A 279,667-nucleotide genomic window follows, 5' to 3' on the forward strand; every position below is an offset into this window, starting at 1 on the left:
ATGCCTGGCAATCACACTCAATATTGAAAGAAATAATAATTATTATGACTTGTAGCATTTAATACTAAACAAAAAAAAAAGAGAAAAATAAAAATATCCTGACTGCAACATTTGGGAAGAGACTGTGCCAATTAGGGTGTGTTCTGATGGGATATTCTGGAGTGATTCAAAGTGACCACTGAGGGGCCTGAGGGGCCTTGTAGCTCGGTGGCCTCTTTCCAGGATGGAGTAGGAGCCTGGCAAGACCTGGAGGCCTGTGTGGCAGCCACCAGGACTAGCTGCCCAGTGTTTGTCCCTCCTCTGTGCACTTCCTTCCAGCTCTTGAAGTCAAGGTGGCCACGTGACTGACGTGAACCAATGGCCTGTGAATGGATGTGGTGGACGTTGTTGTTCCTGAGCAAAAGCTTTAAGAGCCAGTGGGATGGACAACAGAGAAACGAAAAGTTGTGCTGCAATTGTGTACAACGAAGCAAAATGCATTCTGCTATCATATATACCTAATTAAGATAAATTGATTAATTAAAAAAAAGAGCCAGCGAGAAACTTACATTGTTGGAGCTCAAAGAAGGATACCCACATACATGTTTTTTCCCCCCTTTGTTCATGCTGAGCAACGTGACCTAAGTGAAATGAAAAGCTTTTAAAGCAAGCTCAGGTTCCGACCCCTTTAACTGTTCTTACTCCTCTTCCTCAAGGGCAGGGAGAGGACTTCCCTCAAATGCATTAGTGCATGAGTCTGCTTTCTGTCACTGTGAAAAAACTGCTGAATAAAACAGAGGAAAGATTTACCTTGGCTCACGGTTTTGGAGGTTTTGGTCCATGGGTGGCGGACCCATCGCTCTGAGCCTGAGGTGAGGCGGAGCATCATGGTGGAAGGGTGCGGTGGAGGACAGCTGCTCAGCTCAGGGCAGCGTGAAGGAAGAAGGTGGGTAGCGGGGACAAGAAGTAGTTCCCAAGGACGCACCTCCAAGGACCTCCTCCCTTCAACTAGGTCTCACCTCTTGGTTGCCACCACCTCCCAACATTTCACTCAGCTCAGCGGTAGAGCACCCCTGGGTTCAGTCCCCAGCTGGGGACAGAAAACAACAAAAATTGTGATTGAACCCAGGGCACTTAACCACTGAACCACATCCCCAGCCCTTTTTTAATATTTTGTTTAGAGACAGGGTCTCACTGAGTTACTTAGGGCCTTGCTAAATTGCTGAGGCTGCCTTTGAACTTCTGATCCTCCTGCCTCAGCCTCCCAAGCCTGGATTACAGGTGCATGACACCAGCTGTTGAGACACTTTTCTGCCAACAAGGCTGGCTTATGTTGCAACCTTTTAAAATCCCCTTTGACTCAATAAATATGCTAATAGGACTTTGTCTTATACATTTTCTGTTCACAAGCAAAATGATGTAGGTGAAAGGTTGTTCACTGCAGTCTTCTTTATAAGCCAAAGACTGGAAACAAAACAACTGTCCATAAATAGATTAGTTAAGTAAATTGTGATCTATACATACAGTGGCAGCTATTCAGCAGTAAACAGGAGCTGGGGAACATTTGTATACACTCAAGGGATGATCTCCAACAATGTTAGGAGAAAAAGGACCAAAGGGAGGGAGCAGTACATAGGCTTTGGGAGCTGTACCTCAGACACAGTGGGACTCCAGGTACCAAAGGGAACAGTTGCCTATGGCCCCAGGGCCTGTTGAGACACTATCTTTTTTTTTTGTTGTTGGGGGGGATTAAACCCAGGGCATTTAGCCACTGAACCCCATCCCCCAGCCCTTTAAATTTTTTTTTTTTATTTAGAGACCCTGTCTCGCTAAGTTGTTTAGGTCCTCACTAAGTTGCTAAGGCTGGCTTTGAACTCTGGATCCTCCTGCCTCAGCCTCCTGAGTTGCTATGACAGGTGTGTGCCACTGTGCCCAGCTGTTGAGACACTTGCTATGGCCTGGTTTTCTGGACCCTAGTCAACAACCACGAGCAGTTTGATTTGATACACTCTCAGATTAGGAAAAACAAAATTCCAATCTCTTTAAGTTATAAAATATTTTATTTCAGTAGTTCGAGAGAGCTACAGTCGCGATTTTGGACTATTTAGTCAAATTTCCTCCGGGACTGGGGATGTGGCTCAGTGGGGGAGCACTTGCCGGAGCTGGGGCTCTGCTTCCATCAAGAAAAAAAAAAATTCCTCTCCAGCCTGGGCCTGCTCCAGGCTGGAATAGAGCTTCCTCCCTCCCTTCTTTCTTTCCATCCATCTCCACTGAGCACCTACTGGGTGTCATCCATGTTCTGGTCCTGAGATACAGCAATGACCTAGGTGTGACAATGACCTAGGTGTGACAATGGCAGAATCCATCCAGAGGTACCGAATGCCCTGACAGGAGATGAGACTGGGAAAGGCTCTTCAAGGGAGGCTGGTAGAGTGGGGGAGGGGACAAGTGCTTGTTTAGATGGGTGCCAAGGGAAAGCCTCTCTGATAAAGTGACATTTAAACAGAGATTTGAGGGGAGTAGGAGGCCAGGCATGGAGATGTTTGGAGCCAGGTCTAGCTTCATGGCCGTGTGACTGCACGGTCAGCCACACATAGTCCTGTGCTTAGAAGGGTCCCAGGCTTTGTCATGTTCTGCTATCACTATCTTGAAATTCTTAATTTTTGAACTAGAGTCTGCATTTTTATTGTGTATGGGGCCCCACCACAAAGAGGCAGTCAGTACTCTCTGGGGCAAAGTGAGTTCTAGGCAGAAGAAAGGTCCAGTGCAAAGGTCCTGGGGTGAGTGGGCAGGTGTTGGCTTCTCTGAGCCTGGACCCGGCCATAGTTGGCTTGTGTTTTTTCCCTTTGCTCCCCCTCCTTGTCCTTCTGCCCACTGTGGCTCTGGCTTCTCCAGGGCTCACACAGGAAGGAAGGGGTGAGGTTCCAGAGTCAGGGACAGTCTGGATGTGTTCTCCAGAGCTGGATACCAGGAAACCTCACATGCAGATGGGGTGAGTCGTTGTCTTTCTCTGTGTGTGTGGTGCTGGGAGTGAACCCAGAGCCTCACACATTCTAGCAGGTGCTCTACCACTGAGTTACAACCCCAGCCCGTGAGTTATCTTTTCGATAGGAGCCTGGGGCTTGCCAAGAGCCAAGAGTGCTCCCACAGCACTGTCCCCAGTGGTTAACGGCTTGCACTTCTAGTCTGTACCCAAGCCAGCAGGGCTAGCTGCTCCCGTCACTTGGGAGAGAGCCCAGAGGCAGGAAAGAGGATGACGACTGCGGGCCATCTGGGGTGAGGCTGGAGGCCACCACTGCTGAGGCTAGAATCCAGGGTAGATTCAGGAGGTGTGACCTGGGCACTGTCATGTCTGTCACACTGCAGAGAGTCACCACCAGCCACTTATCTGTGATGACTCCCCGATCCCTGGACATCCCGGGATCCCTCCAGGCAGAGACCCCAGGGCGCCTGAGGGGACCTTCCTGGGCTAAGGCCACTCCAGGTTGGCCCAGTCCTGTTAGCCCAGTCCTGGGCCGGGGGAGGCCCACACCCACGGTGCCTGCATGGCCAGGCAGCCGCTCCACGCCCAGGCCTTCCCTCCCACCACAGCCCTCTACCCTGTGGCCTCAGGGGGCTACAGGGAGTCCTTCCTCTTTGGGATTCTCAGGCAAGCCTCAGACACAAGCTGTGAAGTTCAAAGTTCTTGAAACTCCCCCTCCGACCCCATCCCCTCCAGAGAGAACCCTCTGTCTAAGCCCTGACTCCCGGGTTAGGGTTAGGGTTAGGGTTAGGGTTAGGGGTCCCCACACTGCCCTCAGCACAAAGCCCCACCTCTACTTTTAATATCCTCTGCCACCACCAGTGCCTGGGCCTTAGCCCCACAACACGTGCTCACGCCTAGACTTACCCGCCTCACCCCTCTGCATGGGGACATGCTGGGTCCCCTCCTGTGGGCTTGGTGACTCATCCCAAGACTCATCAGCAGATCTTAAGGCCATGAAATCCGTGGCCGCTGCCCTGTGCCCGTGTCCCTCCAGGCACAGCTGAGAGTTTTGGGCCTGCGCCAGACGCCCTGGGGTTGAACCCTGGCTCTGCGGTGAAGACGGACAAGAATACTCCTGCCTAACAATGACCTCAGAGATCTGGGCTACCACCGACCTTCCTTCGTCCCTTTCTTTATTTTTTTGCTTGTTGGCAAAAGTGAGGGGAGTGAGGAATGAAGTAATTCTCAGCATTTAGGAAGCATCACTGAATGCCAGGCGCTGGGGGCGATTCACATGCACCCCCTCCTTTGCTCCTCCTGCCAACCCTAGAAGTGGGTTACTGTGACCCTATTATTTTTTTTTTTTTGTACCAGGGATTGAGCTCAGGGGCACTCGATGACTGAGCCACATGCCCAGCCCTATTGTGTATTTTATTTAGAGACAGGGTCTCACTGCGTTGTTTAGCGCCTCGCTGTTGCTGAGGCTGGCTTTGAACTTAGGAATCTCCTGTCTCAGCCTCCCGAGCCACTGGGATTACAGCCATGTGCCTGGTGCCCAGCATGACCCTATTTTTGAATGGAGGAGAGTGAGGTCCAGAGAGGTAGGTGACTTGCCCAAGGAAGCACAACTGGTGAGTGGTAGAGCTAAAGTGTGAACCCAGGCACGATCCCCCCGTCCCCCAGCCTCGCTGCTTTGCTGCCCACAATGAATAGATGAGCTTGTGTTGGGGGAAAGAGAAGATAGTGCTGGGGTCAGTTCAGGCACCACACATTCACCCGTCTCCTACCCTGAGTCTACTGAAGTCCCTCCTGATGGTCCCCAGTTCAGAGCTGGCTTTTGAGATCTGTTGACTTTGTCAGATACTTGACTTTGGTCCCCAGAAATCCAGGCTGGAGACCTTGATTCCCCAAAGGCCGAGCCTGGGCCCAGGTGCAGCAGCCAGCTGGGTCCCAAGCTCAAAGGATTTCAGGGGTTGGGGTGTCTAGGTTATCAGCTGTAGGTGCCCCTACTGAGCTGGGGGTGGCAGGGAAGTGAAGGGAGGTGCCTACTGCTGCCCAGGGACTGTTCTCATACTCGCTGGGCTGGAGCAGAGGAGGGCAAAGGAGGACTCCTTGATTCCAGTCCTGAGCAGCAGATAAGAGTGGGCTTGGGTGCAGGCCCCCCACTAGCTAAGGGAGTGGCTTTGTGTGGGCAGCATACTCCTGAGCCTGTTTCCTCATCCAAGAGTGCAGAGCATCCTTGTGGACCTTCAGGGTGTCTGAGGGCTTTGCATCGGGCCCAGCAGGGAGCAAGTACTCCATAACTCGTTACTGCCCTTACTTTTTTATTTTTTAACTCCTTTTTTTTTTTTTTTGAGACGAGGTCTTGCTCTGTTGCCCAGGCTGGTCTGAACTTCTGGACTCAAGGGATCCTCCCACTGTACCCTCACTTTTATTAATTATTTAACTTTCAAGTAACCATAGCCACGTTTCATGGGTAAATGACCTCTCTCATGCCCGCACACCTCTGGGCCCACTTCTCAGAGATCCACTAGCTCTGGAGCTGTGTGACCTGAGATATATGATTTCTCCCCTCCGGGCCTCAGTTTTTCTGTCCATAAAATGGGTGTCATCACTCTTGCCTCAAAGGGATGCATGAGGCTTAAGTTAGTGTAAAAGTCACCCTTCTAAGATTCAGTTTCCTAATTTGCAAAATAGGTTAATTATAGTGCTTGCTCATAGGGTTGGCTGGATCAGAAGAGGCACACTGGTGTTTGGAACACTGCTTGTTACATGGCAAGAGCTTCCTAAACTGTTGCTTTAAAAATGAGCCCAGCACAGAGCAGATGTTCTCAAAACGAAAGCTGAGTCCAAGCCATCTTCTGAGACTTTAGTTTTTATTCACTAGGATACCCTATATTCCATTATATAGAATATTTTCTCCATAATGTCATTATTTTCATGTCCGGTACCATATTTGTTCTAAATAAGGATTTTCTATGCTACTTGCTGCGCCCCTCCCCTGACTCAGGCAAAAAGGCAAGGCCCTACTGAGGTGGATGGTGCAAGGCATCCATCCTCTGGAGGAGCGCAGTATGTTTCTGGGAATGGGCTGGTTTGGTTTTGTATTCCATTAATAAGTATAGTTGCGACTTCTCATATGACCATTAAGTAGAAGGAAAAAACATGACTTTCCCAATTAATGCAACTACTTCTAAAGAATACATCTGTTTGCTCTAAATGCAATGATTCAGCTGTGGAATGCAAATTGTTAATGTTTAATGAAAAACCCCCTGTAGGAAAAACAGTCAAGGAAGTTTCTGAGAAATTAAATTAAAATCTAGAGAAGAAGAATTAATGTTAAGAAGACAGATTAGTGCTTAGTACTGGGCAACTTGTTCTTATTCCTGTGCACAATGGTTTGGTGCTCTTATTCTTGTTTGATTAAAATTAGTAGCCTCTCGGGCTGGGGATGTGGCTCAAGCGGTAGCGCGCTCGCCTGGCATGCGTGCGGCCCGGGTTCGATCCTCAGCACCACATACAAACAAAGATGTTGTGTCCGCCGAGAACTAAAAAAAAATAAATAAATATCAAAAAAAAAAAAATTAGTAGCCTCTCTTTTCAAGTTAACCACTTGCCATAACCCTGGCAGTAAGTCAAGAAAGAATAGTCAAGGTATAGGCCAGTAGTCTGGGACATTTCTAACTATTATTAAAAGCTAACTAAGCAGAAACAGCTCAAAGCAAAACATGAACTGAAAGTAAAAATGCTTGCTTATGCATAAGCCAAGATACATTCTTCTTATCTAATTGTAGCTACTTAATATTTTGTTTCTTTGAATAAGGATTCCTGTTTTGTAACCACAAAATACTATGAGCCTGCCAAAATGAAAAGTAAATATGATTAACTTCACAAGTAAAGATCGGGATTCAGCACCTTCACTTTTGTGTCTGTGTTGTTTCCTCTACCCACTTTCACCCACTCCTCACCATCTGTTCATAGACCCCTTGTTGGAGCTGGACTCACACAGCTTCTTCCTTTCTCTCTCTCTCTCTCTCTCTCTCTCTCTCTCTCTCTCTCTCTCTCTTTCTTTCTATACTGGGGATTGAACCCAGGAGTGATTTTACCACGTAGCCACATCCCCATCCCTTTTTTTGAGACAGGGTCTCTCTAAGTTGTTCAGGCTGGCCTTGAACTTGCCATCCTCCCACCTCAGCCTCCCAAGTCACTGGAATACAGGCAAATTCCACAGGCCTGGCTCTATGCTACTTTTTCTATCCACATGGAAAATGAAGAAAGAGTTAAGTAATAATTTAGGTCTCTCATTTCCCCCCTTTTTTTCTTTTCTTTTGGAAACAGGTCTTGCCATTTTGCTGTAACTCCTGAGTGCCAGCAGTCCTCCTACCTCAGCCTCTCAGTATCTGGGGCTGCAGGTGTGCACCATTATCCCTGGCAGACTTAGGTATTTCTTTTTGGTTTGTCTGAACTTGTTGAAGGAGAGATGGGTTTCATGCTATTGCATTATGATTATATAAGTTTCGTTGTAATATAGAGTGAAATTTACATTCCCTTAGTATTTTGCAGTGGGCAAAGAAGCTTCATGTCCATTGTATTATTTAATCCTAATGTGCCTGAGTTCGGTGGTTTTGGTTTCAATTGTACAAATTATAAAACTGAGGCCCAGAGAGAGCAAAACTTGTCTAAGGTTGCAAGGTGAGCTGGGGTAGTGCCAGCCTGGGACTGCCATGTACCCTCAAACCACAGCATCCTCCCATAGTGGACTCAGAGCTCCTCCAGGGCGGGGCAATGTCTCCTGGAAGGCCTGTGTACCACGCCCCGACCTCCAGACAGGGTGCGTGAGGGTGTCTCCCCGTACTGCCTGGCCCAGGTCTTTGCAATCAGTGGCCTTGTGATCCAGTATTTATTGAAAGTCCACTAGGTACAAGGATTCCTCAACCTTCAGGTGCCCGGACTCCTGGTGGGAGATGTGACACTGGCGGTTGTTTTCGTTTGGATTTGTAGCTGGGCATTAAACCCTGGGGTTCATTCCGAGTGGATGTTTTTATACAGGTCCAGACAACAGCACTGCCTGGGCAGATCCAGGAAGCTGCTCTAGGAGAGGGCTCTGGGTGACACCTTGAATGAGAGAGGCGTGCCCGAGGAGGGGGTGCAGCGCCCCAAGCAGAGAAATGAAGGTCACCGCTGGACCCCAGCACCCTGGGAGGGGATGTGTGCTGGGCCAGGGGCTCCAGCGAGGACAATCCAACATTTTCTTGCTACAACTACCCCTGGCCCTCCCCAAGTTGGCCGGGCCCAGGACCTCTGCAGCCGCTCTGCCGGGCTCAGGAAGTTGACCACGACTTCTGCTCTCGGGATCGGCTTTTGCCGGTTTCTACCACCAGCTCAACAAGTCCCGGGACGTGCTGTGGCGGGTGGGAGCGACCCTTCCGCCTGCGGGGGCGACACGTGCTTGCGCAAGGCCAAGTCCGGCCGGGCGGGCGCGGGGGAGGCGGCCGGCCCCGGTGCCCGCAGCGCCGCCCTCCCGGGCTCCCGGGCCTCCTCGGGGCGGGGCCGCCTCCCGTCGCCCCTTTATCTGCCGCCCTCCGCGGGCCCGCGCCGCCGGCTCCCAGCTCTGCCCCCCGCAGGTGAGGCTGGCCCGCGGGCGCGGCCGAGGTGCTCCCGGCTCTGCGCGGTGGGGCCGACGGGAGGGAGCGGGCTTGGTCGGGGTGCAGGGTGGGGGCGCTCGCTAAAGGAGCCCCCGGAGGGAGGGGCGGGAAGGAGGCGCAGAGCCGGGGACGCTCCTGCGGGAGGGTGGGAGGCAGCACGCGGAGCCCCTGGGCGGGGAGGGGAGGACGCGCCCGCACGCGACATGTCCCCGAATCCGGGAGCGCGCGAGAGGCCTGGGCGGGGAACACTTGGGGGGAGAGTGAAGGAGGGACAGCGGAAGGACCGTGCAGCGGTGGCAGGGTCCCGGGAGTGGGCGGGGCTGGCCTGGCTATGAGGAGGACCTGGAAGACCTTAGGCCGGGAGCCGGCCCCACCCAGCAGGGCCTCCCACCGCCGGCCCCCCTCCTGGAGGAGGAATCGACGTGATAATGGGGCAGAAAGGTGTGTGGGTGGTCCTTGTGGGGAACCAGAACTGAGAGGGTAGCAGTGCTGGGGCCCAGGAGACGCTCTTGCTCCCCAGGTCCTTGCCCTCCCAGGGATCAGGAGGGCATGATTTCCCCAAGGTGAAGGAACACGCTCCACGCCCCTCCTCGCAGCAATGACCTCTCACCTGCAGGCTTGAGGACCCCAGAGATTTACCTGGGGCAGTTCCCCGAGGCCTGTGCGGCTATTTCAAGCCAAGGCCTGGGAGTTTGATGGATTCTCAGAGCCTGACTGCACTTGCTAGACAGGTAGGACCTCAAGTTGGAGCTCCTATCTGGGTAGGGACCTGGTCTCCCATAGTGGGGCTGGGCTTATACGCCCCTGGGCTCCCTCGGTGAGAGGCTGCTCTTCTGTGGTCCCACTTCTGCTCCCAGAGGGCTCTTGCCGGTCAGCAGTGCAAATCAGGTGCCATTCCTATGCTCCGTGCTGGCTGGCTGTGGCCAACCTTTCTGGGCTGCCGCCCTGCCCCAGGGTCCCCTCCTCAGAGCAGTGGTGAATATGAATTCCACGAAAAAATTTCTTCAAGAATTACTTATTTCAAGCCAGACGCTATGGCACAGGCATGTAATCCCAGCAATTTGGGAGACTGAGGCGGGAAGATTGCAAGTTCGAAGTCTGCCTGAGCAACTCAGCAACTCAGTGAGACCCTGTCTCAAAATAAAATTTAAAAGGGGACAGGGACAGAGTGCCCCTGGGCTCAATCCCCAGTACCAGCCCCCCACCCTAATTTGCTTATTTCATTCTGATCACGTTTCTGAGTACAGAGGGAGGCTCAAAGTATGTTACAAACAAAAGCGGGTTTTGTGCAGTCTTGGAAGCCTTGGCGGGGCTTTTTCTTTAAGCATATTGGACTGAGTTGGGGAATTGGTTTGCAGTGAGGGAGGTGACCCAGTTGCTGAGAAATCTGGAGGCCACTGAGAGAGGGGAACATTGCTTGTCCGATCTGTGTTCCTCTACTAGGCACCAGGGAGCTGACTATGGTGGAGGAAGGACAAGAGTCCTGGCTTGGAAATATAGGTGCTTGACCATCCTGCCTCCTTGACAGTGATGACAGGTTAGCCTCAGGCTCAGAGTTGTGAGGGAGAGGAGGTGTGTGTGGAAGGTCTTGCTAAACAGCAAAGCACTTATAACTTTATTAATGTTAGACCTAATACTAATAGTTCAGGCGCTGTCATAATGTGCCCTCCTCTTTAGGATCCCTGCAGAGGGTTTGCCTCTGAGAGACCCTGTATTAACACTGGCCTGTCCTTCTTATTGTTTTGTTTGTTTATTTATTTATTTACTGGGGAATTAAGCCCAGGGATGCTGAACCATTGAGCTACATCCCCCGCCCTTTTTATTTTTTATTTTGAGACTGGGTTTCATTAAGTTCCTTAGGGCCTTACTAAGTTGCTGGCTTTGAACTTGCAATCCTCCTGTCTCAGCATCCCCAATGCTGGGATTACAGGTGTGTGCCACTGTGCCAGCTATTTATCTTTTTTGAGATGGGATTTTGCTGTCTGTATTGCTCAGGCTGGTCTCAAACTCCCAGACTCAAGCAATCATCCCATTTCAGCCTTCCAATAAGTGCCTGGCCTTATTATTATTTAAAAATTTACTCTTTAAATGTTGCCTAAAACCAAAAATTGTGCATATTAGCTGAGTGTTATGAAAAATGCTGATAAATGATTACATGTGTAATGTGTAAAAGCCATAGCCTTAATCCCCCAAAACCAAAGGCCAGATGTTCTGCAGATGTAACACCCAGTGGTGGGAAAAATTGGAAGTCCACTGGATTAGACAAAGGAGAAAGAAGGGAAGGGAGGGAAGATGGGAATAGGAAAGACAGTGGAATGAATCAGACATAACTTTCCTGTGTTCATTTATTGACTACACGACTAGTGTAACCCCACATCATCATGTACAACCACAAGAATGGGAAGTTACACTCCATGTATGTATATGTCAGAATACATCCTGCTGTCATGTATCACTAAAAAGAACAAATAAAAACTAAAAATTTTCAACATGAAAAAAACAACAACATGGCCTTATTATTTTTATCTAATGAGGTTAGACTTTGCCTTCCATGGCAAGATAAAGTTGTCTCTAATAAAAAATGCTGAACAATCAGGGCTCAAAAGCAACAATGAATATTTTGCATGCCAGGAAGGAGGCAAAGAAGTAGAATTATAACCAAATCATACTGATAAGAGATGTTATTTATAAAGTAGGCTTTTACAAGGGCCCAGGGGTTAGCTGATTGTAACTAAGGAAAGAAGCTCAGAAGGAAAGTCACCAGTAAGTTCCAGGCCTGAAATCCCATCTGCACATAAAACCTGAGGATCCTGGTTTCTCCTGAAACTGTCTGTCAGAGGTGAGTGGTGGACGCCCACCCTTGGGGCAGTGGCCCTCTCCAGCTCTCTGGGTCACCAGCTGAACAGTATCCTGGTAGCAGCAGGGCCGAGGCTGGCATGTAATGAGCACTGAGTGAAATCTGGGAATGGGAGTAACTCTGAGCTCTCCTTCTCCAAAGCCTGTTTTCTTTTTCTTTGTTTGTTGTTTTTGTATTTATTTATACTAGGGATTTAATCCAGGGGGACTTTACCACTGAACTACATCCCCAGCCCCCCAACTTTAAAAATATATATATATTTTATTTTGAGACAGGGTCTAAGTTGCTGAGGCTGGCTTTGAACTTGCGATCCTCCTGCCTCAGCCTCCCCAGTCCTGGGATTACAGGTATGTGCTAGTGCACTGGGCCCTAAAGCTGGTTTTCTGTAGCACCCCCACAGCCTATCCTTCCGTTTTGCTCCAGGGCTCTTATGTGAAACTTTGACCTTGGGATGGAGTCCTGGAAGAGATATCTGGGGCAAGTCTTGGCTGAGGAGGGAGGTGAGGAGGGTACCTTGAGCTTAGGAAAGGGCAATGTGAATTGTCTCTCAGACCATCAGAGGATTCCCACTGGGACTCTGGGGATGAGCCCTGAGGTGTATCCAGCCTGGAAGCCTTCCAGATATTCTGCAAGACCTGGCCAGGCCGGGACACGTGCCTCTAGAATTGTCTCCTCAAGCACTTTACCTTGAGTGTCCTGCCCTGGGCCAGGACTGTTGGAGCTACTGAAATTGAGGCCCTCTGCCCTGTGGATGTCACTTCCAAGCCACCTGGAGTGGGCCTGGCAGTGAATGCCAGTTTTTAGGGCTTTGTGGATCCAGTAGGTTACTCTGAATGGTCTTTGCTGAGAACAATTTAATGAGAAAGAAGGTCACTATCTTCACAAGTCTGAACTCCAACCAAATTTTCCTGATCCCTAAATATACCTTCAGGGATAAGGGAGTTGCTTAAGGAGACACAGGGAACTCTCTGACCCCAGGTTAGTGGTACAAGCTATTCAAGGCTTAAAGAGGACTGACTTTTTTTTTTTTTAAGAGAACCTAGGGCTGGGGATGTGGCTCAAGCGGTAGCGTGCTCGCCTGGCATGCGTGCGGCCCAGGTTCGATCCTCAGCACCACATACAAACAAAGATGTTGTGTCCTCCAAAAACTAAAAAATAAATATTAAAAAAAAAGAGAACCTAGAACACATTTCTTAAGTGGGGGATATTTCAAATACTATTACTCTTATTCATAATAATAATATAGCAATCATATGCTATATTATGCTAAAACTTAGCATATGCTAAAATTTAGTTCTAGTAAATTTAATCTTTGCAGCAATCTATGAAGTAAATAATATTTTTAAAAAATTTTTAAATTTTAATTTGTTACATATGACAGCAGAATGCATTACAATTCATATTATACATAAAGAGCACAATTTTTCATATCTCTGGTTGTACATAAAGTAGAGTCACACCATTTGTGTCTTCATACATGTACTTAGGCTAATGATGTCCGTCTCATTTCAACATTTTTCTTACCTCCATATCCCCTCCCTTCCCCTCCCTCCCCTTTGCCCTATCTAGAGTTCCTCTAATCCTCCCATGCGCCCCTGCCCCCACCACATTATGAATCCGCATCCTTAAATCAGAGAAAACATTCGGCGTTTGGTTTTTTGGATTGGCTAACTTCACTTAGCATGATATTCTCCAACTCCATCCACTTACCTGCAAATGCCATGATTTTATTCTTTTTTAATGCCGAGTAATATTCCATTGTGTATGCGTACCATATTTTCTGTATCCATTCATCTACTGAAGGGCATCTAGGTTGGTTCCACAATTTAGCCATTGTGAATTGTGCTGCTATAAACATTGATGTGGCTGTGTCTCAGTAGTATGCTGTTTTTAAGTCCTTTGGGTATAGATCAAGGCATGGGATAGCTGGATCAAATGGTGGTTCCATTCCAAGTTTTCCAAAGAATCTCCATACTGCTTTCCAGATTGGATGCACCAATTTGTAGTCCCACTGGCATTGTATGAGTGTCCTTTTCCCCACATCCTCGCCAACACTTATTGTTGTTTATATTCTTAATAGCTGCCATTCTGAATGGAGTGAGATGAAATCTTAGAGTAATTTTGATTTGCATTTCTCTAATTTCTAGAGATGTTGAAGAGGTAGATAATATTGTCATTCCCATGAGGGAGTTAAGGTTCAGAGAAGGTGAGTCATTTGTCTAAGGTCACACAGCTAGAATGCCATGGAATCAGGTGCTAAACCTGGTTGTCCAAATCAGAAGTCTATCTCCTTCCCAAACCTTTAGAGTGTTTGCTTTCTCCTTTATTTCTGGTATCCTTCATTTTGATTCCCTCTGAGCAGAGGATAGGAACCAGCCAAGTTTGCCTGGAATCCATCAACCAGGTCCTAGACACCTGGCTCCAGCCCAGTTTTGCCCTTCCCTTGCTGGGTGGCCTTGGGTTAAGTCACAACTTTTCAGCCTTCGGCTTTTCTGCATCTCACACAGAGGTTAATGGTGAGCTGCCTCCTGCAGCTGACGCCAGGCTAGGTGGTCCCACGGTGCAGCCTGGATTTTACCAGTATGGGAGCTGTGAAGGGAGGGGAGAGGTGGGGAAGTTGTCCTTAGCCCTACCCTCTGGTGACATCACATAAGACATCTTCAGTCCCTGGAAGCCCCGCCCCAGTGCCCCTTACCTGTGGAAGTGCCACCCAGTGCTTGGCATCTGGCAACTTTTCCCAGTCCCACAGCCGACGTCATCAGCCGCCAGGTTTGAGAGAAACATCTCAGGTACTCAGTGCAATTGGAGGGCCTGGCGGGGCGTGAGGAGGTGTGCAGGGCTGGGCTGGGCGGCCTGTTCCAGGTGGGGCCTGGCTGCTGAGGGCAGGCTGCGCACAGGATGCCCTGCTGGTCCCTCCAGACACCTGCTCCCTTCCTCTGGCTTAGGCTTGGCTCCTTCCTCTGCTCCCCCTCTTCCCTGGATTCAGGCCCTCTTTCCACGGACACAGGGGATGGGAATTAATTCTGAAAACAGATCTGTTGAGATGGGGCAGGGCCTCTGGCTGAGGCCTAAAGGAAATAGGGCAGCAGGAACTTTGTCACCCTAACATGATGCCTCTGGGTTCTGTCTTTAGGGCATACCATGTCTGGGGACATGGGGTTTGTGAGCAAGCGTTGTCCCCCTCCTGAGGAGGTTGCTGTGAGCCAGGGCTTCCCTGTGCAGAGCAAGTGAGTGACTGGCAGCTGAGGGAGGCTGAGTCAGCTGAAGCCTAAGGAGATAGTTCACGGGAAAGGACCCAGTTTTCTGCTTAGACCAGCATTGTCCAAAATCACCTGTGGGGGGCTGGGGATGTGGCTCAAGCGGTAGCGCACTCGTCTGGCATGTGTGCGGCCCGGGGGTTCGATCCTCAGCACCACATACAAAGATGTTGTGTCCGCTGAAAACTAAAAAATAAATATTAAAATTCTCTCTCTCTCTCTTAAAAAAAAATCACCTGTGGGATGCAAATGTGTATGACAGGAGGAGGGCAAGATCTGGAGCTGGTTCCAAACCTTGACTCTGCCACACGCACTCTCAGGCCTTAAGTAAGGAGCTCGTTATGTGCAGCAACAAAAATGGGCTTACTTTTTTTTTTTATTTTTTAGTTGTAGTTGGACACAATATCTTTATTTATTTATTTTTATGTGGTGCTGAGGATTGAACCCAGGGCCCCGCACATGCTAGGTGAGCACTTTGCTGCTGAGCTACAGCCCCAGCCGTGCTTACTTTGTTTTAAGTATTTATTTTTTAGTTGTAGTTGGACACAATCATCTTTATTTTATTTTTATGTGGTGCTGAGGATCGAACACAGGGACTTGCACATGCTAGGCGAGCGCTCTACTGCTGAACCATAATCCCAGCCCCAAAATGCGCTTATTAATACGCACCTCACAGGGAAATGAGAATTAACTGCAGCAGGGCTGTAGAGATGAGCATATAGTGAACACGTGACATTTGTGCTGATTTATAATGCAATTACTGGGAAAGGAGTCCTTGCTACGTAAGCTTAGAACATGTAGGTTCAACAAAGCTAAGTAGACAGACATCTTTGCTGCGGGACTTCTCAGAGCCTTTAATGTGCTGTTACGCCTGGGGAAGTTCCAAGAATGGGATACGGAACTTAGGACTGGACATAGCAGATTATAAGGACCCAGTAACGAGGGCAGTGTCATTCCCTGGTCCTTTCCCCATGGCAGAGTGGAAACCTTGCTGGGATGGCAACTCTGGGAAGGCTCTGGTTTCCTCGTGTGATGCAAGGAAGCTGCATGAGATGCCTCTGGAGGCCTTTTCTGGCCCCTGAGCTCCTGAGTTAGGAAGCCATGATGGTGGACAAGGGTGCAAGGCGAGGTCAAATGGTTGCAGCTGAAGCCCAGTCTCTTAGGGGAGGAAAAGGTCCTGCACTGGACTCCCAGTTCGCAGGCATGTTCTCATACTCTGGGTGGAAGTGGACCCACGAATTAGTCCATCAGCACAACGTGCCCTGTGCCAGGCTCTCTGGGATAGTGCGATAGCTGGCACTGTGGTAGGTAGCTGCCTTAGCTGGCACAACACCAAGAAGACATAGCTTCGATAGCTGGCACTGTGCGGTGGTGAAGGACTTATTAACTTCTGCCTCCTGCTGGGCTAGGAAAAGCCAGGTGCCAGGGCCAACTCCAGAATCCAGTGTGTGTGGGGGACAGCTTAAGGTTGGGGTCAGGCTGGGGTGGAAGTGAGGGCGGGGCTGGTACACTGCCTCTGGGTAGCTAGCGCCCTGCGTTAACTTGGACTGTATGAATTACTGGTGGCTTTGGAAGTGATTACCTTGCTGCTAGGGACAGGGAACCGAATTCTTTACCCTGCCGGCACAGTGGCTGGGGCAAAGGTGGTTGCAGTTGAAGTCTGATGAACAATGAGTCCAAAAGAGTCCAAAAAGCTTGTTGGAGGGGATGCAGTTGGTGGCAGGGCATGGGGGGGAATAATTGGGCAGGTTTTTCAATAAATAGTTAATGAATGTTGATAAACCTGAATTGAGCAAGGGATACCAGGCAAAACAGTGCAGTTGTGAAGTGACTAATGGCACTTGCCACCTCATCTTGCAAAGGCCAGGTTGGCGTGGTGGTTAAGGGTCCAGGCTGACTTTGGCATGTGCCTCTGCACTTCCTGGCTGACTGGGTGGGCAAGGTACTTTATACCTGTGCCTGGGTTTCCTGTTCTGGAACATGGGAATAAAGACCGCGTCTCCCCCACAGGGTCAATCATTACTGAATGCTGTTTGGCTCCTGGCTGGTGCTGTGTAAGCATTTGCTGTTGCTGTTCCTTTCTGTAGCCTCTCCCAGGTCATGGGATTCCCAAGGGCAGGGGTTGGATTCTTTTCCACTGTGCCCTGTCCAGGGTCCATCACCCGTCTGAGGCACAGCAGGCTCAGGATCTGATAGGCGAATGAATGAATCGATTGTGTCACCTATTGTAGGTCAAAGGGAAAGCAGGGAGGGCATTAAGGAGGCCCCCAGAAGGGGAAACTTGTACTGGCCTCAGAGGATTTCAACTCAGGGAAAGGTAGTCAGTGTGACATTGGGGTTAGGTGGGAAATGAGGGTTGGAGCAGTTCATAGGGCCTGGAGTGCCAGGATGAAGGGTTAGTTTGATTTATTTGGAATCAGAAATGTGCACAGTGGGAAAACTGGCTGAGGAGCAACAGGAGAGTGGAGGTGGGGGCTGAGGGGAAGGGCTGTTTTTATAGGATTGGTTGTTAGCTGGGGACTTTCAGGATAAAAAGTAGCTTTTGGAGTTGGACCTTGAAGGGCATGAAGTGTTATCAGAATGCTACCATGTTGTCCTTTTATTCAGCAAATACTGAGTGTCAGTCTCTTGCGAAATACCAGGGGTGCGCAAAATAATCAAACTGTCTGCCTTCATTGAGCGCTGGTCAGCAATTTCAGTGTCTGTGAGAAGTGTCGTAACAGCCACAGGATAGTCTGAAGGACAGAAGAAATAGGTTTTGAGGGATGAATAGGAGTTTGCCAAGTAGGCTAGATGGGAAAATGTCTCGGGAACGGCCTGTGCAAAGCTGTAGGCGTGTGAAGCAGCAGTCCTAGGGGCCTGGTGAGGCTGTGCCTGGGGCTGAAGTGCGCTGTGGTTGAGCAGCAAGGCTGAGAAGGAAGAAGTCACCGGTCAGATGGGGAAATGGAAGATCAGCGGGAGCCCCTGGCAACTCTGAAGGGCTTTAGAGGCAACAGGTCTGTTAACGGGTCACTGTCCTACCAGGTGAACACTAATGGGGGCACAAACTTGGGCTGAGAGCACCTGCCCTTCTGGAGTGTTCTGCGTGGTGAGTCTGGACTGGACTGGAGGAGGGCAGACACCTGGGCTGCTGTGGGGCTGACATTGACCGTGTGTGCGTCAGACGCTGTTTCAGGCTCTTAGGGAACAAAGCAGTGCTCTGGCTTCCTGAGGTAGGATCTGACTCTTCTCAGGATGGTTCCCTCCTCAAACCCAGAGCAGGAACAGGGCTGTGGGAAGAGGGAGGAGAACCTGGGCATCAGAGCCGGGCTGCTGCTGGCGGGGCGAGCTGCACACCAGGCCCTTGACTCCTCTCTGGTTTATCTCGCAGCTCCCTGTCCAGGCCCCCAGCCATGGCCATGGCGGTAGCCCAGAAGTTCAGCCACCTCCTGTCCAGCCTGTGGCACATCGGCCAGGAGCCTCTGCAGCCGGAGCCGGTCTTCACGGTGGACCGAGCGGAGGTGCCGCCCCTCTTCTGGAAGCCCTACATCTACGCTGGCTACCGGCCCCTGCACCAGACCTGGCGCTTTTACTTCCGCACGCTGTTCCAGCAGCACAATGAGGCCGTGAACGTGTGGACCCACCTGCTGGCGGCCCTGGCGCTGCTCCTGCGGCTGGCCATCTTTGTGGGGACCGTGGACTTGCTGGGAGACCCGCACGCCCTGCCGCTCTTCATCATCGTCCTGGCCTCCTTCACCTACCTGTCCTTCAGCGCCCTGGCCCACCTCCTGCAGGCCAAGTCCGAGTTCTGGCATTACAGCTTCTTCTTCTTGGACTACGTGGGTGTGGCCGTGTACCAGTTTGGCAGTGCCCTGGCGCACTTCTACTACGCCATTGAGCCCGCCTGGCATGCCAGGGTGCAGGCCATCTTTCTGCCCGTGGCTGCCTTTCTGGCCTGGCTCTCCTGCACCGGCTCCTGCTACAACAAGTACATCCAGAAGCCAGGCCTGCTGGGCCGCACTTGCCAGGAGGTGCCCTCAGCCCTGGCCTATGCGTTGGACATCAGCCCGGTGGTGCACCGTATCTTGGTGTCCCCTCACTCTGACATAGACGACCCAGCTCTTCTCTACCACAAGTGCCAGGTGGTGTTTTTTCTGCTGGCTGCCGCTTTCTTTTCTACCTTCATGCCTGAGCGCTGGTTCCCAGGCAGCTGCCATGTCTTTGGGCAGGGCCACCAGGTTTTCCATGTCTTCTTGGTGTTGTGCACCCTGGCTCAGCTGGAGGCAGTGACGCTGGACTACGAGGCCCGTCGACCCATCTATGAGCCTCTACACACACGCTGTCCCCACAACTTCTCCGCCCTCTTCTTGCTCACTGTGGGCAGCAGTGTCCTCACTGCGTTTCTTCTCAGCCAGCTGGTACGGCGAAAACTCAACGAGAAGACCAAGTGAAGGGAGGGGCAGCCGGTAGGGAGGGGTATGGTGGGGGACAGGGGTTCGGGCTTGGCCCCAGATAGGAACAAGGCCTGGTAAAGTTGTTTGTGTCTGGCCCGCGGTGACTCCCTGCACATACCCCAACTGTCAAGGATGGCACTGGCCAACCTTTAGACTTAGGGATTGGCCAGTTGCTGCTGGGTCAACTCTGGATCTGCCTAGCTCCCCGCTTGGGACAGGGAAAAAGATGAAGGTGTGGGCCACCCTGGCTTTCTCTCCACTGCCTCCCACTAGGGGTGAAGGTGGGACTCTGCTGGGGTTAAGACCCTGTATTGGGGCTTGTGGATTGTCTGGGTGGATGGTAAAACTTAGACCAGAGTTACATTTGAGTTGAGAGGCAGGGGAGGCTTCAGTAACCCACCTCTACCCACTTTTTATCAGTAGAGAGGAAAGGGACGGGCTCAAATATGTGCAGGACCTTACTGTCCCTTGAGCCCCAGCCTGGATCAGAGCTCCAGGGAGCCCCAAAAGGTAGAAGACTGTGCCAGGCTCAAGGAGATCCCAATCAGTGCCACATATCCAAGTCACTGCCCCAGACAGTGAGCCCCAAGCCTCCTAGCTCTGGCCTGTGTCCCACACAGCAGTTCCCAGATCTCTTATTCATGATTCAGTAATCTATCCAGTGCGTCCTTGGCCTCTTCTCGGAGGCAGGCCACCCACCAGGCCCTGTGGTCAATGCAGGATCACAGAGGATTTAATACCAGAATGAACTGTCAAGGAAGAAGGGAGAAGAGAATAAGTGTTCCCCAGGGTACCCAGGGTCTTGGCTGGGAAGAGTGAATAGGAGTTTGCAGACAGAATAGGGCATTCCAGGCAGAGGGGGAAACCTGAGCAAAGGTCCAGATCCACAGGAGGAGCTCAGTGGGTCTGGAGCCAGGGCTGCTTTGGACTTTTGCTATGTCCTGGATATAAATAAAGTGACTGTGATAACAGCTGCAGCTTTGCTTTTTGTGTCCTGTTCTAGGGAGGGAGCCCTGCTCATGATATTGGGGGAGGTTTTCCCCGTTAAAGTTGGAGCCTCTGAGGGTAGAGGGGAGGAATTCCTGTTTTATCTTTGCCCGGGCAGGTTGGGGTCTTATTTTACAAAGAGTGGTATATGTAATAGACACACACCCATATGTACATATATATGACTTAATTTGGCAAGGGAGTAGGGAGAGTTTCATTACTAAGTTTGAGGAGTACTTAAAAGAATGTGTATAAAATATACAGAGTCCCACTTTTTTTTTTGTTTTTTTCTTCAAGGATTTTACGTTAACTTTTATAATACTGCTTTTCTCATAGTACATGAGCAATATGTATATAATCAAGAAAAATTAGAAAAAAACCCCCAAATGAATAAGAAATATACCACTGCTAAAATATTATGGGGGACTATATGTATACGTAAATGTAATATATTGATGAATATTTTGATATATTAAAATATATAATGTATGAAACATGCATCGCGCGCGCGCACACACACACACACACACACACACACACCCCTGAAGATTATGGTCTGGCATAGGAAGCATTTTGCATTTGTGAAGGGCTTTCAAAATTAAAAAGTACTTTCACAAATGTTACCTCCCTTGTTCCTCTGCAAAGTGCTACACACTGAAAGCTTTTTTTTTTTTTCCCCTTTAAGAGGAAGGTCTTGATAAGTTGCCCAGGCTGGCCTTCAACTTTTTTTTTTTTTTTTTGCTATGCTGGGGATTGAACCCAGGGTCGCAAGAGTTTATCGCTGAGCTACATACTTCACCAGCTCCCCGCAACCAGCTCGACTCCAATTTTTTTACTTCACGTTTGCAAAATCCTCTTCTATGTGGTTTAGTAGTGATGTTTAGATTTCTGTTTTAATTACGAAAGTCACAAGCTCCTCTGATACTAGCTTTGGAGTCGGGGCCAGGCCCTCGGTCTGCCGCTTCCTCGGGGACGAATGACACAGGAAGGCCCCCCGAGCCCCGGGGTATTACAGTCATAGTAAAAAGCGCAATTCGGCAACGCCCAAATGCGCGTTCCCGGCCCGCCGTCGAGAACCCATTCACACAGCAGGGCTTCTGGAATACTCCTGAGAAGAGGATCAGAAAGAATCGCAAGCCCAGCGCCGAACTCGCCCAAGGATGTGCCGTTGAAGCCGTTAACGCAGCGGGCGGAGCTTCGGGGGGCGTGGCTTCACGGCGACAGGCTCTTCCGGGGCGGGGCTTGAGTCCAGACGGCCGCGGTGTGGCTCCGCCTCGCGTAGCTCCGCCCCCCGCGTTGGCGCGAGTTCCGAACGTTGGCGGAGGCGGCCTCGGCGGTCTCCAGAGGCGTCCGGCGCGGGTTCCCGGGTTCCAGTTGGCTCGGTCTCCTCAGCTGTCATGAAGCGGAAAGGCCCGGAGGAGAAGGAGGCGTGCGGCGTGTGGCTCGACGCGGCGGCGCTGAAGAGGCAGAAAGTGCAGGTGGGATGAGGGCGTGTTGGGGAGCGGGTAGGCCCTGGAAACCATGGAGGTGAAGTCCGGGACCCGGCAAGGAGCAGCTTCGGGGATTCACAGGCCAGAGGGGTTGAGTTCGAAGAAGGCTGAAAATGGGTCTGGAGAGGGAGGAAGGAAGCAGCTGGCCTTGGAGGGCTTTGAAGACCCCGGGGCTGCGAAGTTTGGAGGCGGGGAGAGGGCGGCGCCAGAGCTTGCGGGGAGGAGTTGGGCTGAGCAGACCCCGCCGGGGCGGTCCTCCTGCGAGACGGTACCTAGTAGAGGCTGAAGTACCGGGTGACAGGTGCCTATGCAGATTTGGAAAATGTCAGCTTGACGGTCTGTTTCTACCGAGCTTGCCAGGTCGCAGGACATCCATCTTCCAGGAACCAGTAACTTCGGGGGCGGGGGCGAACAGAAGATTCTGGAGGGGGATCTGGTGCGCCAGATACTGTGTTAAGTACTTAATGTGCGTTGTATGTATCATTACTCTCCCTGGGAATGAGGAAACTAGCTGTGTAACTAACCCAAGAGAGGCTCAACATCACGCCCAGCCAGATGTCTTTAGTCATTGTAAAGACAACTTGAATTGGATTAGAGGATTCCCAACTAGTGTCTGCTGCAGCAGCATTGCTTACTAGGTGGGTAGGAGGGGGGAAGGAAGGAAGGAAGGGAGGGAGGGAGGAAGGGAGGAAGGAAAACCAAGCACCAGGTGTCAGATTTTTTTTTTTTTTTTTTGAGAGACAGGGTCTCACTGACTTGCTTAGTGCCTCAAGGTTGCTGAGGCTGTCTTTGAACACAGAATCCTCCTGCCTCAGCCTCCCAACCCACTGGGATTAAGGCTTGTGCTACTTCATCAAACCCTGGCGTCATGTGTGAGAGTCTTCCCCACTTTTACTCTTCCCCATTTTTACAAGCGCCAGAAAAGAGCACTAAAATGTCCCTTTCACAGGATGTCGAAACCTCTTCTTAGAGTGTCTAAGGCATTTAGGGCAGTAGTTAGTGGACAGTGTTTTGAAAAACCTGCCTCTTCCCACTTGATCCCTGAACAGAACTGTTTGCTATTTTGGGGAAAATAGGGGTGCTTTGTAGTTTGACTAGAAGACTGTAGAGGCCTACATTTGGAGTGAGTTTGCTTCTCTCCTGATCTTACAACTCATAGGCATGACAACATTCACCTTATCACTTAGGCCTTGGTATGGAGGATACTGGATTTTTTTCCTCCCCCTCCCCGCCTCCTCCCCCTCCTCCCAATACCTTTGTTTTATTTATTTATTTTGTAGGGTGCTGAGGATGGAACCCAGTGCCTCACACATGCTAGACAAGAGCTCTACCACTGAGCCATAACCCCAGCTCTTTTCCTTCCTTCCTTCCTTCCTTCCTTCCTTCCTTTTAATTAAGAACATAATACAGGGCTGGGGTTGGGGCTCAGCGGTAGAGCACTCGCCTCTCATGTGTGAGACCCTGGGTTCCATTCTCAGCACCACATAAAAATAAATAAGCAAGGGCTGGGGATATGGCTCAAGCGGTAGCGCGCTCGCCTGGCATGCGTGTGGCCCGCTCGCCTGGCATGCGTGTGGCCCGCTCGCCTGGCATGCGTGTGGCCCGGGTTCGATCCTCAGCACCACATACAAAGATGTTGTGTCCGCCGAAAAACTAAAAAATAAATATAAAAAAAAAATTCTAAATAAATAAGCAAAATAAAGATATTGTGCCCATGTATAACTTAAAAAAAAAATCATAATACAAGTTTGTAAAGAATAAAAAAATCAAATAGTGTAGAATTGTATTGAATAAAAGGCCTCACTGGTGGATACTAATGTTTACAATTTAGGGTCTTTTTTTTTTCAGGGCCTTTTATGTATTTATATAAATACACTAGACCCCCGTGGTTGCCTGAAACCTCGGATAGTATTAACTCTTATATATGTTATGTTTTTTTCATATATATATAAAATAAAGTATATACATATAATATATATAAAGTCTTAGTTTATAAATTAAGCACAGTAAGAGGTTAACAACAATAATTAATAATAAAATAGAACAATTATAAAAACAGTTGTAATGAAGCATGGGAATGTTTTTCAGAGGCCACAGGGAGGGTAGTATATGCAACATGAATGTGCTGGACAAAGAAATGACTCACATTCTGCTAAAGCAGGATGGTGTAGAATTTCATCATCCCACTCAATGACAATTTAAAACTTAAGAATTATTTATTTTTGGAATTTTCATTAATATCTTTGGATCTTGGTTGACTATGGGTAGCTGAAACAGCAGAAAACAAGAACTTGAATAAAAGAGGACTATTATATATACATATATATTTCCTTTACACATTATATCAGACGTTTTGTTCTGCTGCTACTATTTTACCAAATATATGCTGGAAAACTTCCTTATGAAAGATACAGATATGTATGTAAGTATGTATTTTTGTGGTGCTGGGGATTGAACCCAGGGCCTTTCATATGCTGGGCAAGAACTCTTCCACTGAGCTACATACAACCCCAGCCTGACAAAAGTTTTAGTATGAGATTATAAATGCTGTTTCAATTTATACAATTTTTAAATTTTGTATTTTAACTATTTTTCCTCTACGTTAAAACTTTGAAAAGTAGTTCTAACAGAAGTTTTTCTACACAGTAAAGATAAAATTATTTAGAATATGATTTGTTATTTGCTGTTTTTAGTTGTATATTTCAAGGTCATTATATTTAATTTAAAAATAATTTTTGTATTCCACCTATAATACAATTTAGTTTTTTGTTCTTGAACTAAGTAGCAGAGAAGGAAAAATGGATATAACTAAGAAAAATAACCAGGTGTGGTTGTGTATGCCTGTAATTGCATTGGTTTAGGAGACTGAGACAGGAGGATTGCAAGTTCAAGGCCAGCCTCAGCAACTTTGTGAGGCCGTAATCAACTTGGTGAGACCCTGTCTCAAAAGTTAAAAAGAAACAAAAAGGGCTGGGGATATAGTCCCCTCTGGGTTAATCTCCAGAATCAAAGAAAATAAAAGGAAGAAATGAAAAGAAAAATAGAAATAGGAAGATACTTGAAATCTTGGATGAGTCTTCAGTGGTATCTGGAGCAGCTTTCATGGAACATTGAATGCCACCTGATATTACTAACATTCAATTCATCAGAGATTCTTTGGACCCTGTCTTCAAATGTGTTCAGAATCTTATCATTTCTCACCACTTCTACCACTGCTACCTGAGCTAGAATGACCTTTTGCTAAATTGCTTTGTTAAATTTAATTCCATCATCCCATAAAAACCAGAATCTTTTTGAAGATCTGTAAGTACCATCTGGCCATGCATGTCCTCTTAGATCCATCTAGTTCACTTAGCTCTGCTTTACTCTGTTCTAGTCATACTGACCTCTTTGCTGTTCTTCAAGCCAAGTATACCTCAGTTTGGCATCTTTATATATCTCTGCTTAAAATGCATAGGGGCGGGGCTGGAATTGTGGCTCATCGGTGGAGTGCTCGCCTAGCACGGGCGGGACCCGGGTTCGATTCTCAGCACCACATAAAAATAAAGGCATTGTGTTGTGTCCATTTACCAAAAAAAAGATTCTCTCTCTCTCTCAAAAAAAAAAAAAAAAAGCATAGGGGTTAGCTAATCACATGGCTCTTCATCAGTTTTTCAAATGACAACTTATCAGTGAGTTCTCCCTTAACCACAAAATAGCAATCTTTTCCTTATTTCTACCTACCATACTCCCTCACAACCTTATTCTTGCTTTGTCTTTCACCATAGCACTTTTCCCCTTCAGACATCCAAAATGCTGTATATTCAGGTGTTCATTTATTGTATTTTTTATCCTCCTAGAATGAAAAGTTCCATCCGGCAGTCCTTCAAACAGTATCTTTTTATTTATTTACTTTTATTTTTTAGTTGTGGTTGGACACAGTACCTTTTATTTATTTATTTTTATGTGGTGCTGAGGATCGAACCCAGGGCCCTACACTTGCTAGATGAGCGCTCTACCTCTGAGCCCCAACCCCAGCCCTCAAACAGTATCTTGATACTCAATAAATATTTATTGAATGAGTAAATGAATGAATGAACCAATCCATCTGGGCTTTGCTTTCTCTGTTACATAGGATTGTAATTGCTTCTTATTCTCTATCTCACTCTGGTGAGAGGAGAAGTGGACTGAGCTTTTTAGTGAAAACATGGATTAGGGATCTCCAGGAAAATGTCAGTTAAAGTGTGTACTTAACAACCTCCCCCTTTTCTGATCTTACTGAAGTGATTTTTAAAAAATAGAGAAGAAATTCTAGCAACTCAGGAGCTGAGGCAGGAGGATTACAAGTTCAAGGCCAGCCTCAGCAACTTAGTGAGACTCTGTCTCAAAAAATAAAAAGGGCTGGGATGTAGCTTACTGGTAGAACACCTTGGGTTCAATGCCCAATACTGCAAAAAGAAAAAAAAAAAGTTTTATTAAAACTGAAAAGGATCAATAAAAGTACTGAAGTCCAAGGTATCAGCAGCACTGTTAATGTCAGTATTGTAAGACTGCTAAGGACTATAAATGTAAATTAAATATTTATCAGTGGGGCTGGGGATGTGGCTCAATCGGTAGCACACTCACCTGGCATGCGCGTGGCCTGGGTTCGATCCTCAGCACCACATACAAACAAAGATGTTGTGTCCGCCAATAACTAAAAAATAAATATTAAAAAAATTTAAAAAAAATATTTATCAGTTTTGTAGTGAATTCTTATAATTTTATGTTGTTTTACCCATTTTAATTATAAGTTGGACTTTCTCATGCCTAAAAGCTCAGTGACCTTGATAACAGTGTCTAGTTCTGTACTCTAATCTTCCTTTCCCTCACTTCCTCAGTGTGGTCAGTCCACACTGCTGCCTTATACCACTGTTCACTACCTTGTGGGACAGCTACATGTAGCCTGCTTGACTGATTCTGCCAGCCTTCATACCCTATGTGGACTGTACACATATGATGACCTCTTCTCAATCATTGTGTGATCTAATATATGGTGGGGGGACAACAGCCAGCGTCTCATTAAGGGGTCCTTGCTGAGGCTGGCCTTGAACTTGCAGTCCTCCTGCCTCAGCTCCCGAGTTGCTGGGATTTCTTCTCTATTTTTTAAAAATCATTTCAGTAAGATCAGAAAAGGAGGAGGTTGTAGTTAAGTACACACATTAACTGCCATTCTCCAGGATAATCCAAACCACCTTAATCTCAGATGATTATTAAGAAACAAAGCATAAATACTCAGAAATATTTACAGAATGTGAAGTTCTGGATAGATGTAGTCCACATGGGTTCTGGAACTAGACAGAAGACAAAAGGGCTCCAGTGATTTATTTAAGAGGGTACGTCAAAGGCAAAGATAAGGGTTCAAGGGCAGAATCTTACTTCCTGATGTCTTGCAGTCAGCAGGTTGAATAACATCTTGACAGGTCACACCCATCTCAGGTGCTGTGTGGGATCTTTGGCAGAGCTTGAGGGGGGAAGTTCACCTGCATCAGGTGGCCAATCCCTGTAGGGGGTGCCTCGGGGAGTTCCCAGTGCCAGACTTATCCCCTCAGGAGGCTGCTATGTGCAACAGTCCACACATAGCCCATGGACGGCTCTTGACACTAATGCTTGGCCCACTTGCTTTAAACTACCAATTAAAATTACCTAAAGGACACTTATTTGGGTAACACCCTGGACCCAGTACTGTAAAGGCTTTGGACCACAGGTCCCCCACTGTGCTCACTGATCTGTGTGTGTCTCCAGACATGCCACAGGGATGTAAGGGATAAAACATTTTTCTCCACTTTATGCTTCCTAATCATTGGAGGGATACTTGCCATCTTAAAGGAGTGAGTATATTTAATTTATTTACTTAGGCTTTTTAAAATTTATTTTAAGTTTTTTTCCTCTTCTCACTGTCTTTTAAGGAGTGAGTATATTTTGCAATGGCAAGAACATAAATAATTTTCTTATTTTTCTTAGGGTAAGCTGTGACTTCTTATCTCCTTGTTTGTCTGTCTGTTTATCTATCTATCTATTTTGCAGTACTGAGAATTAAACCCTGAGCACTCTGCCACTGAGCTACATCCCCATCCCTTTTTTTAAATTTTGAGACAAGGTCTTGCTAAGTTGCTGAGGTTGGCCTCAAACTTGTGATCCTCTTGCCTCAGCCTATCAAATTGCTGGGATTACAGGTGTGCACCACCACGCCTGGCTAAACTGTTAAGTTTTGCGGTAATTTATTACCCAGCACTAGATAACTAATTTAGATGTTAAGAAAGGCTTCATGAACAGGAAAAAAAGAAAAGGAAAAAGAAAGGCTGCATGAATAATAGTTGGAGATTTTAATACCTACTTTTGGTAGTGAGAAGATCAATTATGCAGAGATCAACAAGGAAATAGAAGACCACTATAAACCAAATAGACCTAATAGACTTGAACAGAACAGTCTACTTGACAAGAGAATACACAGTCTTCTTAGTTAAACATGGAACATTCTCTATGAATGCTATCTATAAAACAAATCTCAATAAATTTAGTTTGAAATTATAAAGTGTATTCTCCCCAATGTAATGAAGCTAGATATCAATAACAGGAAAAGTGGAAACTTTACAAGTATGTTGAAATTAAACAGCACTTTTCTAAATAACCAGGAGAGTCAAAGAAGAAATCAGAAGGAAAATTAAAGAGTATGTTGAGATAGAGCCGGGCACTGTGGCGCACGCCTGTCGTCCCATTGGCTCAGGAGGCTGAGGCAGGAAGATCACTTTTAGCAATACAGTTTGCTAAAATCAGTAATGAAAGCTGGGACATCATTATTGACCTTACTTATAAAGGAATATTGTAAACAATGGTATTGTAACAAATTGATGTCTTAGATGAAATGGGAAAATTCCTAGAAAGCCATAAACTACTAAAATTAGGAAGAAATGGATAATCTGAATAGACAAATTTAAAAAATGGTAATTTGAAAACTTCCTGCAGTGAAAAGTCTAGGTTCAAATGGCTTCCCTGGTGAATTCCACCAGATATTTAAAAAGTTAATATTGTGTCAATCAACTTTTCATCACTGTGAAAAAATGCCTGAGAAAATCAACTTAATGGAGGAAAGATTTATTTTGACTCAGTTTCAGAGGTTTCAGGCCATAGTCACTGGGGCCCCATCCCTGTGGGCTTGGGTACGGAGGAACGTCATGGCAAAGAGTATGTGGTGGTGCAAAACTCCCCACTTCATGGTAGCCAGGAAACAGAGCAAGGAGCCGCGTCCCAGTATACTCTTCAAGGGTATGTGCTCAATGACCTCGTTCCTCCAGCAAGTCCTGCCTTCTAATGTTTTTGCTACATCCCAACAGCAGCATCATTTGGGGACCAAGTCTTTAGCACATGTCCTTTGGGAATACATTTAAGATCCAAAACATAACAAATACTAATCCTTCATAGACTCTTCCCAAAAAGAGAATGGAGGAGAATATTTCACCATTCATTCTGAGTCTGATATTAACCCTGGTACCAAAACCAGATCACGACATCACAAGAAAATAAAACCGTGGCCCAGCATCCTTATGAACACAGAAAAAGTACTCAACAAAATACTAGCAAACCAAATCTAGCAACACATGAGGATTGTACATCATGAGCAAGAGAAATTTATCCCAGGACTACAAGGTTTATTTAAGTTTGAAGATCAACTATTACAATCACCGTATTAATAGCATAAAAGATAAAGCCATGTAATCATCATGGGCACATAGAAAGCATTTGACTATCTGGGTATGGTAGTGTAAGTCTGTAATTCTAGCTATTCAGGAGGCTGAGTCAGGAGGATCACAAGTTTGAGGCCAGCCTGGGCAAACTTGTGAGACCCTATCTCAAAATAAAAAATATAAAGGGACTGGGAATGAAGCTCAGTGATATTGTACCCCTGGTTTCCATTTCCAATATGCAAAATAAATAACTAGTGCAGGGCCAATTAGGCATCCCCATGCAAAAGAGTGATTTTGAACCCTGCCTCACACCATACATGCAAATCAACCCACAATGGATCATACCTAAATGTAAGATCTAAAACTGCAAAGCTTGGTAGAAAAAATGGGAGTAAATATTTATGACTTTTAATTAGGCAGTGGTTTATTATCTATGACAGCAGAAATATAACCAACAAAGAAAACAGATTGGAATTCATTAAAATTGACAGCCCAGTTAAAGAGGGAACAAGGAATTTGGATAGTTTCCAAGGAATATATACAAATGGCCAGTGAAAGATAAAAGATGGAAAAGATATGAAAAGACAATCAAAGAAGACGAAAAGATATGAAAAAAGATGAAAATCCCAGCAGCTTGGGAGGCTGAGGGAGGAGGAAAAGGGGTGGGGAGGTGGCTCAGTGATTGAGTGTCCCTGAGTTCAATCCCTGGTATCCGCCCCACCCCACCCCCCAAAAAAGAAGAAAGATACAAAAGACATGAAAAGACCCCCCCCCCCAAAAAAAAAAGAAGATACAAGATACATGAAAAGATCCTCATATATTGTTAGGAACATGCAAATGAAAACCATCATGAGATGCCACTTTATACCCACTTGTATGACTTTATTAAAAAAGATATAATAACAAATGTTAGCAGATATGTGGGGAAATTGGAACCTGGTGCATACATAAAATGGCACAGATACTTTGGTAAACAGTTTGGCAGTTCCTTAAAATGTTAAATATTGTTGCTGGTGCGTGGTGGCATTGCCTGTATTCCCAGTGATTCAGGAGGCTGAGGCAGGAGGATTGAAAATTCTAGGCCAGCCTCTGCCTCAAAATAGAAAGTAAAAGACTTTGGATGCAGCTCAGTGGTAAAGTGTCCTTGGGTTTAATACCCAGTACCCCCACCACTCACGAAAGTTACACAGTCTTAACTACATGACCCAACAGTTCTCCTAGAGATAGGAAAATATGTTTCCACAAAAACTTATACAAGAATGTTCTTAGTTGAGGGGCTGGGGTTGTGGCTTAGTGGTAGTGTGCTCGCCTAGCACACATGAGGCACTTGGTTCAATTCTCAGCACCACATAAAAATGAAATAAAGATAGTGTGTCGGGCTGGGGTTGTGGCTCAGCAGTAGAGCGCTTACCTAGCATGTGCGAGACCCTGGGTTCTATCCTCAGAACCACATAAAAATAAATAAATAAAATAAAGGTATTGTGTACAACTAAAAAACGGTTTTTAAAAAAAGATAGTGTGTCCACCTACAACTAAAAAATAAATATTTTTTTAAAAAAGAAGGTTTTCAGCAACATTTCTTTTTTTAAAAATAATTTGTTCTGATTTGTTATATATAACAGCAGAATGCATTTCTATTCATAGTACACAAATGGAGCACAATTTTCCATTTATCTAGTTGTACACAAGTAGAGTCACACCATTCGTGTCTTCATACATGTCCCTAGGGTAATGATGTCCATCTCATTCCACCATCTCTCCTATCCCCCTACCTGCTTCCTTCCCCTTCCTCCCCTTTGCCATATCTAATGTTCCTCCATCCTCCCATGCTCTTCCCCCATCCCCATTAGGGATCAGCAGCCACTTATCAGAGAAAACATTCGACCTTTGTATTTTTGGGTTTAGCTTATTCCCTTGGCATGATATTCTCCAACTCCATCCACTTACCTGCAAATGCCATGATTTTATTCTCTTTTAATGCTGAGTAATATTCCATTGTGTATGTGTGCCAGTTTCTTTATCCATTCATCTATTGAAGGGCATTTAGGTTGGTTCCACAGTTTAGCTATTGTGAATTGAGCTGCTATAAACATTGATGTGGCTGTGACCCTGTAGAATGCTGTTTTTTTTTTTTTTTTTTTAAGAGAGGGAGAGAGAGAGAGAATTTTTTAATATTTATTTTTTAGTTTTCGGTGGACAAAACATCTTTATTTTATTTTATGTGGTGCTGAGGATCGAACCCAGCGTCCGCGCATGCCAGGCGAGCGCGTTACCGCTTGAGCGACATCCCCAGCCCCTAGTATGCTGTTTTTAAGTCCTTTGGGTATAGACCAAGGAGTGGGATAGCTGGGTCCATTCCAGGTTTTCTAAGGGATCTCCAAACTGCTTTCCAGATTGGCTGCACCAATTTGCAGTCCTACCAGCAATGTCTGAGTGTGCCTTTTCCCCCACATCCTCGCCAATACTTATTGTTGCTTGTATTCTTGACTTCATTATTTTTTTTGGTAGTGCTAGGGATTGAACCTAGGGCCTTGTGCATGTGAGGCAAGCACTCTACCAACTGAGCTATATCCCCAGCTCCATTGTTGCTTGTATTCTTAATAACTGCCATTCTGACTGGAGTGAGATGAAATCTTAGAGTGGTTTTCATTTGTATTTCTGTAATTGCTAGAGTAGCATTTCTCTTAATAGCCAAGTGGAAATAAGCCAAGTGTCCGTTAGCTGAAACATGTTCATCATATTTTTTTTGGCAATAAAAAGGGATTATTGAAAATGCTACAATATAGATGGACCTCCATTAGATTCAGTGACAGAGGAAGTTACAAAAATATGAGATATTGTAGGATAAAGTAAAGGTCCGTGGAGACAAATCTGTAGAAACAAAAAAGTAAGTCAGTGGTTTCCTGGCCTGAGACAAGATGGGAATGAGGAATGACTGCTAAAGGCTACAGGATTTCTTTATGAAAGTAATGAAAAATTTTCTAAAATTAGATTAGGTGATGTTTACACAACTTGGTAAATATACTAAAAAACTTAAATAAATATATAAAAAATATACATACACACACACACACACACACACACACCCCTATTTACTTATTTTTATTTGATACTGGGGATTGACCCCAGGGTGCTTTGCCACTGAGCTACATCCCTGGCCCTTTTTATTTTTCATTTTGAGACAGGGTATTGCCAAGTTACACAGGTCTTTGCTAAGTTGCTGAGGCTGGATTCTAATTTTTGATCCTCCTGCCTCAGTCCCCCAAGTTGCTGGGATTATAGATGTGTGCTACTGTACTTGGCTTACTTAACTAAATACTTACGTGAGTGAATTTTATAGCATATTAACTATATCTCAATAAAATTATTTAAAAGAGACCTTTAAGCAAAGTTCAGGTATTGTTGGAAAACAGTGTGGGAGGGTGAACATTCCTGGGAGAGTATGAATTGTGCCAGAGAGGCATGAGATACAAGGGATGTTTGTGAAAGAAAATCAAAGGGAGTCTCAAAGACCACCCTTATTTCTGACACCAAAAAGGTTTGCGGGTCCTCAAGCTACTCTCAGGTTTGATAATTTTCTAGAAGGACTCACAGAATATACTGAAAGCTGTTATGGTTATAGTTGATCATTAAAGTGATACAGATGAAAATCAGCCAATGTCCGGGGTACATAGGACAGAGTCTAGGAGAATTTCCAAACCTGAAGCTTCCAATCCCTAGCACTACTTGTTCTCCACAGCCAAGCACTGGACAGCTGACAGTGCTCTCAGCAATAATTTGTGACAGTCCACAGAGTCCTGCTATCCATGGAAGCTCATCTGAGCTTTTGTGTTTTTGAAGTTTTTACTGTGGCTTGGACATATAAGTGTGGCTGACCTACTTGCATGGCTGACCTTAGTTTCTAGCCCCTGTGGAGGTAAAACTGATTCTGCATATCCAGGATTAAATTTAAAAAGTATATCTATGTCTGTATATCTATATCCATCTATCTATCTTATCTATCTATCTATCCTCTCATGATTTTATATATTCTAAGGATTTGAAATTACCTCTCAGGAGCCAGTTCTCTCTGTAGGTAAGATTTACTACATAGAGAGTGATTCAATTTGTCTGAGTGTGGGTTATTTATTTGTAGGGGAGTTAAAGGTTAGATCAGGAGGCTAAAGTTGTGCCATATTGTTGGAAATTCATTGCCACAGTCTGGCTGGGCACAAATGCCGCAGTCTGGCTGGGCACACAATCATGAGCCACCACACAGCTTGTAGATTCAAACAGCAACTCTTTATTCCCGAACTCACACCAGCCGTCTACAATCACGTTCTGGGGAAATCCACGTTCTCTGCCCAAATCCACCCCACTGGGCTTCTGTCTCCCAAAATAATACTGTCTGAATCCCGTGAGAACTCAAGGGGAACTCAGGCAGCAGGATACGCCCTATTCCCAGCAGGAATAATCTTAAACCTTAAACCTGGAACCTAAACCGGGAACGCCCTAAACTCGGATCGCCTTGGTCCTTGAGCAAGGTCACCTACATGCAATGTCACTGCAAAATGTCCTATTTCCACGAGTCCTTCAAAGCAACATGGGGTACGCTGGCAAGGAAATTGTCATACCTACTTGGCTAATGGCTCCCAGCGATTCATGGAAGCCATTTGACATGAGAGCTGTTTCTAAGGAAATTAATCCAATGGTAGTTATATAAGATATGTGGTACCCTGAAATGTTGTTTAGAAGAATTTGGAGAATGTTGCTGAAGTTGAGGTTAGAAATTACAAGGGCTTAATTCAGACTAGTAAAAATTACTAATCTTTAGTAGATTACCAGTCTGTATAATTATAAATCTAAAAATGTATGTATCCTCAAGAAGGACCCAAATGGGCTTTTTATATTTTATTTTGAGACAGGGTCTCACTAAGTTGCTTGGGGCCTCAGCAAGTTGCTGGGGCTGTTTTTTTTTTTTTTTATTTTTAGTTGTAGATGGACACAGTACCTTTATTTAATTTATTTATTTTTATGTGGTATTGAGGCTCAAACCCAGTGCCTCACACAAGCTAGGCAAGTACCCTACCACGAGCTACAACCACAGCTCCCTGAGGCTGGTTTTGAACTCATGATCCTCCTGCCTCAGCCTCCCAAGCAGCTGGGTGCCATTGTACCTGACTCTTTTTTTTTTCCCCCCAGAGATACACACGAGAGTTTACTTGTCAGAGCTGACATATAAAGGCACATCCCTCCAGTTTTTAAATTTTTTTTAGTTGTTGATGGATTTTTATTTTATTTATTGATATGTGGTACTGAGAATCGAACCCAGTGCCTCTCACATGCTAGGCAAGAACTCTACCACTGAGCCACTACCCCAGCCTTTAAATGTTTTTAAGCTATGGCTTTGATGCAGTTATCTGTGTGTCTCTCCCCACCCCATTTTTTTTTTTTTTTTTTAATACTGGGGATTTGACACAGGGATGCTTTACCACTGAGCTACGTCTTCAGCTCTTTATTTATTTGTTTGTTCTTTTTGTATTTATTTATTTCAGACATGGTCTTTCTAATTTGCCTGGGCTGGCCTTGAATTTATAATCCTCCTGCCTCAGCCTTCCATAGCTGAAATTACAGGTGTGCACCATTGCGCCCTTTTAAAGATTCTTTGCTCTTCAGATCTGATTTGTGATCCAGAAGTTGGTACTGAGAATTGGTCATAGAGAAAAATAAAAGTTAAAAATGTAACAAGCCTGGCACAGTGCCATACACCTGTAATCTCAGTGTCTTGGGAGACTGGGGTAGAAGAATCACAAATTCAGGGCCAGCCTGGGCAACTTAGTGAGATCCCGTCTTAAAATAAAAAGTAATAAGAACTGGGGATGTAGCTCAGTGGTCAAGCACCTCTGGTTCAATTCCCAGTACCAAAAAACAAACAAACAAAGTGACTTGAAATAAATACTTGGGGGCTGGGCTCGTGGCTCAGCGGTAGAGAGCTCACCTAGAACGTGCGAGGCCCTGGGTTCGATCCTCAGCACCACATCAAAATAAACAAAACTACTGTGTCCAACTTAAAAAAATAAATAAATATTTTGGGGCTGGGGATGTGGCTCAAGTGGTAGTGTGCTCGCCTGGCATGCGTGTGGCCCAGGTTCGATCCTCAGCACCACATACAAACAAAACAAAACAAAGATGTTGTGTCCGCCGATAACTAAAAAAAAATAAAATATTAAAATTCTCTCTTTCTCTCTTTAAAAAAAAAAAAAAGAAATAAATACTTGGGAACTGGGAGGACAGGGATAACGTGGGCTGACTGTATGTAGATACAGTAATATTTCTAGTAACAATGTGACCTCTTCTAGGGAGTATTCAGGAAATTGTTCCAGAGTGGCAGGGGTTCCTCCTCCAGTGCATTTCAGTTGAGACACCTTCTTTTCCTTCTAAATGACCATAGTTCTTATTTATTCATTGGCTTATTAATTTTTCTTCTTTGTTACTGAGAAGACCACTTGTGGCCATTGCTGCATTGGAAGTAGTTACAATAAGAGGACGATTAAACAGATCTTCAATAAGTAGTGCTTATTAGGGCCAAACTGATGGTAGCTGTGGTAAAATATTGTGCTGCAGTGACCTCTGACATCCTTGCACTACAGTTGTACTCAGTGTATATCCATCGTACTACAGGGACCCATGACATCATCATTTTTTAACACCTTTATTTATTTTTATATGGTGCTGATGATCAAACCCAGTGCCTCATATGTGCTATACAAGTGCTCTACCACTGAGCCCCAGCCCCAGCCCGACCCATGACACCCTTTAAGTGAGGAAACTTTTATTGCAGGGAGCAGTCTTTTATGAGACTTAAAGTAATGGTAGTAGGCATAGATATCACATCTCCAATTTAGGAGTTATGATATAGTTAGAAGAAATTTGCTTTTCTGTCCTTTGAATTTTCATTAGGTTTAGATGAGAAAACCAGTGCCAGGTGGTTCTAGAGAAGAAGTGTAATAATTTTCTCTTGTTAGATTACTTGTAATGAAAACATTCACAATTTTCAGTGGGTGTACCTCCCATCCCATCTTTGTTCTGGACCTTATGCATTATATCAATTACTGTGACAGGAGCTCATCTTAACCTTGTTCACAGTATGAGAAAAGCCTTAGTGTTTACTGACAGCTTTGTTGATGCACTGAAAAATGTAGCAAGTAGGTGTATATAAAATGGAAACTGGAACCTATCCTTCTTGTATATCTACCTTCTTCCTAAAATATTTACTGCATCTCATTATGTATATTAAGCAATGTTAAGTCATGAGGAGAATAGGATAAAAAAGTGTGTGAATCAAATGTTGATTTTAAGATTTTGTTAGGGTATAAGTGGTGTGTTCAGAAGAGGAAGAGATTGCATATGGCTGTGGGAATTAGGAATGTTTGGGGGTTAGTGGAAATATTGCAGGGTTAGGTGTGAAAAGGGCCCTTCTCTGAGGCACAGAAGGAGGACGGTGGAGGCCATTAGTAGGGACTGGCACATAGCTCTTACAGGATGCATGAAGGGTTTTCAGTACCGGAGAAAAAGGCAGGGACTTCCTTTAGCTCCTGCTAAGTATGGCCAACTTGGTTAAAAAGATTTATTTTTAGATTCTTTGGTGATTGAGGTCTGTTTTCTGATTACCTGTAGTTTTCTGAAGTTTCCTAATGCGACTTAGCATATGTATAGTAATTTAAATATTTTAAGAGTATTTTTAACTGTAAACTTTCCTAGGGAAGAAACTATCTGTTTTGTTTACTATCTTCCCAATATTTAGCATATAAGGGCTTGTGTATTTTTCACATTATTTTACGTATCTAGAATGTGATTCTCATAAAATTTAAAGAGCGTGTGCCAGCTTGGTCTTCCTAACATGTTGGATGGTCCCAAGTGTGAGCTTCTCGAGACAGCAAGGGAGAAGTCATGGTATTTTTATGACCTAGTTTTGAAAATCATGTAGTGTTACTTCTTTAATATTTTATTGGCTAAGGTAATCACAAGTTCAAGGTGAGGGAATCTAGACTACTGAACTTGATGGGAAGAGTGTAGAGTGTAATGGTCACATTGGCGAACATGTGAAATGGGAGATCTTGTGTAGGCTGTTCCACCATGCGGCCAGCGCATTGGTTTCATTAATGAGGTTCTTGGCATAAAAGTTAGCTAGCAGAGATCGAAATAAAACACACAGACTCAGTTACCTTTTTCTATGACCAGGTCCGAGATGGCTCCCCTCTCTGGCTCCAACCTCGAACCACCTGTAGGGCAGCAAGGATTACTCAGGGCTAGCAGGAGAGAGAGAGAGCGAGCACACCAGGGAGTAGCCTTTTATTGGGGAACAAGAAATTCAGGGGAGAATTCCATCCAATGAAGGTGGGGGGGGTGCACTCCAAGCTCAGGGTCAGTGATTGGCCCCCGGCGTCAGTGGTCAGTCACACCCCCACATGGACGGGTTCTCTCATCAGGCGAGGGCCGGGAAAGCTCCGACACAGATTAGTCAGAGCGCCTCAGACCCAAACCAGGAGTCGCCCAGTCACGTGTGAGAATGGCTCTCCACAGGCTGTTTTTGAAGAAGATAATCTGTTATAGTTGTTTATAGTTTCCATCAAATTTGGAAATGTTTTGGGGTCCAGTATTGTCACTGGTGTTTCTTGGTTCTCTTTAAAAGAGCTTGTCAGACAGCTCTTTTAATAGGTTATGTTTTTCTTTTTCTTTCCCTTCTCAGACACATTTAATCAAACCAGGCACCAAAATGCTAACACTCTTTCCTGGAGAGAGAAAGCCTAGTGTTTCCTTTACTCAAAGAAAAAGTCCGTCTGTAGAGGTTCGGCAGACCAGCATTGCTTCCTTCTTCACCTCGCAGCCAGGTATGATGACCCATATGGCAACACTTCATTATCCAGGGAGCACAAAGGAAGATGTTCATTGCTCCATGTTGCAGCATTTATGAGATGTGAAACCAACTTAGCTGACTTATTTATAAAATAAGAAATTATTGCCTTTTGAAAAGCAGTATATGCATGTTTTTACAAATATATTTTTCTGATTCTGTTTTCAGTTTAATACAAATATTTGCATTCACTGACACAACAGTGGGGAAAGATGTACTTGAGAGCCATCTTGGAGCAGGTTGCTTATAGAGCAGGGGTTCCTACCAGTTGGAGGGCACTGGGAGGAATCTTCTCTGATTCAGGATTGCTTTGTATAAACCATCAAAGGGCATGTGCTACTACCTAAGTTGACTATGGCCTCACTAAGTTGCTGAGGTTGGCTTTGAACTTGCAATCCTCCTGCGTCAGCCTCCCAAGCTCCTGGGATTCTAATATGCCCTATATTAAGCACACCATATGAACAAAAACTGAGCTGGAAAAATAGGCTGTGGTCTGATGTATATATATGTACGTATAGGTCATGGGGAACATCCATATATTTGAGTACGGGAATATAAAATCTGTGGTTTAGATTGTTCAGGAAAGAACAGCGAGATTAAAAGCAGCCACAAAGTTATCTGAAGAATCTAAATAAGATCCCTGCACTAGGTAATAGTGCCTGGTACTGATTGCAGAAAAAGCCAATTAAATCCTGCTCAAAGCAGTTTTCTTGCATTATAATATCTGTCCACTCCTGTTTTACTAGGAATGACAGATGGTGGCAACCAGAGGAGTGTTTCATCTCACATAGAAAGTCACATCAACAAAGAGTCCAAGTCCAAGACAGATACAACCCAGCCAGACCATTTGATCCAGGACTTGAAGTATAATGACATTACACCTCCTTTGGCCACTTCAACCCCTGCAGCTATCCAGGAAACTGCACTTTCTCCTCTATCCTTGCAGACTTCTGGCCACCACAGTTTGGGAACCCCATTTTTAACTCTGCTGCCTTTGCCCCAACCTGCCACCCTTGTCTCTGCTGGTGAGAATGATGCTTCACTGGCTTTTTCCTTCACCCAGGACTTGGAAAGTTCTTGTTTGCTGGACCCAAAGGAAGGAAAGAGGGATTCTCTCAGGAAAAGGAAATGGCTTCTTGGATCTAAGAACTATCAGGACCTGGAGAGAGACATCAAAGTACCTGGGGGCAAATGCCATCAGCTCTTGGACAAAGCTAAATTGGAAAGGAAGATGTCTGCCAAAGAAAACAGGCAGGCTCCTGTGTGTCTTCAAACTTCCAGGGAGTCCTGGAGTAGAGAAAAAACAGAATCAGTGAAACAAAGCCCTTGTCTCCTTTCTGGGTTTTCCTGGGAGAGTGAGAAGATTGATAAGGATTCCTTGAGTCAGCTTTTCACTGAAGATTCTCAGGGACAGCGAGTCATTGCCCATGACACTAGAGTGCCTTTCCAAGATTTAACCAGTGCCTGGAATCGGGGCCCAGGGCAGTTTCCCACCAGCTCTCCAGCTCAGTGCCAGGATGGGACCATTCAGTTCAATCTGGAGCCTGACTTGCTCTTTACCCAGGATTCTGAAGGGAATCAAGTTATCAGGCACCAATTCTAAATGTTTATGAGGGTTTGGTTCTAAAAGCACCTTGAAATGGCAGTGTTGTAGAAAAATATCTTATAAATGTGGATGAGGGGAGTATGGATTTAGGTGGGAAAGTATCGTGGGATTAATTAAACTGTTAGCGTTGAGTAATTTCTTTGTAAATAAAGCGGGTTGAGTGTTGAGTATATTTCTTTGTAAATAAAGCGGGTTGAGACAGTATAGACTGGTATCATGCTTTTCCCTCAGGAAGGTAGACTAGAGTTCTGAGTGTGGTGAGCACTGAGGAGGCACGGGAGGAACTTATCCCTCCACTAAAGAGCCTGTTAGTCAACCTGTATGGAACCACCTCTGCCCTTTCCCACGCTCAACTGGGTCCTTTCTTAAGGGTGCGTGTTCTTTTCATTTCTGGCTGTAATCGTACCCATTCAACCTAGGCTTGGAACCATTATTCCTGATATCTTTTTATTGGTTGGTTGATTGGGTGTGTGTTTTTTGTGTGCAGTGCTGGGGATCAAACCCAGGACTGCACACACGTTAGGCAAGTGCTTTGCCACTGAGCTCTGTTCCTAGTCCATTCCTAATACTATTTTGAGAGAAAAGGCAAATCTCCCCAACCGGATGGGGGTAGTCTTTTTTGTTATTTTATTTTTGTGGTGGTTATACAGCATATTCAAATTCTGTACTTTGTTTAAATAGTCCCCCTAAAAAAAAAGTGTGATGTATATAACCTAGATGTAGCTGTTGTTACTCTTCTTTCACAAAGTGTAAAACAAGTGGTAATTAAGACATTACCAATTTTACTTTTGAAAAAGAAACTTTTTAATATATTCTGTCATTGCCCTGAACAGGTCTTATTTGGCCCTTTCTTACCCAAAGCATAGTCCACAAGGTGGCAGTTTCTCATGTTGCAGGTAGAGTACCTGAGGCTTAAACAACCTCTAGGGGCAAACCTGTAAGTATAAGATGGAACTGCTTTTAAGAGTTTAGGGCAAAATCTCTCCATAAAGGGGAAAGAAACTTCCTAGGGAAGTTTACTTTTACTAAAGTGCAGGACCTTATAAGAAAAAAGAGTAAGCCAGGAGCCTGTTTAAGAAAGTTCATGTACCTTAAAATTAATAGAAATCCTCTACCCTTAAAGGATGCTGGATAATCACAACTCAGAGATGGACAAAGAAAATGTACTATTTCTCCAAATCCTTCATTTAATATCAGCTAGTGTTTCAACCCAAACACACACAGTATACATACCTAGAGAAAGGGCCCCGAAGGCATCTGAGTCATGCATGCATGATGCAGTTAAGTATGTACCTTGGCCCAATTCAATGGAATAGTCAGCCAAGGGCCTAAAAGGATGGTATGCTCTTTCCCCTCCCCATTTCTCTTAACTACTGGACTTACTAGAGTCCGTGGAAGAAAAGTTTTCAGTCGGTGGAAGTGATGAGGCCTCAGGGCCTTGGAGGGTAGATTTGGTTGTACAGTATTATAAAACATGTTTAAGAAAAAATAGCCTAGGCCTCCCAATAGCAGCCCAAGTCTTGGCTATACCAGTGGCCTGAACTCTACATCTAGACAGGGAAGGTGTGACTGCTGGGCATTGGTGTAGGTTTATGATGGAGCAGCATAAGATCTTCCCTGCCCTGTGAACATGTACATAAACACTTGTAGCCCCTTCCCCTCAGCCCTGCTCTGCTGCAAGAAAGCTGCTGAGAGTAAGTGACAGCTGGCACAAAGTGTCTGGTGAGACCAGTTATGGGGTCTAATGCAGTGAAGTCATTCATTCATTTAGGTCCTATTTTCACACGGGGACAAGGAAAAACAAACTTCTTTCATTCCCCTTAAGCTGAGACTCCACCATATTACAACTACCTGAAACAAGTGTCTCAGCTCAAATGGAAAACATATAATCCAGCTCTTCTCTTTCAGCCCAAGATCTAGCTTGTCAGCAAGACTGTATTGAGAGGCAGAAACATCTGTGGTGAGGAAGGCAGCTATTGAAGGAATTCCAGGAGCATGAGACTGAGTTTGCAGAGTGGAGTGCCATCAGTTTCCTTTTCTACTGATATCTTCTTCCTTCAAAGCAAACTTCCTCCTTAGGACCTCAGAGATAAGCACAGCAGGGTCTTCCTCCTTCATTAAACTCCGGGTCCTAGAGAGAGAACAATAGCTTGTATTTAGGGTGAACTTGCTCTGTGTCTGCACACAATATCTCACTGAATCCTCAGAACAATCTTGTGAAGCAGCTGCCATTGCAAGTCCCCTCTACTGATGGGAAAATGAAGCACAGAAGGGCATGCTGTTTGTCTATAGTCATTGGTAGTCATTAAACAAGTGATGAATCCACACTTTAAAACCAACCTTGCTAGTTCCCAATCTCACTTAATTAGAAGGCTGTACTACTTCTGGAAATACCTATACATAAGTATAGGCAAAATAAAGGACCACTGGCCTCTGGTAGCTACACTTCGGCTCCCACTTTATGACCCTATCTTTCCTTAGTAGCTTGTCCCAAGAGTCTACAGGGGAAGGAACTGATGACTCTTGGCCATTCTGACTTGTTAGTTCTGAGGAAAAGTTGTGTTGAAGATTGCCTACTAGGGCTGGGGATGTGGCTCAAGCGGTAGCGCGCTTGCCTGGCATGCGTGCGGCCCGGGTTCGATCCTCAGCACCACATACAAAGATGTTGTGTCCACCGAAAACTAAAAAATAAATATTAAAATTCTCTCTTTAAAAAAAAAAAAAAAAAAGATTGCCTACTACCTTGTCCTCCCCCCAGGGGAGCTGAGAGAGAGACTTTTATGAGATTCAGAATCATAGAAAAAAAATTCACATTTCATAAGGAACTCTTGGGACCAGACTAAGATAGACTCAAATTACCTGCTATATCATGTAGTGATGCCCATATATTCTTTTTTTTTAATATTTATTATTTTATTTTAGTTGTAGGTGGACACAATATCTTTATTTCATTTTTATGTGGTGCTAAGGTTTGAACCAAGTGCCTCACGCATGCTAGGTGAGCATTCTACCACTGAACCACAACCCCAGCCTCACCCATACATTCTCACGAAGGTGTTCTACTGGTCTTTAGGCAATATAAAAGGGGCAAAATCCACCATTAAACCTTAAAAGTAAATGACTGGTTTATCATAATTCTGAACTCTTGTGGACAGGGCTACTTTCTTTCTCATTCTTAGTCATCAACCTAGCTTCTTCTATTACAAGGAGAAAAAAAATCCCAGGACATAAGTGGGAGGAGGGACTTGGCAATAAGGATCCGATGAGCTCCAAGCAGCTCAGACCATACTTGGAGACACTGGAAGGGCTTTTTTTCAAGGGGGCTGGAGGTAGCCTCCCCAGGCTCCAGCATATTCCCACAGAAACAAGAGCTCCACTCCTTGGAGATTCTGCTTTGGTAAATTTATGGTGTATTTTTAACAAACCTGAGCAATTACAGGTTTAGAAACTACCTGTGAATCTCAAAAGCCTTGTACTTGCAAGGGCTTTTGCATTATGGACCACTGTCTTTTAAAGCAGAAATCCTTGACTTTTACAAATTCTCTTTGCACCAAGACTATCTATAGTTTTATTGTGTCATACAACCCCTAAGTCTGATGTTGAGACCCGGAAACACTGCTACTTAGCAATATGAAAACTAAATGATGAGGCCACATAGAGACAGAAGTTGGATTAGATGAGCTTCTCTGTAAAATTCTCACTAGTCTAACATTTGGTTGGGGGCAACTAAACCCAAAATGTGAAGTGTTGCTCCTTCCTCAAACTGGGGTCCCAGCACTAGCAACCATGTAGCAGGCTTTATGAACCAGTGACATAATGGCTACTACCGAGGACTTGTGTAAGTGTGTTGCATCCAATCACCACGGGCAACTTAAATAGGAAACTAGGTCTCCCTGTCAACTACTTACAGATCTTGGCTCTGTTTTATCCGGTGAAAGTCCTTCAGGATACCCATCATGTCTGCAAAGCTGCTGGCCTTGGACAGAGAGATGCAGTCATCCTCTTCAGACGAGCTGCAGGTAGCTTTGTGTTCTGGTTTACAACATTCAGGGCTGGCAGAACAAAGCAGGGGGACTGATGGAAGCTCAGGGACCTCTACCTCGGTCTCCTCGGTGATGTCACTAATGACAAAGGAAGTTGTAGAGTGGAATGAGGATCCAAAACAAGGTAAGGGAGAAGAGACATTTGAACTTCCTGGAGATAAGAAATCTGGCGTTAATGAAGCCGAAGCTGAAAGAGAAAACAACAGGCATGGATGGACATTGGGGCTACAACACAGTAGTGATCTCTTCTCCCCACAAGCACTGCCTATAGAACCTATTTATTTCTTGGGCTGACACTATGGCATTCTGGGAGAGTACAGGATGGTATATATAGCTAGTAATGGGTCCCTCACTATCCTTCCCACTTAGGGGTTCAGAAAAATGGGGAAGCATGGGGCTCTTCAGTGTTCCAGAAGGGCAGAAAAATCTATCCCATAAAAGCCTCAGAGTTTCCATGGTGGGCTACAGGGTGACAGCCCTGGCTTAAATTTATGCAATAGTGACAGAGGCAAGGCCCATATTTGTTATTTCTCTCACGGGGACACTGCTTTTGATTCTGCGCCTTTGAATCTTATTATCTGTGAACTAAAACTATTCTGGGCAAAAACTACAATGGTGGGGGCCTTCTAGTTTCCCAAATCTTTTTTTCTTTAATATTTATTTACTTATTTTTTTAGGTGTAGATGGACACAACACAATGCTTTTATTTTTTTATGTGGTGCTGAGGATCGAACCCGGGTCCCGCTCGTGCTAGGCGAGCACTTTGTCGCTGAGCCACAATCCCAGCTCTCCCAAATCTTAATAGACAGAATTTCCTCAGTTTCTAAGAAATATTCTCTGATTTTTTTTTTCATAAGCTAGTTCTGCTTATCTTGGATGACCAAAAAACAAAACCAAAAACAGCCATGAAATAGAAATGGGAAATTTAAGTGCAGTCCCAACTGATAAGGTTTAGCACCTATGACTGAGTCAATAAGAATCCTGGGCAAGATCCACCTGTTGCTTGTCCATGCCTCTGCTCAAGGCTGGATCCCACCCATTTCCATTTGTTCTGCTTTAACTACAGACAGAAAGCTGGAGAGGTGACCTCTGGTAGAAAGGACAAGGAAAGAGAGGATAGGTGCTTAAAGGGGATACATCTTGTGGTGGTGATGAATGCTTACTAAATTGAAAAGCAGAGTGTGTGATCTTAAAGACACCTGGAAGAGGGCACTGATTTTTGCTAAGGGAGGAAATCAACCTGAGGTCATAGGATGAACAAAAGTTTTGTTCCTAACCAAACCATTTATCCCAAAGTGACTGGTGGAAATCAAACAAGGGCCAACAGACTAGTTGGGCCTCAGGACAACCCCAGGGCCTTTGGCTTAAGCCCTCCTGAATTGGACCACCATTTTCCTTCCCAAAGCCGGGGGAAAGGACAGCCTATTATATTATAGCTCTGAATCAGGGGCTCCTACCTGCATCAGCTGCTACTATCTTGGCAATCTGGCTGCGCAGGTGGCTCAGCTCATCCTGCAGCTCAGTGGTGCGGCTTAGGGCTGGCAGGGCTGGTTTCTTCAAGGCCAGGAGCCTCTCCTCAGACCCACGCAGGTTGGGCACAGAGGCATTGCGCTGCATGACAATCAGAGGACTGGGCTTCCAGGTATGCCTCAGGGGCCGTGTATCACTCCTGGACCAGAGAAAGATAAAATATGTCCATCACAGAAAGATGGCCACTGCATCCCTTCTAAGATTCCTTCATCTCCTAAGTTCTGCTCCCCTCTGAGCCCACAGCTCTCATTCCTGTTGCCTCCCAACCCCCAGCCTCTCACAAGCCCCTCCTTGCTTTTTGCCACTTTGGGGAAGAAGCTCCCCACTCCTAGCTGCTGCCTTAGCTACCTGACCCGGGCATATGTCTCCTCTTCATCTGCAGCAATCCAGGCAACGTCTGCCAGAGTAGGGACTGGGGGCACATCTCTCATGCACAGGTCAGAGATGTTGGGCAGGGTCTGTGGGGAAGCAAAATTCACCAACATTTACTGACACCACGATGAGCCAATCAGAGATGGCAAAATGCACAGGGTAGGATGGGAGGCATCTAAGCCAGAATTAAGTGTCGGGAAGACTTCCTAGGGTGGTGGAAGGGGGTTCTTGGTTGCAAACAGCTTGAGTGAGGAGTTCAGAAGCAGGTTTCTTTAGGGTCTTCATTGGGACTAGTCTCAGTTATTTTTTCTTTCTGTTTTTGGTACTGGGGATTGAAACCCAGGGTACTTTATCACTGTTACAAGCCCAGTTCTTTTATTTTTAAATACAGGGTCTTGCAAGTTGCCCAGGTTGCCTTGGAATTTGTGATCCTTCTGCCTCAGTCTCCAGAGCCACTGGGATTAGTAGAGGTGGCTACTGTTTAAAATTATATTGCCCTATAGGTTTAAGAATACTGATGTAGGGCTTGGGTTGTGGCTCAGTGGTAGAGAACTTGCCTAGCACATGGGAGGCATGGATTTGATCCACAGTATCACATACAACTAAATAAATAAAGGTATTTAAAAGAAAAAAAAAAGAATACTAGAGCTGGGAAAGGTATTTAAAAGAAAAAAAAAAAAAGAATACTAGAGCTGGGCATGGTGGCCTTTAATCCCAGTGGTTTAGGAGGCTGAGGCAGGAGGATCAAGAGTTCAAAGCCAGCCTCAGCAAAAACGAGGCGGTAAGCAACTCAGTGAGGCTCTGTCTCTAAATAAAATCAAAATAGGGCTGAGGATGTGGCTCAGTGGTCCCTGAGTTCAATTCCCAGTACCCCCCCCCCAAAGAAAAGAATACTGATGTAAATTCATCAACTTGTTATATTGATGGTAGATTTCCCCTGGTTAGCTCTGTATACCTTTATAGCTAATTTAGTTTATTTTGTGTGTGTGGTAGTTGTGATTTTCTTTGGTGCTAGGTGAATCACATAGTCAGTTAGGATCTACATTATTATGGCATTGGTTTTTTTTTTTTTAATATTTATTTTTTAGGTGTAGATGGACACAACACAATGCCTTTATTTTTATGTGGTGCTGAGGATTGAATCCGGGTCCCGCCCGTGCTAGGCGAGCGCTCTACCGCGGAGCCACAATCCCAGCCCCTGTTTTTAGTTTTTTTGTGGTGCTGGAGATGTAACCCAGAGCGTCATGTATGCGAGGCAAGTGCTCTACCAGTGAGCCCCAGCCCCAGCCTACCACTGTTTTGTTAAGCAAACCTGATAACTGAATATTTAAATAAAAAAAATTTAACTGTACAAAAGCAACCATAAAGGAATTTTTTAAATTTTTTTTTTTTTTAATATTGGACACAATACCTTTTTGTATTTACTACTTTTTATGTGGTGCCGAGGACTGAATCCAGGGCCTTACATGTGCTAGCTAGGCAAGTGCTCTATACTGAGCTACAACCCCAACCCCCATAAGGGGATTTTTTAACCCCTCAACCCAAATGAACAATCACCAAGGAAAAGAGGGGCTGAGTAAATGGTAACGTGTTAAATGAAAAAAACAGGAATCAATCTCATGCTGATTATGATTAAAACAAAATCTGGGTGTGGTGGTACACAACTATAATCCCAGCAACTTGGGAAGCTGAGGTAAGAGGATCACAAATTTGAAGACAACCTCAGTAAATTGTAATACACCTAAGATAATAAAATAATAGCACATACCTATATGTGAATTAAATGCAAATATTTCTGCTACAAATTGTTTGGTAGGTGATCAGGAGCTGATAGCTTCTGCTTTTAGATAATGAACCTGGCATTCACGGGAGTTAAGTGATACCCCAGGGTCAAAGCAGGACTTTCACTGACCCAGGAGCTACTGCTAAGATGGGCCACTTCAGGAAGGCGTCCATTTGCTTTCCTGAATTAGCTCTGAATGTTCCATTGTTCTTGACAACTAAATCAATAAACACAGTTAAGTACTTTGCACAGTGTCTGACACAAAGGATGTACCCAGTAAATGTCAGCTAGTATTACTAATACTGTTCACGTATACTCCTGCACTGAGAAAGCCTATGTCCTTGATTGTCTCTGCCCAGTAGCATTTGGCCAATGGACTGGAATGTACAGTCTAGTGTGGGGACAAATCATGGAGTCAGTAACACTCCCTAGGTGTATTCCCTGTTTCTGATACTTCTAAGGCAGCCAGAACTACATCCTGCCCACATCCTTTAGGTAATTCTGAATAGCTGGCAATATGGGTCATGGGACAACCCCTCATCCACACATATTTCCAACCCCATTCCTGGCTTGAATAGACATCACTTCTAACTCTAGAACTAGTTCCTACACAGCATCATTTTTGTTCTGCCTGGGCTCACATTCTTTCATGTATATATTTCTGTCTCTTCTGTGTGGGCAGAAAGCAGTACTTCTTTTATGTCCCAGCTTCCCAAACTCACATACCTTAACCACGTAGCCCTGAGCTAGTCCCTAATCATAAGTTCCTAGAGGAAGACTGCTCAGGCTAATACTATCTAGCTTTGGACTGCAGAAGGAGGTCTCAGAGACCTGGGCCAGGTAGGAACCTCTGCTAAAGAGTGGGTGTTAACAGCTCCCTAGACACAGAGGTAAGACTGAAGGAGCCCAGTAAAAAAGTGGACACATTTGGCCAGAAAGAGGATGGGGACAACAGCCTCAGAGAACTACTAAAAATAGTGCCCGAGTAGCCAACTCAGGGCTCATGAGAAAAGCAGAGTTCCAAAGACAGCACTCTGTCCCATGTGGGGACTTGCCAGGTTGTGGGCAAACACCTCAGAGCACAGACATAACCTGTCTGGAGATTTGATTCAGCAAATGCCTTTGGCCTGCTCTGATAAAACTGAACTGTTGGAGCCTGAAAAAATCCAAGTCAGCAGAGACAACAAAGATGCAGTGAAAGATTATTAATTTATGAGCAAATGTAAAGTCTTGAGCATTGTAGTAACAGATTTGTGTCCAATCATAGTGACCAGGATCTACTATAAGCACTTAGTAAATATTTCCTGAACAACTGAAAAAGGGACCAGGAAACCAGGTGGCACCAACCTCCCATGAGGTCTGAGCCTCTACTTTCCTTGCCCTTCTAGCACTCACCTCAAACGATGCCCGGGGACATGGTTTCAGGGGAAGGTTGGTCCCAATTCTTCTCACTACACTTCGAGCAGCCCCATGTGGTTTGTTTTGCCAGATTGGAATAGTCTAGAGCAGAGAGACAAGCAGCTATGACCTCAGAAACGACAAATCCACCTATTGTCTCTGCCCTCTCCTCTTTAGCAGGGAGACTTGAATTCCCAACTCTAAGGGACAGGGCACCCTCTGGCAGAAAGTCAAGTTCAATTATGAGTGAGTGCAGGTTCTCCAAGCCTTCACTTTGGCCAGCATTCAAAGGGACCCCTGCTGCTGCTAAGAAAGTTGGGAGGGCCCAGGGAAGGGGCTAGGATTAGCTGGGTGTAGGGACCATCCAGGTTTCCCTCCCTTCCCTCTTCACAGAAAGGCAGAAACATATTGACTCCTGAAGTGTCCCCAAGATTATAATAGGATCTTCCCTGGGGGAGGAGGGAGGAGGGCAGTCTTGCTCCAGTTCCAAGCATCCAGGGGAAAGGAAGAATGAATTAGAGTCTCAGGGCCTCAGTACCTCAGCAGGTCCAGGGCTCAACTTTTCCCACCTTACCCATGCCCTGGAACACCCCTTACCACATTAGCTTCCATTCCCGACATTTCAGCCAGCTCCTGCACTTGAAGGACAAGGTAGCCACAGGGCAGCTCGGGGAGGCAGGACGTGTGACTCCTTCATATCAGGCCATCTCAAGGAACCACAGATTTCCCTTCCTGTGAAATAACCCCCACAGAGGGGACTCGATGGACACCACCAAAGTCCCGCAACACCAGGCCCTGCAGAGCCATGACTAAAACCAAGACCTCTGAAGCTTCACAAGGGAGAAAACCAGCCCAAGAGGCTGCCCTCAGCTAACACTGGCTTCTCCAAAACCGCACTCTTTTAACGGTTGTATTTCAAATTTGCTGGGTGAGCTTGGCTAACCCAGGGAGTCTTCCTGGACCCTAACGTTTCCTGAGGCAAAACTTCAAAAGATGTTAATTGAATTCTCTGGTAGCTATGAAGCTCCTAGAAGAGCCTAAGTGAAAATACCATCCAAGCTCTTCTTGAAGATGAGATGCAAAAGCAAAGCATGGAAAAGCACTGCTAGGCCTCCACAAGGGGGCAGGAAAGGAGACTCAAAGGCAGCTGGCAGAAATGTCTCAGCCAGCTCAGGCCAGTCTCAATCTACTGAGCTACAGGGAAGAGAGACTTTTTTTTTTTTTTTTTTTTTTTGCAGAATGGGTGTGTGTGTGTGTGGGGGGGGGGGTTGCTGAAGAATCAAACCCAGGGCCATGTGCACAATACTAGTCTCACACTGAGCTATACCTCTAGTTCAAAGACCCAAAATTTCCCTACCTAGCTTTGCAGCTATAGGCAAGTCATTTAACCTTTCAGAATGTTGGCTTCTCCATCTGTTAAAAGGTAATAGGAAAAGCTATCACTCCGGGACCTTAAAGATCAGTGAAATTGGTGGGTGCAAGGAATTTTAAGGTGCTTAGTGAACTTTAAAACAAAACAGGTGGGGTCACTCCTGATTGCACTCTCCATAGCTACCTATGCATGCAGCAGATGGGGTGAGTGAGCTCATGCATTAATACCCATTAGTGCCAGGGGTTGTGGAAGGCGTAAGACACAATTGTAATCCCAAGGCACTCACAGTTCAGCAGAGAGACAGGACCTGAATTCATTACCCTAATTGCCTGAGGATCATTACTTGGCAGGCACACTAGGCAGATGACCTGGCAAGTTCTGTGCCCTGGCCCCCAGGCCCCATGGTGAATTCAGAGAGAGTAGGAAGGGAAGAAAACACGGAAAACAAGTCCCACACAGGAAGGGGAGGGATATGTAAAGAGGGACAGAGTACCATAAAGCTGCAAAGGTATCCGTACAAATTAGGAGGGCTAAGTATGCCTGGGTGAGAAGTCATGGGGGGGGCGGGGAGCCCTGGGCCAATTCTGAATGGGACAGAATGGAGTGACAACAGCTCTCTCCAGAGAGAACTCCTTTAGAGAGTTTCTCTCATATCTCAGGAGACAGTGTAACAACTTTATGATATACGTGGAGAAAGGAAGCTGGAGGGAGGAAGGGACTTGTCTAGGGTCACTCAGTGATCATGCAATAGGAAGTGCATTAAGTCTTTTCAAGCTTTGCTGCCTCTGTGCCAGGCTCTGTACTCAATGTCAACGCAACCCACGAGTTCACTTAGCAGTGCCTCTAGACCTCCCACTTCAGTCACTACAGCCACTCCCTCTCCACCTTGCCTCCAAGATTTGGCTGGGCCTAACCCTCACTGCCAGCCGGAGGCATCTTTCCAAATCAGTGTTTAAAGCTGGCCTGCCACCCCCATCTTCCCCGGCCCTCTCTAGGCCAAGTTCCCTGCCAGTGACAAGGCCTGTCTGGTCTGGCTGGACATTAACAGCCACACCTCCTGTTTCTCCCTTGCCTTCTGCCTTCTGCCCAGCTGTCCTCCTGCCAGCCTCCAAACAGCCACCTCTGAGCCCCGAGTCACACACACTACTGCTTCTGCTGGAAACACTCTGGCCAAATTCCTAGTCCCTCCTGGGAGCTCTGCTCAAGCATCCCTCCACCCCGACGGGGTCGGTCCTCTCCCGATAACCCGCAGCGCCCGGCTTCCTTCGGAGGCCGCTTAAAACAGAAACTGTAACCAACGCTTGGCCAGGAGGCCGGGAGCTCCCAAGACGCAGCTCGCCGCCTGCCAGGCCCCAGCCAGCGCTTAAACATTCCAGGAATTCAGGGGACAGCGGAGGCCAATACCAACTTTGCTGGAAACCCCGCCCACGTGTCACTGCTGGAGAAGGCTCCTGCCCCGAGCGCCAGCGGCGGTAGGTCTGAGCACCTCGGCGCTGCCACGGCCGTTTCCGTGGTGGCCGTCCGGACGTTTGCGCGGCCTCCCCCGGGAGGCTGGGAGCTGCTCCAGAGCGGGGCCTGGCCTCGGCGGCACTGGGCCCGGCGGGGCGCTCAGCAAACTTTGCCGAGCGCAGCAGCGGGCGGAGACCTGCGCGGACAGCCCCCACGGTTCCCGCGAGGGCCCGGAGCTGCTGCGCCGGGGGCAGCCGCGCGGGACCTCGCCAGGACGCGTCCCCAACCCGGGCCAAGGTCGGCCAAGACCTCGTCGCCTGCCCAGCGGCCGTTGGACCCGCAGGCCAGGGGCCGGAGTGCGCGGGAGAAAGGAGGCGACAGGGCAGCGCAGCCTGGACCAGAAGCCTCCGGTCCCGGCTCAGTCCCTATCTGGGGGTGACTCGTAAAGCAACCACCCCTCGGAGAATCAGTTTCCCCCGCCACAGGAGGCGGACAACGGCAGCTCCCGCGAGAACTCGCGCGGGAACAGCAGCCGCCGGCTGCGCTCGGCGCCCGGGCCCTGCCTGCCGCGGGGCGAAAGGACCGCTCCCCGGCCTCCCGGGCGGCCCCCGGGGTATTTCTCACCTCAGATTCCGGCTACGGGACTCACTCACCTCACGGCCCCTCCTACCGCAGCAGCCGGCCCAGCCTCGACCGCCCTCACTTCCGCCGGCCCGCCCCCCGGAAGCTGTCCTCTGCAGCTGCGCACCGAACGGCGGCCCCGCGCGCCCTGGGGAGGCCGGTCCGGCTCGGGGCGGGGCGAGCAAGACTCGGGGGGCGGGGCGGCAGAGAGAAGACACGCCCTCTCTCGATGACAGGCTCGGGCCCTGGTCGCCGCGCCTGGGAAAAGCGGGCTGGCTGCGCTTGGAGACCCCCAGACTTGATTCGCCACGTCCCACCGCTGGTCCTCTTCCTTGCTGCTCTCCACGTTTAGTTCCATCCGACTTCGGGAAGCTGAGATCTGTGTTGCTGCTAAGACCCTAAAACATGCAGGGTCTGTTGTCCGCAGCCCTACTGCAAATTTCAGAATCCTAAGCCTGGCACTCCAGCCTCAGGGTCGGGTGCTTACTGTCTGCTGTTTCACCCTGTTCACTTTTCTTGCTTCCCAGGCAGGGCCCTCCACAGTCTTTCTCCCGCAAGAATGGGAGAACGGTATTTTTGGCCTTTGACTCCTGCCCTCCAACGCTCTGCAGCTATCTCCTGTTTTATTCTCCTCCCCACCTCACGGCGCACACACACACACTGTATTCAGTTTGATTAAATGGGTAGATTGAAGGCATGGAAGAGAGACCCATAGTTCTCTCAAGCTGCAAGCCCACTCCCTCTCTGTACACAAACTCTCAGTGTCCTGGTCTCCAAGGCACCCAGTTCCTAGGACACATTTCCTCCTCTGCCATCAACACATGACTTTGCCTAGTTCCCAGTCTGCAGTTTCTTGGTCCTAAAGCCTGCAACCTCAATCTGCCAGGGACAGGGCTGACTCCGTGAGCAAACAGCGTGTAGTCACAATGGGCCATGTCCAGAAAAACGCCATACTTGGGTTATTGCTCTGCTGTTGCCTTCTTGAAAGTAGGTGTGCATCAATTAGTAGCAGGGATACACTCTAAGAAATGTGTCATTAGGTGATATCGTCATTGTGTGACTGTCATAGAGTATGCTTACACAAACCTGGTTGGTATAGCCTACTACACACCTAGGCAATATGGCGTAACCTATTGTTTCAGGTCACAAACCTGTACAGCATGTTGCTATACTGAATTCTGTAGGCAACTGTAACACAATGTAAGAATTAATACATCTAAATATCCACAGAAAATGTACATAAGAATACTAGATAACAATTTTTCAGCTCTACTATAATCTTAGGGAACCATCATCATATATGTGGCCCATCATTGATCAAAACATCATTTTGCAGCACCTGACCCTGATTTTCTGGGTCATGTCATCCCACTTTCATTTTGCTCTAGGTCCTCACAAGTTATACAAATGGTCTTGGCCAGAGACCTAAAGATCAGGTCACCCATCCTGATCCTGACCATATTCAAATGATGAAGGCTGATTTCCAGGCCTAGTCCTCTTCCAAGGATGGCAAATTGTGCTTTAATCATTACTTTCCCCTCGTAGGCAATCGCGCTTCATGTAAATCACTCTCCCAGTCCTGGGTATAGATACTCCCCTGGCAGCGAGGAGCATGGAGCCTCCTTAGCCACCTCCCCAAGTCCATGACTGACTGATACAAGGTGAAAAAGGTTGTTGTGACCCTGCATCGTGGTTTGTGCCCCAGAGCCCTTCTCTGTGGGCCAGGTCAAGGCTGATCTGAACAGATCCCTGCTCAGAATTTGTCCTTTCCCTGTTTGGCTTCTACCCTTCTTTTACAGGTCATTCCTAAAGTGAAATTCCCCCCAAACCACCTAATTCCTGTCTCAGGCTCTGCTTCTGAGACAATGGGTTTAGCGTCAGGATCTTTCTCAACACAGAGCACCAGATTCTCAAAATAGTAAGTTCCACCAGTGATCTATCACAAACTTATTTTAGGCAAGTCACTCAGGCCCTCTGGTGACAGACAAGATAGTCCCAAAAGGCATTCCTGCCTGCTCCCTTACCCATCTGCCAAGCCAATCCCAGCAGGGAAGCAGCCAGACCTCGCCAGGACAGAACTGAACAACCTGCCCAAAGGAAAAACACTGGGAGCCTCCCTAGCCTCTCCTATTTTATTATAGGACATGTTGGGGACCAGGGAAGGAAGAGGCAAAGGGATAACAGGAAGGTGGCGAAGGCCCTCCCCAGCTGGGGATGGGCAAAGGCAGCCGATGAGGATTCAGGAAACCGAAGCCATCAGCCCCTAGATGGGACCAGGATTGTTTGGTGTGGAGAGGGCCCTCTGGGAGCAGCAGGAGGGGAAGAGCTTGCTGGGTGGGGAGGCCAGGTCTCTGCTGAGGCCGGCAGGCTCCGGGATGGGTCTGGCAAGATGGTGGAGGCACTGGTGCCTCCTCCCCCTGTGAGGGGCATGGAAGGACAGAAAACCTGGCTGCATTCAGCGGCTCCCGCTATTTATTCTGAGTTTGATCTGAAGATCAGAGGGGATGAGTCATGATGATTTAAAAGGCATTCTTTTCCACTCAGAGGAAACAGGCAGGGTGCAATGTCAAAGCACCCCCAAATCAAGACACAGGATTTGGAGTCATATATGGGTTTGCTGTCTCAGTTCCAGCACTGAGTGACCACGGGGCAGGTCACTTCACTTCCCTGAGACTTGAACGTCTTCCTCTGCAAAATGGGAAATAGCTGTCCACTTCACATTTTTGTCTTAAAGACTAAGTGGGAAATACTGCCTTGGAGAGAAGGCTCTGGGCAATGGCTGCTGTTGTCATACTTGGTGCAAAATGGAGGCTCCCAGGGCGTGCTCCCGGGGCAGGCAGGCAGGGCAGGGAGTGTCTGAGGAAGTCTGTCCCCTGCTTCCTCTGTCAGGATGAGCCGAGGGGTGAGGGGACCAGGTAGAGAATGGTGCATGGGGAATGGGCTGATTTTAAGGCCTTAATGAAGGTAAGTCCCAGGGCCTCCTGGGTGGAGGGCAGGGTGGAGTGGGGTATTCTGATCCTCTAGGATGTTTTTAAAAAGCTGGGGGAGGAGAAGGAGGAGGCATATTTCTTCCCATGCATGCAACTGCAAAGACATCAAGCTGGGTCCATCTAGGATTTCAGATCCAGCCGTCATGGGGCGGCTGCTGGGGAGGCCACTGCCCCCTTCTTCCTCCTCAGCACAGGGGTCATAAAAAAATACCTATAAAATGTGAGAAAGTTCACATAAAAACACTTTTCTGAATGTATAAAAAAGACTGGCTGTAGTCAGTGGCTCACGAAGTGGACCAAGGCCTCGAGAGTGGCCAAGGAGAGTTGATGGCCACCCAGTGGTAGATGAGCTGGTCTGAGGTACCCCTAGTGGCCTGGACAGCGCTGGCTCTGGGACAGGCTGTTCTTTGGCTGGGCTATCTTCTATGGAGTCAGGGTCTGTGGGGAAAGAAGTGTGATGGGGACTGGCTCCAGCAGTCCTGCTGTGACCCTGTGCTAGGCAGGTGGTGGGAATGCCCTGCCCTGGGCCTCAGGGGCTCCTCAGGGGCCCCCTGCTAAAGCAGGAGCCTGCTTCACAGTAACTTCCCCAATTTCCTAATTAGGTTCTGGAGACCTATTGTTAGGTCTGTGTGTGGCTTGGGAAGCAGCAGTGCCACAGGGTGGCTTCCCTTAGTAGGAGGCCCTGCACACAGGCTCCAGCAGGCTGTCTCCAGCTGAGGCTGACCCCAGCTGGGGACATCACACACAGGAGAACAGCCGGGGTGTGGCAGGAAGGCAGGCTCTGCAGACAGCAATGCTACATGGCAGCCTGGTCCCCAGCCACGGTCCTGGGTGCTTCCTTTGGGAGGAGGGCAAGAAGCAGGAGAGGGGGCCCCCCATCTTTCTGGCCCACTCCTCCCCGCTGGACTATGTGACTGGGTGAGGGAGGTCCAGGTAGGTCACCTGGGCCAGTGTTGGGGGATCCCAAGTGGCATCTGGAGCCAGGTGGGTAGGGAAGGGCTAATGGTGGTACCAGAGATCACAGCTCATTCACCCTGTCAGCTCGGGCCCCCTCTTATCTACCCGTGTCACTGAGGCAAAGCTAGGTGGCTGCTCTCAGTTGACTTCAAAGCCACAAAGCAGCCTAGGAGTGGAGTGGGCATGGGAAGGGTCTCAAGTCTGAAGTGGGCCAGGGTCCACTCTGGCCCAGGGGCCTGCGGGCCAGTTTACCAGGTCCCGTCCAGCCTGGCTTCCCACCAGCCCAGCAGGCAACTAGGGGTGGAGGTGGGGCAGGCCGCGCCTGAGTCCCTCCTTCAAGAACTGCATGTAGGTGGCCGTGGACGGGTCTTCAAAGGTGGAGGAGAAGCTGAAGACATTGTTCTCCACGTCCTCAGGCTTCATGGAGGTGATGTCCAGGAAGTAGTTGGCATTGATGTGGTGGACCTGGTAGAAGGACCGTGTGAGGAGAGCTGGGGAGGCCCGGGCTCTGCCGGCCTGAGTGTCTCAGGAGAAGCAGCTGCTCTCCAGCCTCTGCCATGGGCTCCTAGGCCCCACGGCAGTGCTCCTCCCCACCCCGTCCACTAGGAGAACTCCTGGCACCTGCCCATGTCATCTCTTCCGTTAGCCCCCTGCCGTCTACCCCCAAATAGCCTCTCTTTCCTCTGCTCCTATGACCCCTGAGCCCCACAGTCCTTTCTGTCCAAATGCCCAGCATTCTCTGGGCTGCTTCCCACCTGCCTCTTGCTCTAACTAGTGAGCACAGTGCGGGCACAGCGGTTTCTTTACCTTTCTGCAAGGAGCCTGGTCCAAGCGGGTGCCCAGTAAGTGAATGAACACGTGGGCAGGAGGACCCAGCAACTGACTGACCAACCGACCGACCGACCAGCCAACCAACCAGCCAGCCAGCGGGTGAGTAGGCGAGTGCACGCCAGGCAGCGCACTGACTGCTCATCCTGGTGACCCCAGGACCTGGTCCGCAGTAGGCTCTGCATGGTGGAAGCCAGGAGGGGATGGGCTGCCTGGCGGTCCCCAGGCCCTTCCTCCCGGGCCCCTGACACCTTCAGCCTTCTGCCCAGTGCCCTGTCCTTCTCGCCAGGCTCTCACAGACTCCTCTTCCACACCATCTCCTGCCCCGGAACCACCCCCACCCAGGATCTCGGTGCAGCTGATCACCCTCCTGCAGCAAGCAGAGTCACACGCCAGCCAGCCAAGGCACTAGAGGACAAGAGTGGCTTCCAGTAGGGGAGCCAGAGATTCAGAGGCTCACAGGTGAACCTACTTTCAAAGCCAACTGCTCTTCCTAACTGTCTGCAACTTTTGCCAAATCTCTGAAAACTTCTGAGCCTCTGGAAATGTTTGAGCCTCACTCTCCTTGTCTGTAAAACACGCATTGAAAGCAAAGCACGTGGCACACGCCTGTAATCCCAGTGACTCGGGAGGCTGAAGCAGGAGGATCACAAGTTTGAGGCCAGCCTGGAAAACTTAGGGAGACCTTGTCTCAAAATAAAATTTAAAAAAGAGCTGGGGATGTAGCTGGTGGAAGGGCACTTGCCTCGCATGCTCAAGACCCTGGTTTAATCCCAGCCCTGGAAAGCAAAGCAACCAGGATACTGGTGACCATCTATTTCCAAAGTGTAGCAAGGACGTGGGTGAGGCCATATGAGGGGCCCTTAGGGAGAAGTAGGGTCTGGAACCCTGGCTCGGTCAGGGCCCTCCCTGGTGCTCTTGGCCACAGGGCCCTGCTCCTCCTACCCCACCACCCCAGGCCGGCTGTAGTGGCAGGAGGAGCGTCTTCCCTCCAGGACATGCTTTTGTCCACTCAACTGGTCTGATTCATTTGGGGATGTGCTGACCCCCTGCCTGGACTATGCTCACTGCCATGCAGTCCCCAAAGGGCTGCTGAGGTCCCACTCTTGCAAAGCACCTGCACTGCGATTCCTGGTTGTGCATGGTGGGGCTCACACTAGCTAAGAGACCAGTGTGAGGCTTCGCGGCCTGAGGTGGTGGCAGACCCGAGGAGCCTGCACAGACATGTCCCCTGCCTACTGCTCCCGGGTCCCTGGTGCCTACCACAGTGCCGTTGGGCAGGCAGATCATCATCTCCACCGGGAAGCTGTACTTCTCCAGGTGCAGGCCAGCCAGCTGCCTGTGGGACGGGTTCTCCTGGTGGCTCTGTGGGTGGGGACAGTCGCAGGCTCTTGCTATCTGGGCCTCCAGCACTGTCCCAGGGGCTCCCATAGGCCATTCCCTCCACTCACCTGCAGGTCTTCGAGCTCCTTCACCAGGGACCAGGTGCTGATGAAGCTCTCATTGAGGAGTGCAAGGATGGGCGAACTTTCCAGGACAGTCTCCCGGAGAGTCCGCCCTGAACCTGTTCAGGTAGAAGTCAAGGCCAGAAGGGTGAGGTGCCCCCAGGTCTTACTGGGGTTTTCCATCAGCAATGATCTTGCTTTGGGCAAGCCTCATAGACTGCAGAATGGTCTCTGCATCCACTTGAAATAACAGATTCAATAGGTAAGTACTGAATAAGTGGTAGTTGGGATTAATGTCAATAACACTGACACCTGGGCTGAGATTTGGGGTAGGTTCTACCTGGCCCAGGGATCAGAGACAGTGACACCTCCCTAAATTCACAGAACTCTTTGTGCCCCCGGACCTTTGCACAGACTGTTCTGCCCAGAAGCTTCTTCCTCTTGTAACCCTCTTCCTCTGGTAACTCTTCCTCATCCTTCAAAGTTTCAGCTTAATGTCACTTTCTCAAGTAATTCTTCCTTGACCCCTCCACCATGCTCTCGTGCCAGTCTGGCCACTGCCTGGTACAACACTCTCTATACTTGTGCTTACTCATTCCACATCTGCCTCTGCACTACACTGTAGGCCTCCAGCACCTGGCCTGCCACTTGGTATACCAGGTGCCCAGGATGTCCGCTGAGTGACCAGATGTGGGCAGGGCATGTTACTCCTCTTTGAACCCACTGAAGGACTCCCACAAGTCTCAGGTGAGTTTCCTAAATGAGAAACCCAGCCCAGCCTCGGGCACCACTTTCCCTCAGTGTGGATGTCACTTTACAGCATGTGGCACCTCCACATCCCTTTTCACAACCCTGGGAGGTGAGTACATTATCCCACTTTTGCTGTGGAGAAATCTGAGGCTCAGGAGAAGTTACGTGGTCAAGGTCACCACGCTGAAAATGACTGAGTCTGAACCCAGTGTGCAGGGACCCTTCCTCTGCCTCAGGGCTCAGCACAGAAACCCTCCAGCACTCACCCAGAGCCCCCGCCCTGTATGTAGCCCGAGTCCCGCAGGGTTCCATCAGGACAGCTGTTGCCTCAGCTTGCTGTCCCACAAAGTATGAGGCCCCTGCTTCTCCCTTTGGAGCTGCCCAGGGCTCCCTCACCTCAGCAGGACTGGTCATCCAGGGCCCCCCAAAGAAGGATTGAGTGCACCAGCTTGTTCTCAGCCTTGGCTCGGTCAAAGGCCTCCGTGAACGGCAGGTAGGTGACCTACGGTCAGACCCAGACAGTGAAGCTGCTGTGCTAGTTGGGGGGGGGGGGCTGTTCTGGGGCCGAGTGTGCAGGGTCTGGGTGCGTGTGTGTACGGGTACGCGTTTGTGCTTGTGTATGAGTGTGTCTGTGGGCGTGCATGTGTGCAGGTTCACGTGTCTGAGGGTGTGGAGGGGTACTGCTGGGCTGGGATGCCCCTCCTGGCAGGGGAGGCCACATGGCCCCGGATGACAGAGCCTCAGCAGCTTGCCCTGTACACGTCCCCCCTCCACGCTCCCAGCTCAGCCATGCAGCCTGCCCTGGGCTTCACCCTAGCCCAACCTCACCTTCTTGAAGGGGTACATGGCCACCTCCAGATGGCGGGCGGCCTCCTCCCAGCTCAGCTCCTGCTGCCACCTGATCTCCTCAAACACAAATTGGAGGGGCTCCCCTGAGGGCTGGCGGCTGTCAATCACGTTGCCATCCTCATCCAGGATCACTGAGGGCACTGAGGGGCCCATGGCTTCAAGCTCCATCTGGACCAGAGGTCAGTGATGAGGGATGGCTCAGAGCGGGGCCCTGAAAGACCTTTAGGGACACTCAATTCATCACAGAGGAAGGAGACGGAGGCCCAGGGAAGGCGGGCCCCGCAGGATGACCTGGTGAGGGCCACCTGGGCTTACCTGGGGTATGTAGCCAATGTCCACCTCCATGCTGCTGCCCTCGCTGGCCCCGTACAGCCACTCCATGTCCACATTCAAAGACCTGGGGTGGCCAGGCAGAACGGCATCTCAGATGTAGATCACCTACACAGCAGACTTCGTCTGCTCACCACGAGCTGCCCACTTTGCAGATGAGGACACTCAGGCTTTACAGGGTGAATCCAGGGTCTCAGAGAGACTGGGATTCTAACCAAGAGCCTGTGCCCTTTCCTCTCCCCAGGCTGCCCCTTCCCAACCACAGCCATGGGGCCCACCCTGGGCAGCACACCTCATGTACTGCCCATGACCTTTCAGGGCAGAGAGATGGCCAATGCCTCACTGCAGGCCCAAGCGGGTCAGGAGTGTAAAACAGGCACCACGGGCCCCTTCGGTAGGCAGCAGGCAGTCTGATAAGTGCGATCTTCAGATCTGCCACATGGGGGTGCCCCAAGGCTGACAACCAAGCACTTCTGCAGCAGGTGAAGCCCACAGGTGAGCTGGGTGCTCTCAGAGGGGTTGGCCTTCTTGTGGCCTGGTTTAAACAAGGACAGGAGCAGCTGGCCCTGGGCTGGATGTCTGTCCTCTTCTGTCTCATCCAGTCCAGGACCCCCTCACCCCCAACAACCTGGGGTTGGAGGCAGAGGTGCCTGGCAGCCTCCTCCCTGGCCGCCACAGAGGGCGGGCGCTCCTTGCTGGGAGAGGGAGGGGCAGCTGTGTTTCCTCTTCATCCCCCTCCCTGTCCCTAGGGCCCAGTGTGTCCCTGCCCTGCCTCTGGGGGGGGGGGGAAGAAGCCCCTCCCACTGCTAGGGACAACTTGTTCTTTCCAGGCTATCCCAACCATCCCCTTGTTCCTGTTCCATGAGTGCAAGTGGCCAGGAGTGAGCCTCCCATCTGGCAGATGAGGAAACAGGTTCATAGAGGGCCAGGGCCAGCCACACAGCCCACTGCTGCCATAGCTAAGGCTGAACTAGGGGACTTCCTGGCTCCCAGCCTGGGACTTGACCCTGTCTAAGAGGTCATTCAGGCCTGCTAAGTCTTGGGACTTATCAGGGAGGAATGTCTTGCCTAGGCCTTCCTAGGTCCCCTGTTCTGCTGATGGGTGGCTGATCCTGGGCAGATGAGGCAGGCAGGCAGCTGGCTCAGACAGTGCTGTCCCAGAACCCCTCCAAGGCTCTGTGGCAATAGGGCTGAGGCTCAGGCTCTTGCATGTGCTGTTCCCTCTGTCTGGACTCTCTTCCCCCAGGTCTCTGCTTAGATGTCACTTCCTCTGGGAAGCCTCCTTGGACCCCCCAACAGGGGCCCTGCCCTTCCCCTGGGTGGCCTGAGCAGCCACTGAGAGGTGGCTCTGGGGAATAAGGGAAGGGGCAGAGAGTGAGGGTGTCTCTGGACTGTTCTGCTTTTGAGCTTCTGGAGTTGGGGAAGGATAGACTGTAGCCAGGTGCTGAGGCGGGGCCAGCCCCAGCTCCCACCTGTGATTGGGCACGAAGAGCCGGAAGTCACGGACATGGGTGGCATCTTTTGAGAGGATGATGTGGCCAGTGAACTGGCCTGGGGAGAACCAGAAGGGGAAGTCTGGAGGCTCGCTGAGCTGGAACTCGGCGTGGATCCTGTGGGGAACAGACTCCGCTGAGCCAATGCTCCCCTATCTTCTCCCCCAAATCCTGGGAGCCTTGGCCAGACTCCTGTGGGAGAGAAGGCTGGACGGGGGGAGGAGGGTGCGTGGGGCAGGAGGAGGACAAGGCCCAGTTTCAGAAAGAAGCACCTTGACCTTCCTCTGAGCTCCCACGGATTTTCAAGGGTATGGGTGACAATGTCCTGACCTCTGTGTGGACAACACAATCACAGCCACCAGTCCTAGACTAAGCAAGTTCTGGACATTTCTCTCCAAATTCTCATGTGCCCTATGAGTAAACCACTACTATGCTGACCCACAGCGAGGAAACTGAGGCTCAGAGAGCCTGAGACCATAAGCATGAAGTAGTGGAGTTGGGGACCTAGGCCAGGCCCTCCCCTGCTGGCCCTATACCTTGTGCAATGGCCTCAAGTCCCAGGCCAGCTGCAGGGATGCTCACCGGAACATCACAGTGTAGTAGGAATCACTTATGGCAGTCAGACAGGCCACAGCCCCCTGAGGGGCAAAGCGGGTCTTCACGAAGGGCCGTGGGTGGAACATGCTCAGGAGCCGGTGGATGATGACCTGGGGGACAGCAGTGGAGACCCTGAGTGGCTTGCTGGGCCCTGCTAGCCTGGAGTGTTGGGCGAGGGTACACCCTGGATCTGAAGGCCCAGGGACCTTGGGGGAGGCGGGGGCAGTCCAGAGTGCAGGTGGGCAGGGCCTGTCTCACCACAGCCCTCACCTCCTTGCCCTTGGGCGGTGGCGGGTAGAAGCGGTTGTTGGACAGGTAGCCAGTGAAGACGCTCAGCTCACTGGGGACGATCCACCAGGGCTCCCCCAGCTCCTGGCCGCGAGGGGGCAGGAAGGGCTGGAAGTGGCGGGCTGCGAACACTGCGCTGGGCACCGCGGCGGCCGTCCAGCTGCGGAGGCCGGACAGGGCGAGGCGAGAGACCTGGGGTAAAGACCTTCAGGTGAAGCTGAGGCTCTGGGGCCCCCTGACCCATGTGCAGGTGGAGGTCTCCCTGGATCCCGGAGCCATGAGCTTGGCCCCGTCCTGCCAGAGAGAGGCTCATCTCACCTCCCAGGCCACAGGGGGAGCAGTGCCCAGCAGCCACCTGGGGGACAGCCCAGGCCAGAGCAGTGGGGGGGCCGCCCAGGCCTGGAACCCGGTGGTGGAGCTCAGGGCCTCACGCAGGTGGTGTCCCCATCCTTTGCATGGGCCAGCAGACCAACCCAGGCTGCCCTGCCCTCTCCGGCCTTCCTTTGCACTCCTGATCCCCAAGCCCCCCCAGGCCTGAGTCCCACTCAGGAGGTCAGAGTTGGGTTTGGTGCTGAGTGTGATAAGGGAGGCAGGCGGCCCTCTTTTGATAAACTCTCTAATCAAGAGCAGGAGGAGGCTACGGGGACGAAGAAGGAAGGCCATCCTGGAGAGGGCCCTGCCTCAATGGTGGCCTGCCCCACCCTGGCTTGGGACCGGGCAAAGGCCTGCCCTAAGCCCAGCTCCTCCGCCTGGTGAGCTCATCACGGAGGGACGCAGGGTCAGGAGCCACGGGGCTGCCTGCTGGTCACCTGCAGCTCAGAGGCAGGACCCTGAGCAGCAGGACCTGGCAAAAGCTCCACCGTCCTTTGCTCCTCTTGTCTTTAGGGGGTACAGACAGGAATCACGTCCCCTGAGACTTCAGCCACCAGGTCAGTGACTGGCTGACACGCTCAGGAGGGCTCAGTCACTGGGGAGCTGCCTCTCTGATGAGCAGTGGGTCTCCTCTCTGTCCCCTCCAGAAGCCAGCTCCGTGGGCGGCGGAGGGAAGAGGCCCCGGAGCTTCCGGAGCTGGATTTAATAAGCAGGTTCCCAAAGCAGGGCCAGCTGTGCAAGGCTGGGCTGAGTGTGCCCACTGCTGGCCTCGCTCAGCCTGGCCAACACTGAGGGCAGATGCCAAAGAGCGGGCACTGGGTTTGTGAGCTGTGCTAGGAAGAGCCAGGGCTAGAAGTGCCACTTCTGCTCTGTTTTCCACGTGAGAGCAGGTGCCTGTCCCCCATTGTCACCACTCTGGGGAACTTATTTACCAGACTGGCCCCATCCCTGCCAGTCCTACCTCTACCCCAGATCCCCCGTGGAAGGTCCAACCTGATCTCCAGCCACTTCCTGGACTTCCAGGACATCCCTGGGCACCTCAACTTCAATGTGTCCAAAATCTCCACTCTGATAGTTCTTGCCTGGGCAAGTGGCCCACCACACACTGGTCCCCAGCCAGCAGCCTGAGTCACCGAGTCCTCCCCCTCATGCTCCATCGGAAGCCACACCCTGCCCTTTCTTCCTTCCCACTGTCCTCCGTCCTCCGGCTGCCCTTGCTCTCCCCATCCAGGAAGTGGCTGCTCGACCCTCCCTGTGCCACCCACGTGCCCAGCTGGGACAGGTGCATCTGATGAGGGCTCTCCTATTCCAGGATGGGCTGGGGTGTTCTGCTCCTCAGAGTGAAGGCCAAGAAGGCAGCGAGGCCCTTGGCAGCAGCTTCCCTCCGGGCACCACTGACTGGGATGCCCTGCATGCGCCTCAGGTCCAGCCACTCGAGCCCTCTGGCCTCGACTGACTGGCCTGGCACTTTCTGCCTTCAACTCCTGTTCATGCTAAGATGACATTTCAGCTAAGCAGGCAAAACCTGGGCACAGAGAACTGCATGTGAGAAGGCTCGCAGCTGAAAGAAAGGCCAGCGATTTGGAAGGAGGGAGGGAAGGAGGGAGGGAAGGAAGGAAGGAGGGAGGAAGGAAGGAAGGAGGGAGGGAGGGAGGGAGGGAAGGAGGGAGGCAGGGAGGGAGGGAAGGAGGGAAGGAGGGAGGCAGGGAGGGAGGGCAGGCTAGATTGCAGAATGGTGAGAGGAGCCGGTGGGAGAGGTGGGGGGCAGGCAGGGTGGCGGTGGCTTTGGCCCATGTGCTAGCATCTGCCACCTCCTACCTTCTCCTCCTCAGGGGGCCCACCTTTCCCTACAGCCCCTGCTAGGGACTGAACCCAGGTCTACTTCATGGGTGATCAACAGAGAACAGGCCTGGTGCCCATTAGGAGACCTGGGGAAAGACGGCTGTGCAGAGGGTCACCATGGTCAGCGGGCAGCTGCATCACCAAGGCTCCTCTGCACTGGCCGTGAACACTCCTGCCCACATGGTCGCCTCTGCCCAGCGTCACTCCTCCCAGAGAGCCATCCCAGACTCCCCCACCTGGGGTGGGGGCTCACGCTTCTCTCTCCTACTCCTCAACCAGAGTGCCGGGACAACGTGACACTCCAGGACCCTCGGGGCCTGGCACAGTGGGAGCTGACAGGAAGAAGAAAGGAGGACAGAGTTCCTCAGGAGGGGGCCCGCACAGGTGGTCCTGCTATCTGTCATCCTGCTCATGGGCCACCAGTGTCCCGACTCACCCCTAGGAAACCATCTTTGCTCTTGGTCATGGTCTCTGGGAGCAGAGGCTGGAATCGGGCTTCTATGGTGAGCGTCTCCTCCGTGGGGTCAGGGATCAGCTCCTCCTCCTCGTAGCTGGCGGCAGGTGTTGACCCTGTGAGACACAGATGGCTGGAGAGGTCCTGCCCTTAAGGCTGCAGGGCCCCACTTCTTTCAGGATGCCCCTCAGCTGGTGGCAAGGGGAGTAAGGCTCGGAGCAGGGATAACAGTTAACCACCACCAGAGGCGGAGAACCACGGATTACCAGCTCCATTTTACAAAGGAGAAAGTGGAGGCTCAGAGAGGCCAAGCCACTTCCCCAGGATTGCAAAGCCAAGGTGGCCGGGGAGTCAGGATTCAAACCAAGCCTGTTTTACCCTCAACCTGTGATTGATTACTCATGACCCTCTTCTGTGTCTTGGGGGACTGTGAGGGACTCAGTCAAGAAAATCAGAGTAAAGAACAAAGGCAAGAAATTGAATCTGGCTGTGGCTGGTGTCATGGCAAGAGCACTGGAAAGAGTGGGCAGACGCTCTTCTCCCTGCTTGTCTGGGTGAACTGGCTGCCCTCTGTATAAGGAGGGCTGGCCTGGCTGGGGCCGGGCTTGATCCTCAGATCTTCCGCTCAGACACCTGCCAAGTTTGCCATCCTTTGGTGCAGAGGCAGCGATGAAGAGGGCTTAAGGGAGAAAGGAAGCTGGTTTCAGGAGGGGTGACACTGGCCTAGGACCATGAAGCAGGGTGAGGCTGTCCTGGCTGCTCTCCCAGGGCAGGTTCAAGGTACAGAGAAGATGCCTGGCATTTGGTGACTTCTGTGACCTGCAGGCAGGCTGAATAGATGCATCAAAAGCAGCTCTCAACCAGAGGCCATCAGAATCACCCAGAAGCCTCTTCAAAGCAGGTGCCTGGAACTCACCTTGGACCTACTGAGTCAGAACCTTAAGGGGCTAGAGTCAGTAAACTGCCCTCTTAATTAGCACTCCCAGCTGCTCCAGATGCAAATCCCTGTTCTAAAGAATCACCGTCGTTGGGCTGGGGATGCAGTGAGGTGCTAGGCACTTGGGGACAGAGGGGCTGGGGGAGAATCACTGTCATTTCTGTATTTGTGAATCAACGTGGTAAAACTTTCTAAATAAAAGTCTGGAAACTTCAGAGGAAAAGAGCAGTAAGAAAATGCAGGGTCATCACCTGCCTTCCTTTCTCAGTCATTTTTAATTTTAATTTTTTTTTAGTTGTTGATAGATCTTTATTTTTATTTATTTTTATGTGGTGCTCAGAATTGAACCCAGTGCCTCACACATGCAAGGCAAGTGCGCTACCAATCATTTTAGATATTAAAAATAATGACTAAGAATAACACTCAAGTTAGCTGGACATGGTGGTGCAGTCCTGGGTATTCAGAAGGCTGAGGCAGAAGGGTCATTTGAGTTCAGGATTTGGGGCCAGCCTAGGCAACACAGCGAGATCCCTTCTCTTAAAACTAAACAGGTCTGGGGTGTAGCTTAGTGGTATAGTGCATGCTAGTCTTGTACAAGGTTCTGGGTTCAATCCCCAGCACAGCAATAAAATACCACTCCCTCAGCATTTTATAGCCCCCCCCCCCTTTTTAAATAAAAAGTTTTATTTCCTGAATTATAACACTTGCTCATTATGGACAATTTATAAGAATTGTAAGGCATAAAGCAGAAAATTACATACACTTTTAAGTCTACCAACTACAGAGAACTGTTTGCCTCTATTCCTTGCTTGGAGTTCATATGTTTATTCATGTATTTATTCTTTGATTTCCCAAAACATCATCTATTTTTGCGCTCATAGCCTAGAGGCAATGAAGGGATTCTTTACCACTGATGGAAATTTATGCAGAAAAATAAAAATAAAAAGTGCCCCCAAGCCTAGAAAGCTTTGCTAACATATCATTATAAGGGAACTGTGGCTCTCTGGCTGTAAAAAGGGACAAGCAGGTGACTATGCAGAGGCTCAGAGGAGCACATGCAGACTAAGAGGTAAAGGCCAAGTTAGAAAGGATGGCCTTTGACCTGCTGGCCCACGTTCACGGCAGAACTGCCTGCCCCTGAGTGACACTCATACAAAGCCATCACAGCAAATTTGCATTTTCATCAGACCTTCCTCTTCTAGCAGTGACCACAGGTCACCCACCACTCATTCCTGAGACACAGCAAGCCACGATAAGGTTCTGGTACTCCTACCCCTGAGAGCAGCTGGCATCTGTGTCCTGCTCTCAGCAGATGAGAACAACTGGGTAACAACTGGATGCTTAAGATCATAAGTTCAAGAAATGTCACAAGAGTTTGGAGAGAAATGCACACAGAGCTTGGGATAGTGGTGGAGCTGTGGGACAAACATTTTTTAATTCATTAGAATGTGTTATCCTCTCTAGCTCAGTGGTAACGCACTAGCCTAGTGAATGCGAGGCCCTGGGTTCCATCTTCAGCACCACTGGGGGATAAAAAGGGTTTCAGCTCCTCATCTTTAAAAAATTAGCCACTAATTGCAACTAGACAAAGATGGATAGCAAGGTGCTCTAACAGCACCAGGGCAGAGAGTTAGGCCAGTAGTCATAGCTCCCGTCTATGGATTGCTGCATAAGTGTCACTTGGCATACATCTCTGATCATAAACCTGCGAGCCGATGGTGCAGGACCCCGGAGCCAGATGGCCTAGTTCTAACCCAGCTCTTCCCTCTTCTAGCTTGGGCAAGTGGGTGAACCTGTTAGTGCTCTCCCAAACTACAGACGTCAGGGTCATGAGTGTCCACTCTCCAGGCTATTGTGAGATTTAAAAAGAAAACCGCAGGAAGTGCAAAAGTGACAAGTGGCACCAGGAGGAGGTCAAAAAATGCTAATTAGTACTATTATTAACAAATATGAGGACAACAGGCTGGGTGCTAAAGCAGCCAGTGCCAGAGCTAAGGAGTGCCAGGGCCCCAGAGACCACAATGTTCTTCGGCTCCAGGTGCTGCTACCATGAGTGGCCCTCCACCCAGTCCCCAGTCTCTTTGGTACCTGTCAGCTTTTCAGCAATGGGTTTGAACTCCTCGGGGCTGATGTACATATCCCCGTCAGTGTCCAGGGAGGAAAAGAGAAAGAGGCCTTCTGTCCCCAGGGCTTTCAGTGCTGACTCCTGCTGGGGAGGAAGGCACTGGGCTGAGCCCCAGTTAGATGCCCCATCTCCCTACTCCCAAACAGGAGCTGCTTCCTGATGCAGCAGCTCCAGCCACCTCTTCCAGAGTTCTGGCCATACTTCCCAGTCCATTTGTTCAAATGTCACCTCTGAACTGCCCAGAGTCCCTGGTCCCCTTTCCAGATCCTCTGGTCCCTGCTTCACTCTGTGCCTTTATCGGCATCCGCCTCCATCCCACCTTTCTGACCCCCTCCATCTGGCTCTGTCCTGCTCCACCCAGTTCTTGCCACAGTCCTCTCCTGCCTCCCCTTCCCACACCCCTGTGCTCCCCCGTCCCCCTTCCAGGTTCCTTCCGTCCCAGCTCCACTCTGCCTTTGTCTGCGGTCACTGTCCAGGGCGCTCCTCTCCACTGCCCGCTCCAGCCCCAGCCCCTGGCTCACCCTGGCCAGTCTCTCCATGTCCCCACAGTCCTTCCAAGTCGGCTGAGCCCGGACCCCCGTCCCTCCCGTCCCTCCGCGGCCCACAGCCGCCGTCCTGCCCGCGTCCTCCCTCCATCCCCGCGTCCTCCCTCCATCCCCGCGTCCTCCCTCCATCCCCGCGCCGGGTCCCATCCCTCCCCCCGGGCGCAGTGCCCGCGTCCCCGGCGACCTGGCGCGCGGCCGCCTGGGCCTCGGCGAGGAGGGCGCAGGCCCGCGCGGCGGCGGCGGCGACGGCGGCGGCCAGCAGGGCTCCGAGCAGCGCCAGGGCGCGGGCGCGGCGACGCGGCGGCTCAGGCGGCGCGGCGGGGCCGGGGCTGGGCGGCTCGCGCTCTCCCGGCCGCGCTCGGCCCATGGCGGCGGCTGGCGGCGGCCCCGGCGCCTTCTAACGGGCCGCGCGCGGGGGCGGGGTCGAGACCGGAGGGGGCGGGGCCCGGCCGGGGAGGGGCGGGGCCGCGGCCTCGCGACGGCGCTAAAACGCCCTCCCCTGCCTGCGGCCCCGCCCCCTTTCTGGATGTTCCCCCCCCCCGCCCCCCGTTCGAACCCAGAGCCGGTCTCGGGGGTCCGTTTTGCCTGCGCTGCCCCTAGGTTTGTACAGGGACAGAGAAAGGGCTGGGACCCGGTGGGAGAATCCCACGCGTCCCGCAGCTCCGTCGGGCCACCAGGGCCTGGGGTCGACCTTATCTCTGCGGACAGGCAGGAGGGAGGCCAGGAAAGGACAGGTCTGTTGTCCCGCAGCTGGTGGATGTGCAGACTGCAGCCCTGGGCGGGTGGTGGCCCTGTGAGTTTCCAGGCACCTCTCCACTGCAGGACCTGGGTGGCCCAGGAGTGACTTTTCTGGAGAATGCTTGGCATGCTTGGAGGAGGGCCTTGGGAAGGGAGGCCAGGGGAGTTGGAGGAAATATTTTCCTGGCTGTCAGTGCCCAGAAGCCCTGGTTCCTGCCAGGCTCTGTTCCATTGTATTCAGGCCCCGGGAGGTGGTGGGTGGCTCTGTCACTTGGCCAGGGGTGGGAACAGCACGCCTTGGAGACCACTACAGATTCCAGTCCCAGTGAGCCTGTCAGGTCTGGGAAGCCAGAAGGTTCTAATGGATTCCAAGCCCCTTCTATGTACTATATCTTAGTCCAAATCTCTTGCCATCCTGCCTCCCAGGCATCCCAGGGAATGGCCCACATGACTGAGCTGGGGTCGATGGACATGCCAGTCACAGCATGTGGGAAGAGCAGAGGCAGAGGGAGGTCCACGGCATGAAGCCACCATGGCTACTTCTGTCCTTCTGTGATAACCAGTCCTGACTGCCAAGCAGGCAGGGCCCGGCATTCCCAGCCCCCCACCCCACCCCCACCCCCCTACCCGGCAGGGCCTGGCACAGGGCAGGTACTCCACACTGTCTGTTGGATGGGTGGCTTCCAGGGACCTTCCAGGGCTGCAAGCCTAACCTGTCCTTGCCCTGTGTTCTGGCCCCATGTCCTCAGAGGGGCCCACTGAGAGCTTGGCTTCTGGTGTTGGCTTCCCAAGGATTCCAACTATGCCACTTCCAACTCCTTATTACTAATGTTTGGGGACACCCTGCATATTACAGATGCTGTTAGAAAACCAAATTCTATTTCATCAGGAAGGAAAAGGAACAGCACAAAACAGGTTAGGAGGGAGAGGGAGATCAATGAGTTAACTCCCCTGGAAAATAAATGAGGGAAGTTTTATTTTACATTTCCTTTTTGTTAAAGACACAAATACCCACATTGATCTCTGCTGCCTGGGGCTGAAGGGAGGGGTTTCTGGGGCTTGCAGGAGTGTGTGTGTGTGTGTGTGTGTGTGTGTGTGTGTTGTCTCAGAGTTCAGGAGGCATAGAGGGGGACAGGTTTAAGACTTGGTTCAGGTCAGTGGGCCTTTGAGAAAAGGTGGATCTCTGGCTGACTCTGGGGAGGTAGCAGCTCTGGGCACTGGCAGTGGGGCAGAGCTTGCCTCAGACTCCAGGTCCTTCCTGGAGCAGGAGAGCGGTTACCGTGGAACTCATTCAATCTTCCACCAACACATATTTATTAAGGGTCTGCTCCAGTCTCTTCTGGGGATCAGGGTTCCATCAGAGAACAAAACAGCCTCTGCCCCTCCAGACATGTCAGAGGGCACCGTGACCCTTGTCCTGTCGTGTGCCCCAAGAGGGAGGCATGCAGAGATGGGGCCTCCTGACTGACTCAGAAGAGGCTGCACAGAGCAGAGGTCCAGCGGGCTGGAGACCCAGAGGTGGCCAGTCACAGCATGCGGGAAGAGCAGAGGCAGAGGGAGGTCCACAGGCATGAAGTGTCCATGGCGCTGCAAGGACATGGGCCATGGATTTGAGCAGAGGGACCTGGGGCAGTTGAAGGGAGAAGAGCCCAGAGAGACAGGCTTGGGCTCTGGCTACCTTGACAAAAGTCTGGACTTTGTCCTGGAGACAATGCAGAGTCCCCAGAAGAGAGGGACATTTAGCCACGGGATGTGCTACAGACTGCTGGGTGTGGCCTCTCCTCCCACTGTCCTGCTTCTGCCTGGAGGTGAGGAAGTTCTGGTCCCCACACTCCTTGCTGCAGTGAACACTCCCGACCACTCCACCCACCCAGGGAAGAGGGAGGCCCTGACCTGGCTGTACCGTATTAAGGAGGTGTGGGGTCCTGCCTCTCTCTAGTGCCTGCTCTCTCTGTGTCTGTTTGTCTGTCTGTCTGTCTGTCTCTCTCTCTCTCTCTCTCTCTCTCTCTCTCTCTCTCTCTCTCTCACACACACACACACACACACACACACACACACATCCTGCCTACCCTACCCTTTCTTCTACTTTCTGGCTACCTGGGGGGACTCACTAGGCAGGAATGAGCGTTTCTCCTGCAGGGGGCGCTGCTGCTCTCCAGTTTTCCAATTGAGCTCCCCCAGGGTCAGTGAACCACACAGAGGGCCATTTGACTTTCTATTTTTTTGTTTCTCTTCTATTGTTTGGGACCCTGGAGAGATGGGTGATTTCCCCTAACCCCAGCCTCTAACGTCTTGGTGCCTAATGATAAGACCAGCCTTGGAAGCCGACTGTGGTGGTGCAGGTCTGTAATCCTAGCAGCTCAGGAGGCTGAGACAGGAGGACTGAAAGTCCAAGGCCAGCCTCAGCAACCTAGTGAGGCCCTAAGCAGCTTAGGGAGACCCTGTTTCAAAATAAAACATAAAAAAGGCTGAGAATGTGGCTCAGTGGATAAATGCCCCTGGGTTCAATCCTTAGTTCCTCCCACCCACCCCCACCAGAAAACAAAAACAAACAAACAAATAAACACCACCAACAACAACAAAAAAGACCAGCATTTGGGAGCAAAGTGTCACTCTGGGAAAGGGAGGTTGCTGGGGCCATGGCAGAAATAGCTTTAGCATGCCTGGACTGGGTGGTCCTCACAATAAACTGAGAGCCTACTATGTGCCAGGAGCTATTCTAGGCCCCAAGAACACAGTAGGGATGAAGTCAGGAAGACAAGGCTCCTCTCTTAGAGCTGAGTGTCCTGTCAGGAGGAGGGAGGTGAGAAGCATGCCAACAAGATAACTTCAGATATTGGTTAGTGTGAGGGAGTAAGGGCACTTTGGTTCAGAAGGACACAGGCGGGGGGTGGACAACTTTGGGTAGGAGGTGACATTTTCATTGCAACCTGAATGCAAAGAACCACCCATCCATGTGAAGAATGGAGGGAGGGGCATCCTCCATGGAGAGAAGAGGCAGCAGCAAGTGCAAAGGCCCTGAGACAGACAAAGGTGTGGTGTGTTCAAGAAGCTGGAAGAAGGCAGCATGAACCGTGGGAGAGTAACAGTGGAGAGACTCAGTGACAGAGGTTGGGGCATCCAGAATCTTGCAGGCACGATGACAAATTTCACTTTACATGTGATGCTAAACCCTTGTGGGGTTTTAAGCAGCAGGTGTGTGTGGGGGGCAATGTGTCACATTTTTTTAAGAACTCTAGTAGCCCCAAAGCATACCACCCCCAAATTTCCTTTGACACATAATAAACAAAATGTGGCATACCTATCTATACAATGGGCCTTATTTGGCATTTCAGAGGAAGGAGGCACACCTGCGGTTGGCATGGTTAAACCTCAACGGCATTATGCTGAGTGAAGAAGCCAACGCTAAGACACAGGCTATAAGATTCAGCTTTGTGAGGTGCCCAGCCCAGGCCGAGAGTGGTCGCCAGGGGCTGGAGGGGGACGGGCAGAGGGAGGGGGGGAGAGACTGCTGATGGGTACAAGGTTTCTTTCTGAGGCCATAACATGTTCTGAAATTCCATACTGGTGATGTCTGCCCAATGCTGAGGGTATGGGTATGTTTTTAAAACCATATCAATTACATACTTCAAATGGGTGCAGTTTTTTGGCATAGAAATGATGTCCCGATGAAGCCGGTTTGGTCCTTTTTTGGTTTGTTTTTGAGTTGGAGAGGCTCACAATACCTTTACTTTATTTATTTATTTTTAGGTGGTGCCAAGAATCAAACCCAGATAGGTAAGCACTCTACCACTGAGCTTCACCCCCAGCCCCTGTGTGGCTTTTCTAAGGCACCCTGTGGTGTCTGCGCAGAGAGTAAACATAGGGAAGAGGGACATGGGAAGCTGGTGACATCCCCCAGGCGGGGGAGGACCTGGGCTTGCTGGGCAGGGCATTGTAGAGGCTGGGAATGCGCCAGAGATGGGGCTTGCTGGTGGGTTAGAGGTGGACGGCGAGGGAAGCCAACACCAGCCTTGGCCTTGAACTCAGATGGCTGGAGCCTGGAGGGGCTGGGGCTGCGGAGAAGCTGCTGCCCATCTGCCAGCCCGAGGGCTCTTGACGGGAGGGTGGGGAGCATCAAGGTGTGGGAGGCCCTTCGTGTGCATCTGGAGCTATAAAGTATGGGGAAGGTGGGGCATGTCTCTCAGTTTGGGAGTTGACAGGTTACAAATGACATTTAGAGCCACAGGGAGCAGTGAAGTGGCCCAAGGAGGGAGAGGAGAAGCAGACTTTGGACTGTGTGGTTGTGATGCCGCTGTGCTCCGCCATGTCTGGCTTCATGGGCACGGAGCGAGGCGCTGATGAGCTGGAAGGCGGACGGGATTTAGGGGTCCAGAGAGGCTTGGCTCTGTACTGTCCAAGCCAGGAGAGAGATCTGTGTCCCGAGGTCAGGGAAGTCTGCTGGGACCCCATCCTCCGTGGCTGGGGACATAGTTTAATCCGGGGGGAGGAATCCACACTGGGACCTCAGCACTGTGGAGCAGAGACTCTGGCTTAGCTAGCCCGGTGCCCACCGGCTGCCTGGGGTCTTTGAGGGAGAATAATGCCCAGGCCCCATCCCCGGTTAGTTGGGGACATGAGGAACATTTTCACAGGCTCCTCCTTCAAGGATGAGAAGCAGCTGACAGGAGCGAGCAGCAGAGGTTTCTGGGTGAGATTTTTCGAGTCCTGGATATTGAATCCCTAAATCCAAAAGAAATTTTCCTTTTTGTAAAAATACCCTCTTCTCCATCCTGTCGCTCGCCCAGGACTGGAGTGGGAGTGGGGAGACTTCAAAATGGAAAGTCGGCAGAGTTCCACACACGCTACCCAAAACGAGTTTGACATTTGGGGACCTTCTCATGGTCAAGGTCGGGCCCAGCAGATGGTACTGGGTTCCCTGTCCCAGATTCTGCTCCCTGTGACCTGCCTGTTTTGAGCTGGGCCAAGGCAAGAATGCGGCTGGGGTGAGGGGTCCTCCTGCTTCTTCTGGACTGATGGGTCAGGGCTGGGATGAAGGACACTCAGTCCTAAAAGCCGAGAGGTCCAAACTGGGCTGAGCCGGTCACTGGTCACCCGAATGAGGGAGTTGTGCCTCAGGCTGCATCTGAGATGCTTGATTTTATGAATGCTGATTTTAATTGTGTGTCTAGGAGTTTTCAACCATGAAAGGGGAGGGAAGGATGTCCACACAGGAAAGCTTGAGGCACCTCATTCCACAGGAGACACATTGTTATAAACAATCTCTTACAAGTAAGGACAGAAAACTCAGTGGAATTTTTTAAAACATAAAGAAAAATTTTAATTAACATGTAGCAATTGTATATATTTATAGGAGTACAATGTGGCATTTTAACACATGTATACAACTGTATCCATCACAGAGGTGACTGGCATATGGGTCACTTCAGACACTAATAATTTCTTGTGGTTGTTTTTGTGTGTGTGAATCAGTGACGCAGGAGGGACGAGGGGAGGGAGAACCGTGAGCCCATGCTGCAGAGGGCAGGGGAGAGGGTCTGGTGGAATTGTGGTCTTGGACCAGTGCCTAGGTCAAGCAACAGTGGGACAAGCCAGGCATGGTGGCACATGCCTGTAATTGCAGCAGCTCTGGAGGCTGAGGCAGGAGGATCATGAGTTCAAAGTCAGCCTTAGCAATTCAGAGAGGCCCTAACCAACTTAGCAAGCGCCCTGGGTTCAATCCCAGATACCAAAAAAAAAGGGGGACGAGATTTCTAAACCCCACCATGTGCTTAAGAGTCGTCCCCGCCATTGGCAAGGCCTCTGTCGTCCTCTGTTTCATCACCCTCCATCAGCTCCGGCTGGTCGTCCCCCATCTTCCTGTCCTCATTGGTGGCCCCTCCTCAGCAGAGCCGTCGGCAGCCCTGGGCTCCGTCTTCCCCTCTGCTCTTCCGACGCCGGCTCTTTGTCCCAACTGCCTGTTTCCTCTGTTCCTTTTTTCCATGGAGAACTCACTTCTCGTTTCACTCAGGTCAGCTCCTCCTCGGTGGCTGACGGTCGTCTCCTTTTGAGAGAAGAAGACCCGCGCTGTCCACTCTTAGAACTGAGGCCACTCTCGCCCCCTGAGAGGGCACCTCGCCCTAGTAGAGGAGGGGAACATGCTCCAGGTCACGGGGGAATCCTGTCCTGGTCATGCCACTGACTGTCACAGGCCAAGCCAAAGGAAGGGCAGAGGGGACGGCGAAGGTGTGCGGCTGCTGACCCGCATGTCCCCGGGCAGACCGTCCCGCGCCTGCTTTGGTTCTCGGCAGCGGTCATTCTGCCCCCTCAGCAGCCGGCCTGCGCGTACTGGAGGGAAGCAGAGCCCTTGTGCACAGAGCAGGCTGCAGCCCTGTCTACCTGGAGAAGGTCGCTGCAGCGCCAGATTTCTTGACCACAGGGTCTGAGATGCCGCATGACCCCTGGGAGCTCCGGCTTGTTGGTAGCATTTAGCCAGCGCGCTTGGTGACAAGGTTCCTCACCAAGCCAAAAAAAAAAAAAGAAGCTGAAGAATCAAAACAATATCTCACAGGAGGGGGACGGAGGCAGTCCCGTCCTGCGTCCTGCGTCTCCTGCTCCCAGGCCACGTGTGGAGGAGCCGATGGTGGCTCGGGGTCAGCGAGGCTGCCCTAGATGCCCAGTGCCCTCTGCATCGGTTATTTTCGGTTCATTGTTGTCAAGCACCGTTCTCCTCCTGTGCTGCAAAACACTGAGACTTATTCCTCACGTCCAACTGCTCCTCTGTCCCATGGCCACCTCCCTCTCCCTCCATGTCCCACACTCCCAGGGAACTACTGGGAACCGCTGTTCTGCTCTCAGCTTCTATGAGGTCAACTTTGTAGCTTCTGCTATCGGAGTCCTTGGGTGAAGGGTTGCCCTTTTTATATTTTATTTACAGACAGAGTCTTCCTAAGCTGCTTAGGGCCTCGCTAAGTTCCTGTTGAGGCTGGCTTTGCACTTTTGATCCTCCTGCCTCAGCCTCCAAGCTGCTGGGATTACCCTCGTGCGCTACCACACCCGGCTTAACATTGAGGTTACAGCTTGGATCTGGAGTGTCCCCCACAGGCTCATGCATTGAAGGCTTGGTCCCCAGTGCAGCGGGGTTCAGAGGACAGGCTTTTAAGAAATGATGAGCTCCAAGCTGGTCAGCGGATTAATCCATTCGATGGACTAAGAATTTGAATGGACTCTTAGGAGGGGGTGGCACCCAGCTGGAGGAAGTAGGTGCCTGGGGACATGCCCTTGGGGACTTTATCTTATTCCTGGCACCTTCCCCCCTTTCTCTCTGCTTTCTGGCTGTCACGGGTGGACTGGCTCCTTCCACCTTCATGTCCTGCCTCACCTCAAGCCCAGAGCCAGGGAAGCTGCTGGGCGTGGACTGAAACCGTGAGACAAAATCAAACTTCCCTCCCTTGGGGTTGTTCTTGTCCAGTATTTTGGTCACAGGGAAGAAAAACTGATGAACACACGGGGGGTGGGGGGGCTTCTAAGGTGCAGCTGGTGGATAAGTCACCCTGGTCAGGCCACCATCTGCTTGGCCATTAGCTCAGGACCGACTCTGCAAGGTGACTCTGGAGATGTCCTCATCACGTAAAGGGGACATTTGGTCCCCATGGGAGGATCACTCCTGCCTAGCGGGGACAGCCTCAGTTCCTGTCATGGGTCACTGCTCCCCTTTAGGGGGTGATGTCATCGCAGGGGGATCCCTCTGCTCTTCCTGGAATTCAGGGCCACTGTAGGTTCAGGGACGGACTGGAGACCTTGACGTACTGCCCCAAGGGTCTGGCAGTTGACTGTCCCGGCAAATCTTGAAAATATCCTAGTCACTCTTATCTCAGTGTCCTCACTCTTGAAGGGGGACGGGACGGGTGAGTTCAGGGCTGGTACCTGCTATTCCACTCCTTAGGTCACTAACATGCCTACGCTGTGCTGAGCGGCACCAACCCAAGGTTAAGGTCATAAGGGAGACAGATGCCACAGGAGGGCAGAGACGCCGGGCTTCCTCCTGCCTTCCGTCCCCCGTGGGCATCCGCAGGCCTGGGAGTCACTGCTGTTAGGAAAAGCTGCTCTAATTCTCTGTAATGCTCGCCCAGATGAGAACATGTGGTATTTGTCTTTCTGTGCCTGACTTATTTCATTTAACAGAACATCCTCCTGTTCCATCCTTGTTTCTGTAAATGACAGAATTTTCTTTTTTAAAAATGGCTGAATAATATCAACACACACACACACACACACACACACACACTCACAATTCAGTGGAATTTTTATAATTCAAATACCAAGAAGGGATTTTTTTTGTACTGGGATTTAGACTCAGGGGCATGCAACCACTGAGCCACATCCCTAGCCCTATTTTGTCTTTTATTTAGAGACAAGGTCTCATTGAGTTGCTTAGCACCTCACTGTTGCTGAGGCTGGCTTTGAACTTGCAATCCTCCTGCCTCAGCCTCCCGAGTTGCTGGGATTACAGGTGTGTGCCACTGTGCCTGGCCCAAGAAGGGAATTTTGAAATTTTGTGCCTGAAATTAATCAATGGTGAAAGAGGTGCCCTAGGGCTTGCTCTGGGGTGGCAGATCTTGGCAGGGAGCTTTCTGGGTATTGAAAACATTCTAGAACTTGGTCATGGTGGTGGGTCTATAGGCTTGGACAATTAGCAGCATCTTTGAGCTGGACATTTGAGGGGGGTATATGTTCTACCTTACTGCATCCATTTTCCTTAATTAAAAAAATATATTTTTAAAGTTCACTTAAAAGCTCAAGCAGAGGGCAGCGGGTGTGGCTCAGGGGTAGAGGGCTTGCCTGGCCTCCAGGGCTGGGTTCTACCCAGAGTGCTGCAAACCAAACCAAAAACTCAAGGAGAAACAGGACTGGCTTGAATCCCCAGAACCATGGAAAAGTGAAGGTGGAACCAAGACATTCAGGCTGAGGGAGCTGCAGGGGGGCTTCCTCCTGGGCAGCACTGAGCCGCTGGAAGTCAAGCTAGAGGGAAGAGGAGGGCCCACTGTGTCCTGAGCACCAGAGGCCAGGAGGAGGCTCAGGTGTCCCTCAGGGGAGGGACCCAGCTGCCCAGGGGACCTAATAAGGAGAAGCAAGGTCACAGAGAGCAGGTGGGTGGTTTCCTGCAGAAGCCGGGTTGGTGACACCAGAGAGCCGTGGGGGGTAGTGGCAGTCAGGGCCACGCAGCCCCTTGGTGCTCAGGTGAGGGCATTGTGGGTCAGGTTTGGGGCTCTGGGGTGTTGTTTTGCTGGGACCAGCCCAGAGGGAAGGGGTTTGCACTTTCTGACCCAGGTCTGGCGCTGGGTTCTTTAAGCCGTCTCGAGGCTGCTCTGGAAGCCTGGGACCAGGCTCACTGGACAGTGGAGGTGAAAGGGAACATACTAGTGAGGGAGGGGACAGCCCAGGAAGGCAGCTAGGGCTGCTGCAGCCACCTGGCCAAGAGTGAGGGAAAAGTGGTGAGGAAGACTTTGGATGTTAGTTTTCTTTCTTTTTTTCTTCCAATTTTTATGGTGCAGATTTCACTGTGAATTAAGAGAAGTGGTTTTTGAGGGGCAGACGGTGTGGCTGGAGGGGTGCCCACTGTCCACAGGTGTGGTTTTCTTCTTACCTGGTTCAGTGCGGGCGATCCAGGAGCTCCCAGGGATATGGGGCTGGAGTGAGGGGCTGGGGACAGGCCTGGTGAGGGCTTTCCCTGGGTGGGCAGGAGGTGGCTGAGGGTGACCCAGGGCTGGTTCCCCCAGAGCTGCCAGCTCAGCAGGTCTCAGGTGGGACCCAAGAGACTGGTCTCTGCAGGCTCCCAGGGGCCGCTGGGCTGTGGGCTACACGCCGAGAGCCACTGATCTGGTGATCGCGCCATTCCTTGGACGGAAGCTGGCTCCCACCCCAGGCCAGGGCAGCTCCTGGGCGTAGCGGTGGCTGCCCAGGGCCTCGTGAGCCAGGGCTGGATGGTCTGCACGAGCCGATGGCCACAGCCCTGGGTGACCGCAAGGCTGGCCTGTCTTCCCGGTGTCTCCACAGGACGAGGTGGAGACTCAGGTGCTGGGGGAGGGCTGAGCCCCGACATCCTCACTGCGTTAGCCGCGGGCCCCGTGACCAGCACCCCCTCTTCCTGGGACCTTTCTGCTCATTAGTGAGAGAACCCCTGACCTTGGCCCATAGCAAGGCCACCTGTAGAGGCCCCGCAATAAAATAAGTCACCCTCTCCCTGCCCCGTCCTGGTGTCCATTCTCAACCATTCAGCGTGGGCGGAGGCCAGGTGGAGGATGAGTCCCCGAGTCCCCAGCCAGTCTGGGGCACCAGGGTGAGGAGACAAGGCTCCTGCCCTCTGGGCGCGCTCAGTCCACGGAGGGCGACTCCTGGGAACCTGTGCTCAGGCCAAGCCCTCCTGGACACGGCCCAGGCCAGGGGGTGTTTAAAAGCTGCGGCCAAGGGAGGGTGGGGCGCCAGCGGAAGCCCCCTGGGGGAGGTGACAGTGGGGGTGGGGAGTCCACGCAGGGGGTGTGGGCGCCTTGGGGACCCTGGGGCGGGGTTTCTGAAGGAAAGACTCCACCTGTCCACGGCTTTTCCAGGCTGGGTTCCCGGGGCACCAGGGCTTCTGGAAGGAACCCTGAGTTACACTGTTACCGAGGTCACGAGGTCACGTGCATGCTGTCCCCAGGGAGCCTTTAAAGCCAAGGGGACACTGGATACTTTTAATTCTTACTTGGAACAGCCAAGGTCAGGAGTGGGGTGAGGACGCCCTGGACTCGGGCTCACTTATGCCTGGTGGGGAGACGAGGGGTGTGGCAGTGGCAGAGAGGAGGCAGGGGACTTCCCTGGAGGCCACCAGAGGCCCGACAGCTGTTGATCAGAGCAAACCGTTTGGGGCCTCACTGTCCCGGGATGAAGAGGGAAAACAAAATGGACCCCCGTCCCCCCCAGCAGAGCGCCTCTAGGCCACCTCCCGGCCAGGTCCCGGCACCTTGCTCCCGCCTGGCCCCTGCCCTGTGGGGCATCGCCCACAGCCACCCGAAGCCTCAGGACGGTGGACCCATCTCCATCCCAGTTTCCCAACTTCCGGATGCGCAGGGCTCACGACAACAGGCCTGCTCAGTGCGAGAAGCCGAACACGCTCAGATTTATTGCTCTGAGAGCTTGGGCCGTCTCCTGGGCCCGCTTGATGCAGTTTCCGAGCGTTTTGTTTAAAAAGGAGATTTTCTGACAGCAGTGTTTGCCTCGCGTTCACAGCGAGGTTTTACAATTTACCAAGAAGTTCACGATGGCGAGGCTCCCAGGGATGGAGTTCCCACATGGGGCGGGGACTCAATTAACCTTGGAAACAGACGGAAAGGCAGAGCTCAGAGGGGTTAAGGAGCTTGCCCAAGGCCACACAGCCCAGGGAGAGGTCAGAGCAGAGTTGAATGCTGCTCCACCGGGTTCCAGCCCAGGGGGGCCTCTTTCCTCTCGGCCTCCCAGCTGACCTGACATCTGAAGGTAAACCACGGGTGAGAGAGCCCAAACTAAACAGCGACCAGGGCTTGTGCAGGAGACAGAGACTCGGAACGAGTGTAAAAATACCCAGGTATGTTTCAGGGGACCCTTGAGTCTCCAAACAGTATGTTTTATGGTAAGATTATTTTGTAACAATGCAGGTGGTGGAGGGTCCGGTGGGGCATGAGCTGGGCACTGACTTCCTAAATTCCAATTCTAAGTCAGTACCACATATGGCTATTTAGATTTAATTAAAATGAAATAAAACTTAAAAATCGAGCTCCGCAGGCGCACTGACCACATTTGAAATGCTCAGGACCCGCCCACGCAGGTGGCGGGGTGTGCAGAGAGCTCCACCTGGTGCATCGTTCCCAGCCACCAGCTGCCTGATCCTGTCTCGTCCTGACTGTCCTGGGGAAGGGTCACCTGGACACAGGTGACAGGCACAGCTGTTTGAGGTCGGAGCCTTTGCAGCCGAGGTACCTGTAGATGCCACCCCAACGCCTGAGCCCCTTGACTCCCCTCTGGAGCAGTTTCAGCTCCAGGGACACAAATAAAAGGTAGATGGCAAATGAGTGGCTACTACCTGAGGCCTCGCTGCTCCATGCAGCCCCAGGACCCTGGCATCTCCTGGGAGCCTGTTAGAGAAGCAGCACTGTCTCCGAGCCAGGCCTCCTGAACGGGAAGCTGCCCTTTTAACAAGGTCCCAGACGATTCACAGGCACATTCAAGTTCGAGAAGCTCCGACTGAAGAGACAGGCTGAGCGGGAGCAAAATCCTGCTCCGAATACAGGAAACCAAACAGATACTTTCAGATTCGAGAAACAGCCTTAGCCCCTGCTGACCCCCGACAGCAGGTGAGTCAGCATTCATCACAGATGGTGGACAGCTCGGTGACACGGGCAACTACAGACTTCCAAGGACAGACCCGGGGGGGGGGAAGCTGGTGGACCTGCCCACTCTCCACCTCCAGCCCTCTCTCGAGTCACAGTGGGTCACCTCCCTGGAGCAAAGAAGCAGAGCTGAGAATCACATCCTGATCTCAGGGAGGCTGCCTTTATTTAATTATTTAGGTGCTGGGGATTGAACCCAGGGGCCCTGAGCCACATCCCCGGCCCTTGGGTCTTATTTTGAGACAAGATCTCACGAAGCTGCTGAGGCTGGCCTCAAACTTGCAATCCTCCTGCCTCAGCCTCCCCAGTCCTGGGATTATAGGTCCGCGCCACCACGCCCAGCAGAATGCTGCCTTTTAAATCAGATTTTCCAAGTTTGCTTTTCTTCCCAATATATTTGGCTGGACGGTCAAAGGCATGATCATTTAAACACAGGCATCTGGAACAGGGCTGTGCATCCCCCACCCCACCCGAGGTGTGACGCTCTGCAGGGCTCAGGGTCTGGGAAGGAACCAGCCTCAAGCCCACGGATGAAGAAAACAGGTGGTAAAGGAAGTTCCAGCTTCAGCAAGGGCCAAGGAGAGGCTTAGAACTGGCCGCCTGCTGGCCCCGCAGGGGGTGTTGCTGCTGGGGAAGTCTGGTTCAGGCTGGGCTGGAGGAGCCCCCAGTTCCAGGGAGGCTGACTCACCCCCACGCCCCCCCTTCCCATTCCACCCTGGTCTTCCTTATTTTCATCCCTGGAACCGAGATAAACTGCCAAAAGGCGATGTCTCCCCCAGCAAGAGCCCTCCTGGAGGATGGAGTTTAAAATATTCATTGTTACAAGTTGCTCTCAGCAATAAAGCAGAGAACAGGATTCTGGGGAGTGTGGAGGGGACAGTGACATGGGCCCAGCAGGGAGCCTGGGGCTGGGGCACTGCAAAGCGGCTTGGAGAGGAGAGACACTGTGGGAGAGGACACTCTGGAAACAATCGGACAAGGGTAGCCAGAGCGAAGGTCGGCGGCGCGTTCTTCAAAGCTCCCTTTACCCTGGAAAATCAAAGCAGCCTGCATCAGGCCCCTGCTCGCGCCTCTCCGGCCCGCGGGGCCCTTATTTTGGTAACAAATCTGATTTCCCTCCAGGGAACAGTCCGTTGCCCATTGCACGGGATCTCGGTGGATCTGTTAATCAAGATGCTGGCCCTACCCTTGGCTCGGGGCAGGCTCATGACCCAGGTGGGGCCGACTGGACAGGAGACACGGGAGGACCTGGAGACTTTGGATTCATCCATCCTGATGGTGTCTGGGGAGGCCGCTCCCTCATTCTTTCAGGATTCCTGGCAACTAAAACCTTTCTGGTCTTTCTTGAGGTCTGGCTCTTCTCTTTCCTGAGATTCCAAGAGTCACCCCACAGCATTTCAATACATATATATTTTTTTAAGTTAGAGAGAATTGGTTTCTATTATTTGTAACTAAGACCCCAAACTAACACAAACCCAAAAGCTCAGCAACAGGGCTTAGACCAACGAAGTATGATACAGCACACAAGGGAATACTACGCAACCAGGCAGAGTGATGACATAAATGTATATTTGTTGACACGGAAAGAGGTTCACATTGTATAGTTAAGTGCAAAAGCAGATTATAAGAAAACAGTATGCATAGGATGATACCATGTTTGCAAAATATATATTCTATATATTCGTAGAAAAAGATCTAGAGGAAAATATTAACAGTATTCATTCTGGAGAGTAGGATGGCGAGTGATTTTTGCTTCCTGCTTATCTTTATATCCTGACCTTTCTACAGTGTTTGTGCAGTGGGTTTCCTTGTTTTGCTTTTTAGTACCTGCAGTGGGCCTAGCGAGACTGCAGCGACTTATTTCCCCGAGGCCCCCGGGGTTCCTGCTGTGGGGACTGTGCCCCCACAGCTCTGCTCAAGAGGATTCTGGGGGCTGAGTCCCCAGAACAAAGGAAAAGAGCAGAGCCACAGGGAGGGGCTCAGCATCATGCTGTGGCTCGAGCCGTGGGGCAGGTTGTGAGCGAGACTCGCTTCAGTGTGGGGACGAGCTCCTTGCCCTGCCCATGGTCTCAGGGCCTCCTGGGGGCAGTGGCGGGTACCGGGAGGGCGGGAAGGGGGTCTGGGCTTGCGGGGTGCTGCATACTCTTATGGCTGCACCTACTCATCTTGAGGTCTTGTTTGAAAGTCATCTGTCCTAGGGGACCCCTAGGCCCCTAAGAGTGGTCCTGGCCACGGCTGGCTCAGCCCACCCCGTCTCCTGTGCCTACCCCTGCAGGCCCCTCACCCAGCTCAAGGTTGCCTTTATGATCCGCCTCCTTGACTTCAGGCTTATGACTGTCTTGCACTTGGCCGTGTCCCTGTCCTCGAGGCCAGCACTGCAGACACTCACCAAGCATCTGCCGAATGACAGTCCATGAACAGAGGCCCAGGGTGGCCAGGAAACTACCTCTGCTCTTTAGTGGCTGTGTGACCTCAGGCAAGTTGCTGCTCCTCTCCGGGCTTCCTCCAACCCTCAACCTGAGTCTAAATCCCCAACTTTAACTAAAGGATCGGCCTCACGCTTCCTGAATGTATTCAGACCCATTTAAGGGAAAGTAATACAAGTTGAAATCGTTCACTAAATTAGACCTTAGATCCACCGCTGGTTGGTTCTTCTTTCTGATGAGGACGTGGTGGCACTTTCCCCAGCGTCACTGGTGTGCAATGAGCCCAATCTTATTTCTTATTCAATAAACTCCTTTATTCTAGTTCACAGGTTTCCATGACAATAATGGAAGTAGCACTAGTGATCTGTAACACTTAGGCCCAAATCAAAGGGAGCCCCTCCTCAAAACCCTAAGGTGAATGACCCATGATTGACCAGGTGAGCGCTGGGTAGCAGGCGGTGGAATGAGAGGAGGGTCAGGACCGCGTGGGGCTGCCCACCACGTCCCTGATCGGGAGGGCTCCGTGGAGCAAGCACGGGATTTTTGAAAACGATATTCATCATCGTAAGAGGCTCGAGTGTCAAGGAAAAGCAAATTAAGCAAAAACAAAACAAAACAAAAAACCAAACAAACAAGAAAACCCCAAACTCAAGGAAGCGAATGGACACTCGGGGTCAGAGTGCCGACGGCGATGGCCCCGATGGCGAGGGGGTGGGTTTCGTAGAAATTCTCCGTAGAAAGGAATGTCTGGCCTCGGTCACATTGGTGTGACCGCGGCCCTCGTGACATCGCTGAGACTCCAGGTCCTGTGTCCTCACAGAGGAAAAATAGTGGCCAGTCGTCTGTCCAGGGTCTGCCTGGGGCTGGGCCTGCGTTCCCGTCCCTGGGGGAGCAGGCCTCAAACTTGTGGTCCCCGAGAGGCCAGGCATCGCTGAGCGCCCAGAGCGGCGGGGACGGTCAATATGGGCGCCGGGTGCTGCCAGAGCTGTCCGAGTGGTTCACGGGCAGTGGGTGGGCCTCCGTGTTGAACACCCAGTCTTCCAGGGAGAGCGTGTCGTCCTCAGAGAACAGGAGATAGAGGTATCTGCGCCCAGGGCAGGGAGCGAGAAGAGCCGGTGAGGCTGGGGACGGGCTTGGGGCCGAGGGCAGGAAGGTCCAGGCCTAGGACCGCTCACAGGAAGGACACTGGACGCCGAGGAAAGCCCCCAGTTTGGGATCCAAGGGACCTGGTTTAAACCTGGCTTGGTCCCCAGTCAGCTTGGCCTGCCTGGCCCTGTGTGCCAGCCCCGTCAGGACCCTTGAGGCTGGCACACAGCTTGACCCGGGGCGGGAGTGTGCTGCTGTCTGGACCCTTCTTTTCTCTTTTTGGCAGTGGGGATTGAACCCAGGGTTGCTTTACCACTGAGCCACACCCTTTTTGTTTAACTTAGGGTTTTGCTAAGTTGCTGAGGCTGGCCTCAAACTTGTGATCCTCCTGCCTCAGCCTCCTGAGTTGCTGGGGTGACAGGTGGGGGTGCCACTTGGCCCTCCTGTACCTGTCCAAACTCTTGCCTGGGCCCCTCCACACTCAGGGCACACCAGGGCACCACAGGGGACACAGCCGGGACTCTAGGACTCTAGCTGCAGGGCAGGGGTTGCGACTGGCAGGAGCTGACCAGGGCAGTTTAAGGCTCAGGGTCTGCTGTGGCCGACTCCCAGCCAAGGAGCAAGGGCGGGGGGAGGGGCTCTGGCAGGGAGGCTGCAGGCCTGGAGGGAAGGCGCGTGAGCACTGTCCCATCTGGGGACATGGAGCACGTCACCACGGTCCTGTTTGACATGGAGGACGGAGTCTCAGAGAACTTGGGACAGGGAGCGATGGAGAGCTGAAGTGGCCTTGAGTGTCCAGGGTGGATTCTGGGGCTGGACTTGGGCTCGGTCTGAGGGGAGGGACTGCCGGGCCCAAGCGCCCCCTGGCCCGGCTCTGGGGCCGTCCCCCCACCCCGTGGACCCCCGGTGACACGGAGCCTGGCTGCCCGCCCGGGTGCCCACTCACTTGAGTGTCTCGGCCAGGAAGAAGCTCTGCTGCTTGTTGTCGTGACGGGGGGCCGTGCTGTAGACGTTGTGGATCCCCGAGAAGCCCGCCTGGGTCCGGCAGTACCTCTCCAGCGCCTGCGGGGGGCGTCGCTTAGCGGGAGGGGACGGGCCTCAGGACAGCCAGACCCCTGCCTTCGTGGGGGCGAAGGCCAAGTGGACAGTGCCGGCACGCCTGGGTCTGGGGAATGGACTCGGCACCCCCGGGGTGCCTCTGGGCCAGAGCTACGTGGCCGCAGCCTGAGGGTGGGCAGGGGCTGGCGGGGAGGACAGGGGGCGCAGCAGGCACCAGGGAACCTTCTGGAACCCCACCTGCCGGGGACACCTGCCACCTGGGGAAGGTCTGTTTTTCCAGCCAGGTGGCCAGGGTGAGGGGGCTGGGCCAACATCGGGCTCGGGGAGTGGCCGGGCCACCTGGGCCGGGCAGGCGGTGGCAAGAGGACGAGGTGAGCGGCTGGCGGGGCCAGAGGGGGCTCCCCCACACCCGCCCGGCCAGGGGGTGCTCTGGGGCCCGCACGCTCCCGGCCCAGGTCTGCTGGGGACCACAGCGCGGACCCCTAGTGGGGGGTCAGCCTGCCTTGGCCCTCCTCCCGGGCCCTGGCTGCGACTGCGGTGTCTGTGGGGCGCCGTCCCCGGGGCCACTCACCGTCACCACTTCCCAGCCCCACTCCCGGTAGATGGGGTCGTGCGTGAGCCGCCACAGGTACATGTAGCTCTCCACCACCTCGGGCCGCAGGATGTAGTAGCTCTCGCCCTCGTGCGTGGCCTCCGCCTCCTTGTTGGAGTTGAACCAGAAGGCCTCGGGCCCCAGCTTGGTGTCTGCGGGGGGCAGCAGAGGACCCGCTGGGACCCCGCACCTCCGGCTCTCCAGGGCTGACCTCGCGGGGTGACCCAGCCGCGCCCAGAAGACGCACCCCTTCCCCGGGCCTCGGGGGCCCCGGCAAGACCCCAGAGCTTCAGGAATTAGGTGGGACTCTGAAGGGGCCACGCTCTGTCCCAGATTGTGGGACCCCAGCTGTCCGTGGGCTGTGGCTAGACTCAGGCAGGACAGGGCTTCAGCTGGGGCACATTCGGGGCAGTGCTGTGGGTGGGCACAGGGCTTCTCGGACGCTCCAACACCCTGACGTCAAAGACCCCCTTTCTTAGCAAACTGCCCTTGACACCTCCTAGATTGGGTCTGGGGGAGATGGAAGGAAGCCCCCAGGAAAGCACCCCGACTGACAGAGGGCAGTAGAGGAGGCTGCCTGTGGGGTCTGGGCTCGACCGTGATGGTTGGTTTTCTTTTCCATGATTAATTTTAACGGCCAGCACAGCTCCCACCTGTGACCACAAGGGCAGTGCTGGGTGCCTGACGTACACTACCTCAATCTGAAGAAAGCTATTTTTTGCTAAGATAGATGCTATAATACCCCCCTCAGGCATGTGGAAACTGAGGACCAGAGAGGCTAAGTAATTTGTCCAAGGCAACACAGCAAGTGGTGGCTGAGCTGGGGTGTGACCCGAGATCTGTCTGATGTCCTGTGCCCCCCAGGCTGTGCTCTCTCTCTCTCCCTCCTCGATCTAACTCTCTAGGTCCAAAATTTAGGGTGTGTGGCTCAGGTCTTCCTCCCTCCGCTGCCTGCACATCCCCCCAACCATCTGGGTTGGGAACCCCCCGTGGGTCGCCTCCTCAGGAGCCAGGCTGGAGCTCGGGTGTGACGTCCCTCCCGGAGGGCTTCCTGGAAGAGCAGGCATTTAGGCCCCGGACCCCTCCCACCTGTCAGACGGTGACGCGGCTGGAGCCCCCAGGACGCCACGCTGGTCGTGCCAAGTTGCTAACAGGGTGAGGGCAGCGGGCAGCCAGGCTGGCGGGAGCACTGGGCCCTGCCTCTATGATCAGGTTGACTGTCCCAGACAAAGGGGCAGCTCTCTATCACCCCAGGCCACCTGTGGGTGACAGCCCTGGCTGAGCTCCGCCAGGAGAATGGAGACCGGCTTTGGGCCTCTGCCAGCCTCCCCTGGAGCTCAGAGCCCCTGTGCCAGGGCCGAGGCCTGCTGCCCGGGGAGGCCTGCCACACCCTGGGAGACCCGTCCCCCTGTCCCCCCCAGACAGACAAGGGACTAGGGGCCACTCAGCTGAGGCGGCAGCCCCTGAGCTGGGGGTCTGCACTGCAGGCCTGGGGGCCTCTGCTCCCGCCAGAGGTGGCTGGCGTCTCCTGGCGCCAGGGTGGGGGGGCGTGTGGCGAGGCAGCGCGGGGGGCGGGCTGGACATCAGAAGACCTGGCCCTACCCAGGCTCGGCTGCTGGTGTGCAGTGTGGCTTTGGCCAAGTCTCTTCCCCTCTCTGGGCTGACTCAGTTTCCCCATGTGCAGAGCGAGGGTTGGGCTCCTGCTGCCCACGTGACGTCTGACCCTGCGTCTGGCCAGTCTGCGCTGAGGGCCAGGTGTGGGTGGGTGCTGACCAGAGCCCTTGAGCTTTCTGGTGATCTCGGCTAAGTGACGAAGGTACCAGGGGGTGCTGAGCCCGCAGGCAGGTGCGGGGGGGGGGGGCAGAGGCAGGCTCTCAGGAGGGGACTCGGTGGGAACTTCCTGGGACAGGACACCTTGTTTCTGTCTCGGGGTTTGGAGGACTCTGCCCCCTGCTTCCTGGGACGGTGGCTGAGTCTCCCCACCTTGTTGTGAGGTTCAGTGACCTTGTGGGTCACGTGCCAGACAGCACCTGACGTTCAACTTCAGTGCCCGGACTGCTCAGCCCTCTCTCAAAAGCCACCTCACTTCCACTCCCTGCACTCACTGCTGCTCTTTCCAGTTCTTCCTGCTGTCTAGCCTCAGTCTCTGCTGCTGCCCCCTCCCCTTGCAGGATTACCTGAGCGGGCGTATGACTCGTGGCACGTCCTGGTGATCTGGGCTGCGAGCTCTTGGTAGTGGGCCCTCTTTTCTTCCTTGGCATCCTCAGCGCCGAGGGCGATCATGCCCCCCGAGAAACAGGCCAGGTGCCCCATCTTGTGGTCCAGAATCCCCCCTCGCCACTCGGCGATGTAGGTCAGCCCCCCGGGAGAGACATTCAGCAAGTACATCTCTATGGCCTGGGAGCAAGGGGGTTGGGCGGGGAGGGGCGTGGGTACAGAGAGAGGGAGAGGGCATAGTGAGCCAGGGGCGGCCGCGCTGCAGCCTCTCCATCCCAGCAAAGAGGCCCCCTGACCTCGGCGGGCCGTGGTCCCTGGCAGGGCCTGGCCCCCGGAGCCGAGCCTGGGGCCTGGGGGAGGCAGGCGGAGGCCAGGCGCCCGCTCGGCCTCAGGGAGTCCCCTGTGTGGCCCTTGCATCGTGTACATTTCAGACATCTTTAAAGGTGACCCTGTCCTTCACTCCCCTGTCAGCAGGTCTCAGCCAGGGACCCCGCAGGCTTTGGCCTGGCTCCCAGGAGCTCAGGGATTCCGCCATCTCCCTTCTCCGGGAAGAGGTTCCCTGTGCTTTATCCGATTCTCAGAAAGGACCCCAAAGGCCCTGGAGCTGCCCTCCCGGGGTCCCCTCCCGCAGGCTTCCTCCTTCCCTACCAAGGGTGAAGTGGCTTGTCCCAGGTCACCCGGCCGCACCAGGACCAGGACCCCAGGGCTCTGCTCCTTTGGTGGGAAGGGGCCCCCGAGGGGGTGCTGCTGTCGGCAAGGGCCCCGGATGCTGGGGTGCAGATGGCAGGTGATCCCGCCCCCCACTCCTGCCCTCGGTCCCAGGAGCCTAGGAGACCGAGGTACCGCAGGTGGCAGCTCACACAGCCTCGACGCCAGACCTGATGGGCCTGGGTCCTGGTCACCACCGGGGACCCCTGGGGCCCTCGCTTCGGCCCCTACTCTTGCCTCCAATCCTCTCTGGGGACAGGGTCTGCACTTAACAGTAAGCTGTGTCACCCCGTGTCACTGGCCACACCTTCAGAGGCTCCCAGTGCCCACACCTGAGGGTCCAGCAGCATCTCCGTGAGTGGACTCCGAGATCCAACCTGCTCTGGGCCCAGTTCCGGGGTGCGGGCTCTGTGGGTGCGGACTTCTCCAGCAGCTCCACGCTGGGTGGCCCCGGCAGGTTGGATGCTCTCTCTGTGGCTCGGTTTCCTCAGTATCCCGTCGGGGTAGGAGTGCCCACTCCCTCCCAGACTGGCGAGAACTCAGGAAGCCTGCAGAGCTGGGCTACTTCCCGCCACCGACTCCCCCAACAAACGTGGGCCACTGTGTCCTCTGCCACCTGCCTCCTGCCCTCCGTCCCCGCACCCCACCCCGGCCACACGGGCCTCTCTTCTTTCATGTCCTCCCCCCCTTCAAATAGTTCATGAGCCACTGAGTATTTCCTGGGGTTGCGCTGGGCCAGGTGTGGGAACAGTGGCACCGTGGATGGGCCTGGCCCGGGCTGGGACGCCCACCAGGGGCAGAGGCCTCCCCGGAAACCAAGTGCGCATGAGTTAAAATGGCATCAGCCTTTGGAATGAATCAAACGGGAGGAGACTGGGGATGCGGGTGCCCTGCTTTGCAGAGGGCTGGGGGGTCTCTGGCTCTTGGCTGTTCCTTTTCTCACATGTTGAGCCGGCGCCCAGGGGTGCTGACCTCAACTAGGCCTTGGGGCTTCCTCCCAAATGCCACCTCCCTGGGGGGATGCCCGACTTAACCGGGCCCTGCACCCCCTACTCTCTCACCTGCTGGGACCTTGGCACCTGGTGCTGTCCCCACCTGCGGTTTCTGTGTCTGTCCCCCTAGGACTCTGAGCACCGTGTGATGCGGGGGCCACGGGCCGGGGGCCCTCGGCCAGCGCCTGGCAGACGCAGATCTCAAGCCGCGTCTGCTCCTGGATGGGCCTTTGCTCCCCTCCGCTGCTGGGGCCTGCGGCAGGGCGCCTGGCTGTGGGCCCTTGCTGAGTGACAGATGGGGCAGGCTGCTGATGTGACATGCTGGGCACCTGCTCTGCATGGGGGTTGCTGAGGGGACCTGCAGAGCCACAGGGCTGCCAGCTGATCTGCTCTGGCCGGGCCCGGCTCCTGGGCAGAGCTGGGAAGCAGTGCCGCCGTGCCAGGCTCCGTCTTGTGCAGGGAAAGGGAATCAGGGTGGCCCAGGGCCCCCAAGTCTGGCTGAGAGTCATCAGCTGTCAGCATTTTGGATGTAGGAACACAAACATCGGGGGAGGGGGGGAAGCAGGGCGCCTGGGCTGGAGCTGGAGCCTGACCTTCCGAAGGCCTCCCCGAGGTCATTTCCGTCTGGGGCGGCCCGGGCTAAGTGACTGAGGTGAAGAGGAAATGACGGGTCAGGTCTCTTTGAAGATGCAGTTGAGATGAGCGACATGACGATAAAAAAGGACAAGGCCTCCTAAGGCCCCGAGAAAACACGGGCTGGCACAGGCTGCTGAGCTGCCGGGGAAGGTCTGATCCCTGCAAGGTGCAGCAGGGCTCAGCGGGCGTCAGGCGTGGGCCTGAGTCTCTGCTCTGTGATTTAAGACTCGGGTGGGGACCAGGAGCCGTGGTGCACACCTGTAATCCCGGCGGCTCGGTAGGCTGAGGCAGGAGGAGTTCGAGAAGAACCTCAGCACCTTAGTGAGGCCCTATCTCCAAACAAAAGAGGGCTGGGGATGTGGCTCAGTGGTTAGGCACCGCTGAGTTCAATCCCCGGTACCAAAAAAAAAAAAAAAAGTTGGGTGACTTTGGATAAATTATCTCACTTTTCTGAAGACTCACTTTGCTCATCTCTAAAATGGGAACACTAGTCCCCGGGAGGGTCACGAGGGCTCGGTAGCTGCTGATCTCCACACTCCTTCCTGTGCCTGGTGTGGGAAGCCCAGGGAGCTCTCCAGGGGCCCCCTGGCCTGGCTTTCCTGCATTTTGGCAAGTGCAGGCGGCAGGACGGGGCTAAGACCCAGGACACAGAGCCCGTGTCCACAGAGACTGAGGTGCAGCTGTCCCAGCCCTTGAGGCCTCCTCTGGAGACACTAAGGGGTCAACCCAGTTAGACCCATCTGTACCTTCAACGCCCGCCCCAGCTGGACACTGGTCTGACCTCCCGGCGGTCACCCTGACTGCACCCTGGAGTCCCCTAGGAGCTTTCAAATGCTGTCACTGGGCCCTACCCCCTAGAAGTTCTGAGACCACTGGTCAGGGGTTCAGCTGGACAAGGGATCCCACGGTTCCCCAGGTGACCTAACGTGCCAACGAGGTTGAACGTCCTTCAAAGGCCCAAACTTGCCAGAGGCCAGCCCTGGAGGGGATGGGGTGCGGGAGCGGCTGGTTCTCTGCTGTTGAAGCAGGCGCTGTCTGAAGCTCCCACTCGCTTACATAATTCATGGCCTCAGCTCCCCTGAAGCCTCCACTACAGTGTGCCCCGAGGGCAGGGGATCGGCTGCTCCTGGACGGGCAGCTTACCCTGCAGGGAAGGCTGAAGTCCATCCTCCCGGAGCCATGGGCCTGGGCCTGGGTCTGGGCTCGACCAAATCCCAGGGCACAGAGGGCGGGACCTGAGTCCCAGTGACCGCTCCAGGTCAAGACTGACCGGCCTCAGTGCAGGACACTGGGCGGGAAAACATCCCGGGCTGGAGATCCAAGGACTCGGCTTTGGAGGCCGTTTCAATGCGCTTCTCGAAGCACTGCTGACCCTGGCCAGATTCGTGCAAGCAAAGGGCGTCTGAGGACCGTCCATCCCTGTCTACTGACCGCTCACCTCAATCCACCCACAAATCCACCGACTCACGTCCCCACCACCCACCATCTGCCTCACACCCATCCACTCTCACCCACCCACGGTCCGTCTGTCCATCCACTCGCCCACCGTCCTTCCCACCACATCTCCCCTCTCAGCGCCCATCCACAGTTCTCGGGTGCCCCCTGCCCAGGCCCTGCTTCAGGACTGAGCCAGCTCGCCAAGGGGCCGACTCCCAGGGAACCCCCACGGGGTCTGGGGAGCACAGAGGCTGGGAAGGCTCATTGGAAGCAGTGGCCAGTGGGTCCCAATTGGGACCGGCCACTGAACGCTGTCCTAGGAGAGGAGACCGCTGGACCCCCTGTGGGACTAGGGGTGGGGGCAGAGGGGAGGTGAAGCCACAGGGGCTGCAGGGCCTGATGGGGGGACCCCGGGGGCGAAGGAGGGGCCTGCCCACCCCAGGCTACGGGAGGTCGGGGCCTGCCTCTCCAGCCCTCCTGGTGGCTGTGCAGGGGACCCACTCAGCAGGGCAGCGGGGAAGAAGGAGCCCGGGTTAGAGGAGTGAGGTGGACGTTCAGACCAAGCGGGGGACAGAACAGACCCAACGTGCTCAGCTAACTTGAGGCCCAGAGCTGGTCCAGGGTCTTTCCATCAACTGGGCTCAAAGGTATCTATCGATGGGCTGAGATTCCCCAGCCCCCTTCCCAACAGCTTGGGCTTACAGACTCACCCTGCCTCCCTTTGGAGGGACTCATCTCAGTCTGCCACCTCTCATCCACACCACCCTGTGGACAGACCAAGGGTGGTGCCAGCTCTGCCAGCTCTGTGCTCTGTGGCCCTGAGCAATTGCCTTTCCTTCTCTGGGCCCTGGTTTCCATCTACATAAACAGCCACAGAACTGAAGGCTCCACACATCCAGGAGGCTGCTCCCAACTTGGACATGCTAACTCTGTCACCTCTGGTTGGTGGGAAGATAGTTGAGGGTCTCGTTTTGGCAGCTGCCTTGGGAGCTCCCAGCCCCCAGTTTGGCTGCCCCTGGGCATTGGCACGTTCACTGAAGCACAGACATCATGGAGGAGGCGTGGGTTTTGGAACTGTGGTTTCTGAATCAGACTGACTGTCACTTCCTATGAGACCTTGCACAAAGACTTAACCTCCCGAGCTTGGGTTTCCAGGGGGGGGACAAGCTACTGCAGCCTGTTTCAGGGTGTTTGGGAGGAGTCTCGAGACTGACAGGCGCCACTGGGGACACTGCTTGTCCTTTCTCTCCCAGACCCTGGGGAGGGCTGAGCAAGCCTCCCGAGCTGGCCCCCTGCTGCCTGAGCACTCAGGGGACTGCGACAGCCAGCGGCTGATGACCAACCACCCGTGAAGAGCCCGGCGCCGTCTTACCTCCAGGGCCTCGTAGTACATGACTTTGGCCTCCGTGTCGGTCTTGGCGGACATCAGCCAGGATTTGATCAGATATTCATAAAAACTGTCCCCGAGTCCTCCGATGGAGACGTGGTCTGAGGGGGAAGAGGACAAGAACGTCACCGCCACCTGCCGCTGGCGGTGGGGGTGTGACGAGGGGGCACAGCTCTCAGTGGGCTTGGGTGGCGGGGGGCTGTGTGCAGGTGGAGGGAACCCCAAACGGGGCAGAGAAGACACAGGAAGGCCGGTGACACAGGAAGGCAGGGGTCTCGAGCGAGGTGTCGGGTGCCCAAGGGCTCCGGCTCTCCAGGGCTGGAGGTCCTTTTGCCGGCACTGGCTGAGGATGGCCGGTCCCCTGCCTATTAACTGTAAATGAGTCGCATTTCTTTAAAAGATGTTCCGGTGGCATGAAGTTCAGGGTTTTTATTGCCCAGTGACAACCATGGTGATTAACCGGGGCTGGTTCACAGAGGCCATGGAAGGAAGAGTCCAGCCTTCGTGTGGCCTCCAGCGCAGAGCCACTCCAGAAAGACGGAGCTCAACTCCAGCAAGTGGGGACACACTGAGCTCCAAGGAGCAGGGGGCAGAACCCGTGAAGACCTCTCCCTGCCCGAGGCCTGTGCCTGCTGGTCCCTGGACACAGAGGCCAGACTTGCCCTGGGGCGGGGCCTCGGGGCTGGTCGAGATCTGTCCACCCGGGAGGAAGATGGGCCCCTGAGGACCACCTGCCCACAGAAGCAAGACTGCGCTTGGCCCGTGCGCTCCCAAACCTAACAGCGGGAGGCAGAAAGGCCCCCAGTGGACTTGGCGAGGGACACACTTTAGAGATGGGAAGGGACATGAGGTGGTCTGAGGGGTGGGGACGGGCGCATGTCTTCGACTCCTCTGGAGGAGGGGAGGGAGAGAGGGAGGGAGAGTGGGGGCCCAGTATGTCCACGGTGTCCTACCATCTCCTGGGTGTCCGCCTCCGGCCAGGAGCTGAACTGTGTTATTTATAGCTCAACCTTCCAAAGCCCTGCAGGCCCGAGCACTGTGGGCCCATTTCCCAGATGGGAACACCACAGTGAGCCCAGGGAGCTGTCCAAGGCCACCTCACCAAGGCCTCACTTTCTGCCAAAGGGCAAAGAGAAAGATGCATAAAGAGGGGACAGGCGTGTAGAGGGACCCAAAGGCAGAGAGTCGCGATGGGTGGGACGGGAAAGGGGGTTGAGGGGAGGCCCGTCACACAGGAGCAGCCCCCAGGCCTTGCCCGCCCCTGTCCACAAGTAAATCCCGGCCCAGCAAAGGGTCTGGCTCTGAAGCAGCCCTGGCGAGAACCGGAACACGGAGAAACAGCACAGGATTGGGGCAGGTGGGGGGGGGTCCTTGGGGCTTAGCTACAGCGGGGAGGGAAGACCCCCTGACGGTGCCCGCCCGTCATCCTGGTGGGGGGCACAGCCCGACAGGCACGGGGTGCACGGCGGGGGGTGGAGGGCAGGCCCAGTGAGCCCATGACGGGCAGGTCTGTGCCAAGGAGACGTGGGGAAGGCCGCACGCCACACCGGGTGGACCCCTGGGCCTGGGCTGGTGCTCTCCCTGGGCCTTGGTATCCTTCTCCACTGTGCCTGGCCGACACCCTCACCGGCTCGGTGCAGCTTGGGTGTCACTAGGTCCAGGTTCCCATCTGGGGTTTGCAGGAGAGGGGAGCCCGGTCACCGGGTCTCATGGTGTTGGAGACAGGACTCTCCAAGAGTATGAGAGTCACCTTGCAGGTGGACTTGGCCCGAGTGGACAGCTCTCACTAGGAGGTCCGTCACTGGTTCCTGACCTTGTCACACTCTCATCACACCTGGTGGCAGGAGGCAGGGCCACAGGCCCAGGACTCTGCAGCATGGAGCTGGGAAGCGGCCAGGCGGAGCTGACAGGCACTCAGGCTCCCAGGCCCGGGGCCTCCCAGGGCCCTCCCTGAGGAAGCATGGGGTTCAGCAGCCAGGGGCCTAGCTGAGGGGCTGCGGACCTCTCCTTACGGTTCTCCGGGCTCTAAGGAGTCTCGGCCTGGTCTTGGCTGGGCCTGGGGCTGCCGGGAGCCAGGGGTTCACCGGGGCTTAGCAGGAGGCTCTTGGGCCTCTCCGTTACCAGGGGCAGCGAGCAGCCTGGGGGCGGGGGTTGGCAGCTGGGCCGCTGCAGCCCTGGCCCCCCCCCCCCATTTCTGTGGTTGCAAATGGATGCATAGCTCTCACCCTGCTGCCTGGGCTGACCCGAGGACTCGAAGGGAGAAATAGGCTGTGATCATCTGTGGGACACACACACGCCCCAGAAGAATCCCACAAAACCCCCAGAGGCCCTGAGATGATCCCGGCGCCGAGGCTGGGGGAGGAGGAGGCTGGCGCCGGATCAGCAGGGCTTGTGACCTTCCCTCGGCTCTTCAGCCGTCGCCGGCTCATATTTTATTAATGTGAAGCAATTTCCCATATGGGAGCGACCTTGCCCAGCCCCGTGGCCCCTGGCACAGGCAGAAAATAAAATCATGCCCCTCTGGGGTGTGTGTGGGGGTCCCCTCTAATTTGCGGAGGGAAAGGGTTGGCAGGGAGGCCACGGCCTCACCTCTCCCCGCAGGGTTTGCTGCCTGCCTGGGGAGCCCAGCTCTACCCTTGCAAGGAGAAGCCTCTGGAGGGCTGAACGGAACCCGCCTCCCGCCCCCTCCCTTCCTGGCCCACAGAAGCCTTCTCCCGCTCCTCTTCCACGACTCCGCTCTGGAGCCCTGAGATGCGCTCTCCCAGGCCGCACGCTGTTAGGCTCAGGTCTACTTTGCCCCTGAGCCCCTGACACACAGCCAGGGTTGGAGGCAGGGGACAGGGAGAGGGTTCACTGTGGGGCAGACAGAGGAGGTGGGGCCTCTGGGCAGGTCTGGGGAAGGCCCCAGAGGCAGTGCCCCCGGGACCTGCTACCATCCATTTGTGCTGACGGTGACCATGGGACAGGGCCTTGGTCAAGAGGGCACACTGGGGACGTGGCCTGCTCCTCCCAGATCCAGGCTTCTCAAAGGGACAGATCACGCAGACCTAGGAGACTCGCCCCCACGCCCTCACCCTAGCGTCCTCCCCAGCCCACTCAGTTTCAGTAGGTGGCCCTGAGCAGATGCCCGGCCGGGGACGTGGTAACCGTGCATTTCTCTCGTGGCCACATGCTGGGTCCTGGCCCTGGAGGTGGGCGGGGGGACGGCCCGACGTCTCTGTACTCACGTTGCTCCCAGTTCCCGGTCACTGGGCTGAGGAAGTTGGGGTAGAGGCCATAGGGCTTCTTCATCTCCCTGAGGACCCTGCGGATCTTCCTGACCTGCCGAGGGATGGACACCGCACCGCTTCACTCTCCTGAAGCTGACTGACCCCCAGCCCAGCGTGGAAGGGAGGCAGCTTCAGACTCAGGGGAGACCATTCCAGAGAGGCAGGAAGGAGAGGTGGCCAGAGGTGGCCACAGCTTGGACCTGTGCCCAGGGGCAGACCACGGCAGGACACGGCCATGGGGGGCCTGATCCACCACCTGTCCCCGGACTGCACAGGCCACCGCCTGCCCCTCCCCGACTTCCCCGATTGCATGCTGAAGTGAGGAAGTAGCATCCAACAGTAGTCACAGGGACCAGAGGAGGTGGGGGGTGGAGACGCTGGTCAGAGGATACACATTGTACAGGAGGAATGAGTTCAAGTGCTCTGCTGTTCAATGTGGGGACTCCAGTAACAATGTGTAACAATGTGTCCTGTTTGTGTAAATTGCTAAGAGAGTAAATTTTAAACTGCCCCCCAAGTAATAATAAGCAGGTGAAGTTTAAAAAGTAAAGGGCCAGGGTTGGGGCTGGGGCTCAGTGGTGGCGTGCCTGCCTCGTACTCATGAGGCCCTGGGTTCAAGCCTCAGCACTGCATAAAAATAAACAAATAAAAAATAAAGATATTGTGTCCATCTACAACTAAAAAATATTAAAAAAAAAAGAAAGAAAAGGGCCAGATATGGTGGCTCACACCTGTGATCCCAGCAATTTGGGAGGCAGAGGCAGGAGGAATCCAAGTTTGTAGCCAGCCTTGGCAACTCAGCAAGACTGTCTCAAAATTGAAACCATTCAAAAGGACTGGGGGTTGCTAGGGTGGTGGCTCAGTGGTAGAGCCCCTGCCCAGCATGTGTGAGGCACTGGGTTCGATTCTCAGCACTGCATATAAATAAATGAATAAAATAAAAGGCCATCAACAACTTAAAAAAAAAAAAAAATATATATATATATGATTGGAGCTAAGGGGTGCTCAGGGTTTAATCCCTTGCCCCCATACATACACAAAAAGGGACACAGCTGGGCACAGTGGCACAGACCTGTAATGCCAGAGACTCGGGAGGGTCAAGTTCGAGGCCAGCCTGAGCAACTTAGAGAAACCCTGTCTCAGAATAAAAACTAAAAAGGGCTGGGGGTGTGGCTCAGTGGTTGAGAATCGCTGGGTTTAATAAGTATTGCAAAAAAAAAAATGCTTAGCTAACAAATGAGTATATCTAATACTTAGGACTCATTTTGGGGAAAGGCCTGGACTCCTGAGTCCCCTGCACCCTAACTGGCAGTTGAGGGTTTTAACAGTGTCAAGAATAATAACAGCATCTGTTTCTCCACTCCGTTAAGACAGACAGACCCACTATGGACACCATCTCCCGCTCAGAGCCACCACCTACAAGATATCATGATCTCCGTGTAATGACAAGAAACCTGAGTCTCAGAGAGGTTCGGTGACTTGCCAAAGGCCAGTGGGTCTCAGGTTGCTGAGCCAGGACACTAGTCGGTCTGTCTGACCCCACTGACTGTACATCCTTGTGCTCCAGGGAGCAGCGGCTGAGTCCAAGATGGAAGGAGATGGTGACTACACAGCCACACCCAGCCGAGGCTGCCCCCGCTGCAGCGGGCAGGGGCTGGATCCCAGCCTTTGGGGCTGCGCAGGACAAGGGTGACAGGCGGAATTTAGGACTTTCTTCCTGGGTGGCTGCTCTCTGGCAGGGCTTTAAGTCCCACCCAGCACAAGATCCTCTGGGAAAGACCCTCAGGGACGACACTGGGGCCTGCTAATAGATTAATCCAGACGGTGTGGAGCCACGGGAGAAGCCTTTTAGCTGCAGACGGTTCTTCACCGTGGGGGGGGGGGTGGACAGCACTTGGCTTTGCCGCATCAGATTTCATGTCCATTTATGTTAATGGAGCCCATAATGGGGGACAGGAAGGTGCGATACCCGAGTTATTCTCGACTGTCCTGGGGGTGAGCAGAGAAACAGGCTAAATTAGCTCCCCTGGAGGGTATGGGCGCTTCTAGAATTTGGGCCAATTTGTTGACTGCCAAATAATTGCCTCTGTGGGAGGGTGTGACTGGGGATGAAAATAGCCAGAGTATGCAAATGTAGGGAGAAGAGACAGACAGATGGACCCCGGGAAAAGCCCACAGCCTGCTGCACTCAGCAGGTGCAGAAAGAGCCCGGGCTGGTATCTCAGCTTTATTGCTCACCAGCTGGTGGCCCTGGGAGCATTACGGAGCCTCTCTGAGCCTCAGGTTCCTCCTCTGTAAAATGGGGGTAGTGGAGAGATCTCCCTCCCAGGGCTCCTGAGGGGATCAGAGGGGGCACAGCTGCTCTGCACACAGCAGGTGCTCAGGCACTGGCAGCAATCATCCCAGAGGATCCCCACCAGCGTGAGCTCCTGTCTCGGCTCCTCCTGAGCTGTCAGAGCTTCCTGGAGGAGCCTGGCTCAAGGGCCCTGGGAGCCGGGAGGCTGGTGCAAGGCCCCGAGGTGGGAAAAGGATCGGGAAGCCAGAGCCTCGGGATGGGATTGGGCGCATCCCAGGAGCGCTCAAGGGCCCTCCTGGCAGACAGGCTCAACAGGAGGAGCGCGTCTCTGACGGCAGCAGGTGGGTTAAGGGTGGTGGTGAGCGCCGGTCACGGGCAGCCATCAAGGGGCTGAGAAGCTCCCCTCCCCCGTCTCCAGGACACGCTGAGTCAGCAGTGGTCCCCAACCTGGCACCCAGGAGCGCATGGGCGTGGGTTACCATGCAGACTCCAGCACCAGGTGATGGTCTGAGGCCAGCTGGTGACTCCACCCTGAAAGCCACCAGGGAGAAGTGCCACTCTGTCACCTCCCATCCCCTCGCCAGTCTACTAGGATGACATTCTAGAGGTTTGGGGAGTGGGGGGCCCCAAAAGGCCATCCTTGAGGACTTTGGAGGACTCTGGCAGGCAGGGCTTCCATCTCCCGGGGGGACTCAGAAGGGGTCAGAGCTGTCACAGCCTGAGTGCCACCTGAGTGTGTGTGCGTGCCCACTTTTCTTCTTTGGGTATAGGGTCAGACCTACAGGGGCACTTCCAGTGGGGACTGCAGCACTGAGGAAGGACCCCTCCTGAGGGCTCTCCAGAAGGGCCAGGTGCGGGTCACTGTCAGGACTGGTCGCTGGCCTGGATGCTACCTCTCAATACCCTGTGGCCTTGGATAGCTGAGAGCTGTGAGGAGGGACAACGTGGGCGTCGGCCAGGGACAGGAATCTCTTGCCAGCTGCTGTCAGTGAGAGCCAGCTGGGTGTCTGGGAGGGAGTGCAGAGGATCGCACTCGGAAAAGCTAAACGTCCCTGGAAAGGGGGCGGTGCGCCAGTGGCCAGCTCCTGCCGAGGCGAGGCCGAGCCCGGGTTCCTGCTGTACTTTCTGCAGATTTCACAGTTCAGAGATTGGTGCCCAAGCCGGCATGTGTCGGGGCACAGCTCCTTCCTGGCACTGGCCTCTGCTCTCTGAGGGGAGAAGAGGCGGGGGTGCTGTCTTGGGGGGAGAGGGGCAACTTGCCTTTTCTGCGAAGATCTGGTTGCCAGAGAGCTCGGTGAGGTGCAGGAACTCGAGGTGCAGAGACCCACACTCGGCCAGGATGCTGCTGCCGCCCGTGGAGGCCCAGCCCCAGTTCCCCCTGAAAACACAGAACCAGCCACGGTCACCCCTGCGGGCCAGGCGGCACCCTGGGGTGGGGTCACCTGCAGTGTGGCCGGCACTGCGCTACGTAATCCCACTGAATCTCTCTGGCCCCGTTTTGTCGACGAGGACAATGTAGTGGGCGAGGTTAGGTGACTTGCCGAAGGTCATTTGAACCCAGGCCCGACTGACTCTAAATATCGGGTTCTATCATCAAGCAGCCCCTGTGAGACTTGGGGGCCCGAGATCTGGCACTCAGGTAGGGTAAATTTGCAGGTGACATTGACAAAGTCATCAGGACACACTAAGATCCCACGGAGCATTCTCCCTTCGCTGGGGGAAAACGGAGGTGCCGGGCTTGGGTCTGGAGGAGGCAGATGCAGGGCAGGGACCCCACCTGGGTCCCCCCTCTCCCCACTCTGTCGGTCCCGCTCCAGGACACACACTGGCTCTGGTGTGGAATTTCCTGGGACCTCCACGTGATGGTCAGCTCCTGGTATGGCCATGACCCTGGAGCTGTGGGGCTGGGGGAAGCCTGGGGTGGGAGTGGACGTTCCTCCGCCTGACCATGTGCTCCTCCTGACCATGTGCTCCTCCTGAACCCCGCAGGGAAGCCGCGCTGTGGCCCTCCAGCTCGCCAAGCGGCCCCGACAGCCGGGCAGGCTCCCGAGCCGCGGCGGAGCAAGGGCTCAGTCAGTCCTCACCGCTGCCCTTCCGTGGTTGAGGAACCAGGTAGAGGGCACTATGTCACCTGCCTGAGCTCACCCCTCGAGCGCAGCAGCTGGGACCTGAAGCTCGGGTTAACCATTAACCTCCTCCCTGGGGTCAGGAGCCGGGTGCAGGTCCCAGCGTGTGCTGGAAACCCGGTCAGCATGGGGCACCTCGGTCCCCACACTCCTCCACCGGGGACGGAGGATACCTCCTGCTCGGTCTCTGGGCCTGAGACTTGGTGGGGATTAGGAGAGGAGGAGGGTGTGGAAGAGGGTGGCCTTGGAGTTGGAGTCAGTGTTTTTACTGCTGTGACCCAAAGACCTGGTAAGGACCACGTGGGAGAGTAAAGGTTGGTTTGGGGCTCACGGGTTCAGAGGTCTCTGTTCAAATGCGGCCGGCTTCCTTTCTCTGGTCCCAAGATGAGGCAAAACATCATGGCAGAGGGTGTGGCAGAGGAAAACATCTCAGGACATGGCCGTCAGGAAGCAGAGAGAGAGCGCCACTCACCAGGACAAAATATATCCAGAGGCACATCCCAGCCACCGGCCTCCGCCAGCCCTGCCCGGCCTGCCTGCAGCTGGACCCAGGGGGTCCCTTCAGGAAGATCCACGCACTGACCAGGGCAAGGCTCTCCTGACCCCATCATGTCACCTCTCCGCTCTCGTCTCACACACGACCTTCTGAGGACATCTAAACCGTGACACTGGGCAAGCGGTCTCCTCTCCCAGGGCCTCAGTCCCCTGTGTCCTGTGGTTATCTACCTGTTGGACCTTCAGGATAACCAGGGGCCTGGGGACTCTTCAGGGATCCTGTGGAGGACGGGAGCCAGGAATTGGCCCCTACCTGTCCTTTTTTTTTTCCCCCAGGGACATGACTTGGGAAGGGATAGGGATGGGGAGGTCATTGTCTGCCAACGGGGTGGGGCTGGGGCTCCCCCGGGGCGGTCCTTCTCCTCTCTAAGCCCTGGTCTTGGACCTGGGTGGTTTCTGGGGACGGCAGGGAAGCTCACAACCTCTCAGCTGCTGGGAGCAGAGGGGAAGGCTTGGGTTTCGAGATCTCTGGGGTCAGGGAACCTCAACAAATGCAGAGACAACTACCCCCTGAGTCCCATTGTGGCTTCCCTGGGCATTTCCCTGACATGGGGCGGGGGTGGGGAGGAGAGGGAGGACAGAACAGGAGGGGACACTTTGTTCCAGCTTACTGAGCCCCCGTGGCGTGCTGGGCGCTGACCTGAGCCATCTGCATCATGACCCCTTTAAGACCCACAGGTGAAGCCTCATTAATCCCCAGGAGGAAATGAAGACCCCAGCGGGAAGGGGAGGTCCATGGTCAGAGCCACGAGGTGCGGAGGTGGGGCTCACACTGTGGTCCTCTGGGACATCTACCCTCAGATGGTCTCCAAATGCCCTGGAGGGAAAGAGGGAGCTGTCCCCTCCTGTCCTCTCTGTTCCTCTTACCCCAGGCCAGGTGGCATCTTGTTCTAGCTTGGAGCTCAGCAGAGGGCTTCCTGACGAGTGGGGGCTTCCTGGCCTCCCAGGGGTCCACCTGGGCCTCCTGCCTTCCCTCCTGCCCCTCCTGCTGACCGGGCCACCAGGGTTCCTGTGGTGGGGTTTCCTGGTGCACAGGTAGGGCCCGGCCTGGGTGGGACGAGCAGGTGGCTGGTGACTTTCCTCTCTCCTGCCTGGCTTCAAACGTTGGTCCCCTCAGTCCCAGGTGGTGCCCTCAAGCAGGTGGGCTCCCTTCCTAGGCCTGTTTCTCCTCCCTTAAATCCTGGGCCCGTGCCTCAGAGTCATGTGAGGTATGAATCACGCACGTTCTTATTGTCCTTTTATCACCATAGGATTGTGCACATGTGGATCATCTGTCACTTATTACCATTGTTCATAAATTCCTAATCCAGGGGGGCTGGGCTGGGGCTCAGTGGCAGAGCACTTGCCTGGCATGTGTGAGGCCCTGGGTTCGATTCTCAGCTCCTCATATAAATGAATAAAACAAAGGTCCATCAACAATTTAAAAAATTCCTGATCCAGGCCAGGTGGCTGTGATTATCTTATTGTACCTTCACATCCAACTTCAGAAACACTTAAGCTCAAAGGGGGAGACCCTTTTCTTTTTTTTTTGGTACCAGGGATTGAACCCAGGGGCACTTAACCACTGAGCCACATCCGTAGCCATTTTTCGTATTCTATTTAGAGACAGGGTCTTGCTGAGTTGCTAAGGGCCTTGCTAAGTTGCTGAGGCTGGCTTTGAACTCTCTGATCCTCCTGCCTCAGCCTCCCGAGTCGCTGGGGTGATAGGCGTGTGCCACCATGCCCGGCTGGGAGACACTTTTCTAAGGTCACACAGCAAGGAGTAGAGCAGGTGAAGCTGGATCCAAATCCAAATCTTAAGGACTTTGCGCCCTAAAGGCATGTGCTCTGGGCAGCATCCCAGAGATCAGGGTGTCCTCGGGTCAGCCCTGTGAGCCAAGTGCCCGGGAGGAAGCTCTGCCCTCCTCTTCTAGCCTTGTAAGCTCAGGTATTGTGTCCCCTCCCCTGGCAAATGGGGCTACTCCACAATGCCCCCCGCCCACCCTGGCTAAAGTTCCTGCTTTAAGGGTAATCCTTAACCCCAGAGCCAGAGAAAACTGGATTTTAATTCTAACTTCATCTGACTGCTGTGTAACCTCAGGAAAATTGCCATACTTCTCTGAGCCTCAGTTTCTTTGCTGGAAAAATGGGATCCATGTGGCCGCTGAGAGGTTCAGGAATCCACGTCACGTGCTGGCATCGTGCCTGACACACAGTGAATGCCCAGTAGCTATTTGCAATGATGAAGATGTGTACATGCGGGTGTGGCAGAAGAGGCCAGCACTTGCATGTGGGTGCGTGTGCCCACATGTGGACGTGGTGCCCGTGACAAAGGCTGGCTTGTGAGTCTGAGCCTTTACGATTTGTACGGGGGGGGGGGGGGGGACAGTGGGGCTGGTGCATGAGGCTCCGCGTGAAAGAGACAGTGAGAGGTGGACTCGGCCACAGAAGGCCTTGGACTGGCCACTGTCACGTCCCAGATAGTCCAGTGGTCCATGCAGGTTACTGGTCATGGCCGGCTCTGCCCCGTCTCCCAGGCCTGCCTGGGCGATGGCCGTCCCCTGCCTGGAGTGCGGGGTGAGGCCTCCCTCCCTGAGCTCCCCACGAAGAGCCCTGCCCAGGGCAGGGCGGCAGTGGGGTCCAGCCCCCACCAGCAGGCCCTCTCCAAGGAGCACCAGCAGCACTGGCCACGTGCACGGTCACTCTCCCGTTTTTACCCACAGACTCCTGCCCAGAAAACGAGGGAAGCCCGGGAAGGAGAGATGCCCGGCAGCAGCCGGAAGCACCGGCGCCTCCTTGGCCAGGACCCAGGGTCCGTGTGGCCTGGGCTGTGCTGAGGGGCTGGGTCAGCGAGCAGGCCAGGGCTGGGCCCCGAGGCGGAGCACAGGTCCAGTCCAGACCCAGGCAGAGGGGGCCGGGGGACAGTGGCCGCGTCTCTCCAGGATCAGTGTTTGTGCAAGAGGAAGCCGAGCTGAGGTCCCAGCATCAGCTCTGGGGAGTCGGTCCTGGCACGGAGCCGAGCATCCATCGGCCCTGACGGTCCCTCCCTGGCCTGATGGCCCCCAGGGGTGCTCCCCCACAGAGGACAGTCGGTGAGGGCACTCAGCACGCCAAGGCCTCTCCTCTGGGCACAGCTGGAGAAGCGGTAGGACGGGGTGGGAGCCCTGGGCTGGGGTGCGGTGGCTGAGCTCCGTGGGGACGAGCACCTGAGACCAGAGCTCCCCTCGGGAGAAGGGGTGGGGCCTGGGGGACGGAGCGGCCACAGCCTCCCTCCCGTTTGGGTGTGTCAGAGGGCCTCAGGATGGACCCTCGCAGCACAGGGACAGGGCCTGGGGCCCCTGGAGAGCAGGGTTCTGTCCTGGGGAGAGCCAGGGTCCTGAGACCCCTTGGCAGCTTTGGGCACCTGCCCCAGGGAGGGGGATGAGGTGCAGCGAGGGTCTGGGCCGACCTGGAGACCGCTGGGAGAGGTCAGCTCCGGGCGGCCTGAACCTGAGCGCCAGGCTGGGTGACAGACACCTGCCTAGGAAAGTCCTTGGCTAAGGTAGATGTCACCAGGCCACGGACTCCTTTGACTTCCAAGATTGGCACTGCCCTCTCCCTGGGCCTCAGTTTCCACATCTGTGAAGAACAGATGGGACACAGGTGACGGCCAGGAACCCACTTCCCTCTGTCTGCCAACTGCCCCGAGGCCGCCTCACCAGACTGCCCCCCAGACAAGGCTCAGACAGTGGGCGAGCTGCCGCGGCACCTGAGGCCCAGCGTGGGCAAGGACAGGGCGTCCTACCTTTTGAAGTTCACGACGCTCTTGGGGATCCCCGTGGGCGTGTTGAAGGCCGGCAGCAGCTTCTCCCCGAGCTGGATGGCCTTGCTGCGGAACACCTGGGCGACAGGACCACGGGCATCACGTCAGGAGGGCGGGCGGTCACTCCAGGAGGCCACTGCTGCAGGGTGCGCCTTCCCCGGGCTGCGGGCCCAGATGGGGAGGTGACGCTCCTGGACTCTGCAGGCAGCCAGCCCAGGTGGCAGCCTGGACCCGCAAAGGACAGGCCCCGTGGGGGTATGGGGTGAGAGGAAAGTTAACCATTGGACAGCGTTCGCCACAGGGTCCGGGCTGGGAGGAAGGACTGTCCCTCTGATTAGAGGTAGTGGGAAGATGGAAGGAAAGCAGTCGGCTGCTCCCTGTCCACACAAAGACCCGGCAGGTGGGGCGGTCACCAATGGTCAGTGCCGCCCACTCTGTGGACACAGTGTCACAGCGGGGGATGGCAGTGTGACCTGCATCTGCTCACTGTTTCCATTAGACACAGGGATGGAGGGCGCGGGACCCCTGTCCCCACCACCCACATGCAGGAAGCTCCTAGGCTTTAGGTCCTGCCGGAGGCGCCAAACCGTCCCTCTGAAAGTCCAGGGTGACTCAAAAGGCCCGTGACCTTCTGCCGCGGCAGTTTCTCTCCCAGCAATTTATTCTACAGGAATAAATAATCAAGAGCGTTGCAAAGATTTAACTTTACGACTATTTACTCTGGCACTGTTTAGAATAGCTCGGGGACAGGAACACCCAGGTCTGGGCAGGTGGTTGAATTATGGCTTTCATGTCATGGAGCGCCACGCAGCCACCGAGACGATGCTGTCCGAGGACACATGGCAAAGAAAGGGTTTTTAACATGCTTAGAGGAAAATAGTGTATTTCAACTTCAAAAAATCATTCATATGTGGATGTATGAAAAAAAGGAAGAAAATACACCAAAATATAAATAACATTCTTCTCAGAGGGGTAAACTTATGGACAAGCTTTAGATTCTTCTTTTGGTTTATCTATTTTCTGTGAAATTAAAAAAATATTGATTTTCTTTGAGACGGGGAGTCTCACGATTGCCCAGACTGGCCTCAAGCCATCCTCCTGCCTCAGCCTCCAGAGCAGCTGGGACTACAGGTGTGCACCATACTATGCATGGCTTGTGCAATCTTTACTAAAAAAAGAAGCCTCCATATCTGCAGTTGTGTGTTCATGGAATCCACAAACTGCAGGTGAAAAATATTAAAAACATATGCATCTGTATGGAACACGTACAGACTTTTGTCCCTCGTCATCATTCCCTACATGTCACAGTGGACACAGCATTTACATTGTATTAAGTGTTACAAGGAATGAGGGTGGTCGTGGGTTCACTCATACACCAGGCCATTTTTCTATCAGGGCTTGAGCATCCATGGAATTAGGCACCTGTGGGGGTTCAGGCCCAATGTCCTCAGACACGGAGGGAAGACAGTTTTTAATGTCACTTATTTTGGACAGATGAGACTCAAGACCCTAAGCAATAGCTCCTGGTGTCTTGTCACCTTGGAGCTGGGACAGCCCAGTTTGCTGACCTCCTATGGTTTTAAAACAACCCTTGTCAAGTCCTCCCTGTGACCAAAAACTCACAGGCCACGCTGGTGCACGCCTGCAATCCCAGTGGCTCAGGAGGCTGAGGCAGGAGGATCATGAGTTCAAGGCCAGCCTCAGCAACTTGTCGAGGCCCTAAGTGACTTAAAATAAAAAGTAAAAAGGTCCGGGGATGTGGCTCGGTGGTTGAGCACCTCTGGGTGCACTGGGAAGTGGGGAGGGATCTCCCAACGCTCTGGGTACGGGGTTTGAGGCCTCCGAGGGTGGGGCAGTCCTCGCTCTGAGGAGGAGGGAAGGGCTGCGTGGGGCTGGCAGCCACGGACCAGAGAAGATAATACTGTCCAGCACCCGACGGTGGGGCCCCCAAGTGGGCCCTGGGACCAGCCACATCCGAGTGCAGGGGCTCGTGGCTCCACAGAACCGCGGGGCCTGCCCTCGGGGGCCTCTAGTCTTGGCCCGGCTGAAGCCACGGTGCAGTGCTCTGAAGGCCCTGGGTCTCCGGGAGGCTCCTCATCTCTTGTTTGACCCCAGGGGCTGCAGCAGTGAGCAAAGGAGCCCCCAGAGCTCCAGCAGATGTGAGGACACGGCAGCTGTCGGACCGTCTTGGTCCCGAGGACGCCAAGCTCGCCAGTGAACCACGTCCCCTCCTTTGAGAGGCCCCAGAAGCCTCGCTGCTGGCAGGGCGGGGGGCTGCGTGAGTGAGGACAGGAGTGAGCCCCTGGGGACAGAAGGCGGGTCCCCCACCCCGGCCATCTTGGAAGGAGTGAGACGCACTGGTGTCCTGTCCACACACCGTCAGTCCTTGCCGTGACTTGGGAAGGTGCTGACCCACTTTGAGGATGGGACAACTGAGTCTCAGAACCGATGTTCCCAAAGCTGCAGAGCTAAGTGGCTCGCTCCAGGACAGGGGTGGGAGAGGCCAGCATGGGTACACCCTGTCCAGTGGGAAGGGCACCGGGGGGGCCCTGAGGGCTCTTTCCAGTGGCCACTCAGCAGCTGTGTGACCCTGTCCTGTCTCTGAGCCTTGGTTTCCCCGTCTGCCCCCACGGTGGGGGCCGGCACCCTGGCTGCCTCCCAAGGCTTTCTGGCAATCAGCTGGGGCTGTCCGGGACTGAGCGTGCCCCCATCGCTGGGCACTGCCTGGTCACGCTGCCTTCTCAGAACGCCTGGTCTCGGCAAGACTGGTCAGGGCCACACAGGGGTCTCCAGCGGCTTCCTCTGAAGGCAGCCTCAGCCTAGGAGGAGTCTTGGGGGCCTCAACACCGATTCCACAAATACTCATGGGAAACATTAAAGAACGGAGAGACCACGTCAGGCTGAGAGAGGACGGAGGGAGGCCCAGGCAGGTGTGGCTGAGCCCTGGTGACAACTAGTGACAGGAGAACCACGGGGTCAGGAGTCAGGCCCAGCACCCCCTTCAGTGGCTCAGGGACGTGAGTCTTAGTTTCCACATCTGCAAGTCACTGATAACCCTTATCAGCCACCTATGCCACGAGGCCACCAGCCTGACCCACGGACCCCCAAACCAGCCCCATGAGCCCCAAGCAGCTGCCATCCCACCCTCCCTTGCATCCCCTCTCCCCACCACAGCCAGCCAGGGAGACGGCAAAGACTTGTGAAGCATGAGTGCCTGTTTCCTGCTCCTTCTGTCATTTTCCTGTCCTGAGGTTTTCAAATAAAATTCAGTCTTCGGGTGGCTCAAAGCCGAGGGCTCTGTCTACAATTTTTTTTTGACAAATTGGTACAAGCAGTAATCTCTGCTGAGGGGATTAGGCTTGACGGAGAGAGGCCCGGAGCAACTGGGGAGATAAAGCTCTGTCGCCTCTAAACTCCCGACTGTGGCCCTGCCCTGCAGACAGCAGCGTGGGGGGGGGGGTCTTGCTGTGGCTGCCCGGCCCACCTCCGGCTCCCCCGGCCCACGTCCCTGGGTGCAGGGGAGGGGGCTGAGCACCCGGCCCCAGCGCAGGGACCTGCTGGGCCACAGGGAACACCCACCCAGTGACCCGAGTTCTGGGGACAGTGCCCACCTCACCGCCTGACACCAGGGCTGTGCAGGAGCTCAGGAGGAGGAGGAGGAAGCCCCCTTTCTCCACAGGATCCAGGAGAATCAGGCTCTGGCGCTGTTGGCCGGGACAAGCCCTCCCCCAGCCCAGAGAGGGGATCACTTTGTCCCACTTTGGGCTGGTGATAAGGGAAGGGACTTGTGCAGGCCACAGCGGGGAGCGTGGGGTGGGAGGAGGTCCTGGTCTCCCTGTGGGGCTCTGCCTTCAGGTGGGGGCGTCTGGCTGGCACCTGGCCCAGAAGGGAAGGGCAAGGGTGGCCGTGGAGTGTGACCGAGCCAGGGTCCCCGTGGTGGAAACGTGACAACCCTGCTCTCGGCTTTCTGGGTCCTGAGAACCAGCCTCACGCAGACACCAGCAGCTGCCTGCGAGGGGAGCCGCGAGGACTCGGAGCATCCGCTACCGACTGGGGGCCCGTGGGGCCCTGGGTGGCAGAGAGCGGGAGGAGGCTTCAGGGGAACCCGTCCTCTCGGGGCTCACGGTGGCCCCTGGGCAGATCTCTGCCCCCTTGAAACCGTTTTTCCCGTTGGTGAAAGGAAGGGCTAGGACAGGGTGCTCGCTAGAGCCCTGTCCAGCGGGGACGGTCCCGGGGACTGGGAGGCCCACTCACCTCTTCCCCTGTCAGGTAGAAGGCCGAGAGCAGCCCTCCGATGTAGCGGATGTTCACCTCGAACAAGGACGCTTCCCCGGTCTGCAGGACACAAAGCAGGACATGGTGAGCAGGGATCCCGAGGCCTCACTGAAGCCCCCACTGCACCCCCAACCTGGGCCTGGCTCCAGGGCACCCCCAGGGGGCCAGGCCAGGCCCAGGTTTCATAGCAAAAGTCAGTGGGGCTTAGCACCTGCCTGGGTTTGCTACTGAACCTTTAACAGCATTCCAAATAAACACTGGGCTTGGCTTCTGTCCCCAACCCTTGCCAGAGGCCACCAAAGTTATGCCTGGCTGTGCTCCACGGAGCTGGAGGAAGCTCAGCCCAAGGGGAGGCAAATTCTCTTCTAGTCGGGGGCCTCTTCTCCCTTCTCTGGAGGCAGACCCTGGGGTAGTGGGAGAAGGGACAGGGCCTTCCGGGGTGACCGGCAGGGCCAGGGCTGAGTGGGAGGTGCCAGGCAGAGGCGTGGCCTGCAATTTCTCAGACCTCCGCTCCTGAGAGCGCGGGACACACCCACAGCTGTCTCCATCACGTTGGGACTGCAAATCAGGGGTTTGGAGACTCCACGCCAAGGACCAGGTCTGGGTTAACATCCCACACGACCCCCTAACACGGCGGCGAGACAATCCCCCTTCCCTGCCCCGGTCTCCTCATCTGCAAAACAGGCTGCGGCGCCTCCCAGAGAGGGTGGCTGGGAGACTCGGTGCTGCGGGCAAGTGTGCCCAGAGCAGGGCATGGCCTTCAGAGCGGAGCCTGTGGCCACCTTCCTTGACCCCAGGGCTCTGGGAGGCAGCTGTCTGCACCACAGTTTATCACCGGTGGCCACGAGCACGGGCAAAGCCAGCTCTCTTCAGCCTCAGTGTTTGTGAGGTCAGATGAGCAAGCCACCGTTCAAAGAGGTGACCCTGCCTGGCTTTCTTCTGGGATACTCCCAGGCTGCCTGGGTGTGCCCAGGACCCTCGGCTCCCTGGGCAGCTTTCCAGATGTCCCTACATCACTCCAGTCCACAGAGGGGGGAGCAGGGGAACGGGAGCATGTGCTCAGGCCACCTCCAGATGTCCCCACCCAGCCTGTGCTAGCGAGCTGGCCCCTCCCGAGGCAGAGCCGCGCTGTTGGGCTGAGGCGTAGGGCTGTGACTCCTGCTCCCCTTCCATCTGCCTCTCACTCCCCAGGTTCTGGCACGTGGCTCCGCCGCGGTGAGCGGAGACCCCTGGGACACGGCCGCTGCGTTAGTTTGGGCTGGGAGATCTACGGGCCAGGCCTGGCCTTCAGGGCTCTCGTGCCGTCTGGACACAGTGCCATCCTCTCCAGGAGGCTTTTGGCCTTGACCAGGGGAGCCCGTGAGAATGGGAACCACGAGGGTCCTGGGCCTGGCCGCGGCCCTCTGACTGGCTGCCCCGCCACACCCATCCAGAGAGCTGGCCCATGCCCCCCATAAAGCCACGTCTACCTTGCTGCCCTGAGTGACAGATTCAGCCCTAGAACAGCCTGGGTAGAAGCAACACTCCCCAGAGAAGTAAGAGCCCATCTCGTGGGGAGGAGGGGGATGGCCACAGCATCTTACCTCCCAGGAAAGGATGCCAGACCAGGGAGATGTCCCCACCTCAAGGCTGGACTCAGCATGGAGTCCTCTACAGTCCTGACTCTGGGACTGTTCTGCTGTGCAGCCTTGGGCAAGGCCCTTGACATCTCTGGGTCAGAGACTCAGGGTGGAACTGGTCGCTGATGGGCAGGACCCCTTTGGCCTGAATACCGAGGGCCTCGACTCACCACGTTCAGGTGGAAGTAGTTTTCCACCCAGGCCTTGGCCTCCTGGAACTCCTCCTTCAACTCCATGAGGTAGAGGGTGTCGAGGGAGTCGATGATGGTCGCCCCGTTGAGGCCGCCTGCGGGCAGAAACGAAGATGTGAACTGGGTCGCTCTCGTCCTTTCCACCCCCAACCAGACAAGCCACGGTCCCAGCGCTCCTTCATGCCCGGGCAGACTCCAAGGCATGACCCAGGGGGATCTCCAGTGTCCCCAGCAAAGGCGAGGCTGGGACCCAGTGTCTCCCTGTGAGCTGCTTCCTGGTGGGGCCTGCAGAGGCGGGGGTGGGAGACCAGGTGCCAGGCCGAGCCAGACCTCGGTCCACTCCTCTGTGGGTCAGCAAGTCACCTCAGGGCCGGTCGGGCACAGCTCTGCTCTGCTGAGCGTGGCAGACACAGACCGTGACAAGCGTGTCTGTCCCGGGACCTCATCCCACTGCCTGCTTAGTCCTGAAGGAAGGAGGATGATGCAGACGCTAATGGGGTGCTGCAGGACTGCATGCGGGGGGCTCCAGGTCCTGCAGCGGAGGGAGGGGTCACAAATGGTAACTTGAACCTACAGCGGGACACCAGGCAGCCACCCGCTCAGTGAAGTGGACTGTTTATTTCCTGGGAGAGAAGCCCTGGCATCTCTTAGGTAAGAAAGAAAGAAGAGCCGCAGTGTGATCTCTTTATTGTAAACCAAAGTGTCAAGTGTGTGTGCACCACGCGGCCAGGCAGGGTGTGCCCCGGGGAATACCTGAATATCCGAGCGCTGGGCTTGCGGGTGTTTATTTCTTTAGTTTGTGGCTTATTTGTGATTACTGTTGTTGTTGGTGGTGGTGGTGGTACCAGGGACTGGACCCAAAGGTGCTCAACCACTGAGCCGCATCCCCAGCCCTTTTTCACTTTTTTATTTGGACACAGAGTCTCACTAGGTTGCTTACAGCCTCGCTGAATTACTGAGGCTGGATTTGAACCTGTGATCCTCTTGCCTCAGCCTCCCGAGCCACTGGGATTAGAGGCATGCGCCCTGTGCCTGGCCTCGCAGGTTATTTTTAAAGGCATAAACTCATTTCCATTTTTTTAAGAAAGGAAGTTGGGCAAAGACTTTAATCAAAGGCATAAAACAAAGACCTCATGGTCACTCTCGCCGTAGGACAGCGACTACACAAGGAGGCTACGCAGCTGTCCCTGCCGCTGGGTGAGACTCTCCTGGCAGTAAAGGTTGAGATAACTGTGAAGGAGTTTTCCTTTTGTGAAGGAGGCAGGAGAACAAGGAGGGGGACCTGCCACACCCAGAGGCCTTCGGAGTGGAGGAGGCGGGGAGGGAGGAAGCCGGCCTGGTGCCCTCTGGGGGCTCCTAGAAGAGGTGGCTGCCTCGCATTCACAGCTGACAGCCGAGTCACTGCAGGCGGTAGAAATTTCCTTTGGGGACCAGAGTACAGTTGTCCCCTGGTTTCCTTGTGGGGACTGACTCCAGAACTCCCCTTGGATATCAAAATCTGCGAATGCTCAGGCCCCTGATGTAAAATGGCGTAATAGATACAGTGTGTGATATTTGCATATGACCTGACCTGCCCACCTCCCACACACGGAGATCACCTCTAGGTATCGTGCAAACGTGAGGTAAATGCGTTGTACCGCATTGTTTAGGGGAGAAAAATCAGTCAGAGGTCGAAAGCACTGAGTCACAGGCTCTGCCCTCCTGGAACTGCAGAGCCGACGGCCCGCTGGACTCCGGGCAGGCTTTGGGTGTCTCTGGGTTCAGCTGGCACCTGGCTCCCTCCCGGGCGCCTCCCTAACTGCCCACTTGTGTGGGCTTTGCAGACAGGGAATCCTGAAACCCAGCCGCGGCCAGGCAAGCGCTGACCATGGGCACGGCCTGGAAGGGACCCCGAGAGAGGAGGCTGGGAGGAAGAGGAGGTCGAGGGTGAGAGAATGCATCCCCGGAAGGGGGGCTGGCCCTGGCAGGAGGGGACCCCGGGAGGGTGGGTTACGGGGGCGCAGTCATGGCTCTCCTCTTAGCTGGCTTAGCTATTAGGTTGAAGTGAACTTCTAGAAGGTCAGCCGCCCCCACCTCCAGGATTGGCAGGAAACACCCCAAAGCCAGACAGGGGCGCCTTTCCTGGTTTGTCCCTGCCGCCTCTCCCACAAGTGTCAGGGACCCACGAGGTCTGGGAAGGACTACCCTCTGGAGGGGCTCAGGACGGGGAGCTGAGGGACAAAGCAAGGCTGCAGCTAGCCCCTGGCCCCAGCCTGCCACACCCCAGCTGTATAGCAAGGGTCTCCTGCTACCCCGCAGGGCTGTGGACCTGAGGGTTTAAGGGCCTGGAGGGACTTTGAGCTCCTGCTATGGCACCCCTTCATCTTACAGCTGAGGCCCCCAGGGAGGGAAGGGGATGCATCCAAAATTAGGCTGAAGGAGGCCCGGCCCAGGCCCAGCCAGTGCAGGCTCCCTGCCGCACACGTGGCCTCTGGAGCTCTGCAGACAGCGTTGGCTCTGACTGCCCGCCGCCCGCCACGCCAGTCAGCTCCAGTGGGGCCAGAAGTCTCCGCGGTGGTTCTTCGAGGGGCGGCCGAGGATCTGATTTCTGAATCCTGCCCTGGCTGATTGTGTTTTGATTCCACAGGGCTTCTGTTCCCCGGGCCAGGCCTGGAGGGCAGCCAGGGCTCCTCGTGACCAGCTCTGCCCTGTGACATCTCCGGGGACACTTGAGGTGGCCAGCTGAGAAGTGGCTTGCTGAGGTTTGTTGGCAAGGTCCTGCCCCTGCTCTGGGCACCTGGATCATTTTTGTGGTTGGTCTCCCCCCGCATCCTACCCCAGCACATAGCTGGGCTCACGTCCAGAAAGCCACTTACTGGGGAGCCTTTCATTTCAGGCCAGAGGTTGCCCAGAGGCCAGGCTAGGCAGGAGAGAAGGCCCTGCCCCGATTCCACCCTCTCTGCTGCCTGGGGCAGCTCCCAGTCGGGGTGAGAGACAGGTCCTTTAGTCAGCAGGCCCCTGGCTCGTGGGCAAAGGACCAACACAGACCACACAGCAGCCGGGAGCCTTCGCTGGGGCTGGAGGGCCACTCTCCCAGCCCCAGTTTGGAACCTCATGGATCACAAAGGACAACTTGGCTCCCCTCCTGCCGGGCAGGAGGCAGAGGCGTGTATTAGGACACGGCCCAGGATCGGACAGCTCTGGGTTCCGTCCCAGCACGGGCCAGCAGCACGTCTGCTTTAAGAACTGAAATCCCCACCTGTAAAATGAGGTGAGGACACCAGAGAGCCACCGCGGGTGGCCCAGGACTCGCACACGTCACGTGCATACCTGCCACACACACAGCCGATGAGTGCGTTGGAACCTGTTCAGCAGACTGAGCGCTTGATAAGTCTGCTCACTGCTCTTATTTCTGGGGTCCCTGGCTCACCTGGAAACCAAGGCCGGACCAGGAGTGGGGAAGGGCAAGGGCGTGTGGGAGGCCCCCCTGGCCCAGGGAAAAGGCGGGCTGCTGCCCTAACCGCTGGGCATGAGAGAGCCTCTCCAGCGCCTTGCACCACGGGGACAGGCTGGCCTCAGTGTCAGGGGGACGCGAGTTCCCATTCTGGTGTCCCATACCGATCGCCTGGAGACACTTTACCTCCAAGCCTGGTTTCCCTCATCTGCAAGGTGGGTGACAGCAGGACCCAGTTCTCAGGGCTGCTGGGCGGGTCGCATGGGGCTGTGGATGGAAGGTCCACTGCTGGGAATCCGTGAACTAAGCAGGATGGACAGAAGTGTGGGCCTCCTGGCCCCTGGCAGCCCCTCCAGTCTTCAGGGGTCCCCCTTGTGCCTGCTTCGGAGGGCATCAGTGCCCGTGAGCGGGGTGTGCACCTGCCTCTTTAAAAGGTCCTCCCACCTCCCGGACTCCAGTCTTTGGCCTCTGACCTGTCCTCCTGAGACCCTGCCTCTCCTGGCTCCAGAACCTGCTGTGGCTCTCCTGCACCCTGTGGTTGGCCCGCCCACTCCACCCTCAGTGTCCCCTGTGTCTCCTGCATCTCAGCAGGTTCAGACCTGCACATTCCCCAGGGCCCACCTCCCAGGGCCAGGCTTCCTGGTCCTAACCTCCTGCCCACAGCGTCTGCGGTGCCCTCCTGGGGCTCTGGCTCAGGCGCCCTCCCCTCCTGCGTGCTCTGTGGGCTCTGCGCCCCTCTAACTAGGCTCTGAGCTCAGGGGACTCAAGGCTCCTGCTGACTCTCTCGCCCCTTCCTGCCAACCCTGCAGTTGTGTCTTCAAGCAGCCCCAAGGGCCACAGTCCCCAACCCAACAGGCCACGCGCCACTCCCACGGCCTCTTCTACCCACTCTGGTAGGAGCTGCCTCCCGGGTCCCCCCAGAGCTGGCTGCCGGCAGGCCCTTCCCATCTCGGTCCTGGGGCTCAAATCCCAGCTCCCCCTCCAGAGAAGCCGTCCAGCCCCTGCCCCCGCCCCTGCGCACCCCCACCTTCAGCACAGGAGCCCCGTCCCCAGCTCGCTCTGAAGGCCACCGTTCCTCTACCTGTGCCTCCCATCAGCTGGCCTCTAGTCTGCCCCAGAGTCCCGCCCGCCCGGGAGGCAGCTGTGGAAGAGCTGTGGAAGGCGGAGGGCAGGAGCCAGGCTGCCGGCTGTGCCTGGGGCTGGTGGCTATGGGCCCGGCCTCGGGCTCAGCCTCAGGCTGTCCTCCGGCTCCTCCTCCAGACGGCGGTGCTCCTTCCCAGCCCCTCGGCTGCTTCCCTGGGCTCTGTCTGTGGCCTCTGCTCTGCCTCCCCTCTTCCCTTCGTGGTCCCCCCGCCCGGTGCTGATGACAGTGCCCAGGTTTAAGTCCCCAGTAGTGCCCACGCCTGGTGCCCGGGCTCACACCCACCTCCCCACCCACATTTCCACCCGAAGGTCCTCGGGCATCTGACGTCACTGTCGCCTCAGTCTTCCCACCGGGGTTGGTGCCCACCGTGGTGCCCACCGTGGTCCCAGAGCCAGGTCTCGGCTGCCACTCGCCCCGCACCAGTCCTGCGGAACTCCCCTTCTCACTTCCTCCTGCTTCCACTTAGGATCCTTCTCTCAGAGTCACTCCTGGCTGAGCCCTGGGCCTCCCGAGCCCTTCCCTGCCACTCCTCTGCTCGCACCCCAGGGGCTCCCTGTGATGCAGTCCTTCCAGTCACCCCCAGGGCCCCTCTAGCCTCCCCTCCCTCTCCCCTGCCCTGCCTCCTCCTCCGCTCCTGGAGCATTCCGCTCCTGCAGGCCTACCGCCAGCTCCTTCCTCATGCCCCACAGCCACGGGGTTCTGGGGACAGCGCTCCTCCAGCTGCTGTGCCCCAGGCTCCTGATTCTCCTCGTGGCCTGCAGTACAGGCGTCCTCCCTGGATCTGCTCTCTGTCTGCTGTCCGTCTTCAGGGCCTCCGTGGCCTGGTTCATAAGAATTGGCCCCTGCCCCAGGCGGGGAGGGCTCCGCAGGGACCAACGCTCATTCACTTTCCCAGTGCCTGGCTACACCCGCGGGCTCCGAGGCTGGTCAGGAAATCTGCCAGGCTGCACCCGCTGAGCCCACCTTGCGGTGACAGTGGTGACCACGCCCAGGGCAGAGCTGACTCGCTACCTCAGGGGCTAGTCCCCATAGACAAGGACACCTTCTCCCCACCTGAGGGCGGCCTGGCCAGGGTGACCAGGTGTGCCCAGACCATGCCTCGCACAAGCTTCCCATCAAAGTCTCTAGAGGGGAGACAAACCTCCTTCTCCACAGCTGCCACCTGCCTCCTGGACGTGGCCTGTATCCACTCGCGGACCGTGAAGTTGAGGAAGTTTTATGCCATGTTCTAGCAGCAAAGTGGAACAGGCCAGACTGGCCACTCCGGCTCTGGGAAGGGCACGTAGAAGGGAAAAAAAGTACCCAAGGCACAGCCTGTTACCACCGTATCCCAGAGCTACGCATAAATGAGCCACATTTAATTAATGACGTAGGCACAGAGGGTTCCTTGGTCTGCAAAGAAACAACACACGTTTTTCTCCATTTCCAAAGAGACCGACGTGGCCATGTGGCCGGTCTTTTTTTTCCAAAGATGGCGGTCATAGCGTCTCCCACCGCAGGAGGAGGAGGCTCTTCTTGTTGCAGTGACACCTCCAAAGTCACACAGCAGAGCAGGACACAGCTGTGACCTAAGCCAGCCTCTGGACCACATGATCTTGCCCCAGGGGCAGGTGGCTCCTGGCGAGCAGCTGTGGAGAAGGAGGTTTCTCTCCCTTCCAGAGACCCACGTGCTCTGGACAGGAAGCTTGTGCGAGGCATGTTTGGGCACACCTGGTCACCTGGCCAGGCCGGCCACAGATGGGGAGAAGCTGTCCTTGTCTATTGGCACCTCCCTGCCCCCTGCCCACCCCTCTGCTGTAACCACGAGCAGAGCTTCGCTGTCCCGGGAGCCCCAGGGGCAGTGGCTGGGGCTAGCTCTCCCAGGGGCCCTGGTGTCCCCCGCAGGCCAGGCACCAAGAAGGCGGGAATGAGGGCCTGCTGAGGGGGTGGAGGCCAGCGGAGCATCGAGGGCAGTGTCCTGCCAACAAGGCCAAGTGTGGAGACCCGCCCCAGAGAGGCCATCAGAGGGATGGAAGGGCAGCCCCGGACCTCAGGGCCCTGGCAGAACTAATGGCTTCCCACCCTCTGCAAAAAGCTGTGGTGCTTTGCCGCCCAGCCGGCCAGAGGCCATCTGCCATGGCTGACAGCTGGACGAGGGCTGTGTGACGGGGCCGGCCACGGTTCACGGAACCTCTGGTCGGGGAACAGGCTGCATTTGTAAGGTGTTGGTGTTTGTTAATTTTTAAGCAAGAGCTGAGGGTCTTCTGACCTGGAAACTGCGTTAGAAAAACTCCTGACGATGTCGAAAACAGCCCTGAACTGCCTTCATCCTGACACAGCTCTGCGGGGCCTGCATGTTGCCGTGACACCTCCAAAGTCACACAGCAGAGCAGGACACAGCTGTGACCTAAGCTAGCCTCTGGACCACATGGTCTTGCAGGCGTCCTGTAAGGCAGCTGAGGTAGGGGAAAGAACATGGATTCCAGAGCCAAACAGACCCTGGTTCCAACCCCATCCTGTCCCTTCCTGGCTGTGTGATTTTGGGCAACTGACTTGACCTCTCTGGGCCTCAAAGACTCCTTTTTTGAATGTCATGGTGATGTGTTCAGACAAATGCACACAAAGAACTCCCCTTGTGCTCCCCAGCACTCAGCAGGCACTCAGAACAGGAGAACATGAGCCGCCCAGCATACAGGAGGCGCTCACTGCTGCACAGGGCTGTTAACTTAAGGCTCAGTTCCAGTGGAAAAAGCCCCTGGCTGTGGCCAAGTTTTAGAAGCCCTGCAGACGCCTGGCCCAGCAGGGCAGGACGCATGGCCTCATGCTGGGCAAACGAGGACGTGTGGGCCCCGAGGTGGGCAGGATTGGGGGGCACCAGCTGCAGGGTTCAGGGGCCCGGGGTGGTCGCAGGACCCTCCCCACCTCTGGGGGAAAGAGCTAGTGTCAAAACTTTTGGCTCCTGGTCCCAGCAGATGTCAGCGCAGCCACCGCTCTGGGAAGCTCCCGAGGAGAGGCCCAGAGTCCCTGCCTGCTCTGGCCTGCTCCTGTCCGGTAAATCTGGTGACTCAGGTGACGCTTCCCTCCTCCCCACCTCTTTGGGGGCGAGACCCCTGCACCCTCAACCTTGGGCTTTTCTCTGGGACTGGCTTTGGCTCCTCCGTGGGGACTAAACGCTGCTCGGCCAGGAGACGTGCTCGGGGATGGATGGAGAGGCCGCGGGCAGAGGGTGAGACAGGCTGGCATCCTGGGGCCTGCCCTGCTCTGGCCTGTCACCACGAGAGGCAGCCCCGTGGGCCCCGGTCCAGCGAGCACATGCACGGGGCAGACGTGGACCCAGCCGAGCCGCTGCTCGCTGCTGGCCACTCCTGGGGGGTCATTTGCTGTGCAGTGTCACTGTGAAGTGGCTGACTGACACAAGGCCCCAACAGCCCTATCACTTCATAAGTCCGTCCGTGTCCTCCCTCTCCCGGACTACTGAGTCTGTGTGGCCCACCCTCTCCAGCTGTCCCCTCTGCTTGGCAGAACCTCCTCCAAGCAAAATGTCCCAGCCATGACCCGAGCCAGTGTCCACTCTGATGAAAGGCCACCTCTCCCAGGGAAGCACCCCTCCCCCTCTTGGCCTGAGGCTTTGCTCCTGAGAACTTTGGGACCAAGGTAATCCTTGGGGTCATTTGTGGCCTTTTCTCAAGTTCTCCCCGGCAGGGGGTGTCTTCAGAACTGGGAGACCCCACAGATCCAGTGTTGGGGTCTGTGGAATGACAGGGGACCTTCGCCCACTGCCTCTGGGCAGCAGGCCTTCCTGACTGGCCTGAGGTGCTGGAGGCCACTCCACGGTGGCCCAGGGTCCTGGCCCGGGGCAGACAGCCCAGAGGAGGTTTCGAGGAACGTGGAATTCTCAAGTTCAACTGCCATCTCGCACAGGTCCCTCTGATCCTCGTGACAGTTCTAGGACTGTTGCTCTTTGGCAGATGAGGAGCGGGGCCTCGGGGAAGGACGTCACCTCCAGACCCTTCACCCCCGCAGGTACCTCGGATGCCGGCTGTGTACCAGGCCCAGAGCGCCGTGGTGAGGAGAGGAGCCGGGCCACCGCGCCAGGTCATGGTGGGGGACGAAGGCACCAGAGGACACTGGAGCAGACGCGGTCTCCTCGCTGCCTGCACACGTGCCACAGAGAAGGGGAGCATCGGGACGGGGGCTCGGTTCCGATGGGGAGCCGCGGCTGGAGGGGGCTGCACCCAGAGGCCGGGGTGCTCCGAGGGGAGGGTGAGACAGGACAGGGGGTGACAGCACAGAGAAGCCCCAGGTGGGAGGCTCGATGTGCTCCGGGGACAGAAGGGGAGTCGGACAATGAGGAGAAAAGGAAGGCAGAGGATGGGGACAGAGCCCAGACTGACCCTCAGGAAGACTGGTTGGGGTGGCACAGGGACTGCGCCTGACCGTCTGCTGTGGGAAGAGTGGCGGGAGCACAGCCAGGAGGGACCCCGCGCAAAGCTGCCCGTCTTGGTCTGGTAAGAGCCCACAGAACCCAGGGATGGGGAAGAGACCTGCCTAATGCCCCAGGGCAGCCGGAGGTCACGCAGCTGGGCAGCCGCCAACCCTGGGTACATGGGTCAGAGAGTCTGGCCAGACTGCAGGGCCTCCTCAGCTCTGTGGGGGGAGCCTGCAGCTGCCTCTGACCACGCTGGGCCCCCCAGGCCCAGGGCACAGAGTTCCCATGCCCCCTGGGGCCACCTGTGGCCACCCAGAGCCATACACAGATCACAGAGCGCGGCCTAGGGGCGGAGCCAGAGGCACAGATGCAGGCGTGGCTCAACAGCCAGAAGAGTGGCCGAGAGGCCCTGCGCCCCCCAGGACACGGAGGTGCCAGGGCCAGGCCCTGGGGACAAAAAGAATCCAAGTCTGGGTCTGCTACTTCCTGTGCCTCTGTCTCCCCATCCACATAACGGGAACAGTGACGTCCCCACCCTGCCAACCGGCTGAGGGCCAGAGATCCAGAAATGCTGGCCGCGGTCCCATGGCAGCATCGGTGTCATAGAGCAGGAAACGGTGGCTTGGACAACCGGGTGGCTTTCCAGCGCGATGCTGGGGAGCCAGGGCTGGACGTGGGCTGCTGGACATGAGCCCCAGGTGGGGCCTGGCCCTTCCTCCTTCCTGGGGTCGCCATGTCCCCTCTCTGGCAGGTACTGCCTGTGTGTAAGGAGCTGGCGCCTCTCCCCGCGGGGTCCGGGGATCCTCTGCGGGACCCTCACTGTTTCGCCTGGGCCAGCAGCGCTCCTTCCTGCCTGAAGCCTGCGCTGACCCCGGGGACGCATCCTCCCTGCACCGTTCCCGGCCCCTCCGCTCCTGGTACAGGCCGGCTCACGGCAGGTGGGGGCCTGGGGAGGCAGAGACCTAGCCTGGTCACCTCTGGAACCCTCACAGAACTTAGCAGGACGCTGGTTGCCCGGGAGGCTCTGAGTCATGTGTGCGGAATTAACCTGGAGAGCGACGGGGGAGCCGGGAGCACCCGCTGCCTCTCCATCGGCCGAGGCCGACCCACCGACTCACTCCCAGCATGAGGAGCGGGGGGCGGTGGTCCAGCTCCACACAGACCTGGGCCTTCCCTTTCCTGGCTCCAGAGTCCCCTTCCAGAATCTAACAGAAGCTTCTCTACCTCCCTCCCTTCGCCGGAAAGATACTTGCACACATTTACCATCTCATCCACCCTGTGGCCCCCATCCTCCTCTGTGAAACGGGGATGATGTCCATTACCAATCAGCTGGGGCTCACAGGTGTGCAAGTTTGCTCTTTATATGTCCCTGGGTCACGGGGGTGAGTCACCTTTGAGTTTTCAGAGGCACCTGTGATTATTAGGGAAAACACAGGCTACTAGTCAGACAATACTGAACCTTGGCTGTAGGGCTTCCTAGCTGGGTGACCACCACCCAATGACTTAACCTCTCTGGGCCAGTAGGGAGTCTGCACCTGTCAAACAGAACCAATAATACCAGCCTTGGAGATGAAAGGTGCAGGATCTGGCAGAAGGGAGCAGGGGCGGGAAGGATCTGGCAGGACGAGACCCTCCCCACTGGCCCAGCCCGCCCACTCCCAGCAAGCCAAGCCTCGTCCCCTGGCGGTGTCTGAGGGCACTTCCTGGGCACAGGAGGCCTCAGCGTTAGACCCAGGGCCACCGCCACTCGCACACCCAGGGCACACGGGCTCTGGTCCTGCGGAGGCGCCCTCTCTGCAGCAGAGCGAACACGCTGCCCATTTCCTGAAGACGAGCCCACAAGGCCAGTTCTGGAACTCGGAGGCACCACCCCGTGTGGCTCGACAGGAGAGCCGGGGACTTGTCCTTCTCAAAGAAGGTCTGAGAAGGTGACTGAAGAAACTGAAAAGACCCGATTTTGGCGACACCTCTTTAGGAATGCGCGGTGACCCACTTGCATCTGTCCGTGGAGGGCACAGACGGCCCCGTCCTTAAGAAGCCCTCGGACTTAACCACAGGGAGAAGGCTGGCCTCCGCCTCTCAGGTCTTTCCGGTGGCTTCAGGGTCACTTTCAAAACCCGACAGGCAAGCAGGGAGGGGACCGTGACGGACGATAACTGGGGGCTTCCCGCTCTGGCTGTCGGAGGGTGACGGATCTACATGAGGAAAAGATCACCACCCAGACCCCAGCCTTGGAGGTGCAGGGGACGGTGGCGAGGGGGGTGCCGGGACGGCTCAGGGACAACCACTCCTGCTTCCCCAGGAGAGCGGATGGGCTGCGCTGTGCTGGGTGCGGACAGCGGCTGGGAGCCCATGCGGTGGTCAGGCCTGGGCTTGGACTCCGCCATTGCACGCTGTGACCCCACTTGTGTTCCTGCGTCTCCCAGACTTGGGTTTCTCCTCTATAACCGGGGTGCCACCTCCTGGGCTGGGAGGCATCCAGGCTGATCCCCATAGAGCCTCTCTAGCGCCCCCGGCAAAGGCTGCCTCTGGTCGGGATCAGGGAGAGCGGGAGTCCGCAGGAGAGTGGAGGAGGGACGCTCCAGGCAGAGGGCACAGCGTGTGTAAAAGCCCTGAGGTGACAAGTTGGTCAGGGAAGGGCACAGGGCATGTGAGCGTGGAGTGGGGAGGCTCTGCCACCAACTCATCTGGGCCCCCGGGAAGGTTGAGGGGCAGGCCTGGACTCTGCGAGGGGATGGGGGCAGGGAAGTGTGTCGCAGGACGGGCTGTGAGCCACCGTGTGGGCCAGGTACAGTCTGAGGCTGGGAGAAGGCTACGACAGTGTGGGACCCAGGCCCCTCGTGGGCTCCGGACTGCAGGGTGCGTCCTCGTCCAGGTCTGAGATCACACGGGCACTCACTGGCCCCAAGAATGCTCATCCAGCAGGGCGCAGTGGCACATGCCTGTAATCCCAGAGGCTCAGGAGGCTGAGGCAGGAGGATTGTAAGTTCAAAGCCAGCCTCAGCAATTTAGCAAGGCCCTAAGCAACTTGGCGAGACCCTGCCTCAAAATTTGAAAAAGGGCTGGGGATGTGGTTAGATCCCCTCGGTTCAATCTTTGGTACCATTAAAAAAGTTCATCCAGGGTCACAGGCTGTTGGAGGGAAAAGTCCTCTCCCTTGCCCAGGGAGGATCATGCTGCCCTTCCCTGGGGGTAAGGCTGAGGGGGGAGCCTGCTGCCCAGCAGGACGGCACTTCCCAGCCTCTCACATTTTAGAGGGACTGTGACCCACTTTGGCCAATGAAATAAGGCATAAGTCACATATGCAAAAAAACAAAAACAACAACAACAACAACAAAAAAACCCTTGGGGTCCTCCAAAGCTGAGGTGACCTGGGGAGTTACAGTCGGAAGATGATGGCACCACTGTCACCCTGGGTCCCTGAGTGGCCATGAGCAGCAGAGCTCCCCACCACCATCAATTTGACTTTATATGATCAAGGAATAAGTGCCTGCTGCCTTCAACTACTCTCACGGGGTTTACCTGTTACAGCAGCTAGTGTTGCCTTCACCACACCCACTAAACAGAGGACCCGGGACGCCTGACGTCTCCCTGACACTGGGTCAAGTCGGCTTTGAAGCAGGGAGACTGGAGCCATCCATCACTGCAGCTGCTGGCTCTGGGTTGAGAGCTGAGGATGCTGAAGGGGAAGGGGACTTCGCACACTCCCTGTGGGGCGAGGCAGGCGGTGTGCGGCCAAGGGCAGGGGAGCACCGGCCGCGTGGCCAGGTCCACAGCAGGTCCTGACCCACATGGAGACTCTCTCCAGGCTCCAGTCCCGCCCTGGCGGACAGACTCCCCAGACAGCTGAGCCAGGAGGAGGCTGGGCGGGCTTCCATCTGCGGGCCCCTCCCGGGGAAGGGTTGGCCGGCCTCCCTCTGCTACCTTGTTCCAGCCTCTCTCAGCTCATTACCAGGAACCGCATCCCCTGCCAGGAAGACGCGCGCCTGATTTTCAGACACGTCAGGGGGACTCTTATCAGAACCCTGTCACGTCTCTGCCGGGTCCTGGTGCTCCTGCGCTGGTGTCCCCTCCTGGGGCTCTGTGTTCAGAGGCAAAGCTGCCTCTGGAGTCACTGAGCGCCTGCTGCTGGTCCACCTGGGAACAGGCTCAGGACCAAAGCCCGCCCGGCAGGGGTCAGGGGGCAGGTGGGGCAGGTGGGTGGGTGGGGAAGGTCGAAGCTCAGCCTAGGCCCACCCCAAGCATCCCACACCCCCAGCCCAGCCGAGGTGCGGAGACCCTATAGGGAGGCTGGGGGAAGGCCGGGGTGACAGGTAGCTGCCCCTGGCTCTGAGCATCTTCTATAGACCCTGGCCATTCCGTGTCCTTTGGTTGCCTCAGCTGGGTCAGGGGAGGATAATGCTCCTCCCCTGGTCTCTCAGCCTGGGATCAGGGGAGGGCCACCTTGTCCTATGCATATGGCCAGTGGTCCCAATATTCAGCAGAGCAGACAGAGACACTGACCTCCCCCTCTCTTGCTCTCTTGTCCCTTTCTACTGACCCATTCACCAGTTCCAGCAGGTGGCCAGAGAGGAGTCCTCAACCCCCTGCGGAATGAAGGCCACCAGCGCCCTGAACAGCATCGAATTCAAGTCTCTCCACACACAATGACGAACCTGTTTGGTCCTTACACCCCCTCTAAGGGGTGCTATTCTCCCTACTCTACAGAGGAGGAAACTGAGGCCCATGGAAATTAAACGACTGGTGCTGTCCACCAGGTGGTCATCTGAGCAGTGCCTAGCAGCCTCTATGGTAACCACTGTCATTTGTTTGAAGTACCCAACTGGGAATTTTATTCTTAATTCTCATAACCATTCTAGCGCACAGGTGTTAGATGTCTTCATTTCCAGATGATAAAGTCAGACTCTCGAGCAACTTGACCAAGGCAGCAGCGTACGAGAACAGGAGGCCCGAATGCCCACGGTGCTGAGCTTTCTCCTGGCAGCAGCTGTCTGCCAGGCGAGAAGGATCCATTTGGGAAAGGCAGGGAGAGAGGCACCAAGGTGCTACCCAGGGAAGAGGCAGGATACATGCTGTCACCCCTCCATGAGAAAGGAATGTGGAGCCCATGGGTGGGACCTGGCAGGCGGTGGGCGTCTCAGGTGAGTGGGGTCTGGCCTCTTTTGTAAGGATGGCCTAAGGTGAATAGGAACCAGGTGGGCACACGTGCAGTGGCTCAGCCTCCCCCTGGCCGCCGAGGGGTGCCCTCTGTCTCCCTACCACCTGGTATCGACCCGAGTTGGGTTTTAACACGGTGCTTTGACAAAAGTCAGCTCCTACATTAATTTTCCTTGGCTAATTACATTTCCCAATTGAAACGTTTATCTCTGTGTTGGTGCTAAAGACATGATCAGTTTCCAGAATGGATTCAAAAGAGGTGAGAAGCAAGAAAATAATTAAGCCAACTTCTGATTGAATCAAATAATTAAGCAGATTAAATCGGGCGCCTGTGATCAACAGCCCCAGCCAGGGCCTGGGGACGGTCCTGCTCTATCAGAGAGAGGGTTTCTGGCTGTTATAGAGATGGGTGGCATTTCCTCCAGGTTGTAACTACAGGAGGGACTATTTCAACCGACCGTGAGTCAGGAAAGCCGGGCCCAGGTTCCTTGCCCAGGCAAAATATTCTGGGTTTAGCAGAAAAAAATCAAGGGTGCAGGATGGGCACCCTGCTCCAGAGCCGTGCCTGGACACCAACAGTCCCCATTCCTTACCCCGCCCTGCACCAAGGCCCTGTGCCACTGAGGGGGGGGGCCCTCCCCTCCCTGTCCTCGTATGCTGGGCCCAGCCATATGACTGACTGTAGCCAGTGACAGCGAATGGGATGTAGGCAGAGGCTTCACAGCCACCTGCATGTTCCCACCTGCGCTTTGGCCCCTCTGCCATTGCCACCCGGAGCGGATTGAGTTGTCCCCACTGTCCCAGCCAAGGACCTTCTAGGGTAAGGGATGGTGAGACGGGAGGGTGAATCCGGTGGAGATCTTAGAGGGCAGACCCAGCCTGGACCAAGTGACCTGAAGACTCCAAAGCTACGTGACCATGTCTTGCTGCATGCCAGCGAGGTTTGAGGTCACCTGTCACGGAGTGTTATTATGATGACAGATGACAACTGATGCAGTGTCTCTCGGCCTGGACGGGCTTTTCTCCAGCCCCAGCCTCTAGAAGATGCCTCAGCTCTCAGCTCCAACATCACAGAGAGCAGGCGGGCACCTTGGAGTCCGGGCAGCCAGCCTTCACACGGGCACTGACTTGGGCCTCCCTCACAAAGGTTCCAGGCAGGTGTCAGGGTGGGACTGTCCCTGAGGCTGAAGCTGAGGAACCATAACTTACAGGAGCCAGGACTGCGGTGAAGATGTCGAGGTGGATGGTGCCTGAGCTGCGTCTCCCTTCCACCCCAAACCCCACAAGAACAACACGACGAGGCGTTTTTTTTTTTTTTAATGCACAAACCCATAAAGGGCTAAGAAACCAGGGGAGAATAAAAGGTGAGTGGCACTGAGCACTGACTTGGCAAAGCCAAGTGAGCAGAATCCCAAGCCCCACAAGGCGATGGCATGTCCCACACTCAGGTTGGCACGGAAAGCCCCAAAGGCCCCGGGAACACCAGGTGTCTCCGAGAAGAGATAAAGGGGGGATTTGTTGGAAATTAGCTGAGAGGCACTAACACCTCCGATCCTGTCCTGCTCTTCCAAGAAGATGTCCCCTCTGACCCCAGGAGAAAGAGGCAGATGGTCTCAGGAGGGAGGGAGACAGAGCACCTCGGGATGGGGACCTGGGCAAAGCAGAGGGTGTCCTCCCGAGGGAAGAGGACTCACGGCCCCACCCGTCCCTGAGGCTCCTGCCCACTGGCTCTTGGCTGCACGCAGGTGTCCCTCCAGGAGGACATGAAACATCCGTGTGCAGAGTCAGCGCGGCTGTGGAGGGCAGCAGCTCGGTCTGCTGACCACAGAGCCCACGCCCACGCCGGGGCCCCACCATGCTCTCCTCTGCCGGTGTTTGATATGGAGACGCCGCCGGGACCCACAGACATGAGAGGTTAACGTGAGAGACGGACCAAGGTCCTCAAAGCCAGCAGGCAAAGTCCCCCGGAGGACAGGCAAAATCCCAAACTCATCAGAGACAAAAATGATCAGAGACCAGACCCTGGGCCCAGAGGAGGACCTTCACGAGGCCGCAGGGCTCTTGGCACTCCGTCCAGAGCAGAGAGGGGTGACCGCTTGGGGACAAGCCGGAGGACGCCTCCTGGAGGAGGAACCATGTAGAGGCAGAGATGAAAGGGACGTGACAAGACACTGCAGGACAGCACGCAGATGGGGACAAGGGGACCACCAAGACGCTGGCACCTCCTCCGCGGACAGGCAGAGGGGCGACTTCTAACCAAGCCGAGCGCACACTTGGCGCAGGACGCGACGATCCCACCCCTGGGTACGACGACGTGCACAAGGGAAAGGGGACGCGTCCTCGCAAACACGTTCAAAGCAGCTTTACTTGCAAAAGCCCCAACCTGGAAACAAACCCCGAACCCATCGACAGGCGACGGGAGACAGGCAGCACACGGTGGGGACCGCGTGCGGGCAGCAGACAGGAGCGCCAGGGGACGGCCCGTCCCTACGCCGTTTGGAAGGCCAGGGGCACAGGGCAGGCCATGTGTGCCTCCCCAGCCCGAGGACGTCCAGAGGCATTCAGAGCCACCAGAAAGGAGATCTGTGGTCACCTTGGCCAGAAAGGGCTGAAGGGACACTCGGGGACTTCCAGAGAAAAAATGTCCCAAATCTCCACTCAGGAGATGCTGAAGTGCATTTTTCAAAGTGCGCTGAATTGTGTACTTAAAAGGAGACGTCACTGAGTTGAACTGCACCTCAACGGAGCCCAAGAGGAAGCCAAGGAATTCCAACTGGGGCTAAAACCCAGGGCCTCACCGAGGACAGCGTGCAGGCCTGGTCTTTAAAACTGCAAGAGAAAGGGCGGCCCTGGTCTGGGAGAGCCAATATCCTGAGTGTGGCCAGGTCTGATGTCCATCTCCCTTGGTTTCTACAGAAGCAGAAGCTACAATTTAGCTGAGCACTTGGTCATGAGGCCAGGTCTCCCAGCTTCCCTCACAGCAAGTTGAAGCCTGTGACCAATTTCTGGATAATCGCATGTCAGCTGAAGTGGTGTGTGTGACTTCTGGAAAATTAAAGGGAAGGGACGTTCTCTTTTTTTCTTTCTCTTTTTCTGTTCCTACTGTCTGGAATGCAGTCATGATGACTGGAGCCACAGCAGTCACATTGGGGCACCAGGTAGAAGTCACTACTCAGGATGAATGATGGAACCTGAGTCCCCAGTGGCGGTAGCGTCACTGCTTTGACTTGTGAGAGAGAAATAAGATTCAATTTGGTTGAAGTCATTGCTGTTTAGGACTTTCTGTTACTTGCAGAAAAAACACAATTCTAATACAGTGGTCCTCAGGCTCTCCTGGACACCACTGTCATTGTTCGACTTGATACTGCTCAAAGGTAAGGCTCTGGCTGTCCCAATCCGCCTTGGCACACAGCAGGTGCTCAGTAAAACATCCCGTTGGCTGCAAGTCCACGGGATGCTTTCCGATTTGGCACAAGAGACGCTAGCTGCTCCCCGAGGACAGAGCCTGGGCCCTGCTGTCCACCCAGAGCCCTGGGATCCAAAGGCTGCGTGGGCATGCTCAGACACTTGTTGAAGGGAGGAGTGAAAAGCTGGGGTTGCAGAAACCCGAGGCTCATAGCCGGCGTCCACCCATCCCTGCTCAGGGCCAGTGGTTGACTGGTCCTTAAGCTGCTTCCTAGGGCACCTTCCCCGCCTCCCAGCCTCCCCCCGTGGTCTCCTTGGGGCAGGACGGTCCACACCCCAGCAATGCAGGGGACGGTGTGATGGAGGCCTTGGCCAGTCCCCATGCTTCATTCCTCTGGACACAAGGACTGCCTAGGGTCAGAGAGAGCCAGGGGCACAGATCAGAGCTGAGCGGGGGACTCTGAGAGCAGCAGTGGCTCCTCTGCACCAAACGAAAACTGGACAGAGGGAGGCAGGCAGCAGCACCGACCTGCTAACGGGGAAGAAGGGCCGATCTGAGAATACCGACCACCCACGGCCACAGACAGCCGACACTGCGACCCTGAGCCGGGGTCTTCCTTTGAGTTCTGGATCCAACTGTGCCCGAAGCTCATCCTAATCCTAATGACTTCCAATCAAGTCATCTAGTAAATTCCTTTTGCACTTAAGTCCAATGGGCTTGTGCAAACTATCCCTTGAGGGTCGATCTGATCCGACACTCTCCTGATACAGGTGCGGGCTGGGGCACCACCAGGTTGTGGCATTAACTCGGCTTTCTCTCCAGGGCGGCCGACTCGGGGAACTCACACAAGGCCGAGTTGATTCCACCTGGTATGTGACCCTGTGAACCAATCTCACATTATCAGCACTGCAAAAATTCCTCTGTGAAAACACAGGAGTCTAAAATGTTAATCTGAGAATTAGTGGACATTTATCTTCTTTTGGATCGGTATAATTTCCTCCCAGTTTTTTCATCTGCTTTCTGAGCCAACTCATTTATCTAAGCTTTCAAAAGCTCATGCAAAACACACAATGCACTTCAGCCACAAAAATCAATGCTGCGGACGCGCTCGGCCCAGACCTGCCGGGGAAATCCTCCTCTGATCCTCGGAGGCCTACTGCAGCTTTTATTCATGAATAAGAGCCAGAATGATTTTACTCAGAAGCAAAGCTTTTCCCTAATTATCGAATCAAGGAGCAAATGCCATTTTAAAAATACATCCTTTTTTTTTAAAAGGGAAAATGTTATATTAATCTGGGCTCCAAACCCCTCACTCCCCTCGGCCACCCCGGACGGCTGACTTTAACTGCAGACCACTTACCCTGGGAACGGAGCCTGCCGCGGTCGGCCCCGAGAGACACATTTGCAGACAGACCGATGGCAGTCCTTCGGTTTTTGCCCAAATGACAAAAGCAGCGATATGTCTCTCTCGTCACCTCCTCACTGAAGAACTCTATTAAGGGAGGAACGTGCACCGACTCTCCGCCACTCTGCATTTTAAACTGGGATCTATTTTAATTTCCCCCCTTTAAAAATGAGTGGTGTTTAGGGTGAAATGCAGCTGGGTGCCTATTTGAGGAGGGGCCGCAGGAAACACGAAGGTGATTTCACTCTGCTGAAGCCAGCTGCTTGCAAGAGCACGAGGAACCGGAAGCCACCGACTCATGGTGGCAAAAAGAGCCCGGAGAGCAGGGGAGACACCAGACACCGAGAGCGCTCTCCAGTTCCCAGCCCTGGGCCGCAGGGGAACTCACACAAGGCCTGGCCTGCGGGCTCTAGGCCTCTCTCAACCACGGTCTGAAAAAAGGCCCAAGGATCTGCATCAACTGGCCAGGCTGGAGGGGGCCTCTGGTGCTGTGTCCAAACGGGCCTCGGGAACACCTTCTCTGTGGCCCCAGGATCTTCCCCGGCGGCCACGGTGCACTAATGTATCTGGCTCAGCTCAAGACCTGGCACACAGTGGTGCTAATAAATGCAGAACAACCTAGTAAAAATCTGTCCTCCGGTTCTGTTCACTTGATCGAACGGAGCTGAGCTCAGCGTGTGAGCAGTGGCTAAGCGCCTGGTCACTTTACCCCAAGTCCAGGAGGGCGCGTCTGGCCGGGGCCCGTGGAGGTGGGAGCTCAACCTCCCTCTTCTGCGCTGGCCCCTGAGCTATTTGGTGCCGGGGATGTTGTGGCAGATTGCAAAACCACTTCTGACTTTCCAGCCCCCACTTGTGCCCGTGACCTTGGCCACGTGACTCAGCAGCTGGAGTCCGGCACCTCATCCCGCCAGAGCTGCCACCAACAGAATGCAGGGGGGGCGCCAGCTCTGAGCCCGAGCTTAGAGGCCTTGTGTTCCTCCACCTGTTCCTCTGCACCCTCCCTCTGCCCTGAGAAGCACCGCCCAGTCCACACGGAACACAGCCCAGTCGTCCAGCAACCAAACCCAGCGACCTGTGCCCAGGAGGATCCACAGACTAAGGAGAAATCGTGAAGGCTGTTTAACCACCGAGTTTCGGGGTGGTTTGTTTACACAACGGCAGCTGATAGCACTGAGGCCAGTGTCCCAAACAAGGGGACCCTGACACCCACTGAGGGGCAAGGCCTTTCCTAAAGCCACCCCTGCCAGCGAGCATCCAAGGCCACTCCCCCAGGGCCTCCCAGTGATGCCAACACCCATCTTTCTTTAAGGATCCATTGTTATCCCTCTTTGCGAAGTCACTGTCATCCAAGCGGAAGGCAGAGCAGGTTCATGAAGGTCCCTGAGCAGCCCATCATGATTTCCCAGCTGGCCACCTCTGTAATGCCAGGCTCAGGGCTCCAGGAAGCCACCAGGGTTCTTGCCATTGTAACTCTGTCTCCTGACCTGGAAGTTGAGCCAGGTGGCCTTTCCCAGTTTGTGAAGACATAATGGACGTCCACAGGATCTTTAATACTCACCGTGAGCTATAAAGGGCACTTAGAGCACCATTTGGCAACCAGCAAAGGTTCAATAAATGTTAACTGTTAAGCTCTCGCACACGTTTCTTATGCCGCCTGACGCCCTCCCTCAGCCAGCAGGCAAAACCGAGTGACTAGCAGGGGCCAGGGCTGACCCCTGTGGCCCTTCACCGGCGTCACCGTAGCTGGTCTTTGCAGCACCCCTGAGGTGGTGGCCCCACTTCACTGAAGAGGAGACAGTGAGATCAACCGCCCAACCTTAGGAAAGCTGCAAGGCCCCTGAGCAGGATTCCCACCCCAGCCGTCTGGCCCGGGCCCGTGGGGACCAGGTCACAGTCACTCGGCTCCATTCTCTCTCTGCTTATAGTGGACAGGACTGAGCCGAAGCTCAGAATGAGTCACTTAACACATTCGAGGTGTTCAACAAAGGACTGGCTAAAAAATTCTCAAATGACAATATCAAGCGCTGGGGAAGACGTGGAGCAACTGGAACGCTTGAGTCTGCCCTGGCCCCGGCCCACACCTCCCCAGACCCTTGTCCTGAGAGGACTTTACCAAGAGGGTGGGAGGCTACGAAGCTTGTCTCATGAGCACAACAGAAGGGGCTCGGAGCTCTGTTTAGGAGCCAAGGCTTTGGAGCTGGACGGTCAGGATGCAGGAGAAACATGTAGGGGCCACCTCTGGATGCTGGCGTGATCTGGGCGGGGCTCTCCCCGGGACTGAGTCGCTGTGTCTGCGTGAGCTTCTATGAGCACGTACTGTATGCCAGCACGGAGGGCCCACAGCTGCTGCTGTCCACGGCCTCCAGAGTGCTTGGCCTCCCACCACCTCCTCCTCGGGTGCACCCAGCCCCCAAGGGGTCCTCCTGCTTGAGCAGGAGATGCCACCTGCGACCAAGGCAGCTAGCACTGCCCTCCGGCCTTTCGTGTCCCAAGGAGGAAAACCTGCTCCCTCCTGGGAGGAGAAAGGGCCTCTGCCGGCTCCGGGGCGCTGGGTGGTGGAGGCCCCACAACCCCCTTGCCCAGTGCCCTGGGCTTCAGGCCAGGAGGGACGGTCTTCTGCATAGCAGTGGATGCCAGCTGTGCTTTGCCAGAGCTGACCTGCGGGTCCCCATGGCTCCTGGGCGGAAGCTGGATGTGGACGTGCTCACCAGGGAGCTTCTCGATGCTTTCCAAGACAGAAGCCCTTGGTACTGATGTGGGATTCAATTCCCCCCTCAGGTACCGTACGTGTATGCGGTTGTCCAGTCTGTACTTTAAACTCCTCACTGGGTCTTTCTAGCCCCAACCGTTCGGGCTGGCCTGAGTCAGGAACCAGCCTCCCCAGCTTGCAGATGAGGTCAAGTCCTTGCCTAGGATCACAGGAGTCTCCTGCCAGACTCTCCGTCCACTGCTATTTCTATTACATCCTGCGTATCCTGTGTCCTCTCAGAAAGGAGGTAAGAGTGGGGAACAGAGAAACCTCGATTAGTTCTATAGTACTCTGAGCAATGTTAGGTATTGTTTACTATTGTTTTTTTGTGGTACTGGGGATTGAACCTAGGGCCTGGTACATGTTAAGCAAGCTCTCTACCCCAATCTAATCTTGGACTTTCAGCCTCCAACACTGTGAGCTGACCTTTTCTCTTTATAACTTACCAAGTCTCAGGTATTTTTTTACAGCAATACAAAACGGACTAAGACAACCGTAAATGAGCAGGTGGCAATGATGCTGGTTAAGGTACTGGCTCCTGAATGCAGCTCTCAGGAGGCTGGGACTGTTTTGAGACTGGCAGTGCCTGGGAGTGTGAGCTACCCTCACAATGAGGGCCACCTTGAAAGAAATATGAGCCACTTCTGATTCTAGTTTTGATATTCTTAAAACATACAAATTTTGAGGTTGAATAGAATGAGACTGCCAGTCAGGAAGGATGAAAGGCTCTCCCTGAACCACGGCTCCATTCATTAGGTTCTCTCAGCCACACCATTGGACCCTGTCCAGAAATACTTCTCTCATCTGAGATCCTCACCCTCACCTCCTCCGTGTTTAGGGGCTGTGCGTGGGCACTACTGGCCCTGGGAACAGAACCCAGCCGTGTATGCGGTGCAGGCACCCCGTTCCCAGGACACCTGCCCAGCGGCCACACTCAGTCCACGCGGCTTCCCACGTCTGAATGCTTCACAGAGGAATGAGCAGCGGCTCCCCCGTGGTCACTTCAAGACTCCTGGCGGGGTCTGTCCTGGCCTCCCTGACAGGAAATAGAAGGCAAGCCGCCTGCCCTGGGGACTTCCCCCCACGGTGGCTGAACAGGGCCTGTGGCTGCCTCCTGCCAACTCTCGATGCTTGTTTTCCACGCCTGCAGTGTCACTGCGTTCCCTGTGGCCGTCAGGCTCTGGAGGACACGGCCCCGGCTGCTTCATCTCTAGACCCTCCAGTGCCTCGGGCAATGCCCAGGGCCCTGCAGGAGGTCAGCTGCTCCTTGAATGAATAAGTCCTGTCCAGAGACCCAGCTGGCGGTGACGTCCTGGCTGATGATGACCAGGAGGAAGAGGGGTGGCTGGTGTTCAAGGTCACGGCAAAGTCTGGGACAGCAGGGGCGGGCGCTGACCTTCCCGGCCTCAAAGCCTGCAGCAGCTCTTCCCAGTCGGTTGACATCCTTGCAAAGCCCTCAAATGAGTTTTCTCCTCCAGATTGAGCTACTTCTGAGGAAAACCAATTCTCTGGTTAAGTAAAAAAGAATGTGAGCAGATGATCTATTGATTGCCATCCTCCTGGGTCTTACGGATGCAGCCCCCACCTGGGCCCTGCGTGGGGCGCTGATGGGCCAAGTGGCAGCCCGACGGGAGGCCAGGCATCAGCGCTCTGAGCAGCCTGATTTTCGTGCTTTGGAAATCTCTGCCTGGTGCTGATGGCTTTACGCTGGCATTTCCGCTCCCTGGGTTTTAAAGAATGAGAAATCTGTGGCTGATCACATATTCAGCAACCAAGTGCACTTATTCGAAGACCTAAATTGCAGCAAGAGCCCGTGTGATTAGCTGAACGAACACGAGTCTGGATCATCAAGCTCAATCTATGGATAAATTGGGAAGAGATAACTGGGCCAAGGGGAGAGCGCCCTCCCCGCTCCATCTCTCCCGGGCCAAGACGCTCTCTGCAGGGTGGCTGAGGTGGGAACCCGGAGCTTCTGGTGCTTTGCCTTATCCTGCCACGGTACCAGGACCAGTCCAACCCTGTCCCCCACCTCCATGGCTAAGGCAGCTGGACCTCAGGTGACCCCCAAAGGGCACAGCCACTGACAAAGAGCCAGACCCAGAGAGAGTCGTGAAAGGGGGGCTCAAGTCCCCCTCTGGGCCACAAGCATGTCTTAGTGCCCAAAGGCGAGTCCCTGCAAAACAGGTGGCCTACTTCAGGGCTCCTTGGATTTGCCCGGTTTAGTGGCATCCTGACCAAGCAAATCGCCCACGGCTCCTGTTTGAAGTCTGCCCCTCACTCCGCACCCTTCGCCCCCGGGAGGGCTCTGACTCCCAGGAGGCCTGGCCAAGCCCAGCCCTCCCCAGAGCAGCATGCAAGGGGTCTCCCAGCTGGGACCCAGTCTCTGTGAGCAACGTGGTGTAGGAAGACCACAGCGGGTTCCCGCCCAAGGGCCCCCTCAACACTGGCTGCAACCGAGAGACAGGACTTCCACTCCCCTAAAGGGAGGCTCCAGCCCCAGACAGTTCTCTGGGTAAAATAAAACAGCCCCCAGCCACTGAGAGGCTGGGTCCCGGGGAAGGTGCTCGGGCATCTCAGGGTGAGCCAGTCACAGATCAAGATCTAGCGGGAAACCAGTGGGGGACAGGTACCCTTACACCAGGCCTTCGCGGGAGGCCAACCTGACCTAGCCTTTTGCATTAGAAGTTTTGAAGGTCAAAGAGCTTGTGTTACAATCCTGGCTCTGCGGCTTACCAGACCTTGGCCAAAGCACTAACCTTTCTGTGTCTCAGTTTCCTCATCTATAAAAACGTGGATATTTCTGTACAGAATCTTCTGTAGAAATCACTAGATAATATATTTAAAGCACTTAGCAGAGTGGCATGTGGTAAATGCTTGAAAATATTAGCTAGTTCTTCTCTAAAAACGTATCCAAGAAAACATTAAGACAAGTGTACAGAGACTTACAGTCAACAAACAGGTAAGTGTATATGCCGAGCACTTGATGGATGCCCACAATCCTCAAGAGGCTCAGGCAGGAGGCTCAGGCAGGAGGATTGAAAGTTTGAGGCCAGTCTTGGAAAGTTAGTGAGACCCTCAGCAACTTAATGAGACCCTGCCTCAAACTAAAAAATAATAAGGACTTGGGATGTGGCTCAGTGTTAAGAACCCCCAGGTTCAATCCCCAGTACCAAAAGAAAAAAGACAGTGTATAAAGATTAATGAACTGAATTAGAAAATTCATCTCACCATTGCTTAGCATGGCAAAAAGAAAAAAGAAATCAGAAATAACTAAAATGTCCAGTAAATACAATGTGATGGACTATGTAACAGCAGTCTGCCACGGAAAATGCAGCCAGGAAACAATGCAGGTGTGTAGCTGGGCTTGACAACAGGATCACAGAACACTGGGACGGCCCATGGTCCCCAGCAGTGCTTATCCTATAATCCTGTTTACGTACAAACACACATTTACATCTGTGCCTTTGGGTGGGGACGTACCTGGGGAGAGACACATGTGGTGGGATTTCGGGAGCTTTTCTTTCTGGTTTGTAATGTCTAATTTCTCTACAATGGTCAGTATTATGCTTATCAAATTTTATAAAAAGAAAACAGGGAGGGAGTAATTTTAAGGGTAGAAAGGATCTGCTCACTCAGGTAATCCCAACATTTAGGATAAAGGGATTTGTTTGGACTTTCATCCCCCAACTAAGATGCCCGGAGGAGGAAAAGTCCCCACGTTCAAAGGCTTAGCTTGGGGGGGGTGCACCCTGGGCCTCCACCTGCCCCCCCCCAACCTTAAGACCAGCCCCGTGGGGTAGGAACAAAACCGCGCCTGCTCCTGGGACAGTGAGGGATGCCGTTTCACCTGGCCAGAGGCCTCTCCTGCTGAGATGAGCCCCTGGAAGGAGGCTTTGGCTCAGCAGGATCAGCTGGAGGTCGGAGACGCTGTGAAGTCTAAATGCCGCGGTGTCACAACTCTGTCAGCTGTGTGGAGGTTGATGAGATGCTTACCCAGCACCTCCAGACATATGCCAAGTGGAAGTGGTTAGATGTGTCAGCCATAATAACCATGCGGCGGGGGGCGGGGGGGTGTTCTGTCACAGGCGCGTGCTGAGCCCAGGCCACACTCCTCCTCTGCCCCTGTGGCCCCTGCCTCCCTCTCTCCCTGCAGCCCTGAGGTTTGGGCCCACCAGGTCTGGGGACAGGTGACTTGTTCTCTCAGCCGCTCATGCTCAGCACTGTCCTGCAGGGAGGGGTCCTGGACACAGCGCCTGCAGTCAGGACGCAGTGGCTGCAGCAGAGCTGTTCTTCAGAGAGGTGGCAGGGGAGGCAGGAAGCAGGGATGGGGGCTAGGGGGGATGGAGCTGTCCTGCTGCTCAGCCTGGGACCAGGGAGATAAAGCATCCAAGGCCGAGCACCAAGGCCGTGGACCTGTCTTCCCGGCCATCCATCAAGGGACAGGAGCAGAGACAGCATGAGAGGGGGAGTGACTCGGCCAGGGTGGCCGGTGGCATCTCCATCTGGGTGGAAGCCACCCACGCAGCACCTCAGAGGGACGTGGCACCTCAGAGGGACGGGGGCTTGCATTTGCCAAAACACCCTCTGGGCTCAGGAGGGCTGAGCACTTGGGGATGCCGACTGGTTCTGCTAACTGCGGTCCCTCCCGGGGCTCGGGCGTCAGAACCACCTACGGAGACGCTGCTTTTAATGCAGATCCCTGGGGCAGCTCCCGGTCCGCTGGCCAGGACGGCTGGGGACGGAGCCTGGACGTCCACACTGGCAAGAGGCCTGCAGCCAACACTGATGTTCCCCTGTGTAGGAGGCAGCGCGTCCACACTGCTCACAGACGGATGGAGAGACTGAGTCCCCAGGAGGGGCGGGGACAGCGAGTCGTCACACAGGCAGCAACAGCGGGGAGGGGACCCAAGTTTCCTGCTTCCTTGGGCAGCGTTAAGAGTATCCACGGTATTAAAAAGAATATGGGGGCAGGGGCTGGGCCCAGTGGTAGAGCGCTCACCTAGCACGTGCGAGGCCCTGGGTTCGAGTCTCAGCACCACATAGATATAAATAAGCAGAATAAAGTCATTGTGTCCATCTACAGCTGCCATCGGTGGGTTAAGCTGTAGTCTCAGCCCAGCTTTGGTCCCTGAAGGAGGAGAGGTGCGTGGCCTGGCCCCACAGCCGGGGAGCCCCGAGAACACGCCCCCCCAACCCCCCGACTGCAGGACTTACTTTCGCTCTCACACTTGGATCTGGGGAGCCTGGAGTTCCGGGAAGTCAAGGCCCTTCCCATGAAGCCACCCTGCCAGGGGGAAGGAAGGACCTCGAGGGCTGCCTTGGGAGAGAGGGAGAGTCCTCTTCTTCTCAGCCCTTTCTCTGCTAAACCTTCTCCAGCGGCCCAGCGGTGACGCCCTCTGAGATTGCTGGTGGCCTCGTCTGCGGTGTGTGGGATTCTATCACCCTGGTTTGGGGACGGTGACCACCTTGGCTTTACTTTTACAGCCTAAAGCAGGCCTTTGAATCAACGGCACACAGACAGCCCCGAGTTAGTCACCAGCTCCTCCGGGTACCCAAAGCCCTCCCTTGGGGCCTGACGAGACGGGAGGCCCTGGCTCTGGCAGGTCTCGGTGCCCAAGGCAGAGGAAAGGGGGAGCCTGGCTTTGGAGGTGACAAAGAGGATGTGACCAGCTGCAGCCGCTTGCCAGGTACGCAACTTGGGCAGGTGACGTCTTTCAGAGTCTCAGGTGCTCGGTCAGTGACACCACCTCAAAGCACAGAAATAAATGAAACCAAAAGGGCGGTCCCCCCACCAGGGCCACCTGTGGCTACACCTTCCTGCCCCACAGGACGGGGATGAGGAGCCCGGGTCATCGGGTCGTCGGGGGGCTTTATCTGCCAGGTTTCATGGCAACAATGAAAAGGAGGGGGCTTTCCCCTGGGGACAAGGACAAGGACCAGGAGCAGCGCTGTGTTATGACACCCTGGGCCCCTTCCTCCTGAAACAACTACAAAGGACCTTTTACAACTGTCTTGGTATAAAGGTGGCTCTGACCCTGGCTGGGTGCAGTATTATATCGCTTTTTTTCTTCTGACTTTAAAATAAATTAAAATCGAAACATTCTTTGGGATCCCCGCCCGGTGACTCGGGCAGAGCCAGCCCTGTGCAGGGCTGTGGGGCACCTGCAGGGTGTCCAAAGGCCTCTTCCCGCCACGCCTGCACCCCAACCCCTTCTGTGGCCCCCACACTGGCTGACATGGCCTCCTGAGCTTGGCCCGCGTTATCCCTCTACCTGTCACAGAGGTCTCTCTGACATCTGTTGAAATCTGCCCCAGAGCAGCTCCGGCAGCCAAGCCCGCGTCTGCCCCCCAGTGTGAAGTGGGGGTGGGGGGCTTCATGGGAACAGGAGAACAGTCCCAGGAGCTCGAGGCAAACCCCTCTTGAGATGCCATCTCTCTCATAGGCTCTGTGACGCACTGTCTGGGGACACAGGGGGACATCCCTTGTCCTTGAGCCCAGGGCGCCTTGCTCCCATTCCTATCCCCCTCCCCACTCCACACCCAGCTCCCGGCTGGGCACACAGCAGGCACTTGGTACAAAGTGCTGAACCCAGTGAAAACTGAAGCAATAGCTCCAGCCCTCCCCCTCCCCTCCCCTCCCCCTCCCCTCCCTGCCTGGCCTTCAGTCCATCCCAGCGCATCTCTGGGCCTGCACCACGCGGCTCCCTTCCTCGGGCTCATCGTCCTCCTGGCCATCGGGGAGGATGAGAGGACAGCAATTATCCCCACGTGGTCTCCTCCCAGAATTCAAAGTTATTGGGGGAGAAAATGCAATTGTGCGTTACTCAGTCATTAAAACAAAAAAACAGGAAAACAGGGCAGTGGATCTCAAACTGCTTTTCAGACTCGATGAAAAGAAAAACAAACTTGAGTATTAGCCCCGATTTTTGCTGACAACACACTTCCGGGTCTCTGTCCCCCTCAGGGCTCTGTGCTCAGAAATCTCCAACCGTTTCCTATTGATTCCTGCTAGAGAGCAGGCTGCCTGCCTCAGGGGCCCTGAGCCACAGAGGGGAGAAGCCTGGGATCCCAGGTCCCAGACACGGCCACAGCTCAACCCTGCTCCGCGGGGCCACGGGGACCCAGGCAGCCCCTCTGTCTCCGTTGCTGACCCAACTGCCCACTTGGTGATCCCAGGTCTCATCAGCCACTGTGTTAGGACCTAGAGGTAACCAAAGGCAGCCTGTGCCAGGCGCCCACATGGCTCGGAGGGGAAAGCAGAGCACAGAGAGGGTAGCTTGTCTGGTGGCTGCGGAGCAATTAGAAGTCCTATCTCCTGGCTCCCGGGGTCCAGGGTGGGAGGAAAAACCAAAAGTTGCATTTGCAGGGCCCCATTTATATGCTCACAGATGGTCTCTTCCCACGGCCGCCCCCACTCCAGCCATACGGAACACTTTTCAGATCCAAAGGGGCCTCGGTCCTGCTCAGTCTCCCCTCTGGGTCTTTGCATATGTCTCTCTGTAGCATGACTCTCCTGCTTCTGCATTCATGCTTTTGGTCCCAGTGGGAGGCCATCCCCAGGAGACCTCTCTAAAGCTCATCCCTTTAAGAACACCTTATAAGGCTATACAGACCTGTAATCCCAGATACTGGGGAGGTTGAGGCAGGAGGATCATAAGTTTGAGGCCAGCCTCAGCAACTGAGTGAGACTCTGTCTCAAAATAAGAAGTGAAAAAGGCTGGGGATGTAGCTCAGTGGTAGAGTGCTTTCCTGCCATGGGCAAGGCCCTGGGTTCGATCCCCAGCACCACACACACAGAGCAAGTCAGGGAGCTTCCACCTCATACACTCCCACAGCCTACAAGTTCATGTATCCAGCCTCCTCCCCAGCTGGGGAGGTCCGGGGTGGGGGCTATCTTGTGTCTAGAACAGTGTCTGACACACAGTAGGCATGGAACAGTTATGGCCAGATGAAGGAACAGTCTCCTGTGGTTCCAACAACAGTCTTGGGGGAAGGTGTATTATGGTTTGGGTCTAGAATGTCCCCAAAGGCACATGTGTTTAAGGCTTGGCCCCAATGTGGCAATGTTCAGAGGCGGGGCTTTGGGGCAGTGACTGAATTATGAGGGCTCCGATCTCATCATGGACTGATCCATCCAATGACTATTGGAGGTGGTGGCAACCCTAGGGGTGGGGATGGAGCCTAGTCACAGTGTTCCGAAGGCTATACCCTGTCCCTGGCCCCAGCCTTGCTCTTTTTGCTTCCCAGTTGCCATGATGCGAGCAGCTCTGCTCCCCCACGCGCTCCCACCATGAAGTTCGCCACACGATCATGGACCAAATCCTCTGAAACCATGAGCCAAAGTAAAATTTTCCTCCTCTGAGTTGATTTTCACAGGTATTTTGTCACAGTGATGAACAGCTGACTAACACAGGGTATCACCATCACCCCCATTCTACAGAGAGAAAACCTGAGGTGAGCCCGCGGCAGAGCCAGGATGTACCTCCTGTCCCCCAGAACGACGGTTTTCCCCTTCATACCCCTTTCCTGGCACTGTCTCTGTCAGACTAGAGAAGTTCTGATTTGTGCCACGCTAGTCTGCGGGGTGGACCACAAAGCAGAAGCCACCTTTCACCTCCAGGAAGTGGGGCGCAGCAGGAGGCTGAGGTCACGCACACCAGCAATGGCGAGTGTGGGCACGGATAATGGAGAAACCAGAGCTTCAGGACCGTGAGGGGCTGCCTGCTCTGCAAGACTGGCAGCTTCAGGTGAAGCTTAACGGGATGATCCCACAACTCAAATCCCAGGTGAGTCGCCACATGGAGGTCTGCTATATTTCCACCAAAAAACATGTGCAGAAGCGCTCGCCACCCTCAGACCCTCCTGGTGGGAACGAGGGCTGGTGCAGCCCTGGGGACAACCACCGGGAAGTTCCTCCAAAGTTCACCTGTGGGCCACCCTGCACCCAGCCACTCCATTCCTGGGCACCCACCAAGGGAGATGGACACCTACGCCCACACCAAAAAAAGTGCATGGGTTTCACAGCAGGGAATTCATGATAGCAAAGAAGTAGAATCAACCCAGATGTTTACCAACGGCTGGACACAGTGATAAGAGGTGGGACATCCACACGGTGGAAGGTCACCTGACAATGAAGAGTAGCTAAGATCTAGTGGCCCCGTGTGGGTGACCACGAGACCCCACAGTCAGTGAAGGAGGCCAGCCTCGAAAGACCAGAGAGCGAAGGCTGTCATTTGCGTAAGGGGCTCAGAAGGAGCAGATCTCCGCCGAGACAGAACGAGATCGGGGCTGCCCAGGAGCGGGGAAGAAGCGGGAGAATCAGGGAAAGGGGGAGTAACTGCTAATGGGCACAGTGCTTCTCTGGGGAATGATAAAAACGTTCTAAAATTGGTTACGGCAATGGCTGCACACCTCTACGAACACACCCCAAATTCACCAAATTAAAAAACAAACTAAAGTGTTTATAGCAGTTTATTCCTAATGACCAGATCCTAGAGACAAACGTTCATCAGCAGTCGAACAGGGAGACAAACGTGGAAAAGAACCACTTACTGTTCAAGACGTGATAATGGAGGCAAAAAGCAAGTCGGAAAGGCATGGCCTGAAGTTTTAAAGCAAAGAGTCTATGGTGACAGGAGTCAGGGTAGCAGCCACCCTCGGGGGCCTACTTCCTCCCCACTCCCTTGAGGGAAACAGAAATGCTCTCCGTCTCCACCTGCTTAAGCCACAAGGTTTATGCACACATAGGATTCCCTGGGCTGCACACTTACCATTTGTGCATTTTTACGGAATGTATGTTGTGAGTTACACCTCAATTTTTAAAAAGCAATCCAGAAGCTGGACACGGTGGCCCACACCTGTAATCCCAACGGCTCGGGAGGCTGAGGCAGGAGGATCGCAACTTAGCGAGGCCCTAAGCAACTCAAAATCAAATATAGAGGGGGATATGGCTCAGTGGTTAAGCGCCCCTGGGTCCATTCCCAGGTACCAAAAAAAAAAAAAGTAATTAAGAAAGAAAAAATAAAGTAGAGGTTCAAGTTTGAGGACCAGGGTTCAAATCCCGAGTGTCAGGCCTTCCGTGAGTTTCCTCTGTCCCCTGTTTCCCCATCTTCGGGCACTTGGTCCAGATGGCTGCCAAGAATCCAACTGGCAGTGCCCACCTGAGGTTCTGCGAGTGCACAGACCTGTGAGTCACAGAGTTTGCTGGGGATTTGGCAAGTGTCTGCGTCAGTGCCAAGAGAGAAGGGGCTGGCCGTGCCAGCTCGGCCCGGTTTCCACGGAAAGAAAGGTCTCTGGGAGGTGGGCGGAGCTGGCACCAGGGGGAATGTGGGTTCCAATGTGAATCATCTGGTGCCTCACCGCAGCTCACTCAGGAATAGACGCCCTGACTCACTCCGCTCCGACGGGAACGAGGCTTGTTGCTAAAATGTCCTATCCAGAGGACCAGCAAGAGCCAGAGTGCCCTCTTAGAATCGGAGCAAAAAGAGAGAGGAAGCAAGACACCCGCTAGTTACCCAGCGAGAGCCAGTGGCTGGGAGTGGAGAACCCAGCGCCACCTTCGAGGGGAGTGCTTTGCTTTGATAATCACCCTGAGCGACCCGAGGGGCCTTTCGATCATTAGAAGTTGGCTGAGGAATTGTCACTCAAGGACCCAGGGAGACCACTCGCGGCCTCAATGTCTGCCTAGCACCTGTAGGTGCTGCCTGTCATTCAAAGGTGTGTGTGCAGGGTTCACCCAGTTACGTGCCCTGTGCCAAAGGCCAGTGACCCTGCTTCTGACCCATTTCCTCCACTTTCTGCTGCCCCTGGCTGCGGGTGGAGCATTCAGGGCTCCCCAAAACACCTGGTTACCAGAAAGTTTGCCAGCTTCCCCCAAAGCCTGACCCATTCCATCTGGGGACTGTGACATCGTCGCTTGTGGGGCTGATGCCAGCTCTTCCTCAAAGCCAGCTCCAGGCCTGGCCAGGGGTGTGTACACAGCCGGAAGCAGCGAGCAGCACAGCCTGACGCGGATCTTCCAGGAACGAGGAGCTTTTCCACAAAAGCCCAACTCTCGAAGGGTGACAAAGTATTTTCTCCAGATAAGTCAAACGCTCAGCCCCCAACCCAGGAGAAGAGAAAGGCGCTGGGAAGGGCGTCCGTCCAACAGGAGAGGAAGCCTCTGGCCTCTGGTGAGGCTCGCTGTGGGCCAAGCCCCCGAGTGAAGAGCAGGGAGCGGGGGTGCAGAAGGTTGGGACCTGCTCAGTTTCACTCAGCTGGCAGTGCCAGGGCTGAGACCTGAACCCCGACAAATCCCTGAAGTCAAAACTGCCACCTCCCAGAAACGAACTCACCCCCACGGAGAGCCCCCGGGAGGCTGGTGTGTGCGGGAGTGTGCGGGAGAGCGAGGCCACCCGGCAGACGCACTCCTAAGTCACATCCCCAAAAGCAACTGCAAAATGACCTCCTGGGGCCTGGACTTCGTCCCTCTTCACATCACGCTTGTTCCGTTTACAAGGCCATGATGATTTTTCTGCTGCCGAGGCTGAACACTCCCTGCCTGTGATCTGGAAATCATGCTGCGTCCCTTACCTCACCCCAGGCCATAAATCATCCCCAGAACGGGACTGGGTTGGCAGTTCTATCAGTGGATCCACCATCAGAGGCGGAATCCAATTTGGGGCTCTCTCACTTTCTCTATGGCACTGAGCGCAGTTACCACCTTATGGCTAGTTCCTCTACGCCCCTCCCCTGCACGGCTCAGGCTACTAATGCACCTCTGTGACAAAGGCACCCACCGCCCAGCTCTAGGCCTGGCCCTTGGCCTGGCCCTTTGCCCATCTCCTCTCTCGAGAGGCTCAAGGTATGCTCCAAGGCCACTCGGCAGGATCTGAAGTCCCTGGTCTTTGTTCCCAGCTGGACACTGACCATCCGGCCAGCGCTCAGAGTGGGAAGGAGGGGCGTTCCGCCCTGGCCTGAGCCACCTTCAAAAAGCAGGCTGGGTCTTCTTTGCTGGTGGCCACTGGGGCCTTAGGGGCATTTTTTGACGAGACTTGCTGAGCTGGATGTGGGTAAAAAAGGAAGCCACCAACACGGGCTGGGAGCTGGGGAGGCGCCCCGCTGGGAGGCCTGGTTCCCACAGTAAGAGCAGGTTTGAGGAAGGGCAGGAGGCAGCCGGGAGAGGGGGCTGTGTGGGGAGGGGCCACGCAGGGAGATGAGGCTCCGGCATCTACCCTGTAGATCTCAAGGTACCGCATGAACCCGCCAGCCAGCCCCCAGCAGGTCCCCCCACCCCACTGGCTCTCAGAGCGAGCCTGCAGGTGTCCATGTCCAAACTGAGCGCCAACAGGGACCCTGCTCAGGGTCTCGGCTGGCAGGACAGATGGGCACTGCCTACCACCTGACCACCCCTGGCGTCCTGTGTCCGCAGGGCTCAGCCTCCAGTGAGGCCAGAGTCCAGGGTGATGCAGCCCCAGGAGTCCAGGAAGGACGTGGTGGTGACACGCAGCTTAATTTTTTTTTTTTTTGTGGTATCAGGGATTGAACTAGGGGCAGTTAACCACTGAGCCACGCCCCCAGCCCTTTTTTTGTTTTACTTAGAGTCAGGGTCTCACCAAAGTTGCTTAGGGCCTCACTAAATTGCTGAGGCTGGCTTTGAACTCGAGATCCTCCTGCCTCAGCCTCCCGAGCCCCTGGGACTACAGGGGTGAGTACCATGGCGCCTGGCCCACCCACTTGTTTCTTTGGGGATAGCCCAGCTTGAAAGCCCCTCTTGGATCCACCCCAACTAGAACCTCTCCCAGGCTCCTAGAATCAAGCCTTTGGTGTATTCTCGTGGGCCTCTGTACCTAGGACCTATTCAAGGTGACAGTCATGGTAGCCACCACGTAGTAACAGAAGCCACCTGCCCCAGGCCACACAACCAGAAGTGGGGAAGCCTGAGTTTGAGCCCAGGTCTGTCTGGCTCCAGAAACATAGAACCTCAGCCAGGAGGACGCTTCCTGTCTGTTATGCGTGTCCCTGTCTCTGAGAACACTGGGACGGACCCTAGGGAGGCCCTGGGGAGTGGTGCCTGTGTGTCTTGGCAGAGTTGGTGGAGAGCTCGCTGTGCCATTTGCCCCCGTGTCCCCAGGAGGCAGCCCTGGGCATGGCCCCTAGTGAGCATTTGGTGAGAGAGAAAAAAGTCCACACCAGCTCCCCCGCCTGTGCCGGGGTCTCCTTTCTCAGGGGCCAGCCACCCACTGAGGCTCATTTGTTAGCTGCAGAGGGAAGACTCCCTGTCTTTGGGTGATGGGTTCCCAGGGCCTTGCTAAGGCCACCCCAGGGACCTCAGAACTCACAGTGGGCTCACTGGGGCCACTGCAACAGAAATCGTAAGTCACTCTTATATACACGGGCCTCTGCCTGTTCACGTATGCACTCGCTAACATCTTCACAGCAGCCCAGTATGAAGGATGAACCACAGGGGCCCAGAGAGGGTAAGTGACTTGGACTTGGTCCCACAGTTCAGGACAGTGTAAGAATTTGTAAACAGACTCAAAACCTGGGTTCCTTCCACCTTTAAAGGCAGCTCTTCCAGGTTTGGTGACTGACAAGGGGCTGGAGGGTTGAGACTCAATCCCAAGCTATGAGAAACGATACACAATGAGGCTGAGTTCAGCCCAATCCCTCCCAGAAGTGTTTCCCGTGGTGGTTTGAGCAAACGCTGGGCCTACACTGAGTGATTTCAGAAATCCGCAGTCTCTCCTACCCACTGACCACAACTCCCCGGATATCTGCAGACTGTTCAGAGAGGAGAGGGGATGCTTTCTCCACCACATTTCTGTTTATTCCTGTAGCAGAATCTCCAACAGCTTCAATGAGATCCACAGCCTTCCCCAGGGCTGCCGTGGGGTGCTCAGGAAGGTCTGCCCTGGGCAGGTGGGGACAGCCAGCCCTACCCGGGATCCACCTTCCTGCTCAGGGCTAAGGGAGCATCTCCCTTCCTCCATCTGACCTGGGAATTCCTCTCTAAGAATCTGTTCTCAGACAAAATCTTATGCACAAATGTTACCACCTGCATTATTTCTAATAGCAAAACCTTTGTCTAACATCAGGGGGACGGTTAAGTGAATGATGGCCCACACAATCACTGGAGCCATTAAAAAGGAAAAATTTATAGGACCTAGGAAAACACTCACGATGTAACATTAAACCAAAAAAAAAAAACAAGTCATAGAATAGTATGGGGGGGGGGAGCACACAGAAGGAGAGAGGGGAGGGGAGGAGCCCAGGAGCCAAGAGCCACAGCTACGTCCAGGAACTTTTTTTTTTCTGCCTTATCTTTTTGACATTTCCCCCTCCTCCCGACATTCCTAGGATAATCAGAAAAATAAATACACACCCGCTACTAAAGTCCACGGCCCACACCCAAAGGAGGAACTCGTCTGCACCGCCAGCCAGGTTCCGAGGCCGACTGGTCTAGGAGAAGGAGGGTCCCTGTCCCCTTTCCCATGACGCCAACACCTGGGACAGGGCCATGCCTGTGGGGCTGTCCCTTGTAAATCTGCCCTTAGGTTTTCCTGGGAATTTCCATCTTGGTTTTTTGGTTCCAGATTCCAGGAACCTTTTGGGATGAGGGATAGGGGGAGTGGGCTTCCTCTCTCCAGGGCAGCACCACCCATGTCCCAGGGAAGGGGGTGGCCGGGCTGTCGCAGCATCGTTGGGCAGGAATGGCTGCAGAGGGGGGCTGGCACCGGGGGTGGGTGCTAGAGTTGACATGTGAGGCTGGGCACATAATAAGCCCCTGCAGCCTCTGTGGGATCAGGGAGGGACATACAGGGCTCTGGGCCTGCGGCTGGCCCGGGGCGAAGCCAGGGGACTGCACAGCTGCAGGCAAAACGCGAGCTGCCCCGACTCCAGGGTCCACCTGGAGCGTCCCAGAGACACGGGTGCCGAGACCCTCAAGGCAGCCTGGTCCCCAGCCCATGGGAGTGTGTTCAGCCTCCAGGACGGCTCCCGCACCATCCCACAGCCACCTTCCGGGGAAGCAGTCACCAAGCCTTCTCCTGGGTACCAGGTCTCCAGCCCTCCCCTCCCCATCACAACTCCAAGTTTCTTTGCTTTAAAGACCAAGTGGTCACTGCACCCAGAAATCCACACGCTGGAGAGGCGTGGGGCTCCCCAAGTCGGGGAAGCAGGGGCAGCTCCCAGGGAACAGGACTCCTCTCAGCAGGAGGAAACAGAGCCCCAGGTGCGACTCAGCACCCCCCCCCCCGCGTGGCCAGCCTCCCTGGCGACGTCCAGGTGCCCCAGCGACTCACCGAATATGTGGCCCTGGTAGCCGTCCTTGCTGAGCGGCCGGAGCTCGTTCTTGCCCATGGCGTAGCGCCGGTAGTTGGCCCAGGCGAACTGCATCATCTGCCAGAAAGAGCAGAGGACAGGACCTCGGTGAGGGATGCCAACGGTGTGGGCGAGCCCCGTCCACCCGGGGCAACGGGCCTTAAGCCCATTTTGCGGTTGGCTGTCTCCCTGGCTCTGGAGCCCGAGCTGCACGAGGGCAGAGGCTGCACGCGCCTTGCCTCGGTTTCCCCCAGAGCGCCCAGACCAGGGCTGGGCACACAGAGGCCTCAACAGGAGCCGGGCACTGTGTCACCCGGCACACCCCGAGCTCGCCTCACACCAGCACCTGCTCCCCAGGCTGAGGAACATGCATGGTGACCGCCTGCCCGCGCTTGTCCCCTTGTCCCCTTGTATGGTGTCCCCCATCTGCCTTTGCAGGGCAGGTTGCAGGAGGCACGGCAAAGCTCTGGGTGGCCGCAGGGCAGAGGAGGGAGTGGGGAGCACAGGAAGGCAGAGCCCAGGGGCCGCTGCAGTGAAAAGAACTCAGGCTGCGAGATCAGAGAGGTCTGGTTTCTAACACTGCCTCTGCCACCCTCCCTGGGGCTCTGGCTGAATGTCCCCCAGTCTCAGCTGCCTCCTCCGAGGTCTACTGACCAGGCATGAGCCTGCTTTGCCACATCCGAAAGGTTTCCTTGAGCGACCAGAATGACCTGCCCCCTTCCAGCAGCAGGGGAGTGGCGGTCCCGGGGTCACTTCCCACCTGGGCCTTCAAAGCGCCCGTCTGGTCTCGGGCCCCACCCTCACTTCCATTCACAAACACTGGCTGCCCCAGAAGCCCTGGGGGCTATGGAGACGGGTGGACGGCCCTACCCTGAGCTCCGACTCAGCAGGCTGAGGAAGAGCCGGGAACTGCCTTTCTGACAGTCCCCCACGATGTGTCGGTCCCTGGGTCACATCTGACAACCACCGATGAATGCATCACAGGGTGAGTGTCCCTTGCCCCAGATGCTTGGACCTGGAAGAGGCTTAGATTTCAGACTTGTTTGAATTTTAGAAAATCCACATCTGTAGGATGAGGCATCCTAGGAGGCCCGAGTCCAGCCGCGGATTCCTCTGTGCCGCATACTGCTTAGACGCGCGGCCTGAGGATGACTTTGCACGATATTTCTGGCGTACCTGCATTTTCACTGTGACCATCCCAAGAGGCCAGGTGTGTGGCATCAAGCTCTTGCAAGTTTCAGACTTCAGAGCCCCGTGGATCTCTGACCAGGGACGCTCAGCCTGGACTTGTGCCCATGACCGCCCTGCTGGACACCGTGCTGCGGCCTGTGGCTTTCTCTTCCTGTCCCTTGGCCTGTGTTGTTTCTCCCGGTGGCCCTCTTTCTAGGATGTCACCTGTGTCCTCCATGAGGGGCAGCCCCTGGTGCCCAGGTTTAGAAGCCACGTCTTCCAGGCACATCCGGACAGTGCCCACAGATGCACCCACTGCCGTGGCCCAATGCACAGACACGGAAGACAGACCTGATGGGAGTGTCACCCGCCTTCCTGGAAGACAGAGGGACACTCCAGCGCCACCTCCCCATCTCGTAGCTGATGGAACGGAGGCTCCCGGAGGAAAGCGGTCACAACGGCGCAGCCAGGTGGCTGGAACCCAGCCCTTCCATCTCCTTGTCCGCAGGTCCCCTCGGTGCTTGGTGACGTGAGGCTGCCCGTGCAGCACGCGTGCAGATGTCAGGTGACGCATGCCAGGTGCCTGGCACTGCCCTGGGCCTGGTTCTCCCCCGCCGTCATTTTCTACTTATCTTGAATTGGCAATGGTGGCAAATAATTGCGGTACCAGTGCTGGAGGGGCCTGGCCTCCTCCCTCAGCCTCTCTCATCGGGGGTCGCCCCTGTGAAGTGGGTGGGGAGAGGGGGGGGCAAGTGGCTGTGGGGGAGGGGCAGCGGCAGCTCCTCAAACAGAAATGACAGCAGAGAAGAAGCCCCAGAAGGGGGGGGGGACCTCACCTGGAGCTGTCCCCTCACAGGGAGGGACACAGGCAGAGCAAGTACAGGAGCCACGGTGTCTACGGGCCTCAAAGGCACTGTCACTGCAGGGATGTGGAGGTGTTTGGAACACGTCCTATTCTCTCTGTCACCCACCTCCACGGGGTGGAGGGAAGGCAGGGCCCATCCCACGCGCCTCCAGGGCTGGATTCCGAAGGCGTCACACACAGGCCCTCAGAGCACAAGCGTCGCCCCAGCTGGGACCCAGGGGGCTCCACCCAGGTGCTGGATGAGCAGGGGACAGAAAGCCCCTCGCCCTCCAGCCAGTAGCCTTCCTCCCTCCTGCGAACACACCTGCACCAAGCGCTGCCAGGGGCCTGGTCCCCGGCTGAAGCCAAGGGGTCACTCTCCCGGCTTCTGCTCTCTTCCCCGCTGCCACCTGCTCCTCTTCCTTCAGGTCTCATTGCAGGGCACATCTGCAGGGAGACCCCGTTCCCAGACACACCCAAGTCACACTCCCACCCACAGTCCCTTATCCCTGGCCAGTATTCACCGCTGGGCACCCTACCACTCACCCAGCCGCCGGCTCATAGAAGGTGCTCATTAAAATATTTGCCAACTGAATATAAGAAGGGACGAGACAGCTGGCTCTGGAGCGCCACTTGCGGCCAGGAGACTCGGTGCAGACCATGGACGACACAGGTAGGACACCAGCAGGTGAAAGAGAAGTCGGAGGGCAGAGGCTGGTGAGCCACACATGGGCTCAGGAGGGGGCAGGTGCAGGTTCAGGGGTACCTCAGCCCAAGCACTACAGAGTTTCACAGGATGCTTCCTTAATCAGCCTGAATCTGGCTCACCCTGCCACCCCCTGCAGACCCTCAGCCTCGGGGAGTCCACTCTGGAGTCCCTGCAGGATGCCTGCTGGCCAGCGGACCGCACTGCCCCTCAGGCAGCTTCCCTCCCAGCGAAGTTCTGAATCCCCCGCGCTTCCCACGGTGCCCTCTGAAATGCTCTTCCAGGTGCCCCACGACTCTGTCGCCCATTCCTTGAACTGATGCTTTTGGTAAGGGCCAGACATCCAAGTGTGAGCTTGCCCCGGTCACCACTGGACCAGGTCCTGCAGGCACGGACCTGCCATTTGTCCCCAGTCCGTCCATCTTGTTGGAATCTGCCTGTCAACCCGGGCTGCCAGGATCTTTCTGGAACCAGATCTCACTGCTCAACACATGTGCGTCTTCCTACTTTGAGTAACTGGCAAAGCCGACGGGCTGCCACGTGTGTCTCCCCAGGTTTTGGACAGAGGCATTTGTAGCTGGCTGAGGACGGAGCCAGGAGGCAGCAGAAGAGCCTCGCTCCCGGCTCCGGGAGCTGCCTGTCATCCATCCACAGATGAGGAAGCCGCCAAGTGATCAGCGCAGCCCCCGGCTCTCCATTTTTGTACATGAAGATATTGTGAAAGACGAGGCTGGAACAGAAACACACCCTGCCCTAGTACAGCTCGTACAGAAGGAATAAATTGCCTTAAAAAAAAAAAAGAAAAGAAAGAAAATAAGGGGTTAGACGAGCATGATTGTTCTCAGAGAGATCATTTTGGCTTCTATGAATCATTATTTTTTTGTTCTAAACGCTTGCAAATTGCTGACTTAAAGACCTATTAGACCTGCTAGAATGGTTTCACTCACAAAGATGGCCAAGCCAAGGTGCCGGCCAGGATGTGGGGCCCCGGGGACCTGTATAAATAGCCAGTGGAGAACAAAGACGCTGCAGCCACTTGGGGGGGAATGTTAAATGTGGTGTCACCAGAGAACCTGGCAAAGCCGATCCTAATGTATACCTGCACCGGGAAGAGTCGACGCAGCAAGTGGGAGAGATGTGGCTCAGAAAGGGCTGCTTGCAAGGCTGGGCCTGGGCTGCCTGGGAAAGTGGATCCCGCGGGCGTTCCCAGCGCCGTCTAAGTTGATAAGGGAGGCTCGCGGTGCCGGGCTGCACAGACCTCGGGGCTAATGCCAGGCATCTGCTTTCCTGGCGGGAGCTGGGATTTCAGTACACTTCAGGCAGAGGGTGCCTACAGGACCAGCCCCCAGCAAAAGCCCTGGGCAATGAGTCTCTGAAGAGCTTGCCTGGTAGACAACACCATCCACGGCGTCACGACTTCATGCTGCAGGGATTAAGTGCACGCTGTGTGCCATGCCTGGGAAGAGACTCTTGGAGCCCGTACCTGGTTTCTTCTAGACATCCGCTCGTGCACATTTTCTTTTTCTTTTTTTTTTAAATACCTTTATTTTTATTTATTTTTATGTGGTGCTCAGAATCGAACCCAGGGCCTTGCACCTGCTAGGCGAGCGCTCTACCGCTGAGCCACAACCCCAGCCCTTCATGCACATTTTCTTTGGCTCATTTTGTGGTGTGTTCTTTCACGGTAACAAATCCTAGCTGTGAGTGGGACTGTGGCGAGTCCTCAAGTCCTCCTAGTGAATTGATAAACCTAGGAGTGATCTCAGGGGCCCTTGACAAAATAAAAACATTGGTCCACACAGAAATAAATGTTCACAGCAGCAATATTTATCCTAGCCAAAAAGTGGAAACAACCCCAATGCCCATCAACTGATGGATGGATCAAGTACATGTGGTATATCCATACAATGGAATATTACTCAGACACAAAAAGGATCAAAGCACATGTCACACCATGGGCAATAAATACTATGCCAAGCAAGGAAACCAGACACAGAAATGCTACTGAGTGTATGACTCCATTTATGTGAAATGTCCAGAATAAGCAAACACACACTGGTAGGAAGTGGAGTGGTGGTGGCCAGGAACAGGGACGGGGAAATGGAGAGTGCCTGCTATTGGGCCTGAGGTCTTCTGGGTGATGAAAATGTTCTAAATTGACTGTGGTGATGACCCTATGACTGGATATACAAAAAACACTGAATGCCACACTTTCCAATGGTGGGTTTTGTGGTATGTGAATTCTATCTCAATAGAGCTGTTACTTAATATTAGTGGGAACAAATCCCATTCACCCTTTGACTTGACACCTAGCAGGATACACTACCTCAGGGATATTTCTGCCAAAATTGCCTGATGTGAACTAACCATGAGGAAACATCAGTCAAACCCCAACTGAGCAACCTCCAGGGTCGTGAATCCATTTCTTCAAACACAACTACAGGTGACTCACACCTGTAATCCCAGCTACTTGAAAGGCTGAGGCGGGAGGATCACAAGTTCAAGCCCAGCCCAGGCAACTTAGCGAGACCCTGTCTCACAAAGGGCTGGGGTGTGGCTCAGTGGTAGAGGGCGAGCCTGGCATGCACAGGCCCTGAGGTCCATTCCCAGCCCTGCAAGAAAATCAATAAAACAACAAAGTCAAAAAGGAAAGACCCAGGAACCTCCAGATGGAAGGAGGCTGAAGAGATGGGCACCAAGTGCAACACAGGATCTTGCATCAGATCCTGGGCCAGAAATGACATCGGTGATGGTGGTGGTAAGTGATGGTGGTGATGATAGTGGTGGTGGTGATGATGGTGGTGATGGTAATGGTAGTGATGGTGATGATGGTGATGATGGTGGTGGTGGTGATGGTGATGGTGGGATGGTGGGTGGTGACATATTTTTGAGACAACTGTCAAAATCTGAATGGGGGATAGGGACCAAACAGTCACACTGTACCAATGTTAATTCCCAGTTGTGACGGTTTTGCTGTGGTTTAGTGGAAGCGCCCCATCTTCTTGGAAGTACACAATGAAGTTTTCAGGGTTCCAGAGCATTGTGTCTGCACCGTGCCCTCAAATGGTCCAGAAAAATCATGATGTGTGTGCACGTGTCTAGGAAGGCGGGTGAGCGGAGAGGGTGAGATGTTAACATCTGCAGAACCATGATGGGTGGTCAACGGGAGACCCTGGGTGGAGTTCACCACTTTTCTACAAGTCTGAATTATTTAAAAAAAAAAAAACCGTTAGGGAATTTTGCTGGAGGTCAGTGACTCAGATTTCTCTATTACAGAATTCTATCTTCCTATTTTTTTAAGGATCACGACGGAGCGTGCCCACTGCCGGCCACCCTGTGGTTCCTCTCACCCCGGTTCCTCCAAAGCCTGGTGGCTCCACCCTGGCTCCCTCCGCCTGTGCCGAGAAGGCAGAGCCCAGCAACAAATCAGCAATTGCAACTGCGGTTTCTCCTTTTATAATTACATTGTCTTGCCCCGTCGAGGTGCCGTCCTTAGTCTATTCTTCCTGCTAAACAGACACCCCCCCCCGAAAGGCCCCTCATGGGGTCCTGAGCACTTTCCAGAAGTCTCAGCTCATCGGCCTCGGGCCACACGCCTCTCCTCCCATTTCTGGTCGCTCCTTTCTCTTGAGCTCAGCTCTGCAGTATTCTTTGCTATGGTTTGGACCCAGTTTGTCCCCAAAGGCTCATGTGCTGGGGGCCTGGTCCCCATGTCACGGTGTTGAAAGGGGGTGGAGCCTACGGGAGGCCCTGGTGGCGGGTGATTAGGTCATGGAGGGCACCACCCTTGGGAGGCCCAATGCCCGTCTTGTGGGGTGGGTTTGTTCCTGGGACCAGCCTGGCTGCCCAGAGAGGGCTGTCACGAAGCCACTTCTTGGCTGGCTCGCTCTCTTGCTTCCTCTCTCGGTGCAACCTCTCTCTCCTGCACACACTCACTTCCTCTTTCTGTCTGTCCACCAGAGACCAGCAAGGTCTCTCCCCAGAGGCCTTCACCAGAATCTGATGCCAGCACCACGCCCCTGAACCTCCACAACTGTGAGCCAAATAAAACTCTTTTCTTCATAAAGTGTTCACTTTAGGTATTGTGTTATAGCAACACCGAAAAGACTAAAGCATCTTTGCAGATGATTAAAAAATAAAACTGATATCTGTCTATCCATCTCTTAGTATTTTAATGGATCAAGGGTTCACAGGCTCACGGCAGGAAAGCAGACAGAGAGCAGGAAAACATCCCTAACCACCGTTCCCATTTTGGTGTCTTTCCACCCTTTTCCTCCCACAACTCTTTGTTTCTTGCTGTGATTACGAAACAAACATTCAATTTTATCACAAAGGCTTTGTAAACATCATTTTCTGCAGCTGACACACTGACTCATCATCGTGGACTTTATCATCCTCCTGGACCACTAGACATTTTGGTGATTCCTAGTTTGGGGCTAATGCAAAATCATGCCACACTGAACATCTCTGTGCTCATGATATTTCAAATAACTTCCTTAGGCCACAGTCCCTACAAAATCCCCAGGAAAGAAGCTGGAATTTATAAATACATACAGGGGTTTTTGAAGATTACAGCCAGACAGCTTATTTTGCCTACCACCGTGCAAAACTCGGCGAATGAGAAAAGTGTTTAACAATTTTGTGACAATACAGAAGAGCAGTCCACTCGGGGAGATAAAACTCACATAATGAACAACCGCCGCTCACATTCCTGCAGCTCCCTGACTAGTTCAGCTTCCTCGAGTTGGGTCGTTCGGCGGGCTTGACGGGATAGGTATTTTTCCACTTAGAAATAATTATGCAAGGGCTAAAAAAAATGTATGAGATATAAAACAGTAAACAGATATTAAAAATTGTGTTTAAATGTTTAGTGATGGGCAAAAAAATCATTCATTATGTCATATTAAGTGGAAAAGCAAGATGCTAAATGATATGGTATGAAATTTCATTGGCCTATGTACAAGGGTCTAAAAAGAAAAGACGTGGTTGACAGCGGTGCTATCTGATAGGAGCAGTTCAGGGATTTTAAATTTTCTCTTCTAGTTGTCTTATATTTTCTGAATTTTCTACAATGAACATTAAGAAATGTTTGTGATGTAAAAAAGAAATGTTTTTAAATGAAAAATAAGACGGGGAAGGGGTCTGGTCCTGTCCACGGGGAGGAAGTACCAGGGCGGCTGGCTGTGGGACAGACAGGGCAGAGCTGGGTCTTCAGGGAAGGAGGAGGCAGGTCCTCGGAGCAGAAGTCAGAGAAGTTCATGCAGCAGAAGCCACAGCATGAACTGCAGCCCGGGGCCAGAATTCCAGAGAAACAGACTTTGAGGGCCAGGGACACAATGCATTCCCCAAACCACGCTTTACAGGAGCCACGGGAGAGGAGGAGAGGGAAAGTGACTAGCCGTGGCCAGGACTCAGAGGTGAGCAGCGCTGGGAGCATCTGTCTCCAAGAAGCAGGGGAGGATGGTGCACCTGACCGAGCAATGGCAGCCTGAGTTGTAGCAAGAGACACTCAGGTCAGGTTCAAGAATGTGACCATGAGAATCACCAGACATGAGACTAAAATACAAGAGGATCCGTACCTCTGCCCACAGTGGGTTCTAGAAATATACGACAGGCAGTTGTCCTGTGGTGTCCATGCTGGAGGCAGAAGGTGGCTCTGGAGTCTCTGAAGCCCCTCCCTTCCAGCAGTCTGTGATGTACAGATTCAAAGAATCCAGAACAATAGACCACGAGGCCTGCCCTTGGCCTGCCCTTCACCTGCCCCTCCCCTGCCCTGCTCTGGGCAGCTCTAGCGATGGAGGATGAGGGAGCCAAAACTCTGGGAGCCGAATCCTCAGATGCTTCTCTAGTTCTTTCCCAAACAAAGGATGTTCTTGTCCCCTGAACAAGCCCCAGGGACGAGAGACCTCAACATGAGGACCGTGGCAGGCCTTTGGTCTGAGGTCATCTTTCTCCTGCCTCGGAGCTCCAGAATTCTCTCCCACAGACAAGCGACTGGAGCCTGCAGTCACCAGGCCCAGGTGCCCTCCCAGACCAGGGGCCCAGAGCCATGGAGCCAAGAAAGGAAGGTGCCCTGGAGGAGGGACGAGGCAGGGTGGCGGCCACGGCCTCAGGGGGGAAGTCTGGGGGGGGTGGGCAGCGGGGAGGAGGGGGCGGGAATGCCGAGCCGGTCCCCTCCTTAAAAAGCCTGCGCTCGGCCAGGTGTGGCAGTGACTCAGAACCACAGCTGCTGGTCCCCGAGCTGCCAGGAACGGGTCCTCATCCTTAAGGACAGGAGCCCACCCCGCGGGGCGCAGCCTGACTGGCATCTCCAGCAGTGTCCCCTGTTCCCATTGGCGGGGGCCGATCGGGAGGGGCTTTGGTCTCTAATCATCCTGGGATCTGATGACCCAGAGAGGACAGGGCTTCTCCTCCCCTCCAGCAGAGCCCAAGGACACCCTGGTCCAGCCCCGCTCGGGTGCCACCCGGCATGGTCTGACGGGGACCGTGGACGAGGCCAGGAGCACCCACGACCCCTGGACTCCCGTTCAGCTGCTGAACATGGGTGGGGTCTGCACTGGGGACTGCAGGAGGCCGAGAAAAGGGACCTGCTACCTCCTCGCGTCTGGCTCTCAGACTCGCCTGAGCGACTGAAAGGCAAATGTGACAGGACCCGGGACATCCTGCCTGTGGGGTCCAGATTCGAGCACTCAGAAATTCAGGCCATCTGTGACCGTCCCAAGGCGCCAGGGCTGAGTGTGAGCAGGGGGTGGGGTGGGGGTGGTGCTGTTTAAGCTCAGCTGTGGTCTGGGGAGCAGCAGGTGGGCACCCCCAGCCAGGAGCCCGTGGAAATGCAGCACCCCAGGCCCCACCCGAGGCCTGCCGGATCAGAACCAGCATTCACACCAGAGGCCAACACCTGTGTGGCCTCGCGTGAGTGACTTAATCTCTCTGGGTCTGAGTTTCCTTATCTGAAAGAACAGGAATACTTCCTTAATCCTCTTAGTAACCTCGAGAGGAAGAAAGATAACGTTTGTAAAATGTTCAGCACGGTGGCTATGTGCTCAATAAACAGCGGCCCAAGGTGCCTGTTATCCTATTAACTCACCCACTCAGCATCTCTCTATCCACTTTTCTTTGCAACCCCAGCATTGGGGTTTGGCACCCCAATCCCAAACACATCTGTCTCCATGGCACTCCTGCAGCAGCCCCCCAAGTGGAGGCCAGGCCTTCTATCTGGCCTCCTACAGGACGCCCCACACAGGAGCCAGGTGTGATTATGGGAAATGCAAATTCGCTCCTATCCGCACTCCACCCCACACCCGCCACAATTCCATCAGGTACAAGGTCAGCTCCTGAAGGAGGCCCAGGAGCCCTGCACTCGGCCGGCCGGGCTGCTTCTCCCCGCCTGGCTGTGCCTGCAGCCCCCGCCCTGCCTGCTGGACTCCCCTCAGCCTCAGCCTCGCGGCTGCTTCCCCAGCCTCCTGGACCATCCTCCTGGACGAGGCTGAACCCCCGTCATGGAGATTTACTGAAGTTGAACTCTGACAAGGATCGTGACTCATTAATTAGCATCCATTTTCCCCACCAGAACGGGCTCCCCGAGCGGTAGCTCGGCCACTCACCGCTGTCCCCAGCACTTAGCGGAGTTCCCGGCACACGGAGGCCTCCATAAATACATATTGATTAGATGCCTTAGGTTGGTGGCATCACAGGGGACCCTGGCTGCTCATGTCATGGGGGCTGTGGAGAAAGGGGGACAGAAGCCCTCCCTGCCCAGTGGCCTTAATGTACTCAGCAGGAATTTGACAGAGGCCCGCAGGGCAAGGTCCCCCCCCACCCCCGTCCCTGTCCCTGTCCCTGAGCCCTTCTTGGTGAGCTGCTGGGCCTGCAGCAGACAGGAGGAGGTCACCGGCCAGGAGCACACTTAGATGGTTCCCTGACTGCAAATGAGGGGTCTCCCCGCTTCCCCCTCTACCACAGGCTGGGTGTCAGCTGGGGACAGGGGGCCTAGGGGTGGGGTCAAAGGTGATGGATGGGGAGGACCTCGGCTCATGGACACGTGGGTTCCAACAGGCCTGATGGGAAAATGTCGTCTACAGCCCGCCTGGTGCAAGCGGATGTAGCATTCCCAACGGCTCTGCCTTCCTCACTGAGCCTTCTGGTCACCTGAGAGTTACCAGGGTGAGGGCTGTCACCCCCATTTTACAGGCAGGCATTTATGAAACGCCAAACACCCCACTGCGAATGTGTGCATTGGCGCATGCAGTTTTCACCACACCTCTGGGAGGCGCTGTTAGGGAGGAGGTTGGGCACAGCAATGGGCAGCGTGGCTTTGGACCCCAGTTCTCCCAGCTGTGTGTCCTTGGATAAGATACTTAACCTCTCTGTGCCTCGATTTTCTCATCTGTTTCAAAAGAGTGATACAGTAATGTTACACACAGCCAGATTTTTCATTCCTCCTCTCGTCTAATCTTCACATTCATCTTGTAAAATTAATGTCCTTACTCTCAGAATTCCAAGAGAGGAAACCGAGACACTGGTCCTGCTGTCACAGGAAGTGCTGGTGGCCAGGATGCCCCCTGCTTCTCACACAACGGGGCAACTGTACCCCCGCCTCCAAGGGGCTGCTCCTGGGGGCGCCCTCAGTCTGAAGACTTCCTTTTCTCTGTTACCCCCGCTGGACGTCCCCTGGGCACCTACAGCAGGTCCCACACTGGTGAGGTCCTCCAGGTGCTCACGTCCCCAGCTCCCCCTGCAGGGGCTGTTTGTCATTATGGAGATGGAACAGCTGGATCCTGGGGGTTAATAACGTGCCCAGGCGTTGGTGCAAGAGGGCACCTCCCGGCACCATGACGGCACCTCCCCCATGGCGGGAGCCCGTTCCCACCGCGGTCCCCAGGGTAAGATCGGAGCCTCCTGTTCCTAACACGTGTGGCCAAGCAGCTGGCGGCCAGGCCTGGGGAAGCCGGGGTCTGGCTGATTTGAGGGCTGTGTCCGTCACACCAGGCGCCTCCCTGTCACAACATGGGCCGGGCACCTCCGGGCAGTGGGGGGCACACGGAGAAGCAGGACGAGGACTGGCTGCTGCCCGGTGCCAGGCGGCCCATCCTGGAGCTGCTGCCAAGAAACCGCCGTGGCCCGCTCCCTGAAGGCTCCGGTGGCTGGAAGGAAGGGGCGCAGCTTCAAGGCTGCCCCAGCAGAGCCGCGGCCACGGAGGTGAGAGAGGCAGGAAGCTCTCGGCGGAGAGCCTGGACTGGGGTGGGCCAGCAGTGATCCACGCCCTGGGTCCAGCCTGATGGCCTGGTGGCATCTGTGTCAGCCAGGGGCACAGGTGACGTGTTTCAGGGCCCCTGGGGTTGGCACGAGGCCTGGGCTGAGGAAGGGAAAGGAGGCCAGGAGGTCAGGGCCTTGCTTGCTAGTTCCCAGGGTCCCCGCCTCTTGAGAAGCCTGGGGACAGAGGAACGGGCAGAAGCCCCGGAACTGCCTACGTCCTCGGGGTGCTCCCTGGACCCAAAGGAGGGCGGCAGGGTTCTCCTCAGAGAGTCCATCCTGGACCGAGGCGGAGGCCGGGAAGCCCTGGCACTCAGGAGGAGAAGGGCTCTGTTTGCTCCAATCAGAGAATCTCAAAGAAAGACCCAGAATGAGCCATCCCTGACTACGTCGGTCCCTGTGCCAGATGTGGTCAGACTTTATCTCAGCTAAGCCTCTTGGGCTATCTGGAAGCAAGTTTAAGCCCATCTTATAGAGGGACGGAGGCTCAGGAGGTTTGGTGACTCGAGGCTCACAGCCAGGAGAGGGGGGGACTGGACAAACCCAACCTCTTCCTCTTCCTGTCCCTTTTCCAACTCCCCCAGCACCTGGCCTCCACTCAGAAGACTCGCACTGAGCACCTACTATGCACCCTGAGCCCGGCCCAGCTGTGTACAGCAGGATACAGCACCGGCCGCGTCCCTGTCATGGCTTCTGCATCCCGGGGTGGACAGACAGGCAGACAGTAAGGAGCAGGCGGCTCTGAAAGGGGGTCAGCAATATCCAGCAAAGGGAAGGTAAAGGGGGGAGAGTGACTGAGCTCGGGAGGGCAGGGAAGGCCTCTGGGAGGACAGCGGAGCTGACACCTGAATTATTCATATCTGGGAAAAAAAATCCCGCTTTCCATTCAGACTCTGAGAAACGCCTCTCCTCCTGTTGTTCCTCTGAGGTCCGCGGGCAGATTCCAAAGAACATACTTAGTACATATTTTCTCTCCCTCTTTTTTTTTTGTCTAGAAAGACTTGCAAAACCCACAGAGGTCACCCGTCCACGGTGAGAGAGAGAGTGCCAAAGCAGTAAATGGCCAGATCCGCCACACACATGCCACACAAAATGACTCGGGCCCCTGGAGTCGCTCTCCTACGGAGCCGAGTCTGCATTCATCAGGCAGCTCGAGGAGTTCTCTCCCCATTTTTCTAGGAAAGAAATGGACGGAGGGCGCGCAGGGGCACGTGGCACTCTGGATTCCCACAAGGCTCGGCGCTTTCTCGCTCCCTCCAGGACTGGATTTCACGGGACGCTCGGGAAGTTTTCTTTGCCGGGGCTGAGCCCAGACGCTGCTTGAAAGGATGACGGCAACAGATCATAAAAGATCACCTGGTCCCCGGGGGAGAGTGAGACATCCCGCCATTTGATCTGGAAACTCGGAAACACAAGGACCAAAGGACAATTAACTATGAAAACAGAAAAGCTCTCCTCAGGATGGAGGAGGAAAGCCGGGAGGATTCAGTCGAGTTCCACGGATGCTTTGAATTGTTCAGAATCAAAATCAGAACCAAAGCTCACGCAGGCCTGCGGCTGCCTGGACGTTCAGGTCCCCTCTCCTCCACGCCCCCGACTCCCCGGAACTGCAGACAGCCTCTCGGGCCCTGCCTTCCAGGGCACCAGGATTTTCTCTTTCCAAGCCACCTCTAGATCTGGGGCTCCCTGCTGGGGCCTGAGAACCTGCTGCAGGAAATGACAGCTCCCGCCGCCGTGGGCCAAGCAGACCCTTCCAGAGAAGGGAGCCCTGGACGGACAGCCTGCGACAGGTGATGCCCCCAAACCTCCACCACCTCTCTCTCCTGCACTTGCTCTGGAGGCACCACTGTAGGGGACGATGGCTCCCTGGGCTCTCCCATAAATCCCAGAGACAGGCTCCTCGTGACACTTCCTGTAAAAGAGAGGGCCTCGGCAAGATTTCTCTCACGGACAGCTGTACCTTCTGTACCAAGGGGGAAACCGTCATGTTTTCCCAGTTCTGGGCACAGTGACGGAAAAGCGCCAGTGCATAAAACCATCCGTCAGGCCGGCCACGGTGGGGGTGGCATGCATCGGGGTCCCCTCGTCCCCTGGCTGCGGGCCTTCCTAATGAGGGTGGTCTCTGCTCCGCTGCGGACCTTAGGGGCTGCTCTTGCTGGAGGAAGAGACGCCTCTCGCTGCCACAGTGGACTTGGTGTTTCGCTTATGGACCCGAGAAGGACGTGAGTCACTGTCTGAGCCCGGATTTGACCTGACCGTGGGCCGGCCTGGGCCCACTTAAAATGAATGAAAAAAAAATGAGCCTCATTAGCTGGGATTCAACAGCTTCCCTCCCGCCTGGGAAGTCACTCGGTGAGAAAGGGGGTCAGGATGGAGGAGATGCAAAATGATGAAGAATGTAGATGCGAAAATGTTTCCCGAGAGAGAGGAGGAGCTGTGGCTATTTAAACCATGAAAAGTTTAAACCCTCTTGAGGTCAGAGAAAGAACCAGAGAAAAATCAGAGGCCCATTTCCTCTCTTCCCATGAAGCCAGCAAACGCTTAAAATGTGAAGCATCTCTAACAGCCATTTGATTAGGGTGCTTTTTCCCCCCTCATCCAGGCTATGATAATTAGCAAATGCCTGGGAGATGAGATTTAAATATGCCAATCAGTCCATCTCAAGAGTGTAGGGGAACAATGCGGGCTGTAATCACCTGTAAGCGATGACCCCTCTGGTGGGGTCGCAGACATTCTGGAGAGCGGAAGCCCAGCCGATGACCTCCCCGCAGGGTTGGAGCAGCTGTTTCTCCACTTTAAAAAAATCAAACAGCAATGCCAGGAATTATCTGAAAATTCCACCGGTGTGACCTTTAAAGGGAATGATTTTGAGTACTTCTGGTGATAACTCTGCCGCCATTTCTTCCTTAATGGGGCATTTTCAAAATCAGCAGGATGAAGGCGATAACCTGGCTTCACAGCGGTGCCAACAGACTGTACCTGCAATATCCAGCTAATGCCCCACTTTCTCCGTCAGCCATCATTTCTTGGGTTGGAAATTGTCAAAAACCTACAGATTCACAATCTCTCACAGGCGGCAGGGGTATGCAGAAAGGGCCCCCCGGTCGAGACTGGTCCATAATGGGACAGAATGTCATCCCAAGGGACTGCAGAGTGCGGCTCGCCATTTCCAAGAGTTCTTCTGCGTCGCTACTGGGGATGGGCATCTAGCCAAGAAGGACATCGGTTAAAACCAAGCCTTATTGAAGACTTAGGCTGGTACCAAACCGGGTCCGTTCTTCACCCCACTGGCTGGGCTTTCCGGATTTTTGCACCATGGCTGGGAGAGAGGGAGGTTACTTCTTGCGCCCGTGCTACAGAAACATGTGTGTCTTGGACATAAAAAGATGTTACTAGGCAACACGAATGAATCACATTGATAATCCATTCCATAGTAATAGCTTTTATAATTAAAAATGACCGAAAACACAATAGATCCCAACACAGAGGGGGATCATGGGGAGACGGGGCCATCTCTGTGCCTTCCACAGCCACTCTCCCACTGTCCCCCCGTGGGCCCTGCACCTTCACGGGAGGGAGTGGAGAGGTCTGTAACTAACCACCTTCCAGGGTCAGTGGCCGGAGCTCTCACAGGGCCAGCACTTCCTTGACTAAGTTCTCACAGATGACACAAAGCCCCAGCCTTGCCCCGAGGGCCTCTCACAGCTGAGCCATCCGCATGCTCCACGGCGTTGTCTACATCACAGATTCTCTTGAGAAGCACTGGCTGGAGTCTGGGTGGCCAGCTCGTCCAATCACGAGGTCAGTGTCTCCTCAGGTGAGGGCCTTGGGTCACGCTGCCCCTGCCCCGAGAGCCTTTACCTTTTCTTGGGACTGAAAGATGTGTTTGTGATCTCAGTTCCGTGTATCAGGTACCTCCGGGCTGATCCCGTTTCCAGAATCCCATTCCTTCCCTTATCCGTAGCCAGGGCCAAGAAATCACCCCTGTATGCCCAGGAACAGTTCAGAGGTCCCATGCACTGCCCTTGAACTTGGACCACCATCGGCGGCCAAGCCGTAAAAAATGCCAGCCAGGGCCTTAATTCCTAATTAGCTGTTGGCGAGACAAATGACCTGCCAATGGTAGCTGCGCCTACCTCGACCACACAGGAGAACAAGGCTCAACGCGGGGATACGTGGAAAGAGAACTCTCCCGGGAGGAAATGTTTTGCAAATTCTATTTCCTTGACAACTGTTTTCCAAGCAAATTCTGGTACTGTAGGTTGTTTCCCCCCAATGGTTCTGAACAATTCTGGTATCAAAAAAATCAACACTGTTAAATGCCCTAGCGTGAAAAACAGGGATTAAAATAGAAGCAAAAAAGAAAATGAAGCTTTCAGAGTTGAAAACTAAAAGCTCAGGATCTGCCACCTTCTGAGGGGACGTAGGAGTGGGCAGTAAGGAGCAGGACATGGGCCCCGACAAGGGGTGCTGATCGCTGACCCTGGAGGTGGCGAGGACAATGGGCTGCCTGGCTGGGTCCCTTGCTGCAGAGCTGGAGGCGTAACCTAGTTCTCTGAGGGAGCAGAGGCCCTTGATCACCCCTTTCTGGGGGTTTGAAGAAGATCCAAGAACCACCCAATCAGCCACCGGACTCAATTACATTCCTTTTTTTTTTAATATTTTATTTATTTATTTATTTTTAAGTTTTCGGTGGACACAACATCTTTGTTTGTATGTGGTGCTGAGGATCGAACCCGGGCCGCGCGCATGCCAGGCGAGCGCGCTACCGCTGAGCCCCAGCCCCAGCCCGGTGGGATCATTTGTTAAATCAGGGTTCTTGACTTGGAGTTGACGGGTGGGCTTCAGGGAGCCGTGAACTGCTTGAAACCTAAACGAGGTGCGTGCTTACTCGCGTGCCTGTGTGAGCGCGCCTGTGCTAAGTGACAGGGAGACGGGAGTCTGTGACCCAAGACAATGTTGAGACTCACATGAAAGCTCTACTGCAGAGGCCTCTCTATAGAGGAGGGTCAGAAGGGGGGACAGAAGGCAGCACCCTGGAGGCCATGCCTGGGCTGGGCCTGGACAAATGCAAAGGGGTTTGGCTTTACCTGCTGGATGCCAAAGAAGAAGGCTGCCTCCTCCTGGTGACGGCCTCTTCCTCCAATGCCCTGAGACCTGCCCTCCCCACTCACCGCCCCACTCCCCAGGCTCACCCCTGATTTTATTGACTTATTCCACAAGTCTTTCCTGGGGCTTCCTCGTGCCAGGCCCTGTGCACAAGACAGAGGTGGGTCCCTGCCCTCCTGGGCTGACATTCCGGACAGACGTCCATCACCCATACACACAGTGATCACAAACTGCAAAACAGGAGAACACAGAAAGGGGGGCAGAGCTCCCTGTGGGGCCCCAAGATTCCAGGGAGACAGGAAGGCTTCCGGAACATTCGAACCCTGGCTAGCCATGTGGATCATAAACCACCCGGCAAGTCTGAAAATTCCTCTAGGGGAGAGACGCAGGTCACGGGGCTTGACAGAGGCCAGAGCCGGAGCTCGCAGCGGCCCTCGCGGGTAAGAGGGCGAGCAGGCAACCCCGCAGGGTTTCTTCCATTAAACTTGTTTTTAAGCTTCTTTCGGATGTGGGGGGCTCGTCTCCAACCTCCTTCAACCCCCCACACAGACGGAGAGCCACCAACATAGCTTTCGAGGGGCAGCGGGTGCCCCCCCTTCCCAGACATAATGGGTTCTGCTGCCCTCTTACTGGTCTCCTTCCCCGGGGCACCCTGGATATTCACCCCAACATCCTTTCAAGTTCCTGCCAGTCACACAGATTCTGCCCAGACCCGGCCCTCAAGCTGAGACTCGTCCCCATCAGTGTGAGGTTGGACGATGGGACCGGGGTGGAGACAGCAGCTTATTCTAGGTTGGGGGGGATCGTGACACAGAGGAGTCATTTGTGCCTCTAAGAAGAGAGGTGACAGGTTGCAAATAAGCACGTGGAGGTGACATATTTATTGTGTTTTTTGTCCCACTCTCTCCACTAGGACAGAATTTGAATTCGTGTCTGTGTTGCTCATTGCCCTGTCCTGGGAGCGTGGCACATGGCACTCACTGAATGTGTATTTGGCTAAATAAATGACAATGAATGCAAGGGGACCAGGGCACAATGGTTTGAGGTCACAGCCAGAAGCAAAGGCACAGGTAATCCAAGACAGGGGACGCGGGGATGGACACAGGTTGATACTTTCACTTACTGTAATGAGTAAGACCAAAATGAAATAACAAAACCAGCCACAACTTCATCTGCTTGTCAGCGATGTAAGCACTTCTTTAAGATAGTAGTTTTTGAACACCAGAAGAATCTTTTTTCAATTATTTTGTGCTATGTACATGATATATTTTTATCAAAATTTTATCCATTTCTTTTTTTTTGGGGGGGGGGGCGGTACCAGGGATTGAACACAGGGGCACTTGACCACCAAGCCACATCCCTGGCCCTAGTTTGTATTTTTTATTTAGAGACAGGGTCTCACAGTTGCTTAGCGCCTCGCTTTTGCTGAGGCTGGCTTTGAATTTGTGATCTTCCTGCCTGAACTTCCTGAGCCACTGGGATTATAGGTGTGTACCACCTTGCCTAGCTTATCCATTGCTTTTTAAGTCTGGACCATTATCAAAACCAAACATCAAATCTGGATTTATAGTGTTTGCCAATTTCTGTGGTGTAAATATTCCCAGCACAGCCCAATTCTAGCTACCAACACGATGTCACTGAACACAACCAGTGTATGCAGTGGTGCACCACAGCATATCCACAGCAATCTGTGTGTACAGATACATTCTAAATGTACCAAAACAATTAGGAAGGGGTGAGTTTTGAATATTGACTACCCTTGTTTTTAATGTAATTTACTGAATGGTAAATTGATGTAATTGGTTTTTAAATAATGATTGTTTTTTAACAATCAGCTCACAAAATTCCTAGCTCTCCGGAGTCAGCTCTAGCATATCACAGAGTGTATCCAACAGGATCCAGTAAGGCAGGATCCCAGGAGACACAGCATCAAACGGACTCACCCAGAACCGTGCAATCAGAAGTCAGAAGGAAGCTACATTGATGTACAGCATGTGACTTCTGCCATTTAAAAAGTAAAGATTTCTTCCAAATTATATTTGGGGCCTCACATTCTCCCCTTAGATTTAGGATCTCTAAGAGTCCTGCTGCAGGTGCTCCCAGGCCCGCTTGGTTCCTGGAGAGAAGGGCATGCCAGGTGTCCTCTGCCTCTGGAGGTCTGAGAGAGACCATCCAGCCCTGCGCTTTTTATGGAGTGAAGCTTCATGTGGAAAACTGGCCCCAGAGTCACACCGGAAGCTCCCAGCAGATCAGCAGTGAGACATAGTTCAAGGTCCAAGGTGAGGGGAGGGCAGAGCCAGGGTGCTGCAGGAGTAGGGCCAGGAGCTATGCTGGCTCCAGTGGGCCAGGGGAGGTGGCCCGGGAGGTGGCCCGGGAGGCAAACCTTCTGGAGTGGAGAAGCCCTGACTTTGGAGACTGCCCTTGTCTCTGGCTCAGCAACAAGATGAACCAATTCCGGACCTCCTCCTACCCAAGTCCCCGGCTGGATCCACTTGTGCTTAAAATGGGCAGAGCCCAGGTAAGTGGGTGACCTCACAGGCAGGCCCCTCCACCAGGCGCTGGGAGACAGCGGCCTCAGCCCAGCCCTGCAGGGGCCTCCGCTCTTCCTGATGCCTCTGCCCTGGGCAGTGGGCTCAGGCACAACGAGGGGCCTGCCTGCTGGGAAAAGCCTGGCCGAGCCAGCATTGTTTATGCTGCTGGCTGAAAGATGCAGGCTGCAGATAACCCAGCCTGTCCCAGGCAGGACAGGCTCTCTGTGGAGTCAACTTGATGGAATGTGCGTGTGGAGACTGGGAGTGACCCAGGGGCATGAGAAGTGCTGGCAGGGCCAGGGGCCTGGGCCAAGCCGGGAATGAGCACATGAGCCTTGGCTACTCCGGGCCACAGCCCAGGACCCGTCCACTCCACAGCAGCCTGGGACTTAGGGGTTGCAGAGATCACTGGCAAGGGGGTGGGGGTGGGGGTGGAGGCCATTCACAAAACAGCTTGGACAAGGCAGTCCCTTGAGCCTCAGCCTCCTCATCTGGAGAGAAGTCAACTTCCTGCTTTAAAGATCAAAGGAGAGAATGAAAAAAAGCCTCCAGGAGAGGCTGAGCCGGCCGGAGGAGCCTCAGGGGAGACACAGAATTTTAGTAGGAGTTTGAAGGAGCAGCAGCCATGTCCTCCCCTGGGCCACTCCCTTCCCTCCCTGGTGGAGCCCCAAGCCCCTCTTCACCCTCATGGGGCCATCCCAGGGTCCCTCTGCAGGTCACATCCTGGCTCTGCCACTGTTGTATAACGTCCCTGAGCCTCGGTCCTCGACAGTAAAAACAGAGTGACCATCCCTGTCCCCCAGCTCCACGGAGACGATGAGCAGCAGATGGGACCGGCCACCCGCATCACCGAGTCTTGGCTTTGGATTACTAACATCTGCGAGGCCACCCAGAGTGGGGCCAGGTGCTCCTGGGCGCAGGGGATATGGTCCCCTCTGCAGACCATCCGAGGCGGGGGCGGGAAAGTCAGAGGTCGCCAGGGGCAGGGACGTGATGCCCCTAGAGGGGTGGGCCCTGCCGCCAGGGCAGGCTGTATACGTTCAACCACTTGCTTTCATCCCACGGCTGGTGGTGGCTGGAGCTTATTTTCCTGGACCGTGGCAGGGACAAGTTACGTGGGTGCTGTCCTTCCAGTGCAGGTGGCAGATAAAAGGCGGCGGCAGCCAGTGATAACTGGTACAAGGCCCCTGGGGGAACGGGGGCGACACGGGCACACACCCCCCCCCCCGCCGCCCCCGCCTGCCTTCCTGCTCTTCCACGGCTCTGACTGCATCAATCTCTTTTTTGTGTGTCTGTCAACAGGCGGCCCAAGCCCCCAAAAGGGACATAAATAGAACCAAAGTACAACAAGCTACTCAATTCTCAGCACCTCAAGTGTCAGCCCTGGGTCTTTCGGGGGCAGACGAGCAAGAAATTATTTCTTGCTGAAGAGAAATAAGAGCATAAATCGCCCGTGCGCACGGGGAGTCACCTTAGCAAGCTGGGCAAGGCCGGCGCCACCCGTCCAGCCCCGGGGCCTTGTTCTGCAGCCTCGCTGGGACCTAAGCACCTCACCCCTCAGGCTGGCCCTGCTCCACTCTCCCCAGCCTCTGACGGGGCAGCGGGAAAGGCACTAGTGAGGACAGTCTGTTGCGTCTGGAAGTTCCCTTACTCCTCCCAAAGGGCTCTCAGGACCTGACCCTGGCAGCCCAATGACAGCAGGATGACAGACAGGCTGCAGCAGAAGCTGGAGGGCCCTCTCCTGGGGGACCCCAGGCCTGAGGCCTCTCCTCTGCCTGGCAAAGGCCCAGACTGGTCATCTCTCCACCTGGCCTCCTCGGCTCCTGCCTGACCGGCCAGATGCCAGCGTGGGCGTGACCACCCAGGCGTCTTCAATGCTCTGCTCCTCACAGTGCTTTCAAATGACCTGCTGCAGTTAGCACAGCCTGGAATACAGCAGGGACACACGGGGTTGCAGGAGGGGAGACCCCAGGGGGGACCCACACCCAGGCTTATTTATCCCAGATGTGAGGCTGACCCTATGAAACGGAGAATTTCATCTAATACTTCAGTGAAGCTACTTCTGGGAAATCAGTAGCCCTGGGGAAGGTGTCACATGGACCTGAAGACACATTATGAAATGGTATCTTTGAAAAGACACGACGTGATTGTTAGACGTGGCATCATTGTACTATTCCCCCTAAATTTGCACAAATGTGACGTCAATAAAAATGTTTTTTAAAGTAAAACGAAAAAGATATGATAATCTCAACCCAAGACCCCCATCAGCTTTGGACTGTCTGGTCCATTGGGAAACAACCCCCTCCCCCCCCCAAAAAAAAGAAGCCACTGCTGAGGACCCAGTGGCCAGGTGCAGTGGCCCTCCCACCTGCCCGGCTGGGGAGCTGCGGTGCCACACCATCAGGCTCAAGGACTCAAGGACAAGACTGTCTTCTTTAAATCCAACTATAATCGGAGAAATTGAGGTTTGGGGACCAAAGTTCCTTCTTTTACGCCCTCCTATTAACCCGGGAACAAGTCCCTGGGGGGAAGAAATTGGCATTTTCTGGAGAGTTTTAAAAAGGAGGAGATTTTGTCCAACAGCCTTGGACGTCAGTTCCCTGATCAGAAGCTGACACACCAGGAGAGAAACCAGGAGGCAGACGGAAGAGGCTCCTCTAACCAGCCCTCTCTGCCCCACACATTGATCACCTCCTGTCCCCAAGGGCCAGAGGAAAGATCCAGAGAACAGTTTTCCATTTGTATGTGTCAAACTCAGCTCACTCCCTTGGAGCCAAGAAAAGAGATTTAAACTACAAGTGTCGGCCGGTTTCCCGGTAACTAAACTAGTCATTTGGCATTTCAAGAGCATCCGAGATTCGAGATGCGTAATTGCAGAGGCGAGGAGAGAGGGTCACTTCTTCAGCTCGCCCACACCGTCTGGAAGGGCTGATTTTAACCCTGGGAGAGCAGCCTCTTCGACAGGAGCCTCCTTCCCAAGATCGAGGGGACCCAGAGAGGGGCTGCAGAGGCTGCCGCGGCAAGGGACCTAAACCCAGAGAAGTGAAGAGGACTTGCCCAGGATCACGCAGGACATTAACTCCTTCCTCCAGGATCTCTGGGGACGAAGCAGGCTGGAGCACTCAGTCGGAGCTGTGTTCTAAGTTTTGCCTTAGTTTAAAAATAGCCCAGCTCACAAGATGGTTTATTTCGGACCAACGAGGCTCACTTTGTTTCAAGCCACTTTGATTCTCAGAGGACAGACAGCATGTGTGCCGGAGAACTCCACAGCACTTTGGAAACACGGAAAATGTACAGGTTCGATGTGAGCGGACTACGTTCCACGGCATCTGACAAAAACGCAGCCATTCCAGGAAAGCCACCAACAGATAGAGCAAAAGCTTGCTACGCGAACAGAAAGGACCATTAGTGGTGTGCTCTGTGGGACGGCCTTTCCTCCAGAGTCTGGATCCAGACAGCAGCTCATACTTGCTCCCAAATAAAGTCAGGTCTGCTTTCCTTTCACACAGCCTTACCCTCTGCAATGAGTCAGGCGCCTGGGGTCCACTAAGACAACAGTCTCTACAAGACATCAAGCCTTTGCTAAGTCCTCATCTGTAAAGGTGACCCCCAGTATTGCTGTGTATATGAACTGGAAATTAAGGCTCAGGGGGGTTAATGGAGATAAGTGACTCTGGGTTCCTGGCTGGAGGATACAAAGGGCTACCTGTCTGGATAATGCTGCTCCTATAACCCAGGAAGTCCCAGACTTATCTCACTGCCCAGCCAGGAACAGATCGGGGGCTCTCCAGTGTGGTGCTAAGGACAGTCTGGACTTTGCAGAGTCTGGTGTTGAGCAGTGTTACCAGCGCCCACCCTCTAGATGCCAATGGCATCTCCCATTGTGACAACCCAAATATCTCCAAACACTGACAAAAGTCCCCTGGGAGAGGAGAGGCCGGACATGGGAGAAGCCACGGCTGAGCCACAGGAGCCTGATTCTGGGGAAGGAGATATTAAGGTCCACACCCTCCCTGACACAGCCCCTTGCCCAGGACCCTCTCACCTGTAGGGTCCAAGAGGGCTCAGAAAAACCAAGAGTCTGTGGAGCTGCCATCCGGAGTGGGGTGACAGTCCAGCCACTTAGGAGGAATTTGTGAGGGGTCCGCAGTAGTCATGTCACAGTGCAGAACGTTTCCCTACGAGGGCCCCTGGGGGAGCCAGGTTATGACCAGCAGCATCGGGAAACATTCACCAAGAATCCAACACCGAGTGACCACAGAAACTGACCTTTATTAAACGCCCACTATGTGCCAGGCATTCTGTGTAAACACCAACCCCAAGGGTCCTGCTGTCACCCACTGTGCAGGAAAAGAGACTGAGGCTGTGGCTAAGTGACTTCCGCTGCAGGCCGGTGGGTGGCCCCGGCTCTGGGTCAGAGGAACAGCCTCGTGACAAGGCCCGCCAGGGCAGGGGAAAGGGTGACGAGGCTGGAGGCAGGCAGCGGGCGCGGTCTTGGCAGAGCAGCCGTGGGCCACGAGCTGCCAGCAGCTCAGCCCCGTGCCCGAGTAGGTGCTGGGGGCCGTCCAGCCTGGGGGTGGGAGCAGCCGGGTGCCAGCTGGATCAGAACCTGAGAGCCCATTAGCAGAGTCTCACTTCCCAGGAGGGAGCGAGTGCACTGCTCAGAGCAGACTTCCTTGGCAGTGAGCAGTACGAGTCCCAGAGTCACTCGGAGAAGCCATTTGTTTCCCAACAGCCACCAGGATGGCAGCAGCTGTCCTGAGCAGGGTCCCTGGTGCGGCCTGGACCTCCAGTCAGGGAGGCCTCTGCTGGGCCACACAGGGCTAAGGCCCCGCTGCTCAGACCCCGGGAGAAGAGTGTCCCCCGAGCAGCCTCGGGGAGTGCCTGGCGGTCAGGGTCAGCCGGTCAGACCTGGAGGAGGGGGAGGAGCCGGGACCCGCCCAGTCACAAAGAAAACACATTTGGTGCCAGTGGACACAGCAGGGCCACCAGCTAGGCCTGCGGGGTCCCCAGACTCCTCCCCGGACCCTGCTCAGGTGGGATTCGCCGGGCAGGCAGCAGGGTCTCCCTTCCCCCCTAATGGGCAACTGTCACATTAACGGGGGACCATGTTCCTAAACGCCTCAGGTGGAGCAGGACTTGGTGACTTTTCTCAACCCCACAGCCCACCTGTCTGAGGAAACACCTGAAGACATCTGTCCCCATGAGGAACGTGATGATTTCTTTTTGATATGTGACCTCCGGTCACTCCAGAGTGGTGACCACAATGCCCACTTAAGGCCACAAGGTCTGATGGTGGCTAAAGAATGAGCAGCTGGCCAGGCACCACGAGCCTCTGCTGAGGAGGGCATTTCCCTGTGAGAAGAGGGTGTCCCCTGCGGGACAGACCAGGACACAGGAAGGGCCAGACGTCTCTTTGAGGGGTGCGGGTCCAGGGTGCCGGGCTGCCCTCTGCCTCCTGCTGGGAGGGCTGCTCACAAATCAGGAGGATAAAGTGGGACAGGACCCTGCCCAGCTTCCACTTATGGGGCGTAAGCAGCCCATAGCCACTGTCCCAGGCCCCCGGAATGGCTTAAAGAACAACCCAAGAGCCAGGCAAGCTCCCCTGGGCAGGCTGTCGTCTTTCTGGGCAGCTGAGTTGCTCCCTGTCACGTCTCTAGCAAGGGTCAGTCCATCCGCTTCCCCTCTGAGAAGGAAGAAAGGACAGGAGGAAGCTTCTAGAATTCAGCTGTGGCCACCCCCAACCCCATTCTGGTCTCCGCTGGGTGGGAATCTCTCCAACCCCAAGCTTCCCGTCCACTTGTCCCCAAACTTCCTCCCAAGCCCACCCCCTCTCGTTCTCCTTGAGGGGGATCTTATTTAGCGAATGAACAAGTAAAGAGACGAGTTTAAAAATAAGTTCAGATAAGAGCAATAAAGCCTCTCTTCAGCCTTTGCCATTAAAACTGATTTGAAATAGGAGAGCCAGATTTTCCAGGTGAGAATTATAGGGTTTGTGGATTAAGGAGACAACCAAGTCTCCTTTATTTTCCTTCCATAAGGACTAAATTGATATTTACTTGTGTAAGCCAGGAGCAAAAAAGGGACATCTAACTCTCTAACAGCCACTTATACATCCACGTTCGGTAGATTTATCAAAGCCTAAAACAGCAGGGAGAGAGAATTCAGAGCATAATATATCGAAGATAAGTTCCATATTGTCCCCAACAGAGTTAGGTGTCTCTTGCTGGGGTCGAGACTCAGGCCTGGAGAGGCCAGAGTTAAGCAGGCAACGTCTGACCTGGTCTCTCTGGAGAGAGGTCATGAGCTCCCAACACAGACCCTGAGATAAGCTCAGAACAACCCTGGAGCCATGGTCAGGAGCGGCGGTGGCCTGCAGAGCCGGTGCGTCCCCAGCAGGCCTCAGCATGGGAGCACGTAGCACTGACTGGGTAGAGCTGGTGAGCTCCCTTGGGTTCTTGTCAATCTTGTAAGTTCCATAAGGTCCCAGCCCAGGCTGAGCCAGGGCCACAGCAATCCTCTGAGAACAGGAGAAAAAACATTGGGTAAGAAATAGTGTTGAGGGTTGGGGCTGGGGCTCAGAGGCAGAGTGCTTGCCTGGCATGTGCAAGGCCCTGGGTTCAATCCTTAGCACCACATAAAAATAAACAAAATAAAGGTATTTAAAAAAAGAAAAGAAAAGAAATAATGTTGAGGACCTGACTGGTCAAAGCAAGAAGGTCACTCTTTCTTGTAGCAGAAAAAACCTTCCTCAGGCCCCTGCTAAAAGGAGACCCCCTCAGGGATATAGTGCTGTGGACACGGGGGTGTTCGGCATTTCCAGCCCCAGACTTGAGAGTCCAAAGTTGGTTCGGACCCCACTGCCCAGCTTTGGCAACTCAGCCAGGCTAGTGGCCAACATTCTTGTTGGGAGCCCCAGACAAGACAGAACCACCTAGAATCCTCAGTAGGGAAAGCAACAGGGCCCCGCAGTTCACAGATATCAGATATCCAGATTCTTCCACCAGATGCAGGGCAGCTGCAGACGGGCTGCCAGCAGGCTTTCAGGACTCCAGGGAACAAGAGGGACCCCCCAGAGGCACAGAGTTCAGCCTCCAGGGACCCTCCAGCTCAGAGGCCACATGTGATGGACACCAGGAAGAGAAAACATGCCCACGAGTGGACTGGCCTCTGAATCCTGCCTGAGAATCTGGTGACAGACTCACAACTTGAACTTCGGAAGCATCCACTGAGCCCTGAACCAGGGGAGGCCAGCACAGCTCCACCACCAGTGTGAACCAGGGGTTCCCCTCAGAGGTTGCTGGTCAAGTTCAGAGCTACAGGGACTCCTCTGCCCGCAGGGGGGAGAGTCAGGAAAGCCGAGAGGAGCCGTAAAGGCAGAGCGAGGTGGAGTCCCACCGAAGCAAGCCAGGCAGGCCAGAGGCGTCCCGCCAGACTCGGGTCTCTGGGGTCCTTCTCCTTTCTCCGCACTCTCTACCGCCATTAGAAAATATTTGGCACTTCTGAAATTCAAAAAGTGCCTTGAAATTGGCATGTTCTATCTGCAGTCACATCATGGACCTGTCACAATTACAAAAACGGAGGCTCACCGTCTCTGGTGGAAATCACAAAGCACCTTCAGGAGACCTATTCAGCCTGCACTTTCTGCAGAGAAGCAGTGCCAAGAGTTCTGAGACTTGAGAGCTCGTGAGTGGCGAGTGCCAGGCGGTGCAGGAAGGCACACTTTCTACGCTTCCAGGGGAAAACTCGAATCAAGATGGCCTGGGCTCCTTCCTGGGACGTGCCTGGCACAAGGGTTAAGAACAGTGCTCGTGAAATTGCTGAGGAAATGCGAGCGACCCAGACCCCACCCGCTGATTTGGATTCTACTGTTAAGTCGCTGACGGGAAGTAGGAGACAGGTAGTCAGGGAAGAATGACAGTTTGGGGATTAGTGTGATGACAATTAGCCAAGTTCTGCTCTGCTTCACTTTACAAAGACAACTTCCCTTCTCTTAGGATGCCATGTTAGAAGAGAGACATTTCCATGGCAACCACATACACATTTAGTGATGTGTCACTAAATTTGTGTGTGCACAAAGGCACATTAGGAGACTTTTTGAATGTGGCAAGAGAAATAGATTTTCATAATTGAATGTTGCCCTCAAGTAGAGTTTACCATTTGCCGAGAGCTGGGGCTGCAGCAGGAGACGCTCACTGGGCCTCATCAGAACCCAAGCTGGACTCAGAAATGTGAGCAGAGTTCGGATGAGGGCTCGTCTCTTTGGGAAGCTGCTACCCAGAAAGGGGCATGGACAGATGGGGGCACAGCCAGGGGTCAAGATGGCCTCAGCAGACCGGGGAAAACAGATCCATCTCATGTCCATCCAGAGCCTGGCAAGAGAGAAAGCCGGTTGCATTAGCATCAGATATGACCCGGGTCCGTCCCTGGGCTCCCAGCACCTCAGGAGCCCAAGCCTGTCCCCTGCTCTAACAGAGAGAGCAGGAGAAGGTTAGCCCCGATCTCGGAGAGCTTCCCCAAGTAAAGCACAACGGAAAGAATGCGGAATCTGGAGCCAGAAGTCCCAGATGTGTGTCCTAGTTCTGTCTCTGCCTCATCAGGGAACTTTGAAAGCCACTCTTTTTCTAAGCCTCAATCTGTGAACTGGGAATATGCTTCCTGATTACCAGATGCTCCAAGGAGGCAGGGAATATAGAAGCATCAGCATTAAACTCTACCATTGCTAAACTCTAATACTGCTTACGGGGTGGCAGTGACTCGGCTCATGTGCCTCCAAGGAGACCTTTGCCAGGTGCAGGCTGGGCTCCCAGAGCTTGGTGCATTGACAGATGCCCACCCCGGCGTCGCTGTGTGGAGCTGGGGCTGCTGTGGGTTCTTGGTGGCCTGGCTCCCGGTCTCCACAGGAGCTAGTCAAGCAATAGATAAGAGGACAGCCCCGCAGCCCTTCTCAGACCCGGAGGCTCTGCCGCCAGCCCGTCAGGTCCTCCCCAACACACACCAACCCTCACCCTAATCCCAGGGCACACAGAGGCGATTCAGCCCTGTGCCAAACCTCTGGATTCTCCATTACTCCTTTTCCACTCAAACTAGACCTTGGCTTCTAGAAGAAAAGAAGTCTCCAATAAAAAGCAAACAGGAGCAGCTAAATCTTGGCTTTTGTACCAAGTGAGAGATCTTCAAGGGTAGTTTGGAGCACTTAATTCTGCACGGAGGCCCACGTGGGAACAACGAGCTGCCTTGGCTTCAGGGCAGGGCCTCGCATGGGGTTAGGACCCGGCAGCGCCATTCTGGAGCCCCGTGAACTACCCTCACCCCTGTGGGCGTTTTCCTCCCTCTGGGCTCTCCTCCTCCATCTGGGGAGGACTCTCTGCTGCCACCCGGGCTCAGGGTCAAACACCCGACACCCACGGTAGCACCTGGATCGCCGTCCAAGCCACCTCAAAGCCGTCTCCATGCAGGTCACCTGCCTTCCCATCCCACTCCCCCCAAACTGGAGGGGGCTCAGGCACCTGGGGACTGGGCCCTGCACTGTTCAGCAACTCTCTGACTCCAGCTGAGTTCTCAGACCCTGTGTCCCCTCCCTGCAGACTCCTTAGGCCACAAGTCCCAGCCACCCTCCCATGGAGGCTCACGCCAGGTAACTGCTTTAGTGCTAGCCACACAGTCCTGGGCTTTGCAGACTCCAGTGTGGCTTTATCTAAGGCTGCAGCAGTGGCTGGTGGCATCAAGTTAGTGCTAGCACGCACGGCTGCAAAAGCCACCACCTCCCCTCGTGTGCCACTGATGAGGAGGTGAAATGCTCCGGCCTCTGTGAAGAACAGCCTGGCGGCTCCTCCATAGGCTACAGAGAGTCACCCTGGGACCCAGCAATCTCACTCCTGGGCATGGACCCAAAAGAACTGAAAACAGATGTCCACCCCAACACGCACAAGGCCACGCACAAAGGGATTATTCACAGCCCAAAGGTGAAAATAGCCCAAATGTTCAGCAATGGAAGGAGCTCAAAATAGGGCCCCTCCACACAGCGGAGTGTCATTCAGACACGACAGAAACAGAACCCTGACACGCTACAACACAGGTGAACCCTGGACATAGCATGAGGCCACATATAACATGACCCCATCTATTATTATAAAAACCAGAAGAGAAAAATCCGCACAGACACAAAGCAGATGAGTGGCGGACAGGGCTGTGGTGGGGGAGTAGGCGGGACTGCCAATGGGTCCCGGCTTTCCATTGAGGCCAAGGAAAAGTTCTGGATCTAGACAAAACTGATGGTCACCGAACACTGTGAATGCACTAATGTCACTGGATTGGACACTTCAAAGTGATGGATTTCATGAGTATTTAAAAAGCAAGCCAGGCCACCTCTCCCAGCAGTTTTTAAGGTACTTGATGCCACCAGCCACTGCTGCAGCCTTAGCTAAAGCCACACTGGGGTCTGCAAAGACCAGGACTGTGGGGAGGGGCTGGCTGTGAGCAGCCAAGTCCAGGACTGGCTCGGGCCGCACCACCAGCACGTACGAGTCAGATGCTTTTCAGCCTAGCTGGTGAGACGGCCACCAGGTCCCCGGCCAGCACAGACCCTGCAGGGACAGGCATGGAGGGAGGAGGAGGCCGGGCAGCCCAACAGCAGCTGCAGAACACAGTGTCCACTGAGTCACTCTTCTGTTCTGCAGAGATAACCCAAGTGACTAGCACCGTCCTCATCTCACCTAGCACCCCGGGGGACGAGCAGACCTTAACAGTCGGACCTCAAGATGCCCAAGCCACTGAACACAAAGTCGGAATGCTTTGGGCAACTCGGGAGACGCCAGGAGACCCGGGTGCTGCAGGACGGGCTGCTTTGGTGGCAGACCTCTGAGGACTTCCTTAGACAAGTGCCCAGCCGAGGGCCTGTTCTGAGACCCACACTGGGCCCAGGAGGCTGGGCAGCTTCTATCACAGTGACATCAGGAGAAACTGAGGAAGGGCGGCCAGGGTGTAAGCGTACCGGGACATCCCCCCGTGGCAGTTTCAGCAGGGACTTTGCCTATTGATTCTACCGTGAGGGGCTTCGTTTCCAGAGGAGGCGCCATTCAAGCGCAGGGTTCCGGCCACAAGCTGAGACGGTGCTGGTATCATTCTGGCCACTGCCTACTTGCGGCCAGGTTGGGGACGCCAACTTTACCATGTCTTCCTCTCCTGGACAGCGAGAAGCCAGAATCTGCCTTCCCCCGGGTGCGGCTCCTCCTTCCTCCCCAGGGAGAGGCCCTTGGGTTCCTCAGTGTGCGGCCAGGTTGGGGACGCAGCTGGCCCTGTTCCCACATAGCAAGGGAGGCTTGGCTCTGCACATTCAGCCAGGACAGGGGTAAGCCAGGCGACGGGCCAGCAGGACAGTCAGGTGACCATCCCAGGGTGAGAAGCAGAGGGCTGAGGGCACTTGGCTGTCCTTGGGAGAGTCCCATGTGACTCCTGATACACTATTAGCAAGTGACTCTGCTCCACAAAGGCAGCCAGGAAGGAAAGCTCAGGAGCCTGTGGCCAGCGAAGACTGTCCTCGGTCAGCTGGGAAAGGCGTGAGGAGCAGAGACCAGGCAGGCCCCTCGGGAGGCTGAAAGATGCTTGGCAGCCACCAAGCGCAGAGAGCCAGTCAAAGGAAAGTAGAGGCTGACCTAGAGCGGCCTCTCGGTCTCCGCCTCCAGACTCACCCACTTCCCCAACCTCTGGTCCCTCTCCAAACCGCTGGTGTCCCCAGGGGCTCTGGCCCCTCTGCCTCCCAGTCCAGGTGTTCCTTCAGCAGACTCACACTTGAACCTGTAGCCCAGACATGCCACCCAATGACTCCTAGATAGGAGACCTGCACCATGGCCCTACCCAGCCCAAGCCCCCGTGCCAGCCACCCCCTAGATGATCCCACCTAAATTCCATAAGCATCTCATTTTTATTAAGTTTAGAATTAAACTCATCTCCCCTCCCAGGACGCCCCACCGACCCCACTCCGGGTGTCACCCTGCCCCAGGTAGAGCGTGGGCCATTCTACCCGTCACCTCCCACACCCACGCACGCATTCGGCTGGTGGAGTTTCACCACCCCAGCCTGGACCACATTTCCCTGAATCCCCCTCTGTCCCCAAGCCCCCGGCTCACCCGGTCCTCCTTCCCACTTTACCTGGCACCTCCCTGGCGTGGCCCTCAGCACCCCAGTGAGACGCTAGAGCCCCGCAGGGCAGAAGCCTCCCCTTTACATCCTCCCGACTAGGGCACTGCCTGCCACACATAAGAACAAGTCAGTCCCCTGGAAAAGTTGACCCAGAACAAAACAGAAGTGGCAGGGAGGGGACGTCCCTCTCAGTGTAACCGCATTATTCCATCGGGTCTGGTTCGGACCTGTTTGGCAACTGGTTTCCGACACATAACAGCTCTACAAATTCCAGCAGCCACCTGAAGGCGGTTTCTAGGACAGAAATGATGGGGGGTGGGGGGGCCACATACCAAAAGCAACTAAAAGGAGGTGCAGGTGAGGACTGCAGTGAGTGGGGACGGGAAAGGTGAGTGAGCCCAGAAAGCCCCCTGTCCCTTTCTCGCTCAGGGAGTGGCATCCACCTGGGAGAAGTGACAGAGGCAGAGCCGGGCAGAAATGCCTTGGCATCTAATTAAACATTTTAGACTCCACTGCACACGAGAAGGGAGCCCACATCCCCCACGGAACCCTGACAAATGAGTCGCTTCCAATCAATCTATCACTGTAGCATCTGGGTACCTCAGGAAGATGAGAAATCAGACCAACACAGAAATGAAAACCAATATACAAACAATCGTCTCCCACACAGGCCTCCAGGAAACCACAGCGACAGCCATCTGCCAGGCTCCATGATCGTCACTGCTTCCTGCAGCCAGCAGCTCCGAGGAAGCTCGGTTCAATGTGGGGCTGAACGGCAGAGGGAAATCTCTCCTCTGAAGTCCACCTCTGCGTGCTCTGAGGTTGAAGGTCCACCCCTGGAGGCTTGGGATGCAATCAATGTAGGACAATAGGACATGTTTTACATGCTGCATCAGCCAAAGAATTTGCTAGAAATAAATAGTTGGGACAGACCGGAGAAAGAGAGCAAGTTGGCTAAGGCTGAGAATTCACGGGTTCCTTGCACAGACACTGAGCTCTGTGGGGGACCCTCCTGAAGCCTTGGGAGAGACACTCTGGTGATTCTACAGCGTGTTCTCATTTCCTGCAGCTTCCACCAGAAGTGGTCTGGAGAGATTTGATCTGAACAAGCCAGGTCCGCTATTCTCAGGTTGTCAGTCAGCACCTGGCAGAGCGAATGTGATATAAAAATCCCAGCACACCGCCGCACTGAGCCGCGACACCTGGGAGCGGGTTCTGCTCTTTTACCTCTTCAATATCCCTTTTCTCCTGAGCATCCGTCAGAGGTTCGATTTTATAGATAACAGCCTGCCCTGCTGCCCGCAGGGTCTCCGTGAGCCCAGAGAGCAACGTGCAAAGGCCGCTCTGTTAACTGGAAAGCACCAGAGGCCGCCAGAGGAGGGAGGGCAAGGCCTGTTGGGAAATATACTTCTGGACAAGCAAATATTTTCATTTCAGCTGTTTATGTCCTGCCTGCTTCCCCCAAAAAAGATTTAGGTGGGACAAGCAAATATTTATACAGCTAAGCAATGTTTCCCTACCTCCAGGATCTGTGTGGCAGGAAGTGACCCAGGCACGTGACAGTGCTGCTCCATTAACTACCTGAAGGCCCAGACTCATCTGTGCCTTTCCTTTAGCTCACTGTATACCTGAGACTCTGGAGAAAGTGAACGTTTTCAGTATTTTTCTAAAAGTTTTAATAAATCCACAGCTTCTCTTGATTACGGGAATGGTATATGCTCTCTCAACTCCAGAAAACTCAGTTTTAACTGAGTCTTTCCCCGGCTTTCCTGTGACCCAATCCTGGTGTGCGGCTCAACGAGAGAAGATTCCCAACCCCTCCCGTAAGGGGGTAAAAGGGAATGATAGCCAGAAAGGAGGGATGGCCAGGCCCAGGCCCAGGCAGAGCAGCCTGGGAGCTCGTGAAATCCCACCGCTCAGGCTGCCCCCCAGAACAATTCACTCCGTATCTGATTTCATAGGAGGAACTTGGCCATCAGTACTTTGTAAAGTCCTCTGGGTGATTCTAGATGGCAAAAAAGGTTAGAATTCCTGTTCTCAAGAAATGAATCATTTCATTGAATACTGACCCAGACCAGGACAATTTGTTATTCCATTTCAAAGGGAAAAGCTCCTCCTCTAAATTTCCATCCATCAGTCTTTGGCTGATGTCAGGAAGGGCACCACCCTCAGAGCAGGAGACGAGGTCCAAATCTGCACCTCACAATACCGACTCCTCAGGCCGGGAGCTGGTCGCTCCCTGCTCCAGGTCTCCGCTCGGTCAGCTAATACCAGGATTGTGGTCCATGACCTACATGCCATGAGGCTGCTGGGCAGCTCCGCTGAATTCCTAATGGGATGCTAGGGCTCTGTAATGAACGTCACACACACAGAATTTTCGACCTGATCTGTCCTGGGCAGAGTGGGCACCATCCCAGCCTGGCCACACTTTCCTTCAAGGCAGACTCCCTGGGAATTCTTCCACGTAAAACCCAGGGGGTGGTACGGAGTTAACACCCCCACTAGCATACCCGTGGACTTTGAATTCCAGGGCTGAGAGACCGGAATGCTGTTCCCACGGGAGCCAAGTTGAAGAGCACGCATTGAGAGCTCAGGGAATTATACTGTGCTGAAACCCAACCCAGGGCTTGATCGCGGGAAACGTATGATGTTTCCCTCCCTTTTCTCCATCTGGATTGACGCCACAATGGAACCTTTCTCGGCTACCCAAGGATCAACCATCAGACACAGACCTCCTGGCACGATTACAGGGAGGCTGCCGCACGACACCACCCACCTCTGAGAGCACCTTGCTTCCCTTCTCCTAATTACACCCCCAGAAAGGCCAGATGTGAACCTGCTAGGAGTCTCCGGGCTGAACTGCTATTTTTCTGCCAAAGCGTGACCCTTCCTCTGTGAAGGTTTTCCTTCTATTGTGAGGTAGCAAAATTGACTATATTTCAGAGGCTGTTCTCCAAAAGATCCAGTTCTGAAAGGAAGAAAGGTATGCCCTTCTTCCCCCATTGATTCTCGTAATTAAGAACCTTGACGGCCACGGGTTCTGCATAGTAAGGCGCGGGGGGTGGGGGGGTCGGGTGCTGAAATATCTTCCAGGAAATGAGCATTTGACTTGGCAAAGTGAACCTCTGGGCAGCTCGTTTCAGGAACAGGGTTGGGGGGGAGGGACTGTAAATAAGAGACGTAACTTTTGTTCAATACCTTTGCTCGTCCCAAAAGACAGAAATATGATGAAAGGGAGTTTTTGCGCTGAAATGCAACAGAGCCTTCCCTGAGCGGAGACGGGATCAGATCTCGCAGAGCAACTTGGAAATTTCTGCAGCCCTGTGCACTCAGTCGCCCTCTGATATGTAATTTAGAAATTTGGCTTATGTGACCGAGTCTTTCTTATTTTTTTTAATGTAGGGATTTACAAGCCAAGATTTAAAAGATAGTCATTAGACTGAAGCTAAGGAGCCCAAGAGAAAATATTTGACATTTTATAAAATCCTGAGAAGAAAGGCACAGTGGTGGAAGGGGCTAGACATCAGGGAATCCTATTATTTTTTTTCTCATATCTAAAAGTAAATGAGAGGGCTGGGGCTGGGGCTCAGCGGCAGAGCTCTTGCCTAGCATGCGTGAGGCCCTGGGTTCCATCCTCAGTACCACATTAAAAAAATAAATAAATAAACAAACAAAGACATTCTGTCCGTCTACAACTAAAAAAATTTAAAAAAAAAGGCAGATGAGAAAAAATACACAAATAATTTGAGATGCTCAACCAGAAATAAGGAGCCCTTTTGAGAACTGTTATCTCTATTCAGGTCATAGTTCCAACACAAAATTATATTTCACTCATCCAATGCCAATTACAAAATAAGTAAGAGTCTTTAAATATCTACACTATGCCAGGATCTGTACATCACGCATGTGATTCAGGAGTCTTTAGAGATCTGTACCATGTTGCTTATTTGCATTTTACACAAATGGTAATGCGCTAGGCTAGAGTCGATGGTCTCCCATCCAAAAACAAATGGAAAGAGTAGGAAAGGGAGAAAAGTTCTTTCAAAGCAGATGAATCAAGAATCTCAAGAGTAGAGGCTGCAATGTTTGCAACAGAATAAGAAAATGGCTAGACACATTAGGAGGTAGAACAATGTGACCCAACCAGGAAGCAAATCAGTCAACAGAGACAGACCAAGTGATGGCAAAGACGTTGGAAATAATGCACTTTTAAAAAAGCTATTATAAATATGTTGTGGGATTTCAAGAAAACTATAGTAACAATAATGAACACATGGTACATCTCAAGAAGAACAAAAACCTTTCAAGAGGCCCAAAGGGAAATTCTAGAAGTAAAAATTACCTAAAACAAAAAAATTCACTGGGTGGGCTTAACAACAGATTTTACACTATAGACGAAAAATTCAGTGAGCTGGAAGACAGGTTTATGTAAATGATCCACGGTGAAGCACAGAGAGAAAGGCTTAATTTTTTTTAAAAAAAGAGAGTCGTTGAGTCAGTCCCCTCTAAGACAAGATAAAGCAATCTAACTTCTACGTTTCTAGAGGTCGAAATGAAAAGGAGATCAATTGAATGGGGAAAAAAATTTTTGAAGAAATATGGGCCAAACTTTTTTCAAACTGTTTAAAATGATGCAAAAATAATACTAATGTATTGTGGAGATTATGACATATATAGAAACTAAATATATGACAATAACAGAATGAAGATGGGGAAGTGAAAGTACATTGTAACAGCTTTGCATTATACATGAAATGATACATAACCTCAAGTAGACTGCGATACATGTACCATTCAAATGAAGTGATCACTTAAAATATGCGTGTGTATATGTTTACAGATTACAGAATTTTATTTTATTTATTTTAAAAAAATATTTATTTCTTAGTTTTAGGTGGACACGATATCTTCATTTAACATTTATGTGGTGCTGAGGATGGAACCCAGTGCCTTGTGCATGCTAGGTGAGCACTCAACCACTGAGCTACCACCCCAGCCCCCAGATTACAGAATTTTAAATACCTGATTAATCCAAAAGAAAGCCTGAAAGAGAATAAAAGAAACCAAGGATATTTGGGACTAATTACACAATCCCTTCCACGTGGTAGATCTGAATTCTGATACACACATCACATTGAATGTAAATGGAACAAATACTAACTAAAAGACAGAGATTGGAGCAGGTGCTGGTAAAGTGCTCCTGGGTTTAATCCCCAGCACCAAAAAAAAAAAAAAAAAGGCCTTTTCCCTTAAGAACAAGAATAAGTCGGGGCTGGGGATGTGGCTCAAGCAGTAGCGCGCTCGCCCGGCATGCGTGCGGCCCGGGTTTGATCCTCAGCACCACATACAAACAAAGATGTTGTGTCCGCCGATAACTGGAAAATAAATATTAAAAATTTTCTCTCTCTCTCTTTAAAAAAAAAAAAAGAATAAGTCAAAGATGCCAGTTCTCAGCAACATTGAACTGGAAGTCCTACTCAATATGATGAAACAGGAACAAGAAATAAAAGCCCTATAAACTGGAAAGAAAGAAGTAAAACCAACTGTATATGTAACAGATCTTAAGAAATCTACCAAAAGAAATCAAATGAATCCAACAAAATTACATGATACAAAGTCAATTTATATTCTACATTTTTTTCCTATGAAGAACTATGAACAAACAATTGGAAAATAAAAATTTAAGGAATACCATTTGTAACAGCATAAAACTTGTTAAAAAGATTAGGTGATGAAAGATGTCTAAGTCTTCTATAGTGAAAACACTGTTGAGAGAAAGTAAAGAAAATCTGAACAAATGGGGAGAGAGTCCACATCCAGGATCCGAAAGACCCAACACTGTTCTGTTGTAGCTGCCCCAGGGCGGGGGATGGACGGGGCCTTGCCTGTGCTAGGCAGGTGCTCTCCCACGCCCTGGGCCCCAATATCGTTAATACAGCAGTCTTCTCCCATTTGATCTTCCATTTGATCCAATCAAAATTCCAGCAGGATTTTTCATAGAACCTGACAAACTTGTTCTCAAAGGTATAGAGAAATGCAAAGAGCCTGTAATAGCCAAAGAGATTTTGAAAAAGGACTTCAAAGACGGTGGAAACACACAGAGTTCACAGCTTGCTATAAAGGTACAACACCAAGGTAGGGCGTAAGGGCATAAGGATGAATCAAAAGGCTGGCAGAGTCCAGAAACAGGCAGGCGCGGGGTCACTCATTGACAAAAAAGGCATCAAAGCGCTTCAACGGAGAAAGGAAAGTTTAATCAACAAATCTGCTAAACAACATCTAAATGGAAAATAATCAACCTCAACCCCTGCCTCACACCACACAAAAATTAATTTGAAGTGGATGAGAGAACTAAATGTAAAAACTAAAATCACTGAGCTTCTGGAACTAAAAGGAGATTATCCTCAGAGTAGTGGCTCACACCTGTAATCCCAGCTCCTTGGGAGGGTGAGGCAGTAGGATGGCAAGTTCGAAGCCAGCCTCAGCAACTTAGCAAGGCCCCAAGCAACTTAGTAAGACCCTGCATCAAAACTAAAGATGTTTCTAAAAGGGCTGGGGATGGAGCAGTGGTAAAAGCACCCCTGGGTTCAATCCCTAGTACCACAAAACATAAAAATAAAAATGATAACAAATAAATAAAGGAGATTATCTTTATGACCTTGGGGTAGCCATAGTTTTGTTTTTTGTTTTTAAGCATGTAAAGAAAGCACTAACCATTGATACACCGGATTTCTTTGGGTTTTGGGTGTGTGTGTGCATACACATACAAGCTGGGGATTGAACCCAAAGGTGCTTTACCACTGAGCTACATCTCCAGCCCTTTTTATTTTGAGACAAATTCTCACTAAGGTGCTGAGGCTGGCCTCAAATTTGCAATCCTCCTGCTTTAGTCTCCCAAGTCATGGGATTACAAGGATGTGCTACCACCATGCCCAGCTGGTTTTATTTTTTATTTGTTTAATAATACATTGGATTTCTTAAAATTTTAAAACTTCTGTTTTTTGAATTAAACCATTAAGATAGGGTAAAAAAACAAAACCATAATCTGGGAGTAAATACGTACATAATATATACCTAACAAAGGATTGACATCCAAATACATAAGTAACTCCTACACTATGATGACAACAGCCTAATTTTTTAATTAAAAATGAGGCAAAAGGTTTGAACAGACACCAGAGATATACAGAAATGGCAAACACACGAAATGGCATTTAGTATCAATAGTTAACAGGAAACAAAACCAGAACAAAATGTTCCTATATCCCATGCGGCACAGCTGAGCCTAACCACTGATAAGGGTAAATATGGACAGAGATGGGGAACTCACACACACTAGGGCGGGAGGATAGAGCAATCTAACTACTTGTGCAAAGCGTTTCAGTTTCTTATAAAGTGACATATGTATCTAATTTATGAACCTGGACAGTTCCCATCCACCCACACAGGATTGGTACATGAAATGTTCAGAGCAGCTGTGTTGAAAATAGCCAACATTAGAAATAGCTCCCAAATCTCACCAGAGATAAACAGATAAACAAACTGCTGGAGAATCGACAGGGAACACATCTCAACAACAGGAATGAGGCGCTAAGGGGAAGGAGGGCGTGGTATGCTGATTTTAAAACAGCATCCTCAGTGGAAGAAGCCTTGGGCCACGGGGCCATGCTGCAGGGTAGAATCCACCACAGGCCAAGCTAGTCCCTGCCAAGAGAAATCAAGACAGCAACTGGGGGTGGATGCGGAGCCCAGGAACTTTATAAGGGGGTGGGAGAGCTCCATATCTTGATGGTGGTATGCTTTACGTGGTCTTCTACAGTTGTTAAAATTCAGCAAACTGCCTGGCACGGTGGTGCACGCCTGTAATCCCAGCAGCTCGGGAGGCTGAGACAGGAGGATCTTGAGTTCAAAGCCAGCCTCAACAACAGCAAGGCACTAAGCAACTCAGTGAGACCTTGTCTCTAAATAAAATTCAAAATAGGGCTGGGATGTGGCTCAGTGGTCGAGTGGGAGTTTAATCCCCAGTTCCAAAAAAAAAAAAAAAAATCAGCAAACTGTATCTCTAAGATCAGTGCATTTCACTGTATTACTTGATAGTACCAACATCACGGGCTGTGAAACACAGGGAGAAAACACACACACAAAACAGGCATTGGCAGGCACGCTCCTGGGACCTGCTTCCTTGATCCCTGCAGGACAGAGCCATTGCACAGGACCAGATCACACAGTGGAGTGCACAGCGAGTACACAGCGGGGTCAGCAAGAGAGGACTGTGTTAGGCACAATGCTTCAGAAGAGGACGGAGACGGCCACTGAAAATGGTTGCTATTTACTGAAAACTCTAGAAGGTTCACCGGGAGAGCAACTGACTCTCAGAAGACAATTATTGCTCATCTGTCCACGAGGGCACTCGTCAAAATGCCAAAGCTGCTTCTGTGAAAGTGACCACCAGCAGAACCAGACCATGGCAGATGGACCACGGCAATGGCCTCAGCCTTTCATTAAGGAAGACTCAGAGTTAACAGGACTCAGACCTCCGTGTGAGTAAGAGCTGTCCTGACCGGCGGTGGCCCGCCAAGTCTGCCGGGGGCTCTCGGCCCAAATCTTAGAAAACAGCCTTCTGGGGGGAGGAAGCACCTGCAACTGGGCCCCACACAGAGGCCTGGGGCTGAGGTTCCCGGGGCTTTTGTTCTCTTGGCAGGTTGAGACACCAAAGAAGGAGGTCTGACTTATCTCAGGGCATCAACCCTGCGTAGAGAGCCGCAGCTGTGCTGTCTGGATTCTGACCATCCCCCAGAGCCGGGTGGGGGGAGGTGGATTTAGGTCCTTGAGTCCTCAGAATTTTTCGAGGAGTCTCCAGTTTGGTTCCTTTCCATCATCTACCACGGAAATACAGGGCTAGGAAAATCTCTTTCCTCCAAATGATGCAAACACTGGTGCATAAAGGCCTTGGCCCAAGGGTAGTGAGAAATCAGGAGACACGGCTCATTGCTTGAGAGCCTGGTTTTCTGGGCTGCAGGTGCACAGAACTGGAATAGTAATAATCCTCGGTTCATGACCCTCATCCCCATTCCGTGTGTGGCCCTATTCTCAGGTAATGTAATAAATGCCCCGAATTCACTCCAAGCAACTCCTCTCCTGAATTCCACATCCATCGCCTCCCCTCTAAGGCTTTGACAATTTGGCCGATGGGAGCAACGCAGGGAGAGAGTCACCTCAAGCCCCCAGCGCCTCCCTACCACACAGGCGACTCTGCTGCCCTCACAAGCCAGTCATGCCCATGAGGCTGGCTGCCCACCTGGCTTACCAACCAGCTTCTCTGTACCTGTCTTTACAATCTTCAAGCCTGATTTATTTTTTTCAATAGGAGAAATGATGTTAAGTCCCTTGGAGCCAAGTATGCCTAATATATATCACAATATTTATTTTGGGGTGGAATAATGAATCAGTCTTCCGGGAGAACTAGAAAAAAAGGAATTTCTTGAATTCGGGTATAAATCAATCAGTCTGAAAACCACAGAGCTCTTAGCCCCCTGCTAACTGTACTGTGAAATAAGGAGCTGACTTTTAAAAGTCATGGTGTGATTCGTATCCTGCCCTCACACTGAAGACAAGTGGAGGAGATGAGGCCTGAGGAGCAATTGCCCCTGGAATGCCTAATTCCTCCGAATGATGATGGAAGTAAGAAATGAAAGCAGAGAGCCAACCTGCCTGCCAGTGGAGAGGGATTTAGCTGGTAGGGACGCACGCCCTGCTACACTCCAGGAAGAAGAAGGCGGGTGTGGCTGGGCTGAGGATGGGTCTCCCAAAGGCTCTGTCCAGCTGTGAGAGCAGCCTCCATCTACCCGTCTATACTAAAGGCAACAGCAGCGAAACTGAAGGATGGGGAGGGGGAAAGGATCTCCAGCAGATCTGCATCCCAGCGCTCTTCCAGGGGAGACTATTTAAATCTGAGCTATTCCTGATATTAATTATCCTGAACATCTCACAGGCTCAGATTCACATGCTACAAAGAACACAACGCCTTTTAATTTTCCTACCTGTGACGATAAATCAGATATTCCGAGAAACCACACATGACTAACGAACCAGCCCATTGATGGGAGCAAAGGTCATTTGCCAAGATGACTTACTCTGACACCATCACGACTCAGGACCCGTCGGGTCCTGGAGAATCAAGGCAGCAGGCAAGGGCCGGGGCACTCCCTGCCAAGCCACAGGCAGTCTGGGGCACCTCTAGCATCCTCCAGATGCCCGCTATCCAGACAGTGGGGATTCTGCTCATGGGTGCGACCTCTGGGCTCCCCTCAGCTTAGGCTTGCACTCTGAAAATGACTGCAACTTCTAAAGGACCTCTTGGGGCACTGAGCTGCTCCAGCCCCCAAACCCGGCTGTGGTTCCTCCTACTCTGAGCCTCCTTACCATTCCAGGTACCTTCCCAGAGAAGACCCCGCCTCCACCTCAGCAACCTGATCTGATGGTTTATAGATCTTTAGCCACTCACTCCAGTGTCTGGGCTCCAGCTGAATGTCAGATCTTACTCTAGGGGCTAAACAGAACAGTGAACAGGCGGGACTCGAGAAGGTAGGAGAGTCCTCCACACGTGACACTGGTTTTACCATGAAGACAGAGACCCAGTGATCCACGGGAATCCCTCTCCTGAAGGTCAGAGTTGATAGACTTAAACTCTGGTTGGACTCTTAGCAGGCCCACTGTATGCAGTGGTGCATGAGAGCCCAGGGCCACTCCAGTGGACAGGGAAGGTGGTCAAATCCAACTCAAATGCTTCTGGCCCAGCCCAACACTCCAGAGTGAGGCTGCATCTAACCAGAGGAAGCAGCTTCTTCTACAGTTTGTCCGAAAGCACATGCAAGGTAGGGGCAGCCCCAACTCCAGTTCCCTGTGCCCACTGCAGAGACTGCCCGGGGCCCTTTAACATAAAGCCCTCTTCCCCAGAAGGGGCAACTGAGGTTCCCCAGATCAGCAACCAACCACCATCAGTTGGAGCCAGGACACTATAAATTCTTTCACTGGATGTAGCCTGAACAAACTACGCATTGCCAGCTCTGGTCATGTGTGAGAAAAGCCTGAACTTGAATTCATAAGGAATCCACCTATGGAGGAAGACCCTATTCCCTGCACGATCCTCAGATCTGAAAGGGAAGGCGGCTAATCAGCATTCCGCCCTTTCACACGCTGGCCAGCACTCTTCCCGATCCCAAGCTGACAATCTGTTCAATCCCATTTCCCAAAGTTCAGCTTGGGTGCTAGGAATATTAACTTAATACACATCTGAGAATCTGCTGTGGGCAGCTGCTGGGACACAGAGTGAACGTCACTGCCATCAACACGTCAGCCCACTCCTGTCCTCGGCTTCACAGAACTAAGATAGGCTGAGACCAGAGAAAGTTCAACTGCTAAGCAGTGCCTGACCAGGCTGGCAGGCCACCTAGGGGCCAAACCAGAAGCCCAGTGTCCACGACCAACCCATCTGCTTTCACAGGAAGGTCCGGGAAGGAAAGGAGGTGACAGTTAAATCAGACAGTTGACAGTTCAGCTGAGACAACAGCTTTGGTCTCCCTTCTCTGCCACTTTGTTTTTCTCCAAGGTTCAAAATATATATATTTTTTGTCGGGGGGAGGGGGGGGGTGGATAGTTGATTCCAGTAACAAAGTGCTTCCTGATGCATGTACACCCAGAGCCTGTGGCTCAGCCCATCTTATCAGCACCAGACCTTGTCCCCATGTCCATCTCTCAAACCAGAATGTTCATAAATAGAGTTTGTTGATCTAGAGCCTGGGTGTCCAGTTCCCATTCCTCTCATTTATCACCCTCTCTGAATCTGTCTTGACATTTACTTTCACTTTTAAAACCTCATCTTCTAAGAACAGGCCCTTTTTTATCTGATGCTCGCTCCCTCTCCTCTCCATGGGTCTAATCAATCCATGTCTGGAAATAAACAAACCAAAGACAAATGCCACCGTCCCTTTTGTGAAAACAGGCACTGTTCTGAAATGATCTACCCCTAGGCATGACACAGAGACAAATTCAAACGAGAGGGAAATAAAGATAGCAGCCGTCATCTGCATTGCTCACCTGCATTGCTCACCGGGTGGGACAGCGGGGATGGAAACTCTGGGTTAACCTCGAAGCCAAAAACCTCTACCCCAGATATTTCAGGTTGGGGGGGTGGGTGTTAGACTCAAGAAGCCTGAAGAGACCACAGGCTTTCAAACATAATAGGAATCTATACCAGCCCCTCCCACCCTGAGGAAGCTCAGGGTCTTCAAGATAGTAAGAGAGGGCTGCTGAGCACCTGCTGCAGGTAAACACGAACATCCCTCTAGCAACTTCGGGGTGTGAAGAGATGCCGTGGAAAATTAGCAACCAACACAAATTACCTCCCATCATATTATTTTACACCCACCTGAAAAACATAGAATCCCCACCCCTCCTACCACTCCCAGTCACTGCCCCCAGTCATCACCCCCAACCTCAGCTGGCAAAGGAGGCTGCCTTGATATGGAGGGACAGAACCAAGTTCCCCAATAGCCAACCAACACCTCCCACCACGGCTCCCACCCCAGGCTCTCAGAAATGGGTCACATGCATCTCTTTTGACCAGGATAGTAGTACTTCATTCTTAATCCTATGGGGGTTCCTATTGAAAACTGGATGGTAGCTCTGGACATTGCATGAAAAACTGCACACATGCAATTGGTATGTAATTTCACTGGCAGTTACTGCCCTGGGAGGAGCCTGTCCAGGAGGGCAGAAAGAGCTATGAGCTCAGAGGCAGATTTGGGAAATGGCGCCGTGGGTCAAGGTGAACTGTGGACAGCAAAGCTCCTTAACAGTGTTAACTGTAGTACTTCAAGTTCTAGCCTTTAATGAACCTTTGAGGTTTCAGCAAGAATTTGGAAACCAGGAGGCATGCATATGCACACGCACATACCCCCAGGGCTCAAACCCCAGGGCTCAAGCTTTGTGGCTTCCCATCTTGACTTCACAAAAAGTCCTGTGATTGCTAGTTAAGACAGTCTGGAACTGGGTTCATGGAAGCACGGCAGAGTAACAGCAAAGGTAAATGGAGAGAGGTGGGCACTGGGAGGGAGGACACACTGGATGATGGGGAGGGACAGGCAAGCTCTCTGCCAGCTCTGAGTAGGTCTTGGCAGGGCAGGTCCTGACCCTTGCTGCCTTCTCTCCCTTGAAATCAGGGCAGAACTGTTGACTCTCCCGCAGCCAACCAAGAAGTCCAGGCTGAAGCAGTTCTTTCCTTCTGGGTCCATGCAGAGGGGAAAGCATCCTCTCATTTCTAGGGAGGAGACCCTGGCCCACTGCTTGCCCACGGCCCCCTCATGGCCTGGGGGTGTCACTGCAGCCCCCTCTGCATTGCTGGGCACAAGCCTCCAGTAGGCTGCTCTCACAGCCCCAGAACTGAATATTTAGGCGCAAGTGGCGACTTAGCAACTGTCTGCAAGGCTAATGTTTGTTTTTGATTTCTTAAACTAAGACTCAGACTCAAAGTGATCTTTCTAAATCCCTCCCTGGTACAATCCCTACAATCAGTCCAAGACCTGCTTCATTAAGCCAATAACCTCAGAGCTTCTGTAATATTACCACTGCCTTATTGACCATTCCTTCTCTTGTCACAAGCAATTATGCATGATTGTTCCAAAGCTCAACAGGAAAGCAGGAACGCACAACACCTCTGGTTTGTAGGGTGCGGACTAGATTACAAGATATTTGCAGAACACCATATACCCCTCAAATCCTGGGTTTCCAGGCAGCAGGTCCTACAGGGGTTTGGTGAATCGAGAAACAATGCTGCTGCTGGCTCCCAGGTCTATAAATGCAAACAGAACGTGCCCTAAGGAACCTGAGCTCCACTCTCATTAGCAACTCCAAGGGAGCCCACTTGGGCCGGGGACTAAATAAGAAGCACCAATCTGGGGGTTGGGAGCAGGTGCTCCAGGGGTTCAGCAGCTTTCCTTCAGGGGTGGAGAGGAGTAACTGAATCCCTGAAAAGAAAGTGTGCAGGGCTGAGAGAAGGTGGGAAGTTTGGGAAGAGAGGGGTGCCGAATGTATCTCAAAGCTTTAGGGTGGATCAGGGGCCAGGAAGGAAATGGACGGGAGCACCAGCTCTTGTCTTTGGGGGCAAGGTGCTTACCTCCTTGATTTTCTCCCGCTGGGCTCGCACTGGGCTCTGTGGCTCTGTACTCTCAGCCCTCGTTCCAAGGACCGGGTGGCGGAGGCGTCTCTGGAACGCTTCGAAATCAAATCTGAGCAAGGAGCTCGAGGCCGTGGTGGGGATGTGCTCCTCGGTGGGGCGACCGCGCGGTATCCACTCCTTGAGGTGCTGGGCGCGCCGCATCCACTCCTTGCGGCGGGGACTGACCCGGTTGTGGCGGGCGCCCAGGGCCGGCTCGGCCAGGGCCGGGTTGGGAGGCGGCTCCTGTTTACCGGGCGGAGAGCGTCCGCCTACTTCAGCCACCAACTCCAAACCGGGCTTCTGGGCCCTGGGGGCCAGAAAGAGGCGCTTGAGGCGAGAGGAGTGGGGCAGCAGGAAGAGGGCCCCGAAGCACAGGGTGACCAGGCCAGAGAGGAAGAGGAGGAAGAGGAATTTCTGCGGCAGCCGCAGCCCCCACGGGGAGGCCGGGACGAAGCCCGGCACTTTTCTCATGAGCATCGTGACCCGGCACGGGTCTGGGGACCGTCAGCTCCGCCCGGGGCCCCAAGGCCCTCAGAGGGCAGGCACGTGTTGGGAAGGGCTTCGGCGCCGGGAGGCGTGCAGGGAACCCGCGCGGGTGGGGGTTCCCGGGCAGGGATGCCAACCCGGAGTTTCACGGCTACCGGAACTGTCCCCGAAGTTCAGGGAGTTTGGAACGAGTCCTCCCGCCCCGGGGCGGGGATGCCGCGGCCTCGGCGGGGCCCGGGCGAGAGGGGCGGCACGGCTTGGGGCCCGGGCCCGCAGCGGCCGGCGGCGCGCCGCAGACTTCCCTCTGGTGGCCGCGCGGCCCCTCCCCGCAGCAGCTGGGTCTTCGGGGCCCGCGCCTTCCCGCGCTGCGGCGGCCGCCGGGGCGGTCACATGCCGTCCGTGGCGCCCAGGTTATTGGTGCGGAGGGGCGACCGCAGGCCGGGGCCAGGCGGCGTCCTGGTGGCCCGCGCCGAGCCGCCCTCCGTCCCTCGGCCTCCCTCCCGCGCTCGTCTGCGCCCAAAGTTTCAGCCTCAGAAGCAGTTTCTAGAGGGGGCCCGCTCGGGAGGCGAGGCGGTGGCCGGGCCGGCGTGAGAGCGCCTCTCCGAGCGCGCGCACCCCCGGCTGGATCGCGACAGCACCCTGGCTCGGCTATCGGGACACGTCCACAACTTTGCTTCGCCGCGAGGCGGGCGCCGGGGTGCGGGGAGAGGCCGAGGAGCGGGAGCGGGCACTTCCGAGCCTGAGGCGGCAGGAGGCTTCGCAAGCCCCCGGGAGCACAGAGATGCCCGCGTCTGGGTCCAGCGCCGGGCGCCGTCCGCGAAGAGCCGCGGCTGGGCTGCTGCAGCTGCGCCCAGGAGCGCGGGCTCTCGCCCCGCCAACTCGGTTGGGCTCGGGGTTGCCGCTGGGATCACCTGTTCCCGGCCCCGGCCGGCTCCGCGAAGCGCGCAGCCCGGGCTGCGCCTCCCCCGCTGCAGCTGCGTCCTCGCAGCGGCCGCTCCAGACGGGCTGCCGCCGCCGCCGCCGCAGGCTGAATCGCCGCCGCTGCCGCTGCTGAGCCTGCGCCCCACACGCGCGCACACCCGCCCGGACGCCTCCGCCGCCGCCGCGGCTCGCTCGGGCTTTCACTGCGACAGCGCCCGCGGCCCCGCCTCCCGCCGGGACACGCCCTCAGGCCACGCCCTCCCGCGCGCGTCCGGCGGTCCGGCCCCCTCCACCGCCACCATCGCCACCAGCAGTGGCACCGCAGCCAGGCCAATGGCCTCGCGTCTGGGCGTAGGGGGTGCAGGGGCTGAGCGAGGGTGGGGAGAGGGGACCGGACTCCAAGCCACGCCCCCTCCTCAAAGGGCCAGCGCCGTGCACACTCCCCCAGCCCATCAGCACCAATGGTCCAGCTGCGCGGGGTTGGCGAGGGCGGGGGTGGAGAGCGCAGAGAGGTCATTGGCTGCCTTGGAGGGATCCCCGTTGGGCCACAGTCGCCCATTGGATACTGCCCTGCGTTTGCTGGACTGCGAGCGACCGAGACACCCCCTCCCCCGCCGCGCCCGCTCTGCTCTGGGTTGTGGTCCACCGGAAGGGGCAGGAGACGAGGCTAGTCTGGAGGGCTATGCCCGTCGTTAGGTGACCTCTCTCACCCCCTCAGTGCCAGTCCGGAATGGTCAGGGAGCTAGGGACTGCCCAGAGGTTCTCAGAGCTTCCGCTGAGCCATGCTGGTGCTGCTGTGGCAGGCTGGGCCTCGGAGGGTGGCTGGTGCCAAACCAGAGAGATGTGGCCGCGGTTGGGTCCTGCTGAGGCAGTGTTTCCACTGTCCCCCGCAGACCACCGCCCTGTCTTCCTTTCCCACAACCTGAGGCCAGGGCCTTTGGGTGGGGCAGGGAAGGATGCTAACCGCAGGCTTGGGAAACAAGGAAAGAGAGCAAGCCACGGGAATGAGCGCATACATGTACCCAGATGTCTACGCGTGTTTATGTGCACACGTGTGTTTGCATGCATAGAAACAGATGCACAGAGACAGACATGTGAGCACGAACAATTTAGACACCCAAGTGATTACGCCAAAGTACGCACAGACGTAAATACATAGTAGTCCAAAGGTTGACATGTGCACACATACCCGCACTCAGGTAACACACCTCCAAAATCATGCCCATGTACACACTGTCAGCCGTGTGTTCTCAGACACATGCATCTCCACCGGGAGGCCCTCACATTCCTCCCTGGACTTAGCCTGTGTCTTCCCTTCCTGTTAAGCCTCACCCAGGGCAAAGGTGCACTGTGCTATGTGGGTCTTTCATGCATAACACTTTATAGAGACAAATAACAGCAGAGGGAGAGACAAATTAAGAGGTGTAATAGGCAAGAGGGAAAATATCTGCTTTCAGATGCAATTTAAAATGAAATGCAGCGTTGACGAGACAGAAAATACTGCAGGGAGGCCTTTCCTGACAGAAAAAGTGGCCCAGGCAGGCTGTCACCGTGGAAGTCTGGCTTCTTCCCTGAGGTCTACTACGTATGGGCCACGGGGACTCAGATATCCTTCCACCTCTGGCCAGGCCACTGACAGCAGGTCTGCTCCTGATATTTAAATACTCCTGGCATGTAAATTTCTTCCAACTGAAAATAAAAGACAAAAGATTGCTGTGGTGAACAGGTGCAAATATTTTGGACACTGGAGATGAATCATCACTCCCAACCACACATATACACCCAGTTTCAGTATAAAATGTTTATTCAAATGTTTCAGTGTCTTGTGAGTTTGGTTGGTAGGAGTCAGTTCCCTGGGACTAGCTGCGAACATCAGTGATTAGCATGTGACCCACTTGAATTCAGGAGCCCAGAGGCCTAACCTGGCCTCTTCCACGTCTCCAAAGCCCACGCTTCTCCTTGCTGGGTCCCACCCCAGGAAATGACAGGCTAGTCTCTGGGGAAATAAGTAGGGAGCTGCACGTTCACTGAGGACATCCTCTGCATTGTTGCACAGAAGTGTAGGGGAATCAGCTAGGTACCCTGTGAAGGCAGGACCCAGAGGGAGAGGCGGAAAAGCAAGGCTGCGTCTCAGAAGGAAATGTCTAAACTGGGTGCTGTCTGTGGTACTGACGGCCTGACCAGCCTCTGGCGTGTTCCATGAGCCAGGGTAGAAAGAAGGGCCTCGGCAGGACTGATGTGCCTTTCAGACTTGGGTTACAAAAACCAGAGGTGCATTTCAGACCAATGGAATATTGGTGATGACACCAATCTGGTGATATCATGACCTTTGTGACCTCTCTAGCAAGCTCTGTGAAGCCTCAGAGGACCCCCGACCCTACACCTGTAGACATACCGCATGGACAGACCCATGGACATACCCCATAGATACACCCCATGTCAGACGCCATGGACATACTCCATAGACATACCCCATGGACATACCCCATAGACATACCCTATGGACATACCATGGCTCTCTCCCACTGGGTTTTTTCCCTACTGATGTGTCATCTCACAGCAGACACTGAGACCCTCATAGCAGGAACAGGGGCTTGCTCACCTCTGTAACTGCCCCAAGTCTTGGCCATGACGGTCCTGTGTTGAGCAAATGAATGAATAAGGACTGGATGAGCATTTTCAGATATGGAAACCAAGGCTCGGGGAAGGGAATGATAGCGAACATTTTCTACCTGCTAAGTACATACTGCTTCATTTACTCTTCAGAATAATCTTATGTGGCAGATGTTATTAATAGCTCCATTTTACAATAAGAATACTTAAGACTTGAGATTTGGGATCCGTTAATAAGCCTCAGTATTAGTCAAGACCCTACAGAAAAACAGAACCATTAGGATGGAGAGGGAGATGTCTTAGGAGGGGTTGACTCACATGATTATGAGGCTGAGAGTCCCACCTTCTGCCGTCTGCGGGCTGGAGACCCAGGGCGTCAGTGGTGTAGCTCTAGTCCAAGCCACAAGGCCGAGAACCAATTGGGCCAATTTTTTGGTCTGGGCCTTGGTCTGAGTTTGAAGACCAGAGAGCCAGGGGCAAAGGATGTCCCAGATCAGGTCCTGAGCAAACATCTGCCGTAATCTGCAAAGAACCAGAAGGTTCTCTTCAGGCCACAGGGGATGGATGATGCCCACCTATGCTGGTGAAGACGGATCTTTACTCAGTCTACCAATTCAAATGCTAATCTCTTCTGGAACATTCCCAGATACTCCCAGAAAGAATGTGTTACCAGCTCTCCAAGCATCCCTAGCCTAGTCAAGCTGACACATAAAATTAACCATCACAGTATCTTTCTCAGTTTAATTCAGAAATCCAAGTGGGACTGGAAACAAAAAAATGAACAGCCATTTCTAAAAATCTAGTCTGTCTACAAACAGTGATTCAAATTAGATGGTAGACATTGCTCCCGTCTTGAGTTGGACACAGAGAGGGGCAGAGCGTGGTCCCGTTTATGGGCTCCTTCATCCAGTAAAGAGCCATTAATGGAGCACCTACTATGTGCCAGGTACAGAGGGAATAGAAATGTGGTCAGAAATAAGGCCCCCATGAAGCTACCCGCATAGGACTTGTTATCCGAAAGGCAACGTGGACCGGTTCAGCCACAGAAGGGGGACCACGAGGTACCAGCACCGTGCTAAATGCTTCTCTCAAGTCCCATCTAGCCCTCTCAACCACCCTTTCTGAGGTTCTTCAGATCCCAATTCAACAGATGCAATTTAACCCAAGGCTCTGAGTGTGACATGATTTGTCCAGGGTCACACGGGGAAAATAACTTGCAGATAGGAGAAAAATACTAGGCCCACCTGATCCTAGAATCTATCCTTTTTCTGTTAATAATATTAATAATGACTAAGAGTAACGGAGCACTTACGCTGTGGCAGGGTATTTTTAAATCATGTTTATAGAAACGAATTTATTGGATCTTGAAAACCACCCCATGAGAGAGAGGCACTATGATTTCTGACAATTTCCAGAAAAGGAAACAAAAGCACAGAGATATTTAGGAACTGGTCCAACATCACACAGCCGGAAAGTGGGAGATGGGAAGTGGCAGATGTTCAGGGTTCAGAGCCCTTGGTGTCTTTTCAGGTCGATGTTCTGCATCTTATAATGTTGTGAGAACAGGTGCTGGGAAAGAGCACTAGACTCGGGTGAGATCTTCACAGGCATGGTGGGAGAATTCTGGGAGCTCTTTCAGTCATCCAGCAAGCATGTTAACGGTACTGCTGTGTGCCAGGCAATGTATTAGGCTTTAGGGATACAATGATAGGGAGATACAGACATGTCACCCCCATCATGAACTTCACAGTCTCATGGGGAAAATGAATTTAAACAACCCCCAAATAAGTATGTTACATAAGAGTGAGGAAGGAGAAGAAGATACTGCTTTAAAGAACATGTAGCAAGGAATCTGGACCCAAGCTCTGGTGGGGTGGGAGGTAGTCTGGGAAGTCCAGGTTGAGGGGACAGCATATGCAAAGGCCCTGGGGTGAAGTGAACATGATGCTTTTAAGAAGCTAGCTGGGAGTGCCTGTAATCCCAACCACTTAGGAGGCTGAGGCAGGAGGATCACAAGTTTGAGGCCAGCCTCAGCAACTTCGCGAAACCCTGTCTCAAAATGAAAAATTAAAAGGGCTGGGGATGGAGCTCAGTGGTAGAGCACTGCACTCCTATCCCTAGTACAAAAATAGCAAAAAAATAAGTGGGAGTGATGGGGAAAGAGAGAGCATTGTAGGTGGGGGGTTTTGAGGGAGGTGTTCAGAGGAGCATTTTTAAAAGGCTATTCCCTGGGGAAACCAGGAAAACAGGAGTGAATAAGGCACGTGCCTTTTGGGGTATTGTAATGCCCTGTGTTGGCTGGGACTGGGGGAGCAGGAGAAGAGCAGGACCCCCAAATCCAAACCACATTTAGAAGCTAAAGGGGGCCAGACCAGGAGACAGCCTGGGTTGGGTGGCGATGGGGAGGCTGATCTGCAGGGGCTCTCAGGCCTCTGATTTGCCTGGGGAGGTGGGAAGGGCCGACCTGGGAGCTGGGAGGAGGTTCTGGGGGCCTCCTGGCTCCCCGCACTGAGAAGACAAGACAGGAGGAGGCTGCACAGGACCCAGAGTCCCAGACGGTCATTAGTCCCACTTAGAAGAGAAGATGAGAGATAAAGCCAAGCTCTGTCCAAGAGATAATCACCAGGCAGCTTCCTTAATGGCCACCAGACAGATTCAGCCCCCGGCAGGAGAGACCAGGATGACCTGGGGTGTGTGTGGGGTGAGGACCTTAGATAAGAGGCCCCGAAGCCCTCTGTGCTCACCCCAGCAGCCACAGAAACCAGGCAACGCCCCGCTGGGCTGGGCAGCCAATTTCAGAGCCACAGAGCTCAGAACACCTGCCCTCAGACTCTTGGAAGAAGACATGGAAATTACCTTGAAACTCTTCTTGCTTGTGTCCCCAGCCCTGTGGCAGTGACCTGGTCAGCTGGGTCTTTGCCCTGGGTTCTGACTGGGGAGGCCTAGTGGTTGGAGCAAGACTTCTCAGTGGGGGCAATTCTGAGCCCAGGGAACATGTGGCAATGCCCAGAGATGATTCCAGTATCACAACCGAGGGAGGAAGGCTGTGGCATTTCGGGGTCAGGGGTCAGGGTCCTATTAAACATCCCAACGTGCCTGGCACAGTCCTCCACAACCAGAATGATCCAGCCCCGAACACTAACGGTGCAAAAGGTGAGGAACCTCGGGCCACGCTTTGAAGTCACATTTTCCAGTCCAGGCTTGGTCACCACCAGCAGTGACACCTTGGGCAACTTGCCTGAGCCTCGGTTTCCTCACCTGTGAAATGGGACGATCATGGTGCCGTCCGCACGGGATGATGAGGCCCAAAGGAGCTCATTTTATGTTTCAGCACAGGGTCCGGCACCTGGTGAGCATGCGGTAAATGGGAACCGATGTCACACAAGACAAAAGTACCAGAGCCGCTTCTAGAAAGGCCTGTGGTGCTGAGCACAGCTGGGGAAGCCCCTCCCCTCCTGGAGTTTCAGGATAATCCATCCCAACGGCGGAATGTCCCAGGACCACCCTAAGGGGCAGAGACTGAGTAAGTCATTTGCAGTAAGACACAGCTGGCTTTCCTCAGCTGAGGCCACTTCTATGCAGGTCGATGGCATCAAGTTTCTTCTTGTTCCCACGATCCTGGGATATGTGTAGCCCGCTGTCATGTGAGAACGAGGTGAAATAATCGTGCTAATGCCTCAGAGGTGTGCCTGACGGATAGCACCGACGACATGTTAGCTATTATAATTCATGGTACTAGCACTTTTTAAAGGGCATGTAAAATAAATATCTCTGAATCTCATAAAAATACATTTCTGAAAGCTCATATCAAGCCCTATGAAGCTAGAAATAAAATAGCATATTGAAAAGGCAGCCCTGAAATGCCTGAGTCACCTGGCCCGGCTTGCTGAGGTCAGGCCTTTTTTGTCCATGAAGTGAGATTCCAGGGAGGGTCTCAAAGTGTCCTCCCCCTCAGGGTCAGCATGGTAAGAAGGACCCAGGGCCTCAGGCAGGCATTGCTAGGGGAAGACCATCTGGAGCCCAAGATCATGGGAAATTCCTCCCAAACCTATCCCTATGCAGTTTGAGGCTTTTCCTAGAATTGAAGAAATGAGCCCACGTGGCAGAGGAATATGGCGGTCACAGCCTTGATTTTCATAGACCTGCGGTTGGATCCAGGTCCTGCCCTCAGTGGCTGTGTGGCCCTAGACCAGTCCCTCCATTTGGTCCGGTTTCCTTGAATGAAATATGGGTGATACCAGCAGGAAAACAAGTTAAATATTAGTGTTAGAGAAGAACAGATAGTCAGGTTAGGAAAGGAGATGCTAAATGAAAGAGAAGAAATATTGGGGTTTGGAAGGAGCTCCATCAATATCTCACTTGCTTCCAACCCAGCTCTGCCACTTGGTTGGGTCACCTGCCAGTAAAGGGAAACCATGCTACTCTAAATGAGGTACCAATGAGCAAGCACTTTATTGATGATAACGCAAAACAGAGGTTCATCAGAGCTGCCATCTCTTTTCAAAAAGAGTTCTCAGCCAGCTCGGTGGCGCCCACCTGTAATCTCAGCAGCTCAGGAGGCTGAGGCAGGAGGATCATGAGTTCAAAACCAGCCTCAGCAACAGTGAGGCCCTAAGCAACTCAGTGAGACCCGGTCTCTAAATAAATACAAAATAGGGCTGGGGGTGTGGCTCAGTGGTCGAGTGCCGCTTAGTTCAATCCCTGGTACCCCCCAAAAGAAGTGCTCAACATTCCACAAATATCTGTTGTACCTCAGACATGGTTTTTAAAAATTTTAAATGCATCCTAATATTTACATTTGTAAGTTAAATAATTTGATACACACCATAATTCCTACCTTGCTTCGTTCTACTTTTTCCTATTGTTATATATATTTTTTTCTTTTTGCCTCTTTATTACGTTCTGTGTATCCTAAAGCAAGGAAAATCCGCCCCCAGCGAGTCCTCCACTCCTAGTCCCGCGCAGTGGGCTTGCTCCGCCCCCTTGTGGCTGAGTGGGGCCATGTGACTATTTCTGGCCAATGACAGGTGAGCAGAAATGACAGGTGTCACTTGTAGGCCAGAGCATTCGTTGCTGGTGCCATGTTCCCAGAGCTGTGGCTGTCCCACCATCCCCGTGAACAACAGTGGCCCAGGTGGCACCTGCTCCACAGCCAGGGTCCCCGCGTGACTCTGATCAGAATTTTCCATGGTGTCCTCCGGCTGCGACCTCGGGGAGCCTAAGTCCGAGTTTAACCTGTGCTCGGTTGAGCCCCTGAGTTTTTGACTCTTAAGATGTTTTTTCAAAAGGTAGCGTTAGGGGGCTGGGCTGGGCTGGGCTCAGCGGTAGAGCGCTCGCCTCGCACCTGCAAGGCCCTGGGTTCGGTCCTCAGCACCACATAAAAATAAATAAAGTTATTGTGTCCAACTACAACTATAAGAAATAAATACTTAAAAAGGTAGAATTAATTTCAATAATATTTCATTTAACTCAATGTATCTGAAATATTATTTCAATTATTATTTTAAAAAGCATCAATGAGGGGGCTAGGGTCGTGGCTTAGCAGTAGGACACTCACCTATCACGGGCGGGGCGCGGGGTTCGATCCTCAGCACCACATAAAAATAAATAAGTAAAATAAAGATACGGTGTCCAACTACAACTAAAAAATAAAAATTTTTAAAAAAGCATCAATGAGATAGGAAATGTTCTAGCGCCTTGTGCACTCGAGGTGGGCACTCTACCAACCGAGCTGTGTCCCCAGCCCTATTGTGTCATTTCTTGAGTGGGTATCTGCTCATGGTTTGTTTTCCCCACTTTTTAAAGGAATTGTGGTAAAGTGCACATAACATAAACTTTATTATCTTGCCCATTTTTAATTGCACAGTCGTAATTAGAAGAGGGAATCCAGAGTCTCCTAGGGTGGGCGGTGCTAAGATGTCAGATCCTTTCCCCTTGTTTGGTCTGTGGTGGGGACTTTCCTTCCTGGTACAGCTCGCTGCCATTTCCCCCCTTCGGCTAATCCGCCCTCTACTCTCCCTAAAGACCAAAGAGAAAAAAAGAAAAGAAAAATGAATAATAAAGTAGGCCTATGAAGAGGCCCGAGTTGAAAGTAAAGAGAAATCCGGCCAGGGCCACGGTGTGGAAGATGCTGTGGGCACGGGCAGCACCCCAGGGGTGGAGAGTCCTTGAACCCCAGGTTGGCGGGGAGGGGAGCCTTGGAGATCAGAAGGGATGGGGCCAGGAGGGTGATGGAGGCTTCCAGATTGATCTCCTACCAGAGGGGAGAGAGGATGCATTTTGACTGTGGATGTTGGTTTGGGACCCTGGTGTTGAGGATCAAGGGTTACAGTAATGTTACCTTTTTTTCAGGTTCTTTTTTTTAAAAAAAAGAAAGGAGAAGAACTGCAGTTTTAAGAGAGAGAGAGAGAGAGAGAATTTTTTAATGTTTATTTTTTAGTTTTCGGCGGACACAACATCTTTGTTTGTATGTGGTGCCGAGGATCGAACCCGGGCCACACGCATGCCAGGCGAGCGCTCCGCTTGAGCCACATCCCTAGCCCTTTTCAGGTTCTTTTATCAATTTTATTTTGTCATTTCTTGAGCATGCTTTTTGCTTTTTCACTTTTCAAAGAAATTATGGTAAGATATACATCACATAATCTGTATCGTCTTGACCATTTTTCCTTTTTGAAGCATATGGTTCAGTGTTACTGGATACGTCCATAATGTAGCATAGCCATTCATTCCATAAGACATTTTTTTTAATCCAGGGGTACTTTACCACTGAGCTATATCCCCAGCTGTTTTTATTTTTTATTTAGAGACAGGATCTCACTAAGTTGCCTAGGGAGGGCATCCATAAGTTGCTGAGGCTGGCCTTGAACTCACAATTCTCCTGCCTCAGCCTCTGGAGCTGCTGGAATTACAGACATGTATCACACTATGCCTTGGCCACTCCACCTCCTTCCCTCTCCCCCAGGCCCGTAACCATTATAGTACTTCATGTTTCTGAGTTGGACACCTTTAAGGACTTCCCGTCCGTGGAATCATACAGTATTTGTCTTTTTGTGAGTGGTTTATTTCATCCCACTTCATGTCCTCAGGGTACATCCATGCTGCAGGGTGTGACAGAATTTTCTTTCCTTTTTTTTTAAAATTATTTATTTTTTAGGTGTAGACGGACACAACACCATGCCTTTAGTTTTATGTGGTGCTGAGGATCGAACCTGGGCCCCGCCTATGCTAGGCGAGCGCTCTGCCGCTGAGCCTCAATCTCAGCCCCTTTTTTTTTTCCTTTTAAAAGCTGAATAATATTCCATCATGTGCACCGTGGCCTTCCTTACTGGTACATTCTGTATCTGTAGATCCAACCAACCAAAGACAGAAAACATCTGGAAAAATAATTGCATCTGTGCTGAACATGGACAGAATTTTCTCCTGTCTTTATTCCCTAAACAAATATGCATAGCAACTATTTACATAGTATTTACATTGTTTTGGGTATTATAAGAAATCTAGAGGACTGGGGATGTGGAGCAAGCAGTAGCGTGCTCGCCTGGCATGCGTGTGGCCCGGGTTCGATCCTCAGCACCACATACAAACAAAGATGTTGTGTCCGCCGAAAATTAAAAAATAAATATTTAAAAAATTCTCTCTCTCTCTCTCTCTCTCTGTCTCTTTAAAAAAAATAAATCTAGAAATGATTTAAATCATACAGGAGGTGTGTGCATACTATGTGCCAATACTATACATAAAGGACTTGAGCATTCACAGATTTTGATCTCTGAGGAGGGTCCTGGAACAAATCCCCTGAGAATGTCAAGGGTGTACTGCATATACCACATTGTGTTTGTCCATTTATCCATCCATGGACACTTGGGTTGCTTCCACACTTTAGCTACTGTGAATAATGCTGCCATGAAGGTGGATGTATGTCTTAGTTCACTTTCTGTTGCTGTAACTGAATACCACAGACTGGGTACTATTTATAAAGAAGAAAGGTTTTTCCAGCTCATGGTTGTAGAGGCTGGGAGATAAAAGGGCCACATATAATAAAGGTTTTCTCTTTGGTGGGGACTCTCTCGAGTCCCAAAGTAGTGCAGGAAAGCATCACATGTGAGACAGAAGGTCCTAGATTAGGTCTCTCCTCTCATAAAGCCAGTCCCACCGCCCTGATGGCCTCATTTAACCTCATAACCTCCCAGAGGTCCCACCTCCATACACCACAGTCGGACGGAGTTTTCACCATCTTAATGCTCCGCGATGGAGATTAAATTTCAATGTGAGTTTGGGTGACAGACACTCAAGCCAGAGCAGCACACGCACATTGATTCCTTGTTAATTAATTTGTTATCATCTGTGTGTGTTCGTGTTGTTCAAATGGGATTATTCTGCACTTCCTGCTTAGGAAAGGGCCTTCTTCAATTTTCCAATATGCCAGGAGCATTTTTCCATGAAATTAAATATTCTTCTACCTCATCTTTCTGAGCCACCAAATGGTGTTTTTATAATGGATGGGCCCGAATCTGTTCACCCCACCCCTCCCCTGGGAGCGCACGTGTTCTCCGAGTGAGTAGTTCAGCCCTCTCTGAATGCCCAGCCCTGCAGAGGCAGAGGACACGGTCTGGTGGGGCGGAGTGGCACCCAAGGCCTCCTCCTGGCACAGGACTTCACCCACGAGACGCCATCCTCGGGGAGGTGAGGAGAGCGGAGCCCTCCCTGGGCACTTCCAGGAGAGCTGGGGACCACGGTGTTGGAGACAGAGGCTGGGGGTGGCTGCGGGTCCTGCCATCTGGTAGCTCTTCAGAGGCTTCTCTGAGCCTCAGTTTCCTTTGGGGGAAATGAGGAGAATTTTGGCCCCTTGGTATTTATTTTTGAGATTGGACCAGAAAAAAAATACATGCGCAGATGTCCGATGTCCAGCATGAAGTCCTGATGGACGCATCAGATGCATATATCAAAATGGCTAAATGGTTAAGTCAGGCTGTATGTGTCACCTCGTGTGTGTGTGTGTGTGTGCGCGCACTCTGTTCTCTTTGCAGTTTTCAAGTACACAACACATTGCTACTAACAAAAGTGACCTTGCAGTACAGCAGAGCTCCTGAGCTCCTCCGGTTTTTGCTTTGGGGCGGGGGGGGGGGCTCCCTGCTGTTTTACATAATGGCCACAGTGCTGATTTAGACCCCCACCAGCCCCCACGGTGACTACTGTGTGGTGGAGTCTGCACCTGCTGACTGATGGTCCTTCTAAGACTCACGAGGTGGCATCTCACGGTGGTTCTCACTTGCAGTTCTGATGACCAGTGGTCAGCCTCTTGTCCTGTCTGTGGGTTTTCAGGTCTTCTCCTGACAAATGCTCACCCAGGTCTTCTGCCGTGTTTTAATTGGGTCTTTGTTTTCTTGCCGCCAAGCCGAGTTCCTCGTGTATTTTGGAGACTGACCCCTATCCAATGTGAACGTTGGTCTCCTCGTCGTTTTCTCTCGTTCCACGGGTTCTCTCTCCTCTGTGGGTGGTTTTCTTGGCTCTGCAGAAGCCTTTGGATCTCATGGAATTCCATTTATCTCTTGTTTTTCTTTCATGCCTGGGTTTTCAAGGTCATATCCAAAAAGATAAATCTCTGCCCGTGCCCATGTCACGGAGCGTCCCTCTTTTCCCCTAGTGGTTTCATAGTTTCGGGTCGTTTTCTGTTGACTTGGGTCGCGATAAGAGTCCGATTCCGTCCTTCTGCAGGTGGGGTCCAGTTTTCAACACTATTTACCAGGTCCTCGGCCTCTTGGCGTCCGACTGTGAATTCTGGTTAAATAAGATGGACTGAGCACATAAGCTCTGCTCCCCTCCTGACACCCCACAAACACGAAGGCAGAGGGGTTATTTTTGATACACAAAACCACAAGACTAATTGGCACAGAAGAGGAGAGAACAGACATTTGGAAGACAGAAGAGCAGACCGATGGGCTGCACCCCTAAAATACCAATGAGGAAAGCTGGAAATACCCCGACGTCTCGCCACGGACCCCACAAGAGGCTCAGCGGTCATCTTCATGGACCAGGGTGAGGACGGGGTGGTGCACGTCTGTAACGCCAGTGACTGGGGAGGCTGAGGCAGGAGGATCACAAGTTCGAGGCCAGCCTGGGCCACTTAGCAAGACCCTGTCTGAAAATACACAATAACAAGGGCCGGGAGGTAGCTCCGTGGTGGGGTGTCTCTGCGCTCAGTCCCCAGTTCTGGAAAAAGAGAGGAAGAGCCAAGGCAAGGAGACGCCAAAGGCAGACGCGCCTTCCCTTCGCGCCCTTCCTGGCTGTGTGCCCCCTTCCTGCTTCGGGGTCTGGGACAGAGGTGGGCCTGCGTGGCCTGCTCGGCTCCTGCCCTGCACCGGGCACTCCATTGGCCCCAGTGTCGGGGAGGGAAGGGGATGGACTCAGGAGTCAGCGGAAGCAGGTCTGTCCAGGACGTGGCCTGGCGTGGCGAGCTGGAGACACGTGCCAGGCCCCGGGCCGGGGTCTGGAGGCTGCTCAGAACATCGGCTCTGACCCCCACATGGGGACGGCTCTGAGCGGACAGAGGCCTCCCCGCAGCCTCGCCCCAGCCGCCCCTGCCACCTCCCCGGCCACCTCCCAGCCTGGCTCCCCGAGCTTCCCTTTCCCCGCCCAGGTAGCCGCTGCCCCTCCAGCCCTGCTCCAGGCTGGCTCCTCCTCGCCCGCGCTGGGGGAAGTGCCGAGTCCTGGCCAGCCGGATCCCCCGTGGCTCTCCACGGCACCCGGCACCCGCCCTCAGGAACTCCTGCTCCCCACCTCTGTCACGTCAAGGGCTGCGGCTGGCACCTCTCAACTGTCGAGAAGAAGCAAGCTTCCAAGGGTCAAAGGGCAGAGCTCCGATGGTGGAAGGCTAGGCCACTGGACCGGCGTCTCCTGGGCAGGGGGTAGCTCCCCCTACGGGTAATGTCCACTGTCCCAGAGGGAGAACAGGGAGAGGGGTGTCCCGGTACTATTGGCCCCCCTGGAGTCAAATGCCTTCAGCAGATGCAAGTGTCCCTAGGGGACAAGGGCCGAATTATTTTGGGGTCATGTCCTCTGCCCTGAGGGTGGCCAGATATAACAAATAAAAATACTGGACAAGACGACCAGTTAAATTTGAATTTCAGATAAGCATCAGATAACTTTGTCTCTAAAGTAAGCTCCATGCAATGTTTGGAGACACACATACACTCACAGATTTCTCATTATTTAACCAATATTCAGATTTAACTGGGTTTCCTTATGTTTGACAGCTCTGCCTGCGGCTGACCGTCCCGCACCCGGGGTCTGGCCTGTGTTAAACACTCATTGGAAGAGGCATTTGTCTCAGTTCTGAGTTAGGAGGGAAATCAGAACGCTGTGTCTCCCCAGGCCAGAGTGGACACTCTAGTTACGTCAGGTGAGTTTTAATTACCAAAATGAGACTGCTTACTTTAACCAAGAGGGACCAGAAACTCGGAGACCTGCCTGAGTCGTCAATCGGCATCCAAGAAGGGAAACCTGCCCCTCTACAGAGCCAGTCTGCAGACAAGGGGAGAAAACAAGCTGGATTCCTGTGCATTCCAACCTGTTCCCATCCATTCACTCAACAAATATTGATTGCAGCCCTGTTGAGCCCCAGGCAGGGCTCCCTAAGCCCCTGAGGTGATTACTCTCAAGCTTCTCAATGTCCTTACTTGATGAAGAGAAAAACCGAGGCACAGAGAAGTTAGGTGAGTTGCCCAAGGTGACACAGCGGGTAGATGGTGCCCACATCTGACACGGGTGCCCTCGCTCTTACCCTGCCGCGTGACTCTACGGAGGTACCAGGCAGAGAGCAGGAGGAAGTAGCCAGACGGAGCTCACACAGAGAGCCTGCAGCCCCCGCCATCGCCCCTAAGAGCTTCTCTCCTAATATCGCTGAGCCGCCTGGTCCCCCCATCCCCCCCTTCCCACCCCTGCTCGGCTTCTGGTCAGCCGTGATCTCCCGGCTGGTCCATCTCTCTGGATCATGCCTGGGAACTAGTGTTTGACCACCTCTGGTGGTTGATGGACAGGGGGCTGGGCTCAGCTGTGTGGGGCTTCGGGGGCTACAGGCATCTGGGGGCTGGTGGCACCGTCCCATGTGGCGCCCTCTCCTGGTGCTCAGTGCAGAGGCTGGCCTTTGCCGGAGTCCACCGGGCACATGCTGCAGCACCCACCTGTGGCTTCTCCATGTGCCGCGTCCTCTCAGGGCAACTGGAATCTGAGAGTGTCTCGAGAGTGAGCGTGCGGTAAGTGAGGGGCAGAAACTTCTAGCATTTCACCTGAGGGGAGACCATGTCGCATGGTGGGAGCCCGTGGCCGAGCAGAGCCACTCATCATGGCCAGGAAGCAAGAAAGCAGAAGAGGAAGAGACTGGGTCCCACAACCCTGGTGGCCCAAAGCCCTCCCGCCAGGTCCCCCTCCTCAGGGCTCCACCATGTCCCAGCAGCCAAGTCGTTAACGCAGACCACTGGGGGACACTCAGCATCCAAACTACAGCAGGACCTGAGTCACGTCTGTACCCTGGCTTCAGAAAGGTCTGGGTTTTGGGTCCTATCAGGAAGGCACTTATGAAAGATGCTGAGCAAGCCCAACTGCAATAGCCCACAATCCCGGGCCTTCTTTCCCCTAGTAATTGTTCTGCTTCCTGTGGCTGCTACAGGGCCTTTGCACATGCTGTTCCCCCTCCTGCAATCTCTACCTTCCCTCTTACCCTCTTCTTTAGGATCCCAGCAGAGTATCTTTTCTGACCTTTCTCTTTTTCTTTTTTCTTTTTCGTCCTGAGGATTGAATCCTGGGGCACTCTACCACTGAGCTACATCCCTACCACCTATTTTGTTGTTTTAAGAGATGGACACAATATCTTTACTTTATTTTATTTATTTTTATGTGGTGCTGAGGATTGAACCCAATGCCTCACGCGTGTGAGGTAAGTGCTCTATCACTGAGCTGTAAGCCCAGCCCTGACTTTTTTTTTTTTAACTTTGAGATAGAGTCTCACCAAGTTGCCCAGGCTGGCCTTGATCTTGCGATCCCCCTGCCTCAGTCTCCTAAATCACTAGGATTACAGGCACGTGCCGTCACATCTGGCCACCTGGCCGTTTGTCATTATTTTACATCTCCATTCTACAGACGAGGAAGCTGGGGGCCAGAGAGGTTAAGTGATCTGCTCAAGAGCACACAGTGAGCAGTACCTCTGGGATTCGAATCCTTGTGACTGACCCCAGAGCCTGTTCCTCACGCCTTGTTCTTTAAGTTCACCTGTGTTTAAAGGCCAGGGCAGGGCATGAAGCTGCCCTGAAAATAAACACCACATCAAAACCTGTGGGCAAGCCTCCCAAACTCAGAATGATGGGAAGTGCAGGGGGAAGGGCCCAGGCGAGGCTGCACGCTGGGCCAGGCGCTGGCCATGCTCTAGAACACATCAGTGGTCTGAGTGTCCCACAGCCGAGCTACAGGAGCCCCGGGGCCCTGTGTCGGGAGGTGGGGAGCCCCTGTCTTCTGGAGCGGGGGCCGGGATACAGTCTGGGGTCAGGGGACATTCTTTTCAGTGGCAAATCTGGTTCTCTGACTTAAGCAGACAGACTTTTGTAGGACAGACAGACAGCTGCTGAGGACGGGGAGCCATTCTAAGGCAGGGACTGGGGCATAATGGTCCCCCTGCCTGCCTTCCCTCCGCAGCCGGGGACCAGGGAGGGGAGCCTAGGAACCCAGGGGATCACATATGATTAAAAATTTGATTAAAAAAGTGCAATTTCGCCTCAGTTCATAAACAGTAAGTGGGCTCTCTGGCCCTCTCTAAACTAGGTCTGGGAATCCCTGGGACAGAGGATTGGGGGCCCCTCCTCCCTGGCCACCAGAGCCCAGGCCCCTTGGAATCCAGCTGATGCTCAGCAAAGGGAACGAGACCAGGGGACCTGGAGCAGCGGCCCAGTCCTGCCACTTCCTCGCTGCGTGGCCTCGGGCAGGAAACTCCTCCTCCGACCTGCTGTACTGTGCGCACAACCAGATGCTGCCTGAGAACAAAGGTCTAACTCATTTATTTTCTCTTGGCAGCAGGACCCTTGGTTCAAAAGACCCGTCCATGGTCCTGTCCTCTGGTCGGCCAGGGATGCCGGCACGGCCCTCCCACCCCTGCTGGGCCCATCTTGAGTGGACCACGGCTGAATCAGGTGACATCTGAGGACACTCGAGGCCCTGCCAGTTCAGAAGTCCGTGAGTAGTTGAGGGAACTGGAGGATTTGGAAAAGTGCGCAGACACTGTGACCAGGCCTCAGCCTGGGTCCTTGGTGGAGCGTTTTGCCAGCTCTGGACCTTGGTTTTCCCATCCAGAAAGCAAGCCTTGGCCTCGGTGGTCTCTGCCATCCCCTTCAGCTCTGAAAACCTAGGACTTTGGGGAGGCTGAGGCAGGAGGATCACAAGTTCAAGTGTGTTCAATCCTCAGCAAGTTAGCGAGGCCCTGGGCAACTTAGTGAGACCGTCTCTAAATAAAAGTAAAAACAGCTGGCGCTGGGGCTCAGTGGGAAGGTGCCCCTGGTTCAATCCCCAGGACCAAAAAAGAGAAAAAGAAAGAAAGAAAAGAAAATCTAGGACTCCTCCCTGGTAAGACCAAGGGAAAACAAGGCCCGTGGTGTGGAGAACCCGGGGGAGGGGGAGGGGGACAGCAAGGTGATTCTCCGAGGTTCCGTTTAGACACGACCCAGGGGGCAACTCAGGGACTGGGTCTGGTGAAAGGTAATGAGCCTCCGAATCAGAAATCAATGACCGAGGTCATAGCTATGGTTTTTGGTTTAGGAAAACAAGAAGAATCAGTAGCCGAGACTCTAACAGGTGGGACTCTGACATGTGGAATGAGTGGTGGGACACATGGGTGGGAGCCCCGGTGGCTGGAGAGATGGGTGATGGCCAGGTAGAGATGGGGAAGGACAGGGACGTTCCAGAGGGCGTTGGGTGGGCAGTGGGCACCCGTGTTTTGAGACAAACATCTGAGGAGGTGAACGAGGGTCAGTCATGGATTTGGGGTGAGCAGGCTAAGAAGGAATGGGGGGGGGCCCCGGCCAGGCAGGGAGCGCCGGCGGGAGGACGTGGGTTTGCAGCGGAGGGGCCGGGGGCGGGAGGGGGGACCTCATCATGGCCGATTTGGTTTTCTTGGCATCCACCCATTTCCCCTCCCTGCCCCACTCCCCTTCAGACCCGCTGTGACAGTATAGATGTGAGATGTCACCAAAAGCTCCCGAGAGTCTGCGAGAATGTTCTGGGGCAAACGTTTGGATCCTGAGAGCGCGGACCAAACCAGTGGACTGAGCCATTAGATGGATTAATAGTTTAAAGGCCTAACGGGGTGGTAACTGGAGGCCAGTGGGGGTGGCTGGAGGAAGTAGATGGGGGCCAGCCTCGGGGTTTATATTTGAAAGGAAAGTGACCACGACACTCGGAGTGACCAAGAGATCTTTATTGTGCCAATGTCTGATTAACAGGGAAGGAAGAGAAAAAGGGAGAGAGAAAGAGAGCAGGGAAAGAGGGGGGAGAGAGGGGGAGAGAGGGGGAGAGGGGAGAGTTTTTATAGCCAAATCTACTGGGCTCTCTGGGTCTGCAGGCCGCCTTGTTGGTGGACAGTGATTGGGTCACACAGTTGCTAAGGGTGTCATCTTCTGCCTTCAGGCAGACGGGGCAGGGGTCAGATGTGGTCAGGTGGGGGTGGCGTGGGGTCAGTGGGGTGGAGTGTTCAGCCTTGAGGCAAACAAGCCATAAGGAACCAGACGGTGAGGGTCAGTGTCCAGGCTGCCCTGCGGCTATCATTGTCCAGCCTGCTCTGCAACCAGCAGTATTCCCCCAGGCCTCTCTCTGCCTCTTCCTCCCACTCCCTCCTGGTGGCCTTGAACTGAGCAGCTTCCCTCCAACACCCTTCTGCCCTGAGCTCTGGCCCCCCTGGGGCCCAGAGCCTAGTCAGTCAACCAGGAGCCAAAGTAAACCTCTCCTCCTCCCAGTTGTTCCTGTGAGGTGTTTTGGTCACAGCAACAGAAAGCGGACTAACAGGACACCTGAGAGGGCTACAGAGAGTCTCACTGGGTGTGTGTGGCTCTGAGCTCAGATCCTCCTGCCCCAGTCTCCCCAGCCACTGGGATCACAGGGGTGTGCCACCAGCTCCCTGGAGATCTGGGATGTGGCCTCCCAGGGGCCTTCCCTGGTCCTCCCCACTGGGCAGGGTGCAAAGCCTTTCCTCACTGCTCCCAGAGCCCCCTGTGGCTGTCAGCACTGTCACCTGACCCAGTAAAGGAGCTGCTCGGTAGTAGCCTGCATGGTCCATCCAGAGAGGACGTGAGCCCGGGACTCAGTGGTCCACTGTCCCCTCCCTTATCCACCTGAAGGGCCTGAATCACCTGAAGGGCCAGGTGGGCGGACAGAGAAGTCAACATTCACGTTTATTTGAAATATTTTTAACAACAAAAATAATTATTTACTTTGTCTGACTTCCCCTCTAGACTGAAGGGGGAGCTGGATAGAGTAAGGAAAAAGAAAGAAAAGAAAATGCCTCCCCAGTCCATGCACAGTGCTAGCTGGTTCTCAACCGTCCCCATGAGTCAGGCACGACAGGGTTGGGGTCTTAGAGAACAGAGGTGGGGATGGGGCCGGTGCTGTGTGTAGCCCAGGCCAGACAGCCCTCTCTGAACAGCATTTGTACAGAACCCTGTCGGCAGAGAGGGAAGAGGGACAGGACCCGGAGGTACAGCCCTGAGGAGCAGGTGAACTTGGTGGCTTTAAGGAGCACCCAGGGCGGGGGGCTCTGGGGCAGGGGAGCTTCCAGGCGGCAGGCTCTGGGGCTGGGGGTGCCCAGCAGACAGGAGCCCAGCCCAGACGCCGGCCTCTACAGAGGCTCTTCCTGTTAAAATTGACCTTGGCTGGTTATTAACTGGGTCTATTAATAGACGCTGGTGGGCTTTTGCCTCCTCAGGAGTGACTTCGAGAAGCAGCGTCCCTCCCCTTGTTCTGCCTTGCACATGTGCAGTCCGGCTCACGGCCCCTCACCTGGTGTCACTGGCTGATGCCCCCCCCCCTGCCCACATGACTGCATGGGATCTGAGGAGAAACAGGAGGCCCTGTAGCTTGGCGTCCCCCTGCCCCGGGGAGCTTCACAGAGCTGTTCCTCTGGGCCATACCAGGCTGCAGGGACTGCTGCGTGTTCTCCAGGGAAGCAGCCCCAGGGGGGACAGAGAGAGAGCTTTAAGAGAAAATGTGTTTGACAAGTGGCCCACACGCTGGCGGAAGCCGAGGAGTCCCATTGGCCACCTGCAGGCCGGAGACCAGGTACTGATGGGGCAGGAGAAGGACGCCTCGGCTCAGGAGGCCAAGGACACACTGCACACCAGCCACCAGAGGTGGCGGCTCTCCCTCACCCAGTCAGTGACCCTGGCTGACCACCTGGGCCTGAGACTTTCTCAAGGCAGGGACCCTTCACCCTGGGGATGCAGGAGCAGACAAGGAAAGAAAAGAGGCCCAGACAAAGGAGACAGTGTGTAAGAAACCCAAAGCCAAGACGGGGAATGCCACATCCCCAGCAGAAAGACACAGAAACAGCGGCGGCCACCAAGATGCCAGTTATCCCAGCAACTCAGGAGGCTGAGATAGGAGGATCTCAAGGTCAAGGCCAGCCTCAGTAACTTAGAGAGGCCCTGTCTCAAAATTAAAAGTGAAAAGGGCTGGGGATGTGGCTCAGTGGGACAGCTCCCCTGGGTTCAGTCCCCAGTATCAGAGAGAGAAACGGAACCTGGGCCAGGCCACCAGACTCATCACAGAACCCCAGGACCCTCCCCACACCCTCTCCCCCCTGGATCCCAGCCTGGCTCTTCCTCTCCTCTGGGTGGCATTTCTGTTAGCCACTGTCCACTCTGCCCAAGGAGGTCAGGGTTGAGATTAAAGGAGGCTATGACAAACTTCTGATCAGCGCGGAGATCTCATTGGGTTTGGGGCTTCGTCTACAGGAGGGGCTCAGCCTGGAAGCCTTCCTCCAGAAGGAAGATCCAGGTCCCTCCCAGAGCAGGCTGGGGGTGTGTGCAGGCTAAGCCTGCAGCTGAGGTCAAGCTCCGCCTCGGGCCAGGTTTGGGTCTTGTCCTGAATCAGGGTTCGGCTTGCCCAAGCTCAGGGTGTGAATGGGCGCCTGAGAGAGGATGGGGCACTGCCAGGCTCTGGCTCTCCTGGGCAGGGTCCCGCTGCTCAGGCCTGGGCTCGGAGTGAGACAGAAGCCCTGTGAGGACAAAGGCAGGACCACCCTCGGCCCCAGCAGACGTTCCAGCCCTGCCGTGGTGCTGTGCTCTGACCTAACTGTCCCCTCCCGTGACCACCACATACATGCAGGCACACGGAGATCTGGGCACGAGGCGCCTGGGCACACTGGCACTGCTGGCGGCTGGTGTCTGCAGGCCCATCCTGCGCGGATCAGATGGGCCACAGGGAGATCCCTGTTCCCCTTAGGCAGCAACCAAGATGGGTGCCAAGAGGGGAGGTGGCTCTGGCTCCCACTCACTAGCCACTGTGAGCCCAAGAGCCCCAGGCCAGGGTCTTCAGAGGTCTGGACCTCTGCCAAACCTGTCTCCATCACCCACCACCAAGCCCCTGGGACTGGCACCGCCCAGTCCTCCAGAAGGACCACGACCAGAGGTGGAGGAAGCCCTGGCTGGACGCCGGGTCTGGGAGCCTTGCTTCCTCTCTCGGGGCCATTTGAAAAAATCAGAATAAAATAAGAAGGATGGGATTTGACCATTGAGAAAACTGACAGAGAGGACAGAGGCTGAGCAGGGTCACACACAGGACCAGAGCCCCGTCCTGCTGACACCAGTGCTCTTAGTTCTCTTGCCAGTTGGGGCTCATTTGTCTCAGAGGCTGAGCTGTGCACACCTAGGCAGGCTTCCAGGAGAAGGTGGCAGAAGAGGCAGGACAGACAGCCCTCTCCCATCAGGTCCTCTGGGATCATGGAGCCCAGGAGCGTTGCCAGGCAATCCTGTGCTGGTAAAGCTCTAGCTCTGGACCCAGATTCAAATCTCAGCTTCAAATCTACACCTGCTCTGTGACCTCAGGTAGGTTGCTTCACCTCTCTGAGCAAGATGCAAATGTCCAACTGCAAAAGGGAGATAATCAAGGTAATTATCTCTTAGGTGACCTTTAGGCCCAGCCCAGCCTGTCTCCCACCTCCCTCCCCTCGGTCTCCCTGCCTTTCTTTCTGCTTCCCCCACAGTCACACTCCTTCTGCTTCAGGGCTTGGGGACATGCTGTTCTCTCTGGTCTTCCCCATAGACTCACTTCCTCAGGGCATCGCAGATGCAACCAGGCCATTCTCCCTACCTTCCTTTGTGGCTAAGACGGGGGACTGAGATCGCGTGTGGACAGGGTATTGGAGGGAGCTTTTCCGTTTGTCTCAAGTTGACAACTAGGGGGCAGAGCTGGGGTGAAAAACTGCCAAGGGCCCCAAACTCTGAAAATAGGTCCCAACAGCTGGGGCCAGATGTTCCCGACCCTCCCGCCCTCCACTCCAGGAGTTTGGGGTCCTCAGGAGCGGGAAGCTGTGGATCTTCTCTCCCCTCCTCCCCAGGCCCCTCCCAGCCAGCCCAGTGGCAGCGGCCCCAGAAGACCTGGTGTTATTTTGGAGGCGGAAGGACCCGCAGGAGGGGAAGCTGGGGGATGGACCACAGAGGGGCTCAGCGGCACTGCGGGGGGCCAGGCTGCCTGTTCATCTCATGGAACAGGGGGGTGAAGTACTGACACAGGCACAAGGTCAGCCTTGAAAACATCACGCTAAGGGGAAGCGAGTCCCCAAAGACCAGGTGCTGTGTGAGCCCACCTACCTGCCTCCATCCGGACAGGCCACGGGAAGGGGCTGTGGGGAGGACGGTGTCAGGGTTCTCAGGGCTCCTGGAGGATGGGGAACACACAGTAGGAACACCAGGAAGACAGAGAGAAAGGAACAGAGCGGTACTATGAGCCATGATACCTGAGAATCCCCCACAGTAACCAGGCACCAAACCATGGACCCAGGAATCTCAGAGTAACAACAAGAAGGATGAATCGTTTAAAAAATCAAACCCCGAAAAACTACAGCTAGGCATATTAGTTTCATACTACGGAAAATCAAAGATAAAGAAAAAAATTCCCAAAAGAAGCCAGAAGAAAAAAGGCCTTACCTATCACACAGCGAAATCATCACATCTGACTTCCCAGAAACCGCGCAGGCAAAAAGAGAGCGCCATGGGATTAAGTGTTGAGAGACAGACCCCCTCCAGCCTGGAATCCTGCACCCTGCCAGACGAGCCTCCAAAATCGAACCACCTGTCATTCCAGGGACAAACTGATATAGGCTCATTATACAGGCTGAGGCAGAGGGATCACAAGTTCAAGGTCAGCTTCAGCACTTAGTGAGACTCTGTTTGAAAATATAAAATAAAAAAGGCCGGGAAGGTGGTAGGGTACCCCCGAGTTCACTCCCCAGTGCCATACACACTCACCAAAAAAAAAGAAGAGGGAGATAAAAGAGAGAATTATTTTTCTCCAACAAACAAAAGTTGAGGGAATTTCTTACAAGTAAACCTGCCTTGCAGGAAATGTTAAGTCCACGGAGAGAAGGGAAACGATGCGGAACAGAAACTCCGACCTATGTGAAGACAGGGAGAACAGGAAGAGGAAATGAAACTCTTCTTTTTCTCATGGATGGGGAGTGATGACATGCTCTAAGACTGTTCCAAACTCTTTGCACACAGGGGAGGTGTGGATTCGGTTTGGAAAGATGAAGTGTTCTGGGGAGGGACGGGCAGCGCTGAGGGCCATCGGGCAGGGTGTGGGCATTCCCTGCCGCTGAACCATACACTTAAAATGCTTAGGACGGTAGATCTCATGTGGGTGTAAATTCTACCATAATTTTAAAAAACAAATTCTAAAATAGAGGGGGGAAAGTATTCCAGAACCAAACCGGACTCCCCAGATTTTTGAAGTCAGGAGACCAAGGAAGCCTCAGCCTTAGTAAATGTCTGAGGAAGGAATGGAGACCCTCCCCCACTGGACAGAGAAGGAAACAGCCCAGGGAAGTCGGGGCAGGCCAGGGGGAGGCCCAAACAGAAGAGCCATGCCCCTCCCGTGGGGTGGGGCTGGATCTCAGCAGGACCCCTGCCCCAGCTGGGAACATCTGGCAGCCTCAGGGATGAGGCAATGCCAGGAACTTGGCCAAGGACGGGACAGCTGGAGGCACTTCCAAGGGACACAGTTGGCAGCCCAGGGCTGCGCCTGGCCTCCGGGCTGCTCCCTCTTGCCTGGCCCTAGGAGCTGCCTTCCCAGGGCAACACCCTCACTCCAAATCCTCCCGGCTGGGAGGCGGAGGCTGTCCTGGTCTACTCCCTGGGAGGATGACCTCAGGGGGCCCCTACCCTTCTCTAGGTCGTGTTCGGGGATAATCCAGTTTCATCCAGCCCTGCCCTTCAAATCTGACCCTGGAGCACTCAGTCCTGCCTGTAGGTGCCCCTAGTCTGGGGAGGACACCGCCCTGCACACTGGAGCTTCCGGTTCTCTTGGAGGTGTGACTCTGCCCTGAGAAACCTCCAGTCCAGGAGGGAGATGACCCCTCTGATGGGGAAGACAATTAAGACCGCCACCCGCACAGATGCCTGGGCCTTGGCTGGCTCTCAGATGCCCTCCCCTCTTCCCAGTTGTGGGGCGTGTGGTTCACACACCTCCCCCTCTCTCCCTCTCCCTCTCTCTCTCCCTCCCTCTCTCTGAACTCTGTGGGCCCCACGTGGGCTGCTGGCCACAGCCAGCATCGTGACAGACTGCCCACGCCAAGGCTGGACAGAACACACACATTCACCACACACCACTTGCTTTGGGTGAGAAGCTCTGGCCTGGTTGTGGCTGCTACATCCCCAGGATGGCAGCCCCTTGGCCCAGGACCTGAGCCAGAAGACCCCAGCAGCACTGCAGAATTAGGGAGTCCTCAGAATGGACAGCCCTGGTGCCCCTGCTGGGTCCCAAACACCGAGGTTGGCCCAGAGCTGGGATGACCCCACCAGAAGCCACGAAGCCCCCAGGCACAACAGTATCAGCCTGGTTCTCACGGTACCCCCAAAGTCTGAAGTAATTACTAACAAAGAAACAACCCATTTTCCATCCATGAAACAGGGTCCAGCGAGTAACGCTCTCAGACGTTGGAGAGACGAAACTGCAACGATGCAGTCAGAATGCTACCATGGTGTCCAGCCAGGCCCCGCCTCTGCGGGGTTTGTGTTTTCTGCATACCACCCAAACCCCTTTCTTATGTGGGCGTGGGGAGGCGGTTCTGTCCTCCTAACTCGGAAGCTGACACTCGTCCCCATGTGGCAGGAGTGGGCCTGCCCCCTGCTTTGAAGGTGGGGAATAGAAAAGTCCCGAAGAGGACAGGGATTATTCGTGGGAGGCAGTGGCAGCCCTGGAGCCAGGATGTCCAGTGTTGGTGGCCCTGGCCACAGAACCAGATGTTTTCTGAAGGGGCACTTTGCCTGTGTCCTGAGCCACCCACTTCCCAAACATCTGCACTCTCTGAGCCCATCTCTCCAACAGGTCCCAGGAGCAGCCTGGTTTCCTTCTAGTAAATTCCTGTTCTGCTTAAATTAGTGGGAAGCAGAGTCCACTGTTTTCAACCAGGAAACCTGACCGCTTTGGAAATTGATTGGACGGGGTGTACTTCAGACAGAGAAATGGGAGAAACGATTTTCTGGTGTGGTCGGGGCTCAAGGCAGGGAAAATCCAGTTTGTGTCCAGGGATGTGAATCTAGCAGCCTGTGGAATATGGTGATGAAACAGCTAATTAAATTACACTTAATGAATTAATTAAATGATGGCCTATGGCCATCTGGCCATTGATGGTGGGGCTTTGAGGGTCTGAGTCACTCTGCCTATAAGCACATGAATGGCAGGGATATCTCAGAGGCGGAGTGCAGCTCCTGTGACCTGGACACCGGAAAGAAAGAGATCAGGCTTTAATCCCTGAGCTCAGCTCGAGGCACAGACCACAACCTAGGACCTGGGCGACGCTTGTCTTTCTGCAGCAGCCTCGAGTGTATGAAGAACCAGTGCAAAGTCTCAGCCTCCGTGTGGCCAAGTTTCAATGACAGGTGAGCTGGCAGCCTGCCCTTCCTCTGCCCACGAATGGATGCTGCAGCTCCCAGAGGCCTGGCCTGGGTGGGTCAGGGCCCCTTCCCTGTTTGCTTTTGCAGCCCTGAAGACTGCAGGATGCGTTTGGCTGTAAGTGACAGAAACCTAGGACGGGAGGCACAGCGGGGCGGGCTCCAGCTCCGGGCAGGTCCCCGGGAGCCTGTGGGTGCTTTCCTGCTGCAGCTCTGCCATCCCCAGGGTGGGCTTCACCTGGGGGGCCGGTGCCGAAGCCAGGTCCTACTGGCTCCCAAGAACCAACTGTGAGCATCCTGACTCCATGTTCCAGGGTGTCTTCTTGGTAGTTTGAAATTGGGCATCTGTACACCATGAAAATCAGCACATACTACAAAATAGGGGGTTTTGTTTCCTTTTCAATGGAGAAGTTGTGTGTCAGTACAGCACTAACTTCATCCTAGAGGTTTAGGGCCACCGGCTTCTTTATTCATGTCCCAGGAGCGAGACAGACTCTGCTGACCGTGGCTCTCCAATCTCACTGACATCCAGCGCCAGCGGCTGACCCAGCCTCACTGGCTCCGTCTCACCCCGATCGGCTCCGTCTCACCCCGATCCTCTCTGGGGCTGGGGTGTGGGCTGTTTCTCCGGAAGGACAAGGGCTCTGAGCACAACCAGGGTTCCTCGGGGAACGAGGAAAGAAGAAAGGGAGGGGGTGGGCAGCACCAAGGCTCCCACACTCTTGGGGTGGCTCACCCCACCTGCAGCTTCACAGACAACCACAGAGCTGTGTCCCCAGCCCAGGCAATTCTCTGAGCCCCAGATTTGTACAACTGACCACCCACTGGACATCCCCACTTGGACAGTCATAGAATGGTCACCATGGCCAACACCTGGCACTGGCCGTGTGCCCACTCTGCTCCTCGTGCTGTGCCTGAATTAGCTCAGCTCATCCACAGGAGCCCAGCGAGGTGGCTCCATTATTACCCCATCTACAGATGAGGAAAACGAGATTCCAAGGTAACTTCCCAGAGCCAACCTGCCTCCTGGACCCCGCTCTCAACCTGCACCCCACCCTGCGTCCTGTCTGAGGTCATGCCTCTCAGGCTGGTCACCATCCCTCACGCTGGCCTGCGTCCCTCCCTGGTTGCCTTCCTCCCACTCAGCCCCTCCCTGGCTGGCCCAGTGCCTCGGCCTCAGCCTGGGTTATCAGTCTCCAGTTTCTAGTCCGTTTCCTGCACAAACCCTGAATTCCTTGAGGGCAGGAAAGAGGTCCTGCCCCACAAGCCCAGTGCCCTTACCTCAGGGTCCTGGTACTGTGCCACACCCAGGCTCCCTGGCCCAACCTTCCAGGTGTAAGTCCCAGGAGCCCCGCCACTGCCACCTCCCCAGGGGGCCCTATTCACAAGCTCAGCACGGATCTCCTCACCCAGCTCTCAGCCTCCTTCCTGCTTTACTCTTTTATTAAGATTCTAATTAAATAATTCTAATTAAGTGTAATGAGCTGAATCCGCAAACTTGCTGCGATAAAGCAGCATTCAGGACGTGCTCTCTGCTGATCCCTCTCGGGCAGGGGAAGCGTGGCCTGGAGCCTGCTCCCTGGGGGTGACGCAGCAGATGCAGCAGCTGGGCCTGACTCACGAGGCCAAGGCTGGAACCACCACTGGACCCCGTGGCCCAGCTGAGGCCTCCCCCTGCTCTTAGGGACAGGAGCCTGGCGCACACCGATGGCCCCTCTCCTGGTCCTCAGACCAGTCCTGGTGACTCTGCCCTAGGACAGCAGGGTGGGCAGCCCAGAGCTCCCGACGGTGCTCGGGGTTGGCTGACCATGCAGGGGTCTCTCTCTGCCCTTTTCCCTGCTCTCTGAAGAGGAAGGAAGCCTGTCCATGACCTTCAGTGACCTTCAACAAGTTCCATCCCTGATCTCGGTTGCACCTCAATTTCTAACACACAGCGGCCTTGGGCCACGGAGGAGGAGAAAGCAGCCGAGTCCTTAGGTCTCACCCAACCTTGGCCCTGCCCCTCCCTGTGGTAAGCCCCTTCCTCTCTCAGGCCTTGATAATAACAGCCACCTTGGCCAGACATCCCTGCTCCCTCAGGCGCCCTGCCTCACATTCGCTCTCAGGCTGTGCTTCACAGCCAGGCTCTGCCCCTTCTCGACTGAGCCACTCTGGGCCTCGGTTTCCTCTTCTATAAAACAGAAACAGCAGCACTTCAGAGGGTGGTTGTGAGGAGTAGAGGCGACTCACTAAGGCTGTCAGCACCACACCTGGCACAGAACATTCTCGAGACCCCCCACTCAGAGCATGGCCCGTCCCCACTCCACCAGAGGGGACCCGAGCCATTGTTTGACACAAGTCAGGGGACCAGCAAGTGACAGAAGTGGGATCTGAACCCAGGGCCCCCTGACTTCCACCTCTCTTCTTTCCAGTGCTGAGGTCCTGGCTTCTCCTGAACTCCCCCAGGTTTGGGAATCCGACTCTTGGGCTGGCGGGGCCCAAACGTCACACAGCCATCCTTATGGGGGTGGGAGTCCTAGTTTGGCCTGGGGAGCTGGGAGAGAGAGTCTCTGAGTTTAAAGCCTGCATCTGGGGACCAGGGGCTGGGGGTCCTCCCTACATCAGCTGTCAGAGAACCCCAGGAGGCCAGCCTTCAACCCAGGACCCAAGAAACACACCAGCCCTGCTGGGTCCCTGGCAGTGGTCCCCAGACCCATGGATGCCCACAGAGTCACCAACATGCAGACTGGGCCCCCACTGAACCCAGGCCCCTGGCGTCCTTTCCCTTGACCAACCTGGGTGCCCCCAGGTGAAAAAAGGGGAGGCCCTGCCATTCCCCGTAGGCCGTCAAGCCCAGCGCTTCCTGCTCTCGGGCGCCGCCTGATGAACACGGAGACCCTCCCCAGAGGCCCTCAGTTCCTTCCTGGCTCAGCCTAGCTTAGCCTCTCTTTGTCCCTGTTGTAGGCACAGCTTGGACAGGTGGCTGCTCAGAGCTGGCTGGGTGTACAGACGGGGGCTTCAGTCCTGCCTGGCTCTGTTGGGTCACTTCGCCTGAGACTCGGGTCTCACAGGGTCACCCTAAGGAATAACGCATGCGGACGCTCAGCACGAGCCCCGCACACAGTAGGTCTGGCCTTCCCTCAGCTCCCCCCAGGGTGTTGGGGGGGCCTCGATGTTGTCCCAGCACCCTGCCCATGTGGCCTCCTGGATCCCTGTGAACCACATGCCTGTCTCCCCTCCCCTGCAGGCTTCCTCTTGGTTCCGGCTTCTGCCAACCATTTGTCACCAGGAGGCTGCAGGAGCGGCAGCCTGGCAGGGTCCCCCAGCTCCAGCCCCTCATGTTCCATGAACACTTGCGGGGACCTCCTTCAGTCCCCGCGCCCTCCCAGTGACTGTAAGTGGATGCTCCTTCCACCTTCCATCTGAGGCGGCCACAGTGGACGGGCCTCTGGGCCAGGCAGCCAAGTCTGAAGTTTTCCTGAGGGCACAGGTTGGTGGTGGGGGCTCTGCCATGTGCACCTGCTGGCATCAGGGCAGAAGCTCCTAGGACGTGACCTGGGTCTCCCCTGGCCCAGCCACTGGGGCAGCGGAGTGAGTCTTCAGGGCCATGCTGTTAACGCACTCGCCAACTCCGTGACTGCTCTCACACAGCTGTTGGGACAGGACTGTTAGCATCCTAAGTGACAGGCGAGGAAATCAAGACACGGGCCATTAAGTCATTTACGGGGGTCACCACGTGGCAAATCAGTCGTGGCCCAGAGCTCTGCCTGTGATCGCAATTCTACTGTCTTCCAGGCGCCCAAGACTTCGGGGCCCTTGAGAGTGTCCCGATGAGTGGACACTCGTTAGGTGAGTGGATGCTCAGTAGGAGCGTGAGAACCCCCACAGTCCTTGCTCTTCCCATCAGCATCACTTCTCCTTCCCCGAAGCCTGGTCTCCCGCCTGCAGACCCCACCATCAAGCATGGAAGGGACTTCTCTCCACTGGGGACGGAGGACGGCTCCTGAAATCTGTGGTTCAACTGACCCGGGGTCCCAGGGAAGTCTTGCGCTCTTCTAAGGTCTCAGTTCCCAGCAGGAAGTAAACTGGGGGTCTGGAGCACTCTCAGCGGCTCTCCCAGCACTAACATCCTAGAATCTTGCTTTGAAAACATTCTGAAAATCAAGACCTTTGGTCAGAGCAGAGGGTTGGTCCGCACAATGTTTACCAAACAGGGATGCGCAGGGCCCGGTCCTGAGTGACAGAGACCCGGAGCCTCTGAGCCCAGGACACGCAGGTGAGTGAGTCGGACAATGGGTTTGACAGTCTGCAAGGTGGACACTGGGCTGCAGAGGCTCCAGTGTCACCACCGTCCCAGCGCTGCCCCCTCTGGAGCTGCCCCTTGTCCCAGCCAGTCCTCTTGGGAACCCAGCTGGTTCTGCCCCCTTCTGATGAGCTTCCAATGGCTACTCTGCCAGGTACCACCTGGCACAGGACCATGGTGTCACTCAGACACGGGCCCTGGCCACAGAGCTCCCAAGCTAGCCAAGTCCATTTCCAACCTTTGTCCTCCCAGATACAGTGGGAACACTCCCTTCTGCCAGGAGCCCGCTGCGGGCCCCAAGGCACCGTCCCTCAGCCTGGCTTCCAAGGTTCTGCTAGTGGGGGGTAAACCCAGCCCACACCCAGGGCTTTGCAGGGCACCAAGACCCACAGCCCCCAGAATGTGAAGGGTCAGCATCTGGGCCTCAGGCAGAGGCAGCCAGACTGGGGCTCAGTAGGTGCACTTGGAATTGTTGCTGGGCAATGTGGACTCACCACACAGCCCCTCTGTCCCGGCTGGAGGCCGTGGCACCAACCTGACCTGGAACTGAGCCCACACCGTGAAGGTTACTCTGTGCTACCTTGGAAGCTCCAAGCAAGCAAGGCCACGTGTTCTCCAAATGCTCCAAGGGACCAGTGGAGGGGCAGGGCATCTGGGACAGTGCACACATGGCCTCAGAATCCCAGGCCTGCCTCCTAGCAGCTGTGTGAGCCTGGAGGGTCGTGCAACCTCCCTGAGCCTCAGTGTTGTCATCTCAAAAATGGGCTAATATGGACCGACTTCACCGCAGCAGCTGGTGGGGATGCAGGGGTGTTACAGAGGGGGCCCCTCCCACCATCCCTGTCCTTCCTCTGAGGACACCAAGGCTCATGGGCCCCACTGGCAGGCTGGACAAGGCTGCTGGGGGCCATATGGGGCCTGAGGTAATGAGACATGGCCCTGTGGAGTCCTAGACACGTCCAGAGAAGTGGCCCCAAAGTGCAGCCACCCGGGAAGACACAGGCAGGCTCAGCTCTGGTCAACGGAGTCACCCTCCTCGATGCTCTGCCCATGGAGACAGCCTCTGGCCAGCAGCGGCCAGTGTGTCCCAGGTGAGTGAGCAGGACAGGGACAGCTGGCTCGGTCTGCCCTTTGCGCTATGCGGGGCACAGTGCAGAAGAGACGAGGGTTCACATCCCAGGCCGCCTTTCACTGCAGGCCCAACTGTTCCTCTTCCCCGACTCTCAGCTGTCCCATCTGTAAAGTGGGCTTAGGACCATCCACCTTGTGGCTTGGTTTGAGGACAACACCACCCATGTTGGCGTAAAGGGCATCACGGGGCAGAGGGGGGAGAGCAGCTGGGTGAAGACCAGGCCCAAAGTCAGCACCCCAGACATGGACTCCGCCAAGACGCCCTGGCCGGGCTGGTCAAAACCCCTCTGAGGCTTAACTGGGATGGTTTCTCTTCCTGGAGAGAAGACCTCCAGTGAAGCTCAAGTTCACGTCAAGTCAGAAGTGACCTTGTTCTTCTCACTTCATCTGCTACACATGAAAGACGTGTGTCGGGCCCTCAGAATTCGTAACTTGAGACATTGGAGACTAAAGACATTGGCCAAATTTATACAGAAAGATGAACTTGTTGGGTGTCTTTTCAGATTACAGGGAAAAGAAGAAAGGAGAGAATTTCTTAGTCATCTGTGATCTACTCAGAATTCATGGGAGTCTGCCCAACAGCCGACAGCAGAGAGCCTGTCTCTGGGTTCCAGATGTTTTAAATATCACCATCTGAAGAAACGCTTGGAGTCCCCCACAAGCCGCAGCAGAGGGCCAGGCCTGGCCAGCCCCTGTACCGTGGCTGACAGAACCTGAGGAGTGTGGCTCTGCTGTAATGGTCATTGTGAGCTGGACAGGATGCTACAGGCGGTGTGACCACACAAGGTGGTGTGACCCTGGGAGGCCAGGTGAGGCCCACATGGATGTGAGTGCCCTGCCAGGGCATGACAGCTTTCTTCTGAGCCCTGGTGTGCTCGGCAAGAGGGAATTAATAGCCTCTGGGCTCAACACATCCTATGAGTCAGCTCACACAGCCCTTGGCATGCAGTGGGCAGGCCACTAACATTGGTCACTGTCATCAGACTTTCTTAAACATATTTGGGCCAAATTGCACTTTGCTCTGCAATAACCTGTGAGCTGAGTGTACACACTACACACAGTACAGTGGTCACCAGAGTCCCCCAACCCCAGGGAGGGAGACTGGGGGAGGCAGTTGTTCCTGTTCAGATGGGGAAATCAAGGCTCAAGGAAAGAGGCAACTGATCCAGGGTTACAGTCCCTAAGTGGCTGGATGTGGGTCTCCCTACTGTCCTCATCACACAAAGCCACACATCCTGGGCTCCTGTGGTTCCTGCCTGACCCTGGCCCCAGCACTGAGCTGAAGCCATTTTCGTGCAGTAGTCCTGCAAATGAATGTATGCTGTGGGTCACTGGAGAATGTGACGGAGACAGCAGGTGTCCTTCCAGGGACAGGAGGCACACACAGGTTTAATACACACTTTAGGGGCTCACAGACCTTGACCCAGGACCCCTGACGCCAGCCTTTAGAGACCTCACTAGTGCTGACACACTGGTCACTGGTGTGGCCTCGAGTCGTCCAGAGGTGACCTCACCACCACACACGCCTGTCTGCAGGCTGGACCTTCAACAGCACCCCCACTCTGGGTGCTGCCTCTGAGTGTGTACCTGCCCATGTCTGTGGCCACTGCTGCTCCCAACACCAAAGGACAAGAGCCACTGGATGGAGCACTCTGGTCACCAAGCAGCTCCTTCTAAGCACTGCTTATATTTCAAGAGAATATTTATTATTATTATTATTTTTTCTCATTAGAAATTCCTTTACAGCATCACAGGGCAAAGCACAAGACTGGGCAGCAGCACATGGAAGCACACCAACGGCCGGCCAGCAGGAGACAAAGGCCACAGTGCAGCCCTCACAGCCCAGCAGGAGCCCGGCCCTTGTGCCAAGGACGGCCTGAGTCCTGCCCCACCCTTGCTGCCTTGTGACAAATACAGGCCATGACGAAGGAGGCCTAGGATGGGAAGAGCAGCGCGACTGGGCGGGGAAGGGAAGATACCCTTATTCTGGCGCAGACCCCAGAAGCCCCCTCCCCAGGCGCCTGCTCTGATTCAGATGCTCAGTCGGAGCCTCGCCTCTGAGATGCCGTTTTCCTGGGGTTGCTGACGCCTGCTCTGGGGAGGCTCCTTGGGATGGAAAAGATGCTCCCAGCTGTGCTGGGCTTCAGGATGCCGGAGCCCACAGGGCAGGGCCAGGAAGGAAAGAGAGACTGAAGACAGCTTGCTGCTGCGGTGTCCCGCCTGGGACTGGCCGCAGTGTCAGGAAAGAGAACAGCGGGATGTGCACAGAGTTTGATTTGTTTCACTCTCAGAATTAGCAGACTTCAAACACTTGCATCTTCCCGGAAATCAACAATGAGGCGGGGAGCAGGGCACGAGGCTTGTGCCAGCTCTGAGTGGAAAGGCACCAGATGGTTTGTTATGAAACACATTTTGGTCAGAAAATAGCTGGGGTTTTTTGGTTCTTGGGAGGACAACAAAGCTCGAGAAAAAGGAGGAGCAGGTTGCCAGAGGTGGCGGCAGAGGAAGCAGCTTTGGCATCAAAATCTGAGTCCCACTCCCCACACCAGCCCCTCCACGGGCGTGGCCTCAGTTTCTTCATCTGTAAAATGGCCTCAGAACTCTCCTATATGAACCTAGGTGTCGGGTCCATGTCATCCCAACAGCATGGAGGGGCAGGGACACGCACACAGACAACCAGGAAGCAGGCAGAGCCTCATCCAGGGAGGGCAAAGGCAGGGATGAGGCCTTGGGGGTGACTACACAGGTAGTCCCCACAGTCACAGTGGACTCCAGAGTCTGGGCAGCCAGTTCCACTGGTCCAAGCATGGTGGGGGCCGTCCACAGGGATCCTGGCCCCTCCTGGAGGAGGAAGGGCGGAAAGAAAGCTCTGTTTATCAGCACCATCAAGGAGCCCCCGGGCCACGGCTGCTCTGTGTGCTTTAAAGTGCCAAGCCACGGGCTGTCTTTGGTCTGCGGCTGCCCCTCTGAGTGCCTGGGTCCAGGTTTCAAGCCTGGGCCTGCTGGGGACCTGAGGAGGACCAGCTCGAGGACCCAGTCGTGCCTGGGGGCTGCTGAGCTTCATCACTTTCAGCCAGGAGAGGGGATGTCCCCAGAGAAACCTAGGGACATAAAATGCTTTGGTCACTGTCCTGATACCCACAGCTGGAGCAGAGCTGGCTCGGGAGAGAGCAGGAAGTCACAGCACTGCACATGTAACATGCCCGATGGGAAACTGGCCGCTGAGCACGAACCAGGAGTCACTGAATAAATATTCAAGGCATCTTTCAGTTCTAAAGAAGCAGGTTAAAAACCCCCTCTCTCCCTGCTGCTTGACTGCCGCAGCTTTGATCTGCAGGCTGACGCTGCTGTGGGCCGGAAGAGGTGGCCAGCAGGTCCTGGAGCTGGATCCCCTGCCACAGGTGGCTTTGGTCTGTCACATGTCAAGGCTGGTAGAATCCTGATGGGCCCAGGCCCTTAGAAGCTGAAGAGATCCTCCTGCTCAGGGCCGTTGCTGTCAGGCTTTTCCCAGTCAAGAGGCTCGAGGCTCTGGGCATGATGGATGTCTTGCGCTGACAGTCCAGTGTCCAGGACCTGAGGGTGCGTCCGCGATTGTGCCAGCCTGGAAGGCAGGGCTGTGTGAGCTGAGTGCTTGGGCAAGGAGCTGGTAGGGCCTGAGGAGCCAGTCCAGCCCAGCAGCACAGGACCAGAGAGGGCAGAGCAGGAAGATCGCAGGACACAGGACAAAGGAGAGTCTCTGACCAGTGGGCCGTCCCTAGAGCATCAATCCAAAAGCCAGGCAATAGACACACCGAACTCAAGAGAGGCCAGGGCACAGTACAGGCCTGACCAGGAGTGACCAGGAAGAGGGAGAGGGCAGTGCAGGAAGGCAGTGATGGCCGGCCCTGGCAGGAACTGGCCTAAACTTGAGAACCTTCCTTGGCTATAACCACGTCCAACAGCGTGCTCTAGCCCTATGTACAGGGGGACCCCCCAGCGTCCATAGAACTGGGGGAGTTAAGCCAGTGACAGCCCATATCCTCAGAAGGCACTCTGGGTGGTTTGACCAGCAGGAGAGGGGGTTCCGACACCCAGGTGTCAAGAGAGACAGCAGGTCCCCAAGGACAAACGCAAAATCACATCCCTGTGGGATTAGCCCGAGCTACACCAAGGCTGTACACGTTTTCTGATTCCCTGGATTTTGAAATTGTTTAATAAAGGACACATGATACTTGAATAGCTAGGAAAAGCAAAAGAAAACTTTTCTTCAAATGAGGGGTGGTCATCAGCCAATAAAGCAAGAAAGGTGGTAAAAACGTCCCTGTCCCCATGAGGGATCAAGGTGCTGCCTCTGGGGATGGTGCAAAGCGGGCACTGTCCCCACCTGACAGAGCCCAGCAGTGGGAGTGTGGCAAGGGGCTGGCTGACATGGCGCGGGGCTTCCCCGCAGCCACAGTCCTTTGGGCAGCGTGTCCTGCTACTGCAGGTAGCCATGGCTACAGGATGGCCTCTGGGAAAGTGGGGAAACGCCTCCGCCCTCAGGCTTCACCAAAATACCTCCTGCTGCCTGACGCTCCTCCTCCCTGGGCTTAATTAAGCTCTGCCTTCTCCCTGCCCCACTTCCAAGCAGGCTCCCAGGAGGGGATGCAGCCTGCCCCAGGCGTAGGAAGAAGAAATCGGCCTGAGCTGCAGAGCGTTTAGTTCAGCTCAGATGGTGGCAGAGCAGCCACCAGGAGTTTCTGACCTAACGGCAACAGCTTTCTAACTCATCTGGCCGCCCTGGAAGGGGTCCCCCCAGGTAGAGGGGAACCTGTCCCTGGTGATGGCTGAGTGGAAGGAGGGGATCTTGCTCTGGAGGTCAGGCACAACAAAGGCCCTGGGAGGGAGGGGCAGGCAGGGCCAACCCCAAAACCCTGTCCCCAGCACAAGGAACACAGTCAATGTTACCTTGAAAACGCTTCATCCAGGCCATCGTCCAGCTCCTTGGGGAGACAAAGCAGGAGGTGAGAACTCTGCAGGGGAAGCCCACACTCACTGCAGGGGCTCGACCCAGCCCCGTGAGCCACAGGGACTAGGGACCCATGTGGGGCGAGGGGGAGGCGATGGAGGGAAGGCTCAGGCAGGCCTTGCACCTGGCTGCCACCACCAGCACCTCAGCCTGTGGACCCACAACAGGGTGTGGGGCAGAGAAAGGACACGTCCCAGGCACTGGAACGGAGGCCTCATTCCCAACTCTGCCGCCAGCGTCTGTGAGACTTGGGGCAAGTCACTGCTCCTCTGTGAGACTCAGCTTCTCCTTCCATCAAGTGAGGGGCTGGGTGACTTCCATGGCTTTCAAAATGCCAAAAGGGAAAGGCTGGAGAAGCAGGCTCCCTGGCCTCCATCCTCGCCCAAAGCCCAAATGCCAACGCACGCAGCATGATGGGTGGCAGGACCTGTAGCTGCAGCGGAGAAGCCCTGAGCAAGGTCCCTCCACTGCCCCCGGTGCAGATGGGCAAGGAGCAAGGGTGGTCCCCAGACCACCACGGGTTTGAGGGACACCCAGGTTTCTCAACAGTCAGAGGGACTTGTGAACTGTGGAAGTCTGTCGATGTTCTAGATTTTTTTTTTTTCTTTTTTTGGTGCTGGGGATTGAACCCAGGGCCCTGTGCACACAAGGCAAGCACTCTGCCAGCTGAGCTCTATCCCCAGCCCTCAATGTTCTAGATTTTTAATAATTAAAGATACACAATAAAAGTAAGTGCAAGATTCTGCAATGGACCCTGGACCAGAAAACGGACATGAAATAGACAAGCGGAGAAAGGCGAGGGTCTGCAGGTTGTGTAACACGGTCTATCCGAGTTACTTCCCCGATGTTCATCACTGCAATGTGGTTATGCAAGATGGTGACATCGAGAGAATCTGGGTGAAGGGACAACAGGAATTCTTTGTATTATTTTTGTAACAGTCTGAAATCATTTTCAAATGAAAAGCTAAAATTAAAAAAAATAAAATAAAATAAAGCTTCTTGGGAGATTCTGTGGGCAGAGGTCACCCTCCTCACTGCAGGATGAAAAAGCTGAGCCTCGGAGAGTCCGAGGCTTGTGCTGAGTCACAGGGGACGCGGGCCACACTGACAACAGCCCAAGTCTTTGACTCCTCATTTAGACGGCTGCGCGGGGAGGGGTTTCAGGCACAAACTCTGCCACACCAAGAACAAAGGGGCCTTTGGCTGGTCCTGCGGTGGGCAGAGCTGTGGACGCTCAGGCCAAGAGGCTGGGCATTGTGAGGAGACAGCTGTGCTGGGAGTCAGGCCTGCTGGGGACGTGGCCCCAGGTTCAAAGGGGACATTGTTCATCCCCTGCCCTGGGACTGGGTGCTGCTGGGCTGGGTCTGGTCCTCCTAGAGGCCCACAGGTCACAGTGCCAAGGCCTGGACCCTGGAGCTGCCTGAGGCTCATCCAGAGATCTGGTCAAGGATCAGTGAATTCTGTGGGGTCCCCAGGCCACATAGTCACTTACCCAGACAACACTGCTGCTGCTCAAGGCTTGAGGCCGTGGTGCCTCGTCCACATTAGTGGTGTTGGCACTGACCGTGGACAGTGGGGCCTTGGTTGTCTCTTCCAAGTCCAGGAGGTTCCCAGTGGCGACCACTGTGAGGGGGTCCGTCAAGGGTATCAGTGGGAGATGTGTCACTTCTTTCTGAATCCCTCCTTGGACTCAGCCTTGCCCTGACCTGTTGCTCAGACCACCCAGAACCCTACCCACACCTCCTCCCAAAGCTGGACGCGCCTGCAAGATGAGAACCTGTCTCCCACTGAGGGCTGAGACTGAAACCTGAAACTCTGAACTTCACAATGTTGAAGCTGGTTTCTTTTTCAGTACCAGGGATTGAACCCTGGGGCACTTCACCACCCAGCCACATCCCCAGGGTCCTGCTGAGTTTCCCAGGGCCTCACTAAGTTGCTGAGGTGGCTTTGAACTTGCAATCCTCCCGCAGCTCTTAGGTTTTCAGAGAGAGCGCACACACCCTGCCCCGGGACACATCTAGAAAAACGTGTACCAAGTGGGCTTTCTTTTTTCCTGCCTACATTTTCTAATTTAACCACAACGAACATGTATTATCGATTTAACAACAAAACAAAATCAAACATCAAGATTTGCCCAGCCCTGGAAGGAGAGGCCCCCGAGCGGAAGGAAGGCCCCATGCCCTGCAGCTGAAGGGCCCCTCCCCTGGCCAACACTCACAGCTCTTCAAAGATGGGGCGCTGTCGCGGCAGGTCCCTGGGACATCCCCTCCCTCCTGGACGGCTTTCTCCCTCTTCTCCTTCTCTGTGTGATCAAGACACAGCAAGCAGAAGCCTCAGACCCCGGCACTGTCTCCTGCAATCCCTGGGCAGGAGGCAGGCGGCGAGCAGTCTTGGGGTAGTTTTAGGTCTCCAGCCAGGAGGAAGGACAACTTGAAGAAGCCACTGAAGTCTCACAAGCACCCCAAGGGAGGGAGATGGCCACTGCCCTTCCATCGGGTGGGAAAAATGAGACCCAGGTAGCAGGACCTGTTCAAAATCACAGCCAGGCGAGGATGAGGCTGGGAGTCAGTCAGGTCTGACTGGGGGCCCTTGCCCTCCCGCCCTCCCATGACTTCGATGAAAAAGACTCACCTTCTTTGGACACCTGCCAGAACTCAAAGGCGACTTTGAAGGCCTGGGCTACAGTGAGGGTGACAGCCTGTGCCTGAAAAACAGGAAGTGGGGTGGGGAGGCCTGTGGTGTCAACCAAGGAAGAGCAAGCAAACTTGTGTGGCTGGGGACTCAGGCCAGGTGCCGTGGTCCCTCCTGTAGCTCCTATGCCTCCATCCCTGGCTCGGGAGGGAATGCCTGGGGCAGCAGGTATGGTCTGGCTCTTCATCTGATACCAAAGCAACCTAGGCATGAAGACAGTCTAGAGAAGCAGCCCAGGCCCCGTTCTCCCCACCTCCAGGGAAGTCCCCACCCTGCTCCAGCTGCCCCATGGCAAGGGCTGCCCTCGCCAGGCTTTCCTCCCTGAAGTCAGTGAGCTGAGGCTCACATCCTGGAGAAGCCCCTGAGCACTCGGGGACTGCACGCCTGAGCCCACAGAACTGGAGGTCAGAGGCTGGGGCTGGCAGAGTCCAGCCACGGCCTGAAGATCCCTGGCCAGGGAGGCAGGTCAGACCATCCAGGGCTATGCCAGGCGAGCCAGCAGGGCTGACAGCTGGGTCCCGGCAAGGGCGGCGTCGCCTTACAAACTTCCCGGCAGGAGCAAGATGGTAGTGAGTGTCAGGGACCAAACCATTCAGCTCTACTGGAACCAACCTGTAAGGGGTGGGGCACACCTCAGCCCTTCACCCCTAAGGAACCCCATCCTTGGTCTCCAATCCCATTCAAATGTCACTACTTCACTCCTGTCATCACCTACCTCTCTGTGGTCATCATGCATATGAAAGTGTCACTAGCTGGGGCCAGGGATGTAGCTCAGTTGGTAAAGGGCTTGCCTCAAGTGCACAAGGCCCTGGGTTCAATCCCCAGGACCATAAAAAAAAAAAAAAAAGAAATTTTCACTAGCTCACTAGCCTGTGTCCCCTGAGCTGTGTGCTCCCTACCTGTAAGGGTCAGTCTGAACCTTCTCCCCAAGAGCAGGCCACGCCCCTCCGAGGAGGCTGCAGGCTGGATGAATCACAGCACTCAAAGGGGCAGGCCTCAACCAGCCAGGACCTTCCTGGGCCACACTCCACTCAGCACTTCCTCTCTGGGACCCGGGATTCCAGTTGGAACCTGCGCAGCTCAACTCCAGGCGTGGGAGCTCCAGAGCTCACGGCTGGGGCTGGAGCTGGAGCCCTAGAAACACCACCCAGCTTCCTTCTAGAAGCTCTGGGTAGGAGAAGAAAGCACGAGACTCCTTCAAGTGCACCACAAGTTCAGCCCTCGCCAGCCTCAGCCACACTCCCCCTTCTACCAGACAACATGGTTTAATTGAGAAATGAATCCGTGGCCACTGCCTTCCAAAATAAATTTTTTTTTTAAGTTTTAAAATCCCCAAACAAGCTGACTGATCCGTGCCAATTAAACTTCACCAAGTATAAAATCTCATTTGAATGTCTCCGTCATTTACATTTTTGATGCAAGTACGGGTGCTTTATGGCAAAACTTAAATATGGTAATTAAGTATGAAGCTCTTCACAGCTGTTTACAATTTAAGCTGTCATGTCTGAATCAAGTTTAATAGACCCAGTTACCATTGAGAATTGCCCATGAACTAAAAATATGGGCTAATTACCAACCCGAGTCAGATCACTATACACCAGAGCAAGGGCTGGTCACCCAGTGTGGCTGGGATGTGGAAACACCAATATTTTTGCCTGTAGGAAACCTGGGGACACAAGCTTAGACTGTTTTTGCATAAATCTGCTTCTCATTTGCATACATTCCCGCCACTTTGCCCTGACGTCCCAGGCTGTAAGTTAAACCAAATATAACCAGAGCTGCAGATTCGCGAGTGCAGGTGGCTGAAGGCCCAGGCGCAGCGGGGTCTGCGAGGATCTAGTACCAGCTGCAGGATCTAGTACCAACCTCAGAGGACAAACTGCTCAGGCCTGCCGCGGACAGCCTTCGTTCCCCACTCCCATGGCCGGTGCCAGTCTCCTCTGAGTACCGCTGACTACAGTCTGTCTCATTACCTGACCAGCTTCTCTACCCAGTTTTCACGTCCCTGCCTTGTTTCCAGTGACTGGCCAGGTACTAGGCCAACTGAGCCCTGCTCCCTAAAAGGAGAGAGCCTTACATGAGGATCACTCCAGGAAGGCCAGCAGCCCCTATGCCCAGGTAGAGTGGGGGCATATAGTCCCTGGGCCTGTGGAGTGACCCTGAGCTCCTCCGCCTCCACTTCTGAACTTGGAGGCCTCGGTGGGCACTTCTACCTGCTGCCGGTGGATGGAAATGTCTTTATGTAGGGAGCTTCTTCTGGCCGTGCCCAACAGGACCAGGGAAAGGAGGCCTGGGGGCTCTGCTGCCCCAGCACTGGCCTGGCTGGTGAGTGACGTGGGGATGAACCCCTTCTCCAAGCTTCCCGCAGGAGGTGCAGGGAGACAGAGACTCCAGGAAGGCAGGCTGCCACACCCTCACGGTCTCGGAGTCTCAGCCGTGTTAAGACAGTGCTGTCCCGGCACCAGCCGCCCCACCACGGCCGCCTGGCAAACTCCTACTCGCTGCTCATCCTTTGAAGTCCCTGTCTCTGGGGAGACTTCCTGACCTCCAGGAAGGTTGGAGAACCTCCACTCTGGAGTTAAGCCCTCCGGTTACTGAAGCTGAGCCCCTGCCTGCAGACTTGTACAAGTCCCCAGGGTCCCCAGCACTCCCCACCAGGCACAGCCCCCAGGCCTCCCTTCTCTGGTCCCACTGGGCACAGCCAGAAGAAGCTTCCTACAAAAACGTTCCTGTCCGCCAGCAGGTGGCCCGGGAAGGGCAAACCACACAGCAGCGGGAGCTCAAGGCACCGCCTGTCTTCTGCCTCCCCGTGAGGAATCCTGTGAAGTCTTGAGAATCTCTGGGTTTCCAAACAGGGCCAGGGGCTAGCTAAGGCCTTGGAGCACCAGGCAGTGTTGTGTGTCACCTGGGGTGGGCTGTGTCTCAGAAAAATGGGGGACCCCGTGGAAGCAAAGAATGGAGAGAAGGACAAGCTGCAGTGCAGCCAGTCAGGACAGGATCTGCCGCGAGGAGGGAGGAGCCTGGTGTCTGGCAGGAGCCCTGCCCTCTGTTGACGGCCGATTTCCTTCAGGTCTGTCTGAGGTGCTCTGAGCCCAGGCCGGGCCTCCCTGGGAGGTGCCAGGCTAGCTCCCTCTTATCCTACCCCCATGCACAAGGGAGCCCCTACACCTGGGAGTGGCCCTCCACCAGGGCCCTCTTGCTGCAGCAACAGCTGAGGGCCCCTGCCCAGGACACACTCCAGTCAGTAGGAGGAATTGGCGAACAATGGGACAAAATGAGCCCGTATTTTAAGTCCATGTGGCCTCATAAGAACCAACACCAAGAGTCACTGTCTAGGGAACAAGGCTGCCACTGGAGAAGTTCAGCCGCCGCAGTTCAGGAGCCTGCAGTATCACAAGACCCCAGGTGAGCGCCCAGTTTCATAGAGTCTGCAAGAAACAAGGGGGCAAAATCAGCACAGCGGTACAGGCCTGTAATCCCAGACTCAGGAGGCTGAGGCAGAAGGATTGTGAGTTCAAGGCCAGCCTCAGCAATTTAGTAAGGTCCTAAGCAAGTCAGTGAGACCCTGTCTCCAAATGAAAAATAAAAAGGGCTGGGGATGCAGCTCAGTGGTTAAGCACCCCTGGGTTCAATCTCCAGTACCAGAAAAAAAAAAATCACTGAGGTAATCTCTTTATTCTGTTGATAGACAACAGCCCAGAGAAGGGCAGGATCTTATCAAAGGCCACATCAGCCATTAGGAGACTTCTTGTCTGTCTCCTACTATGTGTGCCTTCCATGATCCTTTGTGGTAGGCTGAATCAGGGCACCACAGATGTCCCTGTCCTAATCCCTGGAACCTGTGAATGTTACCGTATATGGCAAAAGGGCTTTGCAGACAGGATTAAGTCAAGGACCTTGCGATGTGGAGATTATCCTGGATTACCTAGTGGACCAACATCAACAGGGCCTGGAGTGGGGTCAGGAGAGCCAGAGAAAGAAACAGCAAGGTGACGACAGAAGCAAGACTGGAGGTTGACCTGCTCAGGCCCTGAAGGTGGGGGACAGGGCCGCGAACCCAGGATCGCAGGCGACCTCTGGAAGGAAGAAAAGACCAGGAAACAGTCCCCCCTGGAGCCTCTGGGAGAAACACAACCTGCTGACCCACCTCAGATCTCTGACCCCCAGAACTGCGAAAGGATAAACATGTCTGGCTTTAAGCCACTAAGTCTGTGGTCACTTGTTACAGCGTCATAGGAAACATACAGTACCTAGAGCAGGTGGGCCGCAGGAAGCCAGGCCCACTGCTCTGATGTCCTCCACGGGTCCTTTGACACAGGAAAGGGAGAGCCATGGGGACTGGGGACCAGGCTCTTGGCAGTGACAGAGGTCAGCTGAAGCTGACACTGAATCAGCACATGTGGGAATCTCTTTACAGGGAAGATGCTCCGATCACAGGGAACAAAGCCACGATGCCAAAGGCTGACCTGCCCCAGCTCCAGGTTCCCAAATTCAAGACAAATGCCCAAGACCACGGAGGTCTCTCATCCACCCATCCAGCCAGATGGGTCAGGGTCAGCCTGGAAATGGGACAGAAGCTTGCAGCCCTCCCAGCTGCACAGAGGGGAAGGAATATGGGTTCAAGTGCCCTCTGCTCTTGCTGGCCGTCATCTTCAGCAAGACAACTGGGCTCCGAGGGTGTTTCATTATAAATCTCAAAGAAAAACAACAGCGAACAACAGTGTCCCGGCGCAGAGTGTCCTGAGGGTCAAACAAGAAAACCCTTAAAGCCAGGCACTAAAATGAGCATGCGGAGGGTGATGAAGCCTCTCCCTCCCTGGGCTGCTCACAGCAAGTACAGTCCCCTGAGGGGTCCATCCCAGGAGCTGGGCACTGACCTCTCATCTCCAGGGCCTACGCCCTCCCAGGTCTGCACCCTGCAGGATGCAGTGGTCCCTGGTAATCTCACACCTAACAAATCTTGTTACAGAAAGGAAGCGGCCCAGGTACTTCCTGGACAAAGGCGAGTCACTGGGCACAACCAGGCTGTCCTGTGAGGCGCCGCTGACTACAGGCCTGCACAATGCCATTGGCTCTCAGCAGCCACTTGAGATTCCCAGGGGTTGCGTCCATTGTTAATGGACTTTCACCTTTGGGTCTTGCCTCCTCCCAAGAGCAGCGCCAGCTCCCCACTGACCATTTTCCGCTTGGTGCAGAGGAAGGCATGGCACTCGAGGTTCTCGCTGTGCTGGCTCTGCGCAATGTATGCGAAGACTTTGTCGTGCATCTTGTCTGCCGTACAGTAGGAGATCCTGAAAGGCAAGTGGGAAGTGTCACCAGACCCAACAGGGCCTGACCACAGCTTGGATGTGCTGTAGGGCATCTCCCCTGAGTTTAAAGAGCCTACTATCCCCTCTTCTCCAAGGCCGGACTGTAGATTCAGCCTTGGCCTCCAGGCCTGGCATCCTGCACCTTCTGTGGGGGAAGGACCCAGGCCAGGAACTGGGGGTAAAGACCAGAGGAAGCCACCTCTTTCCTCCCCCTCCCATGTTGAGCCACACTCCAAAATAGTAGGAGCTGATGCCCAACTGCACCCCAGGCAACGGGTCAAAGCTTTCCAGACAGAGCCTTGCTTCATTCTCAGAGCTTCCCTTGGAGATGGGAAAACTGAGGCTAAAGGTCTGGGACGACAGGGCTGGTGGCAGAGCTGGACCTAAACTCACCTGTGGGATTCCAGAGTTGTCCCTGAAAGGTCTGTTCTAACTGGGGGTAGGGACACCACCCTGCTCGTTCTGCCCGTCACCCGGCCTCCCCTGCCAGGTCATCAGGGGAACTCCAGCCCATGTCCCCCAGGGTGGCTGGGATCAGGAGCAGCACATCTTCTGGAGCTGCTGCCAAGGGTGGGGACCTAGAACTAGGGTTGGGCATGTGAAGATGGTGACAGGATCCCCAGTGGGTCTGGGTGGAGACTCCGCAACTCGTTCTGCAGGGAACACCCTCTTGTGTCCCCGGCCCTCATCTGCTGGTCCTCTCTGCTGGATTCCCCCACTCCTCCAGTCCTAGGAATCGTGACCAGGGGAGGAGCCGACAGCCCAGGAGCCGAGAGGCCCCAGCTTCAAGCTTCAATGACACCACTCCCATGGCAGTGCTGAAGGCCTGCAGGTGGACAGAAGGGGTGCACATCCCCAGCTGCCTCTTATTTCTAGGGATCCAGCCTCTTGCCCAAATGGCCCTGGGTCCTTGGAATCAGTCGGCCAGATCTTGTGATTCTTCAAGCCCCAGCAGGGTGTCACCTCCCCTGAGAGGCATTCCCAGATTTCCCCAGGCAAGCCCTTCCTCTTCTGTTCCCCCCACCCCAACACTCTGTCTCCTATTTCCTCCCCTCCTGTCCCTCCTAGACTGGGAGCTCCTGGAGGACAGAGCCTGAGTCACATCCCTCATCTGGCACAGACATCAGCAGAGCAGGTACTTGGAAAGACAGGCTGGTGGCATCAGCAAGGTGAGAAAAGGCATCTGCTCAACACTCTGACCCCAGCACATGTGCCCCCACGCTGGCCCAGGCTGCAGCCAGCTGAGCCAGCTGCCTGGGGACAAAGCAAGAAAGTGGAAGGAGGCCTGGCAGATGGGGGCCTGCTGGACAGAGCTCTAGCCTGGGTATCCTGGTCCCTGTCCAGCTGCCACCTCACTGTAGCAGAGGCCATTCCCTCTCTGGGCCTCACTTTCTCCATCTGTAGAATAGACTGGGACCCCTTCTAGTTCTTAAGTTCTACAGGTGACCAGCCAAGAGAGAAGTGGAGGTAGCCTGAGGCTCCAAGGGCTAAACCCTGCCTCCCTGGGACAAGAGAGCCTCAGAGGGACCATCTACACACTGTGGCTGCAGATCCTGGGTGACCCTCTGGAATGCCCGGCCAGTTGCCCAGGGCTGAGCTACTGCATTTGCGGTGAAAGAGGCAGGGAGTCTGTAGCTCTGTGCTCCAGGCCGAGTCGGCACTGCGCAGGTTGAGGTGGGCGCACAGGGCCAGGCCAGACCAGGTCTCAGCTGCTTGCTGCACCTGCACCTTAGTGGAAGACTCGCCGTGAGCTGGGTGCTGTGTGGGAGCATTCTGTTACGGCTCAGGGAGGCAGGACCTGCTCCCATCCCATCTAACAGATGAGGACATGAAGACTCTACCATCACCCTGACAGAAAGCAACAGAGCCTGGACTCAGCTAGACCACTCGATGCACCACCCCAAGAGGCAGTGACATGGGCCACCGCCGTGCTGAGCTTACCTGTAAATGGACACGTTCTCAATGAGCTGATTGGTGAGGTTGTCAGTCAGGATAATGCCCCGGGGTGACACTTTGAGAGTCACCTTCTGCAGCTTCTTCCCACTGGCCTTGGCCTGGGGAAGGGAGAAGGAAGGCAGAGGTAGGTCAGGAGCTGCCTATTTACGTGGGGCCCTGCCTCGTGGCTGCGCCTAGCTGCCCCAGGCCCACAGGCAGGGCCTGCGTGAGGCCTTGGCTCAGGCCAGTGCCGTGGGGAGGGTGCTCAGCCAGCCCCTCCTGCAATAAAAACAGGATAACAACTGCTGCTGTTCACCAGTACCCTCAGCCTGCCAAGCACTGGACCTCACAGGCAGCGGGGTGGACTCTCATCCTTCCCCCCCAGGAGGAAGTGAACTCAGAGGGTGAGGGACTGGTCCAAGGGCACACAGCTGGGAGGGACGCCAGACGGTGCTGAAGGCTATCTCCACCAGCAGGATAACGTGGGAGTGCTCCACTCACCACTCCTGCCAGCACCTGAGCCATAGGGTCGAGGTCACTAAGGAAAGTGGATTAAAGGGCCATACTCACTAAGAGCTGGGAGGGGCCAATCTGGTCCCTCGTGGGCTACACTCTCTCGGGCCACTGGGCACATGGTCAAATGATAGCAACCTCCCCACCTCCCCAGCACTGGTAAGCCACCAAAACTCAGGCAAAGAGGCTGAGCCATGGAGTTGAGACTGAAAGTGGCCACAGACATGTTGGCTGGAAAGGAGGACACTGACCCTGACCCAAGTCCAGTGGATCTCCTCCATGTGAGGCCACTGAGCTGACACACGAAGACTCCAGGGCAGGGCCAGGCTCAGACATCCCACTGAGGTCATGAGCTGGGGAAAAGGGACAGCTGGGAAGAAGCTGGCCCTGGCTGTAGCACCTACCCCCCTCCCCAGGGCACTTACGGTGGCCACGATCCTCTTGACAGCAGCGGCTGACAGCTCCTCGCCTTTGGGCCGCTCCACCAGTGTCATGCCCAGGTACTTGAGGCTGAAGAGCATGCCCTCCAGCAGCGTCTCCCGGGTGTCCGTCCAGTTCTCAGGCAGCTCTGGGGTAGGACAGGAGTCCCTCAGAAAACCAGGAAGGAACACTGTGGTGCCCCTGCCACCATTTTTACTACCCATGAAGAACAGTTTCTAGAACACACCCAGCACTGATAAGCAGCTTTCCACAAACTGCCCCCACGAATTCTCAAAGAGCCCACGAGCAGGTCTTTTATCACAGCCACTGCAGACAACGATGCCGGGGCCCAGCAGGCTGCCACACAAGCCCACAGTCAGTGCCGGGGCCGACTCGGCCACGTGTCCAAGTCCCCAAACTCAACTTCAACGCTTTTTTTTTTCTTCTTCCCCAAGTAAAAAAATCCATTTTTTTTTTTTTTACTTTTAAAACACATTATTATTGGGGCTGGGTGGTGGCTCAGCAGTAAAGCACTTGCCCAGCACATGTGTGGCACTTGGTTTGATCCTCAGCACCACATAAAAATAAATAAATAAATAAATAATGCAGGTATTGTGTCCATCTACAACTAAAAATATTTTTTTCACAAAAAATACTTTTTAAATGTTATTAAAGCACAATTCACATGTCATAAAATTCATCTGTTTTAAGGGGACAATTCAGTAATATTTGGTAAACTTACAAGTAGAGCACTTGTCACCACAATCCAGTCCCCAAACACTTTCGTCATCCCCAAGGTGCCTCCACCTGTTTCTCTCTTTCCACCCCAGTGGTAGGAAGCCGCCAGGCTGCTTTCTGTCTCAAGGTTTTGGGGACCTTCGGTGTTAAATCTTTCTGTTTCAAGATTTGCCTTTTCTAGACATTTTATGCAAATAGACTCAGCGAGGGGCCTTTTGTGTCAGACTTCTTTAACTTATGGAGCTCACTTTTTTGGTCTTTGAGACTGGTCAAAATGTTAAAAATTTGATGCCACCTAGATTTGGTTGGCAGCCCTGTGGGTGCCACAGGTAGTCAAAAATATGGAGCACTTAGGGAATTTGCCTGTCACCCTTGCACTGGGCCATGCTACTCTTCTCTGTTTCATTCCAATTTTACCATCGGTGCTGCGGAAGCAAGCGCCAGTGCTAACTTCTGCCCCTTCTCTTGCTGCAGCCTTGGTGAGGTGGGTATGAGCCCACGCTACAGTCAGGAGGCAGAATGGAGGGGAAGGGACATGAGACAAAAGTCACACACCACAGCAGAGGGATGAGGCCCCGGCTGGCCACCGTGGTCCAGCCTGAACTGCCTCACTCTGCCTGCACCTGAGACCCAAGGGTTGGTGAGGGCAAAGGGTTGGGGGAGGGTGGCAGCAGCTCAAGGAGCTCTGGGTGATGTCGCCTTATCATTCTGGCAGACCTGGTTCAAGTTCCAGCTTTGCTGCCTGCTCCCCCCAACCCATTCTCAGAAGAGCCCCCCGTCCCCTTTGAGACTGATAATGCCCTCCTCTGGGGGTGACAGTAATGGCAGAGCAGGCTACATGGGAAGGGTCCTCTGAGAACTCTGGATGAAGACTAACGTCAGGAAGGCTGGGAAATGAGGGATGAGTCAGTCACTGGATAGGGACACAGAGCAGGAGGGAGGGCTGGAGACAGCCCCACCCCTCAGGAAAGGGCCCTGTGGAGGCAGAGACACAGGGGAGGTGCATCCCGCATGGGAGGCTTTGCCGGTCCCAGGTTTCTCGGTGGAGCTCACGCCCAGCACCCATCCCTGGGAGGGAAGCACAGTAAGGAAGCAGTACGAAGGTCCCCAGGCCCCTCACCTGTAGGGCCCTGTCTGTCCTTATCAGCCCACGCAGATGCTGCCCTTGGGGGAGGTGTTCACGCTGACCATACCCATTCTACAGATGAGAAACTCCTCAGAAGCACACACAGTCTTGCTAAGGACACAGCAGGATCCACACAGGAACCAGTTTCTAGGGGCCACCAGAGAGGTAGCCAGCCTCCTTAGGCCATTCTCTGGACGGGGTCTGGGAGAGGTCTGTGCCCACCCTGCCTCCTCCTGGGCCTCCTCGCCAGCACTGATGCTCAGCCACAGGAGGCAAGTTTAGCTCTGGCATCAGGGGCTCCAGGGCAGCTGAGCCCTGGCAGGGTCATGGGTCTCCCCACGAGGTTCGGCTGGGCTCTGGTGTTGCTGGACTGTCAAGAGCAGAGTCCTGGGCCCAGGGCGCACCAGGCCCCCTGCGCAGTCTGTCTCCTACAGCCCCTCCTAGCACCTATCTCAGCACTATAAGGTCCGAGGGCTGTCCCCCTCCTCTACAATCAGGAGACTGCACTCACACTCCTCTGGATTTGGGTTGAGCAAGCCACTGTCCCCCTCGGAGGTTATTTCCTCATCTGAGAGGGAGTGTGTGTGTGCGTGCGTGTGTGTGTGCTGGGGTGGGGTGGGGAGGTCATATGGGGACCTCGTGTTATCCCTTCCGAGATCCTGGTGAGCAGGGATTTGCTAGCTGACCCAGAACAGGCATTTGGTGGGTAAAAGAACAACCTGGAAGACCTCATCCCCAGCTCTGGCCTGATGCACTGCCCATGAGCCTTCCCTCCTGGGCCTCTACCCTAACATGAGGCCTGGTCCTCACTGAGATGACCCTAAAGCCCAAAGTAACCCCATCCTCTGTCCCATCTGCCAGAAGCCTAATCCATCTGATCCTCCAAAAAAGCAGCAGAAAGTTCTTCTTGGTGTGTCCCTGGTACTACGTCAGATGATGGGGGACCCAGAACAATTCAGGCCCTGCTCTCAAGGAAGCCAAGACTAACAACATCATCTCTTGGGTGAATCAGAGCTACCGTGTTGATAAAGATGAATAATCAAAGCTGGGGCTGGGATGATAGCTCAGCTGGTAGAGTGCTTGCCTCACGTGCACAAGGTCCCCAGCACCACCAAAAAAAAAAAAAAGAAAGAAAGAAAAATAATAATAATAAAAAGCTACCCTCCAAGCAAGCGTTCTTTCACTCCAGTTTCACAGACAAGGAAACTCAGGCTCCAAGGACTCTGGCTCTAAAACCCAAGCTCCTGATCACTGGATAGACCATCTGTCCCTGAGGCCAGCTGCCTTACCTCTAGGAGAGGGTCAGGGAGAGGGAGAGATTCTTATAGCTGGAGGTATTTGCTCCACCTGGACTGGGTATTCCTAACACTAGTGGCTTCCTTTCTGTGGGCCAAGATACCAAGACCACTTTGGACCTGAGCCCATCTAAAGATGGCACAGGCAGAGCTGCACTGCCCATTGCCTGCGTCCTTGGCAGACATTGCTAACTGACCGCAGCTTGATTTCCCCCAGTTTCAAAACAGGGCCCCAAGGCAGGCCACACCAATCAATCAGGGCTGGCCTTGTTCATTCATTATCCATTCCTGCCCTAAAGCAAACATCCTTCCTCCCCTATTTTTGTGACCCCACTCTCTCATTTCCTGTGGCTCAGCCTTTTTCTGGTCCCTTTCCAAAGCCACTTCCGATCCCTCCATTCCAAAGGGCCAAAGCTTGCCAAGGTCACTGGTGATCTCTTTGCTGTCAAAACATTCCCCTGTCCTACTTGACCTCTGAAAAATGCTTGCCATTTTTCTGCATTCCTCCCTTCCTGGACTGACCCTTCCATATTCTACTCCCTCCTTGTAAAGTGGCTGCTACTCCCTGGCCTCAGAGGCCCCGGGTCTCCACACCTTGCTTGACAGATGATGCAACTGAGGCCCAGAGAGGGACAGTACCCGTTTGAAGTTATAGCAAGTGGGGGCAGGGGAGGGGGTCCCAGACCCCTACACCCAAGCCCCACAGTGACTGTTCCCATCTCTTTTCCCACAACACAGAGACCCCAGCAGCTCCAACTGTGCAGAACTGCCTCCTCATAAGGCAACACTACTTTCCAACTTCTGAGCTTCTGTTCAAATAGTTCTATCTAAAATGATTTTCTTCCCTTCACTTGATCCAAACCCCATTCATCCAGGCTCTTCCAGGAAGCTCTGAGGCAGCATAGCCCAGTGGTTAGGAGCAAGAGCCTTAGTCCTACCATTCCAATTCTGGTGCTTTGTGTTAGAGTGATCCTCAGTTAATTATCTTCCTGAGCCTCAGTTTTCTCATCTGTAAAACGGGAAGCAACAGTTCCTAGGGTAAGGGGCTGTCTTGTTTTGTCTTTCACGTGTGTGACGGGGGTAGATACTAGGGATTGAACCTAGGGGCCCTCTACCAACTGAGCCACATCACCAGCCCTGTTTTTTTGTTTGTTTGTTTGTTTGTTTGTGGGGGGGGGGGATAGTCTTATTAAGTGCTGGCTTCAAACTTGTGACCATCCTACCTCAACCTCCTGGCATGCTGGGATTGCAGGCATGCGCTGGCCTCCGAGGGGCGTTCTGATCCTTGGATAATAAACTGAGATAATGAGCTTGTAAACTGCACTCAGCCAGGGCCGGCTGGTGGCAGGTGCTCCACACTCTCATCCCTCTGCGAGTGTGAGCCTCCACCTCCTCCACAGCCACACCCCCATTGCCAAGGAGCTGCCTGCTTGTGTTTTCGCCTCAAAGGACCTACCAACCACATCTGCCCTCCCAGGACCCGGTATGCAGAAGGGGTGCCCTGACCAGCAGTGCCATCCAATCTTGTCCTGCTTTGCCTTGTCCCCATTCCTGTCACTGGTCCTCCCTTTCCTCTGGGAGGCCTGGTTCCTCTCTGGTCTTCCTGTGCACATGGCTCTTCTCGTGAGATGTGAGATCTTTGGGGCCCACATCTTCCTCTCTGCAGCCAGCAGCACCGGGCCTCGGTACTGACAGACCCACGGAGTTTCTCACCACCCTCGTCCTGCTCACTGGTCATCACCTCAAACAGGATCCACTCAGAGCATCCGGCTCAAGGCCACATGCTCTCAGAAGGAGCCCAGGACTCCAGGGGAAGCTCCAGAGGCTCCCTGAGTCCGCAGGCCTGTTCCAGTCCGGTTATTTTGCACCCTGTGGTGGGTAATGACTATGCTATTTTAACTGTGCAATTTTACAGATGACCTGCTGCCATAGTTAGCTGGGACAGACCATACGCCTAGTCTAACTTCAGCTGTGACCATGTGCTCTTTCCTCATGAAGGTCCTTACCCAGGAGTTAGGGACAGGCAGGGCATACCTGTCCCCCTTCTGCTGCCCCAGGAGACCCAGCAGGATGGTGTCTGAGACATCCAAGTCTCAGCCAAAGCAGGGGCCTAGAAGCCACAGAGTGACAATATCTCAGGAGGGGACCCAAGTTCTGCCCTAACAGGAGTATGGCTGCTTCTCTGGGCTGCAATGTCTCTACCTGTCAAATATGCTCAGCCCTCTGGGAGCATCATCTGAAGGAGCTTTCAGAGGTGAGAGTGCTAGGCTAATTTCAGAAGTCAGAAAGCTAGCGAGACTTACTAACTTAACAGTGATCACCGTAGCAGCTCCGTTTCCTGAACACCTACACACACTGCAGGAGAAAAACAGGCTCTGCAGGAGGGCAGCCGGCCACCCAGCCTCCCCCCTTTACACGGGGACAATAATACTACCTACCCCAGGGGCTGTCATGAGGATGAAGCAAGTTCCCCCACCACCCTGTGTGACACATACCAGCTACTGTCACTACCAATGTCAGGTGCAAAGGGCTTTACTGTGTGAGTGACCATGCAGAGTATTTTCTAAGAGCACCACAGACAGGTCGGCAATCCCACTTCACAGATACAGCAGCGCAGGAGTGCGCAGGACTGACAGCTGACAGCACTAGGACTCAAACTGACACTCGCTCCTGCTGGCAAGGCAGCGGCCATGCAGAGCCCTGCTCAGGGTCACTCCAGCAGGGCCTGGGCCTGCTGCCCTGCAGGGCTGCTAAAAAGAAGCATGTGACCCTCAGTGGGCAGTAGATAACCTCTGACTCCCTCATGTCCCTCCCTCAGCGGCCAGATCTGGGAGGAGCAGAGTCCCAGCCCCCAAGTCAAACATCCCCTGCCACTTGCTATTCCCAGTGCCTGGAAGGTGCGTCCCAGATTCTTCCCTATTGGATTCACGAGTATTGCCCAAGTTACTTCCCCAGAGAGGTGATACTGTCAGGGGCCCTCCATTCATGTTGGTCTACCAGCACCTGCCACCCTGCCTGCGGGCTCACTGGCTTTGGAGGGCCAGTACCCTGCACACTGCAACCCTCCAGCTACAACTGCTGATCAAGGTCCCTCAAAGGGAAGGCATGGTGGCTTATGCCTATAATCCCAATGACTCAAAGACTGAAGCATGGAGGATCGCAAGTTTAAGGCCAGCCTCAGCAACTTATTAAGACCCTGTCTTAAAATAAAAAAATAAGGGCTGGGCATGTAGCTCAGTAGTCAAGTGCCCCAGGTTCAATCCCCAGTACCAAAAAAAAAAACAAAGGAACAACCCTGAGCAGCACGTTCTACCTGGCTCCCAGAGTTCCCCAGGGATTAAGCTCCAGTGGCCCACAGTGGTCATCTGCTTCAGGATACCCACTTTTTGGACCCCTTCCCTTCTCACTTGTCCTGACAATATTTACTGGGATCGCTTCTCAAATACAGAACTTGCACTCAGATCCTTGTCTTGGTATCTACTTTTAGAAGAACTCAAAGACACCACTGCCCAATCTGCAGAGCCATGCTGTCGCTTCCGCAGCCTGCTTTGCCTTTATCCACAGCATCGCTACCCTCTACAGTCCTGTCCCTTTCTCTACCTCCTCCACCACACTGTGAGGACTACCAGAAGAGCAGCGACCAGTCCCCAGGTCCCCATAGCCTCTCAGTGCCCAACAGGTATTAGGGTTTGGCAGTTTATTCATCCTATTTATATCTCATAAATACATATGAACGGACGCCTCCCTCCCCCACCTACCATCATGAATTGGTATCATTGCAACCCACACCTCATATTTATCCTTCCTCTTTTGCTTCCCTGACAGGTTAGCACAACTCCCAAAGGAGCCCAAGGGTCAAATGACCCCAATTCCTTTGGAAGAAGGATACTGAGCGGCCATGGTGAGCCATCTTTCCAGGCAGCTGAACGAAAGGAAAATCCTTGACCAGGGAATAACATAAAATATTTATGGTTCCCTAAGAGATGGGAAGAAGCCACATGTGGGAGAGGGAGAGAACCCCTCCAGGTCAGGACACCTGGGAGAGAGAAGCTGTGAGCCTCTGAGCCCAGAAGCCTTGGGATGTTGGCTTTCCTGTGTGTCATCAGGCATGTTGCAGCCAGTCCTGTGCTTCAGTTTCTCTAAAAACAAAAAGAATGATCGTGCAAATCCCAGCTGAAGACCTGAGAAGCGAGGGGCATGCCTACGTAACTCCAGTGGCATCAGTCAGGCCTCAAAACTCAGCCACAGGCCTCAGATCTCAAAGGCTAGGCCCAAGGCTTGGTTGGGTCACAACCCTAAGCAAGGGTACTCTAGCATCTCCCCTAGTCACATCTCTAACCTGTGGGTCACAAATGTTTTCAGAGGCTGCCAGACCAACCTGGGGTGGGACCTGCCACTGAGGTTCTCCATGGCCAGAGGCCACACTGGTAAGATCCCCAGCACATAGATAGATCCTGGCTGGGGATTTGGAGTTCTGTCATTGGAAGCTCTATGCCTGGGGCCAGCAACTCCACTTCTCAGTTCCTTTATCTCTAAAATGGGTCTGATAAGAATCCCCTGCTTTGATCATAGGAGCAAATGAGGTACAAGCAGCAAAATACTTTGTAAAACACAATGACCAAAGCCTTAGTTACCACCTATTGAATTCTTCCTTTGTACTGGGCAAAACACACTGATGTAACCCCACAAAAAGCCCGAGGCAGATATTTCTCTTATTTGCAATTTACAGATGGGAAATTGAGAATTAATAATGACGGACAGGTGGGGCTCTGGGTAAGCTCATTCAGGGTATAGAAGGCACTGGGACAACAGGGACTGAGCTCTGAACTTGTGGGGGGTGGGGGAGGGAAGGGGTGCTCCTCAGCTTTCCCTCAAGGTATAAAAAGGCTCTAAGCCCCCCAAACCTGGTCCATCACAGTAAGAATCATGTTGAAGGTCTATACAGACAGGAGAAGGGGAGAGGGGTGGATCAGAAGGGAGCATTATAAAACAATTTTCTTATAACACCTTGCCAGGTAAAAATTTTTAACCCCATTTTGCAAGCAAAGAAACTGAGGATCATTAAGGACAAATGACTTGTCCTTAACTGGAGCACACCAAAGACACTCTTTTCCACCACCCAAAGTGGCTACTTCTTCCTCTCCCCAGATTCGGCAGTGCTTCAAGGCTCCCTTCCCTTGAGAACCACTGCCCCAGGGAGCTTCCAGGCTCACCCTAGAGAAAATCGGCAGGGTTCCTCCACTGAACGATTTCTCATAAGTCTGGCGTTTCCCACAAATTTTTAAAGGACTATTCTGGGAGCCAGTAAGTGTGAAAGATGCTACATGCCCGGCCTGGCCCTAACGGGTCTCTGACCCCACCCCCACCAGCAGGACCCAGCCCATGTTCCCAATGCCAGTCTGGAGCAGCAGATCAGGGCAAGAGGAGGGGCAGGGCGGACTCCCTAGGCCCAGACACGCTGGCGCTCCAGGGACTAGGGAACTCGGGCTCCCCTGGCGGAGCCCTGAAAGGCAAGGAGGGGTAGGGGTGGCTGTGCCGTTTCCTGGTCGGGGGAGAGGATGTGGCCCTAGGTGGGTGGCAGGTGGGGATATGGGTATGCAGGAATCCTGCGATCGGATTCCACATCAGCCCGGAAGGCCTGTGTGAACTTGGGCAAACAACTCGCAGAAAAGGAGGGACCTGGGCTAGGTTTCCGAGGCCCCAGGGGAAGGTGCCAGGTGACGGACTCCCAGAGAGTAACCCGAGCCTAGAGGACAGGAAGGGGGGCCTGGGTGAGCTCCTCCCAGCCTCCCAGACTCCCCCAGGAGAGGTGGCAGGGCGTCTGCCTTTTGCCTGGGAGCCCAGGGATTTCGATAGACCCTGGGGGAAGGTGCGAGAGAAAACAGGTTTCAAATATAGCCTGGCCGCCAGCCTGGCCACCTGGATCTGGCTGTAGGTCCAGGTCGCCCGCGGCGGGGGCCTCTTCAGGCACTCCAGGCTGGTCTCCCTCCCAACAAGTAGGTACCTGCGGCCTCGGGCTCACACCTGAGGCCCAGGAGTTCAAAGATGACCTCGCAGGCCGGAATCCGGTTGGTGGAGGGGCCAGTGGGCTCCGCCCGCCGCACGTCCCCGCAGGGGAGCAGAGGCGCGGGGATGGGGCACCTTCCCAGGCGCTCGCCCGCGCCCCACGTCCCCCGGGCGCTGATGCTGAGCTCCTGCCTCCCGCAGGCAGCACAGAGCGGTGGGGCGGGAGCTGCCCGGGGTCGTCCAGGCCTCTCCTCCTACCTGCACCTCCCTCCGCAGGCACCTGGAGACCCCCAGCTCGGTCTCCTCCCCAGCTCCGCCCTCCTCCCCGCCGCAAAGAGCCGGGGTGGCGAGTGGGAGCACGACCTGACCCCGGGCGACCCCAACCCCGCCGGGCCGGGAAGGCCGCGACGGGACGCGAGCGCGGGGAAGGCCCCGCCTCTCCGCCAACTTGGCCCGACTCCGGGCGCCCGCGGGAGGCCCCGAGCGCCTGGCCCGACCCCCGCCCGACCCGGCCCGACGGGCGCGCACACACTCACTGCGGTGCCGGCCGCCGCCCCCCCAGCTCTGCTTGGCCAGGCTGGGGCTCCGGATCAGCGCCCGCCCCGCGGACTTGAGCGCGTCCATGGCCCGCTCCGGCCGCCGGCGCCGCCGCCAAAACTCTGTCAGGAGAAACTTTCCGCCCGGCCAGGCGGCGCGCGGTCGGCGCGCTCCTCCCTCCCTCCTTCCCCTCCCCAGCGCGAGCTCCGCGGCTACGTCCAGGGGCGGGGCGAGGCCTATCTGACACGCCCACGGACACGCCCCTATGCCAGACTCGCCCCGCCCCGGCCTGACTGTGCTAGGGATTCCAAGGTGGGCGGTCCCGGAGGCGTCCAGGCAGAGACCAGCGCTGAAAGCTGGACGCCCACCTTTTCTCCCATCCCGGGTTGCCCGTAGCGGACTAAGGGCCCCAGAGCCCCTTCCCGCCGCGGGAGGCCAGGGCCTAGGATTCTAGACGGCATCTGAAAGGTGCTTGCAGACCATTTTACAAATCAGGAATTTGAGGTCCAGAGAGGTGAAAAGCTCAGAAATGAGAAAAAGGGATGTCCAGGGTAGTGGGAGGCTTCGAAGGCAGTAGAAATTTGCCGAAAAGGGGTGCATCTTGAAAGTGGACCCTGAGCACAACCTCTGGGCTCCTTACTGATCCACATAGCACGAGGTTACTCTCAGGTCCCTGCTGGCACTCTGAGCTGCCCCCTGCCCACCCTATTCCAAGGTAGCCTCAGAGATGGTGTGTTCTACCCTGAGGTGTTGGGGAGAGAGGCCCTAACCTCCCACAGGGACTTGCTGCGGGACTCCAGGCAGGTCTTCCCACCTCTGGATCTTACTCTTTTTTTTTTTTTTAATATTTATTTATTTATTTTTAGATGGACACAACATCTTCATTTTATTTTTATGTGGTGCTCCTGCTACCACTTGAGCCACATCCCCAGCCTCTGGATCTTACTCTTATCTGTAAAATGAAATGTGAGCCTTCCAACAGGTGGGTGCCTGCCTATTTACTGGCTGTGTTATCTTTTCATCACTGTGACAGAATAACTGAGAAAAATCAACTTAAAGGAGAAAAGGTATATTTGACCCCACCACTTTGAGCCTTCCATAAGGCAGAACATCATGGCCAGGAGCACTTGGAGCAGAGCTACTACCTCATGGCAGCTGAAAAGGCAAAAGAGTGAAGAAGGAACCAAGACACTCCCCCAGCGACCTAGTTCCTCCACCCAGGCCCCACTTCCAGCAGTCCCCCCCCCCCCCCGCCTCCTAATCGTCTGTTCGATTATGAGCCCCCCAGTGGGTGAGTCGGTTGATGAGATCAGAGCCCTCTTGATCCAAACACTTTCCAAAGTCCCACCTCGGAATGTTGTTGCATTGGGAACCCAGCCTTCCACACAGGAGCCTTTGGGGGTCATTCTAGATCCAAACCATAACAATGACCTTGACCCAGACCCTGCCCTACCTCTTAGGAAGCACTTCCAGGGTAATCTAAACTCTAGAATTCCTCAAGCACTGGTCTCCTAACCCCAGGGTTTTAGAATTCCAACGCCAAGCTCCTGGGCCTTCCCATCACACTGTGCGAACGCAGACACTGCCCGGCTTCTTGCAGACAAAGTCTCTCACAAGGCAAAGCAGCCTCTGTAACTGCTCAGGAGCCAGCAGACCTGTCTGTGTTGGGAGGAACACAGGCTGTGCTTGCCCCAGCTGGACAGGGGACCTGCTGATGGCCACTGTGTCTGAACTAGGTGCCTTGGCAGCCATTCTGTCCTTCACCATTTCCTGAAGATGCTACTCGGATGCTACTCGGCTGGACCCAGCAGCCAGCAATGGAGCCACTTGACAGCTGGGAGCCCTGGGCCCGGGAGAGAAGCACTGTCAGAGGGGCTCTGAGGGTCAGAGGCCAGGGTCCCACTCAGGCCTGTAGGCCCCATGAGTAGGATGCCAGGGTTAGAACAGCACTGTCCTTGTGGTGATCATGGACTCCCCTTTTTGAGCCTCATCTGGAAAAGGGACGACAGTATATCTCTTCCACAGGATGTCACTCAGGTGTCAGAAGAGCTGAGTCATGGCCTGAGCCCACTTCAAGGTTGCCTCCCACCCTCTAGGGGCCTAGGAGCGAGGATTCGCCACAGGCTCCCACAGTCCTGTGCTCTCTGCTCTGCGGCTGCTGCCTGTCTCTGTTCTCACCTCCGTCAGATGCTGGTCCTCCAAGGGCAGGAAGATTTTCTGATTCATTTCTGAATCCCAGATGCCTAGCAAGGGGCCCACATGGAGTTGGAACACAGCCAGAGCCCCCTTCCCTCTTCCCTTCCCCCCCCCAACTTGTCACCACATGGGGCTGCCTTCTCTCTCAAAGGGCTGGGCCCTCCCAGGACATATGGGCCCCAGAATCACAGAGAACTTTCTGGCACCTAGAGGAAAAGCAGTCACCCAAGGCTGACCAGCCAAGAGCAGCTGGTGGTGTCCGGCTGGCCGGAGGCACCATATGGGCCCAGTAAGCAAGGCAGCCTTGGAACACTGTGCCTGCAACAAAGTCTGTCAACTGGCCTTCGCATCGTCCCGGAGGTGACTCGCTGAGAGCTGTCAGCCATGTGTCTCCTGCAGAGGGGCAGCCTGCCAGCACCCCTTCTGCTGCTCCCAGAAACAGAAGCAGGAACAGAAGGTCAGAGCTGCGAGGGGCCTCTTCAGCGGTCACTGTGCCCAAATCCTCATTTCACAGGTGAGGAGCTTGGGGCCCAGAGAGGGGCAGGGACTTGTCCAAGGTCACACAGCAAGTCAGGACCAGAAGCCAAGTCTCCTGGCCTTCCACTTAGAATTTTTCTAACCGCGGGGAAGGGAACAAAGAAATCTTAAAAGTACATTGATATTTAAGAAAAGGCCTTAAGGTGATTCCACCCTTTTTTTTAATCTTATCTGATCCAACTTTGCAAACATTTCTACAATGATCATGAATTCTTTAGTAATCAGAAAAGCAATAAAGAGGGGAGGGGAAACTCCCTGGTAACCTGCTTCTGTCCTTTTTTTTTTTTTGGTACAGGGAATTGAACTCAGGGACACTCGACCACTGAGCCATATCTCCAGCCCTATTTTGTATTTTATTTAGAGACAGGGCCTCATTGAATTGCATAGCATCTCACTTTTGCTGAGGCTGACTTTGAACTCTCGATCCTCCCGTCTCAGCCTCCCCGGCCACTGGGATTACAGGGTTGTGCCACTTTGTCCCGCCTGCTTCTGTGTTTAGTCCAACGACTCTCACAGTCTCTACAGCCTTACTTTGCTTCTTGGCCCTTTGACCAAGATCAAGTGCAGAACTTCAGTCTGACTCTTGTCTTCCCTGATGGACTCTCGCAGGAGTCAGTGGGTGCCGGGACTGGGTGGGCTCTCAGCCCCTCTCTCTCTAGGTGCACTTGAACTCGCGGTGAGACCAAGACCGAGTGGAGGCTGGGGGTCGGAAGCCCTGGTCCCCTCAAGCAGCCTACCCGCCCAGCTCCCCTGATCACGCCTTTACCAGCCTTTCTACAGGGTCATGGGTGGGGACAGCAGGGCTCGCAGCTCAGCCCCGCAGGCTCCCTGTGTCATGACCTCATGGCCTCAGACAAGTCATTTCACACCATGGGCCTCTGGTTCCTCAAAAATGTAACATTGATGCAATAGACTGAAAGTTTAGGTCCCCTCAAAATTCACATGTTGAAGTCCTAACCCCCAAGAGGTGGCACCTTTGGGAGGGGACCCTCAAGAAAGCAGAGCCCTTGCGAGTGGGATGAGTATATAAGAACCCCTGAGAGCTCCCCAGTCCCTTCTGCCCAGGGAGGTTCGCAGGAAGTGAACCAGGACCCTCACCAGACAGGGACCTGCCGGGCCTTGGTCTTGGGACCCCCAGCCTCCGGCACTGTGAGGAATAGACTCCTCTTGTTTGGAAGCCGCTTTGTTACAGCAGCCCGGGAAGACAACGAGGATGGGGATCACGCCTCCTGGGGTGGCCCCGAGAGAGCATTTCAGGAGTCAATGTTGTGACGGGTTTAGAATGCCGCCTGTGTACCCTGAGTGTGCTAAACGTTGCCCATTTTTGTGAAACTCAACTCACATTCCCGACCAGATGAGCGTGAAGATGGCGTGGCGGGAGGGGCTCTGTGGTCTGTTGTCTAATCCTCGACTGTCCCCCAGGAAGGACGCTCTCTGGGGACTGGAACCAGCCTGGCCCTGTCTGAGCTGTGGCCGTCCAGCCTCACCCAGAGTCCCGATGGCACCCTCAGCGGGCAGCTAGGACCGCCTCACTCTTCCTCTTCCCAAAACACTTGCCTTCCTCAGCTTTCCCAGCCTCCCTACCTTTGTCCAGAACATCCAGTTGGCTTCCTCCCCAACCCCCGATGTCCACTGTCACAGCTGCCTGCAAACCCCTGTTCTCTCCCGAACACACACATGCGCACGCACACACACACACACACACCTCTACACAACAACTCTTTGGCCCTAGAGTCGCACATAACTTGGCTCTTCAGCCAGATCCACCACTTAGATATGTAACCTTAGCTAACTAGAGCCCCGGTCTCCTCATCTGCACAATGGGCGTGATGCCCACCAAGAGGGCTTGGTAAGGCTTCTCTGGCTGTCAGTAAATGGTCACTCTGGTCACCATTAATGTTATGGTCATGGTGACCCACCTGCCTCTCCCAGCAACTGGACGTGCTTCAAGCACAGAGACTGGAAAGCCTCTTTCACCCCAGGGTCCCCTGGAAGAGCTGACCAGTGCCTGGTACCCAGGAAGTCCGGCCCACTATTCTCGAAGCGGGTCTCACAGCTGGGGGCCTCTGCAGTCGCAGGAGCGGCAGTGCCCAGTGGGGTTGGTGTTCCCGAGGGGTCCCTCGGTCCCCACCGTGCAGCCCGCCCTGCTTGGTGGCCTGGCAGTGGTCTCCTCCCAGCCTGGGCGGGCACAGGGAGATCTCTGGATGGTGGAGCTAATTAAGAATGACAAACCACCGTGTAATTGCCAACAATTGATGAGTCCCCTGCCTCTTCCTGCCCCTCCTTAGCACTGTCTGGCCTGGAGCTCCTGACAGACAGCCGGAGGCAGGCAGGGAGGGGTCATGAGCACAAGGTGGCATCAGGAGACCCGGGGCCGGCTGCCTCTGCCACCCTGTCACAGTGGGACCCTGGGCAAGGACGTTCTCAGATTGGCTTCATTTCTCCTCCCATTGCAGGCTCTTGACCTTGGACTGAGAAGAGGAAGAGGAAGACAAGATCTGGAGGTCCCGCCAGAGGGGCTCTGCTGAGGCCAGGCTGGTGAAGGACAGGGTGGACAGCCCAGGTTCAGGTCTCAGCCCTGAGACTCGCCAGGGGTGTGACCTTGGGCAGACCACCTACCCACCTTCTAAGCAGCAGGTTCCTCACCTCTAAAATGGTATGTGTTCAAGGGCACTTAGCTCTGACTAGAAGAACCTACATTTATCCTGAAAATATGCCTGTGGCAGCCAGTCTGCGCGGCACAGCCTGCAACCCCAGCCACTGGGGAGCCTGGGCAGGAGAATTGCCAGTTTGGTGCCAGCCTGGGCAGAGCAGTGAGATCCTGTCTCAAAATAAAATACAAAGGACGCAGCTCAGCGGGAGAGCGCCCCTGGGTACCATCCCTAGTACCAAAAAAACCAAAAAGAAGGTGAGGAGCCTTGTAGGAGTTCCGGGGCGGCCATTGCTGTCAGAGAGAGCCTGGGTGGTAAGAGCCAAGGACTCGGGAGCAGCTCCGTAGTCATTTGATATCGACTGAATCTTACAGTGAGAAATAGGTTTAGTTGAGTCTTTTTAAAATTTTTTTCTTATTTTTCTAGTCATTCATTTTCCTTTACTATTATAAATTCATTATTTAAGATCAAGTTTCCCTTATTTCCTATATTTTATGAAAGTATTCGTCTAGGGCAGATTGGGACATTTTTAAAAACAATCCCTCTCCACGGATGATTTGAGAAGTGCACTTTTAAAACCCACCCGGGCATGATCTCACCCAGAGCTTCATTTCCAGGAACTTCCAATTTGTGCAAAGACTGCAAAATTAAGACCAGATCACTCAGGCTGCCTTTCAAGCCCTTCTTCCTAAAATCCCCACCCAGTCACACAACCTCGTCGTGCCGCCTGGCTCCTCTTCCCCTGGGCGTCCTGTGCCCCGGTGTCCCCCAGGCCTTTGCCTGTGCTGATCCTGCTACCTGGAAGGCTTTCCCCACTCTGCCCCCCAACTGGCAAACTCCTATTCACCCTGCAATGCCCAACTAAATGGCCCCGCTCCCTAGAAGTCTTTCCCAATGCCCTCCCTGCACCCGGCCTGGGTAGGATTAGTTGTCTATCCTCTCTGCTCCTCGGTACCCATACAGTGTGGAGGCCGAACGTTGCAGCTGTTAAATTATGAGTGCAGGGGTCAGGGTGATGTGGCTTTCAGACGTGGGCAGGTGATTTTACACACTGCTGAGCCTCATTTTTCCCATCTGTACAATGGGGTGTAGAGATGGTATGAGAAAAGATCCTGGCACCGTGACATATAGCAGGGATTTAAGATAGATCTGCGGCCAATTTCAAGTCACCAAAAGTTTAAAGACTGTCTTGTAAAATTTCTGAGTATTTGCTCCTCGGTCTTGGGGTCCCCCCAGCTCCAGCACCCTGCTGGGAGAGATGGTTCTGAGCAGAGCACCCAGAGCAGGTGTGGGCCCTGGTTGAGGGCTGAGCTTCCCATGCTCTGGCCTAGGACACATTGAGGGCCACCCAGAGAAGGGCCACGGGTCAGGCCTGCCCCACACAGAGGTGGACACTCCTGTCCCCTCCCCCAGCCCAGGTGCTTTGCTCTTTGGGATAAAGGCCTGTGGAGCTCTTGCTCTGTCTCCGCACTGGGAGAGAAACACCAAGGGACAGGTCCATCCATCAGTGACTCTTGGGGGTGGACAAGAGGGGCCCTTCCCGCAGACGGAGGGACCAGGTTGCAGAAGCACTGTCTCCACCGATGATGAGTGAAATGTGGCCCCAGAGTGCCTTGGTCACCAGGGAGACCAGAGGGCTTGTGTACACCCCCCCCCGCCCTTCCCACTGCCCTCTCCTCTGCGGGCAGAAGGCCCCTCACATCGCACCCAGTGCCTCACCACCACTGTCCTGTGAGGCTTGGTCACTATGTCTTTGAATCGTGTTTTGGAAGCCAAGTCGGATGGGACATTAGAGCACGTTCCAGGGACTGAGCTTCAGCCCAGGGGCGTCCCAGCCGCCCCTCCCCGGCCTTGGGTCCCCTCAGCCTCTCCTCCTGCCTTGCTCCACTGCTGTGACGGGGCCCAGGCCGAAGTCCTTGGTTGACATGGTCCGTGTTCAGGTCACGAGTCCTGCGTCGTCCTGGGAACAGGACCCGGCAGCCGCGGTCCTCACCCTCGGCTGGCAGCACTGTCACTGGATGGGGGTCCGAGGAGGTCTGCTTCAGAGCGTCCAGGTCCCCGACCCCTGGCAGGCAAGAGTCTAAGGACAAGCCAGGTCTCGGGAGGAAAGAAGAGAATGTATCCCAGAGGGAAGGTGGCCTGCTCCCAGGAGGGCCTGGGCCACCCCGAGTGACATGAGTGTGGGGGTCTCCGGCTCTTCTTTTAAAGGAACCCTGGTGGGGGCTGGCCTGGGAAGGGGGGTGGGAACGGTTCAGCCAGGAAATCACAAGACGTGTGTGGGGGTCTGGTCTTCTTTTTTGGATCTTTGGGTTCATGGCTGTCCTCTGATTGGTTATTTATTATGGGTTTCCTAAAATATATCTCCTTTATTTATCTAATCCAAAAATACACGTGTAAATGGACAAACAGTGCCCATCAGCATTGAGACAGGCGATGCTCACAGATGAGTGAAGCCACAGTAACTAAGATGTGGGGATTTCTCAAGAATCTGGAGGGACAGGCCAGGAAGGCCAGCCAGCCTGGGGAGGGGTGGGAGTGCTCTGGTGGGGGGCAGCCAGCCTGGGGAGGGAGCGCTCTGGTGGGGGGCTTTGGGATCTAGAGCTACCGCCTCCTCCCCTCCCCTCTACCTTATATTCCCCTCCTCTGACGCAGCGTGTGCGGCGTGGGCAGCTAACGGCCCAGCTCAGGGGAAAGAGGACTCCCATCCAGGTGCCGGGCACTTGCTGGCCTGGGGGTCTAAGGATGCTGGGTATGCCATCTCTCGAGGGGCAGACCTGTGGCAAGGGACATCTGGCTTGACTTCTGCAGACCCTGCCCACTTTGGGGTGACGGGAGCAGCCCAGGGTCTGGCCGCTGTCCTGCTGCAGAGAGTTGGGGTGCCCTTCAGTGCTGGGGTGGGGACTCCAGGGGCCTCAGAGGGTCGTTGCCTTGAGGGGAAACCTGGGCACCTGCAGGTCCCCTCCTGGGTGGAGGGGCGGTCTCCTCCTGCCACGCTGTTTGTCCTTCTAGCTGGCTTGAGGCACCCTCAGGGTGAACCCAGAGCTAAGCAGTGTGCGATCTCCCACAGAGGAGCAAAGTGGCACACTAATAATTTAAAATCTTAACTTTCCTTTACTTAGCACAACATGAATAGCCAATAAATAAATGCAGTGACAACTTGAGAGAGAAGTCACGGAGGGAGGGGACAGCGCCCTTTCATGGCACTTTCCCTCTGCCTCGTGGAGGGTCCCCTGCGATCCCTCTGTATTGGACTCTACAATCCAGGGCCGGCCTTGTCCCTCTCTCTCTGGGTCCCCCTTCTCCTGCCGTGTCTGTTTTTAAGGAGCGCCTGTCGCACCCTGGCACCCAGGTGATTGGCGTGTGTCACGGTGGTTGTGTGAGGTCTGTCCCCCCACCCGCACGTGGCTCTGGGAGGATGGGCGCTGGCCTGCTTCACGGAGGTGCCAGCACATGGGGGTGCCCAGCAAGCATTGGGGACCGTGGAATGAACGGATCCCTTCCCTTGTCATCTGGTCCCTTAGATGCCAGAATGCTGCGGTCAGCCTTCCTATCTAGGCCCTGGTGAATCAGCCCTTCCACTTCCAGGCAGCCTCAGGCCTGAGGGTAGGAAGGCGGCCACACCACGGGCTCCGTGCGCTCCAGACCCTGGACGGCAGTGTCCCTGGTCCTGGGATTCCTTAGGTCACTTCCACCCATTGTCTTGGGCTTCTTGAGCTAATCTCCACCCCCCCCCCCGAGTCCCCGTGGCTTCCCATCTGCTTCCAGCTTCAAATCCTTTCTGGCTCCAAATCCTTTCCTAGGGTTTCCTCAGCCCTTCTGCCACTAATGGCCACCGTGACCTTGGGCAAGCCAGCCGCTCTCCTCGGGGAGGCCCTGGTGAACAGAAGATGGAGGGCGGGGGCCTAACTGCCTCCCTCCTGGGGGCAAGGACTGAGTGAAGCCCGTGGGATAAAATGAAAGTGGCCCCTGTGGTATCTGGGTGGCTCTGGCCGGCAGCCCTGACGTCCTGTGACCCCAGTCCTCGTCCCTCCCCGTTGGTTGCACAAGAGGCAGCTTCCGTTGCCAGGGAGCCACCACACGGCCACGTGCTCGCTCTGCTCCGCTGCTCACTCTTTCCTCTGCAGAGAACTCTGGCCTCGACTCCTCGGGAGGCCGTGGGGGAGGAGGGGGGGACGGAGGCCCGCCCCGCCCAGCCGCGCCCAGAGTGCAGATCAGAGCTCAGCCTGGGCCTGGACGGCACTGCTCGGGGATGGCGTTCAGACCCAGGTTCTCCCCCCCCCCCCCGCAGCGTGATGCTGTCCCATGAAGCTTTACCAACGTCCTTATGGTTGTCACCAAGTCTGGGATCAGCCAGCAGGAAGGACAGAGAGGAGCCCCCGAGACGGAAGGCGGAGGACTGGGAGAGGCTTGCTCACGTCCCTTCATCCCAAGGCAAGGGCTCAGTGTTGCAGGGGATGCTGGGTGTCATGGTCTGGCGGAGCAGCCAGGAGCTGACAGGGTGACAAGGACAGTTCTACAGGACAACCCGCTGGTGGCAACACCTGCCCCTGCTCTCCCCCAGAGGTGCCTTTGGCTTTCAGACCCCCTCGTCTCTAAGCAGAGAGGGCCTGGGTGGGGGAGTGAGGAGCAAAGGGACAGGGATGGGACAGGGACAGACAGGGAAGAGGAGATACTGGGATAACTCAGGGGCACTCGACCACAGAGCCACATCCCAGCCCTATTTTGTACTTTACTTAGAGTCAGGTTCTCATTGAGGTGCTTAGGGCCCCGCCATTGCTGAGGCTGGCTTTGAACTTGCAATCCTCCTGCCTCAGCCTCCCGAGCTGCTGGGGTTACAGGCGTGCCCCCAGCAAGACAGATTTTGGATTGATCTCGGCCTGGGAGAGTGCTCAGTTCCCCAACACATTTTACTAGAGTGATATAAAGTAAAGGGAAGACTATGATGTGAAGAGTGAAGAAATCTGGATCCCAGCCTTGCTGCTGTGTATCCCAGGGAAAGTCCCTGTCCCTCTCTAATCTCAGATTCTTCACCTTGTTTGCAGGGCCACCAGCAGCATACTAGATATCCTTGTCAGAAAGACTTCCTCACCAGTGGACAAAATAGATGTCCCTTCCCCTGTACTCAGACACAACACGGGAGCAGGTGGATTTCAACCACTCTTGCTTCCTGCTTTGCTGCATGGCTTTGTGCAGTGCACAACCCACACCATTGTGTTAAAGCAGCAGTCTTGCCCATCAGCCTCCCTGGCTCGTTGTATCAAAGAATAACCTGCAAGAATGGCTCAGGACCCCAATGACCCCTAGAGCACCCATCCGTCCAGCAGGTTTTCTCTTTCTTGCGTTCTGCAGTAGGGCTGGGACTAGTGTGAGGCCAGGGTCACTCATCTCCAGGGGCATCTCCAAAGACGAGAGCCCAGGACCCTTCAGTTCTGAGCCAGGATTCTCACCAGCCTCGCCCTGGCCCTGGTCTGGTGGTGGTGATGGTGCCAGAAACCACCTCAAGTCACTGGGGGTGGCTTCTCTTGGTATCGATGTGGGCACCTGGAGACATGGGGAGACCAGGGTCCAGGGAAGTGGGTGCCCATGACGCTCTGTGCGCAGGAACTTCAGCTTCACCTGGACGGCAGGGCAGTGTCAGCTCATGGGAGAGGAGGGAGGAAGGAAAGGGAGATGGAGGGGAAAGGCCAGGCCCCGGAGCGCCTTGTTTGTGATCCAAGGCATCTAGGGGAGGCCAGGAGGGGAGTGGGAAGGCCAAGGGGAGGCCGCCCTGAGCACGGGCCTGAGGCCAGGCCCCCACCCTCGGAGCCACCAGAAGTCTTCCCCAGGCCACCTCGGAGACCAGGCACCTGACAGACCTGGACGCTTTGACGGACAAGGACTCTGATGGGGCTTCCTCCCTCCCTGGTCTCCCCAGGGCCACATCCTGCTGCCCTCAGGACCCTCTGGGGTGACCATCCAATCGGGGGGAAAAGGCAGGACCAGAGAGGGAGCACGGGCCCCGGCCACAGCACGGCTGCATCTCCCCAACTTCTGACCATGATCATCACTTTTGCTTTCGCCCAGACGAGTGGCTGTTTGGGGTGTGAGTGTGTGTGAGAGCATGAGTGTGAGTGTGAGTGTGTGTATGAGAGTCAGTGTATGTGTGAGTGTGTGTGAGTGTGAGTGAGAGCGTGAGTGTGTGTGAGTGTGAGTGTGTGTATGAGAGTCAGTGTGTGTGTGAGTGTGTGAGTGTGTGTGTGAGTGTGTTTAACGAACTCTTCTTAGTTTATTTTGAAGGAAATCATGTAAATGGAAGACGGCGCAGTGGCCACAAACAGGCGCTCAGCAATGGCCGAGGAGGACGTTAGCCCAGCTGCTGTGTGGAGTCCAGCTGGATTTTGGTGTCCCCAGACTTCAGGACGTGACAGGCCAGTCTCTGTGCAGAGGTGAGGTGGGCGGGGTTAAGGACAGGCAGCTCCAGTGAGACTCTCCTTTCTCATCAGAAATGTCACCTTTTCACCAGGTGGCGTCTGTGCCCACCGGCTGCATCTCATTTCACAGAGGTCCCCTCCTGTGAAAAAGGGCCCCTGAGGAGTCCTGAGCTTAGGACAGTAGCAGTTGACACTGTGGCCCTGGGGACCACCTGGGACCTGGGCGGCACCCCAGCCTCCGCCGGTGGACACCTGCCCCCGGGGACCCTCCACCTGGCGGGGTCTTGCCTGCGGGACTCTGAGGCCTTGTCACTATAACCTGGACCCTTGAGCACAAGAGGCCTGAGCGGCTGCCAGGTCCTCTCCTGGATGCTACAGAAACAGGAGCCCCAGGGGCCCTGGGCCCTGCCCGCAGGCCTTGCTGGGGCAACAGAACGGGGCAGGCGGCCTGTGGTCTGAGGCCTTGATCAGGGCAAGGCCCTGGACCTGGGCTGAGGGGCAGGTGGGAGGAAGGGAGGACAGGGTGGGGAGGGCCCTGGAGGGACGAGCAGCAGGACGAGTGGACACCAGGCCCAAGGACGCCAGTCAGGAAGGTCAGGGAGATCCACTGGAGCCCCCGAAGCCTCCTGGGAGGGAAACGCAAGGACGCGGTGTTCTAGAAGGAACCACACGGTGGCCCTGCGCGGAGCACAGAGGGGCTGCGGCCCACCCACCAGGGACTGCACCCGTCCCGCTGCCCGCGGGCCATCGTGTTCCAACCCAGTATCCCCCAGGACCACCGGGCTCCACAGCCCCCTCCCTCCCCTCACCACGTCCCTGTTGGCAAGGGACAGAGGGAGCTGCTTCTGTGCCCCACTGGCCATGTGCACACAGAACACGCCACACACGTGCACACACAGGCCACCCACGCCGCGGGGCTCCCAAAGCCCCTGCTCTGCGCACCGTCATACCCTCCTGTTTGGGAGGCGCTCTGGGAGGGAGCCCAGGCCAGAGGGCAGAGGGGGCTGCGTTCCCCAGACTTGCCCTCTACCCGCAGGCCTCCCTTCCCCAGAGGAACTTCCCTGAGTCCCCAGACTGGATCAGGATCTTCCTGCAAAGCTCCCTGTGTGTGGGCAGTGACCCAGCATGAGGGCCGGGTCCATTTGTTGGGCCGCCATCTTTCCTCAGACCTCTCACTCCATGAGGGCTGCATGGGTTATACTCTCACCTTTAACCTCAGCATGTGCCAAAGGAGCTGGCTCATAGTTGGTGCTCAGTATATGCATGGCATACAGTGCTCAATAAATGCACAGAACATAGTAGTTACACAATACATGCATGATGACAGAACCCTTGGAAGAGGAATGGGACAGGCCTCAGTGAGGCCGCAGGCCTGGATACAGCGGTGGCTCCCAGAGAGGCTGGTTCATGTCAGGGTCCAGCTCCATCCTTGACATGGGGGACCCAGACCTGTGGGCCCAGAGGGGGAGGACCAGGGGCAGGCCCTGGGGGACGGGTGCTGGCGGGGGGAAGCAGGTGGTTTGGTGTGTGGTTTTGTGGTGTCAACCGTCTCCCACAACCACAGCAATGATGGAAACAAGAAGTGAGGCAGGACCGTGGTTGGGACCTTCCCCTGGCATGGTCCCCCCATGTCCTCATACCCCAGGCTGATGACCTGCCTGTGCAAGGGCCTCAGGAAGGCCCAAGCCTCCCAGTGCCACCCATGTCCTGTCCCACACCAGGAGGGGACACCAGGCAGCTGTGAGGATCCTGGGTCTTGGTCCAGCTCTACACCACCCAACGGTGTGACCCTGGGCACACCCCCCTGATTGGAAGGGTTGAGTGGCCCATGGTCACCCCACGTGGTCCTGAGGGCACAGAATGGGGCCCTGGGGAGACCAGGGAGGAAGAAGTCCTGCCACAGAGGGACGAGAGCCAGCCCCACCCAAAGGTGCAACCCCAGCTGCTCCCACGGCCACGGCTCTGTGAGTGACAGTGACAGCAACGGGCTGTGCGCCTGGTACAGCTGGCTGCCCCCACCTGGGGCTGCAGAAGGGGACACAGAATAGCCAGGCCTTGAAGGGCTCCTGAGCCAGCGGGGACAGCCAGCCGGTCCTTAAGAGGTGACGTAAGGACGATAGTGGGGGCTCACGGTGCTAGGGTGGGGCCCATGGCTCAGGGTGGCGGGGACACCAGCCACTGTTTATTTATTCACTTAGTGTCTCTTTTTTCCTCTGGTGCTGGAGAGTGAACGGGGCCTCCTGCATGCCAGGCAAGCGCTCTGCCTCTCATTAAGGTTTAATTCAGATTTCCCACGATGGCAGAATAGAGGAGGTCGCTTTCCATCAGACAGGCAGAGACGCAGGTCTGGAAAGGGGAGGGTGGAGGATTGGAGACTGAGACCAGGAAACGTGGGGTCCAAAGGTGACTTAGGGGACCGAGAACTGGGTCCCCCACCACATCACTGGAACCCAGGGAAGAACACCAGCAAGTACTGGGCACTGGAGGGGCCCTGATTTAAACTCTCCAGACCCCCAAGTGACATTCAGCAAAGAGCCTGGAGCCCACCTAAGCCCCAACCCTCCTCCAGGAGCCCAGAGGGGGGGCATTGGACTCCCAAGACCCCCACCTACAACTGCTGAGAAGAGCGGCCGAGAATCCTTTGAACTCCAGTGGAAAGAATTCCTTAACTTCTCATCAACATCTTTATTATTATCATTATTATTCCTTTTCTCTGTTTAATTGTGACCTTTAAGGACGCTTATTCATATCTGTTTTTTTTTCTCATTTTTAGCATTTTTGAAGCCAGTTATTTTTCATGGATGAGTTTTTTGTGAACTAGGATGTTTGGTTAGTATATTTTAGTTTTGTTTTGTATTCTTTTATTTTTAATTTTTAAAAATTCTTACCATATATATGTATATGTATATTTTTCTCCCACCTGATTCCCTTGATTCTCTTTTCTTCTGCTAACAGCCAATCTATTGTTCTCTCTCACTCTTCCTTTAAGTTTTTACTTCTTCTCTCCTCCTCCTTCATGATCCTCACATTCTAAATCACTTCTGTTCCCCCGCTGTCCGCCATTTGAAATTATAAATCCTTTAGCAAACTTGCTGTTTTTATTGGAGGCAATAACGGATCACATCACTTCTGTTTATTGTGATAATTAACACTGTAGACGTGGCAGTAGGAACCAGTTGGTTTAGTGCTGTTTCTTGTTATTATTTGTCTCCCCCTAAACAATGAGGTACTGGGAACCTTCAGGGATGCCCTAAATCCACAAGGAGGAAATTCTCCTGCCTCAGATCCACACTGTTACACGGGTGGACACACAAACAACACGAAAAAGCAAGGGAACAAATTGCACCCAAGGAACCAGATATTCCAATAAGAGAATCCACGGACACCACAGGGAAGAGATGTCAGAGGAGGAGTTTAGAACATACTTAGTTAAACTGATCTTTGAAGCAAAGGACAGTATAAGAAATGAAATCAGAGAAAAAATACAGGAAGTGAAAGAACACTTCAATAAATAGGCAGAGATTCTGAAAAAAAAAAAAAAAAAAACCCAAGCAGAAATCCTCGAAATGAAGGAAACAATCAACTAAATTAAAAATTCAATAGAAAGCAGCACCAACAGAGAGAGCACTGGAAGATGGAGGGAGCCTCGGGCAATGAAGACAAAAAATATAATCTTGAAAATGAAGTAGACCGTGGAGAGAAGAGGTTAAGAAACCATGAACAGAACTTCCAAGAATCATGGGATAACATGAAAAGACCAACTTTAAAGTTCATCAGGAGAGATGAAGTTGTGGAGATACAAACCAAATGAATGCACCATATTTTCAATGAAATGATATCAGAAATTTTCCCAAACCTAAAGAATGAAATGGAAAATCACACACAAGAGGCTTAGCTGGGCACGGTGGCACACGCTTGTAATCCCAGCAGCTCAGAAGCCTGAGGCACGAGGATCGCAAGTCCAAAGCCAGCCTCAGCAACAGCAAGGCACTAAGCAACTCAGTGAGACCCTGTCTCTAAATAAAGCACAAAATAGGGCTGGGGATGTGGCTCAGTGGCTGAGTGTTCTTGAGTTCAGTCCCTGGTAACCCTCCCCCAACCAAAAGAAAAGAAAGAAAAAAAATTCAAGAGCTTACAGGACCCCAAATGTAAAAAATTATAACAGACTCACACCAACGCACATTATACTGAAAATGCCTAACATACAGAATAAGGATAGAATTTTAAGGCTGTGAGAGAAAAATAACAGATTACGTATAGGGGGAAATAAATACAGATCTCAGCTGCTTTCTCAATCCAGACCCTCAACGCTAGGAAGTCCTGGAATTACATATACCAAGCTCTGAAAGAAAATGGATGCCAACCAAGAATTCTGTATCCAGCAAAATTAAGCTGTAGATTTGAAGACAAAATGAAAACCTTCCATGAAAAACAGAAGTTAAAAGAATTTGAAAGCCTGCACTACAGAACATTCTAAACAAAATACTCCATGAAGATGAAATTAAAAAAAAAAAAGTGAAAACCAGAAAAGGGGAGAACTACACTAAAAAAATAATCAATCTGAGGAGAAATTAATTCCAATTTAAAACTAGAAATTGGGCTGGGGATGTGGCTCAAGCGGTAGCGCTCTCGCCTGGCATGCGCGAGGCACTGGGTTCGAGCCTCAGCACCACATACAAATAAGATAAAGATGTTGTGTTCACCGAAAACTAAAAAATAAATATTAAAAAAATTTTTCTCTCTCTCTTAAAAAAAAAAACTAGAAATAAACCCAAATGCCCAGGAATACAAATCATATCTCAATAATAACCTTGAACATTAACGGCCTGAACACATCAATCAAAAAAACAGGCTGGTAGATTAGGTCAAAAAACAAGACCCAACAATATGCTGTCGCCAAGAGACTCACCTCATAGGCAAAGGCTTCCAGATTGAAGGTAAAAGGATGGAAAAAACATATCACTCACATAGCCTGTGTCAACAAGCAGGGGTTTCTGTCCTTTTATCAGATAAAGGACACTGTAAGCCAAAGTTAATCAGAAGAGACAAAGAAGGCCACTTCCTACTGCTTAGGGGACTTATACATCAACAAGACATAACAATCTTAAACACTTATGCCCCAAACAATGGAGCATCTGCGAACATCAAATAAAACCTTCTCAATTTCAAGAATCAAAGAGACCACAACACAATAATACTGAGTAACTTTCACATGCCTCTGTCACCACTGGATAGATCCTCCGAATGAAAACTAAATAAAGAAGCTATAGAAGTAAAAAACACAATTGATAATTTAGACTTAACAGACGTATATAGAATACTTCATCCGTCAATGGCTGAATACACTTTCTTCTCAGCAGCACACGGCTCCTTCTCTAATATGGACCATGTTATGTAAGCTATCACATACGTTGGCAAACAATTTTTGTAATATCCTCTAATATATTTTTAGCATCTGTAGGGTTATTTTGACAGCTCCCTTTCCATTGGTATTAATTTTTGTGTTCTTGCTTTTTTCTTGATTAGATTTGTTTATTTTTATCAGATTCTAGCTGCATTAGTTTTTCTCTATTTCATATATTTCTGCTCTACTCTTTTTTTTTCCTTCCTACTACATAGTTTGAAAATAATTTGATTGTTATTCTAGCTTCTTTCTGATACAAGGACTTTATTTATTTTTTTTAAAGAGAGAGAGAGAGATAATTTTAATATTTATTTTTTAGTTATCGGCCGGCACAACATCTTTGTTTGTATGTGGTGCTGAGAATCGAACCCGGGCCGCACGCACGCCAGGCGAGCGCGCTACCACTTGAGACACATCCCCAGCCCCAGGGGACTTTAAATTATAAATGTTCATCTGAATACTGTTTAATCTCAGAGATCATGATATTTTAAGCTTTTATTATCACTTAGTCCAAAGTACTTTTTCCTTACTCTTTTTGTGCTTTCTTTCTTGACCTCTGAGATATTTATAAGTGTGCCATCTAATTTTGAAATAGTTGACATATGGGGGTGGGGCTCTATATATTTTAAGGTGGTTGATTTTTTTTGTGTGTGTGTGTGGTATTGGGGATTGAACCCAGGGCCTTGTGCATGCAAGGTAAGCACTCCACCAACTGAGCGATATCCCCAGCCCTTAAGGTGATTGATTTCTAATATAATAAATCATGCAAAAAAAATCATGAAAAAAGGAATGGAAATGCTTTTTATATTGATTGTATTGGTTACATACATGTCAAAACTGACCAAATTGCATATTTCATATATGTGCATTTTATTGTACTTCAATTTTACCTCAATAAAGCTATGGTTAATTTTTTTTAAATACTACTACTTAGCATAGCATAAAAATATTTTAGGATATGTTTAACAAAAAATGTGCAATATCTGCACACTAACAATCACAAAATATTGCTGAGAGAAACTGAAGACCTAAAGAAATGGAAAAGTCACCATCTTCATGCACCAGAAAGTGCAATATCGTGAGGATGTAATTCCCCCCTGAAAACCTCAGTGGGATTACCTATCAATTTGAAAGCTAATTTTAAAATGTATACATAAATGCAAAACACCTAAAATATTGAAAAAATCCAAAGAACAAACAAAATTGGGGAATTTATAAATGCTCCCAGGAATGACGGATTGTGTTGTCAGAACATGGTCTGAATAGCATATAAGAATAGACGCACAGATCAATGGGCCAGAATAGAAAGTGCAGAAATAGACTCACAGATATATGATCAATTGATTTCCTACAAAGGATGCCTGGATAATTCAATGTAGGCAGCGATGTTCTTTAGAAATGAATCTGAAAAATAGAAATGAATCTCTGAACAATTATGCGAAGTAGAGGAGGGAACCAGATACGGAAGACAACATACAAATTGATTGACATGAAGTTCTAGAGGAGGTGAAAGTTCAGTGACAGAAAGTAGGAGTTTCTGCAGTGCAGAGGTCAGGGGAGAGCTCTGGGGGTTTTGGAAAACTGTAACTTGACTGTGATGATTGTTAAACAGCCATAGACCATTGTCAAAGCACATAGATCTGTACATTCAAAAATACTAATTTGGTAATTTTAATTTTTTCCTTAATAAAGTGGTTAAAAGTGATTTAAAAAAAAGATTTAATTCAGCCACTTGAGGCAGGAGGATTGCAAGTTCAAAGGCAGCCTCAGCAACATCCAGGTGCTAAGCAACTCAGTGAGACCCTGTCTATAAATAAAATACAAAATAGGGCTGGGGATGTGGCTCAGTGGTCGAGTGCCCCTGAATTTAATTCCTGGTACCAAAAAGGAAAAAAAAAAAGATCTAATTCGCCTGGCACCAACTTCACTGTCATCCTCCTGATGCAGCACAGGTGTCCCCGCCTTCGTCGCTCACCGGTGTACATCACTCAGGGCAAAGCTGACCACTTCGGGAGCTGGCTCAGAGCCTCAAGCCCGGGTCTGAGGCACTGCTTTGCAATGTAGGCTTTATTATTATTTGGGTATGGTGAGGCCAGGAGACCTGAAGACGGTCTGTAACCCAGCCTTGCTAGGAGGAGCGCGTTGCTCCTCATGTCACACTGTCTGCGCAGGAAAGCAGCACATGAGACCAGGAGGCAGAGGGGGAGGAGGATCAGAAGCAGGGGCCTGTCCTGTGCTTCCATGCGCAGTGACAGACCTGGCATGGTGAGCAGCCTGGGACTCAGTACTCTGAAGAATTTCACCAGGCTCTAGGGTTCAGGGGCTGTCATGGTTCAGATGTGATGTGTCCCCCAAAAGCTCACGTGTGAGAGGACGAATGACTGGGTTATGAGAGCCTTAACCCAACCCGTGAATTAATTCCCTGATGGGATGGAGTGGTAACCGCAGGCAGGTAGGGTGTGGATGGAGGCGGTGGGTCCTTGGCCGCGGGACTTTGGGGTATATATTCTGTGACTGGCAAGTGGAGTCCCTTTCTCTGCTTTCTGATTATCAGTGAGCTGCTTCCCTCTGCCATCTCTACCGCCATGTTGTCCTGCCTGACCTCTAGACCCAAGGAATGGACCCTGCTGTCTATGAACTGAGACCTCCGACACCATGAGCCCCCAAATAAACTTTTCCTCTTCTAAAAAAAAAAAGACGTGTACAATTCAGTGACTTTTAGTATATTCCTAATGTAGTCCAACCATCCCCCTTTCTAGTTCCAGAACATTCCCATCACCCCAAAAGGAAGCCCTGAGCTCTTTGTCAGTCACTCCCAGCTCCTTCCTCCCTCCCAGCCCTGGCAACCGCTCATCTACCTTCTGTCTCTGTGGACTTGCCTGTTCTGGACATTTCAGATCAATTGAAGGTGACAGGTGAGGCCTGTGGTGACTGGCTCTTTCACTTGGCCTGCTTGCAAGTGTCTTGGTGTTTCGGTCCTTTTTATGGTTAAACGATACTCCATTGTGTGGAGAGACCACATTTCCACCCATCCTTCAGGTGATGGACACTTAGGCAGATTTCACTTTGAGGTATTATGACCCCCTCCTCCACTGAGTGCCTTTCCATTCCAAGCATCCCCCAGCTTCGGACCTGTTCCCCTTCACACCCGTCTGATGAGGTAGGTCCTGCTCGAATCTCCTTTCTGCAGCAGGATTTGCCTCTGTGCCATGGAATCTGCATGGGGATGCCACCAGGATGAGACTCCTTTCTGGGGGTGGGGGGCATTGAACTGCCAGAGTGAGGCCCTCCAGAGCCTGCTCCCCTCCACCCCAGAGGACAGCAACATTTGAGTTGGTGGCCTCTCCTTCACCTGCGTGCCTGTGTGCCTCACCTGAGCAGAGGCCCACAGTGGACATGGAGAGAGACTGAGAAAGAGACTCAAAAGTCTCTGAGAGGTGGGGCTGCTTGTTACTGCAGCAGAGCTTGGTCCTCCCGTCAGCCCAGGGGCCCACACAGCCCCTGGTTATGGGGAGCATGTCTGGGCTGGCACATACAGACACAGCCTGGGAGTATTTTTAAAACAATCCATTCTGTGCCAAGTTGGAGAAAAACTGAGATCAAGCTGTGCAGCTTGTTTCCAAGGGATCAGCATGTACATTTAGGGAGCCGATTTTCATGAAGTCTGTCTACATGGTGGCCGGAACTTTGCCCACTCTTCCCTTCAGAAGTCTCATTTGTGAGGTTGCTTCCGGGGGCCTCTCATGCACCTGGAGAACAACCGCTCAGCTCGGCAGACCATCCGATCCCATGATATTGAGGATTTGCCAGGTACCCTCTGAGTATTTGTTGTGTATTTTATCCTCCTAGAGTCTCTAAGGGGGAGGTATTATTGTCATCCCCATTTTCCAGAAGAGGAAACTGAGACTCAGAGAAAGTAACATTTTCTCAAGTCCCTACACCAGTTTGGTGGAAGACGTAGAGTTTGAACTCAAGGCTGCCTACACCTTTTGGTCCCTGAGGTCATCTGAGTCATCTGTGACTGACTCCACAATCCCTGGTGTGTCTCCTGGAGTGTGCAATCAGGCCTTTTAGATGAGACACACCAGTGGTATGACAGAGCCCAGGATGAAAAGTCAGACTCCTGTGTTCTAGTTTCCAATGTAGCTTTAACTTACTCCACGGCTCAGGGCGAATCCTTTCCCCTCCCTGGGCCTCAGTGTCCACAACCATGGAATGGGACATTTGGACCCTCTCTGTGCTTCCCAGGGTGATCTGGGCAGCTGAACTACCTGGTTACAAATGGCCATTCCTGACCCTGTCTCAGACCTGCGAGTCCGACCCAGGAACCCTGAATCCTCAGCCTGAGATAAGCAGCCCTGCCCTGAGCCTCTGTGAGATTATGGAGGCACAAGAGGCCCATCCAGGAAGCACGGTGGTGAGTCTGAATCAAACATCAAAGGCCATAGTCTCTGGGTAGCATGTTCTGGAAGAATCTAGAAGAGAAAGAAGAATGTTCTGGGAGAATCTAGAAGAGAAAGAAGTTGGGTTAGACTGTGGAAGGTGGAGAAGTAGGATCCAAAGCTATTTTTTGTTCATTTTTATGTTTCATTTTTTCCCCTTGGAAGAAAATTGCTGTTCCATCTCAACCCTACTTCCTGGCCCCCTTGCAGCTGGGAGAGGCCAGTGAGCATTGGCTTCACCAAGTTCTGAGGGAACTTGGAAATAAAGTGTTGATGGTGGAATGAACCTGGGTCCCCTGGCTGCACGGGTGTTACAGGACACGTGAGCAATATGCTTAGACTAAGTCACTAAGATTGTGGGTTGTTTGTTACAGCAGCTACAGGTACTTATCCTGACAAATACATCTGGAGGAAGTGGGACCAGAACAGACTCTGAAAAGGTGAGTGAGGCAGCATTCTGGCTGGTCAGCCTTGGAGCAGGGGTCCAGCTCGTCCCCCCCCACACATACCCTTCCCTGCCAGGCACCAGCCCCACCCCTCTACCCGCTGGACTATCCCCTGTGGCGTGATCCTAGGCACCTCCAGCAGATCCCCCATTATGGGCAGCCAGAGCTCCAAGGCTCCCTGGGGCAAAGTGACCCCCACAGCAGGCAGCAGGCGCTTCCCCCTCGAAGGCCAAGGGACAGGAGAATGGCCACATGAAAAGCAATGGAGACTTTTCCCCCTGGGGAAGGGGAGCCGCCCCCCACCCCTGCCCTGAATGGAACAGATGAGGCAGTGGGGGGCCACTGGGGATGCCATTGAGCCAGCACCCCCTGGCCAAGGGGGAGACCGCTCCCAAGGAGACCCCTAAGAAGAAGAAGAAATTCTCTTTCAAGAAGCCTTTTAAATTGAGTGGCCTGTCCTTCAAGAGCAATCGGAAGGAGGGTGGGGGGGATTCTTCTGCCTCCTCCCCCAGAGGGAGAGCAGGAGCAGGGGGAGATGGGGGCCTGCAGCCAGGAGGGCACTGCCCAGGAAGGGAAGGCCAAAGGGGCAGAGGCCGGTGCTGCCTCCAAGGGAGGAGACACAGGAGAGGAGGCAGGGCCCCAGGCTGCAGAGCCGTCCACTCCCTTGGGGTCAGAAAGTGGCCCTGCATCAGCCAGCGTTGAGCAGAATGAGTAGCTGGCTGGGGACAGGTGGGTGATCTCTAAGCTGCAAAAACTGTGCTGTCCTTGTGAGGTCACTGCCTGGACCTGGTGCCCTGGCTGCCTTCCTGTGCCCAGAAAGGAAGGGGCTTGTCGCCCCCTCCCAGCCACGTCCCTTTTCTCCTCTCCCTCCTGTGAGTTCTCCCATCAGCCATCTGGTTTTTCTCTTAAGGCCAGTTGAGGATGGTCCCTGACGATTTCCCAAGTTAGGTGAGTGATGTGAAGTGCTCCTGTCCCTGACCCTACCCCCTTCCCTGTCCCCAGCCCTGCAGAAGGCAATTGCTGGTTTTCTCTCCCAGTTCTTTTCCAAGTAGGTTTTGTTTATCCCACTCCCCAAATCCCTGAGCCAGAAGTGGGGTGCTTGTACTCCCAAACCCCGAGGGTCCAGCCTTCCCCCTGTTGAGTTTTTAGTCTCTTGTGCTGTGCCTAGTGGCACCTGGGCTGGGGAGGACACTGTCCCTGTCTAGGTTTTTATAAATGTCTTACTCAAGTTCAAACCTCCAGCTTTGCGGATCCACTGTGTCTCTTCTTTGACGTGGTAAGCAGGTGTCGGGCTCGGGGGGAGGGAGGTCTGTAAGGTGAAACAGCTTCTTGTTGTCTTTTTTTCTCCCACTGTTGTAAATGACTTTTAATGGCCAAACCCCAGATTTGTACTTTTTTTTCCCTAATTGCTTAAACTATTCTCTTCCACCTGGTTTTACTGTAACATTTGGAAAAGGAATAAATATCATCCCTTTAAAAAAAAAAAAGGTGAGTTAGATCTGGAGACGCAGACTAGAGGGAGGAATAGCCCAGGAGCAAAGGGGTGGAGCCGGAAACAGTGTGATACCATGATGTTTTGGGTCTTAAACTGTCCCCAAAGGCTCATGTGTTGAAGGCTTGGTCACCTGTGTGTGGTGCTGTTGGGAGGTACTGGAAGCTTTAGGAGATGGAGCCTGGTTGAAGGAGGTTGGGTCATTGGGAAGTGTGCCCTTGAAGGGGGCATTGGGACTTTGGCTTCCTCCTCTCTCTGCTTCCTGGCTGCACGCACACCCCCACCACAAAGTTCTGTCTCACCACAGGCCCAAAGCAACAGGGCCAAGGGACTATGGACTGGAATTCTGAGCCAAGCTAAACCTTTCCTCTTTTTGAAGTTGTTTATCTCAGGTATTTTGTCACAGTGACACAAAACTGACTAACATATAGAGAAATTTACCCTAGAGAGAAAATTCAGTCTGATTGGCTCTGTGGACCATGTGGCTAGGTAGGAGTTGAGATCAAAAAAGTCCCAGCCCATCATGCTCTGGAGCTCTGGTATGAGTCATGCTTCATACCAGCTCATGGGAACCGACCATTTTTTCCAACTCTGTGCTCAGTGACTTCGCTGTGGCAGCTTAAAATTGGCCAGGGAGTATTTACACCATGGTAACTGGCAAATGTATAAGTCAGGCTTCTTTTCTCCCCTTGTTGAACATCGTTTTAGTACGCTACTGGTTGTACCCCACACGACAATAAGTCAAGTCCTGCCTGTCTCGGAAAAAAATCAAAGACCCTAGAGTTGTTTCTAGTCTTTATCTGCCTCTCTGAGCTGTGTAGCCTTAGCCAGTGAACCTCGCCTTTCTGAGCCTCAGATTCCTGATCTGTAAAATGGGCTGTAAGAGTCCCTCCCCTGACGTGAGCATGGATGGGAGCCCTCGTGGTGAGGTTCCAGGGCACATGACGGACTCCTGCTCTGAGCCACTGGGACCCTCTGTGGGCCAGGCTCAGCCCCACAGAGAAGGCTGGAAGGGCGGGAAGAGGATGGAGATGGCAGGATCCAGGGCCCAGCCTTCACGGCCTGCGTGAAGACAAATCTAAGACCCCTTCCACCCTGGGCCTGGGTTCTCTGGCGGGATGAGGCCAGCGGTCTCACTGTACCCCGTGACCAGCACACCCGGAAATGGCTTCCTTCGGCCCTGCCTCACCTCCCCACCTCGATGGCCGCCCCAGGGAACTGTTTGCTCTCTCCTCACCCTGGGGAGGTGGGGGGGGGGAATCCAGGCAAAAGCAGCCAAGATTGAGTCGCCTCTGCTGCCTGCAGGTGAGGTCACGTCTGCTGCTGCTCAGTCCCTCAGTGACCCCGGAGGCACCAGCAGCCATCGTCCCCTCCAGTGCACACACAGAGACGAGGCTGAGACAGCTCGCGGGGCCGCTGAGGCGGAAGATCACAGCCTGACTGTCCCCGGTCCAGGTCTTCGTCTGGGCTGCTCCGGGGTCCTCGAGAGCCCTGAGATGGCTAGGATGGTGGCCTCCACTCCTCTCCTGCTCTTCCGACTGGTGGGGATGACTGTGGCTCCTCATGGACCTGGGACAATGGAGGACAAATGGGCTGGTGGTAGGGAAGGCTGGTTATTAAGTCCATCCATCACCCGGCAGGTCTGACCTCATTCTGTCCCGAGAAAGCCAGTCCTGCCTGGGGCTGGCTGCGGGTAGCATGGGATGGGTGGCTGACCCAGCAGGAAGGGACGGGCGGGAGATAAGGAAGGCCTGAGAGCAGGGAGGGTTGGCTGAGTTCAGGTGCAGCTCCTAGAGGTCTGGGTCCCCACAGTGTGACCGCAGCCAGCGCCCCAGGGCCACCAGATTATTTGGCAAGGCCAGAGTGACCCCTTTGGGCAGCGGCCTGAGAAGCGGCCCCTGCCCTGGGCTTTCTGCTTCTCATGTCCGTCAGCACCTGAGCCGTGGATGCCCTGAGCTCACCTAAGTCCCAGAAGAAAGGGGCCAGCAGTGAACAGAGGCTGATGGGCACCTGCTATTTTTACTTTTTATTTATTTGTT

The 279,667-nt window shown here is 54.0% G+C and overlaps 6 protein-coding genes, 5 long non-coding RNA genes, 1 other non-coding gene and 1 pseudogene across 30 annotated transcripts; 6 read left to right on the forward strand and 7 right to left on the reverse strand.

Annotated features, from left to right (window-relative positions):
- Nucleotides 1-8,433: 8,433 nt before the first annotated feature.
- Paqr7 (progestin and adipoQ receptor family member 7) lies at nucleotides 8,434-20,107 on the forward strand. 5 transcript variants are annotated; one of them, XM_058571045.1, is made up of 3 exons: nucleotides 11,410-11,428; nucleotides 11,722-11,793; nucleotides 18,074-20,107. In XM_058571045.1, exon 3 carries the CDS (start codon nucleotides 18,096-18,098, stop codon nucleotides 19,131-19,133), a length of 1,038 nt encoding a protein of 345 aa, XP_058427028.1. In that variant the 5' UTR covers nucleotides 11,410-11,428; nucleotides 11,722-11,793; nucleotides 18,074-18,095; the 3' UTR covers nucleotides 19,134-20,107. The 5 variants fall into 5 exon arrangements, with proteins under 5 accessions (XP_046325399.1, XP_046325401.1, XP_058427028.1 ...); XM_046469443.2 differs by lacking the exons at nucleotides 11,410-11,428; nucleotides 11,722-11,793 and adding an exon at nucleotides 8,434-8,568; XM_046469445.2 differs by lacking the exon at nucleotides 11,722-11,793 and having other exon boundaries at nucleotides 9,375-11,428.
- A 1,100-nt stretch (nucleotides 20,108-21,207) lies between these two features.
- Nucleotides 21,208-40,019, forward strand: Aunip (aurora kinase A and ninein interacting protein). Its single transcript, XM_046468545.2, has 3 exons — nucleotides 21,208-21,601; nucleotides 38,045-38,186; nucleotides 38,956-40,019. The coding sequence occupies exons 1-3, from the start codon at nucleotides 21,521-21,523 to the stop codon at nucleotides 39,810-39,812; spliced, it is 1,080 nt and encodes a 359-aa protein (XP_046324501.1). The 5' UTR covers nucleotides 21,208-21,520; the 3' UTR covers nucleotides 39,813-40,019.
- Nucleotides 40,020-40,979: 960 nt separating this feature from the next.
- On the reverse strand, nucleotides 40,980-52,547 carry Mtfr1l (mitochondrial fission regulator 1 like). Of its 5 annotated transcripts, none has more exons than XM_058571046.1 (7): nucleotides 52,416-52,547; nucleotides 49,539-49,673; nucleotides 48,939-49,043; nucleotides 45,737-45,846; nucleotides 45,316-45,527; nucleotides 43,724-44,045; nucleotides 40,980-41,946 (listed from the first exon to the last, which is right to left on the reverse strand). In XM_058571046.1, exons 2-7 carry the CDS (start codon nucleotides 49,560-49,562, stop codon nucleotides 41,841-41,843), a joined length of 879 nt encoding a protein of 292 aa, XP_058427029.1. In that variant the 5' UTR covers nucleotides 49,563-49,673; nucleotides 52,416-52,547; the 3' UTR covers nucleotides 40,980-41,840. The 5 variants fall into 5 exon arrangements, with proteins under 5 accessions (XP_058427029.1, XP_046324506.1, XP_046324503.1 ...); XM_046468550.2 differs by having other exon boundaries at nucleotides 43,724-44,009; nucleotides 52,387-52,471; XM_046468547.2 differs by having other exon boundaries at nucleotides 52,387-52,471.
- Nucleotides 52,548-54,833: 2,286 nt separating this feature from the next.
- Selenon (selenoprotein N) lies at nucleotides 54,834-69,552 on the reverse strand. The gene is made up of 12 exons (XM_046468544.2): nucleotides 69,370-69,552; nucleotides 68,604-68,721; nucleotides 65,561-65,694; nucleotides 62,893-63,102; nucleotides 62,608-62,732; nucleotides 62,005-62,142; nucleotides 60,518-60,599; nucleotides 60,182-60,370; nucleotides 59,750-59,855; nucleotides 58,610-58,722; nucleotides 58,422-58,523; nucleotides 54,834-56,795 (listed from the first exon to the last, which is right to left on the reverse strand). Exons 1-12 carry the CDS (start codon nucleotides 69,550-69,552, stop codon nucleotides 56,625-56,627), a joined length of 1,671 nt encoding a protein of 556 aa, XP_046324500.1. The 3' UTR covers nucleotides 54,834-56,624.
- Nucleotides 69,553-83,855: 14,303 nt separating this feature from the next.
- On the reverse strand, nucleotides 83,856-196,642 carry Man1c1 (mannosidase alpha class 1C member 1). Of its 3 annotated transcripts, none has more exons than XM_046469476.2 (12): nucleotides 195,884-196,642; nucleotides 149,939-150,035; nucleotides 112,935-113,050; nucleotides 111,125-111,205; nucleotides 106,853-106,947; nucleotides 101,669-101,786; nucleotides 98,071-98,164; nucleotides 94,829-94,944; nucleotides 89,644-89,863; nucleotides 87,446-87,618; nucleotides 86,762-86,877; nucleotides 83,856-85,813 (listed from the first exon to the last, which is right to left on the reverse strand). In XM_046469476.2, the coding sequence occupies exons 1-12, from the start codon at nucleotides 196,400-196,402 to the stop codon at nucleotides 85,687-85,689; spliced, it is 1,872 nt and encodes a 623-aa protein (XP_046325432.1). In that variant the 5' UTR covers nucleotides 196,403-196,642; the 3' UTR covers nucleotides 83,856-85,686. The 3 variants fall into 3 exon arrangements, with proteins under 3 accessions (XP_046325432.1, XP_046325434.1, XP_046325433.1); XM_046469478.2 differs by lacking the exon at nucleotides 195,884-196,642 and adding an exon at nucleotides 181,720-181,833; XM_046469477.2 differs by lacking the exons at nucleotides 149,939-150,035; nucleotides 195,884-196,642 and adding an exon at nucleotides 131,864-132,019.
- Nucleotides 102,443-106,255, forward strand: LOC131423211 (uncharacterized). Of its 2 annotated transcripts, XR_009224342.1 has the most exons (3): nucleotides 102,517-102,823; nucleotides 102,919-105,410; nucleotides 105,792-106,255. It is a non-coding gene; the product is annotated as an uncharacterized LOC131423211 (long non-coding RNA). The 2 variants fall into 2 exon arrangements; XR_009224343.1 differs by lacking the exon at nucleotides 105,792-106,255 and having other exon boundaries at nucleotides 102,443-102,823; nucleotides 102,919-104,517.
- LOC131423212 (uncharacterized) lies at nucleotides 150,068-158,601 on the reverse strand. Of its 2 annotated transcripts, none has more exons than XR_009224344.1 (3): nucleotides 152,518-158,601; nucleotides 151,964-152,418; nucleotides 150,068-151,848 (listed from the first exon to the last, which is right to left on the reverse strand). It is a non-coding gene; the product is annotated as an uncharacterized LOC131423212 (long non-coding RNA). The 2 variants fall into 2 exon arrangements; XR_009224345.1 differs by having other exon boundaries at nucleotides 151,964-152,046; nucleotides 152,297-158,601.
- On the forward strand, nucleotides 169,306-173,868 carry LOC124110264 (uncharacterized). The gene is made up of 2 exons (XR_006857240.2): nucleotides 169,306-169,556; nucleotides 170,872-173,868. It is a non-coding gene; the product is annotated as an uncharacterized LOC124110264 (long non-coding RNA).
- On the reverse strand, nucleotides 173,822-184,696 carry LOC124110263 (uncharacterized). Of its 4 annotated transcripts, none has more exons than XR_006857238.2 (4): nucleotides 182,360-184,696; nucleotides 177,727-177,941; nucleotides 177,159-177,353; nucleotides 173,822-176,089 (listed from the first exon to the last, which is right to left on the reverse strand). It is a non-coding gene; the product is annotated as an uncharacterized LOC124110263 (long non-coding RNA). The 4 variants fall into 4 exon arrangements; XR_006857237.2 differs by having other exon boundaries at nucleotides 182,311-184,695; XR_006857235.2 differs by having other exon boundaries at nucleotides 182,364-184,692.
- Nucleotides 196,643-210,350: 13,708 nt separating the features above from the next.
- LOC124109813 (uncharacterized) lies at nucleotides 210,351-214,920 on the forward strand. The gene is made up of 3 exons (XR_006857103.2): nucleotides 210,351-210,862; nucleotides 211,195-211,340; nucleotides 214,001-214,920. It is a non-coding gene; the product is annotated as an uncharacterized LOC124109813 (long non-coding RNA).
- Nucleotides 214,921-230,177: 15,257 nt separating this feature from the next.
- On the reverse strand, nucleotides 230,178-254,223 carry Ldlrap1 (low density lipoprotein receptor adaptor protein 1). Of its 4 annotated transcripts, none has more exons than XM_046468617.2 (9): nucleotides 254,050-254,223; nucleotides 244,354-244,496; nucleotides 243,422-243,534; nucleotides 241,348-241,462; nucleotides 236,112-236,184; nucleotides 235,699-235,782; nucleotides 234,973-235,103; nucleotides 233,420-233,484; nucleotides 230,178-232,094 (listed from the first exon to the last, which is right to left on the reverse strand). In XM_046468617.2, the coding sequence occupies exons 1-9, from the start codon at nucleotides 254,135-254,137 to the stop codon at nucleotides 231,950-231,952; spliced, it is 957 nt and encodes a 318-aa protein (XP_046324573.1). In that variant the 5' UTR covers nucleotides 254,138-254,223; the 3' UTR covers nucleotides 230,178-231,949. The 4 variants fall into 4 exon arrangements, with proteins under 4 accessions (XP_046324573.1, XP_046324574.1, XP_046324575.1 ...); XM_046468618.2 differs by having other exon boundaries at nucleotides 233,420-233,454; nucleotides 254,050-254,220; XM_046468619.2 differs by lacking the exon at nucleotides 254,050-254,223 and adding an exon at nucleotides 253,512-253,840.
- On the reverse strand, nucleotides 245,422-245,523 carry LOC124075431 (U6 spliceosomal RNA). The gene has a single exon (XR_006846048.1). It is a non-coding gene; the product is annotated as a U6 spliceosomal RNA (small nuclear RNA).
- Nucleotides 254,224-276,288: 22,065 nt separating the features above from the next.
- On the forward strand, nucleotides 276,289-276,984 carry LOC124109755 (MARCKS-related protein-like; annotated as a pseudogene).
- Nucleotides 276,985-279,667: the final 2,683 nt, after the last annotated feature.

The sequence above is a fragment of the Marmota monax genome, unplaced genomic scaffold, assembly GCF_021218885.2.
Source record: "Marmota monax isolate L192 unplaced genomic scaffold, Marmota_monax_Labrador192_F-V1.1 WCK01_AAM20220418_F8-fsc00008, whole genome shotgun sequence".
Lineage (NCBI taxonomy): Eukaryota > Metazoa > Chordata > Mammalia > Rodentia > Sciuridae > Marmota > Marmota monax.

Bases quoted from the DNA above. Each gene is read 5' to 3' on its own strand.
- Paqr7 (XM_046469441.2), top strand. From the start codon at position 17,647: ATGGAAGATCAGCGGGAGCCCCTGGCAACTCTGAAGGGCTTTAGAGGC. The intron at 17,700-18,073 runs GTCTGTTAACGG...TTTATCTCGCAG, and splicing joins AAGGGCTTTAGAGGCAACAG to CTCCCTGTCCAGGCCCCCAG.
- Aunip (XM_046468545.2), top strand. From the start codon at position 21,521: ATGAAGCGGAAAGGCCCGGAGGAGAAGGAGGCGTGCGGCGTGTGGCTC. The intron at 21,602-38,044 runs GTGGGATGAGGG...TTCCCTTCTCAG, and splicing joins TGAAGAGGCAGAAAGTGCAG to ACACATTTAATCAAACCAGG. The intron at 38,187-38,955 runs GTATGATGACCC...CTGTTTTACTAG, and splicing joins CTTCTTCACCTCGCAGCCAG to GAATGACAGATGGTGGCAAC.
- Mtfr1l (XM_058571046.1), bottom strand. From the start codon at position 49,562: ATGTCGGGAATGGAAGCTAATGTG. The intron at 49,044-49,538 runs GTAAGGGGTGTT...TCTCTGCTCTAG, and splicing joins CGGGAATGGAAGCTAATGTG to ACTATTCCAATCTGGCAAAA. The intron at 41,947-43,723 runs GTAAGTAGTTGA...TTCTCTCTCTAG, and splicing joins ATAAAACAGAGCCAAGATCT to GACCCGGAGTTTAATGAAGG.
- Man1c1 (XM_046469476.2), bottom strand. From the start codon at position 196,402: ATGCTCATGAGAAAAGTGCCGGGCTTCGTCCCGGCCTCCCCGTGGGGG. The intron at 150,036-195,883 runs GTAAGCACCTTG...TCTTTCTGGCAG, and splicing joins AGCGGGAGAAAATCAAGGAG to ATGATGCAGTTCGCCTGGGC. The intron at 85,814-86,761 runs GTGAGTGGGCAC...CCCTGGGCGCAG, and splicing joins TTCCTGGCCGAGACACTCAA to ATACCTCTATCTCCTGTTCT.
- Ldlrap1 (XM_046468617.2), bottom strand. From the start codon at position 254,137: ATGGACGCGCTCAAGTCCGCGGGGCGGGCGCTGATCCGGAGCCCCAGC. The intron at 244,497-254,049 runs GTGAGTGTGTGC...GTCCTACCCCAG, and splicing joins GGGCGGCGGCCGGCACCGCA to AGCTGCCTGAGAACTGGACG. The intron at 236,185-241,347 runs GTCAGTGGGGAG...CCTGTTTTTCAG, and splicing joins TCTGCACCAAGCGGAAAATG to GCACAGGCTGTCACCCTCAC.